Below are 288,358 nucleotides of genomic sequence, written 5' to 3' on the forward strand. Positions count from 1 at the left end.
GGCTGTTGGCTTTGTATAAATGCCCTTCATTATGTTGAGGAATTTCCCTTCTATAGCTATTTTACTGAGAGTTTTTGGTGTTGAACTTTTTCAAATGCATTTTCTGCATTGATTGAGATGATCATGTGATTTTTTTATTTATGTGGTGGATTGATTTTCTAATGTTGAACCATCCTTGTGTACCTGGTATGAATCTCACTTGGTCATGGTATATTATTTTTTTTGATGATGCTGCATTCGATTGGCAAGAATTTTGTTGAGGACTTTTATGTTCATGTTCATGAGGAATATTGGTCTGTAATTGTCTTTTTTGTGGTGTCTTTGCCTGATTTTGTTATCAGGGTTATGCTGAATTTATAGAATGAATTCAGAACTATCCTTTCCTTTTCTATGTTTATCTGGAAATGTGCTAATTTTACCATCATACTTGAGCAAGCATTTTGTAGGATATATTTTTCTTGGTTGACATTTATTTTTTTCAAGGTTTTATATATGTCATTCCATTGCCTTCTTGCCTGCATGGTTTCTGCTGAATAAGTAGAGCTTTGTCTTATTGTTTCCCGTATGTGACTTTTCATTTTTCTTGAGCTGCTCAGAGGATTTTCTTTGTCTTTGGTTTTAGCAAGTGTGATTATATTTTGGTAAATTTCTTTTGGGGTCTATCCTACATGGGTTCATGGAACTTCTTGGATGGTCAGCTTTTCTTCTTTCATGATATTAGGGAATTTTTCTGTCATTAAGTCTTCAATGATCCTCTCTGTGTTTTCCATTTTCTTCCAGTGTTCTGAAATTCCAATCATATGCGAATTTTTGCTTTTAATTGCTTCCACGTCATGCTCAGGGTTTCTTCATTCTTTTCTCCGATTTTTCTCCAAAGCAGTAGCCAAGAATTTGTCTTCAATTTCACTTATCCTTTATTCCATCATTTCAAATTTGCTCCTAAAACCTTCTATTGCACTGTCCCTTTCTGAAATCTTGTTGTTTATCTTTTGGATTTCTAATTACTGCTTTTGTATCATTTCTAGTTGTTTATTTGTTTTCACATTTTGTTCCTGTACTATTTTGCTGAATTCTTCCATTGCTTTGTGTGTGTTTTATTTTGTCTGTATTTTCTATGATTTTGTCTATTTTTTCCTTATTTTATCTGCATTTTTCTTCATCTCTTGGAGAACCCTGAATAATAGAGTTTTGAATTCCCTATCAGGTAGTTCCAGTGACTTTTCTTCTACCGGAAGGTTATCAGTGTTTTATTTTGGTCATTTTCTGGAGCCGTCCTGTCTTTTTTTTTTTTTTTTTTTTTAATGTTTTGATTCTGTCTGCTGTCTCCAGGATATTCAGGAATTATTTTCTTCATTTATTGATTGTAGATTTGTTTGTTTCATTCTGCTTTTTTGTTTTATTTCATTATGTCTGGGCAGGCGGGCTGGGCGTGTTTTGTCACTTGCTTGCCTGTGGCATGATACTTCTCACCACCTTGTCCAGATGAGCAAGCCTGATCACTCAGGTATGGTGCAGCAGAGTGGGTCCAGTGGAGGTGGGGTGGGGATGTGTAGTTTGCCACATGAACTGGGGCCGATGAGGCAGGGTGAAGGGGAAGTTCAGGGTGGGGTCCAGGGGACTGCATTGATGCCACTCAGGTGTGTGGCACTCAGTGCATGGTGCAGATAGGCAGGAGGGAAGGAAGAGGATGTGATGTGTGGAGCCAAGTGGACAAGTGAAAGAAGAGAGAGTAAGACAAGCCAAAAAAATAAAAAAGTGAAGAAAAAAAGTAAATAAAATGGTGGCACACTAGCATTTGGTGGCTGGAGGTGGGGCAAACTCAGTGAGGCCACATGCCGGTGGCTCTCTAGCCAAGGAGTGCAGCTTAGCCTGTTAAGAAGGAACATGGGTAGCGCACAGGGATAGGTGGGTAGGATAAAGGAAAGGAAAGATGGGAAAGAGAGAAGAAACCAAGCAACAAACAAAAAATAAATAAAACAACAATAAAACTAAAACAAATATGATCATGGGGGAGCTGGCCTTTGGGATTGGTGAAGAATTGGGGTGATGGCAGCTGATGTCTCTTTTGGCAGGTGGCATGGCACAGCCTGTCAGGAAGGGATGGAGGCTCTGTAGGGCCTAAGTGGGAGGGAGAAGGAAAGGGATAAGGAGAAAGAAAGAAACATAAAAAATATGGTGCTGAGCCAGCCCATGGGGGCAGCACAGACCTGGGGAGGCCATGTGCTAGAGGCTTTCCAGCTGCACAGTACAGCACAGCCCACCAAAAAGGAGTGGGGAATGGCACATGGGGCTAGGTGGATGGGAGAAAGGAAAGGAAGGAAGGGAAAGAGAAGAAACAACAACAAAAGAAAAAAAAAAACAGAAACAATAAATAAAATGGCACTGAGCCAGTCGGTGATGGTGGCACAGACTGGGGAGGTCACACACCAGTGACTTTCCAGCCAAGCAGTGCAGCATGGCCCCTGGAGAAGGGGCAGGGGCTGTGCATAGGGCTAGATGTATGGGAGAAAGGAAAGGAAGGAAAGGAGAGAGAGAGAAGAAACAGAAAAAAAGAAAGGAAGACAAAAAAAAGAGCTAAGAAAGGAAAGGTAGGAAGGAAGAGATAGAAAAGCTAGCTGGGCAGGTGAAAGGAAAGGAAGGAAGGGAGACAGGGAGAGAAGCCAAAAAAAAAAAAAAAAAGAAAAACAAACAAAAATGACATGGAGGGGGATGGCCAGTGGGAAGGAGTGGACCCAGGCAGCAGTGAGCTGGTGCCTCTCCGGCTGAGTGACCATGGCCAATGGAAACAATGGAATCCGTCTAGAGGGAAGAAGGGTGGGGGGAGGGAAAGCATGTATCCCTGGTGTTCTGTCTCCTGTTGGGAGCTTTGTGAAATTGCCTTCCTGTACTCCTTGTCTGCATTTCTTGGTGAATGTAGTCTGAGATGGCAAATTTCTGCCACATTAGCTAGTAAAAAAAAAAAAAAAAAAAAAAAAATTTTTTTTTTTTTTTAGCTGGTAAAGGACCTCCGTGCCAAAGCTCTCCTTGTTCTCTCAGTTTCTTACTCCATTCAGTGCTTCACTGAGTTCTTTATTCCTTCATTTGATGCTTAGTGTTCCAGGACAGGCATTTGTATCAGTTTTGCTTAATTTTTGGGTCTTTGCCGCAGAGTGACAGCATATTGCTTCTGTCTATAGTGACATGTTGTCTCACCCTATCTTTTTCTTTTATGTCTTTTCTTTTTTAGAAATCTTTTTATTTTTTTTTTTATTGTACTTTAGATGGTTTACAGAACAAACTAGCTTCTCATTAAACCATTAGTACACATACTGTTTTATGACATTGGTTAATAACCCCACAACATGTCAACACTCTCCCTTCTCAACCTTGGGTTCCCTATTACCAACTTTTTTGTCCTCTCCTGCCTTGTAGTCCTTGCCCCTGGGCTGGTGTGCCCCTTTAGTCTCATTTTGTTTTATGGGCCTGTCTGATCTTTGGATGGTGAACCTCAGGAGTGACTTCATTACTAAGCTAAAATGTATCAGGGGGCCATACTCTTGGGGTTTCTCCAGTCTCTGTCCAGCCAGTAAGTCTGATCTTTTTTTGTGAGTTAGAATTTTGTTCTACATTTTTCTCCAGCTCTATCCAGAAGCCTCTATTGTGATTCCTGTCAGAGCAGTCAGTGGTGGTAGCTGGGCACCATCTAGTTGTACTGGACTCAGTCTTGTGGAGGCCAAGATAGATGTGGTCCATTAGTCCTTTGGACTAATCTTCTCCTTCTATCTTTAGTTTTCTTCATTTTCCCTTGCTCCCAAAGGGGTGAGACCACTGGAGTACCTTAGATGACCTCTACAGTCTTTTAAGACCCCAGACGCTACTCACCAAAGTAGAATGTAGAACATTTTCCTTATAAACTGCTATGCTAATTGAGCTAGATGCTCTCCAAGACCATGGTCCCCACAGCTCTCAGCCCAGCATTTCAGTCCCTTGGGGAATTTGGATATGTCTATGGAGCATCCATGACCTTGCCTTGTACAAGTTGTGCTGGCTTCCCCAGTATTGTGTACTGTCTTACCCTTCACCAAAGTTACTATTTATATATTATCTATTTAGTGTTTTTCCATCCCTCCCTTCCCTCATAAACATCAAAGATTTTTCTTTCTGTGTATAAACCTGTTCATGAAATTTTATAGTAGTGGTCTCATACAATATATGTCCTTTTGTGACTGACTTATTTCACACAGTATGATGCACTCCAGATTCATCTATGTTGTGAGATGCTTTGCAGATTCATTGTTGTTCTTTATCAATGCATACTACTCCATTGTGTGTATGTACCATAGCTTGTTTATCCATTCATCTGTTGATGGGCATCTAGGCTGTTTCTCTTTGCTGCTGTGAACAATGCTGCAATAAACATGGGTGTGCATATGTCTATTCGTGTGATGGCTTTTATTTCTCTAGGATGTATTCCTAGGAGTGGGATTGCTGAATCATATGGTATTTCTATTTCTAGCTTTCTAAGGAAGCTCCATATGGTTTTCCAAAATATTTGTATCATTTTTCAATTCCCACCAGCAGTGCATAAGGGTTCTAATCTCCCCGCAGCCTCTCCAACATTTGTTATTTTCTGTTTTTTTGATTCGTGCCAGTAATTCTGGGGTGAGATGGTATCTTATTGTGATTTTGATTTGCATTTCTCTAACGGCTAGTGATCGCAAGCATTTCCTCATGCGTCTGTTAACTACTTGAATGTCTTCTTTGGTGAAGTGTTTGTTCATTTCCTTTGCCAATTTTTTAGTTGGATTATTTGTCTTTTGTTGTAGAGCTGTTGGATTTTCCTGTAGATTTTAGACCATTGTTGGGTTTGTAATAGCAAAATTTTTTTCACATTCTTTAGGTTCTCTTTTTATTCTTTTGGTGAAGTCTTTTGATGAGCACTAAATGTTTAATTTTTTAGAAGATCCCAGTTATCCAGCTTATCTTCTGAAGTTTGTGTTTTGTTAGTTATGGTATGTATCCTGTTAATGCTGTGTATTAGGGCCTCTAACGTTGATCCTATTTTTTCTTCTATGATCTTTATAATTTTTGGCTTTTTATACAGGTTTTTGATTCATTTTGAGTTAGTTTTTGTGCATGGTGTGAGGTATGGGTCCTGTTTCATTTTTTTGCAGATGGACATCCAGTTTTACCAGGACCATTTGTTAAAAAGACTGTCTTTTTCCCATCTATTGGACTTCGGGCCTTTGTCAAAGATCAGGTGACCACAGGTGGATGGATTTACATCTGGGTTCTCAATTCTGTTCCATTGGTCAATGTATCTGTCGTTGTACTATTACCAGGCTATTTTGACTAATGTGGCTGTATAGTAGGTTCTGAGGTCAGGTAGTGTGAGTCCTCCTACTTTATTCTTCTTCAATAGTGCTTTACTTAACCAGGGCCTCTTTCCTTTCCATATAAAGTTAGTGATTAGTTTTTCCATCTCTTTAAGGAATGCTGTTGGTATTTGGGTTGGGATTGCATTCTATTTGTAAATTGCTTTGGGTAGAATTGTCACTTTCACAATGTTGAGTCTACCTACCCATGAACATGGTAAGTTCTTCTGTTTATGTACATCTCTTTTGGTTTCTTGCAGGAGTGTTTTGTAGTTTCCTTTGTATAGGTCTTTTACATCCCTGGTTAGATTTATTCCTAAATATTTTATGTTTTCAGGGGCTATTATATATGGTATTGTTTTCCTGATTTCCTTTTCATCGTTTTTTTTTGTGTTGTTGGTGTATAGGAATCCAACCGATTTTCTACGTTTATCTTGTATCCTGCTAATCTGCTGAATCTATTAGTTCCAATAGTTTTCTCATGGAGTGTTTTGGGTTTTCTATGTATTCTATCATATCATCCACAAATAGGGACAATTTTACTTCTTCTTTACCAATTTGGATGCCCTTTATTTCTTTTTCTTGCCTTATTGCTCTAGCTAGGAGTTTCAGCACCATGTTAAATACAAGTGGTGATAAAGGTCATCCTTGTCTTGTTTCCTGTTCTCAAGGGGAATAATTTCAGCTTTTCTCCATTAAGAATGGTGTTGGCTGTTGGTTTTGCATATTATTATGTTGAGGAATTTCCCTTCTATACCTATTTTATTGAAAGTTTGTATCAGGAATGGGTGTTGGACTTTGTCAAATGCCCATTCTGCGTCAATTGAGATGATCATGTGATTCTTTTATTTCTGTGGTGGATTACATTGATTGATTTTCTAAGGTTGAACCATCCTTGCATACCTTGTGTGAATCCTTAGTTGTGGTGTATTATTTTTTGGATAAAGATGCTGAATTCTATTGGCTAGAATTTTGGTGGGAGTTTTTGCATCTCTATGCATGAGAGGTACTGGTTTGTAATTTCCTTTTTGTGTGTGTGTGTGGTATGTTTGCCTGGTTTTGGTATCAGGGTTATGCTGGCTTCATAAAATGAATTCAGAAGTATCACTTCCTTTTGTATGTTCTAAAATAGTTCGAGTAGTACTGATGTAAGCTCTTCTCTGAATGTTTGGTAGAATTCTCTATTGAAGCCATCTGGGCCAGGGCTTTTTTTTTGTTGTTGGGAGGTTCTTTTTTTTTATTGTTGTTATTATTATTGCCTTTTCAATCTCTTCTCTTGTTATGGGTCTGTTCAGATTTTCAACATCTTTTTGGATAGTTTGGATAGGTAGTGTGTTTCTAGAAATTTGTCCATTTCCTCTAGGTTTTCAAATTTGTCAGAATATAGTTTTCCATAATACTCTGTTATCCTTTTTATTTTAGTTGGGTCCATTGTAATGTCCCCCATTTCATTTCTTATTTGGGTTATTTGCATCCCCTCCTGTTTTTCTTTTGTCAGTTTAGCCAGTGGTTTGTTGATTTTGTTGATCTCTTTCAAGAACCAACTTTTGGTCTTACTGATTCTATTTTTTTTTTTTTATTATTATTCTCTATTTCATTTATTTCTGCTCTGATCTTTATTATTTCCATTTTCAGGTGGCTGCGGGCTTCTTTTTCTCTTCAGTATTTGTTGAGTTGTGTAGCTACAGTTTTGATTTTGTCTCTTCTTTTTTGATGTGTATCTATTGCTATAAATTGAACTCGGAGCACTGCCTTTGCTGTGTCCCAAAGGTTTTGGAATGATGTGTTTTCATTCTCATTTGATTCTAGGAATATTTTTATTCCATCTTTGATTTCTTCCGTTACCCAGTGATTTTTAAGGAGGGCGTTATTTGGTTTCCATGTATTTGATTTTTTTCCTTGCTCTTCCTGTTGTTAATTTCTACTTTGATGGCACTGTGGTCTGAGAAGATACTCTGTATTATCTCAGTGCTTTTGATTTTGTTGAGGGTTGCTCTGTGGGCTAAGATGTGGTCTATTCTGGAAAAGGTTCCATGTGCATTGGAAAAGAATATGCACTTTGCAGCGGTTGAGTGTTCTGTATGTGTCTATGAGGTCAAGTTGGCTGATTGTGTCCTTTAGATCTTCTGTATCTTTGTTGAGTTTCTTTCTAGATGTTCTGTCCTTTACCAAGAGTGGTGTGTTGAAGTCTCCTACTATTATTGTGTAACTATCAATTTCTCTTCAGTGCTGTTAGAGTTTAAGTATTTTGGAGCCCTGTCATTGAGTGCATAGGTATTTATTATGGTTATGTCTTCATGATGGATCATTCCTTTAATCATTATATAGTGGCCTTCTTTGTCTTTTATGGTGAATTTTGTTTTAAAGTCATTTTATCTGAGATTAGTATTGCCACTCCTGCTTTTTTGGTAGCTGTTTGCTTATTATATTTTTTCCATCCTTTGATTTTTAATAAATTTACATCTTTTTTCCAAGGTGAGTTGTTTGTAGACAGCATACTGATGAATCGTTTTTTTATCCATTCTGTCACTCTCTGTCTCTTTATGCATGCATTTAGGTCATTTATGTTCAGTGTAATTATTGATAGGTGTGAGTTTATTGCTATCATTTTGTAGTGCTTTTTTTGTGTGTGTGTGGTGCAGTCGTTTCCTGTTTCTCTTACTCTCCTGTGCTGAATTCTTTGTTCCTCTTACTCTCCTGTTCTGAGCTCCTTTTGTTTGTGGATTTTTTTTTTTTTTCATTTCTTTTCTTTACAGATTTTGTTTTTACTGAGACTTGGTTTTACTTCTTTATTTTGATGGGTAGGTTTGTTAGCTCTTTGTGGTTATCTTGAAATTTACCCTTATCTTCCTAGCTTTGAACCAGTCTATTATTACTTGATATCACCTTGCCTTCCTCTCCTTTAGAAAGTTCTATACCTATACTGTTTAATCCCAATTTTATTGTTCTGATGTTATTGTTGTTTACAGATTAACCTTTCTGGTTCGCCATTTTAAATCTTTTCATTTTGAATAGTTCTTGAGAGTTCTTTTCGTAGGCTGGTATCTGCCTGGTGCGATCTTGCATCCTAGATTCAGGGTGTGGTCTTCTGTTGTTTGTTCTCAAAGTGAAGGACTCCCTTTAATAATTCTTCTAAGTTTAGTTTGGCTTTTATATATTTCCTTAATTTCTGTTTATCTGGAAATGTCCTAATTTCACCATCATATTTGAGCAAAAGTTTTGCAGGATATATTATTCTTGGATGGCAATTTTTTTCTTTCAAGGTTTTATATATGTCACCACATTGCTTTCTTGCCTGCATGGTTTCTGCTGAGTAATCAGAGTTGTCTTATTGTTTCCCCTCAGTATGTGACTTTTCATTTTTCTTGAGCTGCTCTCAGGATTCTTTGTCTTTGGTTTTAGCAACTGAGATTATGATAGGCCTTGACCATTTTCTTTTGGGGGTCTATCCTACATGGGGTTTGTTGAGCTTCTTGGATGGTCAGCGTCATGGATTGAATTGTGTCCCCCTAAAATATCTGTCAACTTGACTAGGTCATGATTCCCAGTATTGTATGATTGTCTACCATTTTGTCATCTGATGTGATTTCCCTATGTGTTGTAAATCCTATCGCTATGATATAAGGAGATGGATTAATGGCAGTTATATTGATGAGATCTACAAGATTAGATAATGTCTTAGGCCAATCTCTTTTGAGATATAAAAGAAGTGAGTAGAGAGACAGGAGTACCTCATACCACCATGAGAGAAGTGCCAGGAGCAGAGTGTGTTTTTTGGAACTGAGGTTCCTGCACAGAGAAGCTCCTACACCAAGGGAAGATTGATGACACAGACCTTCCTCTGCAGACCCCACAGAGAAAGCGTTCTCCTGGAGCTGATGCCCTGAATCCGGACTTCTAGTCTACTGGGCTGTGAAAGAATAAAATTGTCTTTGTTAAAGTTATCCACTTGTGGTATTTCTGTTACAGCAGCACTAGATGACCAAAACAGCTTTTCATCTTTCATGATATTAGGAAATTTTTCTGTCAGCAGTTTTTCAATGATTCTGTGTTTTCTATTTCCCCCCCGTTTGGGAACTCTGATCACTTGCAAATTTTTGCTTTTGATGTTTCCCACATAATTCTCAGGGTTTCTTCTTTATTTTTTCCTCAAAGTTGTATCCAAGGATTTGTCTTCAATTTCACTGATACTGTCTTCCATTGTTTCAAACCTGGTCCTCAAACCTTCTACAACAATGCCTATTTCTGAAATCTTGTTTATCTTTTGGGTTACTAATTGTTATTTTTGTATGATTTCTAATTGTTTATTTGATGTTTTGTTCCTATATTAACATGAATTCTTCCATTTTTTGTCTGTATTTTCCATAAATTTGTCTGCCTTTTCCATTAATTTATCTATTTTTCCCCAATTTTTGTCTGCTTTTTTGCTTCAGCTTTTGGATAGCTCTGAATATTAGAGATTTGAATTCCCTATCAGGTAGTTCTACTGCCTTTTCTTCTACTGGAAAGTCATCTGGTGTTTTATTTTGGATGCTTACTGGAACCATCCTGTTCTATTTTTTTAATATGTTTTGATATTGTCTGCTGTCTTCAGCACATTCGGTAGTTATTTTCTTCATTGATTGATTGTAGATTTGTTTGTTACATCCTGCTTTTTTATTTGGTTACATCTGAGCAGGCGGGCTGTGCATTCTTTGTTGTTTGTTCATCTGTGGGCACGATATTTTTTCACCTCCTTTTCCAATGGGCAGGAGCAGTGGCTTAGCTATGGTTCAGCAGGGCAGGCCCACCTGAAAGTGAGGGGCTGGGATGGGTTGTTTGTGGCAGGTACTAGGGCCAACAGGGCAGGCTGGGGGTCAGTGTAGGGCAGATTCTAGTAGGCCATGCCTGTGCTGCTCAGGGGTGTGATGTTCAGTGCACGGTGCAGGTAGGCCAGAGAGAAGGGGAAGGTTGTGATGTGTGGAGCTAAAATGGGTATGGGAAAGAAGAGAGAAAAGAGAAACAGGAGCCCAATAAACAAAATGCCAGGGGAGCTTGCAATTGGAATGGAGAGACAAGAAACTGAGAAATGAAGGAAAAAAAAAAAAAAAAGATGACCTCAGGGATCCCACTGGTGACTGGGGAAGTGACTTCCAGGCCTCAGGGCACAGCCCATCTAGAAGGGGTGGAGATGGCACACAGTGCTGGGTATTCAGGAGACAAGAAGGAAAGCAAAAAGAGACAAGAAACTGAAAAAGTAAGAACAAGGAAAAGATAAAAGAAAAAATAAAGAAAAAAAGAGGCCCCTGTGATCCCACTGATGTGGCTGTGCAGACTGGGAAAGTGGAGCCCATGCTGCCCAGTACAGCCCGGCTATAAGGTGCAGAGATGGCATACAAAGCCAGATATTCAGGAGATAGGAAAAGAAGGTAAGGAGAGAGAGATAAGAAACTGAGAAATGAAGAAAGATGAAAAGGGAAAAGAAAAAAATAAAAAAGGCCCCCAGTGATCCCACTGACATGGCTGTGCAGACTGGGGAAGTGGCTCCCAAGCAGTGCAGTACAGCCCGGGTAGAAAGGGCAGAGGTAGATGGCACACAGCACCAGGTATTCAGGAGACAGGGAAAGAAGGTATGTAGAGAGAGAGACGAGAAACAGAAATGAAGAAAGAAAAAGAAAGAGAAAGACCTCCAGTGATCCCACTGACATAGCTGTGCTGACAGGTGAAGTGGCTCCAAGCTGCCCAGTATAGCCTGGCTAGAAGGTGCAGAGATGGCACACAGCTCCAAGTACTCAGGAGACAGGAAAACAGTAAGTAGAGATGAGAAACTGAGAAATGAGGAAAGATAAAAAGAAAAAAAGAAGAAATGCCCCTGGGGATCCCACTGATGTAGCTGTACAGACCAGGGAAGTGGCCCCCAAGCCACACAATACAGCCTGGCTAGAAGGGCTCCCAAGCCATGAAAAGAAAAAGAAAACAAACAAAGCAAAAAGGCCCCTGTGATCCCACCAGCATGGTGGCATGGACTGGAAAAGCAGTTCCCCAAAGATGGCACACAGAGCCAGGTGTTCAAGAGAAGGGATGAGGAAGAGGTGAGAGACCAGGAAGAAACCAAAAGAAGCCAAAAAAAGCAACACCAGCAACAACAAAACGGCACTGAAGGAGCTGGCTGGTGTGGGCAGGGCAAATCCAAGCAGCACAGACTCAGCGCCTCCCAGACCACAATCACTTGGCCCACTGGGAAGTGGTGGAGGCCAGGCAGGGGGAAGAAGGGTGGGGGTTTGGAAAGCACATATTGCTGGTTACTGGGTGCTCTGTCTACTGCTGGGAGCTCCATGAAGCTGCTTTCCTGTACTCCCTGTACACCGATCTCCGACAGGAATCCAAGACAGTGAATCCACGCTACTTTAGCTGATAGGGGACCTCCACTCGTATCTCTCCTTGCTCTCTGCTCTCTGTCAGTTTCTTACATTTGGTGCTTAAAAAACCAAAAACCAAACCCAGTGCCATCGAGTCGATTCCGACTCATAGCAACCCTATAAGACAGTAGAACTGCCCCATAGAGTTTCCAAGGAGCATCTGGTGGGTTTGAACTGCTGACCCTTTGGTTAGCAGCAGTACCACTTAATCAATACGCCACCAGGATTTCGTATTTGGTGCTTGGCTGAGTTCTTTATCTTGTCATTTGACGCTTAGGGTTCTAGGATTGATGTCTGTTACTTACTTCTTCGGATCTTTGCGGTGGAGGGAGGGCTGGTGCTTCTGTCTATAGCACCATGTTGGCTCCACCTCTTAGAAGTCCTCTTTTTCTTAACAGTCTTTCGCAGAGCAGACATTTTTATTTTAATGCAGTCCAACTTATCAATTTTTTCTTTTATGGATCATGCTTTTGGTGTTGTATGTGAAAAAAAAAGAAAGCCATTGCCAAATCCAAGGTCACCTAGATTTTCTATTTTATCTTCTAGACGTTGTATAGTTTTGTATTTTATAGTTAAGTCTATGATCCATTTTCAGTTAATTTTTGCAAAAGACATAACCTCTGTGTTTAGGTCTTTTTTTTTTTTTTTTGCATGTGGATGGATAATTGTTCTAGCACCATTTGTGAAAAGGCCAGCATTTCTCTGTTGAATTACTTTTGCTCCTTTGGCAAAGATCAATTGACCATATTTATGTGGGTCTATTTCTGGGCTCTCTATTCTGTTCCACTGATCCATTTATTTGTCTATTCCTTCAATACCACACCACCTTGATCACTGGAGTTTATAGTAAGTCTTGAAGTCTGGTAGTGTGGGTCTTCCAATTCTGTTCTTCAGTACTGTCTTGGCTATTTTCCATATAAACTTTAGAATCAGTTTGTCAATATCCACAAAATAAATTGCTTGGATTTTGTTTGGGATTGTGTTGAATCTATAGGTCAATTTAGGAAAAATTGATACCTTAAAAATATTGAAGAGATGTGGAATATCTCTTAATTTATTTAGATCTCCTTTGACTTCATTCACCGTAGTTTTATAGTTTTCCTTATATAGCTTTTATATTTATACCTAAGTATTTAACTTTTTTGGTGCTAATGTAAATGATGTTGTGTTTTTAATTTCAAATTCCAATTGTTCCTTGCTGGTATATAGGAAAGCAATTGACTTTTGCATATCAATCTTGTACCCTGCAACCTTGATATAACTGCTTATTATTTCCAAGAGTTTTGCCAACTTTTTGGGGTTTTTTATATAGATGATCATATCACCTGTGATCAAAGACAGTTTTATTTCTTCCTTCTCAATATGTATACATTTTATTCCTTTTTATGAGAATTTTTTTTATTGTGGTAAATGTATGTGTAATAAAACATTTACCATTCCAACATTTTTAAATCTCCAATTCAGTGACATTAATCATCTTCATCTTGTTGTCCATCTATCACCACTATCCATTTCCAAAATTCTCCCATCACCCTTAACAGAAGCTCAGTGTCCCCTAAGCAATGAGTCCTCTTCTTTTCCTCCTTCCTGCCTACCACTGGTGACCACTAATAAACTTTTGTCTCCATACTCTTGCCTATCATAGATAGTTCACGTCAGTGGGATCATACAGTATTTGTCCATTTGTAAGTGACTTATTTCACTCAGCATCGTTTTTCAAGGTTCATCCATATTGCAGCATGTAACAAGATTTCACTCCCCTTTCTTCCTAGTTCATGAGATTTTATCTTGAATGGACATTAGACTTTGTTAAACACTTTTTCTGCACCTATTGCTATAATAATTTTTCTTCTTTAGCCTGTTCATGTGAATTACATTGATTTGCAAATGTTGTGGCAACCTTGCTTAAAAAAAAAAAATTTTTTTTTTTTTAATTACCTGGCATAAATAACATTTGGTCACGGTGCCTGATTCTTTTATACATTTTTTGAGGATTTTTGCATCTATGGTCATGAGAGACAACTGCTCCATAATTTTCCTTCCTAGTAATGTCTTTGGTTTCAGCATTAAGGTAATGCTCTATACATTGAGTTAGGAAGTTTTCCTCCTATTTTTTGTAAGAGTTTGAGAAAGATTGGTGCTAATTCTTTAAATGTTTGGTATAATTTACCAGTGACATCATCTGGGTCTGGTGATTTCTGTTTTGGAAGATTATTAATTATTGATTCAATTTAATAGCTCTATAAAAAATTTAAAAAACCCACTGCCATTGAGTCGTCTGACTCATGGTGACCCTGTAGGACAGAGCAGAACTGCCCCATAGGGTTTCCAAGGTGCAGCTGGTGGATTCAACATTTTAGTTAGCAGCTGAACTCTTAACCATTGGGCCACCAGGGCTCCTTAATAGCTATAAGCTTCTTCACAATATCTATTTCATTTTGTGTGAATTTTGTTAGATTGTGTCTTGCAAGAAATTGGTCCATTTAATCTACCAAATTTGTGAGCTTAGAGTTATTATCCTTTGAATGTGCATGGGATAAGCTGCGATGGCCCCTTTCATTTCTTGTATTAGTAATTTCTATCTTTTTCTTGGTTAGCATAGCTAGAGGTTTATCAATTTCATTGTTCTTTTCAAAGAATCAGCTTTTGGTTTTGTTAATTTATCTATTAATCTCCTGTTTTTAATTTCATTGATTTTGTTCTAACTTTTCTTCTGCTTACTTTGGATTTAATTTGCTCATTTTTCAAGTTTCCTAAGGTGGAAGCTTATTGATTTTTTCCCTAATGTATGCATTCAGTGCTCTCAATTTCCCTCTAAACCACTACTTTTTGCTGCATCCCTCAAACTTTGATAACTTGTATTTTCATTTTAATTTTGTTCAAAATATATTTAAATTTCTCTTAAGACTTCTTCTTTGATCCACATTTTTTTTAGAAGTGTGTTGTTTAATCTCCAAATATTTTGGGATTTTTTTACCTTTCTGTCACTCTTTTCTACTTTAATTCCACTGTGGTCTGACGGCACACTTTGTGTAATTTTTTAATGTGTGTTTTATGGCCCGGGATATGGTCTATTTAGTGACTGTTCCGTGTGAGCTTGAGAAAATGTGTATTTCACTGTTGAGTATTCTGTTAATTAGATCCAGTTGATAGTGCTTTTCAGTTCAACTATATCCCCACTGATTTTCTGAGTGCTGACTCTGTCAATTACTGGTGGTGGCTGACAGTGCCAACAGTAACAGTGGATCTGTCTATCAGTTTCTGCCTTATACATTTTGCTGCTGTTGTTAAAAAAAAAAATTAGGCACATACGTATTCAGGATTACGTCTTCTTGGTGAATTGATTACTTTATACCTTCTTTACACCTGATAATTTTCCTTGCTGAAATCCACTTCATCTGAATACAGCTACTCAGCTTTCTTTTGATTAGTGTTAGTATGGCATGTCTTTCTTCATCCCTTTACTTTAAATCTGACTTTATATCTTAAGTGGGTTTCTTGCAGACAACATATAACATGTAGTTGGGTCTTTTTTATCTACTCTCGATAGTCTCTGTCTTTTAACTGGCATATGTAGACCATTCACAGTTAATTATTGATATAATTCAATTCATATTTTTTAAGTCTAAAAAGAAAATAACCAAATGGACTATAGATTTTTTTTAAAAGCGTGTCGGGGGGGGCGGATAACTGGAGAAATTTGAATATGGCCTGTAAATAAGATATTATGGAACTACTGCTCACGTTTTTAGGTGTGATACTGGTATTATGGCTGTGTGAGTTAATGTCCTTATTCTTAGAAAACACATACTAAGTATTAGGGGGTGAAGACTCAGGATGTGCCACACGTTTTCAAATGGTTCATCCAAAGAAAATGTATATATGTATGTGCAAAATATTATAAAACAGTTCAAAATTAGTAGTCCTAAAGATACCCAGTGCCCTCAAGTCGTTTCCCACTCATAGCGACCCTACAGGACAGAGTAGAACTGCCCCACGGAGTTTCCACGGAGCGCCAGATAGCACCTAATAAGAGAAAAGCACATGCATGAAAACCTATCCAAAAATTCACAAAAGGTATCCTAGTAAATAAAGATTCAAAACTGTCATTTTAGTGTTTAAAAAGATGAAATTATGATTTTATAGGGAACAAAATGTATGTGAAAGTCCAATCAGTTCCCAGTTGGCAGAAATGCGATCAGTTATTTAATGCGATGCTGCTATATTTAGCTTTAAAAGTGGCAAAACTTGTATCTATGAGGTTAGTAATGAATTTGTGAGTCCTCTCTCAAAGACTGGGAACAGCCAGTAATTAATAAAGACAAGTGTTCAGATTTATTTGGAAATTCACAGTTTCTAATGGCACTACAGCTTCGTAGTTACATATTGTTGAGTCTTCTTTCCACAACACTGGATGCTGCACACAGATGGTGTAACCTCCCACTCTACCTCTGTTCCAAACTGGGCCTCTTTCAAGAGGACTACAATCAAGCCCTCTTGCTCTGAATGGCTAACTGTGCAGACTGGAAAAAAATTAAATCTAAAACATACTGTTAACAGAACATAAAAGCAGCAACTTAAACAAACAAAAAGGCTTTAAATAAGTCACATTACAAACAATACCCCAAGAAAGGTTTTCGACAAGTTCATAAACAGTTATTACTAAAAGTGCTCAATAAGTTATAATTTAAGTCTTACAACACAAAATTGTCTCCCTTTCAAAAAGAAACATTCTACTTTCACTCACTGCTGCACAATCACACGCCAAGAAGTCATCTTATTCAGCCAATGACAATTTTTTAAAAGGAAAAAAAAAAGACAAAATGCAGACAGACACACTGACATCACACATGTATACCTCTGCACATTTGTAGCCAATACAAAGCAAACATCACGGGATGATCCCTTTAGATTTGACCAATTAGACAAAGCCTGACAAACTCGCGAGCTGATTCTGTGCATATGTACATGGGCAGTGATTATACCATGAGACCTGGGCTCATTTGCCAAACTTTCAAACTTCGTATTTGTTGTATTAGAAAAAATGATCGGAAAGTTTGGAGGGTTAGTGTTTATTGTGAATTCTTAAAATGTAATAAAGCTAAAGAAAGCCTTCACAAGTGGCTAAATGTCTTTATAAGGTGAATTTATAAAAACTTTGCTTGCAAATACCAGTCGTTTGCAAGAAAACATCTTGTATGGTGATTTATTTTTTCTCATTAAGTTACTAAGGAAAAAGTAATCCAATCCAAATGAGTTAAATAAAAATACAGCATCACCATTTACCTAGAAAAATAAACTTAAAAATTCCAGCGAGTGTTCGTTGCCAGTGAGTTTGCTAAGCAGAGATCTAATTGCCAAGTCTTTCAGGATTTGTACACTGTCTGACCACATTGCTAAGCTTCAGGCACAGACCACCCTAAAGCCTTGTAGTGTTCGCAGCTTCCAAAATACTAACAAAGTTATAAAAGAAATCAAATGACAGAAAAGTCTCCCTCCTCTTCCAGTGGCATTATAAATAGACAAAAGGCACATAAATATGGGAAGGTGCAAGAAATTGGAACAAAGCTAAAGGAAGAGGCTTGGGCTTTCATTCCTATCCCAGCCAAGGAACTGGGCTCCCAAATTACTTCTGTTCCAGTAATTAATCCGTGAAAAAACATCTTTATAAAATGTCTACCATTGTCATTGTAGGAAGTGATCAGCCTTGTAAAACTGCAACTCATTACCCAAGATTGACACAATCCCATCTACTTTTTAAAAAGGCAGAAACCCTAATTTCCGAATACTTTTTCCATTAATAGCTTCTCCCTCCCTCGACCCCTTCAAATACCACAGACGCCTCTTCAAAGAACAACAAAAAAGTCTCTGGTATGAAAAGCTCCGTTACTTTCAGATATGTCCCGAGACGGCCGTAACACCCAGTGTTCCCACGGTGAGCTCTTTGTTTCCTTTAATTATGTCATGCAGGCTCGGCAGTGATCCTGACTTAGTCTGTATGAGAGTTTTGATCAATTTCCCTTGGTCTTGGACTTTAGATCGCCTTCGTTTTAACGCCCTCTTCTCAGTCTTTGTCTTTTGGGACTGTCCGTTGCACAGGCTTGTGCACGCTGAAATGCCACAAAAATAAGACTCTTCCGATTGTGATGAAGTTTCTGAGCTTCCCTCAGAGGGGGGGCCCTTATAAGAAGAGTGATAAACCTCTCCCAGGTTAGAAAAATCTCTCTGGTTCGTAAAGGGCTTCCTTCCTTTTATGTCTCCATTGGGTATAGGGTGCAATGGATCTGCTGGCTTGATGGTCTCAATTTTTTCAGTTTTGTACTTGCAGCGTTTCTTCTGTAGCATATGTAAAAGAAAAGGTAGGAATCAGACCTCCAACAGTTATCTAATCAAACAGCCTAGAGACTGAACTAATGGTGGACAGTGCCATCTGCTGGTGAAAAGGAAAACAGCATGCGCATATACTGTTACGTTCTGTATAGATGCCATCACTATCTTCCCATTTGGTGAACGCTACTACCCAAAACCCTTTAAATTATTTATATGCCATCTCTGAATACAGACTTCCAGGATGATGACTAACGTGTGAACACCTACTTATGCGCCAGATGTAACGCTCGTTATTGTCACGTGTATCTTACTAAGCCTGACAGGTGACTATTTTATCCCTGCTTCCTTTTTTTTTTTTTTCCTAGACAAGAAAGCCAAGGCTCAGAGCTCTGGTTATAAATAAGCAGCCAAACTGGGATTAAATCCTGGGCTATTTGGCAAAGCCATACAAGTTCCTTTATGTGGAGACAGTTAGCTCTAATCAAAAAGAATAATTTAATTTGAGGCAAAATGAAAGAGCAAAGACTTTGCAGCCTGAGCTTTGCCACCTATGTGACTATGAGTCATTTAAGGAAGACACGAACTCTCTGTGTTTCAGTTTTCTCATCTGAAAAATGGGGATAAAACCATCTTCAGGCAGTTGTGAGGATTACGGGAATGATGTGCGCACTGTGGCTGGCATGCATTAGGTAATAAATAATGGCTATCATCCAGGATTGGCCAGCTTTCTCTGTAGAGGGTCGGATAGTATTTAAGGCTTTGCAGCGGGTCACATGCTATCTCTGTTGATTACCCTTCTTTGTTTTATTTTACAATACTTCAAAAATGTGGAAACCCTTCTTAGCTCCAAGGCTGTACAAAACAGGCCACAAGTCAGATTTGGCCTGTTGGTTGTAGTCTGCTGTAACGTTTATTTACACCATTACTATGACTGAAAATAAATGTAAGTTTAAGGACAGCTTAGGGGTTATACTAAACCTTTCAACCTATTTCTTCATGTACTACCACAAAACAGAAAAATACACTTAAAACAAAATATTACCTTTTTTCCTGGAGAGAACTTGAGGGGTTCTACGATATACAAATCATTTGGGTTTACTATAAATAAGAAAAAACACAGATGTCAAATGGGAAGTAGATTATGCTATGATTAAACACTACAAAACAGAATATTATCCCTTAAGGATTACTTTCACAATAGGACCAATGAATTTATATGTATACCAGGATAACCATATTTATGCATTTTAAATTAGTAAGCCAAAATAAGCAGAGCAAGAAATGGTACCATTCTTATATTACACTTAATTGGTCATCTTCAAATTTCTCTGCTCCCTTGTTAAGCTTTTAACTAAGAGTTGGCTACCGGCCAACAGAATAGGCTCCTTCTTTGGGCCTAGCCCTGCCCTCTTACCTGACAACATTACTGAATAAGCTAACACCAAACCCACAGATCATCTGAATTATCTCCCCTAAAACAACAAACTGCACTGCATCACCAGTGAGGATTAACAATGTGCAGCGGGTGGCTGTGACCACGCACGGACGCCAGTTAGAGGAAACATACACAATACAAGATCCAAGACATGTTTTCCTGTTTCTTCATACGATCAAAACTATGAACTCCAAAATCTGAAAACCACTAGAACTTGCAATACACACGACCAACCAATAATGAGGAACACTTCGGCATAATGCATAAATTAGATCTGTTTTAGCTCTGCGTTTCTAAGATTTGATTATTTTAAGTGCTTTTATGACAACTCCTCCTTTAGCGCTACAAGGACAAAATACAATCACATGTGAAAAAGTACTACTATGGGATTTACTAATACTACTACTCAGCCAACTATGCTTTTTTACATTATGTTCTAGATACTTGTTGAGAAAAATAATAAAATGTTAAAATATCCTAAAGTTCTAAACAGTCATTTCTAGCATATTATTAGAGATATATATAAAAAAAACAATCAAGTTGCTTTTTATAAAAACTGACTATGCCCACTTCTGAAGGTAGCTCCATAGTACCTGTCTCGGTTATCAGATTGACTATCTGCAGTATCACAGTGTTTGTGTTCAAGTTACCCTTATTTTAGTTAATAATGGCCCCAAGAGCGCATGAGCAGTGATGCTGGCAATTCCGATATGCCAAAGAGAAGCCATAAAGTGCTTCTTCCTTTAAATGAAAAGTGACTGACAGGTAGGTAACTTATATAGCATGGATACGCTGGACGGAGGGATGATTCACATCCCCGGGGGAAGGAGCGGAATGTTGTGAGATTTCATCATGTTACTCAGAACCGTGCGTAATTTAAAACTTATGAATTGTTTATTTCTAGAATTTTCCTAGATATTTTCAGACCATAGTTAGCCACAGCTAACTGAAATCGCAGATAATGAAACCATGGATAAGGGAGGACTACTATACATTAAGCTTATTATGTTTAAATACATAAATAAGCTTGAAAATATCTACAGGAAAAACAAGAGATCTATAAGATGTGTAAGGAGACCTGGTGGCATAGTAGTTAAGTGCTGAAAGGTCACCAGTTTGACCCACCCAGTGACTCTGAGGAGAATGACTGGGTGGAGATTTGCTCCCATAAAGACTATAGCCAAGAAAACCCTATGGGGCAATTTTACTCTATCACCTGGGGTCACTTACGAGTCAGGATAGACTCAATAGCATCCAACAATAAAATGTTTAAAAAATGCAAAAAGAACCCCTAGAAATGGATAAATACAATAACTGAAATTAAAAACTCAACAGATGAATTTAATAGACACAGCTGAAGAATGTGTGACCCATAAGGCAGATCAGAAGAAGTCATCCAGAATGCAGCATAGAAAGGCAAAATGTGAAAAATGAGGGAGCATCTAGGAGACAGGATAAAGAAGGACTAACACACATTTAATTAAACTGGAGAACCACAAAAAGAATGGGGTAGAGTTACTACGTGGGAAGAAATAATGGCTGAGCACTTTCCAGTAGGGGTTGTCCTCGACTTCCAACAGGGGTCTGTTCCAATGATTCTGTTTTAAGCAGAATTGGAATACTTTTTCTGTTTAGTTTTCAGTTATCAGTATCTTTATAAACCTGATCTTTATGTGTCTTTGGGGGCTTGCATGAGAATGAAGACATTAGCAAATCATGTGCTACAACACTGGATGTAGTACATATTTAAGTACATACTACTAACAATAAAATGTGCAAAAAAAAATGATGGTCGTAAGTGTAGTTCATTGTAACTAGAATACGTCGTAAATCAAGGACTACCTGTATTAATAAAATATATCAAACTAGAGAGTTGAAGAGCCCAAAAAAAGTCAAAACAAGATTAAAGAAAGAATATTTCAGGGTGAAGGAAAGTAATTACAAATGGTAGGTCTTAGAAATAGGGGCTGAAGCCCAAAGAAAGTCATAGATATGTGGGTCAATCCTAATTAATATTAATTGTAAAATAACAATGGTACTTCTTAATTATACCTTGTTGAGTTAAAGCTAAGCTGAAACAACAGGATTAAAACACACAACAACAATAACATACGAATCATGTTGGAGACAGTCAAATTATTTTAAGATCTTCATATTGTACAGGAAGAGGTAAAAGTATGATTAATTTCAGACTTTGATAGTATCTGTAATTTCTAGGGTAACCAGTAAAAGAGCAGAAACAGTGTACAGCTTCCAATCTAATGCCAGCAAAAGAGAATTACCCACTCCTCTCCCCACAAAACTCCTACTGAGGGCAAGGAAGGGGAGAAAAAAAGGACAGATATCAGGCAAAAGATAAGATATGCAAACACCTTTATGCTACTAAATTTTAACATTTAGATAAAATGGACAAATTCCTGGAAAATTTTAATTTAGAATTAAAAACAAACAAAAAAACCTGGTTCCTACAACCCAAATTAAGAGCCAAAAACTCTTCTAGGCTCACAGGACTTTACCGATTCAAAAAAAAAATAATTATGATCTTAAAACTTTTTCTGAGAACAGGAAAAAAAAAAAAAAAAAAGAGCATTCCCATCTAGTTTTACAAGCCTTACATACCAAAACCAAGTCTGATAATTAAAAAATTAGATGCCAATCTTATTTATGAATAGATGTAAAATTCTTAATTATTATCAAACAAAATTATGTAAAATAAAAAATACATATATATAAAATATACACATATGACCAATTTGTTCAAGAATGTAATATTGATCTAACTTTAGATAATTAATGAAATTCATTTCAGCAGATTAAAAAATAAACATCATCTTAAAAAGGCACAGAAAAAAATATTTGGCAAAATTAAGCACATGGGGAAGGGGAACTATTAGCAAACCAGGAACAGGGAGGAACCTTCCTAGATAAAGGGTATCTACAAAACACTTAATGGCAAATATAATACTCAATAGTGAAATGCTGAAAGCTTTTTCTTTCAGATTAGGAACAAGACAAAGGTGCCTGTCAACCACTTCTAAATTAACACTGCTGAAAATGCTAGCCATATTTGTTAGGGAAGCAAAAGAAATAAAAGTTATAAAGACTGGAAAGGAAGAAACAAAATTGTCTTTACGCTCAGGTGTGCATGCATTTACAGAAAAACCAAAATACCCTACCAATGAATTATTCAAGTAAAGCAAGGTTGTTGTATGTGAAATAAATATACAAAAACTGATTATAATCCTACATACCAGCAACAAACACACACAGAAAAGATACCACTTACAATAGTATTAAAAATACAGATCCTAAGAATAAAGCTAACAAGAGTTGACCTCTTTGGAGAACGCAGACTATGCTCTTTCCAAATTCATTTTAGAGTCAATGTAATCTCAAACAAAAGCCTAATACTTTTCGGATGGAACACTTAGCAGATGGTTCTAAATTTACATGGAAATTTAAAGAGCCAATAATGGTCCCCAAACTTTTGAAGAACAATAACAACGTGGGAGCACTTGTTATATAGCAGATATCTAAGACTTACTTAGAAGTTATGCTTATTAACGCAATATGTTAGTGATACAGAGATCAACGGGTGTATCTATTTTTTGGAATTGATGGCAACAGGTTTGGTTATTGTATATCACTTATTAATACAACAGAGGTGGCACTGCACAGCCATGAGGGAAGGGCAGTCTTTTCAGTTATTTTCTGAGACAACTGAATACCGTATAAAATTTTATATTGTAACCTCTAACACCATACACACACAAAAAAAATGAATTCCAGGTGGCTAAAGATCTAAAAATGAAAGGCAAAAGAAGCATTTGAAATATAAAAGAATATATTTCATAAACTTGGAGTAGGAAATTCTGTTCAACAAAGAGATAAAAAGCTCAATTTGATCATATTAAAATTAAGAGCTTCTTCTCTTATTTGAAAAGACTCCGCCTAAACAGAAAAAATACCAACTGAGATGCTTCAACAGAGGCAGCACTGCAAGTGCTCACTCGTCCATGCCAAGAAATTTGGAAGACAGCTACCTGGCCCACCGCCTGGAAGAGATCCATATTTACAACTATTCCCAAGAAAGGTGATCCAACCAAATGTGGAAATAATCGAACAATATCATTAATATCACATGCCACCAAAATTCTGCTGAAGGTCATTCAAAAGTGGCTGCAGCAGTAACTATATCGACAGGGAACTGCCAGAAATTCAAGCCAGATTTAGAAGAGGACATGGAACCAGGGATATCATTGCTGATGTCAGATGGATCCTGGCTGAAAGCAGAGGATACCAGAAAGATGTTTACCTGTGTTTTACTGACTATGCTAAGGCATTCGACTGTGTGGATCATAACAGTTTATGGATAACACTGAGGAGAACGGGAATTCTGGAACACTTAATTGTGCTCATAAGGAATATGTACGTGGATCAAGACGCAGTTGTTTGACTGAACAAGGGGATATCGCATGGTTTAAAGTCAGGAAAGGTGTGCATCAGGGTTGTACCCTTTCACCATACCTATTCAATCCGTATGCTGAGCAAATCATCCGAGAAGCTGGACTATATGAAGAAGAACGGGCATCAGGATTGCAGGAAGACTCATCAACAACCTGTGTTATGCAGATGACACCACCTTGCTTGCTGAAAAGTGAAGAGGACTTAAAGTACTTACTGATGATGATCAAAGACCACAGCCTTCAGTATGGATTACACCTCAACATAAAGAAAACAAAAATCCTCACAACTGGACCAATGAGCAACATCATGATAAATGGAGAAAAGATTGAAATTGTCAAGGATTTCATTTTACTTGGATCCATGATCAACACCCATGGAAGCAGCAGTCAAGAAGTCAAAAGACACATTGCATTGGGCAAATCAGCTGTAAAAGGCCTCTTTAAAGTGTTGATAAGCAAAGATGTCACCTTGAGGACTAAGGTGTGCCTGACCCAAGCCATGGTGTTTTCAATTGCATCATATGCATGTGAAAGCTGGACAATGAATAAGGAAAACTGAAGAAGAACTGACACCTTTGAATTGTGGTGTTGGCGAAGAATCTTGAATACATCATGGATTGCCAAAAGAACTAACAATTCTGTCTTGGAAGAAGTGCAATCAGAATGCTCCTTAAAAGCAAGGATGGCGAGACTACATCTCACATACTTTGGACATGTTGTCAGGAGGGATCAGTCCCTAGAGAGGCACATCACGCTTGGTAAAATAGAGGGTCAGCGAAAAAGAGGAAGACCCTCAACGAGTTAGAATGCTACAGTGGGTGCAACAATGGGCTTAAGCACAGCCACAATTTGGAGGATGGTACCGGACCAGGCAGTGTTTCGTTCTGTTGCGCGTGGGGTCGCTATGGGTTGGAACTGACTCCACGGCAGCTAACAATAACTACAAAGAGAATAAAAAGACATATCCCAGAGTGGAATAAGATATCTGCAACATGTTTAACCAACCAACAACTAGTATCCAAATCTTAAAGAGAACTATAAATAATTGGGAAAAAAAAAGTGAACCCAACAGAAGAATCAGCAAAAAAACCCAAAAAAGCGCAGGACAGTCAAATGACCAAAAGGCTTAAGATGCTCAATCTCATTAAGAATCAGGTACCTGCAAATTACATCTGCAAAGAGATTAAAAATGTTTTGTTAACCTGATAATTCCCCGCGTTGGGAAGAACGTACAGCAAAGGAAACCTGCAGGGCTGGCTGAAACATAAACGGACACAAGCACTTTGGAAAGCAATCTCAGAACCTGCAGATAAACATGGCCTGCAACCTAGCAGCGTTACATCTAGGTAACAGCGCTAGAGAAACGGACATGACCGTGCTCCAGTGTATAAACAGGGAATGTCTACACCACGGTTACCACGGTGATTTGTAATAGCCCCAGACTGTAAACAAGAGTAGAATGGATAAATATACTGTGATTTAGTCCATTATTGAAACACTATACAATATTAAAAATGAACTACAGCTATATGTAAAAATGAATCTGACAAATAAAATACTGAATGAAAAGAGACAAAAAGGAATATACATGGTAGGTTTCCATTTATCAAAAAGTTCAAACCTGGCAAAATTTAAATTATACGATTTAGGAATTTAAACACTTCAATCAAGAAGATGATTATAAGGGATACCACAAATGCTGATCATGTTCTATTTCTTGATCTGAGTGGCCATTACGCAGGTATTCACTTTATGATTACTTGAAAAGCTGTGCGTTTTGATTTTATTAACCTTTTAGTATTTCCCTTATATTTCACAATAAAAAACATTTTTAAGAGATCAAAACCATTTTGGCCTCCCTGCGAATCCCTGGGTAGAAATGGTTCATGTGCTCAGATGCTAACTAAAAATTGAGAGGCTGCAGTCCCCTGAGAGGAACCTTGGAAGAAAGGTCTGGTGATCTACTTCAGAAAATATCTGACACACACGGGGTCACCGTGAGTCCGGACTGACCTCAACGGCAACTGGGTACGAGTTCTGGTACACCTGGCCAAGCAACAAAAGTGTAGCAGATCAAAGCATAAACATGGGGAGGAGAGAGAGAAAGGCCACTAAGAGAAAAAAGCTTCGAATAAGTTCAATAATTTACAACATCAATCATCTAAGTACCATTTAACAGGCAAGACGAAACCCTGGTGGTAGTGGTTAAGTGCAACGGCTGCTAACCAAAGGGTCGGCAGTTCGAACCTGCTAGGCGCTCCTTGGAAACTCTATGGGGCAGTTCTGCTCTGTCCTATAGGGTCGCTATGAGTTGGAATCGACTTGACGGTGCTGGGTTTGGGTTTTTTTTAAACAGGCAAGAGATTATGTAATCTGTCCAATCTGTATTAATACTGTCAACTTTGTGCAAGTACTAAATTTAGTATAAAAATAAGCCATGGTCCCTTCTCACAGAGCTTGGTGCTGCTGGGTGCTGTCCAGCTGACCCTGACTCACAGAGACCCCCAGGCAGAGCAGAACTGCCCCCCAGGGTCTTCTTGGCTGTGATCCTTACAATGCGGATCACCAGGTCTTTCTCCTGTGGGGCCGCAGAGCTCAGATGCAAAAACAAGGCCAGTACAGGATGGCTAAAATCAAGGCGGGCTCTGATACATGCCGTAAGAAACGGGTTAATGCAAACAGGAAATGAAAGAAATGAATTAACTAGCAGCAGAATCAGGATTAAAACCAATCTCCTGCTGCCATGGATTGAATTGTGTCCCCCTCAAAATATCTGCCAACTTGGCTAGGTCATGATTCCCTTGCATGACTGTCTACCATTTTATCTTCTGATGTGACTTCCCACGTGTTGTAGGTCCTATCGCTGTGATGTAATGAGATAGATTAGCCGCAATTATACTGATGAGGTCTACAAGATTAGGCAGTATCTTGGGCCAATCTCTTTTGAGATGTAAGGGAGAGAAGCGAGTAGGGAGGCACAGGGACCTCATACCACCAAGCAGCACTGGGAGTAGAGTGCATCCTTTGGACCTGAGATTCCTGTGCTGAGATGCACCCAGGCCGAGAGAAGACTGATGCATCAAACGTTCCTTCAGAGCCGACAGAGAGAGAAAGCCTTCCCCTGGAGCCAGTGACCTGAATTCAGACTTCTAGCCTACTGGCTGTGAAAGAACAAACAACTCTTTGTTGAAGCCATCCACTTGTGGTATTTCTGTTATGGTGGCACTGGATGACTAAGACACCTGCCTAGTGCACTTAAGTTTCTCTACTTGTAAAGATGAACTAAGATGACCTAGCTCTTTTAAAATACAAGTACATCTACCATCAGATGCATTTGCCCTTGAAGGGTTAGATAAAGAAAATAGTAAAACAGCCAGGATTTCAGTTAATTTAAAATCAGGCTAAAAATGCTGAGCGAGATAAGCATCTCTAACATATTCCTTAATTGCACATATACAGCTGAAATCAGGAATGCATGCATATCCACCATAATGGCTAAAGGACCAACAATACTAAATGCTAATCAGGACGTGGAGCACACGGAACCTTCAAACGCGGCTGATGGGAATATAACTTCATATTACAATCTGGAAAACCGTGTGGCAATATCTAAAGTTGAAATACACACATACTTTATGGTCCAGCAATCCCATTTCTGGGCATATACCCAACAGAAATGCGTACATGTGTTCACTGCAACTAAAAATGGCCTAACTGGAAATAATCCAAATGTGAATAATAGGTAGTATCTTTATTATAATGGAATACTATACAGGAATGAAAATAAATAAACCAGAATTATACTTAATGGCATAGTGAATCTCACGATCAATAGTTAGAAATCAAAATAGTGGCTACTCTGGGAGGAGGGGATGGGTAGTAACTTAAAGAACACAAGAAGCTTATGGGGTGCTGGATAATGTTCTGGGTGTTGGTTATACAAGTTTGCTCAGTTTGTGAAAATTTAGTGAACTTTAAATATGGTAATTACACTTTCTTGAATGTATGTTATACTTCAGTTACAAATTTCACTTATAAAAAGGGACAGCAATCGAAACGAACAAAAGCAGCAAGGAGGGATAGTTTTATGAGCCCTGAGTAAACTCACACATAAGGGTTAAGTCTGCGGTATCAGGAAATCACCGAAGCTCAGCAATGATCTAACAGAATGAAACGTGCTGCTCAGTTACTAAAAAAGGGAGGAAAGCCAACGATTATTGAGAAAGCACTCCTAAATGAAATATGTAATTTGTTTGATTATTTAATATTGCTATGAAGGCAAATTGTTATGTTTCTTAATAAGCACGATTTATAAAGGTACTGAAATAGGAGAAGAGCTGCTCAACACACATCCATCCATTTAAACTTAAATAATTACTGTTAGTCAAGGGAACGTAAGTATGGGCTCTAAGGCTACCAAAAAAGAGGAGGAGATTTTTGTTCAGAAAGTGCCCCACAGTCCTGAACTGGAGACAAAAAGAGTCCTACCTTCATAGGAAGAGGAGGCAGATAAGCACAGGAGCTATGGGAGCACACTCAGGTTTTCCATATCTGTTGAACTTTCTCAAACATCCCTTTCTAAAAAGAAATACTTCTAAACAGGAGCATGTGCAAAGAAAGCTACTCATGGCTAATTACATTAATGAAACCCCTTCCCGCCCTCTGAACTTTTAGGAACAAAGACAGATATAAAATGTGAAAATGATAAAGTGGTTTTGAAATAGCATAAACAGAAATGTTACTTATGTCCATTATTATGGAGCAGACGGTCTTGAACTCAACACTGATGCTATACTTAAGCCAGAAGAAAGCTAAATTCAGGTTGACTATATTACATATCCATAAAATCTACCTTCTTTGCCAGTTAACTGTAGAGACTTGGATCTAATGAGTGGGAATGAAGTTCTTCTTTTCAAATTCATATCATCATAGGAAGAGAAACACCTAGAACATTAAGAAAAATCAACATTGGACACAATGAGTAAACTACATAAAATTTACTCTGTAGTTCAGGGTGGATGGAGGCGATTGAGAACTGTAGACACCATAAAGGCCCAATCTCTTAGCTGACACTCCAGCTACAGCTAATACATGTAAGAAAGCATTTAAGAATCAGTCTCTAAACAGTACTGTTAAAATACGTACTCCCCTCCTCTAAATCCCACATCTCAGCATCTTAACCAAAACATTTCAAGGGTTTTCATGCCCTTACTATTATTAGTGTTTTCACTACCACAGTCTACAGAACCACCCAGGCACTCTTTCACTGGCCCCAAGGAGGTTTTTAATATTTCTAACATTTTGATTTCAAGATAATTATGGGGAAAGGAATTACCTCAGTATTGCTTTATTTGCTCAAAATTTCTCTAAAATATAAAAAGCACAGTAAAAACAGAAAATTGTGAAATACAACGCTGGTTACCTTTTAGGGCTCGGGTACGGATTATTTTTTGGAGGTTTGCAAATGTAATCTCCATCACATTGAGAAGGGCTTCGACAACGCTGCATACACAGCATCAGTCCCAAGACAACACAGAGAACCAAAGACATGACAAGATAGCTTTGGCGGTCTGAGACCTGGGGTTGGGAACAAATACAGGGGGATCTAACAGACGAAGGACAAATCATTTTAAACATTTTTTTTCAATGTACTTCAAAACCGTAAATGCAGGGCATACTCTGAAAATGTACTATTAAAGCAAAGTGCTTTTCTTTTTTTCCTTCAGTTTTTATTTTGAAGAATTTCAAACCCATGAAAAAGTTCTAAAACTGGTACAGTGAACATATTCGTGTTTTTCACGTAGATAAACCAATTGTTAACATTTAGTCACATCTGCTTTGTCTTTCCTGTCTCCTCGTCAAGGAAAAAAACCCCTGTTCTCAACTCAGTTGTTCCTACCTTTCAAAACCGCACTACCGCTCACCCAGTTATTTAAGCCAACCCCTGGGAGTCACCCTTAATTCCTCATCCCCATACACTCGCTCTATCAGCAAGGTTTGTCTTTCTACCTCTTAAATACCTCCCAGCAACTTCACACCCTTCCTCACTGCTAGTCTAAGCCAACATCACCTCATCCAGGCTGCTGCAACTGCCTCCTAATTGGCTTCCTTCCTGCTTCATTCTCGGTCTTCCTCAACTGCCCATCCTCCACAGAGCAGCAAGAGGGGAGTTTCTCAAAGCTTTTCAGTGTCAGTGAGATAATTTGTATCACTTCTTAACTTAATATCCTCCAATGACTTCAATAAAATTCAAACTCTCAATTACTTACAAAGCCCTACACTTCTGGGTCCCCACCAATGTGCCTAAACTCAACGCCCACGCTCACTTCTTTCATTTACTCTGCGCCAGTCACACTGGCTTCTTTCTGCTCTCAAACACATCACACTACTTCTCTTCTCTGGCTCTCTGCTCTCTTACAAGTTTGCTATCACCTCAGGCTGTGTGTCTGCTAACTCCTCTTGAGCACTCAGGTCTAGTACCACCTCCTCAGATAAGCCTTCTAGATCACCCTGGCTAAGGCAGCTTCTCTTATCTCACACACACACAAGCACATGCACACACACACACTTCATCCTCTACCCCATGGGCCTTCACTGCACTTACCACTAGGAAAAATTACCACCATTTATATACTTACCTTATATATTCTCTCCCTCCCCCAGAGTGTCAACTCTGTGAAGCCAGGGACTATTCACTGCTGTTTTCCCTACGTATGACTCTATAGCTAATGCCTCACATATATTGGCTGGTCAATAAACATTTGTTAAATCAATGAATTTTTTTGCTTTGTTAAGCAGCTTAATGGGAAGCCTTTTGGAACTGACAATGAAATATTTATTGCTACTCTCAATGGTTTGCAAAAAGCCCACTGGAACAGCTTTATACCCGTACTTTGGTAAGACCTAATTTATGAGCTCTGGTGGCGCAGTGGTTAAGAGCTCGGCTGCTAACCAAGAGGTATGCAGCTCGAATCTACCAGCTGCTCCTTGTAAACCCTTTGGCGCAGTTCTACTCTGTCCTATATGGTTGCTATGAGTCGTAATCAACTCGATGGCATTGGGTTTGGTTTGGTTTTTTAATTTATGAATGCCGTATAACATTACAATAATATATATATTTCCAAAACTTAGAAATGCTACATTCAGATGTTCTGAAGTTCTCAATAATGAGACTTTTGTTTGGTTAAAGTTCGTTACCATGTTCTTAACAAGCCTGCATTTATGACAATCTCCATCCTTGCTCTGTGTCTTGCAATATTAATAATGACAATTACCTCACGTTTTAACCCTGCTACAGTTGTTGACAAGTTTGAAACAAGCTGTGTCATGTTGGCCAGCTGTGCCTGTAGCTGATGGATGGCTTCAGTTTGCCGCTGATCCTGTCAGAAAGGGATAAGTATTATTTTTCTTTGTGTTGTGTGTGCATGCATACATTTACAACTACATCATGAATTCTAGTAAAATAATCTGGAAAAAAACATGTTACCATTGAAGTTCCTAAAAGATATTTACTAACAGGGAACTCTTAATAAATAAATATAGTGAATTCTGACCAGAAATTAAAACACACACAGACAACTTCAAGAACCTGGGGCTGGGTTCAAACTACTCTCTTCAGTTTTTGCCATTCACTGTTAACATGCAGAATTATATAATGGGAGTTAATGAACTACTTCTGAAGTCAATACGGGCTCTACGTGTATAAATCAGGATATGACCACCTGTACGTAACACAGTCACCTCAGCAAATTAGTGTTTTTAAAGCAAAGCATTCTGCACAAAGATATGTTGACATTTTTCTGCAGAATGTTTCTGGATATAAAGTAGGCTCAGTACCAAGGAAGTCTTAAAAGTTCTATTTGGTAGCATGTTATGATGGAACTCAGTGTGTTACATACATAGGCAAACACCTACAACTGGCCATCTCTTCAATCCTAGACTATCACCAATGAAAAGATATCCATTAAAAATATCTTTCTAAAGGGCATTTATGAAAAACCCACAGCTAACATCCTATAGGGTCACTATGAGTTGGAATCGACGGCAATGGGTTTGATTTTTTTTTTTTGGTAACATCACTTTGTGGAGAAGGACTGAGAGCTTTTCCCTTAAGATCAGGAAAAAGGAAGTAGAGCCAAGACGGCAGCTTAGACACACACACCACAACGTCGCCCTGCACCAAAGACTGAAAACAAACAAGCAAAAATGAAGCAGGTAACAATCCAGGAAGCCCGAACATAAAAAAAAAAAAAAAAAAGGTCTAAGGACTGAACCGAATACCAAGTGGAAAGTAGGGAAAGTAGCAAAAAAGGAGTTAACGTCCAACGGTGGAGCTCAGCCAGCTTTCCCAGCCCACTGCAGCTAATTTAGGACAAAGCCAACAGTGGCCTTGGGTGAAGAAAACAGCAAGGCAGCTTTATGACTTTCCCAAAAGGTACAGAGAACCTCTATAGACATGAGGAAAATGAGACAGGGAGGGTGCCAGGTCCAAACTGGAGATACTCAGCAGCAGCAGCCCTTGACCTTAGAGGGTGAGTGCACACATGAGGCAGTGGGCTTGCGGAGTGTCGGCGGAAGCTCTCCCATCCAACTGGTCCCCAGGTGGCGCCCCTCCTCGCACTTGAGAGAGGACAGGTCCCATTCGGTGGCTGCAGTGGACGCAAAGTGCCCTGGCACCCATGTACCCTAGCTGGAGGAACACGCTCTCCATACGCCATCCTCCTGATCCAAGGTGGCCAAGGGCCCCCTACCCTAACAGCCTTGCCCAGCTGGGGGACTCTAACATGAGCCTATCCTCTTCCCTCCACCCCACCAAGCCTCATCCACTACAGCCCCTTGCCCACCTGATGAGCGAGACTAGGTGCACCCCTGTGCATGTGCCCGCCTACCACCTACTCCATCCCCAAGGGCCTGGTGGAGGGCAGCAACAGCAGGATAGTGAGAAAGCTTGCCCACCACTCCCTCCTCCTTCCCCCCATCTAGCATGACGCAGCACTTCTGAGTGCATCCGCCAGGCATGACTCCATCCCTCACAACCCGCCCAGCATGGGATAGAAGAGCCATGGCTGTGCGTGCATCCCCTCATAACCCCTTCCTCCCTCCCCCCATTCAGCACGAGGCAGCATTTCTGTACATATCCACCAGGCCCAACCCTCTCCCTTAACAGCTAGGGGCAGAGGAACTTTGACTGTGCGCACATTCCACCACAGCTCCTTCCTCCCCTTGCCTGACTTGAGGAAGCACCTCTGTGAGCATTCCCCCTCCCTCCACCTGACATGAGGCGTTAGCATTGTGCTGGCATTCACAAGCGACTCCACCCCTTGTCCCACCCAGTGAGAGGCAGAGGAGCTACCACTACATGCACTTCCCCAAGACCCTTTCCTCCCTCCTCTTGCCCAGCCAGGGCAGAAAAATAGTCATTGAGATCGTACCTTCCTCTCCCCACCAACAGACATCTGCAGTGAAACTGAGCCAACATCCACCTGCTGCCCTTCCTCCCTCCCCTGCCCAGGAGGAGGTGGAGGTAAAGTAACTGCGTGAACATCCTCCGCCACCCCACCTCTACCACTCACCCCCCTCTACCACTTGCAACCAGCAAGGAGAGGGGTACAACCCAACTCGCTTACCACTCCCTCACACTGGCTGCTCCAGCTGCACGGACAGCATCATTCTCTGCTCCTGAGCCACTGAACCAGATGGAGGCCAAAGCCCAACCAACCCACCTTCAGCTGCCCTGCAAGATCAGTAAACAGATCAGAGCTCTCACACCTATCCGCCACTCCATGTGCCCGAAGACAGGTAGGGAGGGCTCTAGTACAGCCAGACCAGCAACCAGAGCATCACTCCAGCCACACCTGCCAGAAATCCCCAAAACAAAACAAAAAAGGACCCAGCAAACAATTATACAAATAAAAAATAAATACAATAACCTCTTAATGTCCTGGAGACAACAGACATTAGCAAACCATCTAAATAAGCAGGGCAAGATGGCCCCAGCAAACGACCACAATAAAGAACCAAAAAGCTTCCCTGAGGAAGAAAAGGTAATGGAGTTTCCTGATAAGGAATTCAAAGGGCTTATGTATAGGGTCCTCAAAGGAATCAAGGAAAACACAGACAGAACCATAGAGAACACAGACAAAGCCAAGAAATGCACAGACAAAACACTAGAAGAATTCAGGAAAACTATATGAGAATGAAATGACAAAAGAAATAGACAATTGAAAATGATACAGAAGCAGCAATTAGAAATCCACAGGCTTAACAATAAAATTGCAGAAACTGGCAACTCAATGGATAGTCATAGGAGTAGAATTGAAACCATGGAAGGCAGCTTCAGCAGACTAGAATACCAATCCCTTGACACTAACCTGTTTGAGGAATAAAAAAAAAAAAAAAAAAGAATGAAGAAAGCCTAAGAGTTATATGGAAAGCCTAAGAGTTATGTGGGACACCATTAAGAGGAATAACTTACATGTGATCAGAATCTCAGAAGAGGAGAAGCCAACAAAAAAGCAGAGAGAATTGTTGCAGATGTGTTTACAGAAAACTTCCCTAATATGAAAGATGAGGAGATAACCATACAAGAAGCACAATGAACCCCATATGGAATATATTCCAAGAGAACACCGAGACACATCATAATCAAAATGATCTGAAACCAAAGACAAAGAATCCTGAAAGCAGCTTGGGAAAAACAAAAGATCACCTACAAAGGGGCATCGATAAGACTAAACTATGATTACTTGGCAGAAACCATGCAAGCAAGAAGGCAATAGGATAATATATATGAAACCCTGAAAGAAAAAAACTGCCAACCAAGAATTCTATATCCAGCAAAATTATCCCTCAAATATGATGGTGAAATTAGGACATTTCCAGATAAACAGAAATTAAAGGAATTTGTAAAAAACAGACCAACTTTACAAAAAATATTACAGTCATTCAGACAGAAAACCAATAAAACACCAGACAACAAGTTGAGATTAAAACACATGACAACAACAGACAGGTATCAACCCAAAGAGCTCTCAAAAATAAAGCTTAAAGATGGAAAACAGGGAAGCAGAGACATTAATCTGTAACTGATGACCACTTTAAAACATAAACGGTGTAATATAAAAGTATAGGTTTAGAACTTCCATATGGAGAGAAAATGAAGGCAGTATCAAGAAATAAATTACTGCTTTAAACTTTGGAAGATAAAGGTACATTTCAGGGTAACCACAAAGAAAGTCAACAAACCTACTCATCAAAATATAAAAGAAGAAAATCATAAAGATTCAGCTCACACAAAACCAAAAATGACATAAACCCAAAACCAAACCCATTGCCGTTGAGTCGATTCTGACTTATAGTGACCCTGTAGGACAGAGTAGAACTGCCCCATAGAGTTTCCAAGGAGTGCCTGGTGGATTTGAACTGCTGACCTTTTGGTGAGCGGCCGTAGCACTCAGCCACTATGCCACCAGCGTTTCCAAAAATGACACAGGAAATGAAAAGACAAGCCACAACTGAAAGAACGAACAAAAAAAAACAGCACAGAAAATTAATTGGAACGAAGAAAGTCAGCACCACAAAAAAAAAAAAAAAAAAAAAAAGAACAAAACAAAAATCATAAGAAAACAACAGCAATAAACTCATATCTATTGATAATCACAAGTCATGTAAATGGCCTAAATTCAGCAGTAAAGAGACGGAGAGTGGCAGAATAAGTTAAAAAACACAACCCATCAATATGCTGTCTGCAAGGGACACACCTTAGACACAAAGATATAAATAAACTAAAACTTAAAGGATGGAAAAAGATATACCAAGGATATAATCACCAAAAAAAGAGGAGTGGCGATATTAATCTCTGATAAAATAGATTTAAAGCAAAATCCACTACAAAAGACAAGTAAGGACATTATATGATGATTAAGGGGTCAATCCACCAAGAGGATATAACATAATAAATACACATGCACCCAACCACAGCACTCCAAAATACATAAAACTCTAACAGCACTGAAAAGAAAAAGAGAATTCCACAATAATACTAGGAGACTTTTTAACACACCACTCTCACTGAAGAACAGAACAACTAGAAATAAACTCAACAAAGTCACAGAAGATCTAAACAACACAATCAACCAACTTGACATATACAGAGCACTTCACTCAACAGCGCCAAAGTACACATTCTTCTTCAGTGCTCATGGACCATTCTCCAGAACAGACCACATTTTAGGTCACAAAGCAAGTCTCGACAAATTCAAAAACGCTCAAATAATACAAAGCATCTTCTCTGACCACAATGCTATAGAAGCAGAAATCAATAACAGGAAGAGCAAGGAAAAAAATCTATAAATGGGAACTAAATAACTGGGTAATAGATGAAATTAAAAAATTCCCAGAATCAAATGACAACAAAAACACAACATACCAAAACCTTTGGGACACAGCAAAAGCAATGCTCAGAGGTCAATTTATAGCAATATATGCACACATCAAAAAAAACAAAAAAAAACAACAAAACCCGCTGCTGTCGAGTCAATTCCGACTCATACTGACCCTATAGGACAGAGTAGAGCTGCCCCACAGAGTTTCCAAGGAGTGCCTGGCAGATTCAAATGGCTGACCTTTTGGTTAGCAGCCGGAGCACTTAACATCTATGCCACCAGGTTTCCCACATCAAAAAAGGACAAAAATCAAAACATTAACTCTACAACTCAAACAATTAGAAACACATGTGAGGGACATGCTTCTTAGATCAATCAAGTGTACTAGATCAAATGGGCAACACCTGCCCAGGAACAAAGACGAGAAGGCAGGAAGAGGCAGGAAAACTGGACGAATGGACATGGTGAACCCGTGATGGAAAAGGAAAGGAGGAGAATGCTGACACAATGAGGAACTGCAGACAATGCCATGAAACAATTTGTGTATAAATTTATGAGTGAGAAACTAATTTGCTCTGTAAACTTTTGCCTGAATCACAAAAACAAAAAAACCCCAAGATTTCTCTACTACACACACACACACACACACACACACACACACACACAAAAAGAACAGGAACAAGACTAAGATGCCTGTTCCTAATATTATACAGGAAGTTTTAGCTAAAGCAATTAGGCTAAACAGATTTTTAAAAAAGGTATACAATTTGGGAAAAAGCAAAACTATCCCTTTTTTACATATGACATGATGCTATATATACAGAAGACCCCAAGGAATCCACAAGAAAGCAATTGAAGTTAATAAATGAACTCAGTAAAGTGGCTGGTTAATAAATGTTACTGGGACAACTGGATTTCCACAATCAAAAGAATAAACCTGTTCCCATACCTCACACACAATGAGCACTTGAAAAAGGCAATTAAGGGAACAATTCCTTACAATAGCAGCTGAAAGAATAAAATACCTGGGAATAAATTTAACCAGGAAAGTGAAAGACTTGTATACTGAAAACTACAAAACATTATTGAAAAAGAAGAGCTAAATAAATGGAATGACATTTGTCCTCATGGATCAGAAGACTTAATATTGTTAATATGCCAACACTAACATCTTAAATTCAATGCAACACTCATCAAAATTCCAACAGCCTTCTTTGCAGTAAAGGAAAAGCTCAATCTCAAACTGACATGGAACCTCAAGGGGGCCTGAACAGCCAAAGTAATCTAGAAAAAGGACAACAAAATGGGAGGACTCACACTTCCCAATTTGAAAACATATTATAAAGCTATGGTAATTAAAACAGTCTGGTACTACTATAATGATATATAGACCAATGGAATAAAGTTGAGTCAGCTGATTTTCAGCAAGGTTGCTAAGTCCACCCAATGGGGAAAGAATAGTCTCTTTAATACATGATGCTGGGGACAACTGGATTTCCACAATCAAAAGAATAAACCTATACCCATGCCTCCCACTATATATGAAACTAGCTCAAAATGGACCAAAGATCTAAATTTAAGAACTAAAACCATAAAACTCTTAGAATAAAACACAGAAGTAATGTTTCAGGACCTTTTCTTAACAATGGATTCTTATATACGGCACCAACAGACAAATGGGACTTCACCAAAATTAAAAACTTTTGTTTCTCAAAGGGCTTTATCAACAAAGTGAAGAGACAACCTACAGATTGGGAGAAAATCTGGGGGACTCATATATCCAAGAAGGGTTTAATGTTCTGAATAAAGAACTCCTACAACTTACCAACAACAACAAAAACCAACCCAATCAAAAAATGGGCAAAGAGCTTGAAGACAGAGTTCACCAAAGAAGAAATACAGCCAACAAGCACATGAAAAGATGCTCAATTTCATTCTGCATTAGGGAAATGCAATCCAAAACCATAATGAGATACCAGTTCACACCGACTAAGATGGCTATGATTAAAGAAATGAAAACCAACAGATGTTGGCAAGGATGTGGAGAAACTGGAACCTTTATCCGTCGCTGGTGGGACTATGAAATGGTACAGCTGTTGTAGTCTGGTGGTTCCTCAAAAAGTTAAACATAAAATTATCATATGATAAAGCAATTCCACAAGAAGTGAAAGCAGGAATGGAAACAGATACTTGTACTTCGAATGTTCGTTACAGCATTATTCACAATAGCCAAGACAATTCAGTTTTCTCTTTTATGCACTGTACTCTGACATCTTTGCCCAGCCCAAAGTCACAAAGATTTTTTTCTAGAAGTTTTATACTTTCAGTTTTACATTTAGATTTATGATCCACTTGAGTTGATTTTTGTATATGTTTTAAGGCATGGACCAAAATTCTTCTTTTTTTTTTTTCTGCATATAGACATCCATTTATCCCAGCACTATTCACTGAAAAGAGATGCTTGAAATTACCTGCAATCACAGCTATGGTAACTGAAATATGGCTACTTCACAACTACTTGGTAAAAAAGAGAAAGCTGCATAAGGCTCGGTATCGATAGGAACATGGAGATACAGGAACCCTAATGCACTGAGCAACTTCTGCAGATGGCAACAATTAAGTATATGCACATTTTATGACCTAGTAATTCTGGTCCTGGAAATACACCCCAAAGTTCTCAGACAGCTTCAGAGCAAGACAACAAGGATCTTCACTGCAATATTAGTAGTAGTAGCAGAGTTGGAGAAAACTTGGATATCCACTATGAATGGAAGAGTAAAAATGTATAAGAACCTAGAAAAATGGTAGAGAACAGGATTTATGTCCAATAGCATTACATAAATTACAAATACACATACATGATTCCAGGGCTGGAGCAAGTAAAGTACAAGTAAGCCTGGAACATGCTGTGCCAGAAAGTAAACAACACTAAAACAATGATGGGGACATGTCAAAGGACAGAGAAGTCAGCTTGAAGGGACTCCCAATGGCCAAGTCTGGGTTAATCTCAGCAACAACATAATGATAATAATGAATTTATAACCCACAGAATAATAACCCATCAGTCCATACTGATAAAATAATTGAATAAATACATAAGTGGGGGTAAGGGATAGATCTTTTTTACAGAGTTTCAATTAATAAATGTAGAAAGAATGAGAAAAGCAAAAAAATCACCATTTGGCAAATACTGCAGAAATAACTGTTTCAGGCAAGAATCATAAACAGATGCTAAAACAGTTTGTGAGAATACCTAATACTTAAACAAAAAACAACAACAACAACAAAACACCATTGCTGCTGAGTCAATTCAAGCTCATAGTGACCCTACAGGACAGTACAGGAACTTCCCTACAGGGTTTCCAAGGAGCAGCTGGTGAATTCGAACTGCTAACCTTTTGCTTAGCAGTTGAGCTGTAAACCATTGTGCCACCAGGCCTCCAAAATATATACTTATTACAAGGGAAAAGATAATTTCAGATTGTAGAAACTTAGCAGACATCACCTTAATCAAGTGATCAAAGTTAACAGCACCAATAACAGTACAAACTGACTTCACAGGCCTCCTGGTGTGATGCACGGAGAGGAATACAGCATCATTTCTGTGGCATGCTTGCCAAATATGTCTAACATGAATTCAGTTACAAAGAAACAACAGACAAACCCAAATTGAGTAGCATTCTATAACTGTCAGGGTCATAAAACACAAAGAAAAACTAAGGAACTGTTCTACATTAAAAGAAGACATGACATCTAAATGCAATGTATGATTCTGGATTGGATCCTGTACTGGAAAAAAGACAAATGTATCGTTTCATTGTTACTGTCCTGATTTTGATAATTATACTGTTGTTAGATCAACTGCTAACATGGGGAATTTTAGTAAAATTTACATGGGAATTCTTTGTCCTACTTACTAAATTTTTTCAAAGTCTACAATTATCTCAAAATTAAAAGCTAAAAATACAATGAGCTACCATCTCACCCCAACAAGGCTAGCATTAATCCAAAAAACACAAAATAATAAATGTTGGCGAGGTTGTGGAGAGACTGAACACTTATACACTGCTGGTGGGAATGTAAAATGGTACAACCACTTTGGTAAAAGATTTGGCACTTCCTTAAATACCTAGAAATACAAGCACCACACGATCCAGCAATCCCACTCCTTGGAATACATCCTAGAGAAATAAGAGCTGGCACACGAACACATGCACATCCATGTTCACTACGGCACTGTTCACAATAGCAAAAAACATGGAAACAACCTAGGTGCCCATCAACAGATGAATGGATAAACAAATTATGGAATGTACACACAATGGAATACTACACAACAACAAAGAACAATGATAATCCGTGAAACACCTCACAACATGGATGAATCTGGAAGGCATTATGCTAAGTGAAATTAGACAGTCGCAAAAGGACAAATATATGGGACCACTATTGTAAGTTCTATTATAATATATTTTGATTGTAAGTTCTATTATAATATATATGGGACCACTATTATAAGTTCTACTCTGTCCTATAGGGTCGACTCAATGGCAGTGGGCAGTGGGTTTATTATAAGAAGTCAAGAAAAGGCTTAAACACAGAAGAAAGCATTCTTTGATGGTTACGAAGGTGGGGAGGGAGGGAAAGGGGAATTTGCTAACTAGATAGTAGACAAGAATCATCTTAGCTAAAGGGAAGGACAGCACACACTACAGGGGAAGTCAGCACAATTGGATTAAATCAAAAGCTAAGAAGTTTCCTGAATACAAACAATCACTTTGAGGGACAGAGTAGCAGGAGCTGGGGTCTCAAGGCCATGGTTTTGGGGGACACATCTAGGTCAAATGGCGTAACAAAGTTTATTAAGAAAATGTTCTGCATCCCACTTTGGAGAGTGGCGTCTAGGGTCTAAAAGCTTGTGAGAGGCTATCTAAGATGCATCAATTGGTTCCAACCCACTTGGAGTAAAGAATGAAGAATACCAAAGGAAAATATGAGCCCAAGAGATATAAACCAGAGTACTCCATCAGCCTGAGACCAGAAGAACTAAATGGTGCCTGGCTACCACCAATGACCACCCTGACACGGAACACAACAGACAGTCTGTGATGGAGCGGGAGAAAAGTACGGAGCAGAACTCAAGTTTACATAAAAAGACCAGACTTAATGGTCTGACTGAGACTGGAGGAATCCCTAAGTCATGGCCCCCAGATGCTCTGTTAACCCAGAACTAAAGCCATTCCAGAAGCCCACTCTTTAGGCAAAGGTTAGACTGAACTATAAAACATAAAATAATACTCGTGAAGAGTTGTGCTTCTTAGTTCAAGCAGATACACGAGACGAAATGGGTGGCTCCCGTCTGGAGGCAAGAGGAGAAGGCAGGAACGGACAGGAGGAGGTTGGAGGGACACAGGAAACCCAGGATGGAAAGGAAGACTGTGATGTCACATTATAGGGACTCCAACTAGTGTCACATAACAGTAAGTATATAATTTTTGTATAAGAAATTAACTTGAGCTGTAAACTTTCACTTAAAGCACAATAAAAAAGAAAGAAAAAAAAATTTAAATACACGTATACATCCACCCAACATCAGAAAACTACACATTCTTTTCCAATGCACATGGAACATTCTCCAGAATAGACCACATTTTAGGATAAAAAGCAATCCTCAATTAAATCCAAAACATTGAAATAATATAAAGCATTCTCTCAGATGACAATGCCATAAAAGTAGAAATCAATAACAGGAAGAATAAGGAAAAAAAAAATCAAATACATGGCAATTGAATACCACCTTGCTAAAAAAACAACTGGGTAATAGAAGAAATGAAAGAGGGAATAAAAAAATTCCTAGAATCAAATGAGAGTGAAAACACATCATGTCAAAAACTTTGGGACACAGCAAAGGCAATGCTCAGAGGTGAATTTCTAGCAATAAAGACACACATCAAAAAAGAACAGACCAAAATCAAAATGTTAGCCCTACAACCAAACAAATAGAGAACACCAAAAGAAGCCCACAGACACCCCGCCCCCCCCCCCCACAAAAAAGGAAATTACAGACTGGAGAAGAAATAAATGAAATACAGAATACCACCCACCCCCCCAAAATAGAATCAACAAGACCAAAAGTTGGTTCTTTGAAAAGGTCAACAAAATCGAGAAAGCATTGGTGAAAGCGACAGAAGAAACAAAGAAGAAGCAAATAATTCATGCAAGAAATTCGATGGGGAACGTTATCACAGACCCAACTGAAATAAAAAGGATCATAACAGAAAGCTATGAAAAACTGTACCCCAACAAATTTGAGAACCTAGAGGAAACGGACAAATTTCTAGAACCACACTACCTACCTAAACTAATACAAACTGAGATAGAAAATCTGAATAGACCCATAACAAGAGAAGAGATTGAAGAGCTAACAAAAACCCCCAACAAAAACAGCCCTGGCCAGGACAGCTTCACTGGAGAGAAGAGCTCACACCAATACTACTCAAACTATTTCAGAACACAGAAAGGGAAGGATACTGCCAAATTCATTCTATGAAGCCAGCATAACCCTGATACCAAAGCCAGGCAGAGACACCACAAAAATAGAAAATTATAGATGAACAGCTCTCATGAATATAGATGTAAAAATTCTCAACAAAATTCTAGCCAATAACTGAACACTTTGAGGGCCAGCGTACCAGAGGCGGGGGTTTGGGGACCGTGGTTACAGGGGACATCAAGTCAATTGGCATAATAAAATCTATTAAGAAAACACTCTGCAACCCACTTGGGGGAGTGGTGTCTGGGGTCTTAAACGCTAGCAAATGGTCATCTAAGATGCAACAATTGGTCTCAACCCACCTAGAGCAAAGGAGAATGAAGAACACCAAAGACACAAGGTAACTATAAGCCCAAGAGACACAAAGGGCCATGTAAACCAGAGACTACATCAGCCTGAGACCAGAGGAACTAGATGGTGCCTGGCTACAACCGATGACTGCCCTGACAGGAAACGCCTGGCTACAACCGATGACTGCCCTGACAGGAAACACAACAGGGAACTCCTGAAGGAGGAGGAGAGCAGTGGGATGCAGACCCCCAAATTCTTGTAAAAAGACCAGTCTTATTGGTCTGACTGAGCCTGGAAGGACCCCAGAGGTCATGGTCCCCAGACCTTCTGTTAGCCTAAGACAGGAACCATTCCCAAAGCCAACTCTTCAGACAGGGATTGGACTGGAATATGGAATAGAAAATGATACTGGTGATGAGTGAGCACCTTAGATCAAGTAGACACATGGGACTATGTGGGCACCTCCTGTCTGGAGGGGAGATAAGAGGGCACAGGGGGTCAGAAGCTGGCCAAATGGACATGAAAATGGAGAGTGGAGGGAAGGATTGTGCTGTCTCATTAGAGGGAGAGCAACTAGGAGTGTATAGCAAGGTACATATAAATTTTTGTATGAGAGGCTGACTTGGTTTGTAAACTTTCAATTAAAGCACATTAAAAAAAAAAATTCTAGCCAACAGAATTCAGCATCATATTAAAAAATAATAACAATATACCACAACCAAGTGGGACTCAAACCAGCTATGCAAGGATGGTTCCACATTATTAGAAAATCAATGTAATCCATCAGATAAATAGAACAAAACATTATCATCTCAAACGACCCAGAAAAGGCATTTGATAATGTCCAACACCCATTCCTGATAAAAACTCTGAATAAAGTAGGAACAGAAGGGAAATGTCTCAACATAATTAAAGGGCATCTATATAAAACCAACAGCCAACATCATTCTCACTGGAGAGAGGCTGAAAGCATCTCTCCTGAGAAAGGGAACAAGGCAAGGATGCCCTTTATCACAACTCCTATTTAACATTGTGTTGGAAGTCCTAGCAAGGGCAGTAAGGCAAGAAAAAGAAATGAAGGGCATTCAAATTGGAAAGGAAGAAGTAAAACTATCCCCATTCACAGCTTCTACATGAAAACTACTGGAATTAATACGAAGATTCAGCAAAGTAGCAAGACATATAATCGACATACAAAAATCAGTTGGATTCCTGTATCAACAAAGAGAACTTAGAAAAGGAAATCAGAAAAGCAATACCATTTATAATAGCCCCTAAAAAGCAGCAATAAATCTAACCAGGGACATAAAAGACCCATACAAAGAAAACCACAAAACATACTGTAGTAAACCAAAAGAGACCTACATACATTGAAAAACACACCATGCTCATGGATAGGGAAACTTAAAGTTGTGAAAATGTCAGTTCTACCTAAAGTGATCTACAAATGTAATCTCAATCCAAATATCAATAGCATTCTTTAACAAGATATAAAACTAATCACCAACTTTATACGGAAAGGAAAGAGGCCCCAGATAAGCAAAGCATTATTGAAATAAAGAACAAAGTAGGACATCTTACACTACCTGATCTCAGAATCCACTACACAAAAATTGTAGTCAAAACAGCACGGCACCGATACAATGACGGACACATAGATTAATGGAGCAGAACTGAGACCGAAGACATAAATTCATCCACCTATGGTCAGCTGATCTTTGGCAAAGGGCCAAAGTCCATTAAATGGGGAAAAGAGTTTTTTAAACAAATGGTGCTGGCAAAACTGTAAAAAACTTAAAAAATGAAACAGAACACATATCTCAAACCATATACAAGAACTAACTCAAAATGGATCAAAGATCTAAATATAAATCCTAAAATGATAAAGATCATGGAAGAAAAAGTAAGAACAATGGTAGGGGTTCTAATACACAGCATAAAGACAATACAATGCACAAACATCAGAATAAAAACTAGATAACCGGGAGCTCCTAAAAATTAAACACTTATGTTCATCAAAAGACTTCACCAAAAAAGTAAAAAGAGAACCTACAGACTGGGAAAAAAAATTTTAGCTACCACGTATTCAACATGGGTCTAATGTCTAAAATCTATAAAATACTTCAACACCTCAACAACGAAAAGATAAAGAATCCCCCCCACCACCAAAAAAAAGAAAAAAAAAAGGTGAAGGATACAGGCAGACACTTCATCACCAAGGAAGATATTCAGGCAGCTGACAGACATGAGGTAATGCTCATGATCATTAGCCACTAGAGAAAAACAAATCAAAACTACAATGAGATACCATCTCACCCCAACATTACTGGCACTAATCCAAAAAACAGAAAATAACAAATGTTAGAGAGGTTGTGGGGAGCTTGGAACTCTTATGGACTGCTGGTGGGAATATAATATGGTACAAACACTATGGAAAACAATATGGCACCTTCTTAAAAAGCTAGAAATAGAAATACGTTAAGATCCAGCAGTCCCACTCCTAGGAACATATCCAGAGAAATAAAAGTTGTCACAAAAATAGACATATGCACACTCATGTTCACTGCAGCATTATTCACAATAGCAAAAACATGGAAATAACCTAAGTACTCATCAACAAACGAAGGGATAAACAAATCATGGTACATATGATGGAATACTACGCAACTACAAAGAACAATGATGAATCTGTTGAATACCTCACAACATGGATGAGATCTGGAGGGCATTACACTGAGTGAAATAAGTCAACTACAAAAGGACAAATATTGTATGAGATCACTAACACAAAAACTAAAGAAAAGGTTTACATACAGAAAAAAAAAATCTTTTACGGTTACAAAGGAGAAGATTATGGGGGAAGTGGGAAGTGAGCACTAACTAGATAGTAAATAGCACTAACTAGATAGGTGGTAAGTTTGGTGAGGGGAAAGACAACACACGATACAGGGGAAGTTCACACAATTCGACCAAGACTAAGTCATAGAAGCTTCCTAGACACACACATCCAAACAGGTTGAAGGACTGAGTTACTGGGGCTTAGAGCTGGGGACCATTGTCTCCGGGGACATCTATCTAGATCAACAGGCATAAAAAAGTTCATAGAGAAAATGTTCTACATTCTACTTTGGTGAGTAATGTCTGGTAACTTAAAATCTTGTGAGTGGGCACCCAAGAGATATCTATCGGTATCATCCCATCCAGAGCAAAGGAGAACAAAAAAACCAAAGGCCAAGGAAAATATCAGTCCAAGGACTAAGGGACCACATGAACCACAGCCTCCACCAGCATGAATCTAGAAGCTACCACCACTGACCGCTCTGACAGGGATCACAATAGAGAGTCCCAGGCAGGGCAGGAGAAAAATGTACAGCAAATTCAAATTCACAAAAAAAGACCAGACTTATTGGTCTGACAGAGACTAGATGAGCCCCCGAGACTACAGCCCCTGGACACCCTGCTAATTGATGCCACTCCTAGAGGCCACCTTTCAGCCAAAGTTTAGACAGGCCTATAAAACAAACAATAACACACATGAGGAACATGTTTCTTTGATCAATCAAGTATAGGAGACCGAATGGGCAACATCTGCCCAAAAGCAAAGATAAGAAGGCAGGAAGGGACAGGAACACTGGACAAATGGACCTGGGGAGCTCGGGGTGGTAAAGGCGAGAATGCTGACACAATGCGGGGATTGCAACCAATGTTACAGAACAATCTGTGTATAAATTTTTGAATGAGAAATTAATCTGTGCTGTAAACTTTCACCTAAAGCACAATAAAATTAAAAAATAAAAATTTTTATGAAAAAAATATATGTATACAAAACAAATGTTTTGTAAGATGATATTATGAACAAAGATTATATATACAAAGGAGAATGGAATGGTTGTAAATCAGGGAGGGGAGGATGGGAATGGGGTGCGTGGACAGAATGAGAAGGAGGGAGAGGTGAAGGCAGAAAGAAAGGAATTAGGGAGGAACTTTGTATGGAACAATCGCGATGTGCTGTGAACTGAAAGTAAGATACAACTAAACTCTACAACCTGAGCCTCCTCACTCACCCCACCTCACTATCCTCTACCACCAAATAACCTTTTAGAAAAGCTATAAATTTTTTTTATCCTGTTAACACTATAAAAACTCATTAACAAGCATCACATTTCAAGGTGCAATACTGAAGCCATTCCCTTAAAATCAGCAAGACAGAGATGGCAATTATCACCAGTCTTATTCCTCACAGTATAGCCCTAGCCAATGAGATAAGAGGGGAGTGGGGAAAGGGAATAAAATTGAGAAAATTCCAATCCACAATGACCAAAATTGACCTCATTTGCAGTCAGTAAGATTATATACCCAGAAAACCCCAAAAGAACTTAAGAGTTTACCACATAGAAATCAACTGCATTTCTACACACACGCCAAAAATATGAAAAATTTAAAACACTATTTAAAATAGCATAAGATTAAAAACCTAGCAATACATCTAATAAGATATGTAAAATATTTCTGAAGAATTTTTTTACTGAAAATATTAAAGACTTAGATGAGATACACCATTTTCAAACACATAAAGAATCAACATCTTTAGGATATCAGTTCTTCCAAAATTGATTGCTGCAACTCCAATCACAATCCCAAATACTTATACAGAAATAATCAAGCTCATTCTAAAACTAATATAGTAAAGCGAAAGATTAAAACTAGTCAAATGGCTTCTAAAGAACAACAATGGTTATGGGGGAGGGGGCTTGCCCTCCAACTTATCTAGACATGAGGCAATGATAAAATAACATGGTATGTGCAAAATGACAGACAAAAAGACTAAAGGAACAGAATAAAGACCAGGAAGTACACCTGTTCACATCTATCTGGGTTTCCGACATGTGACAGAGAGATGGCGGTGCAAAACGAGGAGGTGAGTACGGACTAGCAAATAAGCAGTGCTGGGACAAGTGATTACTCCTAAAGAAAACATTAAATCGGGTCCCTATACCTCACAAGAACTCCTAGGAATTAAAAAAGAGAGAGAGAAAACAAAACAAAAAAAAAGGGTTCTCTGAAACAAATGGAGTACTGAACAAAGAAATGTCAGGAGTCTGATCACAGCGGATATTCCAGGACAAAAAGCTTTTATAGTAGAAGCCAGAATTAGCCATCCCTGTCCATGTAACCCCCACAGCATCTCTACTGTATTATACAAAGGTATCATATTGTTTTGTTGTTGCTGTAATTATCTGCTCACATACATCTCTTTTATTCTACTAGGTTATGAATTTCCTTGAGGGTAAAAATCATATTTCTACTATTCTGTATCCCCAGCACCTAGCACATGCCCTTTACAATAAATGTCCATAGAAAAATGAATGAACAATGTTGAAGAAAATTTTCTCTAGAGGAGACACTGAAACTAACAGCTAGACAACTTTCCAAGCACGACATCAGAAAGCAGGTTTAATCATTAGCTATCAAAGAAAAAAATTAACCAAAAATAAAGTATTTGCCTCTCTTATCAGCGAGGCCCTACAAAATCCAATGGAAATTTATATTAAAAAAATAAGGCATGAAGATAACCAACCTGCTCCTCTGCTATTCTTGAAGTATTCTGAAGTTTTACTATTGTTTTATTGAAAGCTTTCTGCATTTCTTCCATTTGTTTTCGGTACCTGTGGAGCAAGAATTTATTTAAATTAGCTTTAGTTTCTTATTATTTCATTTAGTACTGGAAACACCATCCTGATTGTGATATATGAGACAAATCCACTTTTCTTTGAGGCCTGTGTGATGCAGGAAAACTTGCAAAGGCACAATAAAGAAGTCCCTTAAGGTTATTTCCTACCTCAACATCAATTCCATGCATCTTACTGCTTTCCAGGATTCTGTGTTTTCTGGGATTCCCTTAGGGCTGGAAGGAAGGGGGAAGGGGCGAGGGCAGGTATGAAGCAGCTAAGTGCATATGTGCGCACACACACACAATTTCCCAAGAAATGGTATGCATGAATCAGGAAGAAACCGCCTTCAGGATATCAATACTACCCTAATGGCATCTCATTAACAGCATTTCAATTTAGGAGAAGTAGAAGAAGGCATTGTGTTTCAGGAACTCTACACACTTGATGCCTCCTGTTCCCAGTTTACGCAGACTCACAGCGACCCTGTAGGACAAAACAGAGCTGCCCCACAGGCTTTCCAAGGAGTGGCTGGTGGGTCCACACTGCTGACCTTTGGGTTAGCAGCTGAGCTCTTAAGCACTGTGCCACCAGGGCTCCACTTAACGCCTAGGCGGTTGCCAACCGTTGATGGAAAAGCTCTAAGGACACTGAATACCTCAGTGATAACAAAGAATAACCAGGTTTAAAAATAGAGAGCTGTGCCTGGAGTCTTAACACACTAGCCCTGCCCCTGACTTATGAGCACAGAAGCACAAATTATCACAACTAGAACTGGGGTTATAGGACTTGTTTGAGTACAAATGTTGCCTAATCATCCAGGTCAGTCCAATCTAGTCTTCACTTGTCCAAACTCCTAAATGAAATCTGGTCAAGTTTTACTAAGAGCTGTAAGGTCTAGATACTGTAATTTTTCTCATGAGGCCTCTGAAAATTAAATTGTAAAAGTGGGTAAAGTTAAGCAACAGAAGAAAAGAGAAAGCGAGGATAGGTCATTCGAACTTGTTATTGGCCTAATAACAATAGCGTTGAGTCAGCTGAGGAGGCTCTACTTCAAAACTTAAAAAAAAAAAAAAGAAAATCAATTCTTTAAGTCATTGATCCAAGTAAATTTCTTCCTCTCTCCAGCTAAAGTTGTGCTTGCCATTATTATGAGATAATTAAATCCTCTCGGCCCATAGTCATGGATCATACTTAACTCACCAGGCAAAGTGTGCATTGTGCTAATTGATAATAAAGCCTACCTTTGGCTAAGCTCCTCCAGATAGCGACCACTGAGAGACATGTTAACTTCCAAGGCTTTAATCCGATTATTAAGTCTCATAAATACTGACTCCTTTTGGTTTGACCCATGTACAAGGTTTCCATTAGTATATCCTAGATCTGTAGAATTTTGTAATTCAGCATAAAAATCTGTAGCTGTCCTCTGTAACCCACTCGAACCAGGAATAGCCAAAAGGGCATCTTCTGGAGACTGCTCTTCCTCTTTCACTTCAGGTAATGAAGAAGAATCCACAACAGGAGTCAGTATTTGCTTTGGTGCGTCTGCTATGGTCATTTTGGCTTCCCCATCTTCACTGCCCGGCACAGTGGCTGTGTTTATAGGTGGCACTATTGTTTCAGATAGCTTCGTGATGATTTGCATGGAGTTTGTATCTTCTTTTACAATATTATCTGTTACTTCACTTAATTTACTTGTTTCATAGATGACAGGTGGCTTCTCTATAGAACTAGAACTCTCAGGTTTCTTTTCTGTTTTATTAGCAATCTCAACAGAACTCTCTTGGGGAATTATTTGTGATGGTGTATGTCCTGTTTCATGTTTAACAGACTCAGTTACTTCTATTTTAGATAATGTATTGATTTCTGGAGTAATATCCAATAGAAGAGACTGAGAAAGGGTTTGAGGATAGCTTGGTTCAAGTTCAATTGCATCGACAGTGTGATTAACCAAATCACTTTGTTGCATACTACTTAAGTCATCTAGAATAACAGTTTCAGCTTCCCTTTCCACACTCTTACTGTCCAATTCTCCACTCGGAGGTTCCACTGATGCTGTGGGAAGTAGTGACGGTGGCTGAGGTGACAGAATATAATCTTTTCCTTTTCTCACAGCGCTTCCGCTGCGTTGTCGATAAAGCGCCACTCTAGCTGAACACCATTTATATATGTATTCTGAAAAACTAGAAATACAACAAATTGTGGTCAGTTCACTGCAAAATATTTGTGTCTCTGACTCAAACCAAGGTGATGATTCATCTTCCTGTTCACCAGTGCCCAGAAGGGTCACTGTAGATGGACTTGCCTCCTCTTCTTCCTCTTGAACTAGTTGTACAATGGGACTCTCCTTTGGTGTATCTGGCGTTGATGGCTCTATTTCATGTATATGTACTCCAGTGGTTACAAACCTAGAAATATATATCATAGTTATAAATCACGTTAATTAGAAATCTAACGTTAAAATTATACTTAAGGAAAACATATGTCATACATAAGACAAAAGGAGGGCTGGAAGTACAGAAGAAACTCAAATCGTTTTTGAATGAATTTTTCCCCTTCAATATACTTTCATTATAAATACAAATAATGCTCAAAAATGGTAACAGAAAGGCCATTTATCAACTGACCAACCATCTGCTTCAAACCACCATATTTACCATATCAGATCTGCTTTTCTTTAATCTGTTCAAGAACTGTTTGTATGGTAATACTGCCATTCACTGAATGTGTATTATGCCTTTCCCCTCATAAATATCCACCAAATCTTTACAAGCCTCTCCACCCCTATACGTCAGAAACTGAGTTGCCCAAGGCTTTCAAGCCTCAGAGCTAGAACGAGAACCCAAGGTTCTAAACACTTATGAGTGCACTTGCGGTCGGACCATACAATTCAAAGGCAGCTAGATTTCCAGAAGATCATTTTCCTGTGGATAATTTCAGGACTCCAATACAACGTCAAACACACATGCGCACAGCACAAAGATTATATGTGTAGGGAGAGGAAACTCCAACACAACATCAAACACACACATGCGCACAGCACACAAGATTATTTGTGTAGGGAGAGGAAGTGTATCCCCTTCACCACAACAATCTTAATATCTTCTAGGCTAATTTTCTAAACACAAATATTTAACCACTTTAAGTAGAATCCTGACTTATAATAAATTAATAGTGTCACTAATTCAATCCCATCTTTGAGCTCTGGAGTGGGGGTGTAGTTTGCAGGACAGTATAGTAAATGGTAATGCCTGTGGTCCCTGACAAAATGATGATCATTTCCAGGTGCAGCCTTATAGCACAAAGGTGTAATTTGAATACCAAAAAAAAAAAAAAAAAGCTTCGTATACACATATTCCCACTCTGAAAAATTACTAAGGATGCCAGGAAACACCTTCAAACAAAGATTAATATCACAATAACAATGATTGAAGAAGGTAAGAAACAGACAATATCTAAACACTGGCTGTTATTTTGTTGACAGTGAAATAATAAACGGACAAAGCTAAAGTATCATTAGAAGGAATGTGTGTGTGTGTATACAGCCTTATCGTTTCTTATATATTAAGGAGGCATTTCTCTTATTATCTACGAAATAAATTATGACAGTAAAAAGGAGCAATGTCTGAAGAAGGGGAGGGGGGAAAACTAAATCAATCTGGTCATAAATGAGTTAGGTACCACATATATACATCTGATCAGAGCAATACTTGAAAAACAAAACAAACAAACAAAAAACTCTCAAACCTAGGAAAAGAAAAATAAGCTAGCATTCCATAATAACTTTAACTTGACACCCTATTATAGATTGCTTCATTTCTATTTTCTTCAAATGATTATTATACGATCACTAAAAAGAATTTAAGACAAACAGAAACATAAAGAAACATTAAGTTAAAAAGTAAATATGGAAAAATATTAAAAGCTAAACTCTAGTATAGAAAAGTAAAAACTGCTACCTAGCACGCTGTGATCATATTTTTCAACAAATATTTGTGTGTCTGTGTATAAAATGTAATTAGTTTCATTCAGTTTGAAAACTTAGAAACATCATGTGTTAACTAAAGAAGCTAGCTGCAGAGCTGGAAATAGCAACCCCAGTTCCATGTAATTAGAAACACTAAAAATGTCTCCATCTCCGAAAGATTTCTTAGGTCCTTCTAGGAATCAGTAACACATAGTGCTGTATTTTTTCTTGAATCACCCAATAAAATACCTTCAGTCACTTTCAGGATTAACACAGAAGAATACTCATTTGTCACCATAACCTTTAAAGCACAAAAATCTCATTTTTTAATTCATATGGTACTTAGGAAGTACAGTTCAAAGAATACCCACTGCAGAGCTCATCACATACTACCTTGAACCATCTCAGGTTCAAATATGTGATTCTCTTAAGCAGAGTTCTTCTGAATGAAAGGGTTTTCAAAGTTTTACGGGGTACATCTAATGAAATATAAATAAATTAAATCTATAACAACTATGCCCAATTACCCAAATCATTACCTGCTTATCTATTATAGATAACAAGTAGCAGGTACCCCAAAAAAGGTAATCTTGAGCCCAAAAAAATGAGAATATTTTATGTTACCTTCCTACACATGCCACTACCCCAAAGTGCCCCACTGCAAACTGGGGAAAGATCTACATAACTCAGTTTGAAAAATGGAACACCCTAAGAGTTTGCTGTATGACAAACATGTAATTTAAGAACCACTGCTCTAGCTGTTTCGGGAACCCCTGACAGCTATCTAGTCACACCACTGGTAGTTAATAAATGCTTTTAAGCTTGAACCTAATAACAACAGGCGTTTAAAATGTATCCTTAACCCTATGTCTGCAGAGTCAGGTCAATTACATGTGATGAGGAAAAGGCTCCACGTGGCGAATAATTCAAGTCATACACAATATCATAACAACAAAGGTCTGATCTGGAATAAAGTGGGGGTAATCTTACTTTTGCCTTAGGCAGTAAACAGAATGTGTGTTCCCAGCATCCACATATACTTATGGGAAGAAAAGCAACTCACAGGTGTTAGAAGTTGCCTCATATTGAATGACAGAATGCCTGCCTTATGAGTCAGAGCTTTCTAGAGAGAATCATTTCACCAGCAATCGCAAGGACCTTTTTCTGCACCAGCATATTTAGATCTCCATTTTAATATCACTGTATTTAACATCGCAATATAACTTACTCAGGTGATGGAACAGGAGTTGAACCAGGAGCTGATTCAGGCATTTTAGGTGCAGCTGTGACAGTGGCATTCTCAGATATACTTTTATTTCCTATTTTAAGAAAGACACCCACGTTGAGTTCAATTTTATAAAGCAGTACCATGAAAATATTTCTCTCTAACAAATTACTTTCTCAGGGGAGAAGGGGAAAAGTCAAATAGTGTAGCTAGTGCAGACTTTTAAAAAAACTAAATTAAGAACGTTTAGAAAAAGTCTATAAATTTACAAGGACTGCATACTCTTTCTAGCTTCTCACATAATTACACTAAGTCCAATGACTATGAATTTTGTGTACCTGAAAGACTTATTAAAGAGAATGAGAGGAAATATATGGCTCATTTTAAGTTTGAACTAATTAAGTATTTTTAATAACAAAAAAAGGCAAGACTTTTTTCTTGGTAGTGAAGTAAAATATACTGAAGTACCATTAGGGCATCAAAACCTCAGTGAAGAGATAAGGAGGAAAATAATTTTCTTCTACAGCAGGAAAGAGTCAACAAACGAATTTATGAGTTGCATATAAACAAGATCCTTTTTATAAAAAAAAGAACTTATGAAATTCAAATAAACAATGAATAATAGAAGAATCAAATGATTGGCTTATTGATTGATTTTTTCCACTAAAAAGACCTCTGGAGTATCAACTCTTTATAAGACTCATAAAATGATTTGGTACCTTCTGTCAGATCTTCAGTTTTTGCTCCCAGAATATTAGCGGCAATATTCACCATATTTAGAATGGCATCTAAAACAAAATTCAATCAGGTGAAAAAAAAAACAAAAAACACTTAAATATCCTCATGTAAATTAATATCAGTCAAAAAAACATTCATAATGGTCTTCTTGCATATATATATTTTTTACAAATTACCTTTCTAAATCCAACATAGGATACAAATACATTTCACCCAAAAAGTGTAAAGCATAAATCTGAATTTTTATGTTCACAGGTATTTTAAATTTAAATATGCTATTTTTTAATAAAGCTCCACGAATCTTTTACTCACTGTCTTTAGCATATTATAAAATTCAAGTCTAATTCAACATATAGCCTGTGCTGGGACAGGGAAGAAACGGTATGGCCAAAATTCATATTGTATAGAAAAGGCTGTCTTTCTTTAAAAATTTTCTAAGTTAAAAACAAAAATGCTTGAAGAAACAAAAGTTTTTCCTAAACAGTGATTATCACAGGTTAAAAAAAAAAAAAAAAAAGATTATCCAAAGAGAGGGACCCAAACTCATTGCCATCGAGTAGATTTTGACTCATAGTGACCCTATAGGACAGAGTAGAACTGCCCTGTAGGATTTCCAAGGTTATAATATTTACAGAAGCTGACTGCCACATCCTTTCTCCTGAGAAGTGGCTGGTGGGTTCAAACTGCTGACATTTTGGTTAGCAACCAATTACTTTAACCACTGAGCCACCAGGGCTCCTTTATACTTACTTGTTTGGCAGCTGAACTCTTAACCACTGCACCACCTGGGCACCATACTTATCGGTAGCACGGTTAAATGCCAAAGTGAAACTGCATAGAATCATTTCTCAGATGACTTTTAAAAACACATTGGTGAAGACAGCAATGCTTCGTGGATTATACAGCGCACACATTCTTCTGTGAATAACTGTGTGAGGATGGCCATAAACCCACTGAGAGCCCACTGCCGTCGAGTCGATTCCGACTCACAGCGACCCCACAGGGTTTCCGAGGCTGTAAATCTCTGTGGAAGCAGACTGCCACATCCTTCTCCCATAGAGCCACTGGTAGTTTTGAACTGCCAACCCTTTGGTTAGCAGTTGATCACTTTAAGGATGGTCATGGGGCAGATTAATTAAAAGTCAAAGTCATAAAACTCTAAATGTTGTAGATAGAGCAATTTGCATACTTGCTAATAAATCTACCTCTCCTTCCAAGGAAGATAGCTGGATGATGACTAAAAGTGTTACAAACTTCCATGTCTATGTAAGTAGCCAAAGAAACATGAGAACCACAAATACAGCAGAGCTCCATAAAAAGCTGGTGGTGGTAACAAGGTAGCTTCCTTCCAGTAATGTGATGCAATTACAAAGGACGTTAATTACAAGGAATTCCATTCCCAACCTAATCTCAGAAATTCTACTACAATTAATTCTTCAGTATCAGGTAATTCTCAAAATACCAAGATCTGTCAGATGCTACATAGGTATTTACATCTCAGACTATTCTCATGAAAGATCCATAGGATTTTCATCACACTTCCAACGGAAAACCAAAACCAAGAAAACCAAACCCATTGCTGTCGAGCTGATTCCGACTCATAGCGACCCTACAGGACAGAGAACTGCCCCATGCAGTTTCCAAGGAGCGCCTACTGGGTTTGAACTGCTGACTTCTTGGCTGGTGGCTGCAGCTCTTAACCACTACGCCATCAAGGTTTCCCCATGGAAAAAAAGAGATGTGAAAAGTAGGAAAGGATCTGAGGAGGAAAAGGTAGGACATTAAGAAGGCTGGAATCTGATACACAAACCAGACAAAGACACCACAAGAAAAGAAAACTAAAGGTCAGTATCTCTTATGAATATAGATGCAAATATCTTCAACAGACTACTAGCAAACAGAATCCAACAGTATATTAAAAGAGTCATACACCATGAGCAAGTGGGATTTATTCTAGGAATGCATGGGTGGTTCAACATTAGAAAATCAATCAATGTAATACACCACATCAACAGAACAAAGGAAAAGAAACACATGATCATCTCTATGGATGCAGAAAAAGCATCTGATAAAATCCAACACCCTTTCTTGATGAAAACTCTAAAGAAGACTGGACTAGAGGGGAAATTCCTCAATATGATTCAGGACATATACGAAAAGCCAAAAGCCAACATTATACTTAATGAAGAAAGACTGGGAGCTTTTCCCTTGAAATTGGGAGTAAGACGAGGGTGACTGCTCTTACCATTTCCATTCTATATTGTAGTAGAAGTCCTAGCAAGAGTAATAAAGTAATAAATAAACAGATAGATAAATGAATGAATGAATGAATGGTATCCAGATTGGAAAAGATGTAAAATTATCTCTGTTCACAGATGACATGATCTCATATATATATAGAAAATCCCAAACAGTCCACAAGAAAACTTCTAGAGCTAACAGAGGAATTTAGCAAAGTTTCCAGGTACAAGGTAAACAAACAAAAATCAGTTGAGTTTCTATACACCAGTAATGAGATGCCTGAAAAGGAAATTAGGGAAACAATCCCATTAAAAAATAGCATCTAAGAAAATAAATAAATAAATAAATGTTTTATTTATTTATTTTTATTTAAATGGCATCTAAGAAAATAAAATACCTAGGAATAAATCTAACCAGGGACATGAAGGACTTATACAATGAAAACTATAACACACTGCTGTAAGAGATTAAAGAAGACTTAAATAAATGGAAAAATCTCCCATGTTCATGGACTGGAAGACTTAACATTGTTAAGATGTTAATACTACCCAAAGTGATCTACAGATTCAATGCAACCTGAATCAAAATTCCAACAGCCTTCTTTGCAGAAATAGAAAAACCAATCCTCAACTTTATATGGAATGGCAAGGGGCCCCGAAAAATCGCATAGCTAACACAATGTTGAAAGAAAAGAACAAAGTAGACGGACTCACACCTCCTGATTTTAAAAAATATACTTTGGCTGCTAACCAAAAATGTCCACGGTTCAAATCCACCAGCCACTCCTTGGAAACCCTAAGGGGCAGTTCTACTCTGTCCTATATTCCATTGAGTCAGAATCAACTCAATGGCAACAGGTTTAGTTTTTTACAGAGCTACAGTATAATCAGAACAGCCTGGCACTGGTATCACAATAGACACACAGACCAGTGGAAAAGAACTGAGAGTTCAGAAATTAACCCACACATACACAGTTGACTGATTTTTGAAAAGGGTGCCAAGTCCATTCTAGGGGGAAAGAAAAGTCCCTTTAATAAATGGTGCTAGGAAAATTGAATTTCCACAAGCAGAAAATGAAACAGGATCCATGCCTCACACTAGACACAAAAACAAATGAAAAATGGATTAAGAACCTAAATGAGCAAAGTAAAACCATAAAACTCTTAAAAGAACAGGCAGGGGCAATGCTGTCAGGCCTAGCTTTCAACAATGGATTACCTAATATAATAACAAACGCATAAACAGCAAAAGATAAAATAAATGAGACCTCATAAAAAATTAAAAACTTTTGTTTATCAAAAGACTTCACCAAAAAAGTGAAAAGACAAGCTACCAACTAGGAGAATATCTTTAGAAAACATATATCCAATAAGAATCTAATAGCCAAAATATATGTAAAACTTCAACAACTAATTAACAAAAAGACAATTAACTCAATCATAAAATGGGCAAAGAACTTGAATAGACATCTCATCAAAGAGGACAATTAAATGGCCACCAAAAGCACGAAAAGATACACAACGTCAATACCCATCAGAAAGATGCAAATCAAAGCCACCATGAGATGCCATTTCACTCCCACTAGGATGGTTAAAATAAAAAATAAACAAACAGAAAATAACAAATGTTGGTGAGGATGTGGGGAAATTGGAACCCTTATCCACAGCTGGTGGGAATGCAAAATGGTACAGCCACTGTGGAAAACAATGTGGTAGCTCCTCAAAAAACTAAAAACAGAACTACCATATGACCCAGCAATTCCACTCCTAGGTATATACCCAGAAGGCTTGAAAGCAGAGGCTCAGAAAGAGACTTATACACCAGTGTTCACTGCAGCACTATTCACAATGGCCGAAAGGTACAAACAACCTAAATGCCCACCACCACAAGAATGAATAAACAAAATGTGGTACATACATACGATGGAATACTATTCAGTAAGCAGGAGAAATGAAGTCTTGATGCATGCTACAGTATGCATGGAGCTTGAAGACATTATGATGAGTGAAATAAGCCGATCACAAAAGGACAAATACTGTATGGCCTCACTTACACAAAAAGACAAGAAAAGGCAAATGCACAGAGGACAAAGTTTATTAGTGGCTACCAGGGGCAGGAGGGAGGGGGGAAAGATGGGTTAACAGCAATGGTAAAAATCGAACTGATTAAGGGTAGGGTTGCACAGCTGATTATTGGAATTGCTGTCAATAAACTGTATACCTATAAAAAGTTGAACTGGCAAAAATTCTGTGATAGATATACTTATGACAACAACAACAAAAACAGCAGCTGCTAGGCTGCTTATGTATAACCAAATACCTCGTGGGATTTGGTTCTTTGGTTTGGAGGTTTAGGATCATGGGGTTTCATGGGAAATCCCAGTTAATTGGCCTAATAACATGCGTAGTGCTTCTGTTCTACTTCTAGTTCGCTGTGTAGTGCCTGGGGTCTTAAAACCTTGCAAGCAGCCATCCAAGACACAACAATTGGTCTCTATCCATCTGGAGCAACAGAGGAAGAAGGAGAGTCAGGAATAGGAGGATATGGAATGTGTGGCTAACTGCCTCCATGAAACAGCTGCCTCCTTTGCCATAAGACCAGAAGAACTGGATGGTGCCTGCCTACCATTACTGAACATTTTGATCAAATATTCCATAAAATAATCCTGATCAAAAAGGGGGAAATGCAGAACAGAATTTCAAATTCTCATGGAATCCAGACTTTCTGGAGCCATGCAGGGCATATGAGCCCCTGAAACTATTGCCCTGGGATAATCTTTAAACCTTAAACAAAAAATACCCCTGAAGTCATCTTAAAACCAAACAATCATTTAGCTTAACTAGTAAAAAAGATCTGCCTTGAGCATTATGCTCTTTTAAGAACTATCTATGTGGATCAAATTGAAAACAGCATCTTGAAAAATTAGATAGGAACATTAGCTGGCAGTAAGTTTATGTTAATGGAGGAGGAACAACTCAGAAAAGGAACAACTGAGAACAGTTGCACAGCTCAAAGAATATAATCACTGTTACTAAATTATACATGTAGTAACTGCTGAAATGATGTATGTTTTGCTGAGTAGTCTCAACAACAAACAAAATTCAGAAGAAAAAAAAAAAAACCGGAGCTCATGGGACAACCAGAGTGGGATTAATAAGAACGTTGACACATTGTAAAAAAATGTAATCAATGTCACTGAATAATTCGTGGACTTGAATCTAACTTTTCAATAAGCAGCCAAGCGATTAACCACATGTGCCACCTCGAACCTAAATTTTAATACTGTTGTTAGGTGCCATCAAGTCAGTTCCAGCTCATAGCAACTCTATATACTCTACCTATATACACTGCTTGGTCCTGCATTATCCTCATAATCATGGTTATGCTTGAGTCCACTGTTGCAGCCAGTGTCAATCACACTGCCCGGTCCTACACTATCCTCACAACCATTGTTATGCGTGAGCCCACTGTTAACAGCCACTGTGTCAATCCATGTCATTGAGGATCTTCCTCGTTTTCTGCTGACCCTCTACTTTACCAAGCATAATCTCCTTCTCCAGGGACTGGTCCCTCCTGATAACATGTCCAAAGGACGTGAGACTTAAGTCTCACCATCCTCACTTCCAAGGAGAACTCTGTATTTATTCCAAGACAGATTTGTTCATTCTTCTGGCAGTCCATGGTATATTCAATATTCTTTGCCAACACCATTATTCAAAGTCATCGATTCTTTGGTCCTCCTTAGTGACTGTCCGGCTTTCACATGCACATGAGGTGATTGAAAACACCATGGCTTGGGTCAGGCACCACCTTAATCCTTAAAGTGACGTCTTCACTTTTTAACACTTTAAAGAAGTCTTTTGTGGCAGATTTGCCCAATGCAATGCATCATTTGATTTTCTAACTGCTGTTTCCATGGGCGTTGATTGTGGATCCAAGGAAAATGAAATCTTTGACAACTTCAATCTTTTCTCTGTTTATCATGATGTTGCTTACTGGTTCAGTTGGGAGGATATTTGTTTTATGTTGAGGTGCAATCCATAGTGAAGACTGTGTTCTTTGATCTTCAGCTGTTAAGTGCTTCAAGTCCTCTTCACTTTCAGCAAGCAAGGTTGTGTCATTTGCATATCGCAGTTCGTTAATGAGTCTTCCTCCAATCCTGATGCCACGTTCTTCTTCGTACAGCCCAGCTTCTCAGACTATTTGCTCAGCATACAGACTGCATAAGTATGGTGAAAGGATACAACACTGACACACACTTTTCTTGACTTTAAGCCACGTAGTATTCCCTTGTTCTGTTCAAATTACTGCCTCTTGGTTTATGTACAGGTTCCTCATGAACGCAATTAAGTGTTCTGGAACTCCCATTCTTCGCAATGTTATACACAATTACTATGATCCACACAGTCAAATGCCTTTGCAAAGTCAATTTTTCTTGTGTGTGATATTGATATTGGAATGGGTACAAATACAGATCTCTTCCAGGCAGCTGGCCAGATAGCTGTCTTCCGAAATTCTTGGCATAGAAGAGCGAGCACCTCCAGCACTGCACATTTCATTATAATATTTTACTTTGTCTTCTAGAGCCACCCTTTGAAATCTTCTGTTCAGCTCTTTTACATCACCATTTCTTCCACTTGCTTTAGCTACTCGTTCAAGAGCAACATTCAGAGTCTCTTCTGACATCCATTTTGATCTTTTCTTTCTTTCCTGTCTTTTTAATGACCTTTCACTTTCTTCAGGGATGATGTCATTCTACAAACCTGTCTGGTCTTCGGTCATTAGTGTTTGATGCGTCAAATTTATTCTTCAGATGGACTCGAAATTCAGGTGGGATACACTCAAGGTCATATTTTGGGTCTCACGGACTTGTTCTAATTTTCAACTTCAACTTGCATATGAGCAATTGATGGTCTCTTTCAGCCGGCCCCTGGCCTTGTTCTGACTGATGATATTGAGCTTTTCCATCATCTCTTTCCACAGATTCAGTCGATTTGATTCCTGTGTATTCCATATGATGAGGCCCATGTGTATAAAAGAGTCGCTGTTTATGTTGTTGAAAAAAGGTACTTGCAATGAAGAAGTCGTTTGTCTTGCAAAATTCTATTATGTGATCTCCGGCATCATTTCCATCACCAAGGCCATATTTTCCAACTACCAATCCTTCTTTGTTTCCAACTTTTGCATTCCAATCACCAGTAATTATCAATGTGTCCACCACTGGTCTGTCAGTTTGTCATACTGTAGTGTCTTGTGTGTTGCTGTGATACTGGAAGCTTTGCCACTGGTATTTCAAATACCAGCAGGGTCACCCTTGGTGGATGGGTTTCAGCGCAGCTTCCAGACTAAGACGGACTAGGAAGAAGGACCTGGCAGTCTACTTCTGAAAACATTAGCCAGTGAAAACTTTATGCATAGCAGCAGAACACTGCCTGATAGAATGCCAGAAGATGAGTCCCTCAGGTTTGAAGGTACTCAGAATACGACTAGGGAAGAGCTGCCTCCTCAAAGTAGAGTTGGCCTTAAAGACTGGATGGAGTCAAGCTTTTGGGACCTACATTTGCTGATGTGGCACCACTCAAAGTGAGAGAAAACAGTGCAAACATCCATTAATAATTGGAATGTGGAATGTATGAAGTATGAATCTAGGAAAATTGGAAGTTGTCAAAAATGAAATGGTACACATAAAGATGGATATCCTAGGCATTAGTGAGCTGAAATGGACTAGTACTGGCCATTCTGAATCAGACAATCACATGATCTATTATGCCAGAAATGACAAATTGAAGAGGAATGGTGTCGCGTTCATCATCAAAGAGAACATTTCAAGATCTATCCTGAAGTACAACGCTGTCAATGATAGGATAATATCCATACACCTACAAGGAAGACCAGTTAATACGAGTATTATTCAAATTTGTGCACCAACCACTAAGGCCAAAGATGAAGAAACTAAAGATTTTTACCAACTTCTGCAGTCTGAATTTGATCAAACACGCAATCAAATTTTAATACTAGCAACTACAATAAACTATCTCCCCTTTTTTAAATATTGTTTATTATCATTTCAGGGGCTATTTAGTAACAAAATCAAAATTTGGCAAATTTCTACTTTCTTAGCCCATCTAACCTCTAAGAAAAAATTTTGCAAGGTTCAAAGAACACTGACATAGTGAATAGCTTGTTTTACTTTTTCCGCTTTTGAGAGAAAGCACCATTGTGAATAGTCATTTCTGACCATGTCTAGTGACATATATTGCTTATTACTACTAACTACTCAATCACAAAAAAGGAAAAAAGGGTTTTTAATAAGATTAAAATAACAGAATTCTATTTTGGAGATAATACATAAATACTGAAAGGAAAAAATTAATTAGGTTCAAAATAGGCAATTCTCAAGCTAATTTAGAAAGTAATGATGATCATAGTGAAACTCAGACATTCTAGTCTAAGAGATCAGCTCTTTGGCCTGATTCCACTCTATTAACTATTCTTTCTTAAAGTTATACCACCTTGGAGGTAGTAGCTAGAGCAAAAATAGTCTCAGAATCTCCAGAGAAGACTAAAAAAAGATCACAGGTATAGAGGCCAGCAATGTTAGGTCATGTCTACAAGTTTTATGATGATGAACTCTTACTACTCAGCTCCCACTGCCTCTCTTTCTCTGAAACTTTGAAGAGGAAGGGATCCTTTTAAAACCAGTCTCCCATGCTTAGCCTCAGGTGACACCCTCCACCCAACATGTCTCACTATACAAATTCTTTTGACACCTTGAACACTGGAAGGTAAATGAATTGCTCTTCCCAATAGCCATAAAAAGAGAAACAAATGACATGTCACCAAGAATTATACCTTCAAGGACAAAGATCTAAAAAGTAGGCTCTAAATAATGTTCTATGTCTAATTAAAATAGTACATTAGTCAGAAAAGTCATTACAAACAGAGATATCCTCCACTGAAATACAGCTAGGCTTTTAAAGGTGCCTAGGAGTTTTTTTGTTTTTTTTTTTAACAGGAGTTAATCCCATCACCTGTCAGTTTGCTGTACTGTGGTTGCCTGTAGGTTTCTGTGATGCTGGATGCTATGCCACTGGTATTTTAAATACCAAAAGGGTCATCCACGGTGGACAAGTTTCAGCAATGCTTCTAGACTAAGAATGATTAGGAAGAAAGGTCTGGAGAGCTACTTCTGAAAATTAGCCAATGAAAACCCGATGGGTCACAACAGAATACTGTTCAACATAGTGCCAGAAGATGAGACCCCTAGATTGGAAGGCACTCAACGTAACAGTAGCCACAGCAATGGACTCAAGCATACCAACAATAGTGAAGATGGCGCTGGACTAGGCAACATTTCATTCTGTTGTACATGGGGCCGCCATGAGTCGTGACAGCAGCTAACAACAACAACGGGAATTAATCACATAAGAAGATAGAAAAAGGACACCTAGAACGTCAGCAGTGGTTTTCTGTATCTCAAAGTACGGTAAGGCATGAGTTCCCTAAACTGCTCTCTACTTTTCAGTAACCACCAGAAGCTGGAGATATTTTAGTCTCGGGCTATTTCTGACATCAAAAAAATGATGCTTTCTCAGAGCCATTTCAGCATTATTCAGCTACCCAAGTGGTAGAAAGATGACTATTACTTTACAGAACTGTTTAATACAAATTTAAGGACATGAACAATATTAATACCCAGATAGATAAAATGGCATATTTCTTTCACACCAGTGAATAAGGCACTTGGTTTTTTTTTTTAATAATTTTTATTGTGCTTTAAGTGAAAGTTTACAAATCAAGTCAGTCTCTCACAGAAAAACTTATATACACCTTGCTACATACTCCCAATTACTCTCCCCCTAATGAGATAGCCTGCTCTCTCCCTCCACTCTCTCTTTTCGTGTCCATTTTGCCAGCTTCTAACCCCCTCTACCCTCTCATCTACCCTCCAGGCAGGAGATGCCAACATAGTCTCAAATGTCCACCTGATCCAAGAAGCTCACTCCTTACCAGCATCCCTCTCCAACCCATTGTCCAGTCGAATCCCTGTCTGAAGAGTTGGCTTTGGGAATGGTTCCTGTCCTGGGCCAACAGAAGGTCTGGGGGCCATGACCACCGGGGTCCTTCTAGACTCAGCCAGACCATTAAGTCTGGTCTTTTTATGAGAATTTAGGGTCTGTATCCCACTGCTTTCCTGGTCCCTCAAGGGCTCTCTGTTGTGTTCCCTGTGAGGGCAGTCAAGGGACTTGTTTTTATACCATGATCAATTACGTAGCTGGCATCCTATTTAAAAGTAAGAACTAACATATAAAAAGTCAGATGCCCAGCAATAAATACTGAGCTGATAGGTAAGGAAGTGAAATGTTACAGAAAACAATTCTCCTTACGGAGAGGTATTTTTAACACTTTTCTTCCCATCCCTTAAGAAGTCCACTGAAATTCACAGCCCTCTGTGAATGGGAAGAGGGAACGAAGAAAAGATGTAAAGAAAGAGAAGTGATTCTTAAGTCCATATAATGTGGCTATATGAAATACCAGGAGAAGAATATGCACTACTGGTCAGGCATTTTACAAAGCTATAAAATCAATGTGCACAGTGAGATTGGGTTTCAAGCAATTCAGTTCACTAAGAGCAGCAAGGAAAAAGCATAAGCAACAAGTGTTCAATCTTATTAACAAATTTATTTTTATTCAATTATTAATCTCCATATCAAGAGACAAACTCTGCCAATAAGTTTACATTCTTCAGGAATAACCAAAAAAATAAACAAACACATTAAAATATACAAGCACACACTCTAAGACTAAAAATAAAGCACCAGTGGGTAATGGTCTTGCCAAGAGACTCCTCACCTAGACTACCACTAGGTTTGCACACTAAGTTGGAATAACAACAAACTAAACCTCTAGTCATTGCTTACAAAGACTAAAATTCTTATTATTACTATTACTGTTTTGTTACTCATTATTATGGATAGAGATGGCCTTTATATTTTTTAATAGAAAGCTAACTGTATCTATAAATTCACAAATCCTCCCTTGCTAGGGCTGCACTGATGAAGACCATCCTTGAAACTATCATTCACACTCCTTTCCCGTGCAATGTATGATTACCCAGATGGTCCTACCCATGTGGTCTAAAAGTCCAAAAACCAAACCCAGTGCCATCAAGTCAATTTCGAGTCCATGACCTCTTCTATAATTCTTTCCTCAAGTAAATTCATATCCCTCATTTCTTAATTATAAGGCAGATTTTGCCTCAAAAATAGAGTGCTTAATTAAAATAGAAAAACCACCTTTACTATGCTTCTATTTTTCCCTCTCCTCTTTCTCTTCATCCTCTCTTCCTATTTTATTTCCATGGAAATATTTTCCAAAATCTCTGATTTCAAATGAATGTTCAAGATTGGAAGTGGGAACCTTCAAATTATACAAGATGCCCATGTATGTCAAAATGAAAAAGCTTAGAAACATTTTAATAGTAGACTACCCAATACCAATAACAGAAACATCCTAAAATACTTACTTGTAGCAGAACCAAGAAGATTTTTTGAGGATTTGTCCTCCCCAGTATTATAATCCAGTGGATAATCTGTTTAAACAGAAAATGAAAGTAATTATGCTAAGAGTGCTCTCCAATAATAACACTTTAAAAGATCCAATTATGTCCTTTCAAAGTCAGCTGGCATTTATATTTTATGATATTAATAAGGCATCTAAAACTTGTTCACAAAGAGACAATAAGATGCAGAAGCCATTTAACAGAAAGATGTAAATCAAGGAAAAGAATCCTGCTGCTTACCAAAACTTTAAACACATTACATGACGTATATATTCAAGCTTTCAATGCATTTTACCAACCTCTAGCAAATGGTTTCACACTGATGGGAAAACTAGGTTAGGGAAAATTTAGATTGGTCAAAACCAAAATAAGACATCTTAAAATAAAGACCTGATAAAGCAGAAATGGAGAGTGTTGTAAAATCTTCCCCTACACCTTCACACTCACAGGATTTTCTGAAAGTCTCAGCCCTCAATGAGCTTGTTCTTAGGTTCAGGGCAAAGCAAAGGAATTAATGCTCAATTCTCTTGATTTCAGTTACTTGTATGAGTTAACAGGCTTTTAAGCCTGGCATAAGGAAATAACCATATTTTACAGCACTGAATGCTATGAAAATGGGTTCCCAGTAACAAATCACTGATTGATAAACTTGGAACACAGCTAAATGCACAAAGTAAAGAATCATATTAAAAGACAGGTTTAAGAAAAAGCTGGGTTAAAAACAATAAATCAAACTAATGTCTAGAGATAATCACACTGATTTTTTAAATGACATATACTCACCCATTAATGTTAGAATTCATTAAAAAAGCAAAAGACTTACATAATAGTCACCTGTTTTAAAGTTACTTACCAGGAACCAAAAAAAAAAAAAACCACTGCTGTTAAGTCAATTCTGACTCATAACAACCCCACAAGACAGAGTAGAACTGCCCCATAGGGTTTCCCAGGCTGTAAATCTTTACTGAAGCAGACTGCCACGCCTTTCTCCCACAGAGCGGCTGGTGGGTTTGAACCGCTGACCTTCTGGCTAGCAGCCGAGCCTTTTAACCACTGCTGCCAGGGCTCCTTTTACTTACCATAGTCCTCATCAAATAGTTCTTGACGTTCCGACTGATACTGGGAATCAGCAATCTCCTCATATTCTTCCACCATGCTAGTACCAAATACCCTATTAACAATAATTTCATTTAAGACTTTCCAATCGAAACAGAATTCCTCTTTTCACACTAAATGATAAAACACTTGGGTCATGTTTTGGGGCACATTTAGTTTTTGGATTCCAAAATAATGACTGATCCTTATATTGCAGTCATCCACTGTTTATATTAAAGTGTAAAATTAATCTTTGAGGTACTTAAAAATACAATGACCAAGTTTTTATATCACTCTAAAATATTTCTGTATCTTAGCAAAGTAGTAAGCACACTAAGCACATAAAACGGTTATTCTTTCTTAACAGAAGAAATTTTGACATTTCTCTAAAATGCATTCAAGACAAAAAATGGTTTAACAGCTTTATTTCTACGGCATAAGAAAAGTATTTCTTCATTTTAAACATATTGGAATTTTCACATACTCATTTTTAAATACCATTCAGTAAATATATTTTGCTCTGTATTACCTTATAAGGCTTAATGGACAAAAGTGTTCGGATCCAAAATGTGATATAAACTCCACCTAAAGAATAAAAGCGCGTGAAATGGAAAGCCAACACTGTACACCCGAGATTACTTAAGGCGATACGTCAAGTCTTTTTCAGTGTGGCGTCTCTAAAACTGAAGTCCTCAATTCCCCAAAAAGCAAGGGCTGTCATTTTGCCTTCTCCCCAGGCGCTAACGTGCCACGCCCCGCTAGTCAACATTGCCAAAGAGAAGGGTGCTAACCTTTATGTACTTGATGAACATCTGAAGCAAGAGAAAGGAAAAGAAAGTCAGCTCAAAAGTTTGGATAACATGCCATAAGCAACTTTCAATATTTTAAAATTATATCGCACAATTATAGAAAGCAACGTACAGTGATGGATAACACTGTAATATTCTTAAGTCTTTGCAGAAATCAAAGCATTGATTCAAGTTTTTACCATCACAAGCAGAAGGCAAAATCTAATAACCATATTGAAATAAATTAGCTTTCAAGTTCCTGAAGGAGCCTGGTGGCGCAGTGGTTAAAACACTCGGCTCCTAACTGAAAGGTTGGCAGTTTTAACCCACCAGGTGCTTCGCGGGGTAAAGTTGTGGCAGTCTGCTCCCATAAAGACTTCAGCCTGGGAAACCCGATGGGGCAGCTCTTCTCTGTCTTGTAGGGTCACTATGAGTCAGAATTGTCTTAATGACAAGTATTTCTTTTTTCTGGGGGGAGGCTAAAGTTATTAAGTCAAATGACCTTTAATTCATTGCTAGTATTTTATATATCTGATAAATACTAAAGTACTTCTAAAACCAATTTTAATTAACAGTACCCAGAAATAACCTCTAATAACTTCGTAACTTTAAAAAAAAAAAAAAACTTTAGTGCCCCCCAAAAAAGAAATAACGTGTGTCTTATGTTACTTTAAATATTATAGGCATGTATCATGTATGTGGAAACCCTAGTGGCATAGTGGTTGAAGAATTTGGCTCCTAACTAAAAGGTTGGCAGTTTGAATCCACCAGGCGCTCCTAGAGAACTCTATGGGGCACTTTTACTCTGTCCTATAGGGTAGTTATGAGTCAGCATTGACTCGACCACAATGGGTTTTTTAATCATGTATATACATACATATGAATTTATTGATAAGTATATGGATATACATCTATGTATATACACATTGATAAAAATTAGCATAATGTGTATATACACATTGATAAAAATTAGCATAATGTGTATATACACATTGATAAAAATTAGCATAATGTGAAACATTTATACTTGTACAATATTGTATATAAGCTGTTTCAGGGATAGCATGAATTTTTTGATACGGTATGTTACTTCAAGTATATAACCTACAAAGTTAAAAGATATATAATATCGATCTACTTAAAACATAAGGTATTAAAAAGTAGTTTGTAGACTTAGGGTTTAGTTCTTCTGGGATAAGAAAAATCCAGGTAGAAGTATATTAAATTTATCAATATAAAATGAGAATCAGAAGTAAATTTTTTTTTTGTTTAGACTCAATTGTACAAAGAGGGGTTTTTATAAAACCAATCAACACCAAAAAGCTCTACAGCCTCCCAGCATAAAAGGCACAAGGTAGGGGATTTTGATACAGCATTTTATACGCCACCGATAAAACATTCTTCCAGTATTAACCAAGTAGACAGTACAAAGAATGATTCTCAGAACTATTTCATAATGTGTGAACTATCTTAATTGTAAAATTAAATACAACTGTATCACCTGGCAAACAATTTTTAACATTTTTTTTCTCACAGGACAGAAACTGTGCTCTCTCCACATGAAAGGTCATTACATAATTTTCAGTCTCACTTAAAAAGAAACTGAACACATCTCTCCGTTTTTCTGAACACTGTTGAATCATTAACTGAGAATATCAACTGTATTTTTAAAATATAATTTAGCATTTTTATACTTAGACTAGGAATACTACAAGTTTATCCATTTATAAAAACCAGATTAGTACATGCTTTAAAAAGATACAGACAGTAAAATCCCAGAAGACAATTAGATAGCTGTGAGTCCTCATATTTAAAGAAGAAAAAGAAGACAGATAGAGCTGCTGCCATTCAAAATGGTCTTACTGTTAACACAATGGTACTTTAAGATATTGCTATTATTTTAAGGAAAAGAGGGGAGGGGTGTAGGAACTTTTTCTATTTTGTCTAAATCCAACTCAAGAGCTATAATTCTACTTAATTTGCTGATGGAGGAAGCAGAAGGGAATACGGAATATAAGTGTCTAAAAGTTTATTTTATTTGGACCTGGTATTTTAACACAGAATATTTCACTTGATTATACAAAGAAAGGGCAAAAGCCTACTGATGATAATGCCAAATGATTAGATATTAAACTATCCAAGAATCATATTCTAATAAGATAAGAAATCAGACCTGTTTTAAAGATTTTAGTGATTAACAATGACTTAGGTTTTAAAATAGAAATACAATACTATGAAGATGACATCTGACATAAAAAGACTCAAAAAAAAAAAAAACTAAGAGTAATAATTTGGAATTTCATCAGAGCCACAAATACAAAAAAACTGGACCAGGTTTCCAATGATTAAAAAGGGACTGTATTAATACATGTCTCATAAAATAACATATCCAGGTAAGAACTATCTTAGCAAATGGAACATGCCAGTACATCTCCTCTTGGCTGCTCTGACTTAGAAAGGGATGAATGGTAGGTATGTACCCATTAGACAACACAGTCCTGCATGTGCAAACATTACCTTCACATATTTTGCATACATCTGTTCATCTAAAGGGAAACTCTGGACATTCCTCTCATCTCTACCATGGAAAGTACCCAACTTAATCCATTTATTTATGGGATATCTAGAAAACATAAGACAGATATATTCTTTTTTTAAAATCATAAACCATATACTGAGTTCCATCACATCTTCAAAATATATTCTGTATATATTTTTTCCCTTCCAGACAAACATATTGATCTAACACAGTTTAAGTATGACAGGTCCTTGAGTTAAATAAATGCTTTTTGTTCCCCCAACTAAACACTGACAGGTTTCTCTCTACCGGGAAGGAGGACCTTGAAAAATCACACCACTACCAACTAAAAGGGAGTACATGGAGAAGCCAAAGCAGGACCAGAGCCACCTCTTGGTGTCTGCAGGGCTTCCAAGTGAGCTGGAGGTTTTAAACAGAAAAGAGCCAAGAGACTGTCTTGGCAAAAGGAAGTATGACTCTTCACATACTGACGAGTACATGGAAAAAGAAACAGAAAATAAGCCTTTACCATCCTATCTGAATTTGACAGGCCTTTATAGCTGTTACCTTTTAAAAGGAAATCTGATATTAAAGCATGAAAGTATTATTTTTGTTTACTGCAGCATTTAAGGAACCCCTCAAAATAATGAGCTCTCTTATCATATTTAAAATAGACATTGTATGTCAGAGCTCGGTATGGCTATTTGGCACATAGGAAAACTGCAGCTTAGAGAAAAGCAATCTGAGGAAGGCTAGTGGCAGAAAAAGGGACGGAATTCTCAAAAGCATCTTGAGAATTGATTTCAGAAACTGAATACAGGCAATGCTGCGTGTGGGATGAGAGAGGACACATGCTGGAAAAACTCTTAATGATGAGTGATAGGAGAATAATGATGTCCTGCATGGTTATTGTGGGCACTCAGAAAGTACTTGTGGAATGAATAAACATCTCTGTTGGGGAAAAATATTAAGTACTCATAAATGTGTGATGAAAACAAACGGACATTCTCAGGGTGTAAGAAGTAAAAACTAAATAATTTCTTGTAAAATCAGTAAATAAACACATAGGAAATGCTAAAAGGACTATATCAAAACGAGAACAATGGTAATCTTTGGTCAGTGGGATTGGGGTTCTCTTCCAAATTCTTTACAATGTATATTTCCTTTGTCACACACGTATACACAAAAAAGGCTTTAAAATCTATTTTAACAAAAATGTACCTCAGGATATAAAATGAAGCCCTTGTTTGCACATATATATTCTTAATAACTTTTTAATGAAATATTTAGATACAACAGAGAAAATGATTAAAAATAAGGGCTTAGAAGTCACACAGGTCTAGATTTGAATTTTGGCTCTTCCACTCAGTAGTTATGTGACCTGGATAGGCTACTTAACCTCTCCTTGTCTGCTTCCTCGCCCTATAGGGAAATAATTCCACCTGGCCGTTATAAGCATTGTATGAGTTAATGAAAGTAAGATGTTTAACAAGTGCCTACCCTACAGTAGTACTGTTACCACTATTATAAACTGATACATTAAAAGAAAAAATAAAATGACTAAAGCTAAGAGAGCCCCATTTTTAAAATTTTTATTCTGGAAATCAAACACAGATCCTATAGAAATGAGATTTAGAATTTACCTGTCACTGATAGAAACCAGAAAGTCTTTAGGAGTAGAAGAAAATAATTCATAATTTGCAATATCAAGCTGTTTTACTTGAATTGGTTCACATAGTTCAATAACAAACCTTCAAAAAGAACACAAGACAATTATTTAGATCAACCAACTAAAATTAGTTTGTATTAAACATGACATTGAATAGTATGCATAACCTAGACTTCTGTTAAAAGTTACTCATTAAAATGTAAGGAAAGACTATTTCCAGCCTGAGTTATCCACAGGGAATACCTTCCTTTAAGTATCTTCATAGCATATCATTAGTAGGAAGAAAAAAGAAATCCATTTTGCCCCATCATACTAAAAAGATGACTTTTTAATGACAAAGCTCATTCTTGGAGAAGGAATGGTCTCACTGGAACAGCCAGTGATAGTGTAAATCGACTACGCTCAAGGACAGTTTGGCATATGTGTCATCTTTAAAAGGCACCACAGCCTCTGAGTCAGCAAAACACCTTCAGAATTTTACCTGAAGGACAAGTGGCTCCGGACGTCTACCCTTGTGTCTACATTTAAATTGTACACTTTGACATGTTGCAGTTTACTGCATGAGCACTTTATTGTATGTCAATCATACTTCAATAAAGCTGTTATTAAAAAATGATCTAGAGACTTATATTTATTGAAATGGAAAGATGCCACAAAATAACTTCTGCTCACAAAAATAAATTAAAAATATGGTTCCACGTGTATAAAATAAAACTGTATGTAAGATGGCATTTGGGGGAAAAAAAAAAAACAACTTGCATGACACCTAGCACTTTAATCAGTGTTTAATTAATTATTACACCAAATGAGATTTAAAGCAATTAAATGTTAAATAAGTCTAAAAGCATTAAAAATAACATTGTGTTTAACCTTGGCTAAAGAAGAACCATGTTCCAGAAGACAGTATAAAACAGTCAGGTTTCAGACAGGTTCAGAATGAGAGGCAAACTAATAACTGCCGAATGCTTACTCTGGGTCAGATGCCATTTTAGTGATGCCCATCCATGCTTTTATTTAATTCTCATAACCGCAAGGAATATTATCTCCACTTTATAGAATCATTCAATAAATCCTTACTAACTGCCTACCCCACATTCTTCCTTTCTTCTTTTTAGTAACAGAACCCTCAAGTTGTGCATATAGACACCCGTCAAAGACTGTATTTCTCAACCTTGGCCATGTTGCTTAGTTTTGGGAGATAAGATGTGGGCAGAAGTGCACCTTCCAGGTCAAGGCCTTCAAAGGAAGCTGCTAGCCCTCTGTTTGCTTACTCCCACCGTACAAGCTGGAATAAGTACATGGCAGGAATAAATCATCTCCGTAATGCAGGCAGGGCACCACCTCAGGGGATGGCAGAGAAACAGGATGGGGATGTGTGGGCCCTTTGACCTGCTCAGTGTTACACAGCAGACCTATACCCTGCTTTCACCTACCAGCTCAGACTCTTACATCAGGGAAAATTAAACTGCTTCTTATTTAAAGCCACAGTTATTTGGTCTGTTAAGGAAACACAATCAGAAGTCCTAATAGTCATTTAGTCAATGAGTAGTGACGCCAGACTTATATCCGTCTACCCTTGCACAAACTCTTCCAGAATACAGGAAAAGGAGGTACGTTATCCAACTCATTGTCTAAGGATAGTATAGATTTAATAGCAAAACAACACATAAACCAACCAAACCCAAAAAGAAAGTTACACAAATCTCAATAAAGATCCTAAAAACTTCAGCAAACCAAATAAAAATGATCATCACCAAGTTCGTATTTATCCCAGGAATTCAAGAATGACATATCATTTGATAATCTATAAATGTGATTCCTCATATTAATAAATTAAAAAGAAAAAAAATTAAAAAGAGGAAAAGCAAATAATCAAAAGATACACAAACGGCATTTGATAAACTGATTTAAAAAAATCAAACAATAAATCCTCGACAAACCAGCAATAGGGAACTTTGTTAACCTAATAAAGAATAAAAAATCTATGCCAAACCATACATTTAATGGTTCAAGTTCAAAAGCACTGCCTTTGAAGGTGGGGCCAAGGCAGCAGAGTAGTCAGATGCTTTCAGTGATCCCTCTTATAACAGAAACCTGAAAAAACAAGTAAATCAGACTGAGCGGCAAGGGGAGGGAAGGATAGTTCAGAAGCAACAAGGAGCTGCCAGACCTGACCTGGCAGAAGCCGGCATCCTGAAAGCCGATTCCACTGGTGAGAGCATGATGAGACAACCAGTGGCATTTGGGACACATTTTCCACATTGGAAGAGACCAAGCACCGGAGAGTTCACTCACGCCTCCAGGATCAGTGAAAAGCACTCTCTGGGCAATAGATTAAGCACTTATGTCTAATCTACCGCACAGGCCAAAAGACACCCCTTTGGGAAAAAACTCTCTCCCATTTTACTGACCCCTCCCTGCTCTACACCAAATCCTGAGCCAGCTTCAGTGATAGCCATTTTCCCTGGGCTTGAAGTAAGACCTGTCACGCGTCCTCAGCCATCCTCCTGGCCTGAAAGAAGGAAAAAATTAACAAACGGGGAAAAAATAATCCGCCAGCTACCCCAAGCAGGGAACTCAGGAAAGAAACAGCTCCTTTGCCTAAGCACAGCCATAAGTGGTCCATGGACATTGCCTCTCACCCTTGCATAGACTTGTGTGGGCCCATTTCAACAGCACAGGCCCTCACTAGCACAGTACAACAGTGTAAACACCTGAAGTCTAACTTCAACTGTTTCAGTTATAAGGTGGAAAGGCAGATTCACGACATTTGACATCACTCTGCTATTAAGCAGGGTCCTCAACTACCCACATCAGGGGCCAGGGGACTGGTGGCTTCACCCATGCCACCTAGCTACCCTTGACAGGGGTCCAAGGAGGGTTTACAACCAAAAGCACTGAGCGCCATGGTCCAGCTACAAAACCCACCCACATATGTGCTCTATGTAACATGGACACGTTTTCCTCAGACACTCAGGGCCAGTTGTCATCCTCTACCTCCTGCCTTGCTCAGCGTGTCATCCCCTACTGCAGCCAGATACCTGTGCCTATTCCAATCACCCCTGCTTGTTTAAGACTGTAGGTGAGAGCCTGCACCACACACTTGGTGACCAACTACCTTGAAACCTGAGCTAAATCGATAAAACAAAAGCAAACAGACTCCTGGGCTCATATACCTACTAAGAGCTCTAACCACCTAGTCACAGGACATGAGAGATTCAAAGGCGCCAATAACCAAACTAGCTCACTCAAGAAGCCTATTTGGGCATAACAAAACAAAACAAGAAGCTAGGACACAGTAAGCAAACATAAAATAAGTAAATACAATAACTTATTAATGGCTTGGAAACAACCCAGTAAAAACAGTCAATATCAAATCACATAAAGAGGCAGATGATGCTGGCTTCAGCAAGCTCACAGAACAAAGACTCAAGAAATACTCTGGATGAAGAGAACTTCCTGGAACTACCAGAGGTAGAATACAAAAAATTAATATACAGAACTCTTCACAAATCAGGAAGGAGTTCATGTAAAACACAGAACAAGCCAACCAGCACACAGACAAACCAACAGAGGAACTTATGAAGATTAGAGAAGAGCATAATGACAATTTAATAGGCTGCAAGAATCCACAGAGAGACAGCAAACAGAAATTCAGTAGGTTAACAATAAAATTTCAGAATTAGAAAACTCAACAGAAAGTCACAGGAGCAGAATTAAGGAAATATAAGTCAGAATTAGGGAGATTGAAGATAAAGCACTTGGCACCAACATATCAGAGGAAAAATGAGATAAAAGAGTTTTAAAAAATGAAGAAACCCTAAGAATTATGTGGAACTCTATCAAGAGGAATAACCTACGAGTGACTGCAGTACCAGAACGGGGGCATGGGAGGGTGGGGGATAACAGAAAACACAGAGAGAACTGTTGACGATTTGTTGGCAGAAAATGTCCCTGACATCGTGAAACATGAGAAAATATCTATCCAAGATGCTCATCAAACATAAGGTAGATCCCAAAGTCACCACAACATATTATAATCACACTTGCCAAAACAAAAGATAAAGAATTTTAAGAGCAGCTAGGGATAAACAAAAAGTCACCCGCAAAGGAAAGTCAGTAAGACTAAGCTCTGATTACTCAGCAGAAGCCATGCAGGCAAGAAGGTAAAGGGATGACATATATAAAGCCTTGATGGAAAAAAAAATGCCAGCCAAGAATTATATATCCAGCAAAACTGTCTCTCTAATATGATGGCAAAATTAGGACATTTCCAAATAAACAGAAGTTTAGAAAATCTGCAAAAAAACAAACCAAAATTACAAAAAATACTAAAGTGAGTCCACTGGTTAGAAACTCAGCAACAGCAGATAACAAACCAAGACTAGAACACAAGACAGAGCAACCAGATATCAACCCAGATACGGAAACCACAAAAATAAGTCAAGGCTAAAACGCTTAAAACAGGGGAACAGAGACGTCATTATGTAAAAGATGACAACATAAAATCAAAAACGTGAGACTAAAAAATGCAGTCATAGATCTTTCATACAGAGAAGTCAAGGCAATATAAAGAAATAAAAGTTTGGTTTAAACTTAGAAAAACAGAGGCAAATATCAAGGTAACCACAAAGGAAACTGACAATACTACATATCAAAATAAAAAACAGGAAAAACATAAAGACTCAGCAAATAGAAAAGAAACAACAATGAAAAAGAGGAAGAGACAACATATATAAAGAAAAACAACTCAGCACAGAAAATTAACTGGAAAAAAGAAACTGTCAACAACACACACAAACAAACACATCAAAATGACAGCACTAAACTCATACCTATCCACAATTATGCTGAATATAACTGGACTAAATGCATCAATAAAGAAACAGAGTGGCAGAATGGATTAAAAAAACACAATACATCTATATGCTCCCTACAAGAGACACACCTTAGACTTAAAGACACAAACTAAAACTCAAAGGATGGAAAAAATAAATATCAAGGAAACAATAATCAAAAAACAGCAGTGACAATATTAATTTGACAAAATACACACACATTAAAGTAAAATCTACCACAAAGGATAAGGAAGGACACTTACACAGGAGGCTATAACCATTATAAATATTTACACACCCAATAACACGGCTTCAAAATACATAAACTCTAACAGCATTAAAATGAGAGACAGACAGCTCTACGATAGTAGTAGGAAACGTCAACACAGCACTTTCGGTGAAGGACACAACATCCAGAAAGAAGCTCAATAAAGACAAAGAAGATCTAAATGCTACAATCAGCCAATTTGACCATATAGACATATACAGAACACTCCACCCAACGGCAGACAACTATATTTTCTTTTCCAATGCACATGGAACTTTCTCCAGAACAGACCACATATTAGGTCATAAAGCAAGCCTTAACAGAATCCAAAACATCAAAATATTACAAAGCACATTTTCTGACCATAAAGCCATAAAAGTAGAAATCAGTAACAGAAAAGGTAAGGAAAAAAAATCAAACACATGGAAACTTAACAATACTTTGCTCAAAAACTACTGGGTTACAGAAGAAATTAAGAATGGAATAAAGAAACTCATATAATCAAATGAGAATGAAAACACTTCCTACCAGAACCTTTGGGATGCAGCAAAAGCAGTGCTCAGAGGTCAATTTACAGCAATAAATGCACATATCCAAAAAGAAAGGGCCAAAATCAAAGAATTACCCCAATAACTTGAACAAACACAAAGAAGCAGCAAAAGAAGCCTTGGGACACCAGAAGAAAGCAAATAATAAAATTTAGAGCAGAATTAAATGAATTAGAGAACAGGAAAACAATTGAAAGAGTTAGAAAGACCAAAAGCTGGTTCTTTAAAAAGATCAACAAAATCTATAAACCACTGGTCAAAATAACAAAAGAAAAACAGGAGAGGAAGCAAATAACCCAAGGAAGAAATGAGATGGGTGATATCATAACAGACCCAACTGAAATTAAAAGAATCATAACAGAATACAATGAAAAATTAAACTCTTAACAAATTTGAAAACCTAGAGGAAATGGACAAATTTTTAGAAACACCCTACCTACCTAAATTAACACAAACAGAGATAGAACAACTAGATAAACCTATAACAAAAGAAGAGATCGAAAGGTAATTAAAAAACTTCCAACAAAAAAAAATAAGCCTGGCCCTGACGGCTTCACTGGAGAATTCTACCAGACTTTCAGAGAAGAGTTAACATCACTATTAATGAAGGTATTTCAGATCACTCCAAACTCATTCTATGAAGCCAGCATATCCCTGATACCAAAACCAGGTGAAAACACCACAAAAAAAGAAAATTACAAACCAATATCCCTCATGAACATAGACACAAAAATCCTCAACAAAATTCTAGCCAACAGAATTCAACAACATATCAAAAAAATAATTCACCATGACCAAGTGGGATTCATACCTGGTATGCAGGGATGGTTCAACATTAGAAAAACAATTAATGTAATCCATCTCATAAATAAAACAAAAGACAAGAAGCACATGATCTTATCAATTGATGCAGAAAAGGCATTTGACAAAGTCCAACACCCATTCATGATAAAAACTCTCAGCAAAATAGGAAGAGAAGGGAAACTCCTCAGTATAATAAAGGACATTTACACGAAGCCAACAGCCAACATTATCCTAAATGGAGAGAGTCTGAAAGCACTGCCCTTGAGAACGGGAACCAGACAAGGATTCCTCTTATAACCACTCTTATTCAACATTGTGCTAGACGTCCTAGCCAGAGCAATTCAGCTAGAAAGTGAAATAAAGGGCATCCAAACTGGTAAGGAAGAAGTAAAAGTATCTCTATTTGCAGATGATATGATCTTATACACAGAAAGCCCTAAAGAAAACTACTGGAACTAATAGAAGATTTCAGCAAATTATCAGGATACAAGCTAAACATACAAAAATCAGTTGGATTCCCCTACACCAACAAAGAGAACATCAAAGAGGAAATCACCAAATCAACACCATTCACAATGGCCCCCTAGAAGATAAAATACTTAGGAATAGATCTAATCAGAGACATAAAAGATCTATACAAAGAAAACTACAAGACACTACTGCAAGAAACCAAAAAGGGGAAAACATAAGTGGGAAAACATACCTTGCTCATGGATAGAAGACTCAATACTGCAAAAATGTCTATTCTACCCAAAGTGATCTAAAGATACAATGCAATCCTGATCCAAATTCCAATGGCATTTTCTAATGAGATGGAGAAACAAATCACCAACTTCATATGGAAAGGGAAGAGGCCCTGGATAAGTAAAGCATTACTGAAAAAGAAGAACAAAGGAGGAGGACTCACACTACCTGATCTTAGAACATATCATACCACCACAGTAGTCAAAAAAGCCTGGTACTGGTACAACAACAGATACATAGACCAATGGAACAGAACTGAGAGTCCAGACATAAATTCATTCACCTAGGAACAGCTGATATTCCACAAAGCCCCAAAGTCTGTTAAATGGGGAAAAGACAGTCTCTTTAACAAATGGTGCTGGCATAAATGGATATCCATCTGCAAAAAAATGAAACAAGACCCATACCTCATGCCATGCACAAAAACTAATTCCAAATGGATCAAAGACCTAAATATAAACTCTAAAACAACAGAGATCATGGAAGAAAAAAACAGGCACAACACTAGAAGCCCTAATACATGGCATAAACAATATACAAAGCATTACTAACAATGCTGAAACACCAGAAGAGAAACTAGATAACTGGGAGCTCCTAAAAATCAAACACTTATGCTCATCCAAAGACTTCACCAAAAGAGTAAAAAAACCCGCCTACAGAGTGGGAAAAAATTTTTGGCTACGACAAATCCCATCAGCATCTAATCTCTAAAATCTGTAAGATATTGCAAAACCTCAACAACCAAAAGACAACCCAATTTAAAAAAATGGGCAAAGGATATGAACAGACACTTCACCAAAGAAGACATTCAGGAAGCTAAGAGACACATGATCATTAGCCATTAGAGAAACCCAAATCAAAACTACAATGAGATACCATCTCACCTCAACAAGGCTGACATTAACTCAAAAAACACAAAAAAATCAATGTTGGAGAGGTTGTAGAGAGACTGGAACACTTCTACACTGCTGGTGGAAGTGTAAAATGGTACAACCACTTTGGAAATCGATATGGTGCTTCCTTAAAAAGCAAAAGAACTACCATACGATCCATTATCCCACTCCGTAGAATATATCCTACAGAAGAAAGAGCCCTCACACAAATATACCTATGCACACCCATGTTCACTGCAGTACTGTTTACAATAGCAAAAAGATGGAAACAACCAAGGTGCCCATCAACAGATGAATGGATAAACAAATTATGATACATTCACACAATGGAACACTATGCAACGATAAAAGAACAATGAATCCGTAAAACATGGAGGAATCTGGAAGGCATTATGCTCAGTGAAATTAGTCAGTTGCAAAAGGACAAACATTGCATGAGACTACTAATATAAGAACTCAAGAAAAGGTCTCAACACAGAAGAAAACATTCTTTCATGGTTATGAGGGTGGGGAGGGAGGGAGAGGAGGTATTCACTAATTAGACAGTAGACAAGAATTGTTTTAGGTGAAGGGAAGGACAACACACAATACTGGGGAAGTCAGCACAACTGGATTAAATCAAAAGCTAAGAAATTTCCTGAATACAACCAAACACTTCGGAGGACAGGGGAGCAGGGGCAGGAGTCTGGGGACCATGGTTTCAGGGGACATCTAGGTCAACTGGCATAATAAAGTATATTAAGAAATCGTTCTGTATCCCACTTTGGTGGGTGGCGTCTGGGGTCTTAAAAGCTATCAATTGGTCTCAACCCACCTGGAGTAAAGGAGAATGAAGAACACCAAAGACACAAGGAAAATATGAGCCTAGGAGACAGAAAGGGCCACATAAACCAGAGACTCCATCAGCCTGAAACTGGAAGAACCAGATGGTACCCAGCTACCACCAAACTGGCCTGACAGGGAACACAACCGAGAATCCCTGATGGAGCAGGAGAACAGTGGCATGCAAACTTCAAATTCTAGTAAAAGACTTAATGGTCTGACTGAGACTGGAGAAGCCCCAGAGGTCATGGTCCCCGGACTCTCTGTTAGCCCCAAACTAAAAGCATTCTCAAAGCCAACTCTTAAGATAAAGATTAGACTGGACTATGACATAAAATGATACTGGCGAAGAGTGTAGACACATGAGACTATGTGGGCAGCTCCTGTCTCGAGGCGAGATGAGAAGGCAGAGAGACACAGGAGCTGGTTGAACGGACACAGAAAATACAGGTGGAGAGAAGGAGCGTGCCGTCACATTGTAGGGAGAGCAACTAGGGTCACATAACAATGTGTGTATACATTTTTGTATGAGAACCTGACTTGAATTGTAAACTTTCACTTAAAGCATAATTAAAAAAAAAAAAAAAAAAAAGCACTGCCTTCAAATTAAAGAATATGATGAGATTACCTACTATCACTGTTTTCTAGTCAATGATTTTCTCAAGGGCCTAGTCAAGCTGTTATGGCGAAAAAATGAAAATAATAAGGATTAGAAATTTTTAACAAAGGGAAATACAAAAAACTCTGTAGAGAAGCTATAACTGTCTACACAGAAACACTAAAAGAATCTACTACAGATTGTTCGTAAGAGACCTTAAGGTAGCTGAATATAAGATCCATATACAGAAATCAACTGCATCTCTGTACACAGGAAAAAACTAAATGAAATTTGAAAAGATATCATTTACAACAGTTACAGAAAAAAAAAAAAAAAGCCGCCCAGGAATAAATTAACAAACTACATGTCATTACAGAAAATTTTTTAAAAAATCTTATTAAAAGACATTAAAGACAACTTAAATAAATCTACCTTATTTACAGATAAGAAAACTCAATATCTGATAGTCATCTAACAATTCCATACAATTCCAGTCAAAATCCCAATGTGCTATTTGGGGAACTCAACAGGGTAACTCTAAAATATATGAGAAAAAGTAAAGGCAGGAGAATAGCCAAGTCAGTCCCGAAGAAAAATAAGGGGCAAAAACATGCCTTCCAGAAAAGAAGATTCGCAAAGCTAAGGACAGTGTGGTGCTGCTGCAGGCACTGAGACACTGGCCGATGGCACAGAGTCCAGAAACAAACCCATGCTGACACGTGAAACTCTGTGAGAAGGGCAGCCTTGTCGAGTGGGAAAGTGTGACTTACTGAACAAACATCGGATGAATTTTTACAAACGGGGGCGGGAATGAGTGCCCCCTGCAGACCACATAAAAAATAATTTCAAAGAGATTATAAACCTGTATGTGAAGCACAGAATTTTTAAGTTTTAGAGAAAATGTAAGATATCTTCATGACCTCAGGACAGGGACCCATCACTAACGACAACAACAAAGACAGCTCTTTATAAGACAGATAAATTCACCTATATTAAAACAGTTTCTAGTCATCAAAAGACGCTATGAAAAAACTGAAAGCACAATCCACAAACTGGAGAAAACACATGCAACATTTATTACCCCAATCCAGAGGGTCGTATCTAAGATAAACTGTTAAACCGAATCCAGTCTACAAGATAAACTGCTAAATCACACCCAGACTTCTACAGTTGTTGTTGTTGTTAGGTGCTGTCGAGTCAGTTATGACTCAAAGCGATCCCATACAACAGAACAAAACACTGCCCAGTCCTGCGCCATCCTTACGATTGTTGTTACGCTTCAGCTCACTGTTGCACCCACTGTGTCAATCCACCTCTTTGAAGGACTTCCTCTTTTCCACTGACCCTGTACTTTGCCAACCATGACGTTCTTCTCCAGGGACTGATCCCTCCTGATAACACGTCCAAAGTATGTAAGACGCAGTCTCGCCATCCTTGCTTCTAAGAAGCATTCTAGTTGTACTTCCGAGACAGATTTGTTCATTCTTTTGGCAGTCCACGGTATATTCGATATTCTCCAGCAACATAATTCAAAAGCATGAATTCTTCTTCGGTCTTCCTTATTCATTGTCCAGCTTTCACATGCATATGATGCGACTGAAAATACCATGGCTTGGGTTAGGGGCACCTTAGTCTTCAAGGTGACATCTTTGCTTTTCAACACTTTGAAGAGGTCCTTTGCAACAGATTTGCCCAATGCAATGCATCTTTTGATTTCTTGACTGCTGCTTCCATGGGCACTGATTGTGGATCCAAGTAAAATGAAACCCTTGACAACTTCAATCTTTTCTCCATTTATCATGATATTGCTCATTGGTCCAGTTGTGAGGATTTTTGTTTTCTTTATGTTGAGGTGCAATGCATACTGAAGGCTGTGGTCTTTGATCTTCATTAGTAAGCGCTTTAAGTCCTTTTCACCTTCAGCAAGCAAGGTTGTGTCATCTGCATAAAGCAGGTTGTTAGTGAGTCTTCCTCCAATCCTGATGCCCCATTCTTCTTCATACAGTCCAACTTCTCCGATTATTTGCTCAGCATAGAGATTGAATAGGTATGGTGAAAGAATATAACCCTGACACACACCTTTCCTGACTTTAAACCAATCAGTATCCCCTTGTTCTGTCTGAACAACTGCCTCTTGCTCTATGTACAGGTTCCTCATGAGCACAATTAAGTGTTCTGGAATTCCCATTCTTTGCAATGTTATCCAGAATTTATTATGATCCACACAGTCAAATGCCTTTGCATAGTCAATAAAACACAGGTAAACATCCTGCTGGTATTCTCTGCTTTCAGCAGGGATCCATCTGATATCAGCAATGATATCCCTGGTTCCACGTCCTCTTCTGAAACCGGCCTGAATTTCTGGCAGTTCCTTGTAGATATACTGCTGGAGCCGTTTTTGAATGATCTTCAGCAAAATTTTGCTTGTATGTGATATTAATGATATTGTTCTATACTTTCCACATTTGGTTGGATCACCTTTCTTGGGAATAGGCATAAATATGGATCTCTTCCAGTCAGTTGGCCAGAAAGCTGTCTTCCATATTTCTTGGCATAGACGGGTGAGCACCTCCAGTGCTGCATCTGTTTGTTGAAACATCTCAATTGATATTCCATCAATTCATGGGGCCTTGTTTTCGCCAATGCCTTCAGTGCAGCTTGGACTTCTTCCTTCGGTACCATCGGCTCCTGATCATATGGTACCTCTTGAATGGTTGAATGTTGGCTAATTCTTTTTGGTGTAATGACTCTGTGTATTCCTTCCATCTTCTTTTGATGCTTCCTGCGTCATTTAATATTTTCCCCGTAGAATCCTTCGCCATTGCAACTCGAGGCTCCAATTTTTTTTTTCCCCCAGTTCTTTCCGTTTGAGAAACTCCGAGCGTGTTCGTCCCTTTTGGTTTTCTATCTCCAGGCTTCTACTATATCATAAGAAAATGACAAACCCCTCAATAGAAAACAAAGAAAAGGCTAGACAAGCATTTCAGAGGAGAGGAAAAACTGAATGGCAAATAGACATGAAAATATGCTCAATCTCATTAGTGATCAGAAAAAAAAAAAAACCCGTTGCCGTCAAGTCGATTCCGACTCATAGCGACCCTATAGGACAGAGTCAGGGATTGATATAAACTCTACAGCAACAGAGATCTGTCTATCCGTGAAGCAATGTCATTCCAGCACCAGCATCATCACATTAACAGGTGCTCAATAAACATCAAATGAATGAATGGATAGGCAAACTCAATATCCTAAAATGTCAATTATCCTAAAATTTATCTAGAGACTCCATATAAATCCCATACAATTCCAGTAAAAATATCAGCAGGATTTTTTTGGTCGAACTTGACAGGATGATTCTAAAATTTAAAATAAAAAACAAAGGGACAGAAAATGAGGTATATAAACTTGATCCACCAGATATTAAGACTTATTAAGCTACAGCAAGACGCTGTCGTCTTGGAAGGGCAACCTACTGAAACCAGGTGAAATCAGTTAAAGATGTTCTGAGGGTTGTTAATCACACTACAAAAAGACACATACACAAGTATGCAAAAAATAAAATACACAGTAAACATACACACATCTATACACATATACGTACATACATACCGCCTGGCAGAAACATTAACATATAAACGGTCACTTATTCTGCAAATCAGAATAAACAAAATGAATGCTTCATGTATCTTCATCCCTGCCTATCTTTGCTTGAAATACAAAATTTTGGAGAATGAAAACTTGAGTTGTTATTGACTATATGGGCTTGAAGGAGTCTTGGTGGCACCGTGGTTAAGTGCTCAGCTGCTAACTGAAAAGGTCAGCGGTTCGAACCGGCCAGCCGCTCCGCGGGAGAAAAATGTGGCAGTCTGCTTCTGTAAAGATTTACAGCCTTGGAAACCCTATGGAGCAGTTCTACTCTGTCCTATAGGAGAGCTCTGAGTCAGAATTGACTCGATAGCAATTGGTTTGGTTTTTGATTGATATAAAGGCTTTTATGAATAAAAATAAAATTTCAAAAATAGCATTTTGATTATAATCTCAAATGAACAAATAATAACATCCTGAAATACAATTTACAGACCAAATGGTATGACCAAAAATTAAGATTTTAAAATTATCCCTTAATATCCTTAGTCTTCTGTTAATTTTCAAGTCAAACCTAAATATATATATGTGTGTGTGTGTATTTTCAAGGTAAGCATTATTTCAGAGAAGAATAAGCATTATTTTTAAGGATTAAAACGTATTTTTTTTTTTATTACATATATATATATCTCTCTCTCTCAACACAATGGCAGTGGTTTACTTCGCTTTTTTTAAACAGCTGCTTTTGAGCAATAAAATCAAGTAATTAATAAAACTGCTGGCATATCACACATTATTTCCCCCCATAAATCTGTTTCTTTTCCTATACTCCTAGGTAATGGACGAATCACAGATACAGCCACTGAAGCCACAAGTCTGCAAGGTTTCCTACATGCCATTCTCTCCTTCAAATCCAATTACTAATCAAGAGCTGTCAACTTTATCTGCGCTCAATATTTTTCAAATATACTTCTCTTCCCTGTATCCTAATTGACAATGTCTTAGGTAAAGCCCTCATTTCCCACCTGGACTACGATAAGAGGTTTCTAACTGGTTCCCCTGCTTCCAATTGTATTTTACTGTAGGTCGTCCTTTGAGGACAAGTCTTAAAATGCCAGTAAGATCTTGTCACCTCCTTATTTAAAACAAATGCTACACTCCATGACATTTAACATAAAGTTCTTTTTTTGTTTTTCTTTTTAAGCTGGGGAGCTATGGTAGTGCAGTGGTTAAGAGCTCAGGCTGCTAACCAAAATGTTGATAGTTCGAATCCACCAGGCTCTCTTTGGAAGCCCTATGGAGCAGCTCTACTCTGTCCTATAGGGTCGCTATGAATCAGAATCGACTTGACGGCCATGGGTTTGGTTTTTGGGTTTGTTTATACACAGTATCTGAAGGCCTGGTTATTGCTGAGCTAACTCTCCACTTTCATTCTCCTCCAGGCCATGCCTAGAACAGCAGCTCCGGGTTGTGTCTGTCTGTAGTCGCCCAGAGTAAAGACGCTCTTTTCAACACTGTCTCCTTACGCTTATATTTCCTGAATACCGTTGGCCCCCTGATCTGCCACTCCATAGGAATCCTCCAAGATTCAGTTCAAGAGCTACCTCTTCCTGGAAGCCCTCCCTCATCTCCTTCTCCCAATTATAAATCATCTTTGTACCTATAATATCAATACCATTTCAACAGTACTTTTTATTCTACTCAGTAATTGTTTGACCAAATCTGTCATTGTTTTTTGTGACCTTCTTAAAAGAGACCCATTCTGTCTTCAATTCTGTACCCAAAGAGCTAAGTACGGAACCACAGTGTAGGCACCAATCAATCAAAAATGCTCACTGAATGGTTACATGAGTCAATCAGTCTAACCCTAAGAGTCTAACACAATATGTACATATACAGAATGTACTTTTTTAATTTTTATATTACTTACCAAATTTTAGCGCTGCAAGGATTCAACATATAAAGATCCATATTTTCTATAAGAATAGCAGATGTGCTCTATTTAAAAAGGGGGGAGGGTATTAATTACTTAAGTAAAAATAATAAATAGTATATTTCAACTCTAAAGCTTTCTAGGATTTCTATATTTTTAGATCTTAATATATACTTAAGATTTTGAAACATTCAATTTGGGGGAAAAAAAAAAATTAAAGTGGTTGAAGTTTACCAGTAGAGTTGCAGAGCTCAATTAGCCTTAAAACATATCAAATCCAATGTCTGTTACTATGAAGAAAAACTAATTTTCTACTATTTCCTTTTTAAAATGTCACACAGGTTTTAAGAGCTAAAAAACAGGGAGTAATATGTGAATAAAATTAAGAAGTCATAGGTGAAAATATCTTTAAAGGCAAAATACTGCATTTGTTATTGAATGAGGAATATATAGCTCATGCTAAAATAGCGCTCCCAGCAAACAACCCACTGCCTGTACTTAATAAAGTTATTGGTTTACACTCACATACCTTGGCTTCTGGATTTGCTGCCAAAATTTTGGCACCACATTCGACGGAGGCATAATTGTTTCGATTTTTCTGTACCTTTTTGGTAGCTTGTTGACCCCCATTAGAAGATGGATGCATAGACTGACCTGCAGACAAATCTTATTATAAACACATTTATATGATGATTATAACTGAAAATATCCTTCCTCAGCAGTACAACTGATCTCAAAATTAACAGAGTGCCCTCTAGAGAAGGACAGGCTTTAATGCTTATGAAAATATTTTAAAAATCTGCTAGAAATTCAAAATGTTTTACCTCAAACACTTTGTAATACCTCCAATAGACAAATTAACTACAAAAGTCCATATTACTTGATTTATGTCCAAGTAGTATAAACTCATAAAATGAAGATTTTCCATAAAAATCAAAGCTTTTTCGTATATACATTTTATTCCACTAAAGGTACAACTTTCCAAGTAATTGTTGATTATTGTTGTTGGGTGCCATTGAGTCTATCTCAACCCCATGTGTTACAGACTAGAACTGCTCCATAGGGTTTTCTAGGCTGTAATCTTTATGGTAAGGCACTGGTTGTCCTGTGGTTAACAGGTTAACAGCTCAGCTGTTAACCGAAATGTAACAGCCATTCCATGAGAGAAAGATGTGGCAGTCAGTTTCCATAAAGATTTACAGCCTTGGGAAATCTATGTGACAGTTGTACTCTGTCATATAGGGTTGCTATGATTCAGAATCAACTCAACAGCAATGGGTTTGTTTTTAGTTTTTCATCTTTACAGAAGCAGGTCGCCAGGACTTTCTGGCACAGAGGTGCTTGGTGCGTTCAAAGAGCCAACTTTTCAGTCAGCAGCCAAGTGCTTAACTGTTCAGCCACCAGGGATACTTAGTTGTTGATTACCCATGGGTAATTTACCTATGTATAATTATATACAAATAGTTTTAATATCATTTAAAATGCATTTTTATAAATTATTGCATTGGGTTAAAACATAAAAAGGCAGTGCAGTGACTTTCATCTCAATTATAGAAAAATTGTGAGGTGCAAGGCTCTGTGTCATAAACCCTTAACAAACCAGAATGACTACAGCCTTTAAATTGTTGCTTCTATTTTCTCTACTGCTCTTACCCAAACTCAAACCATTGCTGTCAAGTCAGTTCCAACTAACAGCGACCCTACAGGACAGAGCGGAATAGCGCCATAGGGGTTCCAAGGCTGTAAATCTTTACGGATGCAGGCTGCCCCATCTTTCTCCTGAGGGGCAGCTGGTGGGTTTCAATTAGCAGCTGAGAGCTTTAACCACTGTGCCACCAGGGTTAAATTATCCGAAGCATTCAGCGCAGATTTGGGATCACTGCCACCACCCTGTTCGCCTGTTACTCTTATAATTTACTACAAATAGAGTTGGATGAAAGTTCTATACTTTCTCTTTGTCCTTGTAGAATAAGTGTCAGAGTTAAGAGTTCTTTATATTAGGGTTATAAACAGAAAAATACTACTTCCTTAAAAACATTCAAAGTAAGTTTTAGTCCAGTGATTAAAAAGAGAAAAACAAATTTAAACTACCCTCTTAAATAAAAAAAAAAGGAGGAGGGGCGGATCCCAGAGCTTGCTTACTTTTTTCTTTTTCTACTTCCATAACTTTTTTCTTCCATTCATCAAATGTTGGAATATCTTCTGGATCTTTGGGACTTGCTATAGATGTAGGGTCAATTTCTCCCGGCTTTTTATAATCAGAACTCTGAAAGGGTTATCAAAATTGAACAGATTTCAACTTTCAAAGAATACAGATTAATAAATTACAAAAATAAGTACAAATGCTTCCGTCAAATTAATTAAGAGCCTTAGTTTTTATAATGAATAATAGCATTTTAGAAAAAATAGGTAAAAATAAACATTTGGAATTACTTAAAAGGTGTGTTTCTCTTGAAAGAATTCATACTTTTTACCTAAGCACCACGTATTGGCAACATAAGCATGAATTGTAAAAGACCCTATATTATGTTGTTAGCAAACAACCATATACTTTATGAATTAATAAAATATTCTAGTTGAAGTGTATCTACTTTAAAATGTAAGTCTAAATAATACATGTATTAAAGGGAGAAAACTAATTATAGATGTAATATATTGTTTCTAAAATCTTTAACAAGTACCATATACATACAAATCTTAGGTGGCTTTAAAAATGTAAATATAAAAAGCAGGACTTTTAAATTTTAGAAGAAAGTCAGAGTAGTAAAAGATTTAGCACAATGCAGAACACATGTCTGCACATTTGGTTAGATTAAAATAAAAAATTAAATATATCAAAAGATCATAAACCCTAAGGATGAATTAGCTACAGACTGAGAGAAGGATCTGCAACACATTCAGCCAACAAAGGAGTATTACCAACTTTAAAGAGCTCCTACAAATCAAAAGGGGGAAGGGAGGCAAAGAATATGAACAATAAATGCAGCAAATAAAAACAGGTAAAACGTCCCTTTAGTCTTTCTGCTGGAAGAGCCTAAATTTCACCTCGTATTATTAAATTTAACTTATATTCTGAAGATGTTTAATAGAGCTTCCTCTCTACAGCACTCTAAGAAATTATTTAAATAAGGACTTTTTAAAATTACATATAAGTAAACAGAGTCCAAACCTGAAACAACTCTGTGTAGTATACTGGCAGTAGGTAGCCTGAAGTACACTTGCTCTCAGGGAGCACAATTCATGTCAGTTTTACACACAGCATTATTCAATCACCCTGATCTCATGGCAAATACTGTCAGCAAATTACTATAAAATTAACTATTAACAATAGTATATTATTGCTTAATAAAGTAGGAGATGGTACACGTTATACACCTACCTCATTTTTTAAATTATCCGAAGCATTCAATGCAGATTTCGGATCACTACCACCACCCTGTTCGCCTGCTGAAACTTTTGATTCGAATTCTGAGTTTGTTATCTTTCCTTTGCCATGGGAAGAGGACACATTTTCTATATGCTGGCCAACAAGACTATTTGAAACCAAAAGACATACAAACAAATTTTAGCTAGGTGGCAAGTTTATACAACATAAATTGCAATGATTATCATATACAGGGTAAATCGAGACAGGAGCATAGAGGGATCGGCTACCTCCCAATCTTAAAGCACAAGCAAGCACACACCAGTCCATTCAAACGCCAGGCTGTGGTTATCACAACTCAGACAAAGGACAAGCAGCTGCCTGCACCCACCTTTCGGGCGGGCTGACAAACGAAGGTTGCTCAGCTGCAGCATTTGCACCGAGGGCCTCACCAACATCACAATTAGTCTCAGATTGCTCAGTTTCACTTGGCTTGGCTATAGGGATAGTACCAGGTTTTTCTATTTCACTAAAAAAAGAAACAAAAAAGCCAATCTCGTGATTTAATGAGTTTAACATAAAGTAAGCTAAACATGCCATCATGTTATTACCCCAAAAAAAAAAAAAAAAGCATAATTTAAACCAAAAAAAGAAGAGCGCTTTACAGTTCTGCAGAATGTTTTCAAGAAATCACTTATTTGAAATCATGTAAAGCCAAGCTCTGGATCTGTTCACATCTTCAGCTTCGAAATAACTAATTACCAATTTTTAAACAAAATATTATAGGTTAATATTCAGTCTCATTAAAAATAAGATCTTTTACATTATTTACTCTAAATGTATCGTCCCTAAAGTTTAATGTCTGTCTACTAGTATATATTCTACTGTGTTAGCACTGTTGCCTGTAGCATCAAAAATTACCTATTATCTTAAGACAATGCACTCAAGTTCTCAGGCACTTTTAGAATTTCATTTAAAAAATGTTTACCCTGCCATTCTTCCCCACCTCACCTCTATTTTATTGATCAGTTACATTTAAGTATAATGGGAGAATAAGGGCACTGTTCAGATATGTATTATCTACCGTTAAATTCTTTCTGGAATACATATTTAATATTTACAAATTTTAAATAATATCATTATTTCTAAACATGTCTTGTTCTCTTGCCCCTTCCTGTTAAACCCCTAAATGGTAACTGGAACATATTTGTGTGCAGCTTCTGCCCCCCAGACCCTAGCATTCGTGGTAAAATAGTAGTGATGATAATATTATCTGCCACTTATATATTCTTACTATGTGTCAGTTATTGTTCTATACATTTTACATATATATAACTCATTTGATAAAATAATAATAAGAAAACAGCATTTTGTTTTGGTCTCTGGAGAGTTGCTGGGAGGAAGCTAGAAGGACTACATAACAGACTTTCTAAATTAATGACATCTTAAACCTAACTTTCTGAATATTTAGTATTAAGTCTGAAAAGGGTAGCTACTCAAACAATGACATAATTACGAATGGAATGCAATAGTGATACTTAATGGAAATGAATAACCTGAAAGTTGAGATTTTTATAATTATAAGGAACAGTATTCATATGACCATTGTGTTTCTTAAATAACAGAACCTCGCTTTACCTATACAATATAGAAATTTCATAGCTGGGATCTAATCAGCTTCATTGAGTTAGGCAGTTAATGTAGACTCGTTATATCATACGCTCATTACATAAACAAAACACAGACATAATAGCTTAGGTCTGCTTTATAGTCTAAATTTCAAGCTTGAATATCAAGCTGCTTCAACTTATCAAGAAATTTTTCTATCATTAATGAGATTCTTTTTTACTCTTGGTAATGACTTACTCAAGCTTTGAGATTGGAGTGATCTCTGAGGTAGATGAGCTGGAAATATTTTCAATGTTTTCACTGTTCACAACCACATTGGAAGAATCTTCATGTAAATCAACTACAGGGAGTGTCTCAACCACAGGTGGACTTAATTTTTTTGATTCCTTATCCTATTTACAAAAAAAATTTTTAATAAAACAAAATAGAGCCTATATACGCACAAACACACATATACCACGTATATTAAGTGTTGAGGTTAATAAATCATCCCTTTATCTGATTTTATAGAAAGTATTTCTTCAAAGTGACATTATAAAGAATGTCCACAGAAAGTACTTTTGTAAAAATCCTGTCTTCCAACATTACCACTCTAAGTAATATAGTTCATCTTAAAATACTTTGTGTTCCAGTGTTCCTATGATGCTGGAAGCTATGTCACTGGCATTCACATTTTTCATGGCATTTCATAAACTAGGACAAGGAGTTTATCGCCTTCGCATTTCAGGACCTACAAATACTTTCCTCTACCATTATAATTAACGAATGCTATCAACAAGATGGAGTCTCTGGGTGGCACAGTTAACGTGCTCGGCCACTAACCAAAAGGCTGGAGGTTCAAATCTACCTAGAGGCACCTCAGAACCTATGAAGCACAGTTCTACTCTGACATACATGGGGTCACCATGAAGTTGGAGTTCACTTACCAGCAACTGGGTTTTTTTTTAAATTAACCAGACAGAAATCCTATGGAAGCAGGCAAAATAATACAACACATAGTTCTTGCCCCTGAGCAGTTTAGAAGATAATGTTTCAATAAACAACAACATAAGACATGTACAAATCCAAGTAACATTACAAAGCAGAATATCGTTCTTGCTGCTTCCTTCAGCCCTGAATGCACTGGGCTATCCACCCCCACACTGTATGAAATCTACCTCATTCTTACTCATATTTGAAAACCTCTATCAGCCCTTTATCTCCCACAACTATCCCTAAGGAGAATTAACCATTCCCCTTCCTCCACTCCTTTGCTACTTCCTGTGTAGACTTTTATCCCAGCATCTATAAGATCTCAAATGCCCATCTTTATGTCTCCCCCACTTCTTCAACTAGGCTATTAACTACCTCGACTAAGGACTATGTTCCACTGACCTTCATGTTTGCAGTGTCTAGAACAGTACCCAGCAGGCATTTAAATGCTTACCAAATGAATATCATCAAAACATACTACACAGTTACAGTACCACTACTAAAGCTCTGATCAGGGACACAACAGATGGATCCTGATAGAATGGAGAAAAATGTGGAATGGAACTCAAATTCTTAAAAAGTCCAGACTTTCTGGACAGGTTAAGACTAGAGGACTCCCCAAGGCTATCGCCTTGAGATACTCTTTAAACTCTGAACCAAGACTATTCCCTGAGGTCACCACTTAGCTAAGTAACAGACAGGCTCATAAAATAAAGAATATCAGCCATGAGTAGTGTGCTCCTTTAAAAAAAATCGCCTATATGAGACCACACGGTCAATATTTAGTCTAAAGCAAAGATGAGAAGGCAAGGAGGCAGGGAAACTAGATTACTGGAAACGGAACAACCAGAACAGAAATAATGAGAATGCTGACAGACTGTGAAAAATACAGCCAGTGTCACCAAATAATTTGTATAGGAAATTGTTAAATGGAAACTTAATTTGCTGTGTAACTTTCACCAAAAACACAGTAAAATATTATTTAAAAAAAAAAGAAAAAATGAATATCAAATGAAAGGTACGAGATTATGAACTATTACGGACTAAGAGCTAGGCCTTTGAAAGGAGGGCTTGGGCCAGCAAGGAAGCAGAAAGAAAACACGAAGTCAGCAGAATACAAAGTGTGATCATTTGAGAGAATTATTTTAAACGAAATTGGAAATTCACAAACAAAAGCAAAAGGTAGATTGCATTTTTATGGTGGAGGCTTCGAGAAAAGGACTATTACAGTATTTTGGTCTATGACAAACAGCATTGTCCGATACACCATATAACGCAAGCCAAATTTTCTAATCATTTATGAAAAAGAGTAAAAATAAACCAATGAAATTAATTTTAGCAATATATTTTATTTGGCTCGACATACTCTAAATATTATCATTTCAAATTGTAATCAATATAGAAAATTAATGAGATATTTTACAATTTTTTTTTTAATTAAGTCTTCAATATGTATTTGATTCTTACAGCAAATCTCAGTTTGTACTGGCCAAACTTTAAGTGCTCATCAGCCACATGTGACTAGTGGCTACTGTACTGAATAGCACAGGTCTATAAGATACAGTAAGTGCTTCAAAGGATTTCAGCAAGAGTACATCATGATAAAAGTAATTCTAGAAAAGTAACAATGGCAGGGCTATTCAGGACAGTCATATAATTGGAAGGGCTACAGAGATCACTTTTACCCTTACAAACCTTTGACAAGTGTCTTCTGGAAAACAGTAAAAGAAGTCTCACTATATCTCTTTAGATAACAATTAAGCTATAAAATAGTTCTGGCTGAATGAAAAAAAAAATTCCTTCATTTTGAGCTGGAATTTGTTTTTGTTAATAGGTGAAATATCTATTGTATATTTATGCAAACAGCACACACCTTCTACGTTTGTTTGCCAAGTGTGCTCCCCTACCAGGTATTTTCATAAGTGCTGCTATGCCAATTTTTTTTATAAGTGTAAAAAAATTAGCATAGCAGTCTTACAAAAATAATTCTGCCAGGGGAAGGCAGGCCTGACAAACACAGAAGGTGAGCGTTATTTACATAAAAATACAGTAGTATCTCCTAAATCTTCTTTCTCCAGAGCAAATACGGGGAGTTCCTTCAGACATCCCTAATACTAAACAGTTTCCAGGTGCTTCAGCTGGTCAGCTTAAGGCCACTCGCCATTGACTTGATCCCAACTCATGGTGACCCCGTGTGTGTCGGAGTAGAACAACGCTCCACAGGATTTTCAATGGCTGATTTTTCAGGCGTGGACCACAAGGCTTTTCTTCTGAGTCACCTCTAGGTGGTCTCAAACCTCCAACCTTTTGGTTAGCAGTGGAGCATATTAACCCTTGGCATCATCCAGAGACTTCCTGATCAGCTTACAGTATATATACTCTTGTTTTTAGTATCTTTCACAAAATCTGGTACACAAGGTGGAAAACAATATTCAGAATGTAGTATGATAGAAAAAAGGGAAAGAACATATTTTAACCTATTAATTGTGAATTGCTATTCCACAAAAGTAATAAAATGTAAGTATTAAAATACTGATTGCTATATGCAAATACTTTCTTGAGTTGTAAACGAAGGTTAGAAAAAATTTTTCCTGACATCTAAAAATCTGAAGACATGAGATATATTATAACAAGCCAAAATGGAACCTAAGAAGATGTTATATGCTGAATTGTGTCCCCCAAAAACATATGCAGAAATTCTATCTCCAGTATCTGTTAATCTGACCCTGCCTGGAAATAAGAATGTTTTCTTTTGCTATGTTAACGAGGCCATTTCTGATTGGATGGGTCCTAAGTCAAACACCAAGTGGTGTCTTATAAAAAGGAAAAACAGACTCAAAGAGAGGGACACACACACACAAGGGGAGGAGACAAGTCAGGAACAGTCTACAAGCTGAGGAATGCCAAGGAACACCTAGGACTCCCAACAGGAAGGACCCCCCTCCCTGCCCCGCCACCCCTCGTGATTTGAACTTCTAGCCTCCAAAACTGTGAGACAATAAACTTCTGTTTTTTTTTTTAAAGCTACCCATCTGTGGTATTTTTGTACAGCAGCACTAGGTAACCAAGACAGTTAATGAGGATTTATATCCAAACTTTTACTGTAAAGAGAATAGTCATATATATTGTTAAATCTAAAATTACATGCTTTCTCAAAAGTAATATTATTAGTAGGTTAACAGTCTTCAGGCCAGTTGCATGGTACTTCAAAAAGAAAAATTAGCAATATATTATATGGTGACCAAATAGAGCTTTTCTATCATGTGAAGTAGTTTGAAAAAGTATATTATTAAAAATTAAAGGAACATAGCTTACTTGTACATCCACAATGCAGTCATCTTTCAATTTATGCTCTTCTGGAGGGACAGGTAAATTTGAATCCACTTTTTCTGCTAATTTGGCATTGATAGGTCGCTCTCTTCCAACCTATATTACAACAAAAGAGAATAACTGAAAAAATTGTTTCACAAAACACACCTAAAGCAATATTAAAGAACATCTCCTTTTATATAATAAAAGTAATGTATGTATTTGATTCTAATTATTTTTATTTACATGTTTATTATCTATCTCTCTGCACACCCCTCCTCACCACTACAACTAAAATGAATGCTACCTGAGCTCGTGACGCTTTTGAATTGTGGTGCTGGTGAGGAATACTGAATGTACCATGGACTGCCAGAAGAATGAACAGATCTGTCTTGGAAGAAGTACAACCAGAATGCTCCTTGGAAGCAAGGAAGACTATATCTCACATACTTTGGACATGTTGTCAGGAGGGATCAGTCCCTGGAGAAGGACATCATGCTTGGTAAAGTAGAGAGTCAGCAAAAAAGAGGAAGACCCTCAACGAGACAGACTGACACAGTGACTGCAACAATGGGCTCAAGCATAACAACAATTGTGAGGATGGCACAGGTCCGGGCAGTGTTTCGTTCTGTTGTGCATAGGATCGCTATGAGTCGGAACCTAACAACAACAGCAGCCTGAGCTCAAGAATCTCATTTGATGCCTTAATAAGCACTGTACTCCTATCACCCAGAACTCTGTGTTAAGCACACAGTAAAATTTCACTAAGGATCTGATGAATGAATGCCCACACAGCACTTCAGCCTCGTGTCTCTTTTGCACTTACTCACTTTCAAGTTAGCAATTCAGGTGTCTATATGTCTTTAAATGTCTCTCCTAGAGTGTAAGTTTCCTAAAAACAAGGTTCATATTCATCTTTGTGTATGTTAGCCTCTCTAGCACATACGAGGTACCTACCTGTTTACTAAGAAAATATGTTTTCGTCCCTTAATGCTTCACTTAAACTCATTACTATATTATTCGTCAAATTTCTCATAGATGAGATTAGATCTAAGTCTTATAAACTGTAGGTGAAAGTATAATAGTCTTTTTGTAGGGCTATGTGGCAACAGTCTACAAATTTGAAATGCTCCATTCCAGAAATATACCCTACACAACCCAAAAATTTAAATAATCCATTTCTAGGAATATATCATCTCCACCTCTCCCCGCAAAAAAGAGAAACCCAAGCATGTAAATGTAATGATAAATATGTGTTGATACACACATGCATACATGCACACACACACACAGCTGGGAAGCAATATGGAAGTCCATCAATACAGACATGGTTAATAGATTATCCATACGCTAGGATAAGTTAATAGATTACCCATACACTAGAATAAAATTGCAGCCATTAAGAATATAGCGACATGGAAAGATGTCCATGAGATACCATTGGGGAAGTCAACTGTAAAAGGGGGTGTCAGGTTGTAGGATATTTATGACATTTTAGTGAAAATAAAAATATTAATTTGTATGATATATAAAGGTATATCTATACTCACAGGAAAAGGTCTGAAAGTTTATACAACAAATAGTAAACTGTGGCTCCTTTGGGGAGGGGAATGAGATATGAATAAGAATATTTTATAGTCAATATAAATTATTCTGTAATTTAAAACAGATGCATTGAATTTTGGGGAAAAAAAGCCAAATTTAGTCAATACCCACCTTTTAATCAGTTAAAAGATAAAATAATAAACAATTTAGAGAGCATAGTTATTTCTGGAGTATGTCTATTTACCCAATCTCCTTATATAAAACCAAGTACAAAGTCATTGACTGGAGACTCTCCTAGTAAACCTTATTTCCAATTTTTTTTTTTAATTTAGAAGACTGAGATTTCTTTAGAAACCCTTCAACTATTGAAAGCATAAAAAAGGGAGGCACTGGCTTTCAGTACTCTGAACAGGCACTGTTTTTCTCCCTTCCATAGGACTCCCGATGTTACATCATTCCAAACATGAGCATCAGTAATAAATATATAACTACCTCAGATTTATTTTAATTAAAGAAGTAGCTGACTAACTCCTTAGATTATACCAAGGAAAAATACGAATCTCCCACCAAAAACTGTGGCATATTTTTGAAATTATTTTTATTCAGAATGTTTTGAGAATCTTCGAAAGCCGACACACACATTACATTGTCAACTTTATTTAAGGTACCTTTTTCTGCAATTGTACATCTTCATTTTCTAGTGCGCAATTGTCATCTTGAGAGTAATATGACGAAGCTGAAGAACTCTCTTTACAACATACATGCCAACTGGGAAGCCTGTAAAACACACACCACCACCACAAAAAAAAGGAAAAAAATTATGTCAACATATTCCCCACCAAGGGCTAGAATTTGAATAAATAGCACAAGATGGTTCCTATCCCAATGCCCTTAAGAACTTAACAATTTAATGTACATAACACGAGGGTGTTTTATTTAATACCCTAAGAAAACACATGCAGTGTTAACAGCATTGCAAGTAAGTTATGATGAAATCTATGAAAAGTACAAGAAAAGATTTCACAGAAACTATATCTGATAATTATCACAGAAGGGATAGAGAAAGTTGTCAAAGACCTAACATCCTAAAAACTACATGTGCCAATGATACAGTAAATTTTACCAAATATTTAAGAACAGTAATTTTAAAGCTACCTAAACTGTTTTGAAGTATAGAAGTAAAGCACCCAAATTATTTTTATATTGGGAACATTAACAGTGATATCAAAAATTAACAAATAGCACAGACACAAATGAAAACTACAGATCAGTAGGGCTTATGAATTCAGATGTAAAATTACTAAAGAAAACAATAAAAATAATAAAGACTTATTAGAAAGGGGAAGGGTGGGGAGGGAAAAACACCAGACAACAGATAAGCGGTGACTTTGGTGAAGGGTAAGACAATACACAATACTGGGGAAGTTACCACAACTTGACCAAGGTAAGGTCATGGAAGCTTCACAGACACATCCAAACTCCCTGAGAGACCAAATTACTGGGCTGAGGGCTAGGGACCATGGTCTCAGGGAATGTTCAGCTCAACTGGCATAACATAGTTTATAAAGAAAATGTTCTACATTCTACTTTGGTGAGTAGCTTCTGCAGTCTTAAAAGCTTGTGAGTGGCCATCTAAAACACTCTACTGGTCCCACCTGGTCTGCAGCAACGGAAAATGAGGGAAACCAAAGACACAAGGAAAGATGAGTCTAATGGACCACAACTACCACAGCCTCCACCATACTGAGTCCAACACAACTAGATGGTGCTCGGCTACCACCACCAACTGCTCTGACAACAATCACAATAGAAAGTCCCAGACAGACCTGGAGAAAAATGTAGAACAAAACTCTCACTCACAAAAAAAGACCAGAATTACTGGTCTGAAAAAGACTAGAGAAAACCCAAGAGTATAGCTGCCGGACACCATTTTAACTCAGTATTAAAGTCACTCCTGAGGTTCTCCCTTCAGCCAAAGATTAGACAAGCCCATAAAATAAAATGAAACTAAATGAGCACACCAGCCCAGAGGCACGGGTGAGAAGGCAGAAGAGGCCAGGAAAACTGGTAACGGGGAACCCAAGGCCAAGAAGAGGAGAATCTGGACATGTCATGAGGTTGACAGCCAGTGTCACAAAACAAAACGTATCCTAATTGTTTAACGAGAAACTAATTTGCTCTATAAACCTTCATCTAAAGTACAATAAAAAATAAAAAGACTCTAAGAACATACCAAAGGGATAATATAGTACTGTTACGATCAAATAGAGTTTAGCTCTGAAATTCAAAAGTGGTTCAATATCTAGTTTGCCAGGCAAAGATACCAAGAAAAAATATCCATGATTATTTCCACAGCCAATGAAAGACAGATAAACTTACACATCCATCAAGATTTGTACAACTATAAAATAGAAATAAGTAGATATTTAACATGGGAAACATATACACATAATAAATAAGCCTAAAGTCCATTATCATACTTAGTAAAGAAACCTAAAAGGACCCCTATTTAGGTCTGAAACAAGACAAAAATGTTCATTATCACTAGAGAGTAAAGGAAATATAAAAATGGGAAAAATAGTAAAATTATCATTAGTTACAAATAATGAGCTTATAAAACCCAGCCCGCTGCCGTCGAGTCCATTCCAATTCATGGCGACCCTGTAGGACTGAGTAGAAAGAAGTGCCCCACAGAGTTTCCAGGAGCACCTGGTAGATCTGAACCGCTGATCTTTTTGGTTAGCAGTCGTAGCTCTTAATCACCACGCCACCACGGTTTCCCATGAGCTTGTTATGTGTGGAAAATTAGAAGCAATTGTTATTAAAAGAATTTTTAAGTACTGGGTATAAAATTAAGAAACAGAAATCAATATAGTTTTTATACTCAAATCACCACCACCAGTTAGTTATCAGATGAAGAAAAGTCCACCTTTAGAATAAAAAAAATAGAAACGATAAAATATGTAGGTATAAATTTAGCAAGAAATGTGCTATTAAGCAGAATTGTTTGAAATTGCCAATATTTGACATTCTTTTACTTAAAAAAAGTCAACTTCATATAATTCAAATGAATATAAAAGATTTGAAAACCACATACTGAGAAGGTAAAAACTTTTTTTTTATTATTATTAAACAGACTGGCTCTGATCTTTACATTAAAAAAAAAAAAAAAAGCCAAAATAGCAAAGAAGATTCTTTGCTATAGGAAACCACAATAATTAAAAAATATATGGTACTGAGATGAGAAAGGCAAAAGGAATCCCCCAGCTGACTGGAAAGAAATTCCAGAACAGCAGTGCACAAAGAACAGAAGGCAACCTGTCCAGACTGGCAGTAATCAGAAACTCCAGAACAAACTCCTTCAGGAGGATGAAACTTATAGGGCACCTGATGAGTGTTTGAAAGTCCCACTAGAGACTTAAACGAAACTGGCAAAGAGTATGTGATAACAAAATAAACAAGATATTAATTAAAAAAAAAAAACCAAAAATAGAGAAAACGAAAATAATTTACTGCCTGACTCAACTGTGAACAGCATTTACATAGCCATACTAGTGTAAATATTGAATCCAACCCAAATTGTGACAGAACTATATTACTAGCAGCACGTAGTTATGAGAATCTGATCATCTCCAGTAAAAAGTCAAAACCAAAAACCAAACCTGTTGCTGTTGAGTCGATTCCAACTCATAGTGATCCTGTAGGACAGAGTAGAACTGCCCCATGGAGTTTCCAAGGAGCACCTGGTAGATTCCAACTGCTGACCTCTTCGCTAGCACTTAACCACTACGCCACCAGAAAAAACCCACTGCCGTTGAGTCAATTCCGACTCATCCACCAGGGTTTCCGTAAAATGTCAAAAGTGATATTAAATTCCCAAAGTTGATATTAAAGCAACTATTTCAGAGACAAAAAGATAAATACCAAATTAATAAACTAAGAGATTAAATTTTTCCCTGAAGATGTAAAATGGGGAAATGGGAAGGAGGGAATGGTTTCTTTGCAAAACAAACCTTTTAGAACTATTTGACTTTTAAAGCTCTTTGCGCATCTATCAGCAGCTGATCTTCGACAAAGGGTCAAAGTCCATTCAATGGGAAACAAACAGTCTCTTTAACAAATGATACTGGCAAAACTGGGTATCTGTTTGCAGAAAAATGAAACAGGATCCATACCTCACACCAAATATAAAAACTAACACAGAAGGATCAGAGACCTAAATGTTAAAGCTAAGAAGATAAAGTTCCTGGAAGGTAACACAGGGATAAAACTAGGGGACCTAATTTTTGGCATAAATAGTCTATCAAACACAACTAAACATGCAAGAACAACTGAAGATAAATTAAGCAACCGGGACCTCCTAAAAATTACTTATATTCATTAAAAGACTTAATGAACAAAGTACAAAGAGAACCTACAGACTGGGGAAAAAATCCATGGCAATGACATATCAGACAAGGGTCTAATCTCTAAAACATATGGAAAATATCAACAACTCAACAAAAAGACAAACAATCCAATCAAAACATGGGCAAAGGATATGCACAGACACTTCACCAAAGAGGATATTCAACTGGCCAACAAACATATGAAAAGATGCTCACCATCATTATCCGTTGTTGTTGTTGTTGTTAGGTGCCATTGGGTCGGTTTTGACTCACAGAAACCCTACATACAACAGAACTAAACACTGGCCTGTCCTGCGCCATTCTCACAATCATTGTTATGTTTGAACCCATTGTTGCAGCCACTGTGTCAATCAACCTCATTGAAGGTCTTCCTCTTTTCCACTGACCCTGTACTCTGCCAAGCATGATATCCTTCTCCAGGACCAATCCCTCCTGACAACATGTCCAAAGTATGTGAGACATAGTCGCGCCATCCTCGCTTCTAAGGAGCATTCTGGTTGTACTTCTTCCAAGACAGATTTGTTCATCCTTTTGGGAGTCCATGGTATATTCAGTATTCTTCGCCAACACAACAATTCAAAGGCGTCAATTCTTCTTCAGTCTTCCTTATTCATTGTCCAGCTTTCACACGCATAGGAGGCAACTGAAAACACCTCGGCTTGGATCAGGTACACCTTAGTCGCCAAGGCGACATCTTTGCTTTTTAACACTTTAAGGAGATCTCTTGTAGCAGATTTGCCCCATGCAATGCATCTTTTGATTTCTTGACTGCTGCTTCCATGGGTGTTGATTGTGAATCCAAGCAAAATGAAATCCTCGAGAATCTCAATCTTCTGTTTATCACAATGTTGCTTATTGGTCCAGTTGTGAGGATTTTTGTTTTAACTTGAGGTGTAATCCATACTGAAGGCTGTGGTCTTTGATGTTCATTAGTGCTTCAAGTCCTCTTCACTCTCAGCAAGCAAGGTTGTGTCACCTGCGTAACACAGGTTGTAAACGACTCTTCCTCCAATCCTGATGCCCCTTTCTTCTCCATGTAGTCCAGCTTTTCGGATTATTTGCTCAGCATACAGATTGAACAGGTATGGTGAAAGGATATAACCCTGATGCATACCTCTCCTGACTTTAAGAGATGCAAATCAAAACTATAATGAGACACCATTTCAGCCTTGCTAAAACAGAAAATAACAAATGCTGCCAAGCCGTGCGGAGGCTGGAACGCTTATAAACTGCTGGTGGGAATGTAAAATGGTACAACCACCATGGAAAACAGTATGGCACTTTCTCAAAAAGCTGGAAATAGAAATACCTTATGATCCAGCAATCCAACCCCGAGGTAAATATCCAAGAGATATAAGAGCAATGACACAGACATATGCACACCTATGTTCACTGTGGCATTATGCACAAAAGCAAAAGATGGAAACAACCTAAGTGCCCATCAACGGATGAATGGATAAATAAACTGTGGTACATACATACAGTGGAATACACTGCAATTATAAGGAATAAGGAGGAGTCTACGAAACATCTTATAACACAGATGAATCTAGAGGGCATTATGCTGAGTAAAATAAGTCAATCACAAAAGGACAAATATTGTATGGTCTTGCTTTTATAAAAAGTCAAGAACAGGTAGACATAGAAAGCAATGTTCTTTGATGGTAACAAGGGGTGGGGGGAAGGAGAAGAGATCTAGATAGTAGACACTTGTTATTTCTGGTGATGGGAAAGGCAATAATCAAATATGAGTGAAGTCTGCACAACTTGACCAAGGTAAATGAAGACACTGAGAAGTATACAAGAAAAAGGGACAATTTCGGTAAATGCTATAACATATACAATTTTGCAAAAAGTAATAATAACCAAAACATATGTGTATGGTTACATATGTAGATATTATGCACATATGTGTATATATATTTTTTTATATATGCAAGTACATGAGCATTCACGTACAGGTCTATCTGTAGGCACATGTATATACATGTATGTGTGTCCTGTGTATATATTCACATACAAAACAAAGCACACAGCAGCCATGGTGATGGTGACTTCCTAGACACAGCCAAAAACCTCTCAGGATTGGCTCTATGGGTTAAAGGGCTTAGAACCATAGTCTTGTGGGACAGCTCAGTCAACTGCTGTAACACAGTTGATAATGATAATGTTCTACATCCTAGCTTGGTGAGTGGCGTCTGGGGTCTTAGAGCTTGCGAGCAGCCATCTAAGCTGCAACTATTGGTCTCTACTCATCTAGAGCAAAAGAGAAGGAAGGAAACCAAAGACTCAAAGAAGAAACTAGTCCACAGGACTAACAGCCTGCATGAACCACGGCCTCTTCTAGCCTGAGACTGGAAGAACTAGATGGTCCCTGGCTACCACTACCAACCGTTCTGACCAGGGACAGAATGTAAAACAAAATTCAAATTACTAACAAAGGCCAGACTTACTGGACACATACAGACTAGAGGAAACTCTGAGACTACAGTCCTAAAATGTCCTTTGAACTTGGAACTGAAGCAACTCCTGGAGGTCACCTTTCAGCCAAATAATAGATTGGCTTATAAAACAAACAATATCACCTATGAGTAACATGTTCCCTTAAGCAGTCAAATATATGAGGCCAACAGTCAACAGTTACCCAAAAGCAAAGATGAGAAGACAAGGACGGGAAGGGAATCTAGGTGAACGGAAACAGAACAGAATGGAAATAATGAGAATGCTGACACACTGTGAAAATTATAACCAACGTCACAGAACAAACTATAAAAATAGTCAAACGGGAACCTAATTTGCTGTGTAAACTTTCACCTGAAATATGTAAAGAAAAAAAAAAGTACTTGTATTACTTTGATAATATTTAAAACTAAAAAATAAAGAGGGGGAGAGCACGTACATAGTGACACATATAGCATGTTACAACGTGTATAAAAAAGGTATTTGCTTGCATGTGTATAAATTTCTCTGGAAGGGTTTAAAAAAAAAAAAACCTTAGTTACCTCCGAAGAGGAAAAGTGGGTAGCTGGGCAAGGACCACAAAAGTATATTTTTCACTGTATCATCTGTCTTTTAAATTTTGAACCATGTGAATATACTGTCTATTCAAAACTTTAAAGAAAATGTAAAAGTAATGTTTAGTGACGCTTTCTATTGGAAAGTGTTTATGTTACAACGTTAGGAATAAGACACAAAATTTACATATATATGCATAGATATATATATATATTCCTCCCCACCGCCCCCCCCCCGCCCTTTCAGGACAGCAAAAAGTTGGGAAGAAAATATCCAAAACTGTGGGTCCTGGAATTTTGGTACTTAGGTTCTCCTTTTCTTTATTGCTTTCTGTGTTTTCTAAATTTCTACCACGAGCATGTATTAGTCTTATAATCAAGAACTATGTATGTATGTATGTGTGTGTAAACCCTAATACCCACATTAGTGGTAAAAGATTGCCAATTACATTAAACCTCATGGTTTTGTTTTTACTCTCATACAATCAAATCCCATTACCCTAACAGCTTCAGTTTTTGAAATTTAATATTTAAGATTAATTACTGCCATTACTCTGGATATTCAGAAGGTATCCCAAACTAAATGAGGTACTGAAGCACTTTTTCCAGGAAAAAAAAAAAAAGATAGTATACATAAACCGATCTGCCCTGACATTGATATGTGATACTTCATTTACCCTATCTACCCTGTTCCTCTCCTTCATTACAGCTGTGTCAATGGTATCACTTAAACACCTCTAACTTATCAGTTCCTCTTTAAGGACAGATGTTACTTAAAGTAGGTATCCTTGTGAGTTTTTTAGTGGGCACAAAAAATTCAGCCTCCACTGGAGATTCAAAATTATAGAGACTTTGCCCTCGAGGAACTTACCATCTGAGTTATAGAAGACATGCATGTACATGATACCAGATAATCTGTATGAGTGTCAGTCCTCTGAAATATTAGAGGATTCTGCATAAAAAAAAAGCCTAAAATAAATAAAAATTATCACCAACTAATTTTTTTTTTTTTAATAAGAGTAGCCACCACTCGTCTATCAGTTTGTTGTACTGTGGTAGCTTACAGGTTGCTGTGATGCTGGAAGCTATGCCTCCAGCATTTCAAAAGCTGGTCACTCATGGTGGATAGGTTTCAGTGAAGATTCCATAGCAAGACAGACTAGGAAGAAAGGCCTGGCAATCTACTTCTAAAAATTAACCACTGAAAACCTTATGGATCACAACAGAACACTGTCCGACTCATTTGCTTCAGACACGTCATGAGGAGGGATCAATTGCTGGAGGAAAACATCATGCTTGGTGAAATGGAGGGCCAGTGAGGGTGAGGAAGACCCTCAGTGAGATGGACTGGCACAAGGCTGCAACCATGGACTTGAACATGCCAGCAATCATGAGGATTTAAACGACATAGGCCTTGGCACTGTTTTGTTCTGTTGTACATAACGTTGCCATGAGTCAGAGTCGATTCAATGGCATCTATCAATCTAAAAACAGTAAAGAAAATTTAAACAAAAGGAAACACCCTAAATCCCCTCAAATCCTAATGAACAAGAATGAGTCTGTACTAATGGGGTCCTCATTTAAAAAAAAAAAAATTCCCCTTGGTGAATCAGATATGCACTCCATGGTTACGAGCCAGTGGATCACACCATAACGGCTTGATGGCACTTTGTCACACGACTGTTGTTGTTCTCAGCTGCTGTAGAGTTGACCCCCAACTCATAGCGACCCCATGCACAATAGAACAAAGTGCTGCCCAGTCCTGCATCATTTCTATGACCGCCCGTGGACTGGACTGTTGTGGTACACAGGGTTTTTGTTCGTTTGTTTTTTGGTGAAAGTATATACGGCCAAAGATACACTATCTATTTCAACAATTTCTACTTGTACAATTCAGGAGGGAACGCCATGAGTTGGAACCCACTTGGCCACAAGTTTTGGTTTTACAGACCTATTAGAAGAGCTGGAAACCCTGGTGGCATAGCAGTTAAGAGCTACGGCTGCTAACCAAAAAGTCAGTAGTTCGAATCCACCAGGCACTCCTTGGAAACCATATGGGGCAGTTCTACTTTGTCCTATAGGGTCGCTATGAGTCAAAGTCGACTCGACGTCAAGGGGTATTAGAATAGCCAAGATTAAAAAGGCTGAACAAACCAAATGTTGGTGGAGATGTGGCAGGACTAAAACTCACACATTGCTGGTGGGAATGTAAAATGGTACAACCACTTTGGAAACAGGATCAGCGAAACAGAGGAAGACCGTCAACGAGATGGAGTGACACTGTGGCTCCAACAATGGGCTCAAGCATAATGATTGTGAGCATGGCGCAGAACCGGGCAGTGTTTTGTTCTGTAGTACGTAGGGTCGCTATGAGTTGGAACCGACTCAATGGCACCTAAGAGCAACAACAACAACTTTGGAAAACAATTTGGCATTTCTTAAAAGTAAAATACACGCTTACCATATGATACAGCCATTCCACTCCTAGGTACTTACCCAAGAGAAAAGAAAACACATCAATGGGCAATAAGCAACATGCTAATATGCAAATAAGACAAGCCTGATACTGTGGGGGTACGGAGAGCAAACCTAACCTGGGGCCTGCCAAACTTTTAAATGAGTTAATGCTGTTTCACTCTGAGTTTTATTGGGGGAGCCATATAAGCACTTAAGACTATCCAAGAGTGGCCAGATATTTATTATGTTAGCTACGAAAGTCCTGTTAGGAAACGTTAGCCACAATTTTAAACTCATTATAAAGTAAAGAAGGAGCTCTTGTGGTGCAACAGTTAAGTGCTCGACCGCTAACCAAAAGGTTAGTGACTCAAACCCACTCAGCAGCTCCAGGGAGAAAGATCCGGCAATTTGCTCTTGTAAAAATTATGGCCTAGAAAACCCTATGTGCCAGTTCTACTCTATCACATGGGGTCGCTTTAAGTTGAAATCAACTTGACGGCCTAACAACAACAACAACAAAGGGTAAAGATATAAAGAGAAAATATGAAAAAAAAATCACAGTAACAATTTTAATAAAGCTGATAGAATCAAATTTAAGATGAAAAACATCAGGTCACTAAGAGATTTATCATTTATTAGTAAAAAGAGAGATAGTGTTTATGAATACAAAAGCACCTAACAATAGCTCTTCAAAACATATAAAACAACCATTGACGAAATGACAGATGGAAAGAAAATAATCAAAAATTACAGCTGCCTAGTTTCAATTGTTGCTGTTAGCTGCCTTTTAGTTGGCCCCCACTCATGGTGACCTCATGCACAACAGAACTAAATGCTTTACCTCTCACAAAATAATACACTAAGGGGACAAAAACCTAAGATTTATAGTATATATTAGAAACAAGCCCAATCAAATAGACAGAACTGTATGTCTTCAATGCAAATTAAACATTCTTTTCAAGCACACATGGAATAGTTCCTAAATATGGACCATATACTAAAACATCAAAAGATGCCTCAAATTTCAAAGACTTAAAACCTAACAGGGGTGGAGCCAACATTGGCACCCTAGACGGACACATGATGCCATCCCTCTGCAACAAAGACCCGAAAAATAGGTAAACTAGATAAAACGTCAATCCTGCAAACTTAAGCATCAAAGGAAGGGATTAAGAACTAGATCAAACACTGAATGGAAGAAAAAACTGACAGAAAACAGAGAAAGAGGAGAGACAGAGTGGAGGTCCCCTGCCAACTAAAATGGCACAGCGTCACCATCTTGAAACACAGCCAGCCAACAACTCCGGACAGGGAGTACTGGAAGACAACTTCACAAAGCTCCCAGCAGGAGACAGAGCACCTGGTAACCACAGAAACATGCTTTCCCTTCTCATGAGTAGAAGCAAGAAAAATCCTGTTATGGATTTAATTACATTCCCTGAAAATGTGCTGTTAACTTGGCTAGGCCATGATTCCCAGTATTGTGTGAATGTCCACCATTTTGCAACTAATGTGATTTTCCTGTGTTGTAAATCCTACCTGTATGATGTTAATGAGGCAGGATTAAAGGGAATTATGTTAATGAGGCAGGACTCAATCTACAAGTTTAAACTGTATCTTGAGTCAGTCTCTTTTGAGATATAAAAGAGAAGTGAACAGAGAGACAGGGAAACTACCCACCACCAAGAAAGCAGAGTCCGGAGCAGACAGCATCCTTCGGAAACAGGGACCCTGTACTGAAAAGCTCCTAGATCAGGGGGAGACTGATGATAAGGACCTTCCCCAAGAGCTGACAGAAAGAAAAAGCCTTCCCCTGGAGCTGGTGCCCTGAATCTGGACTTCTAGCCTCCTAAACTGTGAGAGAATAAATTTCTGTTTGTTAAAACCATCCACTTGTGATATTTCTGTTACAGCAGCACTATATAACTAAGACGACTCCCATCCCAGTCGTCCCCACCACCAATGTCCAAAATATAAAGCCCTTGCCAGGTGGCTACACCTCCTCCTGCCCCATGGCTTTTTTTTCTTTCTTTCTTCCTTTTCTTCCCCACCCCCCGCCCCGCTTAGCCCCATATACCATCTCCCCCCTTCGCTGCTGTCTCCCACTGCACCATTTTTTTTTCCTTTCTTTCTCCTTCCCACTTAGCCCTGTACACCACCTTGCCCCTTCACTGTTGGCTCCCACCACACCGCCATGGTAGAGCACCCCCAGTGCTCAGGCATGTCATTACACTGTGCCCACTCCACTAATCCCCTCCCGCCAGTTGACCAGCTGTTTAATGGTGGGAAGAGAGCCCATAACTCTCCCCATCCAATATCCCCAACCATCTGGCAAAAGGCTGTGAACACTCCCACACTGCTGAACTGACTTCAGGCAGCAGACAGCACCCACCCAGTCTGCCCTCAGCCACCTCACTAAACCAGTGTACAGGGAAGTGGGCTTGCCCTGACTGCTGCTGCCCTGCCCACCCAGACAAGGTGGTGAGAACCACTGTGCCCACAGACGAGCAAGTAACAAAGCACATCCAGCCCAACGCCATGACATATCAAAATGAAACAAAAAAGCAGGATGAAGCAAATGAACATACTACCTATAAATAAAAAATACCTTAATGTCTCTGAGATGGCAGAAAATATCAAAACATATAAAAAGACAGGAGAAATGGCTCCAGCAAGTGATCAAAATAAAGAATCAGATAACCTTCTGGTAGAAGAAAAGGCACTGGAACTACCTGATATGGAATTCAAAAGACTTATACTTAGGATTCTCTAAGAGATTAGAAAAGAGATCAAGGAAAACACAGACAAAACCAAGGAAAAAATAGAAAAAATCATGGAAAACAAAGACAAAACCAAAGAAAACATAGCCAAAATCAAGGAAAACATTGACAAAGCAATAGAAGAAATCTGGAATACAAGAACAAAATGTCAAAATAAATAAACAACTAGAAATCATACAAAACAGCAACCAGATATTCAAAAGATAAACAACAAAATTTCAGAAATGGACAACTCAATAGAAGGTTTCAGGAGCAAATTTGAAACAACAGAAAACAGAATCAGTGAAATTGAAGACAAGTCCTGGAGGCCACTTTAGGGGAAAATCCCATAGAAGAAGAAAACCTGAGAAATGTGGGACACAGTCAAGAGCAAAAATTTTTGTGTAATCAAAGTTCTAGAACAGGGCAAGAAAATAGAAAACCCAGAGAGGGCTGTGGAATATTTACTGGAAGAAAACTTACAAAATATCATTAAAGATGAAACGCTGACCATCCAGGAAGCTCAACAAAGCCAATATGGGATAGGCCCCAAAAGATAGTCACCAAGACACATCATAATTACATTTGCCAAAACCAAATAAAGAAAGAATCCTGAGAGCTCCCCGAGAAAAACAAAAACTCACTCACAAAGGGGAAACAATAAGACTAAGTTCTGATTACTCGACAGAAACCGTACAGGCGAGAAGGCAATAGGATGACATATGTAAACCCCTGAAAGAATAAAACTGCCAACCAAGAATAATATATTCCACAAAACTCTCACAAATAAGATGGTGAAATTAGGACATTACCAGATAAACAGAAATGAAGGGAATTCATAAAAACCAACACAAACTTAAAAGAAATATTAAAGGGAGTCCTTCAGTTAGGGAGCCAACAACATTACGCAACAACCAGAATCTAGAACACAGGATAGCATCAGCCAGATACCAATCTAGGTAAAGTGCTCTCAATAACAAAACAACGCAAAAAGACTTAGAACAGGAAAATGGACTTAAGACACCTTGCTTCAAAACAACTGGGTAATACAAGACACAAAAGAGAGAACTAAAAAATTCCTAGAATCATATATGAATGAAAACACATCATAACAAAACTTTTGGGACACAGCAAAGGCAATACTCAGAGGTCAATTTGCAGCAATAAATGCAAACATCAAAAAGAAGAATGTGCCAAAATCAAAACGTTAGCCCTACAACTCAAACAAATAGAGAACAGCAAAACAACCCACAGGCACCAGAGTAAAGGAAATAATAAAGATTAGAGGAAAAATAAACGAAACAGAGAACAGAAAAATAACAAAAAGAATCAAGGCAAAACTATGGTTCTTTCAAAAGTTGAACAAAATTAAAAAACTACTGGCTAAACTACCAAAAGAAAAAACAGGAAAGGAAGCAAATAAGAATTGGTATGGGGGACATTCCAACAGACCCAAATGAAATAAAAAGGATCATAACACAATATTCTGAAAAATTATACTCTTAACATTTTAGAACCTAGAGGAAATGGACAAATTTCTAGAAACACACTACCTACGTAGACTAACACAAACTGAGAGAGAACATCTGAACAGATTCATAACAAGAAATGAGAGTGAAGAATTGCCACTGAGAATGGAAACAAGACAAGGATGTCTTTTATCTCCACTCCTATTTAAATAGAGCAATAACTCAAGAAAAAGAAATAATGGGTATCCAAGTAGGAAAGGAAGAAGTAAAACTACCCCTGTTTGCACATGATACGATACTATACAACCGAGAAGCCCAAAGATTCCACAAGAAGACTACCGGAACTAATAGAAAGATTCAGCAGAGTAGCAGGATACAAGATTAAAAAAAATTAGCTGGATTCCTATACACCAACAAAGAGAACTTTGAAAAGGAAATTAGGAAAATAATGCCATTTATAATAGCCCCTAAAAAATGAAATACTTAGGAATAAATCTAACCAGGTATGTAAAAGACTTATACAAAGAAAACTACAAAACACTACTTCAAGAAATCAAGAGACCTACATAAATGGAAAAACATACCATGCTCATGAACAGGAAGACTCAAATTGTAAAAATGTCAATTCTACCCAAAGCGATCTACAGACATAATCCAATCCTGATCCAAATACCAAGAGCATTCTTTATTGAGATGGAAAAACTAATCACCAAATTTATATGGAAAGGAAAGAGGCCCTGGATAAGCAAAGCATAACTGAAGAAAAAGGACAAAGTAGGAAGCCTTACATTACCTGATCTCAAAACCTACTATATACAGCCCCGGCAGTCAAAAACAGCCTAGTACTGATACAACGACAGACACACAGACCAACGGAACAGACTCAAGAACCCAAATGTAAATCCATCTACCTATGGTCAGCTGATCTTTGGCAAAAGACCAAAGTCCATTAAATGGGGAGAAAACAATCTTTTTAACAAACGATGCTGGCAAAACTGGATATCCATTTTTAAAAACATGAAACAGGACCCATATCTGACATCATACAGAAAAACTAACTCAAAATGGGTCGAAGACCTAAATATAAACCTAAAAAGATCATGATTATGGAAGAAAAATAGGGACAATGCTAGGGGCCCTAATACATGATAAAATATAATACAAACCATAACTAACACTGCACAAACTTCAGAAGATAAACTAGATAAATGGAAGCCGCTAAAAATTAAACACTTATGCTCATCAAAAGAGTTCACAAAAAGAGTAAAAAGAGAACGTACAGACTGGGAAAAATTTTTTGGCTATACACATCCAACAAGGGTCTAATCTATAAAATACTTCAACACCTCAAAAACAAAAAGATAAATAATCCAATTTAAAAATGAGCAAAGGATATGAACAGACACTTCACCAAAGAAGACAGTCAGGTGGCTAACAGACACATCAGGAAATGCTTGTGATCATTAGCTATCAGAGAAATGCAAATCAAAGCTATAATGAGATACCATCTCACCCCTACATTATTGGGACTAACAAAAAAAAAAAACAGAAAATAACAAATGCTGGAGAGGTTGCAGAGAGACTGGAACTCTTATGCATTGCTGGTGGGACTGTAAAATGGTACAACCACTATGGAAAAGGATATGGCACTTCCTTAAAGCTAGAAATAAAATACCATAGGACCCAGCAATCCCACTCCTAGGACTATATCCTAGAGAAATAAGAACCCTCACATGAACAGACACATGCACACCCATGTGCACTGCAGAATTATTCACAATAGCAAAAAGATGGAATCAACCGAAGTGCCCATCAACAGATGAATGGATAAACAAATTATGGTACATACACACAATGGAACACTACACAATGATAAAGAACAATGATGAACCTGGAAAACACCTCACAACATGAATGAATGTGGAAGGCATTATGCTGAGTGATATAAGTCAATCACAATGATAAAGAACAATGATGAACCTGGAAAACACCTCACAACATGAATGAATGTGGAAGGCATTATGCTGAGTGAAATAAGTCAATCACAAATGGACGAATATAGCATGAGACCACTATTACAAAAACTCAAGAAAAGGTTTATACACATAGACACACACAAAAACAATCTCTGAGGGCTACAAAGGAGGGGAGAGCTGGGGAGGGAAAATTACAAACTAGATAGTAGATAAGTGTTAACTTTGGTGAAGAGAAAGACACACATTATAGGGGAAGTCAGCACAACTTGACCAAGGCAAAGTCACCAAAGCTTCTTAGACACATCCAAACACCTTGAGGGATTGAGTTACTGGGGCTGATGGCTGGGGACTGTGGCCTCGGGGGACGTCTAGGTTGATTGGCCGTAGTTCATAAAGAAAATGCCCTATATCCTACTTGGCTGAGTGGTGTCTGGAGTCTTAAAAGCTTGTGAGCGGCCATCTAGGATACATCTATTGGTCCCATCCTGTCCTGAGCAAAAGAGAATGAAGAACACCAAAGGCAAAAGGAAAATATTAATCCAAAGGACTAGTGGACCACATGAACCATTGCCTCCACCAGCCTGAGCCCAGAAGCTACTGCCAGCAACCTTTCTGACAAGGATCACAATAGAGGGTCCTGGAAAAGCACGACAAACATGTTCCAAAATTCACAAAGACAGACCAGACATAATGGTCTGACAGAGACTGGAGGAACCCCTGAGACTGAGGCCCCCTGACAACCTGCTAACTGAATCCACTCCCGAAGTCCACCTTTTCAGCCAAAGATTAGACAGGCCTATAAAACAAACAATAATAACACGCATGAGGAGCATGCGTCTTACTTAGTTCAATCAAGTATACCAGATCAAATGGGCAACACTTGCCCCAAAGTGAAGATGAGAAGGCAGCAAGGGACAGAAAAATTGGACAAACGGACACATGGAATCCAGAGCAGAAAGGGAAAGTGGGAGAGTGCGGACACGTTGTGGGGACTGCAACCAATGTCACAAAATAAGCTGTGTATAAATTTTTGAATGAGAAACTAATTTGCGCTGTAAACTTCACTTAAAGCGCAATAAAATTAAAAAAAAAAAAACCTTAACAGATTATCCTCTCCAAGCACATTGCAACAAAATCTGAAATCATAAAAAGAGAGCTTAAAAATCTCCAAGTCTGGCAACAAAAAATTATATAACTAAATAACCCTGCAGTTAAAGAAGAAATGACGAGGAACATTATGAGATACTTACAACTGAAGAATACATATCAAAACTGGTAGGATGTAATTAGACAACAGCAGAAAAACTATGCGTTTGAATACATTAGGAGATAAAGACTGAAGGAAAAAAAAGAGTTAAGGTTACTACTCAGAAAGATCAAAGACAGTGTAAGTCCAAAGAAAGAAGGAAGGCTATAAGGCCAGCAATCACTGAAATAGAGGGGAAAAAACCTGCAAAGGTTAAGAAAACCAAAAGCTGGTTCTTTGAAGGAAATATAAAAGACACAAATCTCTAGCAAAATTGATCAAGGAAAGACGTGAAGGTGTCAATGCAATTTATATAAAGATGAAATAGCTATAGAAATAACAATTTTTTAAATTATAAAATATTATGAACTATATATGCAAATACATTTGAAAACTTAGAAGTGGGTAAATTTCTAGGAAAAAAAGGGACATAAAGAAAAGAAAAACTGGAATAGACAAATGACAAGGAAATTTGAATGGATAAATCCACACCTCACATAAAGGATGGAGAAATCCCATACCAGACAATTTTGGGGTTTTTTCCCCCAACTTTTTACTTAGAAATAATTTCAAACTTACGCAAGAATTACAAGCACAGTACGAAGAACATCCTCAAACCCTTTATCCATATCAACCTAATCTTACCATTTTGCCCCATTTGTTCCATCATCTGCCATTTGCACAGGGCATGCCCTCCCCTCCTCCCTTCTCTCTCTCTCTGATTCATCTCTAAGTGCTTTAGTATGTCCTGTCACAGGATAAGGGTATTATTATCTTCCATAACCACTCTATCGACTTCAGTAAATGGCAGACTGACACCACACTTCAATCTACTGTCCATATTCCAATGTTGTCAATTGACCTGATAACTGTCCTTTACAGCATTTTTTACAGAATTGAGCCTAGGATCCTGTCCTGCATTTGCCACGTCTCTTTAGTCGCTTTTAATCTGGAAAATTTCTTGCTTTTTCTTTATCTTAACATGGCACCGACATTTGTGAAGCATGCAGTCCTTCTTATTTCTGAATAGTACGGTCCTGACGTTTCACCATGATCAGATTCAGGTTATGCACTCATGGCCGGAATACTTCACAAGTGATGTTGTGTCATTCTCAGGATATCACAGCCAGAAGCACACGATACTCAACTACTTTGGGAATTTCTTAAAATGTTAAACATTTATCTCCCCTATGATCCTTCAATACCACTTTAAGTACTTGTCCAAGAGAACTAAAAGCTATGTCCACAAAAAAGCCTTATACAGGAGTATCACCAGGAGCTTTTTATTCCTACAAGCCAAAAAATTGTTAAGTAGTCCAGTGCCCATCAATAGGAAAATAAACTGTAGTATGGATATCAGAAGCCTAACGCCCGGGCCAGGACCGACCCCACACACCTCTGTGGTCCCATAAAGTTACCACAGAGTTCAGAAATTCCAATCAGGGAACAGGAGGTATGGGACATACTTTGCTAAGTCCCAGAGATGCTGTTTCTCCCGAGCTCTCCAGGTCCCACCTCAGTCCTGGCCCTGGGGTGGCAGGGTGCCCTGTGCCACGACGCCTGAGCCCGCGCCCCTCCCGTGGTGGCAGCCACTGAGCAGTCAGGGCTGCAGTGGTGGTGGGAAGAGGAGCAGGAAAGGCGGCAGGGGGAGGAGGTGGAGAAGGGGCGGGCGGGGCTGGGAGAGTTCAAAGCCTGTGGGGTGGGGGTGGGGGGACAGGGAAGGCAGGCAGAGAGAAGGGCAGCCTGCCTGGAGGCGGCGGGCTGGACCACAGGAGGCACCACAGACCAGCGACAACCTCGGAGTCCCTTGGCCGCAGCGGCGGCGTCGCAGGCCTCTCTCCTGTGTGTAATATAACGTTTGTACAACATCTAACACACACAACGTCCTATTTCACAGAATCTAACACGGATGGAAACCCTGGTCGTGTACTGGTTAAGAGCTAAGGCTGCTAACCAAAAAGTAAGCAATTCAAATCTATGAGGTGCTCCCTGGAAACTCTACGGGGCAGTTCTACTCTGACCTATGGGGCTGCTATGAGTCGGAATGGACTCCACTGCAATTAGTTTGGTTTTGGTACCACGGATGTTAAGTCATGCATACCTGTATATTCATACAATGGACTACTACTCAGCAATAAAAAGGAAGGAATTACTAATAATGAAACTACTTGGTGAACAGGTGTATGCATTTGTCAAAACTGAACAACAGTTAAGATCTGAACATTTCACTGTATGTGAATTATTTCAATCAAAAAAACACAGGAAACAAAAAAGCCAATACTCTCTCCAGCAATAACCAAACGTTAAGAAATCAAAAGCAATAAAAAAAAAAAACACTAGAACAGTTTAGATTTCAACCAAAGAAAATATACACAACCATTTATAGACAAAAAAAAAAATTAAACTGTTAAAGATCATAAAAAGACACAAATAAAGATATAATATGTTCATGAATGGGATGGTGGTGACAGCTATGTAAAGATCTCAATCCTCCCCAGAGAAATTCATCGCTTCAAATTCAATTCCTATCAAAATATCTACAGGGCTTTTTTTTCTTTTGGTGAGGGAATCCTAATGTTCTAAATATTATGTGGAATAAAGGACTATATTTTTTATGCAAATAACGCACACGTTATGTTTTTTGCCAACCTCGCAACCCCCTCGTGCATTATTTTCCTAGGTGTGCTGTGTGCATTATACCTGTCGGTGCATTATTTACCGCAGCACGTTATTTGCAAAACCACTGTAATCCAAGAAGAGCTAAAAAAAAAAAAAAAAAAAAAGGGCAAAAGAAGGTGATTCACCTTGCCAGACAATCAAGATTTATTCCAAAGCCACTCTAATTAAACTACGGTACTGGGAGAGCAAGAGAGACAACCACGGAGACTAAACAGTTAAGTCAGGCAGCCTGTGAGAGCAAGCCTGTACCCTTCTCTCCCCGAAGCCCGTGAGCTCTCTGTACGGCTGTAGAAACCGGCGCCGCTGACCCCGAAGCCCGTGTGCTCTCTGTACGGCTGTAGAAACCGGTCGCCGCTGACCCCGAAGCCCGTGTGCTCTCTGCACGGCTGTAGAAACCGGTCGCCGCTGACCCCGAAGCCCGTGTGCTCTCTGCACGGCTGTAGAAACCGGTCGCCGCTGACCCCGAAGCCCGTGTGCTCTCTGTACGGCTGTAGAAACCGGTCGCCGCTGACCCCGAAGCCCGTGTGCTCTCTGTACGGCTGTAGAAACCGGTCGCCGCTGACCCCGAAGCCCGTGTGCTCTCTGTACGGCTGTAGAAACCGGTCGCCGCTGACCCCGAAGCCCGTGTGCTCTCTGTACGGCTGTAGAAACCGGTCGCCGCTGACCCCGAAGCCCGTGTGCTCTCTGTACGGCTGTAGAAACCGGTCGCCGCTGACCCCGAAGCCCGTGTGCTCTCTGTACGGCTGTAGAAACCGGTCGCCGCTGACCCCGAAGCCCGTGTGCTCTCTGCACGGCTGTAGAAACCGGTCGCCGCTGACCCCGAAGCCCGTGTGCTCTCTGTACGGCTGTAGAAACCGGCGCCGCTGACCCCGAAGCCCGTGTGCTCTCTGCACGGCTGTAGAAACCGGTCGCCGCTGACCCCGAAGCCCGTGTGCTCTCTGTACGGCTGTAGAAACCGGTCGCCGCTGACCCCGAAGCCCGTGTGCTCTCTGCACGGCTGTAGAAACCGGTCGCCGCTGACCCCGAAGCCCGTGTGCTCTCTGCACGGCTGTAGAAACCGGTCGCCGCTGACCCCGAAGCCCGTGTGCTCTCTGCACGGCTGTAGAAACCGGTCGCCGCTGACCCCGAAGCCCGTGTGCTCTCTGTACGGCTGTAGAAACCGGTCGCCGCTGACCCCGAAGCCCGTGTGCTCTCTGCACGGCTGTAGAAACCGGTCGCCGCTGACCCCGAAGCCCGTGTGCTCTCTGCACGGCTGTAGAAACCGGTCGCCGCTGACCCCGAAGCCCGTGTGCTCTCTGCACGGCTGTAGAAACCGGTCGCCGCTGACCCCGAAGCCCGTGTGCTCTCTGCACGGCTGTAGAAACCGGTCGCCGCTGACCCCGAAGCCCGTGTGCTCTCTGCACGGCTGTAGAAACCGGTCGCCGCTGACCCCGAAGCCCGTGTGCTCTCTGCACGGCTGTAGAAACCGGTCGCCGCTGACCCCGAAGCCCGTGTGCTCTCTGTACGGCTGTAGAAACCGGTCGCCGCTGACCCCGAAGCCCGTGTGCTCTCTGCACGGCTGTAGAAACTGGTCGCCGCTGACCCCGAAGCCCGTGTGCTCTCTGTACGGCTGTAGAAACCGGTCGCCGCTGACCCCGAAGCCCGTGTGCTCTCTGTACGGCTGTAGAAACCGGTCGCCGCTGACCCCGAAGCCCGTGTGCTCTCTGTACGGCTGTAGAAACCGGAGCCACTGACCCCGAAGCCCGTGTGCTCTCTGTACGGCTGTAGAAACCGGTCGCCACTGACCCCGAAGCCCGTGTGCTCTCTGTACGGCTGTAGAAACCGGCGCCGCTGACCCCAAAGCCCGTGTGCTCTCTGTATGGCTGTAGAAACCGGGGCCGCTGACCCCAAAGCCCGTGTGCTCTCTGTATGGCTGTAGAAACCGGAGCCGCTGACCCCAAAGCCCGTGTGCTCTCTGTATGGCTGTAGAAACCGGCGCCGCTGACCCCAAAGCCCGTGTGCTCTCTGTATGGCTGTAGAAACCGGCGCCGCTGACCCCAAAGCCCGTGTGCTCTCTGTATGGCTGTAGAAACCGGGGCCGCTGACCCCAAAGCCCGTGTGCTCTCTGTACGGCTGTAGAAACTGGCGCCGCTGACCCCAAAGCCCGTGTGCTCTCTGTACGGCTGTAGAAACCGGTCGCCACTACCCCAAAGCCCGTGAGCTCTCTGTACAGCTGTAGAAACCGGTCGCCACTGACCCCAAAGCCCGTGTGCTCTCTGTACGGCTGTAGAAACCGGTCGCCACTGACCCCAAAGCCCGTGTGCTCTCCGTATGGCTGTAGAAACCGGCGCCGCTGACCCCAAAGCCCGTGTGCTCTCCGTATGGCTGTAGAAACCGGCGCCGCTGACCCCAAAGCCCGTGTGCTCTCTGTACGGCTGTAGAAACCGGGGCCGCTGACCCCAAAGCCCGTGTGCTCTCTGTACGGCTGTAGAAACTGGCGCCGCTGACCCCAAAGCCCGTGTGCTCTCTGTACGGCTGTAGAAACCGGTGCCGCTGAGTCAATCCCAGCTCACAGCGACCTCATATGCGTCAGAGTTCAACGGCTGGATTTTGGAAGCGAATCACCAGGACCTTCCTCTGCGGCACTGCAGCGTGGACTCGAACCTCCAACCACCTGGCTGGCAGCCACGTGCATTAACACGGGCACCACTCAGGGACTTCGCATTTAACATTCTCTGGGGAGCACATAAATGAAAACAACGCTGATCCGTTCCATCATGAACTGGGGACACTACTCACGGCTAGTTATTACAAACAAAAATGTAAGAAACGTCTCGAAGGAGGAGTACTGATGGGTTACTTCATGATTTAGAAAGAGGCAACAAGTGATAATTATGAAAGCGGTATAATGTAGTAGCTAAGAGCATGGACTTCAGAGTCAGAAAGACCCAAGTTTTAATCCTAAATCCTGTATTTACTAGTTTGACCTTGGACAAATTATAAATCCTCCGTACCTCTGTATCAACACTGCAAAATGGGAGTTATTACGAGGAAACAAAATACTGCACGTGCTGGGCTTAGCCTGGCTCGGAATATGCTCTCTAGCGTCAGCTGTCATCAGGCACTGCCCCTTCTTTCACTTATTAAGTTCCAGAATACTGCATGCTTGGAGTCGCAACTTCTTCTCCTTCTACTTAGTCCTCAGTCATCTAAAAGCTAGTTTCTGTCCTCGTTATACCACCAGTTGTGGCAGAATTTAACTTTTTTTTATTTCCCTGCCACAACTGTATAAAAATGGCGTAGGGGCAGCATCTGACCTCCTCTAACTTCACAAGGGGGAAGGAGAATCAAGACCAACAGCCCAAGGCTGACTCCTGTGAGGCAGAGGTCACACACGGCTCCTCTCTCCACCATCTTCACCAACTCTGACACCAACCCTCCCTCCCATGGCACTCCCTACTTCTCTGCTATGATAATTCATTACAATGGCCACACAATTTTTTCTTAATATATATATACACTTTCTAGATCAGTATGTTCAGTTTTTAGTTTTTTTTTCTTCACAAACAGAAGAACTCTTAAATAACTTTTTAAAATAAATGCTATTTATTTACTATAGAGCTTCAAAATAAATATCCTCTACAAAGGAAAACCACGGTAACTTTTGTTGTGGGGTGAAAAGCAGCTACAGTGAATGGGGAAAATAAATTAGGAATGTGCTAGGGTGGGGGCCTTGAACCGCTTTTCTGTTTGTAACATGAAACTGAATTGTGGGACAATAAGAAAAAGCAGGCAGTAGTCACGATTACGAGGTTTATTAGGGAAGTAACAGGTTATAATTCAGGTTGAGGAAACTCAGCATACAGTGCTTCCATCAGGACAGTCTCTTCCCAGCCATGCTCACCGACACACCTCTCTGGCCTCTCGGCCTCCACCCTGCTTGGGCAAGTATTACAAAGTTCTTTTAGCTCTGCCAATAAGCGCCTGGAGGCACCTCACTCTGCCAGTAAGCCTCACAAACCTAGCTCCACCAAGTGCATGGCAGCACCCTACTCTGCCAGCAAGCCTCCTGCCTGCAGGCACTCAGCTTTCTCGCTTCTTGCCGTTTCGCTTCTCACCGTCTTCAGCGTTACAGCGCCCCCTCTGTCTCCTGGTTCCAGGAGGGTCTCAGCGCAGGCAGGCCAGGTCCAGAGGACATGCTTTGTTCCCGGCTGTTCTTCCTTGGTGGTGGTGAGATTCTCTCCTTCCCACCTCTGGGATGGCTCATTTCAAGCCCAGAGTGATGGCAAAACTGACCAACCCCTTGGTAGGCCACAAATACCCTATTCGCTCAGTCCCACCCAATCACTTGAGTGGGAGTTACAAAACCATGGTGAGGAAGGCACACAAAAGTGACCCACTGTATCGCAATGAGGCACTTTTGACTACTGTTTCCCCTTGAAACCCTCTACTTCTGTGGCTTGTCAAATTACATATTTCTGCTTCTCATATCTCTGACTCTCCTTTCTGAGTCTCCTCTGATAAGTTTCCTCTGCTCATCCTTAAGTTCTGATGCTGCCACGGATCTGTTCTCAGTCTTCCCTTTACACTTTAATACTATACATGGATTTCTCAGGAGATTTCATCCCCTCTCATGGCTTCTGTGCTGATGGCTGCCGTAACTTTTATCTTTAGTCCTTACTATCTTCTCCTGACTGATCCATTGCTTTAAACCTCTCAATGATACGCTATATTAATGTCGAGAATGAACAAAGCCCACTAAAAAGTTGGATCTTTCTTCCTTCATGCTTCAAGATATCTCAAAAACAACTAAATCCAAAATGAACACATTACCTTCTGCTTCCCAATCTCCTCCTCCTATGTTCTTGATCTAACCATGTGGCACTGCAACCCACCCAGTCCTCAAGTCAGAGACCTGAAAAACATCTCTTTCCTTCACCCTCCCTCCACTATCTTAAATTTTACCTCAATTTTTTCTAATCCATTTCTCCATCCCAAATAAAATTATCTTAGCTCAAGCTCTCATCTCTTACTTAGAGCAACTTCCTAACAGAAAACACCCCATTGCTGTCGAGTCGATTCCAACTCACCGCGACCCTGTAGGACAGAGAGCTGCCCCATAGGACTTCAAAGGAGTGGCTGGTGGATTCAAACTGCCCACCTTTTGGTTAGCAGTCAAGCTCTTAACCACTGTGCCACCGGGGCTCCAACTTCCTAAGGGAGCTCCCTAATTCTTGTCTTGCTACATTAGCAAATCAATCCTTCACACTGCTGCCACAAATCAAAGAGTAGACTATCAAACTGCCATTCCCCCTGCTTAAAACCTTTTACGGACTCCATTATCTGTATGTCAAAATTCAAGATTCACCACATGGTACAAAGAAATCATGAAATTCTGCTATGGCCTAAGTCTTCATTTTCACATTTCCTGCCATTCCCTGCCTCCAGCTTTATGTTGTGGTGGTACAGAGCTACTTGAACACATAGCATGTGTCTCATGCTTCCAAGTCTCTGGCTTGTGCTGCTGTTTTCCAAGAATGTACTGTCCCTCCTCCCACTCCCTACCTCTAAAACCTGACTAAATCCTTAGCATTCTTTTTTTTTCCTAGGGTCAGAAACTAATTAGGGACTAGGAGACTTCCTTGATTTCTACAGGTTGGGGCTTGGTGGCTGACCTTTCAAGTCCCAGGCCCCTTAGTCACAACTCTGTCGGAGCACTTGCCACACACTCTGAACTGAAATTAGCATCTACGTTTTGGTTTCTCACACAAGACTGAACGCCTCCAGGGCAGAGGACTTACCACCCTGTGCCCAACACAGTGATGTACTGAGCTCACTGCCTATGGGTTGGTACAGCTTTTGAGAAGAAGCGAGAGAGCCCAGTAATCAAAGAAGACTTTATGGTAAAAGGAGGAACTAAACTGTACTTCTGTCGAAGAATTAACTTCTTCGGCATAAGTACCAATCTAATCCCTAGTACAGAAACATAGTGCCAGCCATTCAATGAGAATAGTGTGGCTAAGAAACACTGGTAGGTTAGTGGTAGAATTCTTGTGTTCCATGTGGGAGACCCAGGTTCAATTCCTGGCAAAGATCTAACCATTTGTGCCATCCAGAAACTGTTTTGGATGTTACTGCCTGGAAATTTGAAAAAGAAAATTAACGGAAAGTCTACTAAGTATCAAGAAACTTCTGGGAAATTACTGAATAATACAGAAGCCACTTTAGTAAAAATCTGGTAATAAAACCAGACCAAAAGATCACTGGGCCTCCAGTGCCTTTGCTTAATAAGCACCCTGTTTTCTTTCAATCACAATGTATCAGAGGCAGGTTTTCTTCTAAACCTAGTATTAGCCTTGAGCTCTTTTAAGGGTCGCTTCTCTTCTGCTTAGTCTATCTGCTGGTAGGTACACGGTCACACTGTGACCTGTTCTCCTTCCAGTTTGTATTCTGTTTGGCTGTCTCAGCATTCCTCAGTCAAATAACATGGAACTGTAGAGCTTAGCTGAAAAAAGCTCTAATGTTCTAATGCTTGATTCTGATCTTTAATCTTCACTCTGTAATGTAGGATTGGTCCTGGATTCTCTTAGCTTAAATATTCCACATACCAAATTCTGTTAGAGGACTGTTTCACTAAATTGGTGTATATTTTCACTGACCCTGGATGGAGAAGCACTAACAACATGGTATGCTCTGTTTTTATATTTTAACCTACCATTAGAAATTCAGTCAACACAATTTGTCCCCAAAGCCACTGGAAATAATGACATACTCAACATTTTTTTTTTTTTAACATACTTGATAACGGTATAATTTAAGCAAATGAAAGTGTATTTGGCTTATAAAACTCAAGTCATTGTACCTTTTTGTTGGCTGCGTGGAATCAGCCCCTGACTTACAGCAACCCACCCCTCCAATGCACAAATGCTGCCAGGTCCTGAACCACCCCCATTACTGGCTGTGGGTCAGACAGTTGTGATCCATGGGGTTTTCACTGGCTGATTTTCAGACGTAGTTCATCAGGCCTTTCCTCTCAGTCCATCTTAGTCTGGAAGACGGCACCACAGCAACATCCAAGTCCACACTGAGAGGCAGGTAATGGCTGTGCATGAGCTACACTGGCCAGTAATCAAACCCAGGTCTCCCTCATAGAAGGCAAAAATTCTACCACTGTACCTCAGCTACCTCAATTGCCAATTTGAAACTACAATGACAGTCCTCAAATAAATTACTACCAGGCTAACAGATTAGTCATGCTACAACAGAAAGTCTATGTAGAGAATAGTGGAAAATTAAGCTGCAAAAGCAGGTCTGGCCTGGCTTCAAAAGGGCTTTAATGCTAAGGTTTAAATTTTATCCTTCATGTTAAAGGGAGCCTTGGAAAGATGTCTTAGCAAGGGACGAACATAAAGTGATGTATTTAGCAAAACCAGAAATCTAGTACAACAGTGTAGTATGGGTTGCAAAAAGCATGAGGCTACTCTAACTACTACTTTTTTTTTTTTTTAAATCTAAGTACGCTTCAATTCTGGCTGCCAAACAAACAGGTGAGAAATCTGCCTACTAGCTCTCCAAATATCTTCTATTTCTACTCCCAAAAGCTTATCAATCACTTCCCTCTCTTCAAAACTAGGTCCTTTATTTATTCTCTCAACCACTGTAAGCTCCAAGAAAGGAGCTACTTTGTCTATGTCATCCACCAGAATCCTACACAGATGCCGCTTGACATTGAGACCCATTCTAACCACTTTATTTCACGGACGACAGAAAGCAGGTGTTGATGAAGAATAATAGCTGGTTGGAGGCAAACTAAAACTCAGTTCTTTTGAATCCTAGCTCAGTGCTGTATCTACTGCACTGCATTGCTGGCTGTCTAATCTATCAACCAAATACGATCATTTATGTCTTCAATATCTCTGCTCAGTGCAACCTCTTCTTAATTTCTACCGCCAAGTGTCATGGGTTGAATTGTGTCCCCCCAAAATATCCATCTACTTGGCTAGGTCATGATTCCCTTGTATGAGTGCATGACTGTCAGCCATTTTATCTTCCGATGTGATTTCCCTAAATGTTGTAAATCCTATCACTACGATGCAATAAGATGGATTAGTGGCAGTTATACTGATGAGGTCTACAAGGTTAGATAGGGTCTTAAGCCAATCTCTTTTGAGATATAAAAGAAAAAAGTGAGCAGAGAGACATGGGGACCTCATGCCACCACGAAAGCAGTGCTGGGTGTACAGTGTGTCCTTTGAACCTGAGGTTTCTGCGCTGAGATGCTCCCAGACCAAGGGAAGGCTGACGCATCACAAGGACCTTCCTTCAGAGCTGACAAAAAGAAAGCCTTCCCCTAGAGCTGGCACTCTGAATTCGGACTGCTAGCCTACTGGACTGTGAGAGAATAAACTTCTCTTTGTCAAAGCCATCCACTTGTGGTATTTCTGTTACAGCAGCACTAGATGACTATGATACCAAGTCAAGACCTTGTTATGATATACTTCATAACTTCAGTTACTCCAATTACTTTTTATTTAGTATTTATCCCTCTGAAATATATCTAGCATAACGATGTCAAAATAACATTCTCAAACCACCACTTCCACCATGTCGCTTCCCTTGCTGAATCTTTGCTGTCCAGCCCTCCGAATCTTTGCTGTCCAGTCCTCCGTCCAGGTTGCAAAGTCCACCACATCTTCAAAATGCATCTCTTTCTACCAGGGCTTATCAGGCATATCAAGCCTATTATCATCTCTTTTACTCAGAACTCTTCCTCCTTGAAAATTAACTGCTATCTGCCCACCACAGACACACACAGAGAGAAAAAAACATTATTAATATTAGCAGACTCTTCCTCCTTGAAAATTAACTGCTATCTGCCCACTACAGACACACACAGACAGAAAAAAACACTATTAATATTAGCAGCACCAGTACGTCTTACTTTTAGCTCATGAAGCACCTGTTTTCCATCAGCAAAGTTTACGAGCCACGCATGTCAGTTCCTGGTTTTAAACCCAACCCAAGCCTTCCCTGACAACATCAGCCCTAATTTTTCCTTGTTTAGGCACCTACTATATAATTTAGTTTTTTGTATAATTCATAAATGTTCAAATCAGGTATCTTCAAATGTTGCTGTTGTTGTTGTTAGGTGCCGTCGAGTCGGTTCCGACTCACAGAGACCCTATGCACAACAGAACGAAACACTGCCTGGTCCTGCGCCATCCTTACAATCATTATGCTTGAGCTCATTGTTGCAGCCACTGTGTCAGCCCACCTCGTTGAGGGTCTTCCTCTTTTCCGCTGACCCTGTACTTTGCCAACCTTGATGTCCCTCTCCAGGGACTGATTCCTCCTGACAACATGCCCAAAGTATGTAAGACGCAGTCGCGCCATCCTTGCTTCTAAGGAGCATTCTGGTTGTACTTCTTCCAAGACTCCTTTGTTCGTTCTTTTGGCAGTCTATGGCATATTCGATATTCTTCGCCAACACCACAATTCAAAGGCATCAATTCCTCTTCAGTCTTCATTATTCATTGTTCAGCTTTCACGTGTCTGTCAGTTTGTTGTACTGTGGGGGCTTGCCTGTTGCTGTGATGCTGGAAGCTATGCCACCGATATTCAGATACCAGCAGGGTCACCCATGGAGGACAGGTTTCAGCTGAGCTTCCAGACTAAGACAGACTAGGAAGAAGGACCCGGCAGTCTACTTCTGAAAAGCATTAGCCAGTGAAAACCTTATGAATAGCAGCGGAACACTGTCTTCGAATGTTAGAGGTACAAAAATCTCAGAGTTCATCTAATCCAGTTCCGACTGAAATAAAGAATATCCTAAATCTACTGAGACAGTATTTCCAAGGTAAGAGACCCAAGCATCCACCCATCCATCCACCCATCCATCCATCCATCCACCCACCCACCCACCCATCCATCCATCCATCCATCCATCTAACTATATATATATATATTTTTTTTTTTTTTAAAGCTTTATTAATAACTCTTACACCCATTCCTTGCTAAATAATCCAGGCAGCCCCATTTTCAGATGAGAAAACTGACACACAGAGACAAAGTAAAGAAACTTGCCCAGGCCATCCATCTGCCTAACGGCAGCACTGCATAGTGGTTAAGAACACAGGCTGAGAATTCAGCTTTCTTAGGTTCTAATTCTGGCTCTGTCACTTACTAGCTGTGAGAACTTGGGCAAGTTGGTTAACAACTTTTGTACCTCCCTTTCTTCATCTTTAAAATGGTAGTAATGAGAATAAAATGAGTTTTAATATATATAAACTACCTAGAATAGCAAAAAAGCACTCAATAAATGTTTGCTATTAATAGTGCAAAGAAAGGATTATAATGGAGCTCTAGCTTAGTTTTATGCCCTTTCCACTGCACTAATACCTATATTTTGACAACCAGGTTGTATATTTCTGAGGGCAGAGCTCAAGTCTCATGCCTCCTTCCCTGGGTGGCACAATCGATTAAGCACTCGACTACTAGTCAAAAGGCTGGTGGTTCAAACCCACCCAGAGATGCCTCAGAAGACAAACCTGGCAACCTGCTTCCAAAAGGTCACAACCTTAAAAACCCTATGGAGCAGTTCTACTGTGTACATACTGGGTCATCATTAGTCAGAATCAACCCAACGGCAAATAACAACATACCAAATACACTGCTGGTACCCAATTAAAGTTTCTGAATTTATGGTTTCCTATTTCTGAATTCTGACACATAAGCCATCCTACTTCTACTCAACAAACTGTCAACGTTCCCAGTGACTGGTTAATAGTAAGAAAAAGAGCCTACACAGCACTTACTGTGAAAAGCAATAGTCTAACTGCTCTATTTATTTTTTCCCATTAGATTACAGATACTATATAACAGGAAATACAAAGTTAGCTTAGTATCTATGAGCCACACTAAAGCTACAGAACATTTTCTAGCAAAGTTAGATATTAACTATGTGTAAAATATAAAATAATTTTAACTAGCAATTCATTTCTTTAAAAAAGCCCTGAAATAAAACCAAGCCTTCTTTAAAAAAAAAAAAAAAACTCTACTTACGAAACAAGCCAAAAATAGGTTTATCCCAAGAGATTAATATTCTTATACTGCAAATACTCAAAAGCAATTTTTCTATCCCCTTGGAACACATACAGTTTTATTTTTTGAAACTATTTTAAAACACAGCCTTGAAAAACAAAACATATACTATTATCACTAAAGCACAATCAGTAAAATGTACTTAACCTTCAAGCAAAGAGTATTTTGTTCCTTTCCAGCTGTGAGTAAATTACTAGAAAGTATTTCATACCTATAAATGTTTCTATCTGAAGATGAGTTGAGAGAATAATAAACTTTTTTATAAATTCCTCTCTCCCTTTCACTACAAACAGTCAAATGTTAGCTAAACATATTGACTCATTTCTCCATTCAGATTGTTAAGAAAAGTGAAAGAATAATTTACAAGTTAATGTACAACTGAAAAATGAAACAACCCACGCTCAAAATTAAGTTAGGTGCCAGTACCTTTTGTTTTTCCATTGCCTGCTGAGGGAATAAATTCAAATCAAATATAAAGTATCAACCCAATATCCAGTTTTCACTCTGTTCAGTTCTGACACCAGCTGCCCATGCAGCACTTCTTCCTCTGCCCTTAGCCACCTAGAGTTAGGTGATATTTCACAAGCTTAACGGACACAGTCCTCCTGATGCCGAGCTGGCCCACGACTTCAGGTGCCAGCCCCAAGTCTGTGAGTCCATGCACCACCCTCACTTCTGACCTGCTGGCTACAAATTCAGGTGTCCCCCCATCCCTCGGGATACCAGCCGCAAGCTTAGGGGTCCCTAGGCTCCCCCGTCACTTCTGGCCTGATGGCTCCCACTGCTCCTTTAGGTTCAATAATTCACTGGAATGGCTCACAGAACTTACGAAAAGTACAATCCTCAGTATTTCAGTTTTATCGTAGGATAAAAGAATACAAATGAAGAAACACATAGGGTGAGATCTGGGACGATTCCCAACACAGCGCCTTCCATGTCCCAGAAAGGGACATGGTACCCTTCTACATGCATCAATGTCTCTCCCCAACCAGGAAACCCATGGAGCGTCAGAGTGGCCAGAGCTTTTACTAGGGCCTCGCTGTACAGTCATGATTAACTGAATCATGCCCTGCCCAAGCCACGAGCTGGTCTTTCTGGTCAGGTCAGCTCCAACTCATTAGCACAACCCTCAGATGTGCTTTAGATAATGATGATGATGATGATAATAATAATAATAAAGTCCATGAGCTTTGAGTTAGATAATAAAGACATCTTAATTACTCAGGAAATTCCACTGGTTTAGTTATTGCAGAAGGAGCCCTGGTGGCGCAGTGTTTAAAGCAATCAACTGCTAACCAAAAGATTGTTGTTGTTGTTAGGTGCTGTCGAGTCGATTCCAACTCACATTGACCCCATGTACAACAGAACAAAACACTGCCCAGTCCTGCGCCATCCTTATAATCTTCGCTATTCTTGAGCTCATTGTTGCAGCCACTGTGTCAATCCACCTTGTTGAGGGTCTTCCTCTTTTCTGCTGACCCTGTACTCTGCCAAGCATGATGTCCTTCTCCAGGGACTGATCCCTTCTGACAACGTGTCCAAGTATATAAGACGCAGTTTCGCCATCCTTGCTTCTAAGGAGCATTCTGGCCGCACTTCTTCCAAGACTCCTTTGTTCGGTCTTTTGGCAGTCCATGGTATATTCAATATTCTTTGCCAACACCAAAATTCAAAAGCGTCAACTCTTCTTCGGTCTTCCTTATTCATTGTCCAGCTTTCACATGCATACGATGCGACTGAAAATAGCATGGCTTGGGTCAGGCGCACCTTAGTCTTCAGGGTGACGTCTTTGCTCTTCAACACTTTGAAGAGGTCCTTTGCAGCAGATTTGCCCAGTGTAATGCATCATTTGATTTCTTGACTGCTGCTTCCATGGCTGTTGATTGTGGATCCAAGTAAAATGAAATCCTTGACTACTTCAATCTTTTCTCCGTTTATCACGATGTTGCTCATTGGTCCAGTTGGGAGGATTTTTGTTTTCTTTACATTTAGGTGCAGTCCATATTGAAGGCTGTGGTCTTTGATTTTCATTAGTAAGTGCTTCAGGTCCTCTTCACTTTCAGCAAGCAAGGTTGTGTCATCTGCACAATGCAGGTTGTTAATGAGTCTTCCACAATCCTGATGCCCCATTCTTCTTCATATAGTCCAGCTTCTCATATGTATGCCTTACACAGTCAATAAAACACAGGTAAACATCCTTCTGGTATTCTCTGCTTTCAGCCAGGATCCGTCTGACATTAGCAATGATATCCCTGGTTCCACGTCCTCTTCTGAAACTGGCCTGAATTTCTGGCAGTTCCCTGTCGATATACTGCTGTAGCTGTTTTTGAATGATCTTCAGCAAAATTCTGCTTGCGTGCGATATTAACGATACTGTTCTATAATTTCCACATTCGGCTGGATCGCTTTTCTTGGGAATAGGCATAAATATGGATCTCTTCCAGTGCTGCATCTGTTTGTTGAAACATCTCAGTTGATATTCCATCAATTCCTGGAGCCCTGTTTTCCACCAATGCCTTCAGAGCAGCTTGGACTTCTTCCTTCAGTACCATCAGTTCCTGATCATATGCCACCTCTTGAAATGGTTGAACATCGACTAATTCTTTTTGGTATGACGACTCTCCATCTTCTTTTGATGCTTCTTTTGATGCTTCCTGCTTCGTTTAACATTTTCCCCATGGAATCCTTCACTATTGCAACTTGAGGCTTAAATATTTTCTTCAGTTCTTTCAGCTTGAGAAACACCAAGCGTGTTCTTCCTTTTTGGTTTTCCATCTCCAGGTCTTTACACATGTCATTATAATACTCTGTCTTCTCGAGAAGCTCTTTGAAATCTTCTGTTCAGTTCTTTTACTTCATCAATCCTTCCTTTTGCTTTAGCTGCTCGACGTATGAGAGGAAGTTCCAGAGTTTCCTCTGACATCCATCTTGGTCTTTTCTCTCTTTCCTGTCTTTTCAGTGACCTCTTGCTTTCTTCATGGATGATGTCCTTGATGCCATTCCACAACTCGTCTGGTCTTCGGTCACTAGTGTTCAATGCGTCAAATCTGTTCTTCAGATGGTCTCTAAATTCAGGTGGGATATACTCAAGGTCATATTTTGGCTCTTGTGGACTTCCTCTGATTTTCTTCAGTTTCGGCTTAAACTTGCATACGAGCAATTCATGGTCTGTTCCACGGTCGGCCCCTGGCCTTGTTCTAATTGATGACATTGAGCTTTCCCATCGTCTCTTTCCACAGATGCAGTCAATTTGATTTCTGTGTGTTCCATTTGGCGAGGTCCATGTGTACAGTCGCCGTTTATGTTGATGAAAGAAGGTATTTGCAATGAAGAAGTCGTTGGTCTTGCAAAATTCTATCATTCGATCTCCCGCATTGTTTCTATCACCAAGGCCATATTTTCCAACTACTGATCCTTCTTTGTTTCCAACTTTCGCATTCCAATCTCCAGTAATTATCAATGCATCTGGATCGCATGTTTGATCAATTTCAGACTGCAGCAGCTGATAAAAATCTCTATTTTTTCATCTTTGGCCCTAGTGGTTGGTGCGTAAATTTGAATAATATTAGTATTAACTGGTCTTCCTTGTAGGCGTATGGATATTATCCTATCACTGACAGCATTGTACTTTTCTTTTTTACGATGAACGCAACACCATTCCTCTTCAAGTTGTCATTCCCAGTGTAGTAGACTATATGATTGACCGGTTCAAAGTGGCCAATACCAGTGCATTTCAGCTCACTAATGCCTATGATATCGATGTTTATGTGTTCCATTTCATTTTTGACATTTTCCAATTTTCCTAGATTCATATCTCGTACATTCCAGGTTCTGATTATTAATGGATGTTTCCAGCTGTTTCTTCTCAACTTGAGTCATGCCACATCAGCAAATGAAGGTCCCAAAAGCTTTACTCCATCCACGTCATTAAGGTCAGCTCTACTTTGAGGAGGCAGCTCTTCCCCAGTCATCTTTTGAGTGCCTGCCAACCTGGGGGGCTCATCTTCCAGCACTATATCAGACAATGTTCCGCTGCTATTCGTAAGGTTTTCACTGGCTAATGCTTTTCAGAGTAGACTGCCGGGTCCTTCTTCCTAGTCTGCCTTGGTCTGGAAGCTCAGCTGAAACCTGTCCTCCATGAGTGACCCTGCTACTATCTGATTACCGGTGGCATACCTTCCAGCATCATGGCAACACACAAGCCCCCACAGTACGACAAACTGACAGACACGCTGAAACCAAAAGATTGGTGGTTCAAAATCAACAGTGGTCCACGGGAGAAAGATGTGGCAGTCTGCTTCTGCAGAGATTTATAGCCTTGGAAACCCTGTGCGGTTGCTATGATTCAGAATTTACTCAATGGCAGTGGGTTTGGTTTTTTTTTGGTTAGTTATTTCAAAAGGAGCCCTGGTTAAAGCACTCAGCTGCTAACATTTCAAAAAGCTGACAGAACCCACCAGCTGCTCTGCAAGAGAAAGATGTGCCCGTCAGCTTTCATAAAGATTTACAGCCTTGGAAACCCTATGAGGCAGTTCTACTCTGTCCTATAGGGTACCCATGAGTCAGAATGGACTCATCGACAATGGGTTTGATTTAGAGTAATCTGAAGGAGCCCAATGCCATAAAGGTTAGTGGTTCGAACCACCCAGTGGCTCCGCAGGAGAAAGACCAGGTGATCTGCTCCTGTGAAGATTACAGCCTAGAAAACCCTATGAGGCAATTCTACTCTGTCAAGTGAGGTTGCTGTGAGTCAAAAATCAACTTGAGGACAGCTAAGGACAACAACAGTAGACTTATCTCCCAGGAAGCAAGTGCAAAGACCAAATTACTTTGGGTAAAGTTAAATTCTTTACCCCACACCTGCCAACTCTACTACTGCTTCCATTCCAATACACCCTCAAATGTTTGATAACTTAAAGAAGTAACATGAAAAACATCCAGCTCTTTTAAAGATAATTCAAAGGACACTGAGGTCGTTACAGATAAATCATTCACTATCTTTCGTTGGACACAAGTGTTCAAGTTTTATGCAAAGATATCACATTTCCTTCACAAACCTTTTCCTTTTTAGGCAATCTGGCTTTGTCTAACTTGTATGAAGGGATGTGACACTGTTTATAATGGCCCAACACCTCTCATGAGTAGCAGATGGTTTCTTTGGAATGTATACTGCAGAGCAAAGATAAATTTTTTTCCGCAAAAACTTTGACATGAAGTTCTATTAGAAAGGCTACTAAATATTAATAAAATAAATTAAAAAAAAATTTTTTTAATTTCTTAAAATTCATCATATGATTTGGAGAAGAGAGGCTATTTCATTATTTTATTCAGAAAAGAAATAATTCTTAGTTTTTAAAATGTTAGAGATAGAAATAGAAAACAAGCAAAAAATTACTCCACATGATGGATAAAGAATTAGGATTTTCAAGAATGTTTCAATCCATCATTTAAAAAAAAAGACAAAACAACTACAACAACAAGCTTGCTTATACATGTTTCTAGTTTATTTTTCTGCTCACTTATATATATTAACAAATGAACAAGAAAGCAGCAAAATTACCAACTAAAAAAACAAGATAAAGGGTATAGAGATATAATCATAAACCTGGAAATAAACCTCTTAAGTTGGTGAAAACTAGGTTGATATAATCAAAAAAATTATCAGGAAGGTTAAAATGGCCAACAGAACATACTTTCTTGATTTAAACAGCAGCTCTCTCTAGTGTGACCACCAATTAGGCCCCTCGCCTACAAACTCTGTCCCCTCCAACACACTTTATCCCACAGAATAATCTAATTAAAAAAAAAAAAAATCAATCTGACCTCAATCTTCTACTTAAACTACACGTCTGGCTCATCTTCACTTCTTGGTTAAAATCAGGGTCCATCTGCAGAACAATCAAGTCCTTTCATTCCCAGCTCTCTCTCCCCATTTCCTCCATGTATACTCCAGGCTCTGGGTAACCCAACAACAGGAACGTTCCCTCGCCTGAAACGCAATTCCCCATCTTGAACTATCCATTCTCCAAACTCATTTTATGGATGAGAACTGAGACTCACAGAAATAACTTGTTCAAAGATGTAAAGCTAGTGACAGAAGCAGAACCAGAATACAAATTCTGCCCTTGGTGTTCCTAAAGACCTTTTTAAGTACCTTTATGGTATCTGTCACAGCCCCTGATGGTACAAACAGTTAACATGCTTGGCTGGTAAACGAAAGGTTAGAGGCTCAAGTCTACCCAGAAGCACCTCACAAGAAAGACCTGGCAATCTACTTCTAAAAAATCAGACACTGAAAACCCTATAGAGCATAGTTCTACTCTGACACACATGGGGTCACCATGAGTCATAATCAATTTGACGGCAACTAGCTTTATGGTATTTGTCACATTAAGAAAACTGTTTAATTACCAGTCTCTTCCCATTACAGTCTAAATACGAGCTTCTCCAAGATGATCCTTGGGGGGTACAGGAAGAAAACGTTGTTAGCTGATGTCAAGTCAGCCCCCAACTCACAGCTTCCCTATGAACAATGGAACGAAACACTGCCTAGTCCTGTGCCATCCCTATGATTGGCTGTAGATCAGACACTTGTGAGCCATAGGGTTTTCATTAGCTGATTTACAGAAGTAGCTCGCCAGGCCTTTCCTTCTTGTCCATCTTAGTCTGGAAACTCTGTTGAAACTTGTTCAGCATCGTAGCAACAAACAAGCCCCCACTGACAGAGAGTAGTGGCTGTGCATGAGGTAAGCAGCCCTGGTGACACAGTGGTTAAGTGACTGGCAGCTAATTGAAAGGTCAGCAGTTTGAACCCACCAGTTGTTCTGCAGGAGAAAGATACAGCAGTCTACTTCCATAAACATTACAGCCTTGGAAACTCTACAAGATAGCTCTACCCTGTGCTATGGGGTCGTTATGAGTTGCAAGTGAATCAATGGCACTGGGTTTGGTTTTTCTTTTTGGCACACTGGCCAGAAATGGAGCCAGGTTTCTTACATGGAAGGCAAGAAGTTCTACCACTGAACCACCAATGCCCCATAAAACCAGTTGCCACTGAGTCAATTCCAACTCATGGCAACCCTATGTCTGTCAGAATAGAACGGTGCTCCACAGTGTTTCCAATGGCTGGTTTTTCTTTTTCCCCCCCCAGAAGTAGATTGCCAGGCCTTTCTTCTGAGACACGTCTAGGTGGATTTGACCCACCAACCTTTAAGTTAGCAGCCGATTGGGTTAACTGTTCGCACAATCCAGGAACTAAGAATACATTAGATTTGCTTTTTAATCAACCAAGTTAAGCTTTATCGAGATTAATCTAAGGATTCATATTTGCTGTGACTCTAACCAGGAGCCTGAGGAAAGTATAGGAATTCCGCAGCCATCACATTCAACCAACTGCAGTTTACTGCGTGTCCAGTTAAGCAGATTTAGGGACTACATTATTTAGTTTTAACTAAACTGACTCTCACAACATGGAAAAGTAGCTTTTAAAAAAATTTCTGCAAAGACTGATGTAATGGAAGCACAAACCGACAACAAAATAGCAGGGCTAAGGTTCCATGAGTGGGAGGCAATGCAACAGCAACTGTAAAAACGGAAATAAATAAATCCCGAATTACTCCTCATCCACATTCTGAGGTAAAATAATCTAACCAGATCTAACACAATCACACAGTTCTCACTAAAAATTATTACAGTTTTAATGAGAGTACTGATTATGTTCTTTCTCATCTTTCTTAAATATCACCTTTGTATGTAACATGCTATTAATACACTAGTATACTAACATTATGTTGGCATATTACATAATTTACATTCAAATAAGCATATACTAAAGGTATATAAGGAAACCCTGGTGGCGTAGTGGGTAAGTGCTACAGCTGCTAACCAAAAGGTTGGCAGTTCAAATCCAGCAGGCGCTCCCTGGAAACTCTATGGGGCAGTTCTACTCTGTCCTATAGGGTCACTATGAGTCGGAATCGACTTGATGGCAACGGGTTTGGGTTGTTTTTTTTTTTTTGGTTAAAGGTATATATACAAAGTTTTTACAGATTGGGGGACACACTCAAAAAAGTTTTGAATATCTGCTATTTCAGGGCATGAACCAAGTCTTTTTCCTCTTTAGGGTAGTGATCAGCCTTCCTACTTTGCCTAGGATTAAGGGAGTATGGTAGGCTGAATGGAGTCCCTAGGTGGTGCAAACAGTTAAGAACTCAGCTACTAACCAAAAGGTTGGCAGGTCAAATCCATGCAGAGCCACCTCAGAAGATAGGCCTGGCAATCTGCTTCCAAAAGGTCACAGCCATACAAACCCTGTGGTGCACAGCTCTACTCTGCCACATATAGCCTGACTCAATGGTAATGGGTTGGTAAACTGAATAATACCCTCCCCAGGATGTTCACATCATAATCCCCAAAATTTACGAGTATGTTACCTGGTAAAAGGGACTTTGCAGATATAATTAAATTAAGAATCTTGAGATATGGAGATTATCCTGGATTATCTGGGTGGGCCCAACGTAATTACAAGAGTCCTTTTATGAGAGAGGCAGGAGAATGAACCAGAATGTGAGGACTGAAGCAAGTGGTAGAGTGATGCGAGGAAGGGCCATAGAATGCAGGAAGCCTCCAGAAGCTGAAGAAAATGGATTCTCCCTTCAGAGCCTCCAGAAGGAATGAGCCCTGCCGACACCTTGACTGTAGATCAGTGAGATTGAATTTAGACTTCTGACTCCTAAAACTGTAAGGTAATAAATGTGTGTTGTTTTAAGCCACTAAGTGTGTGGTAATTTGTTACAGCAGGAACTAATACAGGGGGTTCCTGAGACATAGGACTCTCAGAGTTACAACCAAGATGAGCTAGTCACCCCGTCCTTAGGTTTACGTATCCAACATCTGTACAGAGTATAAGCACGGTAACAATTTTTGTTGAATGACTTTATAATAAATTATACAGATAATATGTCCTTAACGTTTTACAAAGATCTGTCATATGTATTCTTAGCAACCCTATAGGACATACAGAACTGCTCCACAGGGTTTCCCAAGAGCGCCTGGTAGATTCGAACTGCTGACCTTTTGGTTAGCAGCCAAACTCTTAACCACTATGCCACCAGGGTTTTCATATGAGTCAGAGTCAACTTGACAGCAACGGGTTTTTTTGTTTTGGTTTTTGTTGTATATATTATTTCATCCTCCTAACAACCCTTTAAGGTGAGAGTGGATTAGCATTCTCATTTTTAGGATATAAGAATTAAGCTTCAAAGAAATTGCATAGCATATCCAAGGACACACATCTAGTAAGTGATGGACCCATATCTACAACACAGGCCTTCCAGACTACAGTCAAAGGACCACTGTGGTCAGGAGTCTGTGCTATGAGGCAGGCTGCCTAGGTTCAAAACTAGGCTCCAAAACTTATTAGTTGCTTAACCTCATTCAGCCAATTACTTAACCTCTCTACTTCCTCATTTGTAAAACGTAAAACATAGTCAATAATAACTATCTCATAGAATTTCTGTGAAGATTAAATCTGCTAAAATGTGTAAAGTACACATTACACGCTGGACAGAGATAGCTGACAATTAACATTAACTATCATAAGCATGCAAAAAGAAAAAACAGCAACTAGAATGAATAAGGAGATAGAATGGTTTTTCTGTGAAGCTAATCTAAGGAATAAAGAAGAGACATAAGCAAGATCTATAAAATTATGACAGTATAAATAAGGTAATCACGGGAATTCAGTAATACTGGTGGGATGAAGAAGGCAGCCTTAGGCACTTGAGCACTGCCACAGTATAAATATCGTACTCATAAATCTACTAAATGTTGTAGATTAAAATAGAAATGCACCACAAAATTTTGGGACAAATTTATGAGTAACAAAGATGGCTAAAATGAGGAGCTTTATCAATTCTTTCGCAAACCTTTTGTCTAACCCTACAACAGCTTAGGAGTCCTGGGGGCACAATGGTTAAGTGCTTGGCTGCTAACCAAAAAAGTTGGCAGCTCAAACCCACCAAGCAGCTCCCAGGGAAAAAGACCTGGCGATCTGCTCCCGTAAAGGTTGTTTTATGCCGTGGAGTCAATTCTCACTACCAGCGACTTTACAGGACAGTGCAGAGCTGCCCCAGAGGGCTTCTTAGGCTGAAATCTTTACAGGAGCAGATTAGCAAAGTCTTTTCTCCTGTGGCAAGCCCTGGTGGTGCAGTGGTTAGGAGAGCTCAGCTGCTAAACAAAAGGTCAGCAATTCAAATCCACCAGGCGCTCCTTGGAAACCCTATGGGGCAGTTCTACTCTATCCTATAGGATCGATATGAGTCGGAATCAACTCGACAGCAACGGGTTTGGATATGGCTTTTCTCCTGCGCAGCCACTTGGTGGGTTCAAACCACCAACCCATTCATTTCACCACCAGGCCTCCTTCCCGTAAAGATCACATACAGCCTAAAAAACCCTGTGGGGCAGTTCTATCCTGTCACATGAGGTCTCTAGAAGTCAAAACTGACTCAACGGCACCTAAAACAACAACAACGGCTTTACGTTACCATTTTTGTGAAGGGGGAGGGAGATACTGAGCAATGACACAACAGACCAGATTATACCAAGAGTTAGATCTTCAGTTGAGCCAGCGCTGTTATGTCAGTATTTTCATTTCCCAAGAAAAATCTCCAAAGATAAAACAACATACCCTTTGCAGATCAGCAGAGCACAGATCCCCTTCCCCAGTCTCGTCACACTTCCAAAGACCTCAAGCCTACTGTTTGAAATGGTTCAGCTAAAGAGTAATTAGAGTGTCTCTAAAGTTGGCAGTCCAAACAAATATCAAAATATACTAACCCAACTGTTTCTTAAGCTAAAGTTTCATAAAGTTTTCACACTCTTTACTTAAGCCTCACCATCCATTTGTCACTTTAGTTTACGGAACTTTATGACTACTATTTTCAGGGTCGCTATGAGTCAGAATTGATTCGATGGCAATGGGTTTTCTGGTTTATATTCAATGTTAGGCTGGCTGGCCTTCCCTTAACAGGTCACAGTCTCCCTCACTACTGCTAATGGATAAAGTTGAGAAAACACTGAGGTTGGTTTAAACAACAACAAAAAAAGACAGTCAGAAATTCTAAAAAATAATAGAAACATGATTAATTTAAATCTACAAATGATTTTAAGAACCAAATTCTAATGCTTGATTTCATCTCCACCCCCCAATTAAAAAAAAAAAAATCAGAGATATTTGTGCATTTTAAACTTGAATGCCATTTCAGAAAGTGCTGATGAAGAATAACATGGTCAAAAGAAAGGTAAGACCAAGGAGAAAGGAAAGCAAAATGAAGAAACAATCTACAAACAACCAGAGAGAGGTGGATATGAACACAAGGTTTCAGTGCCATCCACAATCTACAAACTTAAAGTGGGTTGAGTAGAACCATTTCACGCAGGCACTTCTTGGTATCCAACATAATATTAGAGGTAGAATGGAGCTATTATGACATTTGGTTAATGTTCTTATAATGATAAAGAGAGGGGTGACATTTGAACTTATTAAAAGAGTTTTGAATGAAAAACAAGGGATCAAATGCCTTATTCTCTTTAATTTCACTTGCCCTTCCAATCAAAATTCCCATCCTTTATGTATTATTTTATGTGAGCAACAACTCTATAACTTCAGTGCTTTGGAATCCATCTGTTGTTGTTAGCTGCCGTTGAGTCAATTCCAACTCACAGTGACCCTACGTATAACAGAACGAAACACTGCCTGGTCCTGCACCAGCCTCACCATCGTTATGCTTGAGCCCAGTGTTGCGGCCACTGTGTCAATCCATCTCATTGAGGGTCTTCCTCTTTATTGCTGATCCTCTACTTTACCAAGCATGTTGTCCTTCTCCAGGGTCTGGTCCCTCCTGATAACATGTCCAAAGCACATAAAACAACATCTCGCCATTCCTGCTTCTAAGGAGCATTCTGCCTGTACTTCTTCCAAGACGGATTTGTTTGTTCTTCTGGCAGTCCACAGAATATTCAATAGTCTTTGCCAATACCATAATTCAAAGGTGTCAATTCTTCTTCAGTCTTCCTTATTCATTGCCCAGCTTTCACACGCACACAAGGCTACCGAAAACACTATGGCTTGGGTCAGGCACACCTTAGTCCTAAAGCGACTATTTGCTTTTTAACATTTTAAAGAGGTCTTTTGCAGTAGATTTGCCAAATGCAATACATCGTTTGATTTCTTCATTGCTGCTTCCGTGGGCATTGATTGTGGATCCAAGTAAAATGAAATCCTTGACAACATCAATTTTTTCTTAATTTATTATTAGGCACCAATAGAAATGAAAACACTGTCAGTGCTTTGCATAAATAAGCAAAGCAGAAAACTAAGTTTATCTAGATCTTAATGTAACAAAAGCAAACTGCTTTGACTGAAGAAGCATCTTTTCAGTCACCAAATATCACCCATCTCTGGGAATACTCCCTGGGAGGGAAAAATGGCTTTTCCAAGAAGTACACTGATAGCAATCCTTTGATTTACACGCTCTTGGTTCCTCAACAAAACCCAAACGTACCAGGGGTTACCAGAAACTCCATATAGCTTTAGGGACAAAGTAATTTTCCCACCTTCAAAATACAGGATTTATCCCTTTTTTTTGGATTTAATAAACGGAAATTTATTTTCTCACAGTGTAGGAGGCTGGAAGTCCAACTTCAGGGTGCCGGCTCTAGGGGAAGGCTTTCTCTCTCTGTTGGCTCTGGAGGAAAGTCTTTGTTTCTTCTGAGCTTCTGCTCCTGGACAATCTCCATGTTCTTCCCCCGTTTCTGCTTCTTAGCCTGTTTGTTTAATCACTATTCTTTACAGGTCAAAAGAAATTGACTCAAAATACACCCTACACTAATCCTGCCTCATTAACATAACAAAGACAACCTAATCCCAAATGGGATCATAACCACAGGCTTAGAAATTAGGAATTACAACACATTTTGGGGGGTCATAATTCAGTCTATAACATTCTACTCTTTGGCTCCCTCAAATTCATGTCCTTGCCACATGCAAAACACATCCACCCCATCCCATCATGCCAAAAGTCTTGTATCAATGCCGAGTCAAAAGTCTCATCTTCTGAAGCATCTACCTCAAATATGAGTAAGACTTCAGGCATATTTCATGCTGGGGCAAAATTCCTCTTCATTTGTGAACCTAAGAAATCTAGAATACAAGTCATCTACTTCCAAAGTACAATGGTAGAGAAGGCACAAGGCAGACATTTCCATTACAAACGGGAGAAACTGAAAGGAAAGAAGGAATAATGGGCACCCAGCAAGTCCAAAACCCAGAACAATTTACATTAGCTTATGAGTCCGAATCAACTCAAGAGCAACAGGTTTGGTTTTTGTTTTGGTTCTCAGGGCACAACAGAATTTTCCAAATCTTTAAATTCTGTCTTCATTTTGCACAGTTCATTTTTAAGTTCATCTCTTTTCTCTTGTGTTTTAGCGTTACCGGAAAGGAAAAACCACATGGTACCTTTAAGATCTTGCTTAGAAATCTCAGCCAGAGATCCAAGTTCATCACTTACAAGTTCTACCTTCCACCAAACACCTGAACATAATTTAGACAAGTTCTCTGTCACTGCATAAAAAGCATCAATCACCCTTCCTCCCTTGTCCAATGGCATGTTCATCATTTTCTTCCAAAGCCTCACCAGAAGCACATTTCGCGTCCACATTTCCAGCAACACTGTTGCTGGTATCATACATATTCTCTAAGACGATACTTTCTCTATAGCTCTCCTCACTTCAAACTGCCTTGGATGTCCATAATTCTACCAGCAGTCTCTTCAATGCAATCCAGGCTTAGGCACCTTAAAATTCTTCCCATATTTTAGGTATCTGTTAGAGCAGCACCCCACTCTCAGTACCCCACTGTGTCTTAGTTATTCAGTGCTGCTATAACAGGAATACCACAAGGGGATGGCTTTTCAGCCATGCCAGCAGGCAGGCCTCTCCCTGCTCAGTCAAGTGTTACAAAGCTCTTTAGCTCTGCCCGTAAGTACCCTGAGGCACCTTACTCCACCAGGAAGCCTCCTGCCCAAAGGTACTCAGCTCTCTTGCTCCCTGGGTGAACTTAGCTCCGTTGACAAGCGCCTACAGGCACCCCATTATGCCAGGAAGCCTCCTGACCTACATCCTGAGTCGTTCTCCATCCCGAATTGCAATGGTGGCAGCAGAATCCAGAGGCTGGGGAGAGAAAGCACTGTGCATGAACCAAGGCAGTGACGGCGGACATCCGGACCCACAGAGTGAGAGAGCTGAGGGCCTCCGGCAAGAGGCTTTCTGGTAGAATAGAATGCCTCTGGGCACTTACGAGTGGTACTAAGGAGCTTTATAACACTTGACCAAGCAGGGAGAGGCATGCCTGCCAGGCACCATGGTATTTCTGTTACAGCAGCACTAGATAACTAAACCACCCTCCCATAACTAAGAGACATTACCCAAGCCACACCACCACAACTTACTTTACACACTACAGCTAAAACAATCTCTCCACCAACCCAACGGCTCCCCATCATCCACCTCCCCTGAAAAAGTGCTTCATAACACCCCCAAAAGTTTCCAAGAACGGCAGCCCAAAATGTACTGGAAGCCAAAGAAATGGCCAGGAGAACTACTGAGTCGTCATGGGGGTAAGAGTAGTGTATAAACTACTCTTACCCCCATGAGGACTCACCTTTTTCAAACCGCCTGTGTGAACACACTACATCTGCTATGCTTTATGCCCTTCCCACGCTATGAAATCAAGTACCTGGCAGTAAATCGAAGCCCTTGTGGCGCAGTGGTTAAGAGCTAGGGTGAGCTATGGCTGCTAACCAAAAGGTCGGCAGTTCGAATCCACCAGCTGCTCCATGAAAACCCTATGGGACAATTCTACCTGTTCTATAGGGTCGCTATGAGGAATCCACTCGACGGCGCGTTTGGTTTTGTTAGTAAATCGGAGCAACTCATCTACCATGTATCTCACTATTCCAAACACTGCACCGTCTCCAAGAGGTAAAGTAACTGAGTACAAAGGTACTTGGTTCCCTCTACCCAGGCACTTTTCTTTCCCACTTAGTCTCTGTGTAAATTTCGAAATACTCCGTGAAATTCTCCGCACAGCGTGCTGCCAGGCCAGTCAGCAGAAGAGTCGCGGAGTAAACAGTTTGTCGCTTCACGGGGGCCCTGGAGACCGGCACCCTGAAAGCCCAGATGATCTGGGGGTGTGACCTGGGCTGCTCCCTCCCTCCGCTCCCCTCAAGGGGAAGCCCCGCGCTGTCGCGGCTACTCACCAGACCAGCGAGCACAGAGAGAGGCAGGAGACCAGGGCCACGGCCCGCCGGTACTTCTTCATCTTCTCCTCCTTCCTCCCCCTGCCAGAAGGCGGCACATCCTCCCGGCAGCCGCCACTGCCGAGGCCAAGATGGAGGAGCCGGAGTACGAGCGCAAGGATGGGACCGAGCGTCCGAAGGGCTGTGTCGCCGGGGGAGCGGCTCCTGGGCGGCCCAGGGAGCCGCGGCGGTGCGGCCAGGGGCGCTTCACAGGAGGGCTCCGGGGGCTGTCGCTGTTGCTGCGGCCGCCGGCTCGTCCGCGCCCGCCTCCTCCAGCCGCCGCCGCCGCCACTGCCGCCCCATGTCCCCCCCGCCCGCCCCGGCTCTCGCTCCGTGATGCCGGCGACCAACGGCCGCCGCGTATTCGCCTCTCAACAGCCAATCGCCGGCGGGGCCGCGACACCTCACACACCGCTGAGCTGGAAGGAGACGCGTCACCCACGTTCGGCGGCGCTCCTACCCCCACTAGCCTCCGCGCCAGCCACGCCCCCTCTACGTCACTGGCGGAGAAACTGGAGGGAGGGGGCACAAAGCCCGAGAGCCCGCGGCCACCGCTCCGCCCGCCTCCTGGCCCCGCTCACCTCCAGGCCCCGCCCAGGCATGGCTCTTGTTCGGGAAGTCGTAGAGAAATCCCGTGACCCTAAACCTGCTTCCTCATAACGGCCCGCCCCCTCGCCAGCACCTCCCAGTTCGCGCAAGGCCCCTTGGGAGTTGTAGTTTGATTTCCAGAGCATTCTCTTCGCTTTCCCTGTCCCTACAAGTATCCACGGCTTCCATGGAGAGGTCTACAATTTCGCTTCTCAACGCGAGACTAACTAGCTTTGGAATTGTTACACTTAGTTTTCCAGTTTTCAGCACAGTTCGTGAGATGACTTAGGCTGACGGGAAAAAAGCGAAAGCCCTACTAATAAAATTTAAAAGGCGTTTTCCGGGTGTCAATGGGCTGGGCCATCGAGGTAGGCGCTGATTGGCAGGCGGTAGGGGGCGTGTCAAGGTTCGCTCTCACCTGATTGGATCGGGGGAAGGCCGTTCCCCTCTTCTCTGTCTCTGCAGGAATTTCCCGTCCCACCAGATTCTGCTGCTGGGGCCTGCTCGGGTTCTGCTGTGTGGTTCTAGTGCTTTGGGTCCGCTGTATGGAGGCTGGAAGGAAAACTGTGGGCCCGCTCGGGAAGCGAGCTCCAAGTCACGGGGCACACCTAAGGCGGGGAAGACTGTCAGGTGCACTCACCGTGCTAAGGTCTGGGGCAAAAAAGTAACCACTTCTCCGCCCTTAGTAACCAGCTGCGTGCCCACCCCAGATTTTCATGCCGCTGAAGCCCCTGAAAGGTCAGAAGCTAGTTTAGGGACCCTCTGCCTGAAACACCAGAATGCTTGACCGCTTCTCTTCTCATGCGCCTCTTGCACGTGGCTTTCTGATCTTGGAAGGCAAGACTGTGGACGAAGAGGCACTGGCTTCAGCTTAGGGGGTAAGACGACGTTTAGCCTCTCTGAGCTAATGTGTTCTTTAATTCTGTCACCGCTGAGAAATTCGTTTTAGACTTTAACACTAGGAAGTAATTTAGTCGCTACCAACCCAAAACCTAACCTGTTGCCCTCCAGTTGGTTCCGACTCACGGCGATCCTACAGGACAGAGCAGAACTGCCCCCATAGGGTTTCTAAGGCTGTAAATCTTTACAGAAGCAGATTGCCACATCTTTCTCTTGTTAGTCGCTGCCTAGGGATATATCTTTTATTAGGTAAGAAATGTTAAAGTATAACTCACCTTGTTTTACTTTTTGCCTTGGCTTTTGGGAGACTCAGAATGAATCTTCCCACAGAATTTGGATTTCTAGCCTCCTAAACTGTGAGAAAAACAAATTGCTGTTTGTTAAAGCCCTTTACTTGTGGTATTTCTGTTAGAACAGCACAAGATAACTAAGACACCAGGTCTTTCTCTCGCGGATGGCTAGTGGGTTGGAACTGCCAACCTTTGAGTTAGTAGCTGAAAGCTTAACTACTGCGCCACCAAGGTTCCTTAGGTACGTGCTTACGGGTTGCAATATAAAATATCTATTTCAATGTAGGTTGCAGTCAAAAAATGTGAAAGCTGCTGCATTAGAGGAAATGAGATACATAAGATTAACCACTGTGTCACCAGGGCTCCTTTTAGGGGTAAGGATGGTGTATTCCTTGAACACATCTTTATTCACAAAACCCCATAAGACAACAGGAAAGGGATTTTAAAAAGAAAAAAACTTAAGATGCAAGGATGAGGAAATCAGATGATGGGATCGTAAGAAAAGTTTGAAGTTGGAAAGCAGATAGGTGGGAAATGACTTTCCACAGTGACCATATGCTGACCTGCCAAGGATGGCCTGGCTTACCCCTATTTTCTTGGCATGATTAATAAGAATGCCTCCTTTTACTTTCAAGTGTGGTCTGGTATGAACAATAAATAGTATGGCCATCCTGAACACAGCAGAAGTGATAAAACCAAACCCTAATTTGGCAATGGAAAACAATTTGCAACACAGAATCCACACAAAGCTCACTGGGGAAATAAATATCAGCACCAAGTACCACTGGAAGTGAGGGTAAAAGATAGCTACGTTTGGTGGGGGGTGTTGCAAATTAAGAAATATGTATCCTCCCTTACCATACATAACTAGGTGACTACCCCCCCTTTACCCCTACCAAAAGACTATTATCAGGGGTGAGTAAAAGAAAAGCCTGAATTTGAGGACACAAAGCATAGTTTAAAGGAGAGGTACCATCCAAAAAAACGAGAGTTTTTCTGACAGTTGGGGAAATTTGAATAAGAATCAGTTATCAGATGATAATATGAAATTATGGTTATTCTTCTTAGGTATGATAATGCCATCGTGATTGTGTAGGAGAATGTGCTTATTTTGAGAAGATGTATGCTGAAATATTTAAGAATGAAGTGTCATGATGACTCCACCATACCTTCAAATGGTTCAAAAGAATAAGAGGGGGAAGGTGGGAGGTAGAGAGGGAAGAACACACATGACAAACCTAACAATGTTGAATCTAGACGGAGGGTTAAGAGGTGACCCTTGTGCTATTCTTTCAACCTTTCTGTATGTTTGAAGGTTTTACAATAACACATTGGGGGTAGGAAACAAATGAACACGTATGTAGTAGAAGCTGAGACTTCAGCCACCTTCCCCTGCACTGGCAGCCAAGCTCTCATTCTCCAAGCAGAAGATTAGAAGAGTCTTCTCTGGGGAATCTGATCATCCCAAAAGGAAAGACCTGAAAGATACCTATATCTGAATCTTCCCAACCAGTTCATTCTTCAGGGAATGTCACAGTCCAGTCCCAACCATGTACACGTAGTCCCAGATTTTCGACAGGGTTCCATTCCAACAAATCCATTGTAAGTTGGTTCTGAAGTAAGTTGAGTATCTCTTTTTTTTTTTTTTTAGTTTTCGTTTTTACTGCATTTTAGTATCAGTATCTTTATAAATCTGATCTTTATGTGTCTTTGGGGGTTGGCATGAGAATGATAACATCAGCAAATTATGCAAGGTAACATTGTATGTAGTACATGTTACTAACAATGTTGTTGTTAGGTGCCGTTGAGTGGCTTCTGACTCATAGGGACCCCATGTAAAACAGAATAAAATGCTACCTGGTCCTGAGCCATCCTCACAATCCTTGTGGTTGAGCCCATGGCTGCAGCCACTGTGTTGACCCATCTCATTGAGGGTCTCCCTCCTTTTTGCTGACTCTCTACCAAGCATGATGTCCTTCTCCAGGGACTGATCCCTCCTGATAACATGTCCAAAGTATGTGAGACATAGTCTCACTGTCCTTGCTTCTAAGGAGCATCCTGGTTGCACTAACAATAAGATGGAAAAAAAAAAAAAAAAAAAGATGGTCATGAGTGTGGTTAGCCATAACTCAAATATGTTGTAATTCAGGGACTATCTGTACTCAGAGCATCCAATCAGCTTTTTAGTACCTACTCTTAAAAAAAGAAGAGATAACTGATTACCAGAAAGGATTGTAGGCCTCTGATGGGAGGTATTAGTCACGGGAAAGGAAAAAAGACCAAAACCCTCAGCTTCCATAGTAGAAAACCAATCAATATTGGCTAAAATTTGAAAAACAAAAGCAAAGAATAACAGTACATGGTATTTAGGACATGGAGGTAAATATCAAAAAAATTGGCTATAAGAAGTGAAAGTAGTTGCTTTTTGAACAGGGAGAAATAAGGGACGGTAAAAGGAAACTGCTGTTTTTCATAACAAACCTTGTTAGGACTATTTGATTCTTACGTGCATATATAACCTTGGTTAAAAAAAAATTTTTTTAAGATGTTATAATTATCATGATTGTTATTTGTAGAAAAATAAGTTTTAATATTTTAGTATTTTTTTCCTTTTCCATTTGTCCATACCTATATACTGAATATATGGAACAAAGTAAACTATGCTATGATGTATATAGATTTTGCAATTGTTCCATGAAATATCTAGACTTGAAAATCTAAAGAGAGTGCAAGGAAAGGATAATATTCAGCTTTTTGAAAAACAGTGGAGAGGTGGGGCAAATAAAGACCCTCCTAAAGCATGAGGGTTTTAAGGGGTAGCTCTCTGGTCTAGGATACGAGGGTGTTACCAGAACTCTCTCAGCGGCATCTGCTTTCAGAACCAGGGTATTCAACATTTAAAATTTAATTTTTTTTCCTCTAACTGAAATTCTCTCCTTCCCCGGTTATTATATGTCTTTAAAAAAGAAAGAAAGAAAGCTACTTTTATCATCTATAAAGTGAAGCAATTACCTGGATAATTGAGGAAAACTTACTCTGCCTCAGACATTCAGTCACTGTCCTGGTGTGAGGGCTGAATTGTGAAAATTGTTATATGGATCAAGATAATGTGCTATTAAAGTATGTCGGTCTGTAAATCTTTAAAGGATCTGTGTGAAATGATATTCAAAGTAAAAAGGTATTGAGGAGTCTCTGCAGTTTCCTACCACTATGCAACTGGCAACTGTCATTTAGGTATGCTTAAGTGACAAAAAATTTAACTGAACTCATTAAGAAAGCCTGTTCCATAGGAGAGCCTTAAACATGAATCATTTCACCTCACCAAATGAGACCTGAAGAGTAACAAAGTTGCTCCTAGAGAAGGTTAGCAACAGTTTAGAATAAAGCATTTTTGTGGACACTTTGCAGGCCAGTTCAAAAGCCACTTTCTCTGTGAAATTTCTCCCATCTGGCAGAGCTCTTCTTGGTATTCCCTCCACTTTTTGAACTTCCCTAGTGTGGATTATCACATTTGAACTTGAACTATCATCAGTGTGTCCTTCACTGGAAAAATAGGACTTGTACTTCCTTTCATTTCTCTATCCACACAGCACTTAGCATTAGCCCTGGCACAAAGCAGGCATTTAGTCAAGCCTGGCTGTGAGGGCGATAATGGCAATGATGATAATGATTCATAAAGTGGAATATTACATTTCTTGAGCACCTCCTGTGTGCTTGTCTTAGTCCTCTAGGGCTGCTGTAACAGAAATATCACAAGTAGATGGCTTTAACAAAGAGGAAATTTATTCCCTCACAGTAAAGTAGGCTAAAAGTCCAAATTCAAGGCGTCAGCTCCAGGGGAAGGCTTTCTTTCTCTGTTGGCTCTGGGGGAAGATCTTTGTACTCAATCTTCCGTGGTCGAGGAGCTTCTCAGGCACAAGGACCCTGTGTCCAAAAGACGTGCTCTGCTCCTGGTGTTGCTTTCTGAGTGGTATGAGGTCTCCAACTCTCTGCTTGCTTCCCTTTCCTTTCATCTCTTGAGAGATAAAAGGTGGTATAGGCCACACCCCAGGGAAACTCCCTTTACCTTGGATCAGAGAGGTGACCCGAGTAAGGGTGGTGTTACAATCCCACCTTAATCCTCTCAACATAAAATTATAATCACAAAATGGAGGACAACCATACAATATGGGGAATCATGGCCTAACCAAGTTGATACACACATTTTTGGTGGGACATAATTCAATCCATGACAGTGCTGTACTCGAAGTTAGAGCTTTTACATGCATTCTTTCCTTTAAAACTAAACCCAAAACTACAAGTGAGCAATACAATCCTCATTTTAAAGATTATGAAACTGAAATTTAGCAAGTATGTTGCCCAAGCTCTTATAGATGGTAAGAAGAAGTAAGATTCAAACCAAGATGTTTCTGACTCCAAAAGCCAGTGCTTTCTCCACTGTGCCACAGTTCCAGGACCAGAGATCCATATTTCACCTTACTTGTAAGAGAGAACATTGAAGTCTCACTTTTTAGAAAATTTGCCCTTTATTAGGACTTTAAGTAGTTACAGTCCCATCTTCCAAAATACAATTGAAAAGAAAAAGTATAAAGAAGTTTGAAAGAAGAAAACAATGTTCATTATGGAAGAGTAAGAAAGGGGGAAGGGTAGGGATCTTTGATAACTGTAAGTAGATCTTAAATTTTGAATCCTAGATTACCTTTAACCTGAAATGATTTTGGTTACTTTTAAACATTGCATGCTTTATTTACCTTTCTTCAGAGTCTATAGACTAAAATTTTGAATATGCTATATATATCTCCATAATTGCAATTAACTATTTTTTACTCAGTGACTCACGTTAGCTGGAAATATCTTGATAAATGGACGTGATATTTGAATTGATTTTTTTTTTTTTTGTATTTATCTGCAGTGATGCCAGTGTAGATTCAGTCGATTTGTGAAAGACCCACCAAACTGCTAATTAGCTGTTCTCCCATTTTTTCCTTTACTTACACAAGTTTTTGTTTGTGTTTTCACTCCACTTTGGTCAATCGCCATTCTCCTAAGTCATAACTTTCCGAAATTTTCTTGTACTAGAATTTCCTGTAAAAGTGTAGTTTCCTAAGCCCACCCTAGGTATGGGCTGTAGGAGAGGGGCCCTGGAACCTGTACTTAATAAAAACCAGTTGCCATCAAGTCAATTCAGACTCATGGTGACCTCCTGTATGTCAGAGTAGAACTGTGTTCCGTACGGCTTTCAGTGGGTGGTATAACAGAAGGAGAGCAACAACTCTTTCTTTTGAGGTGCTTTTGGGTGGACTTTACGGGGCAGTTCTACTCTGGCCTATAGAGTCGCTATGAGTCGGAATCGACTCACGGCATTGGGTTTTTGGGGTTAATCTCTAGCTTTTTGTTAAACAACTAAGCACATTAACCATTTACACCATCCAGGGACTTACTGTTGGGTAAGCTCGGGCTCTTCTCTGGGCTCTTTGAGCCATTATTTTTGTGAAACATCCTCATTGTACTGTATTAAAAGTGTGGTTGCAGAGGAACTTGGGAAACATTATTTCTACTGTAATTTCATTGAACGTTTAAGTTGTATCACCTCTCTGAGTAATCGACAATTTACGTTTCCATTTTTGAGTGAAAAAACAAAGTATATCATGTATACTATTCTACTACAACACCCTCCCTGCAACATGTAAACTCTCTGAGGCCAAAGTCTCATTTTTCACCTCATCTATGCTTCTCACAGATGGAATATAGGTGCATAATAAAAACCTGCTGCCATCAAGTCGATTCCGACTCGCAGCAACCCTATGAGACAGTAGAACTGCAGCATAGTGTTTTTAAGGAGGTACTGGTGGATTCAAACTGCTGACCTATTGGTAAGCAGCTCAGCTCTTAACCAATAGGGCACCAGGGCTCCAGGTTCATAATAGGTGTCAAATACATATTTATTGAGTTGGAATAAATCAAATTGTGAATTATTGACAAAGCAGAAAGGTAGTGATAAATATGTTGGTACAGCCTTTTTGTTATTACTTGGATATCATTCTGCTGTCTTCCGCCTACGAAGATGCAACTACTATCACTCATAGTTTCCCGCTTTGCAAAGATGAGTGGAAGATATCAAAAAAGGTTTTTCCACCAATCCTCTCTCCCTTCCGTACTTGCGGTCCTTCTTTCCCTGCTCTTTTTCCAAGCTCCCTCTGTCAGTTCTGTTTTGTCCTTTGACAAAGAAGTGATGGCTTTCTATCTGTATTTATAATTTATAATATGTAGCCTAGGATGTACATTCCAGTGAGGCAGGGACCATCTCAGTGGGGCTTTCTGGGCTTGGTCAGAACATTAATAAAATAAGCAGCAGGCCGTTGAATGAACCATTTCAATGATGAACGTGGGGCATTTCTTTCTCTAGTGGGAAGCAACTCGCAGCAAATGCTTCATCACAAAACCAAGCGTCCTTTCTCCGTCACCTAAAAATGGCCTGCACCTAACAATCTGTAGCTCATTTAGCCTTTGCAGCTTTCTCCCGACTTAACTGCAGGAGAAAGGGTGACAATGACTGCATGCAGTGCAACAGGTTTCTCTTTATATGTGGCATTTTTGGCTCTGGGTTTGTAGTTGGGCCAAGATGATTTGCTAGGCCAAAACCAGGCAAAGGGATTGGACAGTTTGCTATGCAAATGAGGTGTGTAAAACCCTTGCAGGGATTGGACAGTTCACTATGCAAATAAAGTGCATAAAAACCTTCTGGGTTTTGGTCTATTACTACACAAACTTGGTGACTGTCGCTTACCGAGGGGATTGGTCAGTTTGTGGTCTTGGTTAGAAGAGAAGGATTATAAAAAGGCTAATCCCACAGAAGATCAGGAGGACCTCCCTACCATCAAGAAGAAGAGCTGGGAGCAGGGTGCGTCCTTTGCATCTGGGGTCCCTTTACTAAGAACCTCTTAGATCCAGGAGACAGAAACAGCTGTAACACTGGAGATGGCATGAGATGGCACAAGAAAATGGTAGCAGTATGAGCAGCGAACTAGGAGATGTACATGAGACAGCTGTGTTGGACTTCCCAGTCCACGGAGCAAGGTGGCTGTAGTGGACTTGGCGACTATCTTAGTCATCTAGTGCTGCTATAACAGAAATACCACAAGTGGATGGCTTTAACAAACAGAAATTCATTTTTTCACAGTCTAGGAAGCTAGAAGTGTGAAATCAGGGCACCAGCTCCAGGGGAAGGCTTTCTGCCTATATCAGCTCTGGGGGAAGGTCCTTGTCATCAATCTTCCCTTGGACTAGGGGCTTCTCTGCGTAGGAACCCCAGGTCCAAAGGACACGTTCTGCCCATGGTGCTGCTTTCTTGGTGGTATGAGGTCCCCCATGTCTCTTTTATATCTCAAAAGAGATTAATTTAAGACAGAACCTAATCTTGTAGATTGAGTCCTGCATCATTAACATAACTGCTTCTAATCTTGCCTCCTTAATATAGAGGTAGGATTTACAACACAGATGACGAAATGGTAGACAATCACACAATACTGGGAATCATGGCCTAGCCAAGTTGATACACATTTTTGGGGGACACAATTCAATCCATGACACCGACCCATGGATTGGTGAGAAAGGGAGAGCACGTTCAGGCAGGAGGCTTGCTGGCAGAATGGTGTGTCTCCCAGCACTTGTGGGCCAATATACAGAGCTGTAACACTAGCCCAAGCATGGCAGAGGCTGAGAGGAGGCTAGCATGGCCAAGAGAAGGGCCTGCTAGCCCAGCTGTGAGTGAGGCCTGGCAGTGAAGTCCAGGCCAAGAGCGAGGCCGGCCTGTGGGCACAGCTGAAAGAAAGCTGAGAGCTGTCATGGTTGGAAGCTGTCCTGATTGACCAACTATATCCTGTCTTCTGAGTTGTTTCTGTTACCTCCAAGTTGATCCTAATCCCGAGCGGTAGCCTGTTGCTTCCCTAATCGTCGGTATGGTCTGGGAGTTCTGTGGCCATTGCAACAAACTACCAAACCCAGCAGAGGAGAGAGTGCCGTGAGGAAGGATGGTGTCAGAATTGGTAAAAAGGTTGAAGAGTGGAAGTATGCCTGACCTTCACCTCACAGGGATCAGCCTTGGGTTGATAATGGTTCTTCTCATTCCCCCTCTTGATTTTAGACAGCTTCTGATGCTACTACTACAGTACACTGTAGCAGATGATATTTTCCAAAAATGGTCACAGCAATATTTCAATTCCCAGTGCTCTTCTGAAATCTTGTCACTCCTCTCCTATTAAAACTGGGCAGACCATTGTGACAGCCTCAAGGAAGAGAAAGTGGTGGAAGTGATGCTGTGTAACTAAGGCTAAGTCGTAAAAGGAGATAGAGCTTCTGTCTGGCTCTCTTTCTGGGACACTCACCCTTAGAACCCAGCCACCATATTATAAGGAAGCCCAGGCTTTATGGAGAGGTCACATGTAGGTGTTCTGGCCAACGGCCCCTGCTTAGATTACAGTCAACAGCTAGCATCAACTGCCTGCCTGACGTGTGAGTGAACAAGCCTTCAGATAATTCCAGCCTCCAACTGTCGACCCATCCTAAGCCTTTTAATCTTCAGCTGAGGTCCTGGACATTATGGAGCAAAGACAAGCTATTCCCACAGAATTCATACATGTAATAAGTGTTTATGTCACACCACTGAGTTTTGGGATACTTTTGTTACACAAAAGACAATCAGAACAATGGCTAATTTGATGAAAGGAACTCAGAGGCAATAGAACATAAAGGCTAATACATCGATCAAATTAGTAATCATAGAAATTGCCCCCACATTTCTGTGAGAAAAGTTAAAATAATGATCTAATAGTCTGTTATAAGCATAAACAGAGAGAATCCTGTATTCTCAACTGAAGATTTGTGAACCAAAGGGCAATAGGAAACTGATCCAACATACAGACTTCTAATCCACTGCTCAGTTTAGCTCCCTCCATCAGGAGGGTCCTGGGCTTCTCTTTTCTGCCTAGCTGAAGCTCCTTCTCCTCCAGGAAGCCTTCCCTGACTACCCTATCCATAGAGATACCTTCCTCAAAATCATAGCATTAATTGCCAACACCACTTATTTGATGTGTAATTGTATATTGCTTCATGGCATTTCATGTGTTTATTTTTCAATGTCTCTATCACTATATCAGAAACCCTGGTGGTGCAGTGGTTAAGTGCTACGGCTGCTAACTAAAAGGTCAGCAGTTCGAATCCACCAGGCGCTCTTTGGAAATGCTGTGGGGCGGTTCTACTCTGTCCTGTAGGGTCGCTATGAGTCAGAATTGACTCGACGGCAGTGGGTGGGTATCACTATATACCCACTCCTCACTTACTGAAGTGGTTAGGTTCTGAAGACCAGGTTGTGACAGGAAAACCAGCATTATGTGAAAATGGAGGAAGACCACATGGGGTCACAAAATGGTCATTAAAGAACCACCAAATTACATCATTACATGACCGCTGAAGTGGTGAGGCTCGTGGCCCAGCCAAGCTGACACAGAACCTTGACCGTCACAGCCAGTGATACTCTTGCTTCACATCTGTGCTTTAGTTACTGCCAGAGGTGTGTCATTAATGGGCAAAATGGTCAGATACTAGATTTTTTTACTGTTGTTGTCCATGCAAAATGTTGGATAATGAAGATCGTCGGTAAGTGAGAAGAGGGTCATCGGCATGGTTAGGTTCCGAAGACCAGGTGGTTACACAAAAATTGGTGTTATGCAAAAATGAAGGATTTTGTTTGTTTGTTTTCAGACCATGTATTTGTTGCATTTATTTTTTTTAGAAAATATAATCATAGAAATAATGACAGCTAACATTTACTGATGTGCTCATCCTGGTGAGAAACCCAGCTGTGGATTATTCTTCTGTAGAGGAGGAGGCTTACAGTCGACAAAGCTGGTTTTGAGGCTGGGCTGTGTGACTGGAGGGCCCAGGCTTACCCACTTCACCTTCTGCCTGTGCTGGGTCAGAGCATCCCTCGCCCAGCCACCTCCAGGTTCCACTCCCAGCCCTGCAAGCCCTGCTGTTCAGGATCCCAGAGCCTGCTCTGCCCTCCAGGCTTGAAGGGTCACCGAGCCTCGGGGCTTCGTGTGAGGGCCTGGGAGTCTGGCTGCACACCCAGCCCCACCCAGGTGCAGGCTTCAGCCCAGTTCGGCTGACTTTGGGATGTCACTGAGCTCCCACACATTTCTTCCAAACACCCACAATGCCTCTTTCTTTCCTCCCTCCCCACCCCACGGCAATTTTGAGCTGCAGGGCCTCAGGCCTGTGTGAGTTCAGGGTTAGAAAATAAAGGCACTTGAGTTCTGTTTGATGTGACAAAGGCTTCAGCGTATATGCAGACTGCAGGCTGTGATGGGGGCTGTTCCAGACTGTCCTCACAACATGAAGTTAGAACTTGTAGGGTAAGGTTAGAGAGGGGAGTAGAGAAGAGCATAAACTCTCCAGTTATTTTTAGTCAAGAGAATACAAAAGGAGCCAAAAGCAGCCAGACTTAAGAGGTTAAATGCAATTTAGTAGACATATGTAGATGTATATATTAAATATATCCAATGGAGCCCTAGTGGCACAGTGGTTAAGAACTCAGCTGCTAACCGAAAGGTCAGCAGTTCAAATCCACCAGCTGCTCCTTGGAAACTCTATGGGGCAGTTCTACTCTATGCTATAGGGTCGCTATGAGTCAGAATCAACTCCACTGCAATTTTTTTTTTTCTTAATATGTCTTCAAGTTGAAAAGTTTGATTTGTAAACAAATATTGGGGTTAGAGGTCTTGGTGAGTTTCTGGCGTCTAGAAGACTGACAGCCACAGGAGGAGAGCCACAGTGGAAACTGGTAATCCGCAGAGCCATGTGAGCACACCAGTGCAAACGGGCTTCTGTGACATACACAAACGCTGCCGGACCCAGATGGCTGGTTTTCACCACTGTCTCCAACTATTCTCTCTGTATTCATCACCTTCCCCTCACCCTCTCGGCTGTGCTGTCTGCCTTCAGCTTCTTCACCAAGAAATATGCACACACCACCTTTCAAAGCCTGCTAAACTTTATCAAGAGCGCCATACCCTATCTCAGTGCAGCTACGCTTTCACCATGGAGATTAACTCTTGCCTGACAAGGACACAGGGAAATGTTAAGTGCTGAAGGAGGATCCCCAGGATAAATGCTACAGGTGTTCAGAGGAAACAGGGAGACACAGGGCAAGCTGGGCAATGAAGGTGAGGCGGGGGGCCTTGGACTGGGCCTTAAAGGACAGGTGTATCATCTCTGGTAGAGGGAATATGTGAGCTGTGTGTATGCATGTGTCGTGTTTAAGGTGCAGGGTGGCACTTTCCAGGCAATGGGAAGGGTATACAAACCAAGCCATGGAGTCATGCCCCTTTTATGAAGGGAAAGGGAAGAAGTCCAACTTACCTTAAGGCAGGGCTATGCACACAGCAGGAAGTGGCAGGAGGCAAGGCTGGAAAGACAGTTTGGGGCAGATTGTAGAAGGCCCTGAATGCCCTATTGAGCTCCTCCACTTGCACTGATCTCCTTGTCCAGGGACAGACAGCTCCCTGGGCTGATAGGCTTCTGTTTCCTTCCAGGGAGAAGCCAACGCAGAGTCTTATGCAAAAGGCACCCAGGGAAACTCTCACCTCTTGAAGCCCAGCAGATGGTGACTGTGTAGGACAAGGGCTAATTTGCCTGACAGATGAATAGTTTATTCCCAGAGAAGGAATGAGTCATCAGAGAACCAGGAAACCCAGGCGAACTTCCTCTCAGGTCATCAGAACACTTAGACCTTAATTCTTTAATGGTAACAGCATTCTCAGGACATAAAAAACCTGTACAGATCAAAGGAGCGAGGGAGCTAGTGAAGGTAGAAGAGGACAACCAGGGACAGAGAGAAAGAAAAAGTGGAGAGGAAACTGAGAGAAAGGGGAAGAGGGGGTGACAAAGAAATGGAGCAAGTGCTCTGGCTTTGTGTTCATCGTGGTGACATTTCTCTGGCTTCCTGTATGTTCCAAGAAAAACCATCTTTGAAGGGTTGACCTCTGACAGAACACTGAAAAGACACTGTATCTTTTTCCCTTTCTGTTGCTTTTACTGGGAGCAATGTAGGTGCAGTTCTCCATGTGGCTTTTTTTTTTTTTTTTTTTTTTTAAGAAAAGAAGGGTTTAAATAAAAAAAAAAGTGTAAAAGACAGAAGCTAAGTAGTGATAGGTGCAATGGACTAATAACAATAATGCATGTAGGAACTACGGCCTAGTCCCAGGCCTTCCTGGTATACTTGCTTAAGAAACTGAAAACACATGATCAGGAAGTGGTCCCTGGGTTCTTCCTTTTGCATCAGAAATAACTGGGGAGAGCTAGGGCCAGAGAGAAATGGCTGTCTTCCTTAGCACACTTGCTTTGTTCTTAGTGTGTTTGAACACCTAGACCCCACCAGGGAGTGTATTAGAGGACAGATACACCATGGAATCATTCTGTCGAGGGCTACAGTCTTATAAATAACACCCAAGAGAAGATCAGGCACTCCAGAGGCGGGGCCAAGATGGCAGACTAGGTGGACGCTACCAGGGATCCCTCTTGCAACAAAGACTCGGAAAAACAAGTGAATCAATCATATACATAACAATCTACGAACTCTGAACAACAAACACAGACTTAGAGATGGAGAACGAACAAATACGGGCAGACAGCGATCGTTTTCAGAACCAGGAGCCAGCGTACCAGGCAGGTGACCTTCGGAGCCTAATCTGGGGCAGAGCCCAGGGGGGCAGACGGCACAGACAAGGGGCCCAGCCCTACCCCCCGAACTCATCCCGGGAGGGAGCCTAGCTGGTTGGCGCGGGCAGCATAGCAGTGCAGCCGGTGGGAGAAGCACCAGGGAGGCAGTGACTGATCTTGGAGCAGGGAGAGCAGCATCCCAGCCGGGGAGCTGTCCCGCCGGGAGTTTGGTGGGAAGCGGGCGTGGCGCAAGCGTGGGGATCAGCTATATTTCCCTAAAGCGACCCCGGGGGGGGGCCCAGACTTTCGTGCGGGCGATGCCCACCCAGTTCGCGCGTGCGGCGCGGCGCACCGGAGGGAGAAGTCCCCGGGGAGGAAGTGACTGGTCTTGGAGCGGGGAGAGCAGCATCCCAGCCGAGGAGCCGTCCTGCTGGGATTTTGGCGGAAGGGGGCGGGGCGTGAGCGCAGGGGCCAGTTATATTCCTCAGAATTGACCCCGGGGGCGGGCCCAGCGGTTCGTGCGGGCGACGCCCACCCAGTTCGCGCGTGCGGCGCGGCGCACCGGAGGGAGAAGTCCCCGGGAGGAAGTGACTGGTCTTGGAGCGGGGAGAGCAGCGTCCCAGCCGGGGAGCCGTCCGGCCGGGATTTTGGCGGGCGCGGGTGGAGCGTGAACGCGGCGATCAGCTCTATGTTCTGAGGTGCTACACTCCTAGCTCTCTGATCCCTCCGCCACCCTCCCCAGGCGGCTCCATTAACATCCAAATACCCTGAGCCAGAGGGAGAATTCAGATAGGGGATCTGACTGCATTTTTTTTTAGCTGATTACCTGGAAAAACTACTTTCCCAGTGATGGCTCGGAGACAGCAGTCCATATCAAACCACATAAAGAAATAGACCATGACAGCTTCTTCAACCCCCCAAGCAAAAGAATCAAAATCTTTCCCAAATGAAGATACAATCCTGGAATTATCAGATACAGAATATAAAAAACTAATTTACAGAATGCTTAAAGACATCACAAATGAAATTAGGCTAACTGCAGAAAAAGCCAAGGAACACACTGATAAAACTGTTGAAGAACTCAAAAAGATTATTCAAGAACATAGTGGAAAAATTAATAAGTTGCAAGAATCCATAGAGAGACAGCATGTAGAAATCCAAAAGATTAACAATAAAATTACAGAATTTGACAACGCAATAGGAAGTCAGAGGAGCAGACTCGAGCAATTAGAATGTAGACTGGGACTTCTGGAGGACCAGGGAATCAACACCAACATAGCTGAAAAAAAATCAGATAAAAGAATTAAAAAAAATGAAGAAACCCTAAGAATCATGTGGGACTCTATCAAGAAGGATAACTTGCGAGTGACTGGAGTCCCAGAACAGGGAGGGGGGACAGAAAACACAGAGAAAATAGTTGAAGAACTCCAGACACAAAACTTCCCTGACATCATGAAAGACGAAAAGATATCTATCCAAGATGCTCATCGAACCCCATTTAAGATTGATCCAAAAAGAAAAACACCAAGACATATTATCATCAAACTTGCCAAAACCAAAGACAAACAGAAAATTTTAAAAGCAGCCAGGGAGAAAAGAAAGGTTTCCTTCAAGGGAGAATCAATAAGAATAAGTTCAGACTACTCAGCAGAAACCATGCAGGCAAGAAGGGAATGGGACGACGTATACAGAGCACTGAAGGAGAAAAACTGCCAACCAAGGATCATATATCCAGCAAAACTCTCTCTGAAATATGAAGGCGAAATTAAGATATTTACAGATAAACACAAGTTTAGAGAATTTGCAAAAACTAAAACAAGACTGCAAGAAATGCTAAAGGGGATTGTTCGGCCTGATGACCAATAATATCAGGTACCAGCACAATACAAGGTCACAAAACAGAACGTCCTGATATCAACGCAACTCAAATAGGGAAAGCACAAAAACAAACAAATTAAGATTAATTCTAAAAAAGTAAATAAACAAAATAATACACATAACAGGGAATCATGGAAATCAATAGATAAACGATCACAATAATCAAGAAGAGGGACTAAATATAGGAGGCATTGAACTGCCAGATGGAGAGTGATACAAGGCGATATAGAACGATACAAGTTAGGTTTTTACTTAGAAAAATAGGGGTAAATAATAAGGTAACCACAAAAAGGAATATCAATTCCATAACTCAAGAAAAAAGCCAAGAAAAACGTAATGACTCAACTAACATAAAGTTAAACATTATGAAAATGAAGATCTCACAATCTACTAAGAAAAACGTCTCAGCACAAAAAAGTATGTGGAAAAATGAAATGGCCAACAACTCACATGAAAAGGCATCAAAATGACAGCACTAAAAACTTATTTATCTATAATTACGCTGAATGTAAATGGACTAAATGCACCAACAAAGAAACAGAGAGTCACGGACTGGATAAAGAAACACGATCCATCTATATGCTGCCTACAAGAGACACACCTTAGACTTAGAGAAACAAACAAACTAAAACTCAAAGGATGGAAAAAAATATATCAAGCAAATAATAAGCAAAAAAGAAGAGGAGTAGCAATATTAATTTCTGACAAAATAGACTTTAGACTTAAATCCGCCACAAAGGATAAAGAAGGACACTATGTAATGATAAAAGGGACAATTGATCAGGAAGACATAACCATATTAAATATATATGCACCCAATGACAGGGCTGCAAGATACATAAATCAAATTTTAACAGAATTGAAAAGTGAGATAGACACCTCCACATTTATAGTAGGAGACTTCAACACACCACTTTTGGAGAAGGACAGGACATCCAGTGAGAAGCTCAATAGAGACACGGAAGACCTACTTACAACAATCAACCAACTTGACCTCATTGACTTACACAGAACTCTCCACCCAACTGCTGCAAAATATACTTTTTTTTCTAGTGCACATGGAACATTCTCTAGAATAGACCACATATTAGGTCATAAAACAAATCTTTGCAGAATCCAAAACATCGAAATATTACAAAGCATCTTCTCAGACCACAAGGCAATGAAGCTAGAAATCAATAACAGAAAAACTAGGGAAAAGAAATCAAATACTTGGAAAATGAACAATACCCTCCTGAAAAAAGACTGGGTTATAGAAGACATCAAGGAGGGAATAAGGAAATTCTTAGAAAGCAACGAGAATGAAAATACTTCCTATCAAAACCTCTGGGACACAGCAAAAGCAGTGCTCAGAGGCCAATTTATATTGATAAATGCACACATACAAAAAGAAGAAAGAGCCAAAATCAGAGAACTGTCCCGACAACTTGAACAAATAGAAAGTGAGCAACAAAAGAACCCATCAGGCACCAGAAGAAAACACATAATAAAAATTAGAGCTGAACTAAATGAATTAGAGAACAGAAAAACAATCGAAAGAATTAACAAAGCCAAAAGCTGGTTCTTTGAAAAAATTAACAAAATTAATAAACCATTGGCTAGACTGACTAAAGAAATACAGGAAAGGAAAGAAATAACCCGAATAAGAAACGAGAAGGACCACATCACAACAGAGCCAAATGAAATTAAAAGAATCATTTCAGATTACTACGAAAAATTTGTACTCTAACAAATTTGAAAACCTAGAAGAAATGGATAAATTCTTGGAAAAATACTACCTACCTAAACTAACACATTCAGAAGTAGAACAACTAAATAGACCCATAACAAAAAAAGAGATTGAAACGGTAATCAAAAAACTTCCAACAAAAAAAAGTCCTGGCCCAGACGGCTTCACTGCAGAGTTCTACCAAACCTTCAGAGAAGACTTAACACCACTACTACTGAAGGTATTTCAAAGCATAGAAAAAGACGGAATACTACCCAACTCATTCTATGAAGCTACCATCTCCCTGATACCAAAACCAGGTAAAGACATTACAAAAAAAGAAAATTATAGACCTATATCCCTCATGAACATAGATGCAAAAATCCTCAACAAAATTCTAGCCAATAGAATCCAACAACACATCAAAAAAGTAATTCACCCTGATCAAGTGGGATTTATACCAGGTATGCAAGGCTGGTTTAATATCAGAAAAGCCATTAATGTAATCCATCACATAAATAAAACAAAAGATATAAACCACATGATCTTATCAATAGATGCAGAAAAGGCATTTGACAAAGTTCAACACCCATTTATGATAAAAACTCTTACCAAAATAGGAATTGAAGGAAAATTCCTCAACATAATAAATGGCATCTATGCAAAGCCAACAGCCAATATCACTCTAAATGGAGAGAACCTGAAAGCATTTCCCTTGAGAACGGGAACCAGACAAGGATGCCCTTTATCACCGCTCTTATTCAACATTGTACTTGAAGTCCTAGCCAGGGCAATTAGGCTAGACAAAGAAATAAACGGTATCCAGATTGGCAAGGAGGAAGTAAAGCTATCACTATTTGCAGATGACATGATCGTATACATGGAAAACCCTAAGGAATCCTCCAGAAAACTACTGAAACTAATAGAAGAGTTTGGAAGAGTCTCAGGTTATAAAATAAACATACAAAAATCACTTGTATTCCTCTACATCAACAAAAAGAACACCGAAGAGGAAATAACCAAATCAATACCATTCACAGTAGCCCCCAAGAAGATAAAATACTTAGGAATAAATCTTACCAAGGATGTAAAAGACCTATACAAAGAAAACTATAAAACTCTGCTACAAGAAATTCAAAAGGACATACTTAAGTGGAAAAACATACCCTGCTCATGGATAGGAAGACTTAACATAGTAAAAATGTCTATTCTACCAAAAGCCATCTATACATATAACGCACTTCCAATCCAAATACCAATGTCATATTTTGAGGGGAGAAACAAATCACTAATTTCACATGGAAGGGAAAGAAACCCCGGATAAGCAAAGCATTACTGAAAAAGAAGAAGAAAGTAGGAGGCCTCACTCTACCTGATTTCAGAACCTATTATACAGCTACAGTAGTCAAAACAGCGTGGTACTGGTACAACAACAGGCACATAGACCAATGGAACAGAATTGAGAACCCAGATATAAATCCATCCATGTATGAGTAGCTGATATTTGACAAAGGACCAGTGTCAGTCAATTGGGGAAAAGATAGTCTTTTTAACAAATGGTGCTGGCATAACTGGATATCCATTTGCAAAAGAATGAAACAGGAGCCATACCTCACACCATGCACAAAAACTAACTCCAAGTGGATCAAAGACCTAAACATAAAGACTAAAACGATAAAGATCATGGAAGAAAAAATAGGGACAACCCTAGGAGCCCTAATACAGGGCATAAACAGAATATAAAACATTACCAAAAATGATGAGGAGAAACCAGATAACTGGGAGCTCCTAAAAATCAAACACCTATGCTCATCTAAAGACTTCACCAAAAGAGTAAAAAGACCACCTACAGACTGGGAAAGAATATTCAGCTATGACATCTCTGACCAGCGCCTGATCTCTAAAATCTACATGATTCTGTCAAAACTCAACCACAAAAAGACAAACAACCCAATCAAGAAGTGGGCAAAGGATATGAACACACATTTCACTAAAGAAGATATTCAGGCAGCCAACAGACACATGAGAAAATGCTCCCGATCATTAACCATTAGAGAAATGCAAATTAAAACTACGATGAGATTCCATCTCACACCAACTAGACTGGCATTAATCCAAGAAACACAAAATAATAAATGTTGGAGAGGCTGCGGAGAGATTGGAACTCTCATACACTGCTGGTGGGATTGTAAAATGATACAACCACTTTGGAAATCCATCTGGCGTTATCTTAAACAGTTAGAAATAGAACTACCATACAACCCAGAAATCCCACTCCTCGGAATATACCCTAGAGATATAAGAGCCTTCACACAAACAGATATATGCACACCCATGTTTATTGCAGCTCTGTTTACAATAGCAAAAACCTGGAAGCAACCAAGATGTCCGTCAATGGATGAATGGGTAAATAAATTGTGGTATATTCACACAATGGAATACTACGCGTCGATAAAGAACAGTGACGAATCTCTGAAACATTTCATAACATGGAGGAATCTGGAAGGCATTATGCTGAGCGAAATGAGTCAGAGGCAAAAGGACAAATATTGTATAAGACCACTATTATAAGATCTTGAGAAATAGAAAAAACGGAGAAGAACACATACTTTTGTGGTTACAAAGGGGGTAGGGAGGGAGGGAGAGGGTTTTTTATTGATCATTCAGTAGATAAGAACTGCTTTGGGTGAAGGGAAAGACAACACTCAATACAAGGAAGGTCAGCCTAATTGGACTGGACTAAAAGCAAAGAGGTTTCCGAGATAAAATGAAAGCTTCAAAGGTCAGTGGAGCAGGGGCTGGGGTCTGGGGAACATGGTTTGCGGGGACTTCTAAGTCAATGGGCAAAATAATTCTATTATGAAAACATTCTGCATCCCACTTTGAAATGTGGCGTCTGGGGTCCTAAATTCCAACAAGCGGCCATCTAAGATGCATCAATTGGTCTCAGCCCACCTGGAGCAAAGGCAAAGGAAGAACACCAAGCTCACATGACAACTAAGAACCCAAGAGACAGAAAGGGCCACATGAACCAGAGACCTACATTATCCTGAGACCAGAAGAACTTGTTGGTGCCCGGCCACAATCGATGTCTGCCCTGTCAGGGAGCACAACAGACAACTCCTGAGGGAGCAGGAGACCAATGGGATACAGACCCCAAATTCTCGTAAAAAGACCATACTTAATGGTATGACTGCGACTAGAGCAATCCCGGAGGCAATGCTCCCCAGACCTTCTGATGGCACAGGACAGGAACCACCCCCGAAGACAACTCATCAGGCATGAAAAGGACTGGTCAGCGGGGGGGAGAGAGATGCTGATGAAGAGTGAGCTAATTAAATCAGGTGGACACTGGAGAGTGTCTTGGCAACTCTTGACTGGAGGGGGGATGGGAAGATAGAGAGAGAGGGAAGACGGCAAAATTGGCACGAAACGAGAGACTGAAAGGGCTGACTCAATAGGGGGAGAGCAAGTGGGAGAAGGGAGTAAGATGTATGTAAACTTACATGTGACAGACTGATTGAAATGGTAAATGTTCACTTGAAGCTTAATAAAAATTAATTAAAAAAAAAAAAAGATCAGGCACTCCAACTCTTGCAAGCTGTCATTTATCAGAAGAGACCACAGGAGCCAAAAAGATAATGATGACCCCAGAAAGTGAATTCACGAGCGTGAAATTTGCTTTGTTATTAAGGTGATATGTGAAGGAATGATTGATTTTTGTTCTTTAACAATTCACTTGATCCCTCTATTTTAATTTTAGGTAAAAATACCAGCATATCTCCACCCTATGTCTCCCCAAGAGAACCTTTGTGTTTGCCAATGAAGTTGGCAAATAGGGTATTGATTAGGATAGGCTGTGCAGAAGGAGCACTTATCTTTAGGCCCCACATGGCTACATGCCCCTCTGATATCGCCAGTGTGACAGCCCCTCTAAGATACAGCTTTCTTCCAGCACATGCTACATTAGGGCATTTGATGAGTAATTAAAATTCAGGGAGTGGAGTAGCCTACACCTATATACCTTTTAATTCAAACCTGCCATATTTCACATTTCATGCCTCTCTGCAACATAGTTGTTATGGATTGAATTGTGTCTCCCCACCCCCCACCCCTCCAAAAAATGTGTTGGAATCCTTACCTCTACACCTGTGAATATAATCCTATTTGGAAACAGGGTGTTCTTTGTTATGTCAGTGAGGCCATGCCAATGTAGGGTTTGTCTTAAACCTAGTCACTTCTGAGTGACATAAAGAGTAAGATAGACCTTAGGGAGCAGTCAATTTATATTAACATAGGAGAAAAAACTCAGAAAAGGAGGGTGAGGATGGCTGCACAACTAGAAGAATGTAATCAAGTCATCGAATGGTATACGTACAAGCTGTTGAATCGGTATGTTTTGCTGTGTGTATTTTCAATAACTACAACAAAAAAGCCTTCTGGGAAGCAAAAAAAGAAAACAAAACCCGGTGCCGTCGAGTTGATTCCGACTCATAGCAACCCTATAGGACAGAGTAGAACTGCCCCGTAGAGTTTACAAGGAGTGTATTGGAAATGGGGCTGAAAGACTGAATGTGTAGGATTTCAACAGGCAGAGAGTGAAGATTTTTCTAGATAGAGGAAACAAGCGTGAATAAAGAATGAAGGCAGAGATCAGGCATATTTGGAGAACATCACCGCCATGCTTTAGTAAAGGGCGAATGGTGGAGTGCATGGAGACAGGCTCCACAGAAGCCTGGAGAAGGAATAAGGGTCAGAATCAGCTGAGAGTTGGAGGGAGAGAAGGTAAGAAGGAAATTTAAGATATGTTACCAAGGAAGAGTAACTAAGATTTGGCTGCTCTTTAAGATTGTGTCTAATTCAGCTTTGTTGTTGCCTAGCTTTATATGTGGCACATAAGAGACTCTAAAATAATGTTTGCTGAATGGATAAATGGGAGAAAGTGTGTTCTAGGGTAAAAACATCACAAAATTTAGTAAAGCAAAAAGAAAGGTTTTATTTCGCATATGTTCAAAGAGGTAAAAGTAGGTAACGGACAAGCATGCTGCCAGAGCCACATCTGCCCAAGTCTGAGGGATCTTACAGAATCATCAGTATATATTAACATTACAAATGGACAAAACCACTTGAAAGTGTCGTCTTTTCACAGATTGGCTAGGAACTGCTCAATCAATGTGATTCTACATTTTCAATATCTTTCTTAATAATCGTTGGTACAGCCTTTGATAACCAGGAGGGTCTTTACTGGTCCAACAAATCTTCTATTCACTAAATGCTAACAGAAAAAGATAAGAGTAGAAAGTATGTGGGCCTTTTGTGCTCTGTTTATCATTTGTTTATGTGAAAGTTTCCCTAAAAGATGTTTTCCAAGATTGTCCCAGCCATTGTCTTTCTACCTCAGGGCCCAGCTGATGTGTCCTTGTAAGTCCTTGTGAGTCTGCTCCAGCTGGGTCACATCCTAGGACAGGGGATAATGGCTCCAACATTATCTCCTAAGTCAAGTGTCCAAAGAACCAGAGATGGGTCAGTGAGCTTCTGTTGAGGGCGATGGAAAAATTTGGAAATGGATAGTGGTGATAATTACACAACATAATCAATATAATTAATGTCATTGAATTGTACATGCAAAAACTGTTCAAATGGCCATGTTTTATTATGTATATACTTACCACAATAAAAAAAAGAGAGAGCAGGATAGACACTGAGATGAGCAAGTCCAGATGGGAGAAGGTAGATACCACATGCAGATCACCAAGGGACCAAGATCACAGGCTACTAGAAGCTGAAATAGATGAAGGTGGACCTGCTCCTCTTACAGCCACACTCTGATTTCGGATTTACAGCCTCCTGAACTGTGAGAAAATAAAATTTGGTTTTTTAAGCTACTGCTTTGCAGTATTGCCACTACAGCAGCACTAGGAAACTAAGACAACATTGAACTTGCTTACACTAAAAAAATCAAATACACACACACACAAAGACATGTGAGAGGACGGGTGGTTTTATATCATTCCTCACAACTACTTAAATTCTGGGTTGTCCTATTCTTTAGTATTACTGTGTGAATTATTTTTCATTCATAAAATTAGCGAAGAAAGAATATTTTTCTTGTCTATCCCCTGTCCCCATTTCCATTTAATATCTAATGTTGATTCTGCTCATTGACTCAGAAAAAGATGGAGATGACAAGGGTTGGCGGAAGGAGTACAGGCCGTGCGTCGGAAAAGGTGTGGGCTGCAACCCTAGAGCCCCAGACCCCCGCTCATCACTTAGGTGACCTGAGGTAGGACTCTGAACTTCTCCAAGTCTTGATGACACGAGAATGTTGAGCCTTTGCTGGGGCTGAAGTGAGAATCAAATGAGATGATGGAAAAGCATCTAGCAAAGAGTCCAACACAAAGCAGTCACTCAGCGAACATTAGGTAAATCTGAACCTGAATCAGTGGGGTGGAAGAGAATAGGAAATACTTAAAGAGCATCCACTCAGACTACTTTTAGCCCTAGAAACAGTTCTGCTAATTGAAGAACATGTTTGGTTATTGTGACTATTAAATCTGGAGATTAACAGTAAAGTTCCCCTCTGTGAGTTTTTCCTCAACACTAAATCTTTTCAGCATGCCAGGATAAGATTAAAAAAAAAGTACACAATAAATTGGGCATAAATAATACTCTTCTTTTTTTTTTTAATAATTTTTATTGTGCTTTAAGTGAAAGTTTACAAATCAAGTCAGTCTCTCACACAAAAACCCATATACACCTTGCTACACCCTCCCACTTACTCTCCCTCTAATGAGACAGCCAGCTCTCTCCCTCCACTCTCTCTTTTTGTGTCCTTTTTACCAGCTTCTAACCCCCTCCACCCTCTCGTCTCCCCTCCAGGCAGGAGATGCCAATGTAGTCTCAAGCGTCCACCTGATCCAAGAAGCTCACTCCTCACCAGCATCCCTCTCCAACCCATTGTCCAGTCCAATCCCTGTCTGAAGAGTTGGCTTTGGGAATGGATCCTGTCCTGGGCCAACAGAAGGTCTGGAGGCCACGACCACAGGGGTCCTTCTAGTCTCAGTCAGACCATTAAGTCTGTCCTTTTTATGAGAATTTGGGGTTTGCATCCCACTGCTCTCCTGCTCCCTCAGGGGTTCTCTGTTGTGTTCCCTGTCAGGGGTGTCATCAGTTGTAGCCGGGCACCATCTAGTTCTTCTGGTCTCAGGATGATGTAGTTGCTGGTTCATGTGGCCCTTTCTGTCTCTTGGGCTCGTAATCGCCTTGTGTCCTTAGTGTTCTTCATTCTCCTTTGATCCAGGTGGGTTGAGACCAATTGATGCATCTTCGATGGCTGCTTGCTAGCGTTTAAGACCCGAGACGTCACCCTTCAAAGTGGGATGCAGAATGTTTTCTTAATAGATTTTATTATGCCAATTGACTTAGATGTCCCCTGAAACCATGGTCCACAGACCCCTGCCGCTGCTACGCTGGCCTTCGAAGCATTCAGTTTATTCAGGAAGCTTCTTTGCTTTTGGTTTAGTCCAATTGTGCTGGCCCCCCCTGTATTGTGTGCTGTCTGTCCCTTCACCTAAATAGTTCTTATCTGCTATTGAATTAGTGAATGCTCCCTCCCCCCCACCCTCCCTCCCCCCTCTCGTAACCACGAAAGAATATTTTCTTCTCAGTTTAAACTATTTCTCAAGTTCTTATAATAGTGGTCTTATTCAATATTTGTCCTTTTGCAACTGACTAATTTGCCTTAGTTTGCGTAATGCCTTCCGGGTCCCTCCATGTTATGAAATGTTTTACAGATTCCTCACTGTTCTTTATCGATGCGTAGTATTCCATTGTGTGAATATACCATAATTTATTTAACCATTCAGTCATTGATGGGCACCTTGGTTGCTTCCATCTTTTTGCTATTGTAAACAGTGCTGCAATAAACATGGGTGTGCATGTATCCGCTCCTGTAAAGGCTCTTATTTCTCTAGGATATATTCCAAGGAGTGGGATTGCTGGATCGTATGGTAGTTCTATTTCTAGCTTTTTAAGGAAGCGCCAAATCGATTTCCATAGTGGTTGTACCGTTTTACATTCCCACCAGCAATGTATAAGTGTTCCAATCTCTCCACGGCCTCTCTAACATTTATTATTTTGGGTTTTTTTGATTAATGCCAGCCTTGTTGGAGTGAGATGAAATCTCATTGTACTTTTGATCTGCATTTCTCTAATGGCTAATGATCGGGAACATTTCCTCATATATCTGTTAGCTACCTGAATGTCTTCTTTAGTGAAGTGTCTATTCATATCTTTTGCCCATTTTTTAACTGGGTTATTTGTCTTTTTGCAGTTGAGTTTTTGCAGTATCATGTAGATTTTAGAGATCAGGCGCTGATCAGAAATGCCATAGCTAAAAACTTTTTCCCAGTCTGTAGGTAATCTTTTTACTCTTTTGGTGAAGTCTTTGGATGAGCATAGGTGTTTGATTTTTAGGAGCTCCCAGTTGTCTAGTTTTTCTTCTGCATTCTTTATAATGTTTTGTATACTGTTTATGCCATGCATTAGGGCTCCTAATGTTGTCCCTATTTTTTCTTCCATGATCTTTAACGTTTTAGATTTTATATTTAGGTCTTTGGTCCATTTTGAGTTAGTTTTTGTGCATGGAGAGAGGTATAGGTCTTGTTTCATTTTTTTGCAGGTGAATATCCAGTTATGCCAGCACCATTTGTTAAAAAGACTGTCTTTTCCCCAGTTAACTGTTTGGGGGCCCTTGTCAAATATCAACAGCTCATATGTGGATGGATTTATGTCTGGATTCTCAATTCTGTTCCATTGGTACATTTATCTGTTGTTGTACCAGTACCAGGCTGTTTTGACTACTGTGGTGGTATAATAGGTTCTAAAAGTAGGTAAAGTAAGGCCTCCTACTTTGTTCTTCGTTTTCAGTAATGCCTTATTTATCCGGGGCCTCTTTCCCTTCCATATGAAATTGGTGATTTGTTTCTCCATCTCATTAAAGAATGTCCCTGGGATTTGGATCAGAATTGCATTAAACGTATAGATTGCTTTTGGTAGAATACAGATTTTTATAATGTTAAGTCTTCCTACCCACGAGCAAGGTATGTTCTTCCACTTATGTAAGTCTCTTTTGGTTTCTTGCAGAAGCGTACTGTAGTTTTCTTTGTATAAGTCTTTTACATCTCTGCTAAGGTTTATTCCTAAGTATTTTGTCTTCTTGGGGGCTACTGTAAATGGCATTGATTTGGTGATTTCCTCTTTGATGTTCTTTTTGTTGGTGTAGAGGAATCCAACTGATTTTTGTATGTTTATCTTGTATCCCGATACTCTGCTGAACTCTTCTATTAGTTTCAGTAGTTTTCTGGAGGATTCTTCAGGGTTTTCTGTGTATAAGATCATGTCATCTGCAAATAGAGATACTTTTACTTCTTCCTTGCCAATCTGAATGCCCTTTATTTCTTTATCTAGCCTAATTGCTCTGGCTGGGACCTCCAGCACAATGTTGAATAAGAGTGGTGATAAAGGGCATCCTTGTCTGGTTCCCGATCTCAATGGGAATGCTTTCAGGCTCTCTCCATTTAGGATGATGTTGGCCGTTGGCTTTGTATAAATGCCCTTTATTATGTTGAGGAATTTTCCTTCTATTCCTATTTTGCTGAGAGTTTTTTCATGAATAAGTGTTGAACTTTGTCAAATGCCTTTTCTGCATCAATTGATAAAATCATGTGATTCATGTCTTTTGTTTTATTTATATGATGGATTATGTTAATTGTTTTTCTAATGTTGAACCATCCCTGCATACCTGGTATGAATCCCACTTGGTCATGGTGAATTATTGTTTTGATATGTTGTTGAATTCTATTGGCTAGAATTTTGTTGAGGATTTTTGCATCTACATTCATGAGGAATATAGGTCTATAATTTTCTTTTCTTGTGGTGTCTTTACCTGGTTTTGGTATCAGGGATATGGTGGCTTCATAGAAAGAGTTTGATAGTATTCCGTCCTTTTAAATACCCTTAGTAGCAGTGGTGTTAACTCTTCTCGGAAAGTTTGGTAGAACTCTGCAGTGAAGCCGTCTGGGCCAGGGCTTTTTGTTTTGTTGGGAGTTTTTTGATTACCTTTTCAATGTCTTCTTTTGTTATGGGTCTATTTAGTTGCACTACCTCTGTCTGTGTTAGTTTAGGTAGGTAGTGTGTTTCTAGGAATTCGTCCATTTCTTCTAGGTTTGCAAATTTGTTTGAGTATAGTTTTTCATAGTAATCTGATTTGATTCTTGTAATTTCAGTTGGGTCTGTTGTAATATCACCCATCTCATTTCTTATTCGGGTTATTTGCTTCCTCTCCTGTTTTTCTTTTGTCAGTTTGGCCAGTGGTTTATCAATTTTGTTGATTTTTAAAAAAAAAACAGCTTTTGGTCTTGTTAATTCTTTCAATTGTTTTTCTGTTTTCTATTTCATTTAGTTCAGCTCTAATTTTTATTGTGTGCTTTCTTCTGGTGCCTGTGGGTTTCTTTTGTTGCTCTCTTTCTATTTGTTCAAGTTGTAGGGATAATTTTTTGATTTTGGCCCTTTCTTCTTTTTGGATGTGTGCATTTATTGATATAAATTGGCCTCTGAGCACCACTTTTGCTGTGTCCCAGAGGTTCTGATAGGAAGTGTTTTCATTCTCATTAGATTCTATGAATTTCTTTATTCCATCCTTAATGTCTTCTATAATCCAGAGGAATTTTCCTTCTATTCCTATTTTGCTGAGAGTTTTTATCATGAATAAGTGTTGAACTTTGTCTTAGCCATAAAGCTAAGGCTTGCTTTATGACCTAATATGTGGTCTATTCTAGAGAATGCTCCATGAGCACTAGAAAAGAAAGTGTAGTTGGTTGCTGTTGGGTGCAGTGTTCTGTATATGTCTATGAGGTCAAGTTGCTTGATTGTGGCATTTAGATCTTCCGTGTCTTTATTGAGTTTCTTTCTGGATGTCCTGTTCTTCACCGAAAGTGGTATGTTGAAGTCTCCTACTATTATTGTGGAGCTGTCTATCTCACTTTTCAATGCTGATAGAGTTTGTTTTATGTATCTCGCAGCCCTGTCATTGGGTGCATAAATATTTAATATGGTTATATCCTCTTGGTGTATTGTCCCTTTAATCATTATAGAGTGTCCTTCCTTATCCTTTCCGATGGATTTAACTTTAAAGTCTATTTTGTCAGAAATTAATATTGGCACTCCTGCTCTTTTTTGATTGTTGTCTGCTTGATATATTTCTTTCCATCCTTTGAGTTTTAGTTTGTTTGTGTCTCTAAGTCTAAGGTGTGTCTCTTGTAGGCAGCATATAGATGGATCTTGTTTTTGAATCCATTCTGCCACTCTCTGTCTCTTTATTGGTGCATTGAGTCCATTTACATTCATGGTAATTATGGATAGGTATGAATTTAGTACTATCATTTTGATGTCTTTTTTTGTGTGTTGACAGTTTCTTTTTCCCATTTGATTTTATGTGCTGAGTAGATTTTCTTTATATATTGTCCTTTCCTTATATTTGTTGTTGTTGATTTTGTTTCTGCTGAGTCCATATTTTTTCCTCGTATTTTATTTTGTTGAGTAGGATAGTTTGTCTCCTTTGTGGTTACCTTTTTATTTACACCTATTTTTCTAAATTTAGAACTAACTTTTATTTCTTTGTATCACCTTCTCTTCCCATCCATATGGAAGGTGTATGATTACATTTCTTAGTCCCTGTTTATTATTTTGATGTTGTCTTATATAATAACATCGCTGTTACCCTGTTTTGGGCTTTTTTTTTTTTTAAATCTTGCTTTTTTTTTTTTTTTTTGGATTTCCCTGTCTGGGTTGACTTCTGATTGCTCTGCCCAGTGTTCTAGTCTTGGGTTGATACCTGATATTATTGATTTTCTAACCAAAGAACTCCCTTTAGTATTTCTTGTAGTTTTGGTTTGGTTTTTATGATTCCCTAAACTTGTGTTTATCTGGAAATGTCTTAATTTCACCTTCATATTTAAGGGACAGTTTTGCTGGATATATGATTCTTGGCAGGCAATTTTTTTCCTTCAATTTTTTAAATATGTCATCCCATTGCCTTCTTGCCTGCATGGTTTCTGCTGAGTAGTCTGAGCTTATTCTTATTGGCTCTCCTTTGTAGGTGACTTTTCTTTTACCCCTCACTGCTCTTATAATTGTCTACCTTTGGTTTTGGCAAGCCTGATTATAATATATCTCGGTGACTTTCTTCTAACATCTATCTTATGTGGAGTTCGATGAGCATCTTGGATAGATATCGTCTCATCTTTCACAATATCAGGGAAGTTTTCTGCCAACAAATCCTCAACAATTTTCTCTGTATTTTCTGTTATCCCTCCCTGATCTGGTACTCCAATCGCTCGTAGGTTATTTCTCTTGATAGAGTCTCACATAATTCTTAAGGTTTCTTCATGTTTTAAAATTCTTTTATCTGATTTTTCTTCAAATATATTAGTGCCAAGTGATTTATCTTCGAATTCAAAAATTCTAGCTTCTACTTGCTCAATTCTGCTCCTCTGACTTTCTTACTAATTCTGTAATTTTATTGTTAATCTTCTGAATTTCTGATTGCTGTCTGTCTATGGATTTTTCCAGCTTATTAAACTTTTCATTTTGTTCCTGAATAATCTTTCTAATTTCTTTGATTGCTTTATCTGTGTGTTCCTTGGCTTGTTCTGCGTATCGCCTCATTTCCTTCCTGATGTCTTGAAGGGTTCCGTATATTAAACTTTTGTATTCTGCATCTTGTAATTTCAGGAATGTACTTTCATCTAGAAGATCCCTGGATTCTTTGTTTTGAGAGCCTGTTGAGGTGATCATGGTCTGTTTCTTTATGTGACTTGATATTGACTGTTTTCTCCGAGCCATCTAGAAGTTATTGTATTAGTTTATGCTTGCTTACTGTGTTGTAGCTGCTCACTTTGTTTTGTTTTGTTATACCCCATGGGTTGCTTGAGTGAGCTAGCTTGATTATTTTCACCTTTGGAGCTCTGGTGTCCTGTCCCCAGCTGGCTGGACCTGTTATCAGGTATATCAGTCTAGGAGTCCATTCAGTTTTCTTGTGTGAATTCAGCTCAGGTTTCCAGGTAGCTGATATCAAGTGTTTGGTACAGGCTCTGTCCTACAGTCTTAGACGGGCAGGGGTGATTGGTGTATATACTTGTATCTGATTGCAGCGGGGGTCACGCTCTGAACAAGGCAGGGGGCTGAAAACCGACCCCCAAGTGTCTCTGAGGAAAACGTGTCTCTGTTCCCCAGAGCATGCTGGTGGGTAGGTTCTGCAGAGGGACCATGGGCACCCAAAGTTTTTGGTTGTAAGGACTGGGAGGTACCAGTTATATTTGGACCCCTGTCCCGGGTGGCTGGGTGACCTGAGTAGAGCTACCAGTCCTTAGGTCCCTGCTGTGGGTAGGTGAGGACCTTGTTTAATAGGCAAAGCAATGTCAAACATCAAACGCCCACCTCTCAACTGCACAGCTGACATGGTTGGAGTTTGCCAGCAAGGGCCTGTTCTCCCGAAATAGGCCCACACAGGTCCATGCAGAAGGGCAAGGTGCTCCAGGTCCATGGATGGTTTATGCCTGGATAGGAGCTGCTTCTTTCCTGAGCTCCCCCAGTTAATGGAGCTAGCAAATTGTCTTTCCCCTCCAGTTGCAACTTTTTTCCTTCCCCAAGGCTGGGAGGACAGCTCCAGGTGCTCACCAGGGTCTGTCTCAGGCCTAGGGATTCAGCCGCTGAAGGTGGGTTGGGGGGGGCACAGTAAAACATACACAAGTCCTTAGCTTTTGCTGAAAGCACCATTCTCCTTAGGTTCCGGAGGTGTGAGTAGGCTGCGTGGCTGGCTGCTTCTCTCTGAGGAAACTGTGGCCCCACGCTAGAACCAGCCTGCCACCACTGCAGCCGCTGCTCCGGGAATGGTGCCTGATGGCTCCCCGCGATTCAGGTCCAGTAACTCCTCTCTGCTTCCCCTGCCCCTGCCCCTCAGTTCGTTGTCTAAGCTTGCCTTTGATGCTCAGGGCTCCCAGCTCGTCACAAATATACTCGTTTTACTTGTTTTTTTTTTGGGTCTTTGTTGTAAAGAGGGCTCAATGGAAGCGTCTGTCTATTCTGCCATCTTGGCTCCACCTCCGGTCTGATCCATAAATAATACTCTTTAGGCCTATGTTTATTTCCTTCTACCAGTTGCCATGGGGTTGATTCTGACTCATGGTGATGCCATGTGTTTCACGGAAGAATTGCACATAGAGTTTTCAATGTCTGTGACCTTTAGTAGATCACCAGGCACCTCTGGGTAGGTTTGAACTGACAAGCTTTCAGTTAGCAGCTGAGTGCTTAGCTGTCTGTGCCACCTAGGGACTCCCACTTCCTTCTGTGTGTACATATTTCCAAGATCACTGCCTGTAATGATAATTACTATGTTCTGCTTTACTTCAAATTATCAATAATTACTTTACACTCCTGACGTTCACCCTTCAGCCAAAGATTAGACTGGCACATAAAACAAAAGGAGACAAAATGGGCACACCAGCCAGGGGCAAGGATGAGAAGGCAAGAGGGGACAGGAAAGCTGGTAATTGGGAACCCAAGTTCGAGAAGGAGAGAGTGTTGACACGTGATGGGGCTGGCAACCAACGTCACAAAACGATATGTGTATTAATTGTTTAAGGAGAAACTAATTTGCTCTGTAAATCTTCATCTAAAGTACAATAAAAAATAACAAAAATGTCAAATTGGCAAAACAAAAAAAATTGGGGCAGAGAAGGGAGTAACAGAGATGAAGCCCACTGCACAGCTGGGACCCTTCCATCCCCACTCAGCAAGGGCAGATTGCCCAGTAGGTAGATCTGAGTAGGCTTAATGTGTCAGTTTGCTAATCTGTGGTGCACAGTTTCACAAGGATTTCACCATATCAGAGATGTGGTGAGGGACAGATGAAGCTGTCACTGCAGGTTGGTAGATGAGTACAAGTGAGCCCGAGCATGCCTTGTTTGTCGGGTAATCTGTCCCTGCCACTCTTGGATCTGAGATTTTTAGAGGAACTGAAGTAGCCCATGGCAACTAACAACAACAGTAAGTCTCTAGAGTGCCCAGGAGGGGCAATCAGGATTCTCTTTGTTCAGCTGGCTTAATTTTCTTCCATCCTTGTGGCGGCCAGTGAGAAAGTGTCTACCAGACCTCCAACTACAGGGAGCATAATGGACCAAGGACCCAGTTCCTGTGCTCTGAAATCCATCATCACATTTCTTCCTAGGCGATGCTTCTGCTGACTGTTCGCAGCCAAGGACCAAGTGCAGCAGGGACACTAAGACAGGCTCATATCTGGGAGACGCGGGAATCTTCTGATGGCCACTTTGGCTCAAGAACTCCCCAACAGCCTTGCTGAGCCTTTCTTAGACTACATGGCAATCTAGGATGCTTCCACCCAACCTTCCTTCTCTCTTGCCCTACCTGAGGTAAGGCGTGCTTCCTGAGCTGATATCTTTCCCAGCCTTTTCTGGCTCCCTCCCCATTTTCTACTACAGGTGATTCCCCAAATAAAATCCTTGTATATTTAACAACAACAACAAAATTACTTTAGCAAATGCCTTTCATTAATGAGGAAAATATCCTTAAGCTGTGTGAAATACGCTAATACCTTTAAAATATTTAAAGCTGAGAGACACAAATGGAACGTGTGATGTCTACCCACTACAGTGCTTGAAGCCTATATTCTTCCTCTGGGCTAGAGAGGAAGCAAGTCCTCACTTTAAATCAATCGTGAAGGCTGAAATGATGGCTCTAAGGCTTGTGTCAGCAGACCCGGTGGAGCTGAAGTTTCCTATTTGCTGGCTTGCTCATGATGACTCTGCAGGTGGAGCTCTCTGAGATCACCAGGAATAATCCAGCGAAGGGTAGGCCTAGAGCAAGCACAGTCTTGCTGACCCAAGATAAATTTGTTATGAGTATTTTCCTACTACTTTAAATGGATAAGAGAGAAGCTGACTCTAGAGGAGAACCCAGAACAAGCCCCTAGTCACAAAATGCAATTAGTTTACAAAGGATAAAATCTGAGAACAGCAAACCTACCTCCATTTCTAACAACAGCTGGGGGAATTTAACCCTGAGGTTGGCAGTTCTGCCTCATGGAGACTATGTATCAATTTTCTAATGCCTCTGTGCCTCACTTTCCTCACCTGTAAATTGGGTTGCTACACTGTCATGGATTGAATTGTGTCCCCCCAAAATATGTGTCAACTTGGTTAGGCCATGATTCCCAGTACTCTGTGGTTGGCCTCCATTTTGTGATTGTAATTTTATGTTAAAGAGGACTAGGGTGGGATTGTAACACCCTTACTAAGGTCACATCCCTGGTCCAAGGTAAAGGGAGTTTCCCTGGAGTGTGGCTTGCACCACATTTTATCTTACAAGAGATAAAAGGAAAGGGAAGCAAGCGGAGTGTGGGGACCTCATACCACCAAGAAATCAGTTTCTGGAGCAGAGCTCGTCCTTTGGACAGGGGTTCCTGTGCTGAGAAGCTCCTAGTCCAGGGGAAGATTGATGACAAGAACCTTCCTCCAGAGAAAGCCTTCCCCTGGAGTTGATGCCCTGAATTTGTACTTCTAGCCTCCTAGACCGTGAGAGAATAAATGTTTGTTAAAGCCATCTGCTTGTGGTATTTGTTACAGCAGCACTAAATGGCTGAGACATGCACTTATGGTGTAGACTTTGATTATTTTTTTCTGACCATAACCTCTTCTTTCTTCTGGAAATGGCATTCTCTTAGGGGAACTGAACTCCCCCACCTTGCAGCTGGCCCCACGTGGTCTGAATAGGACCTGACCTCCACCTCCTAATTTGCCCCATGTGAGCTCATGATCTGGGTTGGAGCATTCTGAAAATTTCCCTGGAGTTTTCAAACCTAGGTTGGGGGAAAGTGCTTCTTTTTCTTTCTGGTAGGAAGGGGAGGGACGGGGATTAAACCCAGAATTATTTTCATGAGGTAGGCAATAAATGTATGGTGTTCTAGGCCGAAGCAGTGAAATATGCCATGTTAACACACGTCATTTGTAACAAACGCTAGTGTTCCTCTGAGACCCAGGTTTGGGAATAGCGAGCCAGTGAAAGCACATTATCTTCCTCCTCCCCTTCTGTCTTCACAGGGATTTGCCACAGCCAGTCAGCCTCCTCTTCTTTCTCTGAACACCCTGTCCTTGGACTGGAAGATGGGAAGTGGCCTTGCAATGCTGATAACTGGGTAAGGGGATAAGATGGTGGCTGCACTTTAAAGTCTCTGTCTCATTTGATGATCCTCTCTACCATCTAGTGAGGTAGGTAGATTAGATATAACCCCATTTCATAAACAAAGAAATCTGAAATTTAAAAAGGTCAAGCAAATTCCTCAAGATTTTTGTAATAGGTAGGAGCTGGAAAATGGTTGGTAGTCAAGTCTCCAAATTCATGTACCAAAACGAAAAAACCAAACCCACTGCCACTGGGTTGATTCCAACTCATAGCAACCCTATAGGACAGAGGAGAAATACCCCATAGGGTTTCCAAGGCTGTAAATCTTTACGAAGCAGACTGACACATCTTTCTGTGGTGGATCGGCTGGTGGCTTCGAAATGCTGACCTTCCAGTTTGCAGCCGAAGCGCTTTAACCACTGCACCACCAGGGCTCCTTAGATTCTTATACAATCACATGAAATTGCCACTATCATAGATTTTTAGGGCGTTTCTCTAAAAAAAATAAGTGTGTGACTATAACAATAGTTATGTTTGCCCTTTACAAAAGTAAAGATACTTTCACATGTATTATCCATGTCAATATAAGAATAAATTACCAGAATTCCATGCCACCAACCCCACTGGCCAAGAAGCAAACTAGATGTGAGTATGTAATGTATTAGTTTCCCATTGCTGCTGTAACTAATTACTACAAACTTAACAGGGAAGGACTGCACCAAAGAGAGCATTCTTAAAGCTCTAGCAGTCTGTTTTCTATCAAGAGTGACCTGTTCTTTCCTCCCACCCCAAGAGAGAAACTGCTTCAAACTTGTGCTGAGCCCATACCTGCTTTACAAGACATCCCTGTCTGGCTGAGAAGCCTAGTCAAACCCGAGACCACGTGTTTGTTGTGCAAACAAGGCCAAGCCAGGTGTCCAATGCCCTGCCTCAGCAGAACATTAAACTCTGTTAAACCCTTTGTGGGAGTTTCTGGGAGTAAATACAATATCTGAGTCCATTTCTTCATTGGGATGCTTGGCCTGCTTTATATGGCTGTCTCTCCCTGTAACTCAGCCCAGTCCAATCATATCTGATGTATTCATAGCCAAGTTATACAATAATCTCTTGCTGCTGCCTTTGAAGTATCTTTTTACTTCAAGCTTAACTTATTCTTTCAAATGGGTATATAGAACCAAGAAATATATTTTGAAATTATCACGATATGGAGCCCTAGTTGTGCAGTGGTTAAGACATTGGCTGCTAACCAAAAGGTCAGCAGTTTGAATCCACCAGCTACTCCTCGGAAACCCTTTGGGGCAGTTCCACTCTGTCCTATAGGGTCGCATTGAGTCAGAATCGACTGGATGGCAATCAATTTGGTTTTTTGTTTATGATAACAATTCATCGTCATTCATTCATTGATTGACCAAACACATTTTGGGCACTTACTACCAGCTACTGCATTCCAGGCACTGTGCTAGACACTGGAGATGAGGAGATGAGAGGTGTGGCCCCTGCCTTCAAGTTGTGCCCAGCCCAGTGGGAGGCTGCCTGATGTAGTGGTGAAAATCACTGCCTAGTCAGACAGGCCTGTTTTCTAAGCCTGACCCTGCAACTTACTAGCTGTATAAACATGGGCAAATTATTTAGCCTTTCTAACCTTCACTTTCCAAATCCATAAAATGGGATTAATAGTTCTACTTCACAGGATGGTATGAGAATTAATAGCATAAAATATATTACCTGGAACACAGTAAGCACTCAGTAGGTGATATCTATGTTATCAGTATCACCATCGTCCTAATTAACAATTATAATATCAAATGTGAAGTATGAGGATAGGAGGCGTGAACACGAGGGGTGGGGAGGAAGGAGACTTATAGGAGGAGGAGAACTGATTCCAGGCTGAGCCCAGGATAAGTAATAGGAAGTCAGGTGTCTTAGCTATCTAGTGCTGCTATAACAGAAATACCACAAGTGGATGGCTTTAACAAACAGAAATTTATTCTCTCACAGTCTAGGAGGCTAAAAGTCTGAATTCAGAGCACCAGCTCCAGGGGAAGACTTTCTCTCTGTGTTGGTTCTGGGGGAAGATCCTTGTCATCAAACTTTCCATGGTCTAAGAGCTTCTCAGTGCAGGGACGCTGGGTCCAAAGGATGTGCTCTGCTTCTGGCTGTTCTTGCTTGGTGGTAATGAGTTTCCCTTGTCTCTCTGCTCTCTCCTCTCTTCTACATTTCAAAAGAGATTGACTCGAGATACAATACGTCATGGATTGAATTGTGTCTCCCAACTATGTGTCAACTCGTTTAGGCCCTGATCCCCAGTACTGTGTGGTTGTCCTCCACGTTTTGATTTTCCTGTGTGTTATAAATCATCATCTGTGCCTGTGGTTAAAGAGGATTCGGGTGGGATGTAACATCCTTGCCCAGGTCACATCCCTGAGCCAATGTAAAGGGGGTTTCCCTGGGGTGTGGCCTGCACCACTTTTTATTTTACAAGACATAAAAGGAAAATGAAGCAAGCAGAGAGTTGGGGACCTCAACCACCAAGAAAGCAGTGGCAGGAGCAGAATGTGTCCTTTGGACCTGGGGTCTCTGCATGGAGAAGCTCCTAATCTAGGGGAAGATTGATGAGAAGACTGACAGAGAGAGGCAGAGCCTTCCCCTGGAGCTGACACCTGGAATTTGGACTTTTAGCCTATTTTACCGTGAAGAATAAATTTCTCTTTGTTAAAGCCATCCACTTGCAGTATTTGTGTTATAGCAGCACTAGATGACTAAGACACAACCTAATCCTGTAGATTTAGTCCTGCCTCATTAACATAACTGTCTAATCCTGCCTTATTAACATCATAACCAAAACAAACCAAGCCTGTTGCCGTCAAGTCGATTCCAACTCATAGCCACCCTACAGGACGGAGTAGAACTGCCCCATAGGGTTTCCAAGGAGTGATTGGTGGATCTGAACTGCCAAACTTTATGGTTAGCAGCTGAGCTCTTAACCACTGTGCCACCAGGGCTTAGAGGTTAGGATTTACAACACATAGGATAATCACATCAGATCACAAAATGGTGGGTAACCACACAATACTGGAAATTATGGCCTAGCCAAGTTGGCACACACTTTGGGGAGACACAGTTCAATCCAAAACATCGGCTGTGGGAAGGGCATTCCAGGAAGACAGAATAATAGCATATACAATATCCAGAGGCAAGAAAAAGGAGGCACTTTCAGGAAAGTGCAAGTAGTTCAGTACTCTGGATCTTGGGATCTACGTAGAGAAGTGATGGGAGAGCTGGTGAGGACAGGAGGAGCCACGCTGTCATCCTTGCAGTTGTCAGAGGGCCCTGCATTGCCTTCTACCACTGCTCCCCATCTAAGTAACCAGATGGTTCATGGCGCCTAAGGACCATCTCACTTGGCCCTAGGCTTTATAATACGGATGTTGAGAGAGATGCTTTGATTTTCCATTTCTTCCCAGGGCAGTCACTAAGTGTCATAAGGGAAGAGCTGGGCTCTGATGCAATATTCAAGGATTTCCCTGAGACATGTAACCCGTCTTCGTATACCACACCAGGCTCTAAGACAATTCAGCTTCAGAGAGTGTTCTAACGGGTAGGGGGAGGTCTTTATGTTAGGGGAGAATTGGAAAAGGAAAGGAAGTGTCAACTAATGTTCAACTGGTACAGAAACTATTCTTATGGTCAGTGTCACTTTTCCTCACTAATGGCTCTGACTTAGCTACAGTTTGGCAGCAGAAGCTTTAAACTCGCTGCGATGACCCATAGGCAGGTTCAGTCAAGTCAATACACAATAACTGGACATGTGCTTTGCATCTAACACTCTGTTAGGCGCTGTAGAGAAAGACTAAAGCAGCGTACTGAGAGTTGAAGATATTACCTAAAGGCCGAATTCATGGTTACACAGCTGGTAGGCATGGCTGAACTGGAAACCCAGGTCTCCAGGGCTCCAGAGGACCTGCTCTTCCTAATACGTTATGCTGCCTCTTTGCATTAAGCATGGCCAGCTTGGCTTAGGAACAACTAGGAAATAGAGTACAAGCCCTAGCCAATCACGATGTTACACATCTTGTTGACTTAACCCAAATGAACCTGACACAATAGAGCTCTGCATCCAATCAATGAAAGGAAAATCGATCAGCCTTACAAAGCAGGAAGAGGTACAATGTGATAAGAAATCTCTTGGCAAGTACAAGGTGACCCTGAAGGGACCAAAGGCGGGTGGGGAGGGACTGCCACTCAACCCAGCTCAAGACAAAACAGAAGAAACTTTAACTGGTTCTCATATCTTCCTTCAAGGTGAGTAAAATAGTCCCTAAGAAAACCTTGGGTAGGAGGCCAGTATGCTACGGGGGTAGCGAAGAACCAAAGGCAATCACTGGCAGTTGTGTAGGTCTGTGGGCCATTCAGTTGCCTCCACTAGATTTGGTAATCGAGGTCTGAGATTACAGCACAAAAAGAGAGAAACTGGTGGAATTCAAAGACAGAAGAATCCAGTGGATAAGAGAAGGAACCTTTATTAGACTAGAAACTCACTTGAAGACTCATGTGTCATCCGGCTCTGTTACCTTTAGACACAAAGACTTCATCTTGGGCAACAACAAGAAAGATCTATGTTACACCTTACCAAGGGACACAAGTTGAGGCAGCTTTCAGTCGGGTCACTTGTATTTGCCTGGAAGAGATAAACATCTACAGAGTTATACAGAATGGAAATTGGGACCCTCCTGCTACATAAGAAGTCCCTGGCTAGGACACACAGTTAAGCACTCCAGTACTAACTGAAAGGTTGACGATTTGAACCCACCAAGAGGTGCCTCAGAAGAACAGCCTACTGATTTGCTTCTGAAAGTTACAGTTTTGAAAACCATATGGAACACAATTCTACACTGCAACAAATGGGGTCACAATGAGTTGCAATGGGCTTGACAGCAACTGGTTTGTTTGGGTTTTTTTTTTTTTTTCTCTCCACACTAACTATGAAGATTGGCCCTATAAGAGGTAGCAGCATTTCAGACCAAGAACCCCTGCTGGCTCCTGATAGGGATATAGTATCCAGACACACACTCTGGCTAGCTTGGTTTCACCACCTGTGTGAGGATGATGATAGCTTCCCTGTCCTGCTTCACAGGATTACTGAGATTAATAACACAGCATTTGTAATATGCTTTAAGATCTTTGAACTATGCCTTGTATAAATGCTGGGTATGAATTTTTAATTATCATTATTATCACCTTATCATTGCTGCAAATTATGCTTGGAGAGGCCTGTTGGCCATTTTGGTATCCATTTCTGGCCAACTTCTTCCTCCCTTATTTCTTGCCGTGCTGATGACCATTAAGGCCCTTGAGCAGCCCAGTCGCTGCTCCCTAATTTATCACGAGTGTCCTGGTCCTGATCTTTGATACTTTGTCACATAATTCACCTGTCTGCTCCTCTTTTTCTTATCTACTTTTCTAAACCCTGCTTTTTTCTCAGGAGTCCTGGTGGCGAAGTGGTTCTCAGCTGCTAACTGAAAGACTGGCAGTTTGAACCCACCAGCCACTCTGTGGCAGAAAGATGTGGCAATCTGCTTCCATAACGATTTACAGCCTTGGAAACCCTATGGGGGATGTTCTACTCTGTGCTATAGGGTCGCTATGAGTTGGAATCGACTCGACAGTGGCAATGGGTAATGGTACCTTTTTCTCAAGGCCCAACTCAGGGTTTCGCATCTCTGTGAAGTGACCCCCTCTTTTTCTGACTCAGTACTCTCAGCTAACATGGATTGAGTCCCCACAATATAATTAGTCACTAAGGATATAGCCATTAAAAAGGACACTGTCCCTGACCTCGAGAAGCCCATGGTCTAGTTCAGTAGCTTTCAAAGTTGTTATTTTTATTTTTTTTAATTTTTAAAAGATTTTAATGTGCTTTAGGTGAAATTTTGTAGAGCAAATTAGTTTCTTGTTCGATAGTTTGTACATACAGTGTTCCATGGCGTTGGCTGCATTCCCCTCAGTGTGTCAGCACTCTCCCCATTTCCGCCCTGGGCTCCCTGTTTCCCTTCGTCCAGATTCTCCACCCCTTCCTGTCTTCTCCTCTTTGCTTTTGGGCACGTGTTGTCCCTTTGATCTTGTATAATTGATTGTTGTAAGGAACATGTAGCTTACAAAGCTTTCCATGGTGATCCAGTAAGAAATGTATTTTACATCATAATCCATTACATATTTACATGTTTGTGTTTGTACGTATATATAACTGAAATGAAAGCTTCACAACATTCTGTTTATTATGTGCGCTGCACTCTACTATTTCATTTTGAAGGATTGCTGGTTGTGACCTAAAACTTTAATTTTATAATCCCCTAATTATTTAGCCAATGAAAACTCTTTGGATCACAACAACAATGTTGTCCGGTACAGTACTTATACATGGCTACCCCCCCAGGTTGGAAGGCACTCAAAATACACACTGGCCACAACAATGGCACCAACGACCATGAAGCTAGCGCAGGACGAGGTGACGTTTCGTTATTTTGTACCTGGGGTCACCATGGGTGAGAGCCAACTTAATGGGAACTAACAATGAGTTTGACTTAAATCTGAGGTACAGAAACAGGCATGTAAATAGGCAATTACAGTATATCGTGTTAGAAGCATATATTGTTATCGTTCACCATTGTATCCGTGGGACTCCTGTCACCTACATGAGGGAGGGACTTGACCTATACCTCTGTGCACTTTTTCTTCATCCCTCCGCCCTGGTCTGGTACACTCCACAGAGAGTGCAACAAATACCCTATTGTTAGAGATGGCAATTGTGTTGATTCGTGTCCTCTGAGAAGATGCCAAGGCAGGGTTAGATGTGCGTGAGGATTTACTGGGGACGGTGCCTGTGATGGATAAAGGGGGATGGAGCAGGAGAAGATGAGGAAAGCTTTCAGACCACACTGCAGGTCTGATACCTGATTTGGGGGGCAGGGAGAGGTGAAGAAGGAGAGATGAGCGGGAATGGTAGCACAGTGCCACGAAAGGTTTGCCCAGGCCGATGGGGCGTCATTCAGTCAAAGCCACCTATTGAGTGAGTCCTGCCTCTCATAAGAATGGGCCTGCCTCAGTATTCCATCTGCGCTTCGTGTATCGCTGGGGGCAGCCTGTAGGAAGTGTGGTTGGATGGATCCTGAGGGGCAGAAGCTGGGGCTATCAGTCGATTGTGTTATGGCCACCACAATGATGATAGTTTTGAAATCATGGGCTAGTTTTTCCTTTCCAACTAAAAGCAAGTGGTAAAAAACTCTAGACATGTGTAAGTCATTTTCTGCTGCTCCCTGTTGTAGGTTCTTCCCCCAGTTGCCCTCTTGGGCGGTAGGCATCAGGCCCACTCTGGCGGCCATTACCCCAAAGTCTAACTGAGGCTTTGAGAGCCTCTTTTGACACCATTGTTCTAGGTTAGTGTTCCTTGCGGTGGGTTAAAAGAAGGGGGGCAGTGCTCACGGAAGTAGGGAAACACTGGAGAGAAGTTGCTGACACCACAGAGTCCTACACACAGAAGGCTGGGGCTGTGATGAATTATTCCCTGTGAGTGACCCAGTCCCCCTGACCCCCAGCCTTCTCATCCACTGTAGCCCACATAGAGGCCCCTCCTCACTTTTTAATTCAAACACTGCAACTAGTGCAACAAAGCTTTCTTATATATTCCCTGGGTCGTGAAGTTGCCGGGGAGCTGGGGCCAGCTCTGTTCCTTCTATCCTTTTTGCCCACTGTCTTGGGACACAACTGTCCAGGCTGAGGCACTGCCTGAACATCCTCTGATGGCCACTCAGGCAGAGCCACCAGGAGCAGGACCTGTTAGTGATCTGAACTTAAATGTGGCATAGCTTAGTCATAACTGTCAGGGCAGACCGGCAGGAGCTACCTTTTTAACTACCTTTTTAGGTAACACAACACTCACTGACTTTTGTGGCTGGATGGCTCACAACTGTCCCAGTTTCAGGCCTAGTTCTCATGACCTCACTACTCGTGAGTGCCTGTGAAAAGGAATGCCGGTCAAGTTAAACAGTGACTACACTCAGTGTTTGTTCAGCATTCTACTTAGCAGGTACTCAGAGCCCTTTACAAGCGTAATCTCATCAGCCCTTGCAAGAGTCCTTTAAAAGAATTGGCAAATATGTCTGTTTTGTTAGTCTGGGAAAGACAACTCACGAAAATTAAGACTTACTAAACCACTTTAATCAAATAAGGTGATACAATGAAGATGGTGACACTATAAATTAAAAAAAAAAATCCAAACACACTGCCATCAAGTCGATTCTGACTCATAGCACCCTATAGGTAGAACTGCCCCATAGGGTTTCCACGGAGCAGCTGGTGGATTCAAACTGCCATCCTTTTTGGATAGCAGTCGTAGCTTGCCGTAGCTCTTAACCTGTATGCCACCAGGGCTCCAATGGTGACGCTATAGCACGTGGGAACTGGAGAACCAGGGACCGAGTCTCTGAACTCAGCCTACACTCACTTTTTTCAAGGGGGCTTCCAGGCTCTATCAGGTTGGCAACTGGTCATTTCAAAGATCATCAGGCTGAAGTCTAATCTGTCTGCTGTTCGACCTGATTTGGATAGAGAATTACTTCCTTCTGCCTTGCTGTCTCTGTGGAAGCCAGAACTGACACTGCACGTAGTGTACGTGCACGATTGTGATCCTAATGTGTGGCTTTTAGGACACCGTGCCTCAGAGGACTAGCAGACCTGGCCGCTGCAGTGTGGAGAGGTTACCTGAAGTACCTCTTTTTTCTGATGTTAGGAAACCAGAAAGTCTGTAAGGACACGTTTTAATCCAATCTGGCCGAATTGCAACTTGGACTTATGGGAAAAAATTGATAAAAGGGTCTAATGTGTGTCTTCTCTCCTAAAAGCTGTTTTTCCAGTTTACAGCTATGTCTACTTTGTCAGTCTGGGAAAAGGAGACTTATGAAAATGAACACTTACTAACTCACTTATTCAGATAATGCCCTTAGGATCATTCTGAGAAATGAGTGGGCCGAGGGACCTGGAAACTGGCCTGTGAAACGCAAAGACAGGACAGGTGGAGACCAACACAGGCTCTAAGGTTTCTGGCTTCTGCAACTGACTGCCATAAACAGAGACCGGCAGCAGACGTGCAAGAGGGAGACAATTAGAGAAGAAAAATAATAAGTGGGGCTTTTTACATGCTGTAACTGAAGATCTATCTGATGGGTCTGCTGAAGGATCTATTTGCTGGCCCGGCAGGAGCGTGGGCTGGTGCCCGGGGGAAATGTCAGGCCTGATAGGTGTGAAGATCAGTGGCACGTAGGTAATAGTTGAAGACAGGAGTGTGGGTGATACAACCAGGAAGAGGGTGTTGCATAAGAGGCCAAAGATATCACTAAGGGAGGTCTACATTTAGGGTGGAGTACATGGAGGGAAGCTCGCTGACAAGAAGCTGGATTGCCAGAAAACCAGTCAGATGAGATGAAAAGAGGCTTTGGGTTGCAGCTTAAGAGGACATTGGCAACTTGGATGTGAACAGTTTCAACATGATGGTGGGCTGAGGACTGAGGATTGAAAGAGGCATAAAGAAATGAAGGCGATTAGCAGAGAATCTATACCATAGACTAGCCTTGTGGGAAGTTTGGTGGTAAAAGGAAATAAAGAGATTAGATGGTAGCTTTATAGACTTAGGAGGAAATAGGACCAAGGAAAAATAATAGCCAACATTTAATCATCATTTATTTTAATTAACCAACACTTACATAGGACTTACAATGTGCCATGCACTGTTGTGTTTTACAAAAATTTATTCATTTAATCCTCACCAGTTTCCTATGAGATGGCTATTATTATTATCCACACTTCATAGATAAGGGAACTAAAGCTTACAGCAGTTAAATAAATTGCTCAAAGCCACACGGGAGCAACAATAGAGCTGAGCTCAACTATAGGCAATCTGTTTCTAGAGTCCAGTTTCTTACTTTTCCCTCTGGGATGGTTTGGTAGTAGCTTAAGAAGGAAGTATCAAGATTTTTTCTTTTTTAATAGGGGAGACTTCAACTTGTTTGGATGCTAAGAAGAAGGAACCAGTATTTTAAGAGAATGAACAAGAATTTCTGGTCCTAAGAAAGCAAGACCTCGGAGGATGTGAGTGGCCACAGTGGGAAAGTATAGATGAAGCAGTTAGTTGTGGGCAAGAATTAGAAATAATTCTTCTTCTTAGACAGGAGGGAGATGGTGAAGATACAGATTAAACTTTGTGGTGATAAGAAGGAAGGTTGAACAAATTCATATCAGATAGGCTTTTGTAAAGTTTCTGTGGAGGGAGATTGGGGATGTGGCTCAGAGCCTGAGTAGAAAAAGCTGCAGCTTCATGGAGTGGAACTGGAGTCGCCATTACCAATCGTGCTGAGGGCTGACTGGGGAGGCCTACCATGAGTACCAAACAGCCCTGTATCCAAAGCCATTTGCTGGGATCTCGCTCCCCTTCTGTCACAGTGTTTAATCAGTTGAGAATGACATAGGAGAAGCACATAGAGAACAACAGAAGATCAAATAGCACTTGTATGGCTTCATGTTTTCATGAAGCTCAGGGGAGGGAGGGATCTGCATGCTTCGGAGTAGCCAGGGAAAGGCTGGGGCTTGAGCTGGGGCTTGAGCTGGGCCTTGAAAATCAGGAGAATTTGTGGCATAGTATAGGAGGCAAGGAGTCCCTGGTTAACATTCTTGGCTGCTAACTGAAAGGTTGGAGGTTCAAGTCCACCCAGAGGCACCTTGGAAGAAAGGCCTGGTGACCTACTTCCAAAAAATCAGCATTGAAAACCCTAGAGAGCACAATTCTACTCTGACACACACAGGGTCACCATGAGTTGGAATTGACTCCACGGCACCTGGCACTGGTAGAGGAGGTGCAGTTTTTGGTGGTGGAGAAGGTGAGAGGAACAAAGGATCACAGGAAGGGAGGAAGGTGAAGCTCTTGATAAAAGCTTAGCTGTGGTGGGAGGTGGTGATGAGAGGAACAGTGTATTGAGGCCAGAAGACAACCCCACCCAAAGATCCACTCCTGAATTGGGTCCCCCTGAGCTTGTGTCGGCCTCCTTGGCTCTCTCCCGTCTCTGCTTTCCTTCTCTCCATTTTAATGATAGTTTCCTAATATATCATACTTAATGTTTTTATTTTATTCATTTAAATTGACTAGACTGTAGACGGAAACCCTGGTGGTGTAGTGGTTAAGTGCTACGGCTGCTAACGAAAAGGTCGGCAGTTCAAATCTACCAGGCGCTCCTTGGAAACTCTATGAGGCAGTTCTACTCTGTCCTGTAGGGTCACTATGAGTCGGAATTGACTCAATGGCAATGGTTTGTTGTTGTTGTTGTTGTTGTTGTTGTTGTTGTTAGAAGATAGACTCTGTGAGGTTAATTGTCTGTTGGTTCACTAGTGTATCTCCAGGGCCTAGAGACAGGGCCAGGGACAGAGGAGGCACTTAGTAAAATTTGCTCAAGGAAGGAATGTACAGCCATTTCAGGGTTAACCTGAGGTCCTTCCCATGTAGTCTCAGGAATCCCTGACCTCACAGTCTAACTGTGAAAAAAGCCTGATCAGAGAGGGTGGCAGCCTGCTTCTTGAATGGAGGCTGTTTTCTTTTTGGTCATTGCTTTCATTGTGGTAAATATACAAGTAACAAAACATTTGCTACTTCAGCATTCTTCACACATACAGTTCAGTGAGGTTAATACGTTCATCATGCTGTTCACCCATCACCTGACCATTAACCATTCAGAATTTTTCCTTCACCCTTAACTGTTCTCAAATGGGGGCTATTTGACACCCAGGTGAAAAGAAGGGGATCTGGATTCTGAGGAAAACTTCCTCCCAGTGGAGGTAGGGGTAAGTATGAAAGGACTGATGGTTTTTAGGCTAACTAGTAGGACTTGATGACTTCGGGAGGTCCTTAGGTTTTATAAATCTGTTCCTTCAGCACTCACTGGGGACTGTGCCAGCCCTAGTCAAAGGGCCCTTCTATTCTAGAGTCCTTTCCTGGATAAAGAGCCTGGCCAGGTAACAAGGGCCCCTTGTATCCTTGCCAGCTTTTTAAACTCCCAATAGGTAAAAAATATGATTTTTCCCTCACACATTTAGGTTTAAAATTGGCCTCAAACTAGGAGATAAAACACACGATGTTCAGAGAGCAGGGCTCTGCCTGGAAGTGGTAGGCCCATTCATCATAGGTATTCCCAGAGGTCATGGGCCGTGGGTCTTGTATCCACCCTTGAGCTATCAGTTCCCTCGGCCATTAGCCAAAAACAAAACCAAACCCACTGCCACTGAGTCGAGCCCTACTCATAGCGCCCCCATGTGTTGTAGAGTAGAACAGCTCCTCTGAGTTGAGTCCTACTCATAGCACCCCATGTGTTGTAGAGTAGAACAGCTCCATAGGGTTTTCTTGGCTGTAATCTTCATGGGAGAAGACTCCAGGCCTTTATTCTGTGGAGTCGATGACAAGCCACTGGCGCCACCCAGGCTCAGCCCCTCTGTGAAAGGGTGGTCCAGTTTTCCTGTTCTGTGAAATGTGTGTGAGAATCCTCACTTGCTTTCCCTAACCCTGCACCAGCAGGATGAAGGAAATCTGATCCCACCTATGGAACACCTTGTGTTCCTGAAAAAAGAGGCACTTTACTTTTAGACAGTAGCACTGCTGTTTTAAAAGTCAACTGGCCACTCGTCAGGGAGCTTGAGCTGGCAATTTCCTGGGAGCCTTGGCATGCGTCTGCAATCTCCAAGGGAGGGGCCCCTTACGCCAAATGCCCAGAAGGAAAGTCTCACAATGGGACGCCTCTCATGTCTGCCAAGAAGGGGTGAGCAGGTGGGGAAACCTGGTTACGCTTGTCAGTCCAGCCTCCTCAGCCTCCTCAGCAGAAATGCCAGCCGTGAAGCGCAACTCCCCACCCTGAGGCCAGGATGTCAGGATGTGAGGAAAGAAGTGGCCGGGGTGTGAGCCAACTCCCTGTTGTCAGGGCAGCCCTGCAAGAGCTGGGTCCCTTGGAGCTCCAGTCTCAGTTGGGGTTGGTGGAACAGCACTCGAGGGCTGGACTCTGACACCTGTCTCAAGACACATGTGTCGTGGTCACCTGATTGTGACGAGCAGGCGTGGAGTATCCACACTCTAGTCCACAAGTCTGATGGGCTAATGTTTGGAGGCAACAATGTGGGGGTGGATCTGGCTCCAGGATCAGCTGAGGGCCAAGTGTTTCCAATCACGTCTCCTCCCCGCTCTCCGTCTTTTCCTTCTCCCAAGCAGTAGACACCAACTCTGCTCAGAGGGCAGGACGGCATCATAGCACCTGCTCTGTACAAACAATGCCAGGGCTCTAACCCCACCTGGTAGCTGTTTGTCCTTAGGCAAATCACTTAGCGTCTCTGTGCCTTGATTTCTTTAAGTCCATCTGTAATTCTAGCTGCTGTCAAGTGATTCTGACTCATGGCAACCTCACGTGTGTCAGAGTAGAACTGTACTCTACGGGGTTTTCAATAGCTGATTTTTCAGAAGTAGATCACCAGGCCTTTCTTCCAGGGTGCCTCTAGGTGGACTCAAACTGTCAACCTTTCTTTCTCTTTTTTAATTTTATTTTATTGTCATTGTTGAGAATATACACAGCAAAACATAACCAATTGAACTGTTTCTACATGTACAATTCATTGACGTCGATTACATTCTTTGAGTTGTGCAAACATTCTCACCCTCCTTTTCTGAGTTCTTCCTCCCCCATTAACGTAAACATACTCACTGCCCCCTAAGGTTCCTAATTGATCTTCAGAGTTGCTGTTGACACTTTGATCCCATATACGTAGTTCTTCTGACAGCATAATGCTTAAGGCAGAGATTTTTTACTAGTTAGCTAAATTATTATTTAGTTTTAAGAAGGCTTCACCGGATATTTTTGGTTCAAGGTTTAAAGATTATCTCAGGGCAATAGTTTGATTCCATGAGAGTTTCAATGCCTGTTCTGCATTTTTCCCCTTCTGATCAGGCTTCTTCCATTGAATCTTTGATCAAAAAGTTCGGTAATGGTAGCTAGACCAAATCCAGTCCTTCTGGTCTCACGGTAAAGAAGGCAGGCAAGCTGGCACCCTTTCTGTTAGCAGCTGTTTGCACCACCTACAAACTCCATGTTGTTAGTTGCTGTTGAGTTGATTGTGACTCATGGCAACCCCATGTATGCAACGTAGAACTGTTCCACAGGGTTTTCAAGGCTATGACCTTTCAGAAGCAGATTGCCGGGCCTGTCTCTCAAGGCACCTCTGGGTGGGTTTGAATTGCCAACCTTTTGGCTAATAGCCAAGTGCTTAACCATTTGCACCACCCAGAGACTCCCTAGAAACTCCATAAAACCCCAAAACCAAATCTATTGCTGTCGAGTCGATTCCGACTCATAGCAACCCCATAAGACACACTAGAACTGCCCCACAGGGTTTCCAAGGAGTGGTTGGTGGATTCTATCTGCGGACCTTTTGGTTAACATTCAAATGCTTAACCACTGTGCAGCCAGGGCTCCAGGAATTCCACAGGACGATGAAAATAATGCTACCTATCTCAAGACTTATGAGAATTAAATGAGTTAATGCAAATGAAATGAATAGTGCCTGGCACAGAGTATGTCTCAATAAATCATTGTATTAAATAGCAATAATGCCTCTGACGGCCCTCTGGAAAGTTGCCACTGCAGACAGAACTAGGCAGAAGGCAATGAGCAATATTAAATTGATAAAGAGGATGGTTTAGTCCCACCCCCCATCTTCACCCATGGGCCAACCCCTCCCCTTCCCTGATCTTTGAAAACTAGTGTTACTTTTGTAACTGCCTTTAGGAATCCTCAGAATTATTCTCTGACATTGCAGAGCTCCTGCCTCACCCAGATTATACAGCTACAGTGGCCTTGGTTAAACCACTCCCCATCCCTAGGCCCTATAGATACATTCTCCTTGGGGCAAAATTCTTTCCATCACTTTCTTTTTAGCTTCCCTGGCCCTTAAACTAGACTTTCAGTGGATTCTGGAGAAATATCAAGAACCAACACTAACACCCAGGCACCAGATTTATGTTTTCCAGGAATAACTTGTTGTTGTTGTTATTAGGTGCCATCGAGTTGGTTCCGACTCATAGCGACCCTACGTACTACAGAACGAAACACTGCCAGGTCCTGAGTCATGCTCACAATCATTGCCATGCTTGAGGCCATTGTTCCAGCCACTGTGTCAATCCATCTCCTTTCGCTGACCGTCTACTTTACCAAGCATAATGTCCTTCTCCAGGGACTGATCCCTTCTGATAACATGTCCAAAGTATGCAAGATGCAGTCTCGCCATCCTTGCTTCTAAGGAACATTCTGGCTGTACTTCTTCCAAGACAGATTTGTTTGTTCTTTTGTCAGTCCATGGCATATTCAACATTCTTCATCAACAAAGCTGTAAATTCTTCTTCGGTCTTCCTTGTTCATTGTCCAGCTCTTGCATGCATATGATGCGATTGAAAATACCATGGCTTGGGTCAGGTGCACCTTAGTCTTCAAGGTGACATCTTTGCACTTCAACACTTTAAGGAGGTCTTTTGCAGCAGATTTGCCCAATGCAATGCGTCTTTTGATTTCTTGACTGCTGCTTCCTTGGGTGTTGATTGTGGATCCAAGTAAAACGAAATCCTTGACAATGTCAATCTTTTCTCCATTTATCGTGATGTTGCTCATTGGTCCAGTTGTGAGGATGTTTGTTTTCTTTATGTTGAGGTGTAATCCGTACTGAAGGCTGTGGTCTTTGATCTTCATCGGTAAGTGCTTCAAGTCCTCTTCGCTTTCAGCAAGCAGGGTTGTATCATCTGCATAAAGCAGGTTGTTAATGAGTCTTCCTCCAATCCTGATGCCCTGTTCTTCTTCATATAGTCCAGCTTCTCGTATTATTTGCTCAGCATACAGATTGAATAGATATTGTGAAAGAATACAACCCTGATGCACAGCTTTCCTGACTTTAAACTACTCAGAATCCCCTTGTTCTGTCCGAACAACTGCCTCTTGCTCTATGTACAGGTTCCTCATGAGCACAATTAAGTGTTCTGGAATTCCCATTCTGCCTGATGTTTTCTATAATTTGTTATGATCCACTCAGTCGAATACCTTTGCATAGTCAATAAAACACAGGTAAACATCCTTCTGGTATTCTCTGCTTTCAGCCAGAATCCATCTAACATCAGCAATGATATAGCTGGTTCCACATTCTCTTCTGAACCCAGCTTGAATTTCTGGCAGTTCCCTGTTGATATACTGTTACAGCCACTTTTGAATGATCTTCAGCAAAAAGATGGTCTCTAAATTCAGGTGGGATATACTCAAGGTCATACTTTGGCTCTCATGGACTTGTTCTAATTTTCTTCTGTTTCAACTAGAACTTCCATATGAGCAATTCATGGTGTGTCCCGCAGTTGGCCCTTGGCCTTGTTCTGACTGATGATATTGAGCTTTTCCATCATCTCTTTCCACAGATGTAGTTAATGTGATTCCTGTGTGTTTCATCTGGCCAGGTCCACATGTGTAATTGCTGTTTATGTTGGTGAAAAAAGGTATTTGCAATGAAGAAGTCATTGGTCTTGCAAAATTCTATCATGCGATCTCTGGCATCGTTTCTACCACCAAGGCCATATTTTCCAACTACCGTTCCTTCTTCTTTGCTTCGACTTTGGCATTCCAATCACGAGTAATTATCCATGCATCCCGATTGCAAGTTTGATCAATTTCAGATGGCAGAAGCTGGTAAAAAGCTTCAGTTTCTTCATCTGTATCCTTAGTGGTTGGTGCATGAATTTGAATAACAGTCGTATTAACTGGTCTTCTTTGTAGGCATATAGATATTATCCTATAGTGGACAGCACTGTACTTCAGGATAGATCTTGAAATGTTCTTTTTGACAATGAATGTAACGTCATTCCTTTTCAAGTTGTCATTCCCAGCATAGTAGACCCTATGAGTGTCTGATTCAAAATGGCCAATACCAGTTCATTTCAGCTCACTAATGCCTAGGATATCGATGTTTATGTGTTCCATTTCATTTATGATGATTTCCAATTTTCCTAGATTCATACTTCTTACATTCCAGGTTCCGATTATTAATGGATGTTTGCAGCTGTTCTCATTTTGGGTTGTGCCACATCAGCAAACGAAGAACCTGGAAGATTTATTCCACATCATTAAGGTCGACTCTACTTTGAGGAGGCACCTCTTCCCCAGTCGTCTTTTGAGACAGTGTCCCGCTGCTATTCATAAGGTTTTCACTGGCTAATTATTTTCAGAAGTAGACTGCCGGGTCCTTCTTCATAGTCTTAGTCTGGGAACTCAGCTGAAACCTGTCCCCCACGGGTGACCCTACTGGTTTCTGAATACCAGTGGCATAGCTTCCAGCATCACAGCTACACGCAAGCCCCCACAGTACGACAAACTGACAGACACGTAGGAGATTGGTGACTTGTTGTTGTTAGGTGCTGTCAAGTCAATTCCAACTCATAGCGACCCTATGCACAACAAAGCGAAAAACTGCCCAGTCCTGCACCATCCTTATAATCGTTGTTTTCCTTGAGCTCATTGTTGCAGCCACTGTGTCAATCCACCTTGTTGAGGGTCTTCCTCTTTTCCACTGACCCTGTACTCTGCCAAGCATGATGTCCTTCTCCAGGGACTGATCCCTCCTGACAACAAATTATGTAAGACACAGTCCAGCCATCCTTGCCTCTAAGAAGCACTCTGGTTGTACTTCTTCCAAGACTGACCTGTTCATTCTTTTGGCAGTCCATGGTACATTCAATATTCTTTGCCAGTACCAAAATTCGAAGACATCAATTCTTCCTTGGTCTTCCTGATTCATTGTCCAGCTTTCACATGCATATGATGCGATTGAAAATACCATGCTTGGGTCAGGTGCACCTTAGTCTTCAAGGTGACATCTTTGCTCTTCAATATTTTAAAGAGGCCCTTTGCAGCAGATTTGCCCAATGCAATGCGTCGTTTGATTTCTTGACTGCTCCTTCCATGGGTGTTGATTGTGAATCCAAGTAAAATGAAATCCTTGACAACGTCAATCTTTTCTCTGTTTATCATGATGTTGCTTATTAGTCCAGTTGTGAGGATTTTTGTTTTCTTTATGTTGAGGTGTAATCCATACTGAAAAGGCTGTGGTCTTTAATCTTCATTAGTAAGTGCTTCAAGTCCTCTTCACTCTCAGCAAGCAAGGTTGTGTCATCTCCATAAAGCAGGTTGTTAATGAGTCTTCCTCCAATCCTGGTGCTCCATTCTTCTTCATATAGTCCAGCTTCTCGTATTATTTGCCCAGCATACAGATTGAATAGGTATGGTGAAAGGATACAGCCCTGGCACACACCTGTCCTGACTTTAAACCACTTTAAACTACACAGTATCCCCTTGTTCTGTCAGAACAACTGCCTCTTGATCTATGTAAAGGTTTCTCATGAGTATAATTAACTGTTCTGGAATTTCCATTCTTCCCAATGTTTTCCATAATTTGTTATGATCCACACAGTCAAATGTCTTTGCATACTCAATAAAACACAGGTAAACATCCTTCTGGTCTTCTCTGCTTTCATCCAGGATCCATCTGACATCAGTGATGATATCCCTGGTTCCACATCCTCTTCTGAACCCAGCTTGAAGCTGTGTTCTGTATTTCTTGGCATAGATGAGTGAGCACCTCCAGCGCTGCATCTGTTTGTTGAAACACCTCAATTGATATTCCAGCAATTCCCGGAGCCTTGTTTTTTGCCAATGCCTTCAGAGCAGCTTGGATTTCTTCCTTCAGTGCCATCAATTCCTGATCATGTGCTACCTCTTGAAATGGTTGAACATCCACTAATTGTTTTTTGTATAATGACTGTGTATTCCTTCCATCTTCTTTTGATGCTTCCTGCCTCGTTGAATATTTTCCACATAGAATCCTTCACTATTGCAACTCAAGGCTTGAATCAATTCTTTCAGCTTGAGAAACGCCAGGCGTTTTCTTCCCTTTTGGTTTTCCATGTCCAACACTTTGCATGTGTCATTATAATACTTTACTTTGTCTTCTCGAGCCGCCTTTTGAAATCTTCTGTTCAGTTCTTTTACTTCATCAATTCTTCCTTTTGCTTTAGCTGCTCGACTTTTGAGAGCAAGTTTCATCGTTTCCTCGGACATCCATCTTGGTCTTTTCTTTCTTTCCTGTGTTTTCAATGACCTCTTGCTTTCTTCGTGGATGATGTCCTTGATGTCATTCCACAATGCGTCTGGTCTTCAGTCACTAGTGTTCAATGCGTCACATCTATCTTCAGATGGTCTCTAAATGCAGGTGGAATGTACTCAAGTCATATTTTGGTTCTCATGGCCTTGCTCTGATTTTCTTCAGTTTCAGCTTGAACTTGCATATGAGCAATTGATGGTCTGTTCCACAGTCGGCCCCTGGCCTTGTTCTGACTGATGATATTGAGCTTTTCCATCGTCTCTTTCCACAGATGTAGTTAATGTGATTTCTGTGTGTTCCATCTGGCGAGGTCCATGTGTATAGTCGCCGTTTATGTTGGTGAAAAAAGGTATTTGCAATGAAGAAGTTATTGGTCTTGCAAAATTCTATCATTTGATCTCTGGCATCGTTTCTGTCACCAAGACCATATTTTGCAACTACTGATCCTTCTTCTTTGTTTCCAACTTTCGCATTCCAATGGCCAATAATTATCACTGCATCTTGATTGCGTGTTCGATCAATTTCAGACTGCAGCAGCTGATAAAAATCTTTTCCTTCATCTTTGGTCCTAGTGGTTAGTGCGTAAATTCGAATAATAGTCGTATGAACTGGTCTTCCTTGTAGGCATATGGATATTATCCTATCACTGACAGCGTTGTACTTCAGGATCGATCTTGAAACTTTCTTTTTTGATGATGAATGCAACACTATTCCTCTTCAAGTTGTCATTCCCAGCATAGTAGACTATATGATTGTCCAATTCAAAATGGCCAGTACCAGTTCATTTCAGCTCACTAATGCCTAAGATATCGATGTTTATGTGCTCCATTTGATTTTTGACAATTTCCAATTTTCCTAGATTCATACTTCTTACATTCTAGGTTCCAATTATTAACAGATGTTTCCAGCTGTTTCTTCTCATTTTGAGTCGTGCCGCATCAGCAAATGAAGGTCCCAAAAGCTTTACTCCATCCATGTCATTAAGGTCGACTCTACTTTGAGGAGGCAGCTCTTCCCCAGTCATCTTTTGAGTGTCTTCCAATCTGGGGGGCTCATCTTCCAGCACTATATCAGACAGTGTTCTGCCACTATTCATAAGGTTTTCACTGGTTAATGCTTTTCAGAAGTAGACTGCCGGGTCCTTTTTCCTAGTCTGTCTTGGTCTGGAAGCTCAGCTGAAACCTGTCCTCCATGGGTGACCCTGCTGGTATCTGAATACCAGTGGCATAGCTTCCAGCATCACAGCAAGAAGCAAGCCCCCACAGTACAACAAACTGACAGACACTCAGTGTTTCGGAAAACTGAGGCCTCCATGTGATGTGACCATGAATCCAAATTAATTAATTTTGTAAGTGTCTGTTTTTTCAGACAAGTGTTCCCTAAAATACTCGGGTTGGGGAAGGGGAGATCAGAGAAGGTAGGATGTACCAGAAACCCCAATTGTCATCTGCCCTCTGACACAAGATCGTGGACAGCCAAGGCTTCCATGTGCCACTTTTGTGGCCAGCCCTCTTCTAATCCTTTTCTAAACTCTGTTTCCATCTTTGGTGAGGAATGAGTTGAAGAATATACTGTAGTAGGAGCAGCTCGGCAGCCATATTCACCTGTGGAGCCTAGGCACACAAAAAGCCCATTGCCGTCAAGTCAATTCCAACTCACAGCAACCCTATAGGACAGAGTAGAGCTGCCCCATAGGGTTTCCAAGGCTGTAATCTTTGTGGGGAAACCCTGGTGGTGTAGCAGTTAACAGTTTGGCTGCTAATGAAAAGGTCGGCAGTTCGAATCCACCAGGCACTCCTTGGAAACCGTATGCGGCAGTTCTACTCCATTCTATAGGGTCACTATGAGTCGGAATCAACTCAGCGGCAATGGGTAATCTTTATGGAAGCAGATTGCCACATCTTTCTGGTGTAGAGGGGCTCGTGGATTTGAACTTTAGACCTTTCGGTTGGTAGCTGAGCACTTAATCACTGCTCTACTAGGGCTATTTAGGCACATAATAGGTAAGAAGTAAGTGAGCATTGCAAGTCTACACAAGGGTTTTCTTGGATTTTAATGGTGCCTCAGAATCACCTTGAGGTCTCCTTAAACCCTAGCTTGCTGGGCCCAGCACCAGGGTTTCCATTTCAGTAGATCTGGGCTGGGGCCTGAGAATTTGCATTTCTAACAAGTTCTAAGAAATGTCTAGGCTGCTATCCCTGGGACCACATTTGAGAAACATTGGTCACAGAAAAGGTCCCTGGGTGGCACAAATGGTTTTTGCTTGGCTACTAACCAAAAGGCTGGCAGTTCAAACCCACCCAGCAGTGCCATGGAAGAAAGGCCTGGAGATCTGCTCCTATAAACATTACAGCCAAGCAAAATTTATGGAGCTCAGTTCTACTTTGTAACACATGAGCTTGTCATGAGAGGAAACTGACTCAATGGCAACGGGTCAGGTCTACACAAACCAAAGAGGCTGTCCAGGTTTTCTTTAGCACCTCAAAGTCACTGGTCCCTTGTTTCTCCTTAATTCTTCTTCAGAGCAGCCGGGCTTATAGTGCTACCTTTAAGAGGGCAGGATCTGAGCTCAGACTACCCGGGTTTGAATGTGGGCCTCATCTCTTACCAGCTGTGCAATCCTCGCCAAGTTACTTAACCTCTCTGTGCCCCAGATTTCTCACAATAATAAAAGCTAACATTTTCTGAGAGTTTACTATGTGTCCGTGTATACACAGTTCTAATGAATTTACTATTTATTTATTAAATCCTTGTAAGATTATGAAAAACCAACCAAACCCGTTGCCGTCGAGTCGATTCTGACTCATAGCAACCCTGTAAGACAGAGTAGAACGGCCCCATGGAGTTTCCAAGGAGCGCCTGGTGGATTCGAACTGCCGGCCTTTTGGTTAGCAGCTGTAGCTCCTAACCACTGTGCCACCAGGGTTTCCAAAGATTATGAGGTAGGTGCTATTATTACCCCCAACTGAGGCACAGAAAGGAATAATAATAGTAAACACCTCATAAGATTATTGTGTGGATTAAATGAGATATTCTCTGTTAAACTTTAGTTTGAGCATCTAAGAATGTCACTTACTCCTACTATGGACACATGGATCTGAACGCCCTCTCCCTTCTTTTGAGATTTTTAAGAATTCCCCGGGAAAATGAACCACCCACTTCCTTCTGGGACCTCTGGAATCACATGCCCTAAGCTGTCCATCACCCAGACCCTCCCACAAAAGCTGGGCTCTGTTCTGACAGGCTTTCTGCCTCCAGAGTTGTCACAGTTCTAGGGGCCCTGGGGCATGTGTGGGTGGAGAAGTGGGAGTGTGGGGGGTGCTGCAGGGAGGAGGAAGCCTGCAAGCAAAGCAACGTGGTGTACGCGCCTGGCTAGGCAGCGAGTCCAGTTTATGAGATCTGACAGGGCGTCTCACAACAATGCAGAGGGTCTGCAAGCTCACTAGACCAAAAGAGAAGAGAGAGAGAGAGGAGAGGGAATGCCCCAGCCCCTGACCTGCACCAGCACATTCCAGCATGATTGACACTGGTGATGGTCTTTGTTTTCCTACCAGAGCTGACGGGTAGGGGATAGAGACCGGGCCTTTGCTTTTCCTGGCCTTGACACATTTTAAGCTTTTTTTCTTTTATATCTTCCACAGATCAGGATGGAGGGATTTGGTAAACCTAGCCAGAATGTGCATACTAACTGTTGTTTAATCACCATCATTGAACTGAGTGAAAAACTGGTGATTAAACCTTGTGGTAGGGAAAAAACACCAAAAGTTTAGTAAAGGAAAAAGAAAGTTTCACTCAGCATATATTCAAAAAGACAAAAGTGGGAAGCGGACAAGCACACTGCCACAGCCGTGTCTGCCCAAGTCCAGAGAATATTACAGAACAGGCGAGAACGGGAAAACAGACGAGCACGCTGCCACAGCCGTGTCTGCCCAAGTCCAGAGAATATTACAGAACAGGCGAGAACGGGAAAACAGACGAGCACGCTACCACAGCCGTGTCTGCCCGAGTCTGAGGAAATATTACAGAATAGGCGAGAACAGGAAAACAGACGAGCACGCTGTCACAGCCGTGTCTGCCCAAGTCCAGAGAATATTACAGAACAGGCGAGAACGGGAAAACAGACGAGCACGCTGTCACAGCAGTGTCTGCCCAAGTCCAGAGAATATTACAGAACAGGCGAGAACGGGAAAACAGACGAGCACGCTGCCACAGCCGTGTCTGCCCGAGTCTGAGGAAATATTACAGAATAGGCGAGAACGGGAAAACAGACGAGCACGCTGCCACAGCCGTGTCTGCCCGAGTCTGAGGAAATATTATAGAATAGGCGAGAATGGGAAAACAGACGAGCACGCTGTCACAGCCGTGTCTGCCCGAGTCCAGAGAATATTACAGAACAGGCGAGAACGGGAAAACAGACGAGCACGCTGCCACAGCCGTGTCTGCCCGAGTCTGAGGAAATATTATAGAACAGGCGAGAACGGGAAAACGGACGAGCACGCTGCCACAGCCGTGTCTGCCCGAGTCTGAGGAAATATAGAACAGGCGAGAACGGGAAAACGGACGAGCACGCTGCCACAGCCGTGTCTGCCCGAGTCTGAGGAAATATTATAGAACAGGCGAGAACGGGAAAACGGACGAGCACGCTGTCACAGCCGTGTCTGCCCGAGTCTGAGGAAATATTATAGAACAGGCGAGAACGGGAAAACAGACGAGCACGCTGCCACAGCCGTGTCTGCCCGAGTCTGAGGAAATATTATAGAACAGGCGAGAACGGGAAAACAGACGAGCACGCTGCCACAGCCGTGTCTGCCCGAGTCTGAGGAAATATTATAGAATAGGCGAGAATGGGAAAACAGACGAGCACGCTGTCACAGCCGTGTCTGCCCAAGTCCAGAGAATATTACAGAACAGGCGAGAACGGGAAAACAGACGAGCACGCTGCCACAGCCGTGTCTGCCCGAGTCTGAGGAAATATTATAGAATAGGCGAGAATGGGAAAACAGACGAGCACGCTGCCACAGCCGTGTCTGCCCGAGTCTGAGGAAATATTATAGAATAGGCGAGAATGGGAAAACAGACGAGCACGCTGCCACAGCCGTGTCTGCCCAAGTCCAGAGAATATTACAGAACAGGCGAGAACGGGAAAACAGACGAGCACGCTGCCACAGCCGTGTCTGCCCGAGTCTGAGGAAATATTATAGAATAGGCGAGAATGGGAAAACAGACGAGCATGCTGCCACAGCCGTGTCTGCCCAAGTCCAGAGAATATTACAGAACAGGCGAGAACGGGAAAACAGACGAGCACGCTGCCACAGCCGCGTCTGCCCGAGTCTGAGGAAATATTATAGAATAGGCGAGAACGGGAAAACGGACGAGCACGCTGCCACAGCCGTGTCTGCCCGAGTCTGAGGAAATATTATAGAACAGGCGAGAACGGGAAAACAGACGAGCACGCTGCCACAGCCGTGTCTGCCCGAGTCTGAGGAAATATTATAGAACAGGCGAGAATGGGAAAACAGACGAGCACGCTGCCACAGCCGTGTCTGCCCGAGTCTGAGGAAATATTATAGAATAGGCGAGAATGGGAAAACAGACGAGCACGCTGCCACAGCCGTGTCTGCCCAAGTCCAGAGAATATTACAGAACAGGCGAGAACGGGAAAACAGACGAGCACGCTGCCACAGCCGTGTCTGCCCAAGTCCAGAGAATATTACAGAACAGGCGAGAACGGGAAAACAGACGAGCACGCTGCCACAGCCGTGTCTGCCCGAGTCTGAGGAAATATTACAGAATAGGCGAGAACGGGAAAACAGACGAGCACGCTGCCACAGCCGTGTCTGCCCGAGTCTGAGGAAATATTATAGAATAGGCGAGAATGGGAAAACAGACGAGCACGCTGCCACAGCCGTGTCTGCCCAAGTCCAGAGAATATTACAGAACAGGCGAGAACGGGAAAACAGACGAGCACGCTGCCACAGCCGTGTCTGCCCGAGTCTGAGGAAATATTATAGAATAGGCGAGAACGGGAAAATAGACGAGCAGGCTGCCACAGCCGTGTCTGCCCGAGTCTGAGGAAATATTATAGAATAGGCGAGGACGGGAAAACAGACGAGCACGCTGCCACAGCCGTGTCTGCCCGAGTCTGAGGAAATATTATAGAATAGGCGAGAACGGGAAAATAGACGAGCAGGCTGCCACAGCCGTGTCTGCCCGAGTCTGAGGAAATATTATAGAATAGGCGAGGACGGGAAAACAGACGAGCACGCTGCCACAGCCGTGTCTGCCCGAGTCTGAGGAAATATTATAGAATAGGCGAGAATGGGAAAACAGACGAGCACGCTGCCACAGCCGTGTCTGCCCGAGTCTGAGGAAATATTATAGAATAGGCGAGAATGGGAAAACAGACGAGCACGCTGCCACAGCCGTGTCTGCCCGAGTCTGAGGAAATATTATAGAATAGGCGAGAATGGGAAAACAGACGAGCACGCTGCCACAGCCGTGTCTGCCCGAGTCTGAGGAAATATTATAGAATAGGCGAGAATGGGAAAACAGACGAGCATGCTGCCACAGCCGTGTCTGCCCAAGTCCAGAGAATATTACAGAACAGGCGAGAACGGGAAAACAGACGAGCACGCTGCCACAGCCGCGTCTGCCCGAGTCTGAGGAAATATTATAGAATAGGCGAGAACGGGAAAACAGACGAGCACGCTGCCACAGCCGTGTCTGCCCGAGTCTGAGGAAATATAGAATAGGCGAGGACGGGAAAACGGACGAGCACGCTGCCACAGCCGTGTCTGCCCGAGTCTGAGGAAATATTATAGAACAGGCGAGAACGGGAAAACGGACGAGCACGCTGTCACAGCCGTGTCTGCCCGAGTCTGAGGAAATATTATAGAACAGGCGAGAACGGGAAAACGGACGAGCACGCTGCCACAGCCGTGTCTGCCCGAGTCTGAGGAAATATTATAGAACAGGCGAGAACGGGAAAACGGACGAGCACGCTGTCACAGCCGTGTCTGCCCGAGTCTGAGGAAATATTATAGAACAGGCGAGAACGGGAAAACGGACGAGCACGCTGCCACAGCCGTGTCTGCCCGAGTCTGAGGAAATATTATAGAACAGGCGAGAACGGGAAAACGGACGAGCACGCTGTCACAGCCGTGTCTGCCCGAGTCTGAGGAAATATTATAGAACAGGCGAGAACGGGAAAACGGACGAGCACGCTGCCACAGCCGTGTCTGCCCGAGTCTGAGGAAATATTATAGAACAGGCGAGAACGGGAAAACGGACGAGCACGCTGCCACAGCCGTGTCTGCCCGAGTCTGAGGAAATATTATAGAACAGGCGAGAACGGGAAAACGGACGAGCACGCTGCCACAGCCGTGTCTGCCCGAGTCTGAGGAAATATTATAGAACAGGCGAGAACGGGAAAACGGACGAGCACGCTGCCACAGCCGTGTCTGCCCGAGTCTGAGGAAATATTATAGAACAGGCGAGAACGGGAAAACGGACGAGCACGCTGTCACAGCCGTGTCTGCCCGAGTCTGAGGAAATATTATAGAACAGGCGAGAACGGGAAAACGGACGAGCACGCTGTCACAGCCGTGTCTGCCCGAGTCTGAGGAAATATTATAGAACAGGCGAGAACGGGAAAACGGACGAGCACGCTGCCACAGCCGTGTCTGCCCGAGTCTGAGGAAATATTATAGAACAGGCGAGAACGGGAAAACGGACGAGCACGCTGCCACAGCCGTGTCTGCCCGAGTCTGAGGAAATATTATAGAACAGGCGAGAACGGGAAAACGGACGAGCACGCTGTCACAGCCGTGTCTGCCCGAGTCTGAGGAAATATTATAGAACAGGCGAGAACGGGAAAACAGACGAGCACGCTGCCACAGCCGTGTCTGCCCGAGTCTGAGGAAATATTATAGAACAGGCGAGAACGGGAAAACAGACGAGCACGCTGCCACAGCCGTGTCTGCCCGAGTCTGAGGAAATATTATAGAATAGGCGAGAACGGGAAAACGGACGAGCACGCTGTCACAGCCGTGTCTGCCCGAGTCTGAGGAAATATTATAGAACAGGCGAGAACGGGAAAACGGACGAGCACGCTGCCACAGCCGTGTCTGCCCGAGTCTGAGGAAATATTATAGAACAGGCGAGAACGGGAAAACGGACGAGCACGCTGCCACAGCCGCGTCTGCCCGAGTCTGAGGAAATATTATAGAACAGGCGAGAACGGGAAAACGGACGAACACGCTGCCACAGCCGTGTCTGCCCAAGTCTGAGGAAATATTATAGAATAGGCGAGAACGGGAAAACGGACGAGCACGCTGCCACAGCCGCGTCTGCCCGAGTCTGAGGAAATATTATAGAACAGGCGAGAACGGGAAAACGGACGAGCACGCTGTCACAGCCGTGTCTGCCCGAGTCTGAGGAAATATTATAGAACAGGCGAGAACGGGAAAACGGACGAGCACGCTGCCACAGCCGTGTCTGCCCGAGTCTGAGGAAATATTATAGAACAGGCGAGAACGGGAAAACGGACGAGCACGCTGCCACAGCCGCGTCTGCCCGAGTCTGAGGAAATACTATAGAATAGGCGAGAACGGGAAAACAGACGAGCACGCTGCCACAGCCGTGTCTGCCCGAGTCTGAGGAAATATTATAGAACAGGCGAGAACGGGAAAACGGACGAGCACGCTGCCACAGCCGTGTCTGCCCGAGTCTGAGGAAATATTATAGAACAGGCGAGAACGGGAAAACGGACGAGCACGCTGTCACAGCCGCGTCTGCCCGAGTCTGAGGAAATATTATAGAACAGGCGAGAACGGGAAAACAGAAGAGCACGCTGTCACAGCCGCGTCTGCCCGAGTCTGAGGAAATATTATAGAATAGGCGAGGACGGGAAAACAGACGAGCACGCTGCCACAGCCGTGTCTGCCCGAGTCTGAGGAAATATTATAGAACAGGCGAGAACGGGAAAACGGACGAGCACGCTGCCACAGCCATGTCTGCTGGAGTCCGAGGACCATTACAGAGTCATCAGTATATATTAACATTACAAATGAGCAAAACCATTGAAACCTTCACCTTTTGACATATTGGCTAGAAAGTGTGATCCTACATTTTAAATTGTCTTCCTTAATGATCATTGGTACAGGTTTCAGTAATGACAGTCAGGACGGTCTTCACTTGTTCCACAAATTTTCTGTTTTCACTAAATGTTAGTATTAAAAGATAAGAGTGGAAACTCTTGTGTTCTGTTTTATGATTCGTTTATGTGAAAGTTTCCCTAAAAGATATTTTCTAAGGTTATCCTAGCTATTGTCTTTATACCTCAGGGCCCAGTTGATATGTCCTTGTGCGTCCTTGTGAGTGCAGCCCCAGCTGGGTCACATTCTCCATGCTCAAGGACAGAGAATAATGACTCCAATATTATCTCCTAAATCAACCTTCAGAACTTTCTAGCTATGAGTAAAATAATCTGAGATACAAGGGCCCTTCCCTAGGAATGATCATTCATTCTTACCTCCCTGCAGCTACCCTGGCTCCTGAAGCTCCTGTCTGTTCCTGCACCCTGTCTTGTCTTTGGATCTGCTAATACCTTCTCACCCCTTGGAATATCACCTCCCTCAGATGGTCCCTTGTTTCCTCTTCCAGCCCCCACCTCTCACCATGGCTGGATTAGGTGACCTTCCTAGTTACTCTTCTAGCTCCAGCTCTTACCACCCATATTGTTTAGTGATGTTCTATTTACTTGTCTGGAGCCCTGGTGGTGCAGTGGTCAAGAGCTCGGCTGCTAATGAAAAGGTTAGCAGTTCGAAACCACCAGTCATTACTTGGAAACCCTATGGGGCAGTTCTACTCTGTCCTATAGGGTTTCTATGAGTTGGAATTGACTCTGTGGCAATGGGTTTGGGTTTTGGCATTTACTTGTCTGCTTCCTCCTCCCATCAGCATGAAGGCATAAGCATCTCATTCATCTTAGATTCCCAGTGCCGTGCACAGAGTCAGGCTGTCACTAAATAATCAGTACCTGTTTACTGACCAGTGTTTGTACATGTCCACCCTGTCCCCACCATTCTCCTACATGCCGTGGACCCCCTAGACGTGGAGGGCCTGATTCCTGCATTCAAAGAGGACAATGAAAGGCAGAAAGCACTCACAGAGTCATTCAGTTAGTTAGTGGTAAATCCTGACTGGGGTGAAAAGGTATGCAACACACTCCAGCTTAAACAAGGGCACATTGATGGGGCAGAGCAAAAAAAGGCACCCACTGAATGTGTGAACTCCTCCCGAGTGGACACATCAATGAAAGTCAAGCCTAAGCAGAGACAGAAGAACACAGACCCACACAGAAGGCCTCACTGCCTAGGTTGGTGCTTTTCCAGACACCTAGTTAGTTCATCCCAGGAGCCCCTGGGTGGTACAAATGGTTACTGTGCTCAGCTTCTAACAGAAAGGTTGGCAGTTCAAGTCTGCCCAGAGGCACCTTGGAAGAAAGGTCTGGTGATCTACTTCCAAAAAATCAGCCACTGAAAGCCCTAGGGAACACAGCTCTACTCTGACACACATGGGATCGTCATGGGTTGGAGTCAATGACAACTGGTGGTGGTGGAGCTCCTCCTGGGGTAACAATTCTGATGAGGCGAGCAGGTGCCCCAGGTGACCAGCTTTACAGGGAGCCCTTACCTACCTCTGGCAGACAAACCCACTTCCCAGTCCTCACAATTGCAGACTTTCTTTTCTACTCTAGTCAGCTAATACCAAACTCGAGTCCTTGGGCTTAAGGGGAACCAGAAGAAAAAGTATTTGGGTGATGGGGGCACATTTCTTTGCCACTGGACAGATTTCCCAAAAGATATCTCCTAACAAATCAGCAGCATTCTTTTTCTGCAGGACAGAGACAATGAAGATTAACGTTTGGGGTCTGGGACAGCGATTAGTCTGACCCTGAGCGGGGTCGGTATGTGTGCACCTGGAACATAGGATTCCATGATCTTAGTGCTGTCCCGGTGACTGGTTTCTGCTGGCCCACTATTTAATCTGTTTTGTATTCCTGCCACATTGCTTATGTGTGCATCTAGTCTTCTTAATATAGGCATACGCTCCTTCAGGGCAGGGTATGTATTATGGTGCTTCCTTTGTATTTTAGCACAGTCCTGGGGACTTGGGAGAGGGAGAGACAACCTTGATGAGATGATATAAAAATCAAGAAAGGCATTTGGCACAAAGCTCCAGGCCTATCCATGGTCTTTCCAACCAAGTGTACTTGGATTGCCCTAAATTTAGTCTTCTGATTTTATTAGTTTTATAAACATCTAGCTGAAAGTCTGTGGAAAACTTCTGTAACAGGGAAACAGGCTCCACAAAAAATGAGTGCAATTTATTGTGGAAGTTCATAAAAGCTTTTCTGAGGCTACTAGGAAGCTTAGGTTAAAGTTAAGCAAAGGCCAGAGTTGCCTCCTGATTTTGGAGTAAAATCTGGCTCTACCAGACACCTCCCTTCAGTGAGCAATGGAGGCCAGATTTGGCAAGACAGCATGAAGAAAACTTATGGCTGGGACCAGTTTCCTTTTTCCACAAACACTAAAATTAGTTTTGCGTTCATCTAACCCTTGCAGCTGAGAGATCTGCAATAGCAAAGCAGTGACCTTTCTGGTGTCCAAGAAGAAATGACTAAGGAAAAACAGAAGAGTCATCTTCAAATATTTGAACTTTTTTTTTTAGAGAGAGGTGACTGCTTCTGTACTACTTACTATGGGAATGGGCCAGCACCAAGGATAGAAGCCACACGGAGGCTGATTTCAGCTCAGCATGAGAAACAATTTCTTATTGCTTTCAGCCATCTGAAATGGAAGGGTCTGCTTTTTGGGGTAATGAGTTTCCTAAAACTGAAGACATTTTTTAAATATTTAATTTTGTTTTTTGAACACACAAAACAATAAATGTTGGAGAGGCTGTGGAGAGATTGGAACACTTATACACTGCTGGTGGGATTGTAAAATGGTACAACCACTTTGGAAATAGATTTGGCGCTTCCTTAAAAAGCTAGAAATAGAACTACCATACGATCCAGCAATCCCGCTCCTTGGACTATATCCTAGAGAAAAAAGAGCCTTTACACAAACAGATATATGCACACCCATGTTCATTGCAGCACTGTTTACAATAGCAAAAAGATAGAAGCAACCAAGGTGCCCATCAACAGATGCATGGATAAATAAATTGTAGTATATTCACACAATGGAATACTACGCATCGATAAAGAACAGTGATAAATCTGTGAAACATTTCATAACATGGAGGAACCTGGAAGGCATTATGCTGAGTGAAATTAGTCAGTTGCAAAAGGACAAATATTGTATAAGACCACTATTATAAGAACTCCAGACATAGTTTAAACAGAGAAGAAAATATTCTTTGATGGTTACAAGAGGGGGGAGTGAGGGGGGTGGGAGAGGGGGAGAGGGGGTAATCACTAACTAGATAGTAGATAATAACTACTTTAGGTAAAGGGAAAGACAACACACAATACAGGCAAGGTCAGCACAACTGGACTAAACCAAAAGCAAAGAAGTTTCTGCAATAAACTGAATGCTTCGAAGGCTAGTGTAGCAGGGGCGGGGGTTTGGGGACCATGGTTTCAGGGGACATCTAAGTCAGTTGGCATAATAAAATCCCACTTTGGAGAGTGGCGTCTAGGGTCTTAAAGACTAGAGTTTCTAAGGAGCGCCTGGTGGATTTAAACTGCCAACTTTTTCATTAGCAGCCATAGCTCTTAACCACTACCCCACCAGGGTTTCCAGTAATGTATACAGTAAGATGAAATTCAAAAGGAACAAAAAAGGTATATTATGAAAAGTTTGCACCCTTCCCACTCCATGGTTTGCATATATTCAGCTTTCTTCTGAAGAGGCAAGCTTTGTTACCTGGTGTTTAATCAAAGGCCAGACAACTCTCTAAGAGGCATATGATAAACGGGCCTTGGCTTCTGACGCTGTACAAGACAATCGCTGGAGAACCTTTCAAATCTCTTGGGTCTCCCACTTTAAATTTCCAGGTTCTCTCACGAAATACAAATCCACTTCTCAAGGATTGGGCTGGAAGCTTAGACTTGACGGTGGCAATGCTGGGCCAGGCTCTGAGAAGCCCTATGGCAATAGACACATGTCATTAGAGGAATAAAAAAAAAAGAGGAATAGCTAAGGAAAATGGAATGGAGATCGCTGTGCAAAGGTGGAGAAATTCTTTTACCAAACGTAGTCCTCCCCCACTGAAGTTCAAAACAGGAACAGAAATGCAGAGTGATTGGATGGGTGGGGGTCAACAACTGGGGGAAGGGGCTTTGGGGGAAGAGGGAGCCTGGGGGAAAGAGTAGAATGGAACGGTGATGGTATCAGTCAGGAACTGTGGAAAGTCCTCACTGCAGTGACCCCGGACAGTGGCCTTTCCTGCCTGTTAGAACACACCAAGTGCTCTTCTTGGTCTTTATTCCTGCCTGTCTATTGTTTTTTCCAGATTTCTCAAATGCTTCGAAAGCCTGTGCCAGAGACCTAGGAAGCATGGTTAGTCCCCTCAAGTACCGAGCTGGACTGTATAAATGGAGTCTCTTTTCAAGTATCTTGGAAGATTCAAAGGTCTTTTTGACTTTGAAGGTGAGCTCAAGCCTCTGATCCTGACAGATGAGGTTCATCTGCAGCCTTCAAGGGCATCCACACCTAACAAATCCAGGCGGCATCTGTCTTATTTTGGGATATTTCCCCAGCACGAATGGAAGGAAGTGAAAAAAGGCAGAGCCTTCAAGCAGGGCTCCAGACTGGTCTTCAACAACAAGAGGTACAAGAGCCCACCTTGCCTATCTCTGGTCCAGCTTCTTCGAGGGAAATCAAACAATAAGACCATTCCATTACCATCGTTGTAAAGATGGCAGCTATTCATTTTAAATGCCAAGTAGTCAGTATTAACCAAATGTAAATTGAAGAGAAGGCGTATATTTTTCTAGGCGTCCATTCACATCAGAAATAACAGAACACGTGGCGAGCAGAATTGGAAAGTATTTAAACAGTTTCTCACCCAAGATGAACACACAGGTTATCTCATGAGGCGGATCACATGGCTCCGTGCTTGCAAGTAAGTGTGGCTTAAGTTTCACAAGCATCTGCTCACATATTAAGCACTTATCGACACTTTGTTCGGCGACCTTGGCCACAGGGCTCCCTGAAATGAGAGCTGGGCTGAGGCTGGGACTGTGGACGTCACCAAAAGCTACTTGAGGCAATGTTACTTGCACGAAAAATCCACTTCTACCAATCTCAATAATAATATCAAGGACAAAGGTAATGTTAGGAAGAGCTAACGTACAATAGCATCTAAAAGAATACCTAGGAAGAAATTTAATCAGGGAGGTGAGAGACTTATACACTGAAAACAATAAAACTTTGCTGAAAGAAATTAAAGAAGACTTAAATCAATGAAAAGATATTCTGTGTTCGTGGATTGGAAGACTTAATATTGTTTGGATGTCAGTACTACTCAAATTAATCTACAGATTCAACACAATCCCTATCAAAACCCTAACATCCTGTTTTGAAAAAATGGAAAAGCTGATCTTCAAATTCATATGGAATTACAAGGGGACCCAGATAGCCAAAATAATCTGGAAAAAGAAAAACAAAGTAGGGGGACTCACACTTCCTGATTTCAAAATATACTATAAAGCTACAGTAAACAAAAACGTGTGAGACTTGTATAAGAATAGACATATAGACAAAGGGAATATAATTGAGAATCCAGAAATAAACCCATACATCTATGTCAACTGAGTTTTTACAAGGATGCCAAGTCCATTCGATGAGGAAAGAATGTCTTCAACAAATGGTGGTGAGACAACTGTATCTCCATGTGTAAAAAAATGAAGTTGGACCCCTACCTTGTACCTATACGAAAATCAACTCAAAATGGATTAATGGTCTAAATATAATAACGAAAACCATAAAAATCTTAGAAGACATAGGGGTAATGCTTCAAAACCTTGTTTTTGCAGATGGTTTCTTTTTTCTTTTTTTTTAATTTATTTTTTACTATTGTAGTTTAGATGAAGGTTTACAGAACAAACCAGCTTCTTATTAAATAGTACACACATTGTTTTGTGACACTGATTACCAACCCCATGGCATGTCGACACTCTCCCTTCTTGACCTTGGGTTCCCTATTACCAGCTTTCCTGTCCTCTTCCCGCCTCCAATCCCTGCCCCTGGACCTGTGTGCCCCTTGTCTCATTTTTTTTATGGGCCTGTCCAATCCTTGCCAATGGTTTCTTAATATGACACCAAAAACATGAGAAACAAAAGAAAAAAGTAGATAAATTTAACTTCATCAAAATGAAAAACTTTTGTGCATCAAAGAACTTTAACAAGAAAGTGAAGAGACAACCTACAGAATGGGAAAAAATATTTGGGAACCATACTTTTCATAAGGGTTTAATATCCAGAATATAAAAAGAACTCCTGTGACTCCACAACAAAATGACAAACAGCTCAATTTAAAAATGGGCAAAGCAGTTGAATAGATATTTCTCCAAAGAAGATATACACATGCCCAAAAAGCACATAAAAAGATGCTCGTTAGTCATCAGGGAAATGCAAATCAAAGTTAGAATGAAATACCACTTCATACGCACTAGGATGGCTATTATCAGAAAAGTGGAAAATAACAAGTGTTGGCAAGGACAAGGGGAAATGGAAACCCTCATGCACTGCTGGCGGGAATGTAAAATGGTACAGCCACTGTGGAAAATGGTTTGGCACCTTCTCAAAAAGTTAAGTATAAAATTGCCAAATGACCCAGCAATTCCATTCCTAGGCATACACCTAAAAAGTCTTGAAAGCAGGGACTGAAATAGAGACTTCCACACCAGTGTTGTTTAGCGGCATTGTTCACAATAGCCACAAGGCCAAAACAACCCAAGCCCATCAACAGATGAATGGATAACCAAAATGTGGTATATCTAAACAATGGGATATTATTCAGCCATAAAGAGCAATGAAGCTGTGATATATGCTGTCACATGGATGAAACTTGGAAACATTACACTAATAAGTCAGAAACAAAAGGACGGATATTATATGACCCCATTTATATGAAATATATAGAATAGGCAAATGCACAGGGACAAAAGCTCATTGTGATGGCCAGAGCTTAGAGGAGAGGGGAATGGGTTATCGCTAAGGAGCACTGATTTCTGTTTGGGGTGATGAAAAATTTTTAGAAGTGAATAATGGTGATGGTTGTGCAATGTGGTGAATGTAACTAATGTCATTGAATTGTACTCTAAAAATGGTTCAAATGGCAAATGTTTTGTTATATATATTTTACCAAAATAAATTTTTTTAAAAAAAAGAGTTAACATATTTAAGTTCCTACCGTAGGAGATATTTGCAAAGAATTTGGCACATATGCTCTCATTTTCTGCTCACAGCCCTTATTAGATAGGTCTGAGTTCATAGCAACCTTGATTTACAGATGAGGAAGCTGAAGCTTAGAGAGGGGAAAACAGGTTTCCAAGCTCGCGCACAAGCCAAGGCACAAGCCAGGCTGCCTAGCTCCTTGGATTCTGCTGTTAACTCTTCTGAGAGGAGTCAACGCAGGAGAAAACACAACACAACAGGGTAATTCCGAAGAATGAGCTAAGGGAAAAAAAAGAAGTGAACCATTAGCAAAGTGAATGCTGGGAAAGCCACGGGCAGGATGTGGTGACAGGCATGAAGCAGGTCGAGGTGAGTGCTATAGAACTAAATCTGTTCGTAGAACAATAGGCCTATCAGTGTGGTAGGGGAGGCCTGTGCCTTAAAGGAGCCCTGCTGACTGGCTATCATTTCTCCCTGGAAGGATCCCACCTCCCCCACAGGGCTGAACTCAGCTTTCTCCAGCATTGGTGGGTGAAGGAAATACCTGCTCTTCAGGTGGAACCAAGCCCCCCTCCCCCTCCCTAGTACATTCCTATAACCCATACAAGAACCCACTGACTGGATCAGGCTCTGGATATGACCTCAGTGTTCAGAGTGTATTGTGAAGAGGCTGTATTGGCTTAAAGCAGTCACAGTGGGCTGAGTACGTTTATCTCTAAAGAACGAACACGTATCCCGCATAAGCAGGAAACCCTATCAATTTAGCAATGTGAGAAATGGAGAGACTTTTAGCAAAAACTAGTATGAATGGTGTAAGTTGTGGGAGAACAGAAACAGTGGCCTATTTGTCTTAATGAACTATACTTATTGCCAAACACAAAAAGAAGAACAAAAAGTGTTTTTGGTATACCACAAACAAGTGTTTCCCGTTGTCGTTGAGTAGATTCCAACCCATAGGTAATTAGAAATAACCCTCGTTCATCCAATCTCTCCATTACAAAGACATCTTCTATTTCTGTGTTCTGGGCACACCTCATTCACATATGCCTCAGCCCTACTGGGGAGGCTTTGTGAGTTCTGAGGTTTCTTTCTCTCTTGCTTAGAGGAAGAGGCATCCGGCATGCAGAGGAGGGGTCTATGCGCAGTTCTTCCATTTTTCGTACTAGGCTAGGGACAGAAAAACTTTTTGGCTCACAGGACACCACTGACATGCTGTTCTAAGCAGAAGGCCTCATCACACTATAGAATTTCTGTACCCAAGCCACCTGCAGCTTTACCCAGATCCCTTCTTCCCTTTGAGAGCTAATACACTGAAAACCCTCAGTGCTGTCCTGCTTTGAACACAGAGAGCCAAGAATGTACTGCCACTGCTGTGCCGGAGCTCAGTCTTAGTGGTCATGAGAGCTGATGGTAAATCTCCAGAAATTTTCTGAGCCGACTGTGAAGTCGTTGGTATTTTGAAATTGGCCATAGTGGAAGTATTTACACCATAGAAATTTGGAAATACTACAAATTGTGGCCCTTTTTTTGAGAACCAAAAATAAGAGGCCATGGTTCATCACCAAACGTGTCATGCACTTACATAGTTTTCAGCAAACCTTGCTGAGTTTATTGACTGAGTGCCAGACCCTGTCGTGGGTACAAGAGCTATGGAGATAGGTGATGCATGATGCTTGGACTAAAAGAGGCCCCATCAACTTTGACCATTCTTATGCCTCCTGCTGAGACAACTGAACAGACTTCGGGCGATTCACACTTGTTATTGAGATATTCTCAAGTCTCTCCCACTTGCCATTATCAAGTATCCTGAGAAAGGTGTTCATAAGCTTGTAACCAATTCATCTCAAATTAACATCTTTACTAAATAGCAGAAAAATCAAGTACCTGACCCTTTAGAAATATTTTTCTTCCACTTTTTCTTCTTCTCCTGACCCTTTTTTTCTCCGGTTCCTTGGGGGGGTTTTCATGCCAAAGAAAAAGGAACATAGGGTAACTCCTTTGGGTAACTTGGGGCATTTGCTTTTGCTAGTGCCTTTGGGAGTTCTGTAAACTGGTTAATAGGGATTTCAAAAATGCTATTTATCATTTACCTGTTGCCATCAAGTCAATTCTGACTCATAGCGACCCTTGAGATGACACAACCTTGCTTGCTGAAAATGAAGAAGGCTCGAAGCACTGACTGATGAAGATCAAAGACTACAGCCTTCAGTATGGATTACACCTTAACATAAAGAAAACAAAAATTCTCACAACTGGACCAATAAGCAACATCATGATAAACAGAAAATATTGAGGTTGTTAAGGATTTCATTTTGCTTGGATCCACAATCAACATCCGTGGAGGCAGCAGTCTAGAAATCAAACGACACATTGCGTTGGGCAAATCTGCTGCAAAAGTCCTCTTTAAAGTGTTAAAAAGCAACGATGTCACTTTGAGGACTAAGGCTCACCTGACACAAGCCATGGTATTTTCAATTGCCTTTTTCATATGCATGCAAGAGCTGGACAATGAATAAGGAAGGCTGACAAAGAACTGATACTTTTGAATTATGGACTACCAGAATAAAGAACAAATCTTAGAAGAGATATAGCCAGAATGCTCCTGAGAAGTGAGGGTGGCGAGATTTCGTCTCACATACTTTGGACATTTTTCTTAGTCGTCTAGTGCTGCTATAACAGAAATACCACAAGTGGATGGCTTTAACAAAGAGAATTTATTCTCTCACAGCTAGTAGGCTACAAGTCCACGTTCAGGGCATCAGCTCCAGGGGAAGGCTTTCTCTCCCTGTTGGCTTTGGAAGAATGTCCTTGTCATCAATTTTCCCTTGGTCTGGGAGCAACTCAGTGCAGGAACCTCAGGTCCTGTGTTCCTCGCGCTGCTTCTTTCTTGGTGGTATGAGGTCCCCTTGTCTCCGCTCGCTTCTCTCTTTTATATCTCAAAAGAGACTAGCTTAAGACACTATCTAATTTTATAGATCTTACCAATATAACTGCCACTAATCCATCTCATTAACATCATAGTGATAGGATTTAAAATACAGAGGGAAATCACATCAGATGACAAAATGGTAGCTGATCATGCAGTACTGGGAATCATGACCTGGCCAAGGTGACACATATTTTGGGGGGATACAATTCAATCCATGACAGACATGTTACAGGAAGGACCAGTCCCTGGAGAAGGACATCATACATGCTCAGCTAAAAAGAGGTAGGGCCTCATCGAGATGGATTGACACAGTGACTGCAACAGTGGGCTCAAACGTAGCAACAATTGTGAGGATGGCACTATAAGTTGGAACAGACTCGAAGGCACAGAACAACAACATTTATCGTTTATGTTTTAATCGTGTACCACAAATGGGTTTCTCACTAGTTTGCCCTTCCCCTCTGGTTTTAATTACATAGCTCGGTGTTCAGCATAAAAAATGCAAAAGAGAAAAAAAGACTATGTTATATGACCCTAATGCTTCTGTTGGCCGGAGCTGGAGTTAACCTCCTGGTTCTGCCACTCATCTGCTAAATAACCCCGAGCTATATAAAAACAGAAAAAAAAAAAGAAAGAAATCTTTTCTTTTTTTATAGCTTTCCTAATCAGTGTGTAACAGGATGACCTTTCCACCCACAGGGGCATTTAAAGGATTAACTGTGGGCCACTACGATACTTAGAAAAGATAAAAGCAGTTGGTTACTATTAATCCAAGCTGGGCTAGTCCCATAGACAGGCTCTGCATTGTCTAGGTTATTAAAAGCCTTGGGTCCCTTACCCCCCACAAGAGCCATAATCTGATTAAAAGAACCTAAAACCATGACTGCTCAGAATTTCTGTTGAGGAAAAAGAGTCAGTGCTGTGGTTGCTCACAGGAAATGACGCAGGATCGGGTAACAGCCTGAAAGACCTGGGTTATGGGTGAACATGACTCCGGACATTCTCTTAGAGGAGCATGGAAATGGAAAACAAGTGTCAGCACCGAATATTCCCCTCTATTTATTTCTCCTTCTTTTGGGCTTCAGTTCTTTATCTTTGCTGATCCTTGTAGATACTTGCATTTTTAAGCCTCCTCTTTTTTTTATAAAGGTTCCGAGCATTTTTGGAACACTTACTCTGTGATACATTCCTAAAACCAAAACCAAACCCATTGCCATCAAAACGATTCTGACCCAGAATAGAACTGCCCCATAGGGTTTCCAGGGCTGTAAGTCTTTATGAAAAAAAAAAAAAGCACACTGTCAAATCTCTCTCCTACGGAGCGGCCGATGGATTTGAACCGCCAGTCTTTCAGATAGCAGTCAGGCATTTCAACCATTGTGTCTCCAGGGCTCCTCCTGTGATGCATGCTGGGGATATTTTGGAGAACAAGTTGCTGTTCCTTCCCCCAAAGAAGTATGTCTTAGTTTCCCAGTACTGCTGTAACAGAAACAAGTGTGTGGCTTTAAAGGATAGGTATTTATTTTCTCACAGTTTAGGAGGCTTCAAGTCCAAATTCAGAGCGTGGATCTAGGGGGAGGGCCTCTCTTTTCTACTTCAGCTTCTAACCTGTTGCCAATGGTCAACTCATAGTGACCCTATAGGACAGGGTAGAACTAACTGCCCCATAGGATTTCCTAGGCTGTGATCCTTATTAGAAGCAGATTGCCACACCATTGTTCCAAGGAACAGCTGGTGGGTTCAAACCACTGAAGTTTTGGTTTGCAGCTGAGCACTTTAACCACTGTGCCACAAGGACTCCTTATTCAGCTTGGAGTTCTTGGACTTGTAGATACATCTGCCTCCGTAGTGTCTGTCTTTACCCTATTTCTGCTTGCTTCTGTGCTTAATCTGCTCTGTTTACATCTCAAAAGTGATTAAGACAAACCCTACACTTATTAACAAAGAAAATCCCATTCCCAAATGGGATTACTTCCACAGGTGTATCGGTTGGATTCCAAAAGTATGATAGAAAGTATGATAGAGTAGAATACGATGATATAAGTATCTCTAAGTCAAGCTGGTCACATTAGGAGGAACTTCCTGGAAGAGGCGATACTGGGGTTAGTTCAGGGACAAGGAGATGCTAGCCAGGGGAGTGATGGGAAAAGGGTATTTCAAGCAGAGGGAAGAAAAGGTGCACAGAGATGTAAGAGAACAGTAAGTTCTCTTACCTCTCTTTCAAGTAAGAAAAGAGACTTCAAAGAACTCTCTGGAGTTTAAGGTTTGGGCAGGGTGGCATGGCGGGAGATGAGCCAGCAGAAGCCAGTCCCAGGATGCATCTATAAGTCTTGCTAAAGAACTTGCAGTTTATCTAGGAGAAAAAAGGAACTATTGAAGTATTTTAAGCAGGGGAATGGACTAGTTAGAATTGTGATTTAAAAAGCATTTTTAAATATAATTATAATAGTAAAATCTGTTGATATTTATTGAGCACTTATTATGTGCCAGGCATGTTTTAAGCACTTTTCTTGATATAACGCATTTCATTCTCACAACAGTCTTGCCTGAAGCCAAATGGTAGCAGTAAGTGGGGCCAGGATGCAAACCACGCCAGGCTGCCACCAGTGACCCTGCTCTCAGCCACTAAACTATAAACATATCTTATGTTATTGGCGTACTAATATTAATATAAATTCTCATTGCTTATCTTTTCCTTGTTGTTTTTCAATTTTAAACCAATTTTTACTCCCAGCAATTCTCATGCACGAAAGAGGTTTGACTGTGAAAAACTCTAGATTTCAGTTATCTTCAATAAGGCCTAGGGGATCCCAAATTAGAAAGCATGCACAGAAAATTCTGTGCTGGCTGGACTTCTTTGTGTGATGGTTGCACAGTCCCTCAGAGAAGATAACTCTGCAAGACTCCATCAGCCTGAGACCAGAAGAACTAGATGGTGCCCAGCTACCACCAATGACCACGGCGACAGGGAACACAACAGAGTCTCTGATGGAGCAGGAGAAAAGCAGAGTGTAGAACTCAAATTCATGTGGAAAGGCCAGACTTAATGGTTTGACTGAGACTAGAGGAAGCCCAGAAGACATGGCCCCCAAACTCTCTGTTAACCCAGAACTAAAACCATTCCCGAAGCCAACTCTTCAGACAAAGATTAGACTGGACTATAAAACACAAAATGATATTTGTGAAGAGTGTGCTTCCTAGTTCAAGTAGATACAGAAGACTCAATGGCCGTTCCTGTCTGGAAGCAAGATGAGAAGGTAGAAAGGGATCGGAGCTGGTTGAATGGACACAGGAAATTCTGGGCGGAAAGAGGGAGTGTGCTGTCACATTATAGGGAGAGCAACTAGGGTCACGTAACAATGTGCGTGTAAATTTTTTTTTTTTTTTTTATAATAACTTTTATTAAGCTTCAAGTGAACGTTTACAAATCCAATCAGTCTGTCACATATAAGTTTACATACATCTCACTCCCTACTCCCACTTACTCTCCCCGTCTTGAGTCAGCCCTTTCAGTCTCTCCTTTCTTGACAATTTTGCCGGCTTCCCACTCTCTCTATCCTCCCATCCCCCCTCCAGACAAGAGTTGCCAACACAATCTCAAGTGTCCACCTGATATAATTAGCTCACTCTTCATCAGCATCTCTCTCCCACCCGCTGACCAGTCCCTTTCATTTCTGATGAGTTGTCTTCGGGGATGGTTCCTGTCCTGTGTCAACTGAAGGTCTGGGGAGCATGGCCGCCGGGATTCCTCCAGTCTCAGTCAGACCATTAAGTTTGGTCTTCTTATGAGAATTTGGGGTCTGCATCCCACTGATCTCCTGCTCCCTCAGGGGTCCTCTGCTGATCTCCCTGTCAGGGCAGTCATCAATTGTGGCCGGGCACCAACTAGTTCTTCTGGTCTCAGGATGATGTAGGTCTCTGGTTCATGCGGCCCTTTCTGTCTCTTGGGCTCTTAGTTGTCATGTGGGCTTGGTGTTCTTCATTTTTCTTTGCTCCAGGTGGGTTGAGACCAATTGCTGCATCTTAGATGGCTGCTTGTTAGCATTTAAGACCCCAGACGCCACATTTCAAAGTGGGATGCAGAATGATTTCATAATAGAATTATTTTGCCAATTGACTTAGAAGTCCCCGCAAACCATGCTCCCCAGACCCCCGCGCTTGCTCCGCTGACCTTTGAAGCATTCGTTTTATCCCGGAAACTTCTTTGCTTTTGGTCCAGTCCAATTGAGCTGACCTTCCATGTATTGAGTGTTGTCTTTCCCTTCACCTAAAGCAGTTCTTATCTACTGATTAATCAATAAAAAAACCCTCTCCCACCCTCCCTCCCTCCCCCCGCCGTAACCACAAAAGTATGTGTTCTTCTCAGGTTTACTGTTTCTCAAGATCTTATAATAGTGGTCTTATACAATATTTGTCCTTTTGCCTCTGACTCATTTCGCTCAGCATAATGCCTTCCAGGTTCCTCCATGTTATGAAATGTTTCAGAGACTCGTCACTGTTCTTTATCGATGCGTAGTATTCCATTGTGTGAATATACCACAATTTATTTAACCATTCATCCGTTGATGGACACCTTGGTTGCTTCCAACTTTTTGCTATTGTAAACAGAGCTGCAATAAACATGGGTGTGCATATATCTGTTTGTATGAAGGCTCTTGTATCTCTAGGGTATATTCCTAGGAGTGGGATTTCTGGGTTGTATGGTAGTTCTATTTCTAACTGTTTAAGATAACGCCAGATAGATTTCCAAAGTGGTTGTACCATTTTACATTCCCACCAGCAGTGTATGAGAGTTCCAATCTCTCCGCAGCCTCTCCAACATTTATTATTTTGTGTTTTTTGGATTAATGCCAGCCTTGCTGGTGTGAGATGGAATCTCATCGTAGTTTTAATTTGCATTTCTCTAATGGCTAATGATCGAGAGCATTTTCTCATGTATCTGTTGGCTGCCTGAATATCTTCTTTAGAGAAATGTGTGTTCATATCCTTTGCCCACTTCTTGATTGGGTTGTTTGTCTTTTTGTGGTTGAGTTTTGACAGAATCATGTAGATTTTAGAGATCAGGCGCTGGTCGGAGATGTCATAGCTGAAAATTCTTTCCCAATTTGTAGGTGGTCTTTTTACTCTTTTGGTGAAGTCTTTAGATGAGCATAGGTGTTTGATTTTTAGGAGCTCCCAGTTATCGGGTTTCTCTTCATCATTTTTGGTAATGTTTTGTATTCTGTTTATACCTTGTATTAGGGCTCCTAGGGTTGTCCCAATTTTTTCTTCCATGATCTTTATCGTTTTAGTCTTTATGTTTAGGTCTTTGATCCACTTGGAGTTAGTTTTTGTGCATGGTGTGAGGTATGGGTCCTGTTTCATTTTTTTGCAAATGGATATCCAGTTATGCCAGCACCATTTGTTAAAAAGGCTGTCTTTTCCCCAGTTAATTGACACAGGTCCTTTGTCAAATATCAGCTGCTCATACGTGGATGGATCTATGTCTGGGTTCTCAATTCTGTTCCATTGGTCTATGTGTCTGTTGTTGTACCAATACCAGGCTGTTTTGACTACTGTGGCTGTATAATAGGTTCTGAAGTCAGGTAAGGTGAGGCCTCCCACTTTCTTCTTCTTTTTCAGTAGTGCTTTGCTTATCCGGGGCTTCTTTCCCTTCCATATGAAATTGGTGATTTGTTTCTCTATCCCCTTAAAATATGACATTGGAATTTGGATCGGAAGTGCGTTAAATGTATAGATGGCTTTTGGTAGAATAGACATTTTTACTATGTTAAGTCTTCCTATCCATGAGCAAGGTATGTTTTTCCACTTAAGTATGTCCTTTTGAATTTCTTGTAGTAGAGCTTTGTAGTTTTCTTTGTATAGGTCTTTTACATCCTTGGTAAGATTTATTCCTAAGTATCTTATCTTCTTGGGGGCTACTGTGAATGGTATTGATTTGGTTATTTCCTCTTCGGTGTTCTTTTTGTTGATGTAGAGGAATCCAAGTGATTTTTGTATGTTTATTTTATAACCTGAGACTCTGCCAAACTCTTCTATTAGTTTCAGTAGTTTTCTGGAGGATTCCTTAGGGTTTTCTGTGTATATAATCATGTCATCTGCAAATAGTGATAACTTTACTTCTTCCTTGCCAATCTGGATACCTTTTATTTCTTTGTCTAGCCTGATTGCCCTGGCTAAGACTTCCAACACGATGTTGAATAAGAGTGGTGATAAAGGGCATCCTTGTCTGGTTCCCGTTCTCAAGGGAAATGCTTTCAGGTTCTCTCCATTTAGAGTGATATTGGCTGTTGGCTTTGCATAGATGCCCTTTATTATGTTGAGGAATTTTCCTTCAATTCCTATTTTGGTAAGAGTTTTTATCATAAATGGGTGTTGGACTTTGTCAAATGCCTTTTCTGCATCAATTGATAAGATCATGTGGTTTTTGTCTTTTGTTTTATTTATGTGATGGATTACATTAATGGTTTTTCTGATATTAAACCAGCCTTGCATACCTGGTATAAATCCCACTTGATCAGGGTGAATTATTTTTTTGATGTGTCGTTGGATTCTATTGGCTAGAATTTTGTTGAGGATTTTTGCATCAATGTTCATGAGGGATATAGGTCTATAATTTTCTTTTTTTGTAATGTCTTTACCTGGTTTTGGTATCAGGGAGATGGTGGCTTCATAGAATGAGTTGGGTAGTATTCCGTCATTTTCTATGCTTTGGAATACCTTTAGTAGTAGTGGTGTTAACTCTTCTCTGAAAATTTGGTAGAACTCTGCAGTGAAGCCGTCCGGGCCAGGACTTTTTTTTGTTGGGAGTTTTTTGATTACCGTTTCAATCTCTTTTTTTGTTATGGGTCTATTTAGTTGTTCTACTTCTGAATGTGTTAGTTTAGGTAGGTAGTGTTTTTCCAGGAATTCATCCATTTCTTCTAGGTTTTCAAATTTGTTAGAGTACAATTTTTCATAATAATCTGATATGATTCTTTTAATTTCATTTGGTTCTGTTGTGATAAGGTCCTTCTCATTTCTTATTCGGGTTATTTGTTTCCTTTCCTGTATTTCTTTAGTCAGTCTAGCCAATGGTTTATCGATTTTGTTAATTTTTTCAAAGAACCAGCTTTTGGCTTTGTTAATTCTTTCGATTGTTTTTCTCTTCTCTAATTCATTTAGTTCAGCTCTAATTTTTATTATTTGTTTTCTTCTGGAGCCTGATGGATTCTTTTGTTGCTCACTTTCTATTTGTTCAAGTTGTAGGGACAGTTCTCTGATTTTGGCTCTTTCTTCTTTTTGTATGTGTGCATTTATTGATATAAATTGGCCTCTGAGCACTGCTTTTGCTGTGTCCCAGAGGTTTTGATAGGAAGTATTTTCATTCTCGTTGCTTTCTATGAATTTCCTTATTCCCTCCTTGATGTCTTCTATAACCCAGTCTTTTTTCAGGAGGGTATTGTTCATTTTCCAAGTATTTGATTTCTTTTCCCTCGTTTTTCTGTTATTGATCTCTAGTTTTATTGCCTTGTGGTCTGAGAAGATGCTTTGTAATATTTCGATGTTTTGGACTCTGCAAAGGTTTGTTTTATGACCTAATACGTGGTCTATTCTAGAGAATGTTCCATGTGCGCTGGAAAAAAAAGTATATTTTGCAGCAGTTGGGTGGAGAGTTCTGTATAAGTCAATGAGGTCAAGTTGGTTGATTGTTGTAATTAGAACTTCCGTGTCTCTGTTTAGCTTCTTACTGGATGTCCTGTCCTTCTCCGAAAGTGGTGTGTTGAAGTCTCCTACTATAATTGTGGAGGTATCTATCTCGCTTTTCAGTTCTGTTAAAATTTGATTTATGTATCTTGCAGCCCTGTCATTGGGTGCATAAATATTTAATATGGTTATGTCTTCCTGATCAATTGTCCCTTTTATCATTATATAGTGTCCTTCTTTATCCTTTGTGGTGGATTTAAGTCTAAAGTCTATTTTGTCAGAAATTAATATTGCTACTCCTCTTCTCTTTTGCTTATTGTTTGCTTGATATACTTTTTTCCATCCTTTGAGTTTTAGTTTGTTTGTGTCTCTAAGTCTAAGGTGTGTCTCTTGTAGGCAGCATATAGATGGATCATGTTTCTTTATCCAGTCTGTGACTCTCTGTCTCTTTATTGGTGCATTTAGTCCATTTACATTCAGGATAATTATAGATAAATAAGTTTTTAGTGCTGTCATTTTGATGCCTTTTTATGTGTGTTGTTGACAATTTCATTTTTCCACACACTTTTTTGTGCTGAGGCGTTTTTCTTAGTAAATTGTGAGATCCTCATTTTCATAGTGTTTGACTTTATGTTAGTTGAGTCGTTACGTTTTTCTTGGTTTTTGTCTTGAGTTATAGAGTTGTTATGCCTTTTTGTGGTTACCTCATTATATACCCCTATTTTTCTAAGTAAAAACCTAACTTGTATTGTTCTATATCGCCTTGTATCACTCTCCATATGGCAGTTCAATGCCTCCTGTATTTAGTCCCTCTTTTTGATTATTGTGATCTTTTACCTATTGACTTCCATAATTCCCTGTTATGTGTATTTTTTTTTTAATTAATCTTAATTTGTTTGTTTTTGTGATTTCCCTATTTGAGTTGATATCAGGACGTTCTGTTTTGTGACCTTGTGTTGTGCTGATATCTGATATTATTGGTTCTGTGACCAAACAATATCCTTTAGTATTTCTTGTAGCTTTGGTTTGGTTTTTGCAAATTCTCTAAACTTGTGTTTGTCTGTAAATATCTTAATTTCGCCTTCATATTTCAGAGAGAGTTTTGCTGGATATATGATCCTTGGTTGGCAGTTTTTCTCCTTCAGTGTTCTGTATATGTCATCCCATTCCCTTCTTGCCTGCATGGTTTCTGCTGAGTAGTCAGAACATATTCTTATTGATTCTCCCTTGAAGGAAACCTTTCTTTTCTCCCTGGCTGCTTTTAAAATTTTCTGTTTATCTTTGGTTTTGGTGAGTTTGATGATAATATGTCTTGGTGTTTTTCTTTTTGGATCAATCTTAAATGGGGTTCGATGAGCATCTTGGATAGATATCCTTTCGTCTTTCATGATGTCAGGGAAGTTTTCTGTCAGAAGTTCTTCAACTATTTTCTCTGTGTTTTCTGTCCCCCCTCCCTGTTCTGGGACTCCAATCACCCGCAGGTTATCCTTCTTGATAGAGTCCCACATAATTCTTAGGGTTTCTTCATTTTTTTAAATTCTTTTATCTGATTTTTTTTCAGCTATGTTGGAGTTGATTCCCTGGTCCTCCAGATGTCCCAGTCTGCATTCTAATTGCTCGAGTCTGCTCCTCTGACTTCCTAGTGTGTTGTCTAATTCTGTTATTTTATTGTTAATCTTTTGGATTTCTACATGTTGTCTCTCTATGGATTCTTGCAACTTATTAATTTTTCCAGTATGTTCTTGAATAATCTTTTTGAGTTCTTCAACAGTTTTATCAGTGTGTTCCTTGGCTTTTTCTGCAGATATCCTAATTTCATTTGTGATATCATTAAGCATTCTGTAAATTAGTTTTTTATATTCTGTATCTGATAATTCCAAAATTGTATCTTCATTTGGGAAAGATTTTGATTCTTTTGTTTGGGGGGTTGGAGAAGCTGTCACGGTCTGCTTCTTTAAGTGGTTTGATATGGATTGTTGTCTCCGAGCCATCACTGGGAAACTAGTTTTTCCAGAAAATCCGCTAAAAAAAAAACTGCAGTCAGATCCCTATCAGAGTTCTCCCTCTGGCTCAGGCTATTCAGATGTTAATGAAGCCGCCTGGGGAGGGTGGGGGAGGGAACAGAGAGATAGGAGAGTAGCACCTCAGAATATAGCCAGAGTTGCTTATCTTGCTTGGAATGACTGTTATATCTGAGATTCCCGCGGGCGCGTTGCCTATGTGTGCTGGCTGTGTGGAGATTGCCCCCAGGGGGTCTGGCCCGCTGGAGTCACGGTCAGATCCTCCGCTTCCAGCCCCACGCCCAGCGTCAAGGCTCCCCTACTGGGACGGTGCACTCTCAACTCCAAAATCAGTCGCTGCCTCCCGGGGACTTCTCGTCCCACCAGCCGCGTGGCCGTGCCGCCCCCGTGAACCAGGTGAGCCCCCTCCCGGGGTTAGTTCAGATGGGTGGAATAGCTCCCCGTGCTTGTGCCGCGACCAAGTGTCCCGGCTGGAACGCTGTTCTCCCCACTCCAATACCAGTCGCTGCCTCCCGGGGACTTCTCCTACCGGCTGCGTCCCACGCCGCCTGCGTGACCCGGCTGGTCCCCTTCCCGGGGTTAGTTCAGGGGGTGGAGCAACTCTCCGTGTTTATGGCGTACCTGCGAGCAGTCCAAATCCCTGCGGGACGGTTCCCCAGCTCGGATGCTGCTCTTTCTGCTCCAAGATCAGTCACTGCCTCCCGGGGACTTCTCCTACCGGCTGCGTCCCACGCCGCCCGTGGAACCGGCTGGTCCCCCTCCCGGGGTTAGTTCAGGGGGGTGGAGCAGGTCTCTGTGCTTGTGCCGTACCTGACTGGTACGCTGGCTCCAGGCTCTGAAAACAATCGCTGCTTCCCCGTATTAGTTCGTTCTCCGTCTCTAAATCCGTGTTTGTTGTTCAGGGTTCGTAGATTGTTATGTATGTGATCGATTCACTTGTTTTTCCGTGTCTTTGTTGTAAGAGGGATCCGAGGTAACGTCTGCCTAGTCCGCCATCTTGGCTCCGCCCCCTGCGTGTAAATTTTTGTATGAGAAACTAATTTCAGCTGTAAACTTGCACCTAGAGCACAATTAAAAAAAAAAAAAAACTCTGCAAGGTATTTCCCTTCGTTTCAGTCTGGAGCTTTGCTTACAATCCACAGGAATCCCTATCTTAGGCTCAGTTTCTGGATCCCTGAATGAGGATTAGGAGAGAGGATACTCATCTTCTATATTTCACTTGGAGCCCACTTTTGGGAATCGAATTCCCAGTTACTAATGGGCACATAATGACTGGTTTGATTTTGGGGAAAATCGAATCAGAGTTAATGAGGAACCATTTTTAAAAAACTAAAAAGAATAATTTTTCATCCCTAGAGAGCAAATCTTCTGCCTTTAGTAAGTCCCAGATTGTGTATGTTGTTGTTAGGTACTGCCAAGTCGATTTCTACTCATAGTGACCCACGTGACACAGTAGAACTGCCACATAGGGCTTTCTTGGCTGTAATCTTTATAGAGCAGATTGATAGGCCTGTCTCCTGTGGAACTGTTGGCTGGGTTTGAACTGCCAACCTTTTGGTTAGCAGCTGAGCGCTAAACCATTTGTGCCACCAGGGCTTCTTAGATTGTGCATAGCTCCTGGGATGTGCTGACAAATAGCAAATATTGCATTTACTTAATCCACAGACTAAAATTTACAGTGTACCTGCTATATGCCTTGTACCATACTAGCTAGAGATACAGAAATGGCGAAGTCATGATTCCTGCCTTCCAGCCACAGGAGGGGCTCAGAGTCAGCCGGTAGTATTCTACAGTGCAGGTGTTCACCATCTTATCTCTCTGAATACTTCCATCTCCCCGGTGGCCCTGGCCACATTTGTCCTTTGATTTGCAGGTAATCTTAAAACACTGCTTCTCCTGACATGTTCCAGTTCTGGGCAGTCACGCTGATCCAGGGAGAGGAGAGATGGCTTCTTCCTGCTTTCCCATTTGACTAACAAATGAGTGGGCTCATGCTAGACTGTGTTTTTGTTACAGGCTGGTTTGAGAGTTACTGGCCTGTGGCCATTTTTTAAAGGTAAAAGCGAAGAATTTTTATCTTAAGTCATCTGGAAAGAATCACTATTGCTTAAAGTATCAAAAGCAGAAATATCTCTAAAAGTAATGCCAGCCCTTTGGAGAATCTTTGAAAAGCCCAGCTATTTGGCCACCAGCCAACCTCAGCCTTTTTCCAAACATATAAATTCCTTCTTAGGAAGGTGCAAGCTAAAAGGGCCCAAAATGAAATGCTTGAGGATTAGTTGTCATGGAAACAAAGCTAGGCCATGAGTAGCACCCAGCCTCACGCTCCCTTCCCGTCCAGGCCCTGCTCTGGGGGAAGAGCCGAACAGAGGACAAAGTAACAGAACCAAAGATCAGGGGGTTACAGATCAAGGAGCCTTGCCTGCTCAGCATTTTCCAGGGGAGCCATCTTTCTCATCCCTGGACAGTTGGAGCCATGAAGAAAGTCAGGTTTGGAATTCATCCTTTTACATTAACTAGGGGCTATCGTCTTTTCCCTTCTCTTCTCCCTTTCTCTTCCTTTCCCCGTTCCTCTTCTCTTCATTTTTCTTGTTTTCTCTCTTTCCTTTCATTCTCTCCATCTCTCCACCTACTCTCTGTTTCTCACTTCATCCCGCTCATCCCCTCCCTAACAGTGTCGTACTGACCTCCTTTTGATACTCCCAACACTCAACAAACCAGTTCCTCAGCTGTCCTCTTCACCTCCCCAATCACCATCAAGTAACAGGCCAACATTCTGGAAAGACAAGATTTGTCTTTTACGAAGAAAATGAGGGCAGCCTCCTTAAAGAGAGATGCCAATCTCAGCTGCTCCTAACCCAGCATCTCACTAAGGCTTTGACATCATTGACATTATTTTAACGTAGTGCAGCAGCTAATAATAGCTTGGTTTTACAGGTATGAATTAAACATCTTTGTCTCCAGTGCTTAAGACAGTGCCAGGCCATAGTGAATGTATATGGTATTATCTGCTCAGCAACACCGATTTCCTTTGAAAACTGTGACTCTTCCCCTGCCTCACTTCATCCTTATGAGTTCTTATTTAATCTCTTGCCAATGGTCATAACTGATTGCTCGATGAGAGCACACCTGTCCAAGTTGGGCCAAGTGCCTTCTCTGGGATTTTTGAACTTGGGATCACAAGTGGTCAAAAGTATAAGGCATAAAGCTTGGAAGCTGCCAATAGTCAGGTTTCCCACCACATGAAAATAGGCAGGCTGCAAGAGAAGAGGGAAAATGACAACGCTCAGACAGCAGAAGAAAAAGATGGAGAGAGAATCTTCATCATATTAGGCCCTGGCTCTGTGGTTCCTGGGGTCAGCTGCATCCTTGCCATTCTTGTGGCTTGCTCGCTCTGGTAGATAATGCAGGATTCTTGAAACGTATGAGTTAAGTTTCTGTGACTTTTGACTGAAACAATCCTACTTCCTGTCATTTAGCAAGAACTTTGTAAATGTTTGCTGAATGATAAATGAGTTGTTTTTCAGTGCCCAAATGCAGAGTATCGTAAGGCTGGAAGATGTTGGAGAGGCCACTTGGGTTATCCCTCATTCTTTGGGAGATCCACAGGGACACAAGCCTAGGAGAAAGTGCTCTTATTTTTAAAGCCCTCTGTGATCATTAAGGTTGTGTGTCAACTAGGCTGAGCCATGATTCTCAGTGGTTTGGCAGTTACGATGTAGTTCGGCAGTTGTATAATCATGTAAACACCTCCATGATGAAAACTGATACAATGTGATCACCTCCATGTTGAGATCTTCTGTGAGTAGCCAATCAGTTGAAAGGAAGTTTCCTTAGGGTTGGGCTTGCATCCAATATATGTGAACTTTCTGGCAGAGCTTTCTGGCTTTTGCTCTGCTCTGGATCCTGCTTTCAGCTAGTCAGTATTTGACCTCCAGTTCGTGGGTCTTGGGCCAGCAGCCTATGGTCTTACCTGCCGATCTTGGATTCGTCAGCCTTTGCAGCTGTGAGCCAGCAGCCTGCTGTCTGACCTGTGGATTTTGGGTTCACTGGCCCATCAGGCTACATGAGTCAGGAGAAGCCCCAACTTGGTGCCTGACCCATGGACATGGGACTTGCCAGCATCTACAACCATGTAAGCCATTTCCCTGAGATAAAACTCTCTCTCTAATATACATATGTGTGTGTGTGTGCGTGCGTGTGTATAAAAACCAAAAACCCATTGCCGTCGAGTCGATTCTGACTCGTAGCCTCCCTATAGGACAGAGTAGAACTGCCCCATAGAGTTTCCAAGGAGCGCCTGGTGGATTCAAACTGTCGGCCTTTTAGTTAGCAGCCATAGCACTTAACCACTATGCCACTATGATTTTACTTCTCTAGAGAACCCAGCCTAAGACATTTGGTGCCGAGAGTGGCTCTAGAGAAACAAAATTTTAAGGATGAGTTTTCGAAATTGGTTCCCAAGTCTGGTTAGTCTTAAAGATGGTGATAACTCTGCTTCCAGTAGTAAAGAGGTCTTAGTTACAAAAGGAGGAATGTTCCCACCTGGAGACACATCAGTGATTCCGTTGAACTGGAAGTTAAGAATGCCACCCGGCCACTTTAGGCTCCTTATGCCTCTGGATCAACAGGCAAAGAAGGGAATTACCATACCGGCTGGTGTGATGGATCCTGATTACCAAGAGGAAATTGGATTGATATTACATAATGGAGGTAAAGAAGAGTATTTCTGGAATGCAAGAGATCCCTTAGGGCATCTCTTAGTGCTACCACGTCCTGTGATTTAAGTCAACAGGAAACTAGAGCAACCTAATCCTGACAGGACTACTAATGGCCCAGACACTTCAGGAATGAAGGTTTGGGTCACCCCACCAAGCGAAGAGCCACAACCAGCTGAGGTGCCTGCTGAGGGCAAAGGGAATACAGAATGGGTGGTGGGAGAGGGTAGTTCTAAATACCAGCTACGAGCACTTGCAGAAACAAGGAATGTAATTTTTATGAGTATTTCTTCCTTGTATGTGTGCATCAAATATTTTCATTTTTTTCACTTATAAAATATAAGACGTAAACAGGGCTAATGCATTTTCAGTTGTGCCTGTTAGTTGTATCATGTTAGGCACAAGTATGACTTTAAAATTGTCTTTATTCTGGGATTATGTACAGTTTAAGGAGATGCACACAGGTGCCAAGTTGACAGAGGGTGGATTGTAATGGTTAAGGCTGTGCATCAGCCTGGCTGGGCCGTGATTCTCAGTGGTTTGGCAGTTATGTAATGATGTGTTCACCTCCATGAGGAAAACTGATATAACGCGATCACCTCCATGATGGGATCTGATAAGAACAGCCAATCAGTTGAGAAGAAGTTTCCTTGGGGGTGTGGCCTGTATCCAATATATGTGGACTTTCTGGCGGAGCTTGTTGGCTTTTGCTCTGCTCTGGATCCTGCACCTGGCTCATCAGCATCTGACCTCTGGCTCTTGGGCTTTGTGCCAGCAGCCTGCCATTTTACCTGCCCATCTTGGATTCATCAGCCTTCACAGCCAAATGATGACTGCTTTTAACCCAGCACTGCCACATTTGTAACTTATTTGTCAGTTCCTTAAGGTAGCATCACCCTAATTGACTCATGTAACAGTCTACAAGTGAAGAGACCAAAACCTTAGATTAGCGTGGAAAGAAAATTTCTAAGCACAGAAAGTCACCAGAATAACAGCCCCCCAAACACAATTTCAGATCCATCCAGTCATGTTGCATTTAAAATTAATTGATGATTAATATTTATTGAGAGATATGCACTAAGGTGCTTTATATGATTACTTCATTTAATCCTCACAGCAACCCTATGAGATAGGTACTATATTATCATCTTGATGTCATAGATGAGGAAATCAAGATCTAGAGAGGCAAGTCATGTGCTCAAGATTACACTGTCCAGACTGAAACTCAGCTAGCATAAGCACAGAACCCAAGCTTGTAAAAACTACAGTTTATCGTCCCCATAGAGGCTGGCCCATTGCATCAGATCCCGTACCAAGTGCTCTTTAATCTTTAGCTTCTGGTCAGCTCTCCTAGGAAACCCTCTCTGCCCACCCCTGGCCCAGGCTAGGGGCCCTGCCTACTACCCTTTACATACCTCTACACAGCACTGCTAACATTTTATCTTGATTGTTAACCTACAGCTATTGCCTGCCCAATTAAAGAGCCCTGGTGGTGTAAATGGTTAATAGTTGGCTGCTAACTGAAAGGTTGTCAGTTTGAACTCACCCAGCTGCCCATTTAGACTCTGACTTCTCAGAGGCGGATATTGGTTATATTCACTGTTGTATACATAGCACCCAACACAATGCCTGTTGTGTAGCAGGTTTTAATTGAATGTTTATTGAACAGACATAAACGAAATGGAGAAAAGCCCTGGGTTAACTGATGACCTACCCCCAGAAATAAACTCCCTTTACTTTCCTCCTGCTCTCCACAGTTTCTCAGTAGTTAAACTGATACCCTTTTGGTCTGACATAAAAGTTTCACAACCCTTTTGAAAATCACTAGTATGCAAAAGACAACTAATTTTTTTTTTTTTTAGCTAGAATTCATCTTCTGCATATCCTCACAAGCTAAAAGACTTTGTTCAGATTTACTTTCTTTATTTTGTATTATGAACACAACAAGCATAGTTTGTTTTAAATACACACGCACACACACACACACACAAATGATTTCAATGTTGAATGCAATTTCTAACTGCAACCCCTGCCCCCACAGCTCATGATGTGGTCCCACTGAGAATCTCTGGGTTTCCCTTTCCCAGACTGGTTTCTAGTCCCTTGAATCTTGCCCAGTGGCTGAGCTTTGCCACAGGTAACCAGACTTCCAAGATGGTGAATTCCTTCCCTTCACACACACCCTTCCACCCCCACTCCTCACTCTGCTGGACCCCTCCATTTTATTTGGGCTCCAACTGCTGACCTGAACCCCACGGCTGACTGGGGCAAGATGTGTTCACTGACTCTGTTGCGCTCTTGGGTCTGGTCTGTCTTCCTACCCACCTCCCAAGCCTTGTTTATTCTGGTGGGCAAGTTTCCTGTCAGGACCTGGCTCTTTCTGGTCCCTCCTTGCCTTCCCATTCCAAAGACATGACACATTCAAATAAACCTGAATGTTTAACAGGCTGAGAGAACAGAGGCCTCTGCCTGAAGCAAACGTGTGGTATTTCCCACCCCAGGACAGCCCAACAAGATGAGGCTTGACTTTGCCTGGCAGTCAGTTTTATCCCTCAGAAGGTACAGGATTCCAAAAAGGGAATGGCTCCTTTGTGTTTAACTCTAACCAAGGCTGAAGGGATTTGCTGATAGGAAATCTTAGATTTCGTGCTAACCAACAGATGGTCCTGTTCACAATCACACAGACAGAGTAGGACGGGGAAGGGAGCTGCAGGTGTGGACTCAGAAAGATCTAAGTTCAATCCCCAGCTTAGCGTGAACCTGGGAGGTTATTTGACCTTTCTGAGACCCCGTTTCCCCATCTACACCGTGGGGATAACAGTAGCTATTTTGTAGTTCATTGTTACCGTACGGAGGAAACGCGAACTCACCGACAGTGCTGAACACCAGCTGCCATTGAGTCAGTTCTGACTTTTGGAGATTCCCTGTTTGTCAGTGTGGAACCGTGCTCCATAGGGTTTTCAATGACTGATTTTTTCAGAAGTAGTTTGCCAGGCCTTTCTTCCAAGGCGCTTCTGGACTCCAACTTCTAACCTTGCAGTTAGCAGCCAGTGCGTTAACCACTTGTTTGCGTTAACCATTGACACCACCCAGGACTTGGACATGTAGTAGGGAGTACAATAAATGTTCAGCTGACCACCCTCTTTGTCAGCACACAGCATAGATTTGAAAATGTTAGTTTCCTTTTCCCTTAAAAAAACATTAAAACTTCATGTTTCCAAATGTTAACTAAAAACATGGGTTTGTTCCTCTGATCAGAGACCCTAAATGCAAAGCTTGGATGCTTATTATATCCATCCTCATGAGAATCTTCTTATTGTGACAGGTGTTTTTATTCTCATTATGCTGTTGCTGTTGGTCTGCCATCAAGTCCATTCTGAATCACAGCAACCCTACAGGACGGAGTAGAACTGCCCCTTAGGGTTTCCTATCCTGTAACCTTCACAGAAGCAGATTGCCAGGTGTTTTCCACCTCGGAGCTGCTGGTTCAAACTACCAACTTTTGGTTAGCAGCCAAGAGAGTAAACACTGTGCCACCAGGGCTCTTTATCCTCATTATAGAGCAGAGGAAACCAAGACCCATGGAGGTTAAGTAATACAACCAAAGGTACACAATTATTAAGTATCACAATTCTGGGCTTATCCCTGAGATGCTATCAACCCAATAATAGTAAGAATGTTACTTCATGCTCATCAGAAGCTCTGATTGGTAGTTACATATGGCTTTGATTAATAAAAAGAAAACCAATAATTATTTCCTAAGGGGAACTTATTTGACAGCAGTGCTTAAAACTAACAGAACATAGAGAGGGGTGGTATTTAAAGAGGTCTTTGACATTCTACAAAACAATTATCTTGGTCTCTTCAACAGGTTTATTTTAGGCTGGGTTCTCTAGAGAAGCAAAGTCAGTGAAGTGTGTGTGTGTGTGTGTGCATAGAGAGAGAGAGATTTATATCAAGAAAATGGTTTATGCGGTTGTACAGGCTGAAAAGTACCAAGTCCATGGATCAGGCTCTGCCTGGAGGCTTCTCCTGACTCACACAGCTGCAGGGGATGATGAACCCAAGATCGGCAGGTCAGACAGCAGGCTGCTGGCTCATAGGGAGCAGAGGTGACAAATCCAAGATTGGCAGGTAAGATGACAGGCTACTCAAGTACCAAGAACCAGAGTTCAGGTGATGACAAGCTGAATGCCGGACCCAGAGCAGAGCAAAACCAGAGAATTTTGCCATGAAGTCCACATATATTGGATGCAAGCCTTACCCTCGAGGAAACTCCCTTTCAACTGATTGGCTGCCCATAACAATCTCATCATAGAGGAGATTATATCAGGTCTCATTATGGAGGTGATTACATCATTACATAACTGCCAAACTACATCATAACTGCCAAACCACTGAGAATTATGGCTCAACCAAGTCAAAACATAACTTTAACCATCATAGTCTACCCCTTGTCAACTTGGCACCTGTACACATCTCCTTAAACCATACATAATCTCTAAAGACAGTTACAGAGTAATTCCTGCCCCTAACATGATACAATTAACACGTGTACAACTGAAAATGCACTAGCCCTGTTGATATTTTATAAGCGAAGAAAACAAAAATATTTGATGCATACTGTCATGGATTGAATTGTGTCCCCCCCGAAATATGTGTATCAACTAGGTTAGGCCATGAGACCCAATACTGTGTGGTTGTCTTCCCTTTGTGATTGTAATTTTATGTTAGGAGGATTAGGGTGGGATTGTAACACCACCCTCACTCAGGTCACCTCCTTGATCCAATGTAAAGGGAGTTTTCCTGGGGTGTAGCCTGCACCACCTTTTATCTTAAGAGATAAAAGGAAAGAGAAGCAAGCAGAGAGTTGGGGACCTCATAGCACCAAGAAAGCAGCACCAGGAGCAGAGTGCATCCTTTGAACATGGGATCCCTGTGCCTGAGAAGCTCCTCGCTCATGGGAAGATTGATGACAAGGACCTTCTTCCGGAGCTGACACAGTGAGAAAGCCTTCCCTTGGACCTGATGCCCTGAATTTGGACTTGTACCCTATTAGAAAGTGAGAAAATAAATTTCTCTTCGTTAAAGCCATCTACTTGTAGTGTTTCTGTTACGGCAACATTAGATGACTAAGACACATACATAAAAGGAAGAAATACTCATGGCAGTTAAAGTCCTCCTTTCTGCAACTGGTTATGTGGTCGTAGCTGGTATTTAGAACTATCTTCTTCCACCACCCGTTCCGTACTCCCTTTACACTCAGCAAACACGCAGCTGCTTCTTTGCCTGGTAAGGTGACCCAAACTTTCATTCTTAAAAGGATCTAGGCCATTAGTAGTCATGTCAGAATTGGGTTACTCTAGTTTTCCATTGATTTTAATCACAGGGCATGGTAGTACTAACAGAGGTCCTAAGGGATCTCCTGCATTCCAGAAATACTCTTCTTTACCTCCAGTATGTAATATCAGTCCAATTTCCTCTTGGTAATCAGGATCCGGAAACTCTGGTGGCGTCGTGGCTAAATCCTACGGCTGCTAACCAAGAGGTCAGCAGTTCAAATCTGCCAGGCACTCCTTGGAAACTCTATGGGGCAGTTCTACTCTGTCCTATAGGGTCGCTATGAGTCCGAATCGACTCGACGGCAGTGGGTGGGAATCAGGGTCCATCATATCAGCCAGCATGGTAATTCCCTTCTTTGCCTGTTGATCCAGAGGCATAAGGAGCCTAAAGTGGCCGGGTGGCATTCTTAACTTCTGGTTCAATGGAATCAGTAATATGCCTCCATGTGGGAACATTCCTCTCTTTGTAACTAAGATCTCTACGCCTGCAGAGCACACGGTAGTGGGGACAGGAAGCAATAATGTTGCGAGTAGGTCATTAGGGGTAATAGTGAGTGGTGCCACTCCCATTTCCACCCCTTGATTCCTGGACCCATGAATCCTGCCTACGGGAGAAACAGTTGGTTTAGAGCATATACAGCCTCCTGGAGAACACTGCCCCAACCCTGCATGGTATTGCCACCTACCTGGTGCTGTAAATGTGTCTTTAGGAGGCCAGTGCATTGTTCTATCAAGCCAGCTGCTTCAGGATGGTGGGGAACACAGTAAGACCAGTGAATTGCATGAGCATGGCCCCATTTCTGCACTTCATTTGCTGTGTGCTGCGTTCCTTGATCCTATGCTGGTGGGATATCATGATGGTGGATAAGGCATTCTGTAAGTCCACAGATGGTAGTTTTGGCAGAAGCATTGTGTGCAGGGAAGGCAGATCTGTATCCAGTGTGTCTATTCCAGTAAGAATAAACACTGCCCTTCCTGTGATGGAAGTGGTCCAATGTAATCAACCTGCCACCTGGTTGATGGCTGATCACCTCAGTGTTGGTCTCTGTTGCTGGCAGACTGGACATTCAGCAGTGCCTGTAGCCAAGCTGGCATTGGTGAGTGGAGGTCCTTGTGGCTGAGCTCATGCATAACCTCCATTCCTGTCACCATGGCCACTTTGTTCATGAGCCCATTGGACAACGACAGGTGTGGCTGGGGAAAGAGGATAAGTGGTTTCCACCTAAAGTGCCATCCTATCCACTTGACTGTTAAAATCTTCCTCTGCCAAGGTCACTCTTTGGTGAGCATTCACAAGACACAATATCTTCACTTCTTTGTGCCATTCAGAGACTTTGTCTCATGTATTTTGGTCATGTTATCAGGCGGCACCATTCCCTGGAGAAGGAAATCATGTTTGGTAAAGTAGAGGGTCAGCAAAAAAGAAGACCCTCAATGAGATGGATTGACACAGTGGCTGCAACAATGGTCTCAAACATAACAATGATTGTGAGGATGGTGCAGGATCACTATGAGTTGCAAACGACTCGACAGCACCTAACAACAACAACAACATCTGTTTTGGAGCCCTGGTGGTGCAGTGGTTAAGAACTCAGCTGCTAACTAAAAGGTTGGCACATAACTTTTCCCCACACCTCCTTGTCTCTAATTTTCCAATCGTGTTCCTTCTAAGTCCCTGACCATCTAGCCAAATCATTGATCACAACCCATGAATCAGTATGTAATCACATATCTGGGCATTTCTCCTTCTAAGCAAAGTGAACAAACAGGTGCACTGCTCAAAGTTCTGCCCACTAGGAGGATTTTCCTTCACCACTGTTCCTCAGGGAGGCCCCAGCAAGAGACTGGAGTGCTGCAGCTGTCCACTTTCTAGTGGTACCTGCATATTGCACAGAACCATCTGTTAACCAGGCATAAGTTTTCTCTTCCTCAGTCAACTGATCTTAAGAAACTCCCCGTGAGGCCACAGGTGCAGACTGGGAGTTGGATGGTAATGTGATAGGAAAGGAGATCATGGGCATTTGGGTCACTTCCTCATGAAACTTACTTGTACCTTCAGGTCCTGCTCAGGTCTGATCTTGTATATACCACTTCCATTTAATGATGGAGTGCTGCTGTGCATGTCCAAGTTCATGACTCTGTGAGTCAGCCAACACCCAGTTCGTGATGGGCAGTTAAGGCTGCATGGTGACTTGGTGTCCTGGGGGTAAACATTCAGTTTCTTCTAAGGCCCAGAACAAGCCAAAAGCTCTTTCTCAAAAGGAGAGTAGTTGTCTTAGTCATTTAGTGCTGCTAAAAAAAAATTTTTTTTTTTTTATAACAGAAATACTACAAGTGGATGGCTTTAACAAAGAGAAATTCATTTTCTTACAATCTAGTTAAAATTTTTTTTTTTTTTTTTTTTTAGTAAGCTAGAAGTCCAAATTCAGGGTATCACCTCCAAGAGAAGGCCTTCTTTCTTCATCAGCTCTGGAGGAAGGTCCCTGTCCTCAGTCTTCGCCTGGACTAGGAGCTTCTCCAAGCAGGAACCCCAGGTCCAAAGGACACGCTTTGCTTCCGGCACTGCCTTCTTGGTGGTTGAGGTCCCTAACTCTCTGCTTGCTTCTCCTTCCTTTTATCTCTTGTAAGATAAAGGGTGGTGCAAGCCACACCCCAGGGAAACTCCCTTTACATTGGATCAGGGATGTGACCTGAGCAAGAGTGTGATATCCCACCCTAATCCTCTTTAACCACAGCCAGAGATTATGATTTATAACACACAGGAAAATCACAAAATGGAAGACAACCACACAATACTGGGGATCATGGCCTAACCAAATTGACATATATTTCTGGGGGACACAATTCAATCCATTACAGTAGCTGTCTGCAGAGGATGGCAAGGCTTTGCTCCCAAACCCTAAGGGTCTATGTTGTGATTCACCAATAGGGGCTTGCCAAAGACTGCAAACAGCACCTGTGTCTGCCGCTGCCACCTCTTCAAGCACCGTTAGATCAGCTGCGTCTCACGGCCCAAGTGGCAGAGACACTTGCACAGCAGCCTGAACCTGCTGCAGAACCTTTTCTCGTTCTGGGCTTCACTCAAAACTAGCAGGTTTTCAAGGCACTTGATAAATAGGCCAGAGAAACACACTCAAATGAGGGGTGTGTTGCCTCCAAAATTCAGAGAGGCCCACCAGATGTTATGCTTCCTTTTTAGTTGTGGGAGGGACCAGATGCAATAACTTATCCTTTCCTTTAGAATATCTTGACATGCCCCACACCACTAGGGCTCAAGAAATTCCACTGAGGTGAAACGTGCGTGAATTTTTGTTGGGTTAGTTTCCCACACTCTAGGACACAAATGGAGCCCTGGTGGCACAGTGGTTAAGAGCTTGACTGCTAACCAGAAGGACGTTGCCATTTCAAATCCACCAGCCACTTCTTGGAAGCCCTATGGGCCAGTTCTACTCTGTACTATAGGGTCACTATGAGTCGGAATAGACTCAACGGCAACAGATACATAGCATGCAAATGTTTTACCAATAAGTCCAGAGTAACTGACATTTCTTCCTTACTAGGTCCAATCAGCATAATGTCATCAATGTAATGGACCAGTATGACATCTTGTGGAAGGGAAAGGCAATCAAGGTCCCTGTGGACTAAATTATGGCATAGGACTAGAGAGTTGATGTATCTCTGAGGTGGGCACTAAAGGTGTATTACTGGCCTTGCCAGCTGTAGGCAATCTGCTTCTGGCAATCCTTTGAAACAGGTTGGGAGAAAAAGGTATCAGCCAGATCAATAGTTGTATACCAGGTACCAGAAGATGTATTAATGTGCTCAAGCAATGAAACCACATCTGGAACAGCAGCTGCAAGTGGAATCACCACCTGGTTAAGTTTTTGATAATCCACTATTATTCTCCAAGATAAATCTTTTTTTGCACAGGCCAATAGGCGGGCTGAATGGGGATGTGGTGAGAATCACCACCCTTGCATCCTTAGGTCCTTGATGGTGGCAGTAATCTCTGCAATCCCTCCAGGAAGGTGGTATTGCTTTTGGTTTACTATCTTCCTAGACTGTGGCAGTTCTAATGGCTTCCACTTAGCCTTTCCTAAGAGCCCTTACTCCACATGTCAAGAATCCAGTGTATGACCCATTGAGAGTTGCTGAATATTTTCTTTTCCTCAATGAACAGTCACTCTCGTAAAATGTTGTAGATCCCTTTGGGGAAGTCTGGGAGAAAGGTTAACAGTATATATTTTGACAGTGTAGTGGGGTCCCTCCTCAAGGGGACCCAGCTTCTCCTTCACTCGAGGAATTGTAGGTCTGTAAACTTGCTCAAGTCTGGGAACTTATTGAGTGGCCGTAACTCTCTCTCTTGGCAAATGGAGTTAGACTGCTGTTCACTTGACCTAAAATTCCTCCCCTTGTACAGACCAAGTAAATATTTAGTAGACTTCACAATTATTTTACTCCTAGGTACACCATGACCTAGTAGCCAATGCCATAAGTCCATGTGAGTCAGACTATTCTGATTACCGCTTTGACTCCACTGTCCATTATTGTAGTAACTATGCCCACCCTGTCTTTGTCAACTCAGTGCCATCATTTTGTCCATACCACCACAGGGTCCAATCATACCCATTGCAGTTAGGTGTCTTAATTCAGTTAGGGCATTTCCTACTGTCAAATCTACCTTGCATAAAACAGCAATGACAGCAGTCTTCAATGATGTTGGGGCTCCCTTCACAAATTTGTTCCTCGCTGTTGTGATAAAAGTTATGTCCTCTGGGCACTCCATATGTGGTTCTGTGAGCCTAACCTGATAAACCCACTCTAACATGCCAATTCCCCTAATCCTCTGGGCTCCTTCTTTTCTACAGTATATGAAGGAGGTCTCGTACTTCAACTTTAGTGTAGGCCACCACATAATCCATTATTCAGCAACCCAACCAATTAAACTATTAGATCCTTTCCTAACCTCTTGAGTTGAAACACTGAATGAAGAATCTGTACTTAGTGGGCCCATGTCAATAAACTCAAATTGAGCCATCTTTATGTTTCTTGCATCATTATCCAACACCCTTAATAGCCATTCCCACACATATTCCCCAGGTTTCTGTACATATTAGAAAAGTCAAGCAATTCTGGGTCACACTTTGTGCTTCACCTTTTGGGGATCACTGGGACTTAAGTCTAGTTATAGGTCTAGAAGTAAAAATGGGTGGTGGGGCTGTGTTTTGAGAACATTCAGCAATGACTTGTAAAGCATCTGCCTCAGGTGATGCCCCAGGGGATGACTCAGACACCACCCCAGGTGATATCTCAGACAGAGGCTCTTCAGACACAGTTGAGTTAATTTCATCAGATGGGGTGGAGGGGCTAATGGATTTGTTGGCAGGAGCAATTCAATGGAATTTAGAGGCTTAGTGTCCCCAGTTTCCTGATTATCTGTCCATATGTTCCCATCCCAATCAATACCCTCATTTTAACTTCAGACGCCATTTGAGGTTGGGAATGTAATTGGTGTTGTAATTTAGCTACTGGTACAATAAAACTCTGCATTTGGTTTTTGGCAGTATCAGCTCTGTTACTACAAGAAATAAGCCTTCTTTTTCAGGACACAAGTGCCAACTTTGAGGTCATTTACGTGGTGCTTGAGCTTTGACTCTGAAGCCCTGAGCTCATCTCTTTCTTTCACCACTTTGTCTAGCAAAAGTAGGACCAACCAACCAGATTCCTTGTACTTATTCTGAGAAAATTACAGAAAAGTATCAAGCATGCGATCACCCAGATCCTTGCCTCACTGATACTTGATTTATTTTGTGTATTCATATTACCACCTCACACCTTGGATTAGTAGTGCCTTCTTTACTACTAGAAGCAGAGTCATCAGCATCTTTAAGACTAACCAGAGTTGAGAACCAATTTAAAAACTCATCCTCATAATTTTGTTTCTCTAAAACTACTCTGTACCAAATGTCTTAGGCTGGGTTCTCTAGAGAAGCAAAACCACCGAAGCATATTATATACATACAGAGGGGGAGAGAGAGAGGGAGAGAGAGAAATGATTTATATCAAGGAAATGGCTCACGTGGTCATCAAGGCTCGAAAGTCCCAAGTCTGTGGTGTCAGGCATCAGGCTGGAGGCTTCTCCTGACTCACATAGCTGCAGGGGCTGATGAACCCAAAATTGGCAGGTCAGAAGGCAGACTGCTGGCTCAAGTCCCAAGAACTGGAGTTCAGACGATAATGAGCCAAATGCTGGATCCAGCATGCCATACCCCCAAGAAAACTCCCTTTCAGCTGATTGGCTGCTCATAACAATCTCATCATAGAAGAGATTACATTATATCAGATATCATCATAATTGCCAAACCACTGAGAGTTATGGCCCAGCCAGGTTGACACACAACCTTAACCACCACAATGTCAACGTCATAAAAAGAGATTAAAAGAGACACAAATGCAAAATGTCAACCTTTATTTGATTCAGCTTTGAACAAACCAGCCACAAAAGACATGTTGGACACAATTTGGAAATGTGAATATGAGCTGAGTGAAGATAACAATAGGGAATTATTACTCATTTCTTGTTCAGTGGGATAACGGTATTACATTTTGAAGGAGAATTTGAAGTATTTAATGATAAAATGTCATGTCTTTATTTTAAAATGGTTTAGCAAAACAATATGTAGATGAAGGAAATGTGAAAAAATATAGACAGTTGTAGACTCTAGGTGGAAGACATATGGGTGTTCACTGTGTTATTATTTCTACTTCTCTGTATATTTGAATATTTTCATAATGAAATATAAATCAAAAAAGAGGACTGTGGGAATCCCTGATCTGAAGGAAGGGCTCCAGAGTTGTTGGTTCCTGCTCCTGTTCCTTTCAACATGTGTATCAAAGACTGAGAGGGAAGACAGGAGACCAGGTCATTAAACCTGGGAGGGCTAGTGAAGGATGGAATCTAGATTCAGAAAGGTAGTCACTGACTGGAACCTAGCCAGAGGAAACTTAATAAGGAGGAATATAAAACCTGTTGCTATGGAGTCGATTCCAACTCATAGTAACCCTATAGGACAGAGTAGAACTTCCCCTTAGGGTTTTCAAGGCTGTAAATCTTTAGGGAAGTGGACTGCCACATCTTTCTCCTGTAGAGCAGCTGGTGGGTTCAAACCATCGACCTTTCAGTTAGGAGCCAAGTGCTTAGCCACTGTGCCACCAGAGGAATACAGGGTCATGCACATAGGTTTAAAAAAAATAGCAGCCAGGGAAATGCTGAAAGAACAGCTGAAAGAACAGTAAAAAAAAAAAAAAAAACAGTAGATGGACAAAAAGGCTTTAATTAGTGTGAGTCAATGTGAGAGAATGAGTGGGATGCAGATGCTAGGAAAAGTAATGCCATTTTAGTTTCCATTCCTAGAAGCAGGAGATCCAGAACGAGGGCAGTTAAGAATCCCATAGTCACTTTTGACCAGACACACCTGCAGTTTTGGGCGCCACTTCAGTTGCCATGTTTTGAGTGACACTGGAGTGGATCTAGAGAGGATGACTGGGGCCATGTCATACTGGCCAAAGGACCTACGGATCTTAAGTTAAGAAAACTAAGGGGATCGTGGGCCATGTCATCAAATATTTCAAAGGCCATGGTTTTGTGCAAGAGGGTCTAGTTCCATGTAGGCAGCTCCACAAAAAAGAGCCAGGTGCACTTGTTTCAGCAAAGGGAAGACTTTTTGTAGAGCCGCCCCAGGGAGGGACTGGGTTTATTAAATGGCATTGTGTAAAACATTATTGCTTCTGTTTAACCATAGGAGAACAAGGGTAAATTTGAGAGAGAGAGAAGAAAAGCAAGTGAAAGTGCTTTGGCAAGTTTAAAATGCTACGTAAGCTTGCAGGGTTTGATGCTATTGCCAGTAGCAGCATTTCAGTAGCAAAACTTCCAAAGGCCAGTGATAAAATTTATTCTTTAAACTGGATGCTTGCCTGAATTTTGTAGTATTCAAGGACTGTGTTTGAGTGTCAGGAAGACAAACAATTATGTTGATAGTTTATCGGGTTCCCAACTCCAAAGCTAGATAGCCCTCAGGCAACTTTAAAAAGGTTTTTTGTTTGCTTCATGTTGTTTGTTTCTGAATCAGTGAAACATGCAAATGATTCGAAATTCAGCGAGTAAACAGAGTATAATATGAAAAGTGCTCCCTCACAATTTCTGTCCCCCAGCCACCCAGTTCCACTCCTCAGTGCCAGCTAAGGTGCCAATATCTCTTTCTGGTTATTTTATTCACATCTGACTCTTTATGCAATTTCTCAATGTGAGAATCTAGGCCGGGCCTTCCTGACTTTTCTGGCTATGTGACATCCCTCAGGATGATCTCTGCTACATAAGACTGAATCAAGGACAGCCCCAAGAGTTTTAGGAGTAAGTTGTCCTTGAAACAGCAAAGAGCTGCCAGTGCCCCATTTCACTATTCCGCAGTTGGCTGCCCAGGCGTTAAACATCTTGCCAAAGACTTTGCAAAGAACAAGACAACATCCTGTGTGGGTGAATGTGGCTACTTCCCCTGACCAACTTTCCTCACAGGGTGACACAATCGCATCTTTGTCCCTGTCCAAAGAGGTGGACAGTTGGCGTTAAAGAGAGCGTTACTGCTGCAATCACAGGGTGTTCCGTTGATAGCAGAGAGGAACTTGTGCTTATTCACACTCTGCCCCGTGCACGTGCTCTTCACTTACTTGTGTGTGTGCACGTGTGTGTGTGTATGTGTGTGCATTATTTCTCCAACTGAAATTCTAAGTTTCTCAGGAGTAGAATTCTAATACCTAAACCCTTTGTATCTTCAGAGCCCAAATTCAGGGGTCTTAGCTCAATTATTTTCTCATATTGCTTGACAAGCCTTTTCACCATTCTGAACATCTCTCAAGTATGTGCCTGGATAGCTCCTGCAGGGATATGGTGTCAGCATGAAATACTGCTCTTGACCCCAGTAAGTTATCATTTTCTAGAGAGGGAAGAGTTGCACATATGACACAGGGACTGTATTTAATGAAGTGCTACATTAGGATGGGCTGGAGGGGACATGGTTGAACACAATTGATCAACCCCACTTCCCCTAGCAGGAAGTTACATTCTGTCCATTTCTAAAATGTTCTAATTTAACCTTGATTCTTAAGGATTTAGTTCACAGAGAATAAAACATTTGAGGTTGATTAATAGAAAAAAGGCCCGAGCTTCCTCCTCATCTTAGAAATCTTCTATGCTCCTCATCCCAAAGATGCCCCCTGACTTGAGTAACTGCACCCAGATAGGAGCATTCTCGATAGAGCTTTCCTTAGGAAAAGACAAGGCAGTTCTGCTAAACTTGTTACACTTCTGATACTCAGTACAATGGGAACCTCCAATGTGATACCACAAGTCCCAGGAGACAACAGGTCCCCTGACAGGCCTCCCCCAAGCTTGGACAGAGACAAGGAAAATGATGATTGACCCTGAGCCGAGCACAAGGCCATGGAGGCCCAAAGGGTTTCCCGAGGTTAAGCTGGCAACTGAATGCAACAATGATTTTGAGTTAAATACCCAAAGAGTTATATTTTTAGAGCTACAGCATGACTCTTCCTTGAATATAACATTTCTCTGCATTCCCGGGAATGAAGGAATTGTGTTGATTGATTGGTTTTTGAGTTCCCTCTTGGGGTGAAGAAAGATGAAAAGTACGAGTGAGTCTGGTTCATGACTGTTGATTTTTACTATGACTTTTTTTTTTTTTTAAGAATAGCGAAATCATATGTTAGCCTTGAAACAGAAAGCAAGCCAAGATTATCCATTTGGTAAAATTAATCTGAATTGTACATGACTTTGAACCATAAATAACATTATGACTAGATTTCCATAATGAAGAAATTGCCCTGGCCTACTGGTGAGAGATTTTGGGATAAACCATAGGAACATACTGTACATAAAATAATAACTGCCATGCCCACATTATTACCTCTAAGGAGCCAACTCACTATACGAAAGGTTGTGCCAAAAAGGATGACAGGGGAACCATCTGACCCCACACTGGAAGTGGCAGCAACGGTTTCCGTGGTAAAATTACTTCCTTTAAACATTTACTACTGGTAAAGAAAATCAGGTAGCACAAGTATACGTAGATCTCTTTTCAAGTTTAAATTAAAATGGTGTCACTGGGTTGGTCATGTGGTGAAGTCTGTCAGAGCAGGATTTCTCAATTTAGGAAATTCACCCCTTGGTGCCATTACTCTCCAGGATTCGGTTGTAGGAGCAAAGGGAAAGAGGAAATTAACCAGCTGGCTAGCCATTCAACAGGGCTGCTGAGGGGGCATCTCTGAAGGGGCATCACTAGTGGACCTCAGATTCTGGGAACTGAGTTCACACTAACCAAAAGCAAATAAATTAATACTTAACAGACCATCCATCTAGAGAAATGACAGTTTAAAAGGAATTGAAATTCTTGTGAATAGCTGGTCAGTCCACTCTAATCTTGCTGGCACACTATTTGAGAAACCAAATTAAGTTTACAAGGTTGCTGGGTAGACAATGATGCTGGAATGCCGTACTAACTCTGAAAACCTGCTGCTCCTGTTGCTCTAAATCCTGTGTCAAGCGAAGCAGGTTACTCGGGTGGGTGCGTGAAAGCGTCTTGGCATCCCTTTTCCTGAAGTGATGGAGACAAAAGGATATATCACATAGACCAGAAGTTCTCCACGTGTGGTCTTGGGAGTCTATGAAACCCTTCCAAAGTACCTGTGAGGTCAAAATCATTTTCACAATAATGCTAAGGTGTTATTTGCCTTTTTATTCTCTCTCTCTCACAAGGGTACAGTGGAGTTTTCCAGAAGCTACATGACGTGATAATGCCGTCACTCTGGCAGCTAACAGAAGGTGTGCTTGTGTACTGAGAATTTCTCCATTTTGATTTCTAATATGATAACTATCAATAGCTATAAGCCACATTTTTAAAAAGTTCTTTACATTTCTCAATATTTAAGTGTATAAAAGGTTCCTACAACTAAAAAGTTCAAAAATTACTAAAATAGACCGTCAGCAGGCTGGGACATCAGTCAACACTAGAGTGTTCTTTTTGATGGGATTTTGGAAGCATCCTACGTGAAGCCTTCTTAAAGAGACTTAGGAAGCATTCTATCTCACTAAGCCAAAAAAGCCCCAACCATTTGCCGCTGAGCCGATTCTGACTCATGGCGACTCCATGTGTGTCAGGGTAGAGCTGTGCTCCATAGCGTTCCCTGTGGCTGATTTTTCAGAAGTAGATCATGAAGTCTTTCTTCCAAGGCACCTCTGGGTAGACTCAAACTGCCAACTTTTCAGTTAACTGTTCGCGCCACCCAGGGGCCCTCTATCTCTTTACCAAAAAAAACCAAACTGTTGCTGTGGAGTCAATTCTGACTCATAGTGACCCTACAGGACAAAGCAGAACTGCCCCATGGGGTTTCCAAGGCTGTAAACTTTACGGAAGCAGACTGCCACATCTTTCTCCCTGGGAGTGGCTGGTGGCTTGGAACTGCTGACCTTTTGGTCACTTAACCACTGCACCACCGGGGCTTCTTTTTATCTCATTAACCCAAAAACCAAACCCACTGCCACTGAGTGGATTCCAACTCATAGGAACTTTATAGGACAGCGTAGAACTGTCTATAGGATTTCTAAGGCTGTAAATATTTACGGGAGCAGATTGCCACATCTTCCTCCCATGAAGAAGCTGTTGGGTTTGACCCGTGGACTTTTCAGTTAGTAGCCAAGCGTTTTAACCACTGTGTCACCAGGGCTTCTTAGCCACGCAATATTCAGATTATCTCAAAAGCTCCAAATAATTGTTTTTTGGGCATGCATCCCCCTTAATGGCATGAGTATAGGTACCCCACATCTTGTTACTGGATATGTTATATTTGCAAAAATCCAAACAAGAAAACTTTTACCTGTGACATGTTTATTTTTCGACAATTATATGAAATGGGATCAGATCAATGCACACAGCCTTCACCTTGACAGGAAGTGCACACTGTTGTTGGAGTTCTTGAACTGGAGTGAAGCCAAGAATCATAGGAGGTCTGTTTAGGCACCAGGCCATTTGATCTAGATTTCTGAAGCCCATTCTTCAGATAGACTCAGCACACAGGTCGGTTCTCACCTGTTGGTGAGTGTGCATTCGGTCACGATCCTGGGATTCCACAAGGCCATTGTCTCTTAAGGAATGGAAGGGGTCTTTTTTATATGAGCCTTTCTGAAGCTGAGCACAGAGCATATGTGCCCACAAATAAAATATTTGAAAGCCTCGAGTTTTCCTTTGACTCCCTCATACTGCTGACACGTGGTCTAGGACAGATGTGGGGGCGTACATCCTCGCACCAAGGTAACCGAGCTAGAAAACACAAGCACTTGGCATGGATTTGAATGAGCAAAGATTAGCTGAATATCTGATACATGCAAGGCAGGAAAGGAGGTGACTGGGGAGGGCAAGGCAAGGCACAGTTTCTGTCCTTGAGGGTTGCAACAATTGATCACTTGCCATTTTCCAGTTTTGCATCAAAGTATCCTGTCATTTACCAGCATAAACTGACAGAGATAAGCACCGAAGGGTGACCTCCATTTCTCTCCTTCCTTCTTAACAAACTAAATTCATACGGTATCCCCTGGGGCCGTCTCCAGCTCCCTGCCCTGAAGGAAGAGCTGAAATAACCTTCACAAAATACTCAGGTCTTAGAAACAGAAGAGTATTGTCTATTACAACATGGCTAAGAAAATTTAACCAAATAAAAGGAGATACACTTCCATGGCTCTGTTTCAATCAATAAATTTTTATAATCATGTAATTAAGCCATTTTGTCTTTGGGAGAAGTAGGTGAGAAGATAGTAACAAGAGCTACAATACCAGCAACTCTTAAGAAAGGCAAGATTTAGTCACGTTATTGGAAACAGGAGGAAAGTATGAGGAGAGAGCCCCAGTGTCGGAAGCTGGCTTGTTGAGGTTGTTTTCTCCCTGGAAGCCTGGGTGAGATGAGCTCAGATGATCACTCACCGCCTCATTGTCTTGCTGACTGACTCCTTTCTGGGCAAGGAAGAGGGCTGCCTCTCCTGCAGAGTTTTGTAGGCGTCTGAGAACAGGTCTTGGAAGACAGCTATCCTAGGGCCCAGGACGGGCAGTCGGTAGTGAATGTTCTCTGGAGGGCAATGCAAGAAGAAGGAAGGACAAGGGCTCCTTACGTTCTACCCTTAAAGAAATTCAAAATAACTAAAGGACACCAAAGACTTTCTTAACCTTATAAAACAGATTCAAAATTCACAGTAGAATTCTTTGAGGAGAACCACCTTATCCCTCACAATAGTTAAGCTTTTACAAATTTCATCAGAGGTCAGAAAGGAGTACCCAGAAACATACAACTCAAGTATCAGGAGCCATTGCCAACTGAATTGAAATGAAGATAAAACGTGTCTGGAGTTGTAATGTGAGTCAAAAGGAAAAGAGGATTCAATTTTCAGGGGGTTTTTCAGGGACCGTATATATGGTTCTGAACTTTTTAAAACAAAACATAATCTTACAAAGTAGAGAGAAAGTGGTTGCATCTCAAAAGGAACCTTTGGCTTATGGAATAATTTATTCTAGGAGTCTTTAAAATCCTTATCATCCTGACCTTTTTTGCAAATATGATTTTATTTACGAAAGTTGGTTAATATTTAACTTTTCAGGAAGACATGTCACTTGAAGCAGAGTAAATCAAGGTATGAAACAACAGACTCCACTGGGAGTCTCTGAATAGTGAATGGAATTGGAGCCCTGAATTCTTTGGAACAAGTTCCTCAGTCCAGCTAAATGAGACCTTAGAGATGTTATGGAATCATACACACCCAGGATCCAGTTCAGTCTCATCACTACAATGAAGAGGAAACAGAGGTCCAGAGTCACAGGCACTGGTGAGCTGAGGGCCAGAACTCAGATCTCTTCAGTCCTAACCCAGCGCTAACGGTATCACGCCACTGTGCCAGGTGGTAGCCCAAGTCAGGTGGTTAGCATCTGTAGCAATGTTTATCAAGACCAAGAGTCATGGGACGCTTGGCTCAAGGCAAAGATAAATGAAACCAGAAGGAATCCCCATCACTTGTGGAGATAGGCCCTTTCATTCACTTGAGTCTCATTAAGAATTATGGGTAATACATAAGGTTTAGTTCATTCCAGAAAAAGGTTAGAAATCACTGTTGTGACCAACAGAAGGAGTTAGGCAACTACTGGCAGTAATGTTTGCTGGGATGAGTCGGCCACGTGGTATTTGTGACATGTCCACAGGGAACAGAGCCCAGCAATACGCAGCAAGTGCAGCAACATGGACATGTCTAAGCTATAGAAACCAGCGAGGCTGGGGCAGTGTCAGCAGTTTTCCGGGGTGACCAAAGGTGAAGGCTGCTTGTGCTGAGTGTCTGCTCTCAGCGGGGCAAACGGCTCTCTGGTTTTACAGGTGGGAACAAAGTCCCAGAGAGTTTAAACAATTTGGCCAAGACTATAGAGCAAGGCTTGGATCAGAATTCAGGTTTCTTTGCTCCTAGTCTAGTCCTTTTTCCCTGATCTCAGAGAAAAACACCAGACCAAGGCTTTAGCTTAGAAGGGTCACAACTGGAGTTGACTGTAGATCTACTAAGCTTCAGCTCCTAAGCAGCTCCACAAGCCCCTCCTGCACACCTCACCTCCAATATTGCTGTCCTAGGTTGGACTGTGTGGGCAAGAACCAGGTCTGTCTAAGAACATAATGTACTGATCTTGTGTACACCAAGTCTAGCTCGTTCTCTGCTATTTGAAGTACACTGCCAGGGCTAATCAGCTGTGAAAGGCATCTTGTCACACTGTCCTCCATGGTCAGATAATAAACATTCTTGTTGAGGGAAGGGCATGTAATAGTGTGTGTGTGTGTGTGTGTGTGTGTGTAGGGAGTGGGGAGGAGTTAGTTCATCCCTCCGTGAGGGCAAGCCTGAAAAAGTCCAGGTTCAAGGGAAACTCTGAATGAATGTGTGGCTGGTACAGAGAACCTTGAAACAAATTGCACATGCCTGTCACTCAGTGCTCTTTTGGCTTCAAGAGAATGAGGTGGTCACAGACCAGAGAACAGTAGAGTGGGGAGCTTTCTTTGGGCGGATGCTCTTAGCTCTAGGCTCTTCTGTCCACTTGGGCTAAATAACAGCCATGAACTAGGCCAATGTTTTGGGGCAAATAAGAAGGGACTCACTGGGACTAACAGCCTCTCACTTCACTAGAGTAACATCTCCAAGCTTTAGCTCTTCCCTTGGTCTCTGGTCCTCCTTTCGGCATCCCCTCCTCCAAGACATCCCTCAAACTTCCTTTCTAGATGCCTTCTCAGCTCAGATCTGGCTCTAGCTCTCCTGCAACTCCCAGGGTGGAGCTTAGATTTCCCTATCTGTACAAAGTGAAGAAAGTGGTCTTGATTTTCCTTATTATGTGTATCAAATTAAAAAAAAAACCTCAGATGGCTTCAGCTGATGTGGGAGCAAATGAGAAGATGGACAGACCTACTAAGGTGACAGCTTGTGCTGCATTAAACCCTCAAATGGTATCACTTCAAAAAGGCCCCTCTCGCCTTCACAACTTGGCTTCTCTAAAGGGTGAGACTTAGGTCAATGCTGAAGCTGGAGACAGAGCCTCTATCCTTTTTTCTATCAATAGTAAAGATAAAAATAGCAATGGTCAGCTGTTTAGAGAAGGCAGGTGTTTTAGGGGACCCGCAGGGGTGGCAGGTTTAGGGCCGTGGTCAGGCAATTTCAGGTGTGTGCGGATGTAGCTCCCTTCCCACCTTAATTGGTACCATCAAGACTGTTTGTGGGGGGACTATAGTCTGTACCACATACCTATGGGAATTCCTCAGTAAGTAGATTACAGGGCTCTTTAGAAGGAATGGGGCAGAGCCATGTGGTATGGAAGGGGCCTGGGAAGGAACATAACATGGATAAGAAGGGCAAGGAAAGCCTGAAGAGGGAACAGGTGGGGCTAGAGAGAGTGGAGGGCTGTAGACCAGCCAAAGCAGGACAAAAGGGCACCATGCAAAAGAGAAAGGGACAAGGAATGGGAATTTGTTCAGAAAATTTAGGAATTATTTCAGGAATTAATCTTTTCATTCTCCCATCCTGGGGTAGTCTGTCTCACACTAAAAGAACTCCAAAAGAAACCAAACCTGTCAGGATGTCATCATGGGGAGGTTTGGGTACAGTCTTCGCTCTTGATGGGTGAAGGCCCATCGTCCTGGTTGGAGGGAGCAAGAACACAAATCAGTGAATTGGTGAGGGCTTGGTGGAAAGGGATGTGTACTCATGCATTTTAAAACAGAGGTGGTCTCTCGGCTCCAGCACCTGTCAACCTGGTGACTAGGCCACTTGTGCAGTGGTGTGAGGAGACTGGGGCTACTACTTATCAAGCTGTTTTCACTTATAGCATTTTAATGGTCTTCAAGAAAACCTTCATTGTAAAAAAATGCTTTATTCCACTGTCAAAACATACATGGTCTGACAACAGGGGTATTAGAAAAAGCAACCTCCAATTTCCAGGAAAAAAAGTAGCAACTCTTCCAGACCAGTAACCTGCCCAGTGATTCTGGGATGTGGGACTTTATTTAAGGTACCGCACTAGCAAGATGAACAAAATGGGGCAAGGCTGTCAAAAGAATCTTCCACAGAAGAGTAAACCTGCTCAGAAATCCCTAATTTTAGATAGTCCAGTTATTCATTTAATGTCCATAAAGAATATTTATTAGAATTATTTTTATTGTGACCTGATATAAGAGCTCTTTGGAATTACAGAATCAGTATTAAAAAAAAAAAAAAAAAAACCAGTTGCCATTGAGTCAATTCTGACTCACAGTGGCCCTATGGGACAGAGTAGAACAGCCCCATAGGGTTTCCAAGGAGCGGCTAATTGATTCAAACTGCCAAAATTTTGGTTAGCAGCCAAGCTCATAACCACTGTGCCACCAGGGCTCCAGAATCAATATATATATATAAACAAAAACAAACCCGTTACCATGGAGTTGATTCCGACTCATAGCAACCCTACAGGATAGAGCAGAACTGCCCCATAGGGTTTCCAATGAGCAGTTGGTGGATCTGAACTGCTGACCTTTTGGTTAGCAGCCATATAGCTCTTAATCACCGTGCCACCATGGCTCCAGAATCAGTATAGGTAAATGTCATTAGCGCTGGAGCCTGTACTACCCAAATACCCATTTCCTCTACCACCCTGTCCACCTGGGCCAGGTACCTGGTACATAGTTTCCGCGCACCTGAGTCCAAACCTCAGCGTGGAACAAATGGCCGTGAGTTCATAAAAGCAATCAGAACATCTGCCACTGTGCAGTGTAAGGTTACAAAAAAGACCTATTTATTTTCCCACATTATTGTTCTTTATATGAGGAAAAAAGATTTAAAGATTGCCATTAGATAACATATCACTTCTCTGGTTGGTCATATATAACTTTGGTTGTATTTCTACATTCCAGTCATAAGGCAGGTCTACCTATACTGGTGTCTTATACAAGGTGAGTATATGTTTTGAATTTTTGAAGAAAGTAAACACTGAGCCCTTTTCCCCTATCTGAGAGTTAAATACAGTAAAAAAAAAAAAACCCAAAAAAACCCGATTATTTATAACCCAGCTAACCAGAATTCTGACTGGAATTTATTTCTGTTGCACTTGATCTTGATAAGAAAGCAGTAAATGACAACAAAGTAAACTGATAACAGGGATTTAGTTATTAAAAAGTAGCAGAGGCTGTCCTGAACTCAGGGCAGAGTGTGTGTAACCTCCCACGCCTTCTGAATTAGATATGTCATCTATACGGGCAATTCGTGTTTTGTTCTGCCTGAGTTAACAAAGAAATCTCCTATGCTACCCTTTACACTGTTCTTATGAAGGCAGAAAGGAAGATAATACCTGCTACAGTAGTTTCAATAGCTGTTCAAGCAAAAATACGAAAAATATGTTGGATTTCACCATAGCTAACCAGAGAATGAAACCAGTCAAGGAGTCCATTCCCTAAGTATTCTCTAACAATCTACTGACTATGTTTCTCAATCCACTATCCTGTGTCCCCAAACAAATATAACCAGAATTAAACTCATGTTCTGATTTAAATCTTTGGCTTACCTATGACTCATAAAATTCTCAAAGGAAAGTTTCAGGTCGTCTGGGATGAGCATAGTTCTTGGTTGCACCTGAGGAAGAAAGCCTTATTTAGAACATTGCCCAAAACTGCATTCTGATTGAAATAAACAACGCACCACCTCAGCGAACCCAAGTTGTGTTTAATACCAAAGTCAGTCGTACATCCTGTTGTGACGTGAATGAACCAGAGGGCACCATCCTGCCCTCCACGCCACAGGGTGTCTTTTCTTCCCTGCTTATCAGATTTTGCCCTTAGGTAGCTTGGGATTAGTACCCGTTGCCATTGAGTCAATTCTGACTCATAGTGACCCTATAGGGCAGAGTAGAACTGCCTCATAGGGTTTCCAAGGTTGTAAATTTTTACTGAAGCAGACCTCCACGTCTTTCTCCTGAGGAAGAGCGGCTGGTGGGTTCTAACCACCAACCTTTTGGTTAGCAGCCAAGCACTTTCGCCACTGCGCCACCAGGGCTCCTTTCAAGACTAATAAACCTTCAAATTCTCTTTGCCTAAATCACTCCCCCACGCATTCTTCTGGTCTCAGGTCAAGTATCACTTTCTCACAGAGACTTCTGACGCCTTCTGTTCCTATTGTTCTCTGGGCTCCCTCTCTCAGAAGACTCAGCCTTTTTATGGTATTTATTGGCTTCCCTGAGAGACTTACAGCTTCGTAGGACAGAGACAATGTCTCTACTTTTATATTTCCAGGTCCTAATACAGTGCCTGTTTAAGAAGTATTTGTTGACAGAATTAGTGAATGAATGACCCCACTTTGAAGCACATTTGAAAAATTTAAATGTGTCCTTCATGCAGGGCTAAAATCATTTATACAGTTAACAGTATTCCTGGTTAAGGGACATCACTTCCTTGAACTTTTTTTTACATTTATTACTAGCACTAGATGTTGATGTTCTTTTGGAGACCATGTTTTCACTAAGAAGCATTTATTTTTATTATTTCTCAAAAATTACTGTAGTCGTGACAATGAAAAGATAATCACAAAGATGTGGATGAAGGTGTACAGCTGGGTTACTAAGTGACTTGTAATTTAAATTTATGACTCAGAAAAACTCCAAATTACTCTGTGTCAAGGACCTTTAGAGGTGTTTGAAAATAGCAAAACAAAACAAAACAAAAAACACTGAATAGTAAGTCTACAAGAATGCCAAGCACCACTGTATTTAATCATTTTGTTCTTCTAACTCATCAGCCCAGGGGAGGATGAGGGTGAAGAAGGAAGAAGGTGATCTGATAATAAGTAGCATCTGGTGACGCCGTGGTGAAGAGCTTGGCTGCTAACCAAAGGTCAGCGGTTTGAATCCACCAGCTGTCCCTTGGAAACCCTATGGGGCAGTTCTACTCTGTCCTGTAGGTTGCTGTGAGTCAGAATTAATTTGACAGCAACGGGTTTTGGTACTTGTCTGGTAACAAGAGTAGTGGAGGAGGCAGAGGCTTCAGAGAGAAGCTAACAAGAGTCTTCTAGACACATAAAAAGAGATAAGAATGTACCAGAGACAGACTTTGCCTTTCTTTAAAATTTCATCTACAGCTGGCCCTGTTCCAGGCAAAGATGAAAGGAACTTTCTACCTCCTCCTGCATAGCATGACCCCTGATCTGAAGCCTTGTAACCCAGCTAGTACAACTGTTTCCCATCCTTATGTGTGAAGTGGGCTGTAGGGGCTATGTCAGAACAAAGCTGTCAAAGAGAGCATTTTGTCTCTGAGAAAAAGTGTGGTAAATTCCTATTAATTCTTGAAAACTCTGCAGTATCTTCTTCCAGATAGGCTTCCCTGAGCAACCTTTCACTCCCCACCAGGTCTATTTTTATTTACATTCATCATACCTTGTCGTAATTTATTTGCTTATCTATTTGGCTCCTTAAAGGCAGGGCTTACATCATTACCATCGTCTTTTTTGTATGTGTGTGTGACTGACACATTACCTAAGTACCTGGCCCATGGCAGGCAACTGATAAATATTTGTTGAAATAAACTTAATTACATACATGGACTTCTGGAGCCAATTAACACATATTAGAGAATGCCTACCTATAGTATGTTCAGCTTGACAGTTACTTTTAAGAGACCTAAATATGTTAACAAGAGAATAATGCAAACAACAGAAGGGCTACAAAATAGGTGTTTTAAGGGGAAGATGAGCTGTTTGCAGTAGAGATGTGAAAAAAACAGACAATAATCTTGCTGAAAACCAAGGCCGATGACTTGGTAATTCACAACCATAATCACACGAGAATACAAGTAGTTACAAAGGACTATGAGTAGCTACAGAAGCCAGGTCCTACTTAGGAAATCTTTTCCTTCTTTCTTTCTTTCTTTTTTTTTTAAAAGATGAATCCATTTTATGTTTCTATTTTAAAAAATATTTTTCTAATGCTAATCTTTTTTAAATTGAGACATAATTTACGTACCATAAAATTAACCATTTTAGAGTACACAACAAGTCAGTGATTTTAGTTTATTCACAAAGTTGTACAACCAACGCCACTATCTAATTCCAGAACATTTTTATCTCCCCGAAAAGAAACCCTGTACTCATCAGCAATCACTCCCCGTTTGCCCCTTCCCCAGTCCCTGGCACCACTAATCTTTCTGTCTCTAGGGGTCTGCTGATTCTGGACATTTTATATAAACGCAATCAGATGCTATGTGGCCTTTTTGTCTGGTTTCTTTCACTTAGCATACTACTTCCAAGGTACATTCATGTTGTAACACGCATCAGTACTTCATTTCTTTTCGTGGTCAAATAATACTTATTATCTTGAAAGACCACATTTTGTGTATCCAACAGATGATGGATATTTGGGTGGTTTCCACTTTTGAGCTATTATGAATATGGGTGCTATGAATGTTCACCTATAAGTTTTTGTATGGACACATGTTTTCAGTTCTCGGGGTACGTATCTAGTGAAAATGCTGGGTTGTATGTAACTCTGTTTTAGTTTTTGAAGAACTTTCAAACTGTTTGCCAAGGCATCTGCACTGTTTTACAGTCCCATCAGCAAGGTATGAGAGTTCCAATTTCTCCCTATCCTTGCCAACACTTGTTATTGTCTGTCTTTTTTATTATAGTGACCCTAGTGTGAAATAGGATCTCACTGTGGTTTTGACTTGTGAAATAGTATCTCATTGTAGTTTTGACTTATATTTCTCTAATGACTAACGATGTTAAGCAAAGGTCTATTCAAATATTTTGTCCTTTTTTTAAATTGGGTTGTCTTTTTATTGTGTTGTAAGAGTTGTTTATATATTCTGGGTGCTTGCCCCTTATCAGATATATGATTTGCAAATATTTTCTCCCATTCTGTGGGTTGTCTTTTCACTTTCTTGATACATAGTGTCCTGTGATGGACAGAAGTTTTTAATCTTGATGAAATCCAACTCATGTATTTTATCTTTTGTCATTTATGCTCTTAGCATCGTATTTAAGAAACCGGCCTAATTCAAGGTCATGAAGATTTATGGCTATGTTTTCTTATAAGAGTTTTATGGTTTTAGTTCTTACATTTAAGTCTTTGATTTTGAGTTAATTTTTGTATGTGGTGTGAGGCAGAGGTCTAACTTCATTCTTTTGCATGTGGATATCCAGTTGTCCCAATACCACTTGTTGACAAGATTATTTTTTTCTCACTGGAATTATCTTGGCACTTCTGTCAAAAATCAATTGTCTGCCAAATGTCCATCAGCTAATGAATGGATAAACACAATGTGGTATATCCATACAATAGAATACTGTTTGGCAAGAAAAAGGAATGAAGTATTGATACATGCCACAATTTGGGGTAACCATTGAACACATTATGCTAAGTGCAAGAAGCCAGTTACAAAACGATCACATATCGTATGATTCCACTTGTATGAAATGTCCAGAAAAGGCAAATCTATAGTGACAAAAAGTAGATTAGTGATTGCCAGAGGCTGGGAGGAGGGGTTAGTGGGAGAAGGAATGAGGAATGATAGCTAATGGGTACCGGGTTTCTTTTTGGGTTGATGAAAATCTTCTAAGATTAGATAGGGGTGATGGTTGCACAACCCTGTGAACATACTAAAAGGTAATGAGTTACACACTTTAAATGGGTGAATTATATGGTATATAAATTAAATTTCAATAAAGTTCTTAAAAAAATTGTCCATAAATGTAAGGGTTTATTTCTGGACTCTTGATTCTGTTCCATTGGTCTATATGTCTATACTTAAATCAGTACCACACACTCTTGATTATTGCAGGCTTCTAGTAAGTTTTGAAATCAGAAAGCATAAGTCCTCTAACTTTGTTCCTTTTTGAAATTATTTTGGTTATTCTGGGTCTCTTGCATTTCCATATGAATTTTAAGATCTGCTTGTCAATTTCTGCAAAAAAGGTATCTGGGTATTTAAAAGGGATTTAATTTAACCCATAGATCAATTTGGGGATTATTGCCATTTAACAACATATGGCCTTGGTGATAGAAACGATGCTGGAGACTGCATGATAGAATTTTGTAAGACCAACAACTTCTTCATTGCAAATACCTTTTTTCAACAACATAAATGGTGACTATACATGTGGACCTTGCCAGATGGAATACACAGGCATCAAGTTGACTACATCTGTGGAAAGAGACGATGGAAAAGCTCAATATCATCAGTCAGAACAAGGCCAGGGGCCGACCGCAGAACAGACCATCGACTGCTCTTATGAAAGTTCAAGTTAAAACTGAAGAAAATTAGAATGAGTCCACAAAAGCCAAAATAGGACCTTGAGTATATCCCACATGAATTTAGAGACCATCTCAAGAACAGATTTGACACACTGAACACTAATGACCGAAGGCCAGACAAGTTGTGGAATGATAAGGACATCATGCATAAAGAAAGCAACAAGTCATTAAAAAAGATAGTAAAGAAAGACAAGACCAAAACGGATGTCAGAAGAGGCTCTGAAACTTGCTCTTGAATGTCAAGTAGCTAGAGCAAATGAAAGAAATAAATGAAAAGAGCTGAACAGAAGATTTCAAAGGGCAGCTTAAGAAGACAAAGTAAATTTTGCTGAAGATCATTCAAAAGTGGCTGCAGTAGTATACTGAAAAGGAACTGCCAGAAATTCAAGCCGGATCCAGAAGAGGACATGGACCCAGGGATATCATTGTTGATGTCAGATGGATCCTGGCTGAAATCAGAGAACACCACAAAGATGTTTACCTGTGTTTTATTGACTATGCAAAGGCATTTGACTGTGTGGATCATAAGAAATTATGGATAACATTGCGAAGAATGGAAATTTCAGAATGCTTAATTGTGCTCATGAGGAACTTGTACACTGATCAAGAGGCAGTGGTTCAAACAGAACAAGGGGATGTTGCATGGTTTAAGTCAGGAAAGGTGTGCATCAGTGTTGTATCCTTTGATCATACTTATTCAATCTCTATGCTTGAGCAAATAATCCAAGAAGCTGGACTACAGGAAGAAGAACATGGCATCAGAATTGAAGGAAGACTCATTAACAACCTGTGATATGCAGGTATGCAGATGAGACAACCTTGTTTGCTGAAAGTGAAAAGGACTTGAAGCACTCACTGATGAAGATCAAAGACCACAGCCTTCAGTATGGATTACACCTAAACATAAAGAAAACAAAAATCCTCACAACTGAACCAATAACCAACATTGTGATAAACAGAGAAAAGATTGAAGTTGTCAAGGATTTCATTTTACTTGGATCCATAGTCAACACCCATGGAAGCGGCAGTCAAGAAATCAAATGACACATTGCATTGAGCAAATCTGCTGCAAAAGACCTCTTTGAAGTGTTGAAAAGCAAAGTTGTCACCTTGAAGACTTAGGTGCACCTGACTCAAGCCATGGTGTTTTCAATCACCTCATATGCATGCGAAAGCTGGATGATGAATATGCAAGACTGAGGAAGAATTGATGCCTTTGAATTGTGTTGTTGGTGAAGAATATTGAATAAATACCATGGACTGCCAAAAGAACAAACAAATCTGTCCTGGAAGAAGTACAATCAGAATGTGCCTTAGAAGCAAGAATGATAAGACTACATCTCACATACTTTGGACGTGTTATTAGGAGGGATCAGTCCCTGGAGAAGGCCATCATAGTTGGTAAAGTAGAGGGTCAGTGAAAAAGAGAAGGACGCTCCATGAGATGGATTGACACAGTGGCTGCAACAATGGGCTCAAGAATAGCAACAATTGTGAGGATGGTGCAGGACTGGGCAGCGTTTTGTTCTATTGTACATAGGGTAGCTATGAGTCGGAACTGACTCGATGGCACCTAACAACAACCACCCCCACAATATTGTCTTCCAGTCCATGAGTGTGGGATTCTTTTCACTTATTCATGCCTTCTTGAATATCTTTCAACAATGTTTATAGTTTTTGATGTACAAGTCTTGTACTTCTTTGATCAAATTTATCCCTAAGTATTTTATTCTTTTTGATGCCATTGTAAATGGAATTTTGTTAATTTCATTTCTGGATTGTTTTCATTGCTAGTGTATAGAACTACAGCTGATTTTTGTATATTGATCTTGTATCCTGCAACCCTACTGTACTCACTTATTTAGTTCTAATAGTTTTTTGTGAGTTAAGATTTTCTGTATTCCAAGAGTATGTCACCTGTCAATAGAAAGAGTTTTACTTCTTCTTTTCCAATCTCGATAGTTTTATTTCTTTTTCTTGCCTAATTGCCCTGGCTAGAACCTCCAGTACAATGTTGAATAGAAGTGGCGGGAGCAGGCACCTTTGCTTTGTTCCTGATCTTAGCGGGAAAACATCCAGTCCTTCACCATTAAGTATAACGTTAGCTGTGGATTTTTCGCAGATGCTGTTGATCAGGCTGAGGACATTCTCTTCCATTCCTGGGTGTTATTCTGTATTCCCTGGCATCTCCATTCAACTTGCTGCCGAGAAAGGATTGCTGCTGCCTAACCCCCGGAAGGACTCTGACGTGCTACTGCACACAGTGAGCTAAGGGTATCGCATCCTTGTTTCTAACTTTTTACATGTTTCCTACCTGGATCTGGGTGCACTAGTTCTGACAGCAGTAGGGAAGGATTCCCTGGGCACCTTGTATTTGAGGCCCTTCCTTGAGGTGGAGGAGTGGGCAATCTGGAAGGAAAGGCTGCAAACAGTAAAACCATAGCATGTGGTCCCGCTCCTGGACAAGGGCAAAGGACAGGGAGGAGGTCTTGAGAAAAAGGACAACTGTTGAAGTCTCAAGCGAGCCAGCTGGCCGAGGCCAGCTTAGGCCCAGGGTCAGTGTGTTCTAAGTGTGGTCACAAGTGAAGTGATTCCAGGAATAAGACCAGGAGAAATCCCAATCCTGGTTTCCCAGACTCTACTCAATGTTAATATTGAATGCTATGCTCCTATTTATGGTCAAAATAAACATTGATTGTAATATCCAGGTATGCCTTTGCCAATGGCTTTGGTTGAGTTTCCTAATCTCACACAAAAATTTCACAAAGCTGCTGCCCTCTTCCATGTCCTGCTAACATGTAGCACCTCTGCCATGCACTTATTGAAGGAGCCTCTCTGTGTCTCCTGTTTTTCTGCCATCCGTTGCTCTTCCTCTTATTGCACACCTAGCCTGACCTCTCTCCTCTAGTCAGAGGAGATTCATAGGGCCCCAGGGTTGAAGAGACCGTTCCCTAAGCTCTACCCTAAACCTAATCATTTAGCTAAGTTAACCTCAACCGAAGTCTGATTGTTACTCTGACCCTAACAACCATTCTAATGCTAACCCTAATTGACCCTAGTCCTAACTCCGACCTTGGAAGAACTCTCCTTCAGCACCTCTAACAGATGGCAGAGGTGTGTCCTTGTTTCTTCCACATTCCCCTTGATATCCTTCTTTCTTCCTAGTACCCCTCCCATCCTGTCCCACCACTGATAATAGATACCCAGTGTAGGTGACATCTCCACCAGCTAGAAAGTACTATAGAATCTCTCTGCAGGTTTTTTCCTGAGGGACTGATGGAATTAATGATGAACCCCAAGATGAAGTGCTTGTTTCATGATGCTAATGGTGGAGGACTGTGTGTGTGTATATGGGTATGTGTGCACATGTGTGCTGTGTTGGGGAGATGCTAAGGGGGGCAGAAGCAGCTCCTTGTCCCCCTGCACCTGAACTCTATGACGATGCAGTCACCCTAGGAGTCTAAAATCAGGCAGCTCATCTCAACTCATCTCTTCCCCTCTGGCCCACCTACCTGGGTTCACTCTCGGCTTGCTGAAAATAGGGAAGGTTTATCATATTGTGTCAGTTGCTGGTGCTCCCAGGGCCAACAGCTCCTCACTTGCAGCCCTTTCCAAGGCCTCCCCTGCAAGGAGCCCCAGCATAGTCTCCTCAACGGGGCTTTGCTGGGGAGGCAGAGCTCTGCCCTGGGAGTGCCTGTGCCCAGCTCTGACACCCCCCTGCCTGCCACGCCACCTACCAGTTTCATTTCTCGACATGTGGAGCACAGCCGCCTGTTTCTGAGCAGCATGGGGTTACTCTGGCTCCCGCTCACCTGAGGGGCGACAGACAGAGAGAAGTGAGGAACTGGTAGAGCACCTGGGGCAACAAACAGGTGGGGAAGGGTGGGGTGGGGAGAGAGGTAACAGTTCCTCCTTTCCTAAAACAGAGATGGAGGCTTGGGTCTCAGCCCCATTCAAGGTGGACGTTGAATTTGAGGTTGGCTGCAGCTGGTAGATTCTGAAGGGGCCTAGGCAGGAGGGAATGAGCTATAGACTCACTTGTGGCCTTGGCGGAGGCCTTGGGCCCCTGCGTACAGTGAAGCAGGTATAAAGACAGCTCACAGAGGAGGCTGCAGTCTTACGGGGGCTCTGCTGCCCACCAGAGCACCTATGAGCTGCCACCTTTCATAGGTGGTGTGTTTTTCCTTTATCACACAAAGGCTGCATTACCTGGACCAGCTGAGGATCCCTAACAGCCTAAGAAAGAATGAAGGAGAAAACTTCTCTCCTGCAAACCTCCTTAGCACCTCCCTGTCATTATCCTCTTTTTTGGGCTTTAACTCTGGCCCCGCATCCGTTCTCCAGCATCTGATGGTCAGCAACACTTGTGCCCTTCCTTGCTCCTGGGAGCTGCAAAGAAAGCCCGGAGCAGAACTGGAGCTGGTGTGTGGTCCATGTAACCCTCCTTCCTCTGGAAGCAGAGGCTGCTTAGGTGGGCAAAGACAGTCCCAGTGCGGGGAGGGGGAGGGCGCCCAGTCTGCTTACAGCTTTCTTGTTTCCCTTCTGCCGAAGGGTGAAAGAAAGGGCTTACTTAGGAGCATTGACACCTGGAACACAAGGTTTTCATCAGCATCTCTGATAAATGGTTTGGTTAGGGAGCAAGAAGGAACTTGTGGCTGAATCTGTTTGGGGGTTTTCTCTCAGCCTTCCTCAGTCACTGACACCAGCATTTGTGAGCCACGTTCATAGTGAGTGTAGAATATGGTGAAGGGTAAGGCTATGGGGCCAGCAGACAGCTGTCACCTGAAATCTGCTCCTTCATTTGATTGGCTCGTTGACCTGTCACTACATGTGTGTGCAGGCCATGCCGTGTTCCATTCCTGCTATCCTGAAGCCTTCCTGCTCCGGTAGGTTTATAGAGCCATGCTGCCTGGGGAGCACTTGGGGTGCTCCTGAGGTGGTCTTTGCAGCAGAGGTCTCCAGGTAGCTTCCCCTCTTAGAGACATGACACTTGGCTGGGCAATGCTGGGGCTGGGGTACTGAAAACTCTCGATGAAGTTGGAATATTTGACAAATATTTAAAATACATTCCATTTTTACAGGGCATTTTAAAAGAATCAACTCAGTATTGCAGTGTCGTGGGTTGCTATGTGGAGCATGAGCGGGAATGACTAGATTCATTCATTCAACAACAAACATTTATTGTGGCCCCACCATGTGGAGGCACTGTGATAGGGCCACAAAGCTGAGTAAGACAGAGATCCTGGCCTCGAGGAAAACAAGGGAGGGATACAAATCCTTTCCTTTGCCCATTCAGCTTGGTTCTGGGGACACTGAGATGAATACAACACAGCTTCCCACCTCAAGCTGCTCACCATCCACCAAGCAGTGTACCAAGAAGTACGACAGTGTTGACGGTGCAATGACAGAAATATACTGAGACCACAGTAAAACCAAATGGAGCTACTGAGCTCCAGTGGGTGGGCTGAGGGCTGGGGCAGAGAGGGAAGAGTCTGAGAAGAGTTCACAGAATATACAAGCTTGGGTAGGTGTTCGTGGGGAAACAGAGATGGGGAGGGCACTCTGAGCCCAGGAAACAGTATACAACAATATGGGGCAATAACGTAGCAAATCAGCTTCAGGGAATCCTTTGGGATGGCTGGACTGGGAGTGGGGAGGTAACGAGAAGAGAGGCCAGAGAGGAAATGTCTGTATGTGTGGACTCCTCTGCTTCTGGGCTAATTCAACTTTCTACCATGTGTTACCTGAGGCCTGGGAGTGGTATCCCCTACAGCTCAGGCTCTTCCCCCATCCCTCACATCTCTGATGTCTGAGACTCACATCCTTTTCTGAAACCTCACTTCAAGCTAGGATATATTGGTTATCAGAGAGGAGGCAATGGTACCTGTGGTTCTTCAGAAAAGTGAGACTACTACTGATGGGAGGAATTGGGAAAGGCTTCCTGGAAGTAGCATTTGCACTTGTTCTGAAAGGAGGAAGAGGGCCTGGACAGGTAGAGGTGGGGGTGGAAGAATGCTTAGGTGGGCATGCTTTTAATAGAGTTACAAGCAGCACTTGCCTTCCCTGCAGTTGATTCCTTCACCTGCCTTCACCTTTTCCAGACTTCAGGTTTCTGCATGAGAATACTGCAAGACCCTACAGTTTGGGATTCCATGTTCTGTAGGCCTCAAATCAGCCCTCCAGTCTTGCTTTCCCTCTTGGCCTCGAAGCTGAGGACCTCTCCTTCTGCAGCACTCCCCACTCCTTTCTCACTCTTACTTTCCTTAAGGCCAGCTCAGCAGCACCAGGAGGAATCCAGAATGAGCTGGCCAAGGTTCACAGCACAAGCCCCTGGTTACATCATCTTTAGAGTCACAACCACCAAGAGAAGACGCTCTGAAATCTTAATGGGGCGCTCATTCCTCGAGCAGCTGTCCACATGACAGCAGATGGCAGCTGTGACAGGAGAGTGACAGCAACCTGTTTGTAGCTTGGCCAAAGTATGATGCTTATTTCAGCCAGTCCCCAGAAGCCAAGGCCTGCTCTTCACATCCCACAACTGAAAATATCCTAATGTCCGAGGTCAGTACCTGCTGTGGTTCCTAAGGCCTGGCTCATGGCCTGTCTTGGTCTTCTTGTGTCCACACACACACACACACACACACACACACACACCTGTCCACATAGCAAAAGCTAAAAAATGGAAGCACAGATGGAGATTTTAAAAATAGACGTGGCGAGCATGCGTTGAATAGCAGTGACAGTCCTGCCTCTGTCCTTCTTGGCCTCTGACACCGGTACCCCTTTTCTTCTTTTTAATGGAGAGATCTCACAGGTCACCTAGTTCAGCTCTCTCAATTAATGCAATGAGGAAACTGTGGGCCAGAAAGGTTAGGAGGTTTGCCCAATAGCACACTTATTTAGTGGCAATCAGCCAGAAAGTTCTTTGGATTAAAGAGTTGAAGAAAAACTATATTTCCTCAGAGGAAGAGTGGGATCTTAGGACCCATATGATGCTTATACCCTTTAAAAAAAAAAAATTTTTTTTTTTTTTTTTTGTCCAAAAATTAGTGGCCAGAGAACCATTTTTAATGTCCCAAAAGACTCTGTTGTTGTTAGGTGCCGTTGAGTCAGTTCCGACTCACAGCAACCCTATGTACAACAGAACGAAACACTGCCTGGTCCTGTACCATCCTCACAATTGTTGTTACGCTAGAGCCTGTTGTTGTGGCTACCATTGTCAATCCATCTCGTTGAGGGGCTTCCTCTTTTTTTACTCGATGGCAACAGATATACATATATATGGAGCCCTGGTGGCATAGTGGTTAAAAGCCTGGCTGCTAACCAAAATGTCAGCAGTTCAAATCCACCAGCTGCTCCTTGGAAACACTATGGGTCAGTTTTACGCTGTCCTACAGGGTTGCTAGGAGTCAGAACTCTTCTTGACAGCACCTAACTACGAGAAAATATATATATATATATATATATATACTACTTTACCAAGTAGTATACATATATACTACTTAACCAAGCATGATATCCTTCTCCAGGGATTGATCTCTCCTGATAACATGTCCAAAGTATTTGAGACAAAGTCTCACCATCCTTGCTCCTAAGAAACATCCTGGCTGTATTTCTTCCAAGACAGATTTGTTCATTCTTTTGTCAGCCCCTGGTATATTCAACATTCTTTGCCAACACCATAATTCAAAGGCATCAATTCTTCTTTGGTCTTCCTTATTCATTGCCCAGATTTCTGATAAGTTTTTTTTTTTTTTCAGAAGTAGACCCTCTTAGTCTGGGAGCTCAGCTGAAACCTGGCCGCCATGGGTGACCCTGCTGGTATTTGAATACCGGTGGCATGGATTCTAGCACCACAGCGACGCACAAGCCCCCCAGGTACGATAAGCTGACAGATGCATGGGGGAAAGCCAAATACAGTTTTAAAAAATGCTTTACTGTTCATTAGGAAATAATTTCAAACAAACACAAAATAATAGACAGTCATGAATCCACCATTCATGGTTTTATTTCCATCAGTATATCAGGTCAGTGATGTCCATTATTACTTCCCTTTAAAAAATAAAGTATCTGTGGTAGTATGTGTTTGATCAACGTAAACAGGAAAAGGACAGGAGTTTTTAAGGTAGGCTACTTGGTGGTCATGAGCTTTCAAAATTGATAGTCAATGAGTGAAAAACAATAAAAAGAATTCTTGAGAAAATTGGAAGTCTCCACCCTATACATTTCCCAGCTGTGCCTCTTTTTAGCCAGGGCTTTCTGCCACAGGTCTGCTAAAGACAAAATAAATGTGTTCCCATCTTTACTCTAACTCATCGGATTGGAACAAGAAACCCACGTCAAAGAGCGCAGAGAGAGAAGTGGGGACAGGGATTAAAGAGGGTGAGGGTGGCATTTTATAATCTGCTACGAACCTAGGAGCTCCAGCTAAATTTACACCCCACCCCCAGCAGTGGGCAAAAGTGTTTTCGGGTGTCCAGCTGCAGAGCTGCAGATCACTCCCACACACCTGCTCCTGCCACGCTGTGGATGGCTGAGTAAGGCACCTCTTGGCCTCAGTTATTCAGCTACTACCATACGCTTTCCTGTTTCACTGCATCTTGAAAGGTAGGAAGTTGATGCCTGTAGATGGCAGGTGCTAGTTGTGCCTAACAAAGGCGGCTCTCCACCAGAGATACTTAAAAGTGGGGAAAGGTTGAGGCTTAATTTCTTTATCTTTTATTTGTTTTTGTTCTTAGCTCTGCCTCTCCTTTTCTGTTTTTTGCCCGTCTACTTCTCTGTCTCTCTCTCTGTCTCTCCCTTTCTCTCTCCGTCTCTCCCTTTCTTTGTCTCTCAGCTTCTCTTCTCTCACTGTCTCTGCCCCTCCTTGACTCCTTGCCTCCGCATCCTCTCTATTCACTAGGAGGCACTGCTCCACACAGGTACACTGCATCTGCCGAAAGCGGGGCTGCTCCTGGGCAGGAATGTGCAGTTCAAAGTTCTGCCCTTTGACCGGTGACAGTGAAGAGAGAGGGAGCCAGGTGGCAGGACCTTTGTGCCTACACATGGGGGCCAGGTCCTCTGGCTGGCTGCGGGCTGCCAGCAGCCTGTTGGCAGGACCCTGAAGTGCAGGTTGCAGGAACAGACTGCGTCCACACTGCATTCCACTCCCCTGAGAAACAACACAGTTTCTTTCCACAAAGGAGCAGCTGCCAGCTGAGCCCTGTTTGCTCACGGTGTCCACGTGTATGCCTTCATCCTCACAGCTGACTCTCGAGGCTGGAATCACATTTGAGGAGGTCTGTGTACCAGGCAGGCTTGAGGTACCTGCAGGCGTCACCAACAGAGCAGGGATCCTCGGTTCCCTGTTTGCCTTTCCAACGTGCAAGGACGATTCTCTTTCTCATACCCACACCAGCTGACGGTCGAAAACACAAGGGCCCTGGTCACCCCCCGGCAGGGCCAGGGCGAGGTGCCTTGTTCTCCTCTAGCAAATCCGTTGCCGTTCAGCAGATTCTGATTCATAACGACCTATTGTAGGAGCCACGTATTTGTGACTCCTCACGAGTCGGCCCGAGACTGGCCTCCAGTGCGGCCTATTGGGTGACCAGCTGTTGCTCTTGGCTGGCATCTAGTGGCCAGCGGTGAGTATTGCAGGCGAGAACCGCTAAGCCCGGCCGGAGGATGGCCTCTCACTTCCGGTCATTACTACCACACTGCTCCTCCGCCCGGCCTAGTCTTAGCGCCTAGGATGCGACGGCGCACGAGACCCAGAGCTGACCTGGGACGAGGGGGCGCCCGGCGGCAGCGAGGTCCTGCCAAAGTAGGAAGTTCAGAAAGACGCAGTGGCTGAAGGCCTTCTTGTTGATTCTGCAGCAACTGCGGCCCGTCGTGCCTCCGCTCACCCCCCTCAGTCCGTGTCCTGGCGGCCACTCTTACCTGCTTGCCAAGGTGTCACCCAGGTGTTGGGGGTTAATGAGGTGACTGTCAAGCACAGCTCTGGTCCTGACACTTCTCGGCTCAAACCTGGAATGTCTCCTCATGCTCTTGACCTTTGGGCCCTCTCTGCTCTGGTGGGGTGCCCACCCATCTCCTGGCTCCACTAGTCTGGCTCTCCTCCCTGCACTCCCATGCTGCTGTCTGCCGATTCCTTGAGGAGCGTTTCCGGCACTTTCAGTCTCTGTGTCTTTGCTCTTCCCTTCACCTGAGAGTCCTTTCAGTGCCAGCTCCTCCCCTGCTCTTTGCTCTAAGTGTGATCCAGGGCACATGCCACTTCCTTTTCGGATTATTCACCTGCTGCACCTCTGCTCACCCCTCTCCCAACCTGGAGGTGACCTTTCCCTCCCCTTCCCCTCAAAGTACTTCGTACTGCTCTATGGAACTCCTGTTGTTGTGTACCTGGCCCATCCACCCACTCATTTGTGTAGGCTCCACCTGTGACTCACTGGTCTGTGAACTACATTAAAGCAAACACCAAGGGCTGGGTAAGCATCTGTCGGCTGCTCCTAATACTTGTGGCTCACATGGTCCTGAGATCTCCCGAGGGGCCAGGCGCTGCATTCACTGCCTGCATCAGCACCAGGAGGGGTGTGCAGTTTTTCAGGTGAAGAGACTGCCTATCTCCCTCTTTGGGGAAATGCACCACTAAGGTCAGAGAATCCTCCATACAGCATGCAGGGTCACCGCGGGTTGTCCAGGAGCCAGATCCTTCTATACATTCTGTGAGGTGGAGGGGAGATGATCGGTTTTTAATTTAAAATTCCATAGGCGAAGGGTTGTAGGTGGGAGACATGAATAATTCATTTTGGGGGAGTGCCAGGGACTCCAGAAATTAGGATTGGCTCAGGTCACTAAGATTTCACAGTCTTCATGGGTTAGATCATGAAATGTTTACTTTATTGGTTTTGCTTTTTATGATTCTAACCTTACAGTTTTCTTATGCATGCTTTCTGCGTTGCTCTCAAACCACGTAGGCATAAATCACTTACAATGTGATGTTAGAAATAGAAAATTTCTGAATTTAGAAATTGAAACCTTGAAGCTTGTGAAGTTTGTAGTAAACAACCTCTCTAAGATAGCCCTGCACCTGCATACTGTTACAAAGAAAATGCAACATATAACTAAACTGGTGTAAATTGGCCTCGGGATTTAAATGTGTCATAAACAACCTCCTTAATCTCTCATCTTGAAGAAAGATGCAACATACACCATCTGGCTGGCCTTAAGAAAACAATGTAACACAGTACTTTTGATTAAGGATGACATCACCTGGCCTGTACCATGCAAAGCCAAGGTGAAAAAAATCACATAGAAACCCTGGACTTTGGCACATTCACCAAAAACAAGGCAATGGCAAAGCGTCTCTCTGACTCCCTAAAGACGGAGAGCCTCTAAAATACTGCCTGCCACAGCCAACCTGAGACCCTAGCCATGGGGGACCTCCTCCAAGTTTGAGATGTGATCAAGCCTCCCTCCCAAGGCCACTCGTTAAATGCCTGAAGTCTAAAGACTGACTCTAACCATTGAACTAACAATGTAACTGTTAATTCTAATTCTCCAGCTCTAAATCAGTGTCTTGAGGTCTTACCTGTGTGCCTTGCCACAACTACTTTGCAGTAAACTAAACGAGTTTCTGTACGACAAATCTGAGTATTTCTCTACTTATTTCAAAATGAAAATCCCCACAGGATAAGCTTTATTCTTAATTCTAGGGGACTGGGGCCCGAAGGCACTTTGAGATGGGGTGGTTGGGGTGCTCATTTATTTCATGCAACAAGTACTCATTGGAGACTGATGATGTGCCAAGCGCAGGGCTGTGCTAAGGAGATAGGAAATGCCTTCGTATTCACATTCTATACCACCCCAGAAGTGCTATTGGTTTCATCTCAATATTTAAACAATTGAGTACCTTAGATGAGGCATCTGGAACTTGAAACAAAAATGGCAAATTCAAATCCTTCTTGGATGAAATCAGGAAAGTCGTAGAGGACTGAGGAGACCTGAAACATCAAAACATGAGAAAGTTAGAACCAGAGTCAATGGACTGAAGAGCCAAACCCTCAGTTGCTTCAGACAGAACACCCCTGGGAGCTCTCCTTCTCCACCCCAATTCTGGACGGCCCAGGCCATAAAGGAGCTCCCAAAAGATGGCTTCACCCTCCTGAGTTCCTTGGGCTTCTCTGTCCCTTTTGTTTTGAACTAACTGGCGCCAATTCTGGATGGTTAGAGACAGTGTACAAATAAGGCAGGGAAGAGAGAGTTCATCAAAGCAGATGAGTAAAGTGCACCCCAAATCTCCTTCTGAAAGGATGAAGTTACTGATGCTTCACGAGTGCCTGTCCTTTCACTCCCGACCTGCTTCCCTGCCCACTGACACAATCCAGCCATTTCCTTCCATGGAGCATCATCTTCTCCCTCCAACCACTCTTTTCCTCCAGAAACATCCCTTCCAGGCAGCCAGTGATGCAGCCATGCTGCAAGCGCACACCGTTCTCCTCCCAGGGTGACCTGCCTGTGGCCGCCTCCTGGCTGCTGGGATTCCTGTCATTCCAGCGGAAGGGGCCACAGTGTGTGGGGCCTGGTGAGCACAAGTCACCTGTGTGTGTGCAGCACTGTGCATGCCCCCGGCATCCATGCACAGGGACTCAGGATGCTGGTAGTTATGCCAGGAATACCTCTTCTCTCTAACGAGGAAGAATTCCATCGTCCATTGTTCATGTATAACCAAGATGTGTGAAAGGAGTCTGGTGTTCAAGAGGCATTTGTTGTTTCATCCTCCTCACCATTTCCCTGGGCCCTGCGGGACCGGGGCAGTGGGTCGGAAGGAGCTCCTTCACTGCCTTTGTCTTGGACCTGCCCCAAATGCTGACCAGGAGAGACCGGAAGGCCAGGTTAGAACTGCTTCAGCGAATCGTAATCTTAAATAAACAGGACCTCTGTGTGAACGGAAGGGGCTTTGGAGATGGATGATGAGCGAGGCTTCAGCATAGTCAGGCTAACCTGAGAGAATAACAGGCCAGTGTGGGTCTGCACCAGGCACATGTCTCCCCTCCCCAGCCCCACAGGTGGGTCTGCAGAGCTCTGAGCTGGGGCATTCTGGGCACGTTTCACTAAATGTCCTTTTACTTTTTCAGGCTGTTCTTTGTTAGAACTGCTTCCTCAAAGCTAGCTAATACTTAAGGCACGTCTAGACCATTTTGCCAAGGTCAGTAACTTAGAAAAGGGTTTTGCCAAAAATAAATAGCCAGATAGCCAGAACGCAGGGCTTTGCCAGGTGAGGAGTTTCTACTCCTTAAGGAACATTGACACTAAAACAAACCATCCTTTCAAAATACTTTGCATTCCTATCTTGCACTCCTGAAAGCTTAGGGCACCTCACAGGCACCGTCAGCTTGTTTTCTTAGAATTCTTGAGGTAGGTAAGCTCCATTTCTCTTAATGAGGGTTGAGAATAGTGGCCCGAATCCTCCCAGAATAGCAGTGAGTTGAGCTTCACTGCCCACCTGAGGTAATTTCTCCTGTGACTCGTTTAAGCTTGGCTGGAGGAGGACAAACCACCCCTTCCTTTCCCAGCTGCTGTCTACGGATATACACTCTGACACTCGGCACCTGGCTGGGACTGGGGGCAGGCACTGAGAATGCCACTTGTGTTCTTGGCCTGCCTTTCTCAAGCCCTCCTCGCCCTTCCCCACCCCTCTCAAAGGCTTATGAGTCCCTGGGTGGTACAAATGGTTAAGTGCTGGACTACTGGCCAAAAGGTTGGCAGTTCCAACCCACCCAGAGGTGCCTGGGAAGAAAGCCTTGGTGATCTGCTTCCAAAAGGTCACAGCCTTGAAAACCCTATGGACTGCGGTTCTATTCTGCACATGTGGGGCTGCCGTGGGTTGGAATCAACTGGATGGCAACTTACGACAATAACATGAAAAGCTTATATAATGAAGGAACAAGGGGGCTGGGGGCGGGGCAGCCTGGCACCAGGCACGCTTTGTTCCTGGCTGGAGGGACAGGTCCATTAGGTGTGTGGGTAGGATGGGACAGTGGGGTATTACCCTGTTAGAGGTCAAACACTAGCAATTTCACATAAAAATCCAAATTTCTGGCCTTGTTAGAAAAACCAGTATTTCCAGCAACTGGACTAAGGTACCCGCAGGCAACACTGGCTGGGGTTGAGTGTGGGCTGCTCCCTTTGTGGAGGGGAGTGGAGGGGTGCTCTATTCACTGCAGTCCCCATTTGGCCAGCTCTACTCATCTGTGCCCCTGACCTGATGCTCCTGAGTGCTTGAGTTTGTACCCCTGCCCCACCAATGAAAGATGCTAAAGTGTCTTTACTGGTGTTGATCCCTGGTGGTCTAACAACTCTTATAAGACCTGTATCTCCTGGTGTTATTTTGTAAGCAAGTTTTGGGCTTACTGAACCTCTGAGTGGCCGCTCTACACTAAGACACTAGGTAGAGTTTACATACATTCAAAGTTAAGTGAAAACAACAGAAGCGAACAACAAGCACTTGCAGGTGCTCTGAAAATACCGGAAGCTGTGTGACAGCTTATTGAGAATGTTGTTTTTTCAAAGGTGCAGCAGACAAAGCCACAGTATGTGTTACTGACATGGGGATGAGGCGGGAGCCACAGGAATGTCCCTCATGGAGAGTCACTTCTCTAGGGGCAGGAGGATACCTGGCAGTTACCAACAGGAGGAAAAACTCTTGGTAGCGAGTACAACCTATCTTGTAAGCTACCCTACATGCCGGTGCGCTGACCCCTCCTGTGGGTGTGATGTGTCTGTGACATGCCTATGAACTTCCACCCCCTCCCTGGCCAGCCCTTCCCCAGCCTCCCCTGGCTTCTCCCATCCAATTCCCGCTTATCACAATTTCATCCCCCTTCCTTCCATTTCCCCTTCGCAGGAGCATATCCAGGGGAGCAGCTCATCAAAAAAGAGGGGAGGAAGGGCATGAGGAAACCCAGTTATTTCAAGTGGCAGCACTGAAATGCTCTTTGCACAAAAATTCAAACAAACAAAGAAAACCCGGAAATATGTGCTCTATAGCAGTTTGTTTGGAAGAGGAGGGACTGGTGGCATTGGGAGAGATTGCCTCAAAGTCAAATTTAGGGAGTGGCTACTCTATAAAGACTGGAATTGCATGGCTCTAGGCTCTTGATGATTGAAATTTGAAAATTTCAAAACAAACTAAGGCAAAGTAAAAAAGGTGGGGTGAAGAGGGAGAAGGAGGCCAGGGCGTGTCTAGAAAGGTAGCATCCAGGGGCAAAATTCTCTGGTAGAGTTAAGATGTGGCAGTAGAGAGGGAAGTTATTTCGGACAGTATCTCCCCAGGCCATGCCTGTACTCAGTGCTCACTTCTGTCTGGGGAATACAGGCTATTTCAGGTTTTTGTGCACTTGACTTGGGTTTCTCAACTGCTCAGGCTTGCCCTTCTGATAACTACTCTCCACCCCTTATTAAGAAATCATCCTCTGTGAGACCTTTCTTGAAACCGCTGCCCTCAGAGGCTGAGCTGTTACCTTTTGGGAAGGCTGAGCACTAATGGCTTGTTTGTGAAGCTGGCCTCACTAAGCCAAGGAATCTTGTCAAATTTTGGAACAGAAACCTGAAGAGAAATGCAAAGAGGTTATTTTGTAGAATTTGTCACACTTGGCCACTGCCATTATTACAATGATCAAACTAATCTGAGAGCAGCCATGCTTTACAGTCAATACTTTACAAAACATTTTCATGTTTTATATTTGACCTTTATAACCATCCCATGAAGTAGCCAAGAGCAAACACTGTTGTCTTCATTTAACAGATGAGGAAATCAAAACTTCCCCTGAGTCACAGAGCTAGTAAGTGGCCTCAGGTCTGCTGACTTTTGTGTCCAGTATATCTTGTGTTCTACTGTATCTTTTTGCTTCTTAGTGCTTTCATCTGTTTATTCATCCTCTAATATTCCATGAGCACGGAGGACTATTAGCAACCTCCCGTGTCAAGCCTCTGGCTATGTTTTCAGCCACAGGGTCCTCCACTCTCACTCATTCCGGGAGCCAAAGAGGAAAGCACCAAGGTTTGAAACTAGAGAGAACTGGGTGTTAATCTCGGCCCATCCACTCTCCACCTGCGTGGTCTTGGACAAATGACAGTATCTCTGAGCCTCAGTTTTGCCCTCTACGAAAGGAGCACGATTTCATTACTTTGAAGGTCAAAGTGGAAGAAAGCAAGCCCCACGAGTACAGGGATTTTTTGTCTGTTCCACTGACTGCTTTATCAGGAGCACTTGGGAACAGTGCTTGACGCTTGTCCGTACTCGGTGAATACCTGCCCAAAGAACGCACGGATGCGTGGAATTCCCAAGCTGAGGACCGGACTTAATAACAGGAGCTCAGTAAAAGAATTATTATTATTTTATATTATTATTATTAATAATTATTATTAATTATTATTAATTATTATTATTATTCTCTCTCGTCTCCCAGCCAGCGCCCACCCCTATCCTCGCCCGGCCCCCCACACCCCACTACCTCTTTCTGTCGGGATTAGCTTTCCCAGGTGCCCAGCATTCGGCTTGGGACCAGGCGCAGGGCGAGCAACCAGCAGGGGGCAGCAGCGTCCTCGCGGCGCTCCCTGGGCGGAGAAGGACGCTCTGGCCGCGGAGGAGGTGGGGGACCCGGAAGTGTTCCTTCGCCGTCGCGACCCCGGCGCCCCGGATGGGGAAGGAGGCGGGCGGCCGCCCTCTCCCGGCCGCGCACCCCTGGGAGCCCGCGGGCAGGTGGGTTCCTAGTGGACGTCAGTGTTTCCGGGTCCCCTTCTCCTCTGCCATCCCCCGTAGGCCCAAGGCTGGATGAGGGGCGGCGGCAGGCAGGGGAGGCCCGGGAGGGCGGGAAGGGCGCCCCCAGGGCCACCCTGCCTCCGCCGCGACCCTGAAGGCGGGCGTTGCCCACATCGGCGCCGCACAGCGGGTGGCTGCGGGCTGGGGTCCCTGCTCCAGTGCGGGGGCGCCCAGGGTGTCTGGCTTGTGAAGCAAAGCCTGTCGTGGTCTCCCTGGAAGAAATAAAGGTTGGGCAGTAAGAATTTTCTTCGCGGGTTTGCTGGATTGGCCCTGGTGTTTCTGACTTTTTCCCGTTGTGGAAAAGGAGTGATTTTTTTTTCCGTCCTCACAGGAGTTTCGCGGTTTTAAGTCGGACCGTAGCTCTTCAAAGGATGTTCAGCTCGGTTAATGGTTGAAGAATCTTTAGTTCCTTTGAGCCCTTGGTTTTGGGTAAATAAACCGCAGAGCTCATACCTTTCCGTATTGTGCGGTTTACTGTTGACTTTAGAGCGGCCCCTCTGAAGCCCATCCACGGACTCTGGTATGGGAACCAGCAGTGAGGAGCTGGCTTAGAGGGAGACAGGAGGTGAGGCCCAGGCTTTGGGATCAGACTAGGGTTTGAACACTGGCTCCCCAGTTTACCACTGTGTTACCTTGGGCTGAAGTTACCTAAGTAATTGGAACCTCAGTCGTTTTCCTAGTTAAAGTGGAACTAATACAACTTGGAAAGATTATGAAGATTAAATGAAAGAAGGTACGTAAGCCACCTAGCACATAGTAAAAAAATATAGGTACTCAATAAATGCTAGCTAACAGTAGTAACTATTATTGTTCAAGGAATTATAATTTTAAAATGTGAAATGCAGTTTAAATGTCCATAATTATGAAATGGCTACTACTGCTCAGACTTTTAGTGGGTTGAGTTGGTTTGATTTTTAACTCAGTCCTATCCTTGACCTTTCACAGCTTTTGTAGGTTCATAGTCTCTCTTTTTCTAGGAAGTTGCTGTATTGTCCTGCCTCAGAGAACAAGCTCAAGCCTAGCCTGGGTTGCTGCCTTTGAAAGCAAGGGAAGGTCTGTAAAATATCAACTACAGCACAGCATGGAATTTCCAGAGAACTCTTATTTCAAAACTTCATAAAGAACCAGAACTACATGGACTTCTGCGAGGGAGACTGACCTGGCCTGAGCTTGAGGGAAAGGATAATGTGTGACCAGCCAGTAAGTAACACCAAGGAGGCCAGGTGGCAGAAGGTCTTGTATGAGCGACAGCCGTTTCCCGATAACTACGTGGATCCACGGTTCTTGGAAGATTTCCGGAAAAACATCTATGCCCGGAAATACCAATATTGGGCTGTGGTGTTTGAGTCCAGTGTGGTGATACAGCAGCTGTGCAGTGTGTGTGTTTTTGTGGTTATCTGGTGGTATATGGACGAAGGTCTTCTGGCCCCTCACTGGCTTTTTGGGACTGGCCTGGCTTCTTCATTGATTGGCTATGTTTTGTTTGATCTCATTGATGGAGGTGAAGGGCGGAAGAAAAGTGGGCGGACTCGGTGGGCAGACCTGAAGAGTGCACTAGTTTTCATTACTTTTACATATGGTTTTTCACCAGTGCTGAAGACCCTGACAGAGTCTGTCAGCACTGACACCATCTATGCCATGTCAGTCTTCATGCTGTTAGGCCACCTCATCTTCTTCGACTATGGTGCCAATGCAGCCATCGTATCCAGCACACTGTCCTTGAACATGGCCATCTTTGCCTCTGTCTGCCTGGCCTCACGCCTGCCCCGGTCCCTGCATGCCTTCATCATGGTGACATTTGCCATCCAGATTTTTGCCCTGTGGCCCATGTTGCAGAAGAAACTGAAGGCATGTACCCCTCGCAGCTACGTAGGGGTCACACTGCTTTTCGCGTTTGCATCCTTGGGAGGCCTGTTATCCATCAGTGGTGTGGGAGCCATACTCTTTGCCCTTCTGCTTGTTTCCATCTCGTGTCTCTGCCCTTTCTACCTCATTCGCCTGCAGCTCTTTAAAGAAAACATTCATGGGCCTTGGGATGAAGCTGAAATCAAAGAAGACTTGTCTAGGTTCCTCAGCTAAGTTAGGAATCTCCAGACTCCATTACTAAGGCAAGCTTGTAAACTAGCCTCCTAGCTAACCAAGATTTGAAGACGGAATTCCGTTCTGGGAGTAGCATGCTGATGTGGGTGGGAGAGCAGAGATTAAAAGAAAAAGTTAACCAAAGGCTGAGGTGGTGAAGGTCCTTATCCTTTCTATTATTCTGTGGATGACAAAGCTTTGTGGGCCGTCTCGAATTATTGCCTCTTATTTATTATTTGCTGTAACCAGTGAAGTGATGTGGCTTCTATTTATTAAAAAAACAACAACACATCAGTCGATTTGTCTCATGATTTTTCTGTAAGTAGGGGATAGACAAAGGGACATGCAGAATGAGAGAATAAAATTCTATGTATATAGACTTACTGTTTATATATAGAGTCACCGTGTATATAGAGCCACCGTATATATAGTTACTGTTGATATAGAGTCACTGTCCAGTTTAGTTGCCCAGGATCACAAAGTTGGTCGGTTAAACTCAGAGTTTCTGTTTAGTTCTGTATATATCCATAAATATATTTTAGCAAACATTTATGGGCAACTTTATCTGTCATTGGGCTAAGGTGCTTTTGTGGGGACACAAAGATGAACAATGTAGAGGCAGTGCACTTAGTTGCTTACAGTCTAATGGAGACAGTGAAGCAAGTACACAACTATAAGGGTACTATGGGATGCTATGGGAGCTCAGAGAGACTGGGGATAAGTTCAGCTGGAATGATTAGGAAATAATGAAGGGGTTGGCATTTTAGGTTAGTCTTGGAGGATTTAAATGGGTAAAAGATGGTTGTTTAGAGCAAGATGGCAAAGGCCTTCAAGGGCCAGGTCAGTAATGTGAGCAAGTGAAGCTGGTCTACTTTGACTAATGGCAACTGTGGAAAACTGGAGAAAGCAAACCCTGTCCAGTGAGGCCAACTACTCTGCTCAGTCTGATTGTTTCTATTCAGAACTTGGGCCTAGATTCAGATCTTTGGAATTCAAAGGAAATTTCACTAGCAGCACACCTGATTTTTAGTATGAAATCTGACTTGTAAATTTTGTCTCAAGTTTAAATAAAAGGAACTCCTAGGCAGGCCACAAAACATTTGCAGGTAAAATGTGACTGTTACTACTGTGCCATGTGTGTTCTTGGCACAGAAGGGAGAGTATGTTTAATGGGAGTCTAAGGTTATGGAGACTTGCAGGGTGGGTGTTGGAGGGTGGGAGGTTTGAGTAACAATTTGGGGCCTGTGGATACTCAAGAATTTGGGCTCTAAATTGCAGGTAAATGGGGGGGCGGAGAACCCAGCTTGTTTAAGGAGGGAGTAAGTTACCAGATACTGGACTAGTTACTTAACTGCACTATGTCTCAGTATTTTCATCTGTGAAAGTGGGAATAATATCTATCTCTAGGATTGTGATGATTAAATGAGACCATATATACAGACTGCTTTAGAAGAATGAGAATGGCTGATAAGTCGCACTATTTAATGTTTTATTACTGTTCGTACATTGATAGGAAGACTTGAGAGCAGAGACAAGGTGTAAAAGGTAACAGGTGCCTTTCAGAACAGATGGTCTTCAGGGGGTAATTCATTTGGGGTAAGTTGCTCTACTGCCCCCTTCTTCCTAGATATTCAGAAATCTCATCAGGGCATGGTATTCCTAAGAAGTAATGTTCTTATTTCTCTAAACTTAGATTTATTAAACCTTGAACAGGATTTTGAACTAGTGCCTTCAGCCCTGTCATCTCACATCGTTTTTTTCTGATTAGAATTGGGACAGATGACTATTATGTTTCATGATCAAAAATGGGTGGTTTTCTTGACTAAAGTCAATTGGACTAGTTTTATGGACCCAAGGACACTGGCCAATGGTAGAGAAGGGTCTCAGAGACAGACCTGTGGAGCCTGGAGCATCCATTTACTGACCTGCATTGTGTTTGGCCTTCTTACACCTCTAGAGTGGCCAGATTTGGCTCACGTTTATTATATAGTCTACATCAAGAACAGGGCCAGGCATTGCTGGTTGAAGGCGGTAAAGAATTGTATCAAATTGTGTCATTTGTTTTTTATGTTTTAATACATTTGCCATGTTTGAATGAGTTTCCAATCACCAATTTTAGGGAACTTATATGGCAACCTATCCATGGATATGAACAAGGTTCCCAAAATTTGGACCACTTTGAAGAATGGCTCCTTCGTGGGATGAATTATGTGCCTGTGTCATTTACAGCTCTTTCTTATCACACTGTATAGGGTTTAGAGTCACCCAAGGTCTGATTCACTTTGGTGGTTGTAGAAGTTCAGTATGGAGGTGGCACAGGATGGGAAGTTGTGGATTGGATGTGGGGTGAAGGGTGGGGCAGGAGACTCTGTGGATAGAAGAATGGTGGTTGTGGGAGAAGGATATTACAACTAGAATGAACATTGCATTCTGGCAATGATGAGAAGCCTAGGGTAGATGGGCTATAGTGAGAGGGGATGAGGCCTGAGAATACTGAATACTTTGAATTATTGAATCCTGTAGTCAATAGGAAATTAAGGAGATTTTAAAATGGAATGTGGTAAGATTATGTATTAGTATATGCATACATATATGTAGAGAGCAGAATTTTGAACTGGTTCTAAACAGTTCAGTCACGGTGACAGAAACAAGGGCAGCAAACATGTTGCATAGCAACCAAATCTTGCACATGGGCTTTTGAGTAGGAAACAGCGGTGCCTGGCTCTGAGATAGTGGCTGACTGTGCTGCTTTGAATGTGTGGTGCTCTCCACAGTCTTGCCAATAATCCACCCTCTGTATCAGGAAACTTTTCAGGAGCCAATAATCCAGCCTCCCGCATGAGGAAACTTTGAGGAGCCTGGTGTGGAAGATTAGATTATTGGCAGGACTGTGGAGAACAACACACATTCCAAGCAGCGCAGTTGGCTGCCATCTTTGAGTGGCTGCCTGTTCCCTGCTCGGGTCAAAAGCCCATGCACAAGAGATTTTGGTTGCTATGCGATGTGTAAACTGCCCTTGTTTCTGTTGGCCATGACTGAACCGCTTCAAACTGGTTCAAAGCCCTGCCTTGTTCCCATCAGCCGTGACTGAACAGATTAGAAGTGGTTTGAAGCCCTGGTAGAGAGAGTCCCTGGGTAGTGCAAATGGTTAAGCACTTGGCTACTAACAAAAAGGTTAGTGGTTTGAATCTACCCAGAGGAGCCTTGGAAGAAAGGCCTGGTGATCTATTCTGACAGGTCTGTTCTGAAAGCCACTGAAAATCCTATGGAGCAGTTCTCCTCTGGGACATGTGGGTTGCCATGGGTCAGAGTTGACGGCATCTATCAACAAATATATATTTTGTCCCACCAAACATACCTTTCTTTCTTCCTATCTGTTAGTTCTGGCAGCAGTTTTTGGGGTGAAATTAGAGGTTGAGCATGGAGAGCAAAGAAATTATGGGGCCAGTGGTCTGGACTGAGGGGGGTGGCAGTGGGCACGAAGACGAGTGGCCTGATTAGAGAGATTTTCAGAGGATTTGGCAACTTCACGTTGGGAGGGAGGAAGAACATCAGAGGATGATGATGGGGCTTCCAGCCTGAGTGATTTTGTGTTTCCATTGACTGCCATGAACAAACAGAATTGGGAGTGGGTTTTAGAGGTGATGCCCATCGTGAGGTCAGAATGGGATGTGTTAACTGCGAAGTGCCTGAGGTGATGCATCCAGGCTGAAGTGTCCCATACACAGTATCCAGTGGACAAGGGCTCAAACTTCTGGGCATAATTTAGAAGGGTATTGAAATCTAAAGAGAACCCAGTGCTTCTTACTGGGAATTCTTTATATTGAGTGTTTGCCCCACAACCAGGCTATAGTGGAATTGGAAATGCATCACAGAAGGATAACCAGGATAATCAAAATGATAGGAATAGAGGGAAAGGGGCTGCCCCATGAATGTGGGTTAGAGACTAGACCACCACACTCTGGGAGGAAGGCTGGAAGGATATATAAACTGCCTATAAAATTGCCAAGGGTGAAAAGGAATGTTGATTTATCCACCAAGTTGTGACTTATTGGGAGGAGCGAAAACCAATGTTGATTTGTCCACCAAAATATGACTTGTTAGGAGGAGAAGACACCCTTTGAAATTTGGGCAAGACAAATGAAAATATAAATTTATACACTTTTTGCATTTAACTCCAAGAAGTCGGCAAATGCCTGGAATACAAATGGATTCCAAAACAGTTTGGGAAAAACTGCAAATGAAGAAGAGCTAAACCACTTGTAAGAAAATATTAAGAACTCCCCACCCTTAAGCGTTGCCAATGGCGTGGGATTCAGGCTGAGGTAGCGACTGGCTTGACCTAGTGTGAGAGTTGCTGGGAAAGGTACTTATCACTTAGTTTCAGTCATCCAGCCAGTCTCTGAAATTGAAACCACACTTAAAGGGTGCCAACAAAATACCAGTGGTTTCCACTTACTGGGAATGTTATGGTGAATGTGAGCCAAGGGAAGGGAAGGGTTAAATCCGGATCTGTTGCATCTTGTTTGCATTAGATCTCCTCCCCTCAGCTCTGCTTCTTGTCACTCTGTATAAGATGGGAGGCTGGTGGCAGCGGGCAAGTGAGAGCCAGGAGGGAGGAATGGGGAGGCAGCTTTGCCCATCCCTCCAAAATGGTGCTAGGGATTGTAGTTGGGATGGGAGGGGTAGAGGAAAGGTTGCAGCTGTGCTTATCTTGTGCCATGATGTGGCTGATAAACGATGGGCATGTAGCTAGAAGCTGCACAGGGATGTGAGTGCAGCAGTAATCAGACACCCGCACACGCACGCACGCACACACAGCAGTGATCCTGTGTGGTGACCACAGTGATGTCAGTGTTATTCCTGTAAGCTGTGTCACTATTGTAAACTTTTGAGAAAGCCTTTGGGCAGCCTTAAACTATGGATTTAAGAATTCATACCGAGCATATGAGAGGGTGCGAATGGAGCCATCTTCAAAGCCAAAGGCTCAAGGACAAAGAAAACAAAAATAAGCCAGCAGAGGGCATCAGCCATACAGTTATACAATATTTCAAATCCCTTGAATTTGGGGAAATAGGGCTGGGACATAGTGGCATCTTGTGGAAGTTATTCATATTCATTTTTATAATGAAATTCAGTAAGCGTCTTGAAGGTCTTGCTGAATTGTGGTTTTGGAAATAACTATACTGTCTGAGGTTCCTATAAGTTCAGGAAGAAAACGGCACACTGGGATTTAATGAAAAATAGTAGCTACTTTAGACACTTTATAGGAAACCCTCCTGGCATAGTGGTTAAGTGCTATGGCTGCTAACCAAAGGGCAGCAGTTCGAATCTGCCAGGCGCTCCTTCGAAACTCTACGGGGCAGTTCTACTCTGTCCTATAGGGTCGCTATGAGTCGGAATGGACTCGACGGCAGCAGGTTTGGTTTTTTAGGCACTTTATATGTTGTTGTTGTTAGGTGCCGTGGAGCTGGTTCTGTCTCATAGCAACCCTATGCACAACAGAACGAAACACTGCCCGGTCCTGCGCCATCCTTACAATCGTTATGCTTGAGCCCATTGTTGCAGCCACTGTGTTAATCCATCTTGTTGAAGATCTTCCTCTTTTCTGCTGACCGTGTACTTTACCAAGCATGATGTCCTTCTCCAGGGACTGATCCCTCCTGATAACACGTCCAAAGTATGTGAGACGCAGTCTCACCATCTTTGCTTCTAAGGAGCATTCTGGTCGTACTTCTTTCAAGACAGATTTGTTCGTTCTTTTGGCAGTCCATGGTATATTCAATATTCTTCGCCAACACCACAATTCAAAGGCGTCAACTCTTCTTCGGTCTTCCTTATTCATTGTCCAGCTTTCACATGCATATGATGCGATTGCAAATACCATGGCTTGGGTCAGGTGCACCTTAGTCTTCAGGGTGACATCTTTGCTCTTCAACACTTTGAAGAGGCCGTTTGCAGCAGATTTGCCCAGTGTAATGCGTTGTTTGATTTCTTGACTGCTGCTTCCATGGCTGTTGATTGTGGATCCAAGTAAAATGAAATACTTGACAACTTCAATCTTTTCTCCGTTTATCACGATGTTGCTCATTGGTCCAGTTGTGAGGATTTTTGTTTTCTTTATGTTGAGGTGTAATCCATACTGAAGGCTGTGGTGTTTGACCTTCATTAATAAGTGCTTCAAGTCCTCTTCAGTTTCAGCAAGCAAGGGTGTGTCATCTGCATAACGCAGGTTGTTAATGAGTCTTCCTCCAATCCTGATGCCCCGTTCTTCTTCGTATAGTCCAGTTTCTTGGATTATTTGCTCAGCATACAGATTAAATAAGTATGGTGAAAGGATACAACCCTGATGCACACCTTTCCTGACTTTAAACCAATCAGTATCTCCTTGTTCTGTCCAAACTGCCTCTTGATCTATGTACAGGTTCCTCATGAGCACAATTAAGTGTTCTGGAATTCCCATTCTTCGCAATATTATCCATAATTTGTTATGATCCACACAGTTGAATGCATTTGCATAGTCAATAACACACAGGTAAACATCCTTCTGGTAATCTCTGCTTTCAGCTAGGATCCATCTGATACCAGCAATGATATCCCTGCTTCCACGTCCTCTTCTGAAACCACCCTGAATTTCTGGCAGTTCTCTGTTGATACACCGCTGCAGACGCTTCTGAAGGATCTTCAGCAAAATTTTGCTTGCTTGTGATATTAATGATATTGTCCTATAATTTCCACATTCAGTTGGATCACTTTCCTTGGGAATAGGCATAAATATGGATCTCTTCCAGTTAGTTGGCCAGGAAGCTGTCTTCCATATTTCTTGGCGTAGACAAGTGAGCACTTCCAGTGCTGCATCCGTTTGTTGAAACATCTCAGTTGATATCCCGTTAATTCCTGGAGCCTTGTTTTTCGCCAGTGCCTTCAGAGCAGCTTGGACTTCTTCCCTCAGTACCATGGGTTCCTGATCATATGCTATCTCTTGAAATGGCTGAACGTTGACTAATTCTTTTTGGTATAATGACTGTGTATTCCTTCCATCTTCTTTTAATGCTTCCTGTGTCGTTTAATATTTTCCCCATAGAATCCTTCACTATTGCAACTCTAGGCTTGAATTTTTTCTTCAGTTCTTTCGGCATGAGAAATGCCGAGCGTGTTTTTCCCTTTTGGTTTTCTGTCTCCACCTCTTTGCACATGCCATTATAATACTTTTCTTTGTCTTCTCAAGCCACCGTTTGAAATCTTCTGTTCAGTTCTTTTACTTCATCATTTCTTCCTTTTGCTTTAGCTGCTCAAATTCAAGAGCAAGTTTCAGAGTCTCCTCTGACATCCATCTTGGTCTTTTCTTTCTTTCCTGTCTTTTCAGTGACCTCTTGCTTTCTTCATGTATAATGTCCTTGATGTAATTCTACAACTCATCTGGCCTTTGGTCATTAGCGTTCAGTGCATCTAACCTATTCTTGAGATGGTCTCTAAATTCAGGTGGGATATACTCAAGGTCGTATTTTGGCTCTCGTGGTCTTGCTCTGATTTTCTTCAGTTTCAGCTTGAACTTGCATATGAGCAATTCATGGTCTTTTCCACAGTCGGCCCCTGGCCTTGTTCAGACTGATGATATTGAGCTTTTCCATCATCTCTTTCCACAGGTGTAGTCGATTTGATTCCTGTGTATTCTGTCTGGCGAGGTTCACGTGTACAGTCGCTGTTGATGTTGGTGAAAAAAGGTATTTGCAATGAAGAAGTCGTTGGTCTTGCAAAATTCTATCATTCGATCTCCGGCATTGTTTCTGTCATCAAGGACATATTATCCAACTACTGATTCTTCTTGTTTCCAACTTTTGCATTCCAATCACCAGCAATTATCCACGCATCCTGATTGCATGTTTGATCAATTTCAGGC

At 41.5% G+C, this 288,358-nt stretch overlaps 3 protein-coding genes and 1 long non-coding RNA gene across 14 annotated transcripts; 2 read left to right on the top strand and 2 right to left on the bottom strand.

Moving 5' to 3' along the window:
- Positions 1-6,914: 6,914 nt before the first annotated feature.
- Positions 6,915-145,129, bottom strand: SUCO (SUN domain containing ossification factor). 5 transcript variants are annotated; one of them, XM_010594941.3, is made up of 24 exons: positions 144,946-145,129; positions 99,203-99,311; positions 96,996-97,106; positions 92,946-93,100; positions 91,471-91,608; positions 91,095-91,248; positions 89,858-89,981; positions 88,245-88,369; positions 87,713-87,780; positions 72,657-72,764; positions 71,013-71,118; positions 68,499-68,519; positions 68,237-68,292; positions 67,692-67,783; positions 66,577-66,642; positions 54,791-54,859; positions 54,075-54,165; positions 50,124-51,287; positions 48,789-48,876; positions 31,258-31,362; positions 29,406-29,560; positions 28,836-28,927; positions 19,125-19,180; positions 6,915-18,088 (listed from the first exon to the last, which is right to left on the bottom strand). In XM_010594941.3, exons 1-24 carry the CDS (start codon positions 145,005-145,007, stop codon positions 17,645-17,647), a joined length of 3,759 nt encoding a protein of 1,252 aa, XP_010593243.1. In that variant the 5' UTR covers positions 145,008-145,129; the 3' UTR covers positions 6,915-17,644. The 5 variants fall into 5 exon arrangements, with proteins under 5 accessions (XP_010593243.1, XP_010593245.1, XP_010593246.1 ...); XM_010594943.3 differs by having other exon boundaries at positions 88,245-88,381; XM_010594944.3 differs by lacking the exon at positions 68,499-68,519.
- A 174-nt stretch (positions 145,130-145,303) lies between these two features.
- On the top strand, positions 145,304-222,251 carry LOC135230829 (uncharacterized). 5 transcript variants are annotated; one of them, XR_010321598.1, is made up of 6 exons: positions 145,304-146,450; positions 169,236-169,348; positions 178,352-178,553; positions 180,240-180,334; positions 190,363-190,461; positions 213,103-222,251. It is a non-coding gene; the product is annotated as an uncharacterized LOC135230829 (long non-coding RNA). The 5 variants fall into 5 exon arrangements; XR_010321599.1 differs by lacking the exon at positions 169,236-169,348 and adding an exon at positions 185,804-185,996; XR_010321597.1 differs by lacking the exon at positions 169,236-169,348 and having other exon boundaries at positions 213,103-222,250.
- A 28,243-nt stretch (positions 222,252-250,494) lies between these two features.
- Positions 250,495-278,887, bottom strand: C3H1orf105 (chromosome 3 C1orf105 homolog). The gene is made up of 8 exons (XM_064280014.1): positions 278,833-278,887; positions 278,123-278,529; positions 277,079-277,164; positions 273,469-273,559; positions 265,319-265,393; positions 256,848-256,915; positions 254,884-254,951; positions 250,495-251,871 (listed from the first exon to the last, which is right to left on the bottom strand). Exons 1-8 carry the CDS (start codon positions 278,885-278,887, stop codon positions 251,726-251,728), a joined length of 996 nt encoding a protein of 331 aa, XP_064136084.1. The 3' UTR covers positions 250,495-251,725.
- Positions 278,195-280,602, top strand: PIGC (phosphatidylinositol glycan anchor biosynthesis class C). Of its 3 annotated transcripts, none has more exons than XM_010594945.3 (2): positions 278,195-278,319; positions 279,357-280,602. In XM_010594945.3, the coding sequence occupies exon 2, from the start codon at positions 279,565-279,567 to the stop codon at positions 280,456-280,458; it is 894 nt and encodes a 297-aa protein (XP_010593247.1). In that variant the 5' UTR covers positions 278,195-278,319; positions 279,357-279,564; the 3' UTR covers positions 280,459-280,602. The 3 variants fall into 3 exon arrangements, with proteins under 3 accessions (XP_010593247.1, XP_010593248.1, XP_003415274.1); XM_010594946.3 differs by lacking the exon at positions 278,195-278,319 and adding an exon at positions 278,477-278,606; XM_003415226.4 differs by lacking the exon at positions 278,195-278,319 and adding an exon at positions 278,613-279,112.
- The last annotated feature ends 7,756 nt before the right edge of the window (positions 280,603-288,358 follow it).

This window comes from Loxodonta africana, chromosome 3 (assembly GCF_030014295.1).
Source record: "Loxodonta africana isolate mLoxAfr1 chromosome 3, mLoxAfr1.hap2, whole genome shotgun sequence".
NCBI classification, from domain to species: domain Eukaryota; kingdom Metazoa; phylum Chordata; class Mammalia; order Proboscidea; family Elephantidae; genus Loxodonta; species Loxodonta africana.

Coding starts and splice junctions, on each gene's coding strand:
- SUCO (XM_010594943.3), bottom strand. CDS start 145,007: ATGAAGAAGTACCGGCGGGCCGTGGCCCTGGTCTCCTGCCTCTCTCTG. Junction 66,643..67,691: donor ACTATTTGATGAGGACTATG/GTAAGTAAAAGG, acceptor CTGTTTAAACAG/ATTATCCACTGGATTATAAT. Junction 48,877..50,123: donor CTGGAGGAGCTTAGCCAAAG/GTAGGCTTTATT, acceptor CTTGCTCCACAG/GTACCGAAAACAAATGGAAG.
- C3H1orf105 (XM_064280014.1), bottom strand. CDS start 278,887: ATGGGCTTCAGAGGGGCCGCTCTAAAGTCAACAGTAAACCGCACAATA. Junction 256,916..265,318: donor CATGTCGAGAAATGAAACTG/GTAGGTGGCGTG, acceptor TTTCTTCCTCAG/GTGCAACCAAGAACTATGCT. Junction 251,872..254,883: donor CCATGATGACATCCTGACAG/GTTTGGTTTCTT, acceptor ATTGCCCTCCAG/AGAACATTCACTACCGACTG.
- PIGC (XM_010594945.3), top strand. CDS start 279,565: ATGTGTGACCAGCCAGTAAGTAACACCAAGGAGGCCAGGTGGCAGAAG.